This window comes from Numenius arquata, chromosome 4 (genome assembly GCF_964106895.1).
Source record: "Numenius arquata chromosome 4, bNumArq3.hap1.1, whole genome shotgun sequence".
Taxonomy (NCBI): Eukaryota; Metazoa; Chordata; class Aves; order Charadriiformes; family Scolopacidae; genus Numenius; species Numenius arquata.
In genome coordinates, this window is record NC_133579.1 from 18,793,428 (window position 1) to 19,081,785 (window position 288,358).

General features: G+C 40.2%; 5 protein-coding genes across 6 annotated transcripts in view; 1 reads left to right on the top strand and 4 right to left on the bottom strand.

Annotated features, from left to right (window-relative positions):
- Positions 1–6,123: 6,123 nt before the first annotated feature.
- IMPACT (impact RWD domain protein) lies at positions 6,124–29,214 on the bottom strand. The gene is made up of 11 exons (XM_074146424.1): positions 29,111–29,214; positions 28,314–28,442; positions 27,501–27,553; positions 26,454–26,516; positions 22,987–23,072; positions 20,965–21,093; positions 20,574–20,668; positions 16,147–16,220; positions 14,597–14,687; positions 8,359–8,493; positions 6,124–6,474 (listed from the first exon to the last, which is right to left on the bottom strand). The coding sequence occupies exons 1-11, from the start codon at positions 29,144–29,146 to the stop codon at positions 6,403–6,405; spliced, it is 963 nt and encodes a 320-aa protein (XP_074002525.1). The 5' UTR covers positions 29,147–29,214; the 3' UTR covers positions 6,124–6,402.
- Positions 29,215–44,729: 15,515 nt separating this feature from the next.
- On the top strand, positions 44,730–121,371 carry OSBPL1A (oxysterol binding protein like 1A). 2 transcript variants are annotated; one of them, XM_074146936.1, is made up of 27 exons: positions 44,730–44,850; positions 49,433–49,518; positions 51,530–51,604; positions 52,711–52,822; positions 53,829–53,914; positions 58,842–58,986; positions 59,728–59,795; positions 59,876–59,920; positions 60,966–61,039; positions 61,127–61,190; positions 61,793–61,894; positions 63,361–63,486; positions 64,590–64,671; positions 67,470–67,576; positions 88,834–88,996; positions 96,947–97,103; positions 102,081–102,156; positions 103,699–103,833; positions 104,305–104,402; positions 105,087–105,269; positions 105,773–105,880; positions 105,971–106,060; positions 106,309–106,435; positions 109,796–109,912; positions 110,942–111,065; positions 115,409–115,499; positions 120,171–121,371. In XM_074146936.1, the coding sequence occupies exons 1-27, from the start codon at positions 44,730–44,732 to the stop codon at positions 120,271–120,273; spliced, it is 2,865 nt and encodes a 954-aa protein (XP_074003037.1). In that variant the 3' UTR covers positions 120,274–121,371. The 2 variants fall into 2 exon arrangements, with proteins under 2 accessions (XP_074003037.1, XP_074003038.1); XM_074146937.1 differs by lacking the exons at positions 44,730–44,850; positions 49,433–49,518; positions 51,530–51,604; ... (9 more) ...; positions 64,590–64,671; positions 67,470–67,576 and adding an exon at positions 70,460–70,656.
- A 1,408-nt stretch (positions 121,372–122,779) lies between these two features.
- CABYR (calcium binding tyrosine phosphorylation regulated) lies at positions 122,780–130,126 on the bottom strand. The gene is given in 6 exon segments (XM_074146792.1): positions 122,780–122,784; positions 123,722–123,758; positions 123,760–124,253; positions 126,016–126,297; positions 129,838–129,891; positions 129,979–130,126. Coding segments are annotated over 6 exon segments (1,020 nt in total).
- Positions 130,127–138,400: 8,274 nt separating this feature from the next.
- On the bottom strand, positions 138,401–174,593 carry TTC39C (tetratricopeptide repeat domain 39C). The gene is made up of 14 exons (XM_074146608.1): positions 174,448–174,593; positions 161,727–161,775; positions 160,073–160,201; positions 158,998–159,112; positions 155,280–155,634; positions 153,788–153,956; positions 146,420–146,513; positions 145,462–145,569; positions 144,809–144,918; positions 143,995–144,118; positions 141,508–141,605; positions 140,430–140,534; positions 139,123–139,161; positions 138,401–138,490 (listed from the first exon to the last, which is right to left on the bottom strand). Exons 1-14 carry the CDS (start codon positions 174,591–174,593, stop codon positions 138,401–138,403), a joined length of 1,731 nt encoding a protein of 576 aa, XP_074002709.1.
- Positions 174,594–193,133: 18,540 nt separating this feature from the next.
- Positions 193,134–288,358, bottom strand: part of LAMA3 (laminin subunit alpha 3) — a 117,470-nt gene continuing 22,245 nt past the window's right edge. The window contains exons 6-78 of the mRNA XM_074146749.1: positions 287,623–287,720; positions 286,040–286,155; positions 282,077–282,195; positions 278,318–278,408; positions 276,564–276,695; positions 274,881–274,943; positions 273,517–273,558; positions 273,248–273,385; positions 272,273–272,407; positions 269,523–269,657; positions 267,980–268,117; positions 267,424–267,470; positions 266,397–266,496; positions 265,075–265,127; positions 264,589–264,694; positions 263,472–263,571; positions 262,820–262,976; positions 259,580–259,718; positions 257,846–257,988; positions 256,412–256,512; positions 256,147–256,300; positions 254,609–254,769; positions 252,265–252,373; positions 249,895–249,992; positions 247,456–247,621; positions 246,918–247,044; positions 246,694–246,833; positions 246,199–246,314; positions 245,459–245,670; positions 244,034–244,238; positions 241,417–241,561; positions 240,490–240,630; positions 239,445–239,609; positions 236,417–236,518; positions 235,387–235,470; positions 234,204–234,434; positions 230,210–230,323; positions 225,991–226,100; positions 224,024–224,104; positions 222,513–222,619; positions 219,914–219,964; positions 219,372–219,523; positions 218,720–218,830; positions 218,516–218,627; positions 217,800–217,967; positions 216,461–216,657; positions 214,978–215,094; positions 214,255–214,409; positions 212,788–212,929; positions 212,090–212,189; positions 211,596–211,712; positions 211,337–211,516; positions 208,978–209,120; positions 207,784–207,963; positions 206,459–206,610; positions 206,200–206,362; positions 205,565–205,698; positions 204,902–205,052; positions 203,936–204,055; positions 202,896–203,020; positions 202,423–202,543; positions 201,107–201,247; positions 200,770–200,900; positions 199,748–199,879; positions 197,970–198,114; positions 197,508–197,674; positions 196,913–197,102; positions 196,475–196,615; positions 195,509–195,668; positions 195,231–195,358; positions 194,509–194,602; positions 194,045–194,164; positions 193,134–193,859 (exon numbers count right to left, since the gene is read on the bottom strand). Of these exons, the coding sequence (XP_074002850.1) occupies positions 193,714–193,859; positions 194,045–194,164; positions 194,509–194,602; positions 195,231–195,358; positions 195,509–195,668; positions 196,475–196,615; positions 196,913–197,102; positions 197,508–197,674; positions 197,970–198,114; positions 199,748–199,879; positions 200,770–200,900; positions 201,107–201,247; positions 202,423–202,543; positions 202,896–203,020; positions 203,936–204,055; positions 204,902–205,052; positions 205,565–205,698; positions 206,200–206,362; positions 206,459–206,610; positions 207,784–207,963; positions 208,978–209,120; positions 211,337–211,516; positions 211,596–211,712; positions 212,090–212,189; positions 212,788–212,929; positions 214,255–214,409; positions 214,978–215,094; positions 216,461–216,657; positions 217,800–217,967; positions 218,516–218,627; positions 218,720–218,830; positions 219,372–219,523; positions 219,914–219,964; positions 222,513–222,619; positions 224,024–224,104; positions 225,991–226,100; positions 230,210–230,323; positions 234,204–234,434; positions 235,387–235,470; positions 236,417–236,518; positions 239,445–239,609; positions 240,490–240,630; positions 241,417–241,561; positions 244,034–244,238; positions 245,459–245,670; positions 246,199–246,314; positions 246,694–246,833; positions 246,918–247,044; positions 247,456–247,621; positions 249,895–249,992; positions 252,265–252,373; positions 254,609–254,769; positions 256,147–256,300; positions 256,412–256,512; positions 257,846–257,988; positions 259,580–259,718; positions 262,820–262,976; positions 263,472–263,571; positions 264,589–264,694; positions 265,075–265,127; positions 266,397–266,496; positions 267,424–267,470; positions 267,980–268,117; positions 269,523–269,657; positions 272,273–272,407; positions 273,248–273,385; positions 273,517–273,558; positions 274,881–274,943; positions 276,564–276,695; positions 278,318–278,408; positions 282,077–282,195; positions 286,040–286,155; positions 287,623–287,720 (9,507 nt within the window). The 3' untranslated portion in view covers positions 193,134–193,713. The remainder of the gene's footprint in view (positions 193,860–194,044; positions 194,165–194,508; positions 194,603–195,230; positions 195,359–195,508; positions 195,669–196,474; positions 196,616–196,912; positions 197,103–197,507; positions 197,675–197,969; positions 198,115–199,747; positions 199,880–200,769; positions 200,901–201,106; positions 201,248–202,422; positions 202,544–202,895; positions 203,021–203,935; positions 204,056–204,901; positions 205,053–205,564; positions 205,699–206,199; positions 206,363–206,458; positions 206,611–207,783; positions 207,964–208,977; positions 209,121–211,336; positions 211,517–211,595; positions 211,713–212,089; positions 212,190–212,787; positions 212,930–214,254; positions 214,410–214,977; positions 215,095–216,460; positions 216,658–217,799; positions 217,968–218,515; positions 218,628–218,719; positions 218,831–219,371; positions 219,524–219,913; positions 219,965–222,512; positions 222,620–224,023; positions 224,105–225,990; positions 226,101–230,209; positions 230,324–234,203; positions 234,435–235,386; positions 235,471–236,416; positions 236,519–239,444; positions 239,610–240,489; positions 240,631–241,416; positions 241,562–244,033; positions 244,239–245,458; positions 245,671–246,198; positions 246,315–246,693; positions 246,834–246,917; positions 247,045–247,455; positions 247,622–249,894; positions 249,993–252,264; positions 252,374–254,608; positions 254,770–256,146; positions 256,301–256,411; positions 256,513–257,845; positions 257,989–259,579; positions 259,719–262,819; positions 262,977–263,471; positions 263,572–264,588; positions 264,695–265,074; positions 265,128–266,396; positions 266,497–267,423; positions 267,471–267,979; positions 268,118–269,522; positions 269,658–272,272; positions 272,408–273,247; positions 273,386–273,516; positions 273,559–274,880; positions 274,944–276,563; positions 276,696–278,317; positions 278,409–282,076; positions 282,196–286,039; positions 286,156–287,622; positions 287,721–288,358) is intronic.

The following is a 288,358-nucleotide window of genomic DNA, read 5'->3' on the forward strand; positions in this document are numbered from 1 at the left end:
AAGCCACTGTTTGTAGCAATTGCAGTTAAAACGGGATCCTCTGAATAGCAAAGCCCTTACCCAAGTATTATGCATATTTTTCTCAAGTGAGAATCTATGCTAAAAGAATTAAAGCTACAGCGGCAGGTAAGTTACTAAACCATGACACCGATGTCATTTGCAACTACTCTGCCTTAGAATGGCGCAATTACAGCTCTTTGAAAAAGTGAGCATAATGGTTTGGACCCTTTTCTTCTCTCTCAAGCTGCTTTACAAAGTATATATAGAAAGGTTCTCATTGTATCTTAACCTAAAATCTTCAGCGCTGAGGTCCTGAAACAGAAGAGTATTACGAGTATTAAATAAGGAGGCTGCCCACATAATGGCTTCCAAGATACAACGACCACATCCTCAGTTTTGCAGCATGCAACAAATTATCATTGTTTTAGTACACAAATGTGACAGCTGTGCTATATCCTGTTAAGCTAAAATACAGAGCTTAATTGTTTAGATTCTTCTAAGAAATACTGTATCACTTTGAATTCCCTGCTTTTCTTTGACATTCTTATTTATTGATACAAGAATTAGACATTGGCTTAGGTGTAGTAAAGTTTAGCAGTCCTAGAGTCCCCTGGGAACCTGGAAATCCTCAGCTCCACTTCTGGTCCAAGTGGACCCCCTTGTAACTTTTCAGACTGTTACCTGATCTCTTTGCTGGGGTTTCCTTACCCCTTAGAAGAAGGTAATGCTTAGGGAGCTTCTCAAAATTGGAGGCAAGTTCTGCATTAATTAATACAGCACATCAGTGGAAGAGAATGAAAGATACACTCTCCAAAGTAACTTTAGTCTATCAGTCAGGATAACCCATTTGGGAAGCAAGGAAGTTACATTTCAGAGCCTCCAAAATGAAGCTGAAGACAGGGTTCATCCTAGCTGAGCCCTCTACCCATATACTCCTCAGTCTCAAGAGGAGAGTCAGCAGCTTCACTGCTTTTCATGAGAAACAGCTGACCTTACCAAACAGCTTAAATCCTAGGGTGCTTTCTAGGAGCGTACAGCGACCTAATTCCTTTCCAACTCCCTCCCTCAACATTTCTTATTGGAGCTAACTTAGATCTAACTTGGTTTCTCAAAATCTTAGATATCTAATTCTCCCACACCATGCTTGGAAAGACTGTGTGCAGCAGCACCTAAAACTACACTCATGTGCCTTGGGAATGTACCTCCGATGGCACAGACCTATTTTGCACAAGTCACGATGCCACATAACTAACCTGTTCTCATCCAGAAGATAATCTACACCAGTCAGCACGTTTTATTTGGGGGGCGGGGAGGTGGGGTGAGGTTTGGCTTTTCTGTTTTTTTTTGTTTGGTTGGGTTTTTTTAAACATAAGCAGTGTAAGTGTAGTTTAATAGAAGATCCATGACATAAGCTTTCAGCAGAATTTTTTTGGGTGACTATAACTAGGATTAAACCAGTGTAGAAAACGTGCCTAGCTAGAAAAATATCCAAAGTAGATAATAAACTGCTGACTTTCTACTGGGGTCAAGGCAGCATATGAACTGCTTGATGATATTCCTCTAAAATTATATAGATTTTTTTACGCAAATAGACATGCTAGAAAATAAATGCATAGCACAGATTAATACACCAAAAGAATCCACAAGTAAATGTTCCAACCTTCTCTTCCCTTCCTTCTTCCCCAGGCATTAAACAAGAGCAGACACTAAACAGTAAAAGCACCACCCTGAATTACCTGATTATTAAAGTGTTCAGACTTTACAATATCAAGAAATTACAAACAGTCCAGAATTGCTATCTTGCAATTAGAGAAACAATTATCTTCACTTTTAAAAGTTAAGGGCAGTAGATTTTAAAAATAAGTGACCTTTCCATATTCACAAATATATGGTAGGACATTTAGAGGAAATGTTCTGTCTCATCACCACTTCTCGAAGAGAAACTTATAAGAATGATAGGAGTTCTTTCCATTACTCAACTGTCTTGAATTCATTAAAGCTCTTCTGTCTGAAGTCTCTGTTTTACAGAGGAATCACCTAGCAGTTCTTTAGAAGGTACTTTGCTAACAAAATATCCTGATCAGAGACCAGATATAAACTCCAGCTCTTGGTCTAGTCACTTAGGTTTGAGGAACAAAGAAAAATATATCATTCTGATACTACCTTGTAGGAGACTGGTGTCCTGTAGTGAGTAACCTGGTTTCACCCGTACTCCTAACTCATTTCCAGAAGAGCAAAGCGAAAACAGTAAAAGAAAGAGCCAAGACAGAACAGTATGGCAAAAAAGGTTAAATGGAAGTCACAATCCATCTTTTCCTGCTGGTGTTTGATTCTTCATAGACATATTTTTATGTCAGGCAACTGTACTTTAGGTATGGAGTACTGCTATTATCTTTTTCTTCCTTTTTTTTTTCCCCCCAGATAATTAAATTTATAATTCTTCAATAAGTAGGGACTATGTATACCACCTATATTGTCTTAAACAGATTTGCAGTATTTGACAACAAAAACTTACTGTGAAAACTGCTGCTTCAGTTTAGCACTATACATTCCATTAGGATATTATTTTTAAAGTTAAAGCTGTTGCAAGCCATTTTTTTTAAATCTCTTTCCCTTGCTAGATCCCACTTGCTAGTTTACATACACATAATTTATTTAATGCAATCTGATTTCTCATCAGGTTGCATCATCAAGCCCTGGACTGAAGAGCACTGGTGCTCCATTCTGATTTAGTTGATTTTTCAATACATTTCTCTGGATTCTTATTTATAAATCCTTAACTTGCAGAAAAATATTAAACCATCAGAGTTTACATAGACAATCAAGATTACTACGTTGTTCAGCAGTAGGAGTTTAGAATATCAGTATTTATAATAAAGCACTTAACAGGAGTATGGAGTTTGTGTCCCCAGCTCACTCAAAAGCAAAGGCTGACTTCATCCTTGTTACCTGGCACAGGAAGAAGCTGTGCTAAATCTAAAGCAGATCTCCTGTCAGCAGTCTTCAGATAACAGAGGGCAAAAATTCATTCCTTTCTCACCATCAGGGGTACTTTTGCTGATTCTGCTTAACTTTGTTTCACCACAGAAACCTGCAAAAATGGTGACACATACCTTAACAGAAAAGGCAAACCTTTCTCTTGTCTGCATAGACCCATTCTGAAGGCTACAACTTCTCTCTTATCTGTAAACCTTACCCCAAAATTAAAAATGATTACTTATGTCAGCAACATAAAAAGTAAATGGTTGTTAGTCATCAAAATGACAGGGTTATTATGATTACAAGTAGTTGTCTGTTTTGCTCTCTTCACATTTTTTAATTAATTAACAAATACCAATCTAACATTACTATAGTTCAGAGACAAAAGATACCAGTACTTCCAGTGCATTCAAAAGCAATACACTGGCTTCAGAATAACATACTTCACAAGTATGTACTTCAGCATCTCAAACTCCACCAGGGATAGCAGTCTATCCAAGATTAGACCACAAGAACCTGCAATTTCCACAAATATTATGAAGTACAATTTCATTTTTTTCTTCTTTTTTTTCTTTTTTTTTCTCCAGATTTCTGCATTTTTTATTTTTTTTTTTTTGAGCAACAGCCTACGGCCCCAGAGCATGAGTGACTTAGGAAGCAAGCCAGCTGCTTGTAAGAGTAGGCTGACTTGTCTTCTTTCTCAGATTCTGGAGGACCTCTGTTCTCCGCTAAGAGAAACACAATGTTTTATAGCCCAGTTTCTAAGGAAGTTATCTTCTTGACTTCTTTGTTAACAAGGCAAACACATTCTAGGCAATGATGAAAGCGTGAGGATCAAAATATATTCCGTGTGTCTGCTGCTGCTCTGCTCTTCATGCAGACTAGGTTATTTGTGTCCCTTGGTTACCAGTCCCAGTGGGAAAACACTTCTTGACACACCTCAAAGGCTTCAACTGCTGTATCAGGGCTCAATTTTTGGTAACGATCACTGCTGCTCTAACATTTTCTGATTTACAAAGCAGAAACAATTGTATTCAATTAAGTGATGGGATACAACCTCCTTGAAGCATAGCTAAACTCTTCTGAAAAGCTACATGAAAACCTGTTCTTGAAATAAAGGAAGTTTACACTTAAGAAATGCCAAGAAACAAAAATAGGAAGAGAATGCAACTTCTCTAACCAAAAGTGTCCACAGTACAGCTAACCAGCACTTCACATTCATTCAATTTCTTTCAGAGAGAAATAGAATGAAATAGAATGAAAATAGCACATTTCCACTTTGATGGTCTGTTTCCAGACATTTTAAGGGATAGGGGATTAATTTTGCTCACTGACTGGATGACATGGTCCATTCCATATGGACTGGATATGGTCCATTTCATGCAGCAAGTGGTTATCAAAAACTTCTTTCTTCGATTTTGGGGTTTTAGTTTTTTGCTAATACACAACACTGAAACGTGGGATTCTTGGGGATAAGGATCAGTACTTTCTGAAAAAAGCAGTCATTAAAAAAGCCCCCAAACCATTAGACACCTAGCTTTTACACACCTCAGACTGAACACCCAAAAGTTCAGATCTTCAGAATGACTTGTTGATTCTGAGCATTCAAGCTAAAAGGATGCCCTTTGGAAAAGAACATGTGTTACCATGAGTATAATTGAATCTTGGGCAGCTGTAGCAGAACATGTCACAATTCATCTGCTTCCTGTATTAAGTAATTGCTACAGCTTCAAACTATCATAAAAGCAACAGAAATGTTGAAATACTTAAGTTAATAAGGTAATGGAAGTGAATAGCAAAATAAAAAATTATATCAATAAGATAGGTAAACTACAAACAAGAAAAACTTGTATGACCCAAAAAGTGCAAGGCTACTACATACTGTAATATATGGATCTCCTTCCCTGGGACAAATGTCATTTTACTATTACAAGTATAGATGCTAAGGCTGAACCCAAAAAAAGAGCTTTACTATGCAGACAAGGTGATGTAACTACATAAAATTGTTTCAATAAATCAATGCAGGATCTGTCTGCCACAGAATTAGTGGTGGGGGTTTTTTTCTTGTTTGAATCACGTATTTCGGTGGTGCTTTTCAAGTCACTGAAATTCTCAAGGAATACCTCTGTTGCTATATCAAACTCTGGAGTAGTTACTTTGATTAGATGAAGTTTGCCTTGGGAAAGGTTTTCTGGGGTACCCCTACTGGAGAACTATAGCGAACAGTTCAGTATAAGAATGCATCGGCAAAAAGACATATAAAGAACTGGTGGTCAAATAAGCTAGTCTTAACAAATACACCTTTAAACTATGCAAGTGCCACTAGAGAAATGTCATTAAAAACAGTCACAGCCCTGACATTACTATATAAGCAAAATATATAAGGTGTACCTGACCTAGGAAAGCACCTGTGACTCAGCTAGTAATTAACGGATCACAAAGTTTAGAAATTACCTTAAGAAAAAAAAAAAAAAACAAACCCACAACAGATCATCAAAGTCTATCTTCCCCAAGTGGAAGATATCAAGGGAATGTAAAACAAATTATATAAATCTCATCTAAATTTTTTTTGTAATGCATTAGAAAAAAATCTGGAAGGTATTAATAAAAATATTAAATTCAAGTGTTTGTGATCATATTCTTAACACTTGCTTTTTTCTCCACTGTACACCAAAGGAAGTCACTTCACAATGTTTACTAAGTTCACTACTAGCTGCAACAGTCTGATTTCAAAATCCCCATATTCTTTGTTGAAATCACTGGTTCCTTTAATTATACAACACTTAATCCAACAAGCTCCTAGACTCCCGACACTCGCAGAACAATTCTCAAAGAAATTTTGAAGTAATTTCTTCACAGTTCTTAGTTCATTGCCCATGTTCAGTCTCTCTTACGTCACCAGGCAGGCCTTATCTAGCACGACCAAGAACTGCACAGGCAGGACCAGGCTCTCCAAGGCCACATGGCACTGGGCCACATGCTTTTCTTTTAGGTATAGAAAATCTAAAACTTTCTAAGTGACTTCGTCTATGAATGACTCCAGTCTCACCCTCAATACAACAAACTAGGGAATTCAATTACTAACACAGGACAGGTGTTTGAGTTTGAACCCAGGAATGGAGAATATAAGTAATCCACAGTTTAAATTAGTCATCCGTTGTTGGGTGGGATGGGCAAAATGATTCCAGGTGTTACAAAGCCCTCATTAAAGGAGCTAAAATGTATAAGAATACAGCAAAATTGTGTCTAAGATCTACTTCAGAACAGCAGAAGAAATCACAGAACAAGATGAAAATATATCTATAGATTTACTGAATTCTCTTTTGAATACAAAATGTCTGTTGTATTGGATAAGGCAATAATGTCCATGTTTTCTTTGTATAAATATGCGCAAAAAAATCTTTTATAATTTTTAAAAATAAGTTAGTGTTCTGTTCTCTTCTTGTTGTCCTTCCTTGTCTTTTTGCTCTTTCCTGCTTGTTTAGATGATTCTTCCTGAAATGAAAAACAAGCATTTCAAAATTTAAACAACATTCTTAGATACTTGAGTATTCTCTCAAGGTCACCCATGAGAATTATTTTTAGTATGAACAGTGTTCACAGTTCACTGGGATTTACGAACATTTTGAATTGTGTAATATTTATTCACTCAGTTTCATTAATTTATCTGCTTATCTTGCTATTTAGAAACTTCTGCCTTCAGCAATGATAAAATTACAGACATAGTTATGCCAATAGAAGCATGTACTGTAAAATAATCTAAGCCATTTCCACTCAAGGAAGGTGTTACCACTATAGGAACACTTCTACACTATACTGCAAAACTCCTAGTGCGGATGTGGCCTAATCAAGAGATATAGTGTACACTAGTACATTAAAACCACTTCCCCTAAGTGAAACAAACCTACACTGGGAAAAATAAAATTTTGCCCATCTTGCTGGATCAACACTGTAATGTACAGCTTGCTCTGACTGCCAGTTCTGAAAAACAAGACTTCTCTTCAGTGGGCATTCATCGCAAGTGCTCCCTAGAATGGTGAAATAATCTGCCACTACATCTGACAGAACTTGGGACATTTTAATCTACTCCCTTCTACCTCTTGCACATGGGAGGGAAATGGATGTTTGAACTAACAAGATGTTTGAACTCTGCTATTCTGAAGAGGGTTAGCTAAAAGAATACTGTTTCCAAGAGCCACATCTATGGTACTAGAATAATTATTACTGTAAGTTCCATCTTATTTTTCTGATGGACACTGGTAACAACATAAAAAAAACCCCTTTTTTAATATACAATAAAGAAATACAGTCTAATTTAAGTTGTTAAAATAGAAAAAAATTCATTTTTTGTACTAAATCTTCTTTTAATGCTCAAAAATCTTCCTCCTTTCTTACAAAACTTATTATTTATTTTACGACCAACACTTTCAAATAAGAGAATATTGATAAACTGCCAAGAAGGTAAATCAATAAGTATATACAAGCACCTCTAAAACACAAAAAAGCAAACAACTGAAAAGTGCAGCGGGAGGAACAGGGAAGAATGCTCAGCTTTCAGCCACAGCAATCTTAGATACTCTCAAATGAAAAGGAAAACTGACAGTTGCATACTTTTGAAAGTATGCATTAGTAATTATTTCCTACTGTCTTAAACATTTTATTGTTAACAATTACATACTATATCCTACATAGACCTATCTAATATGCTGTTCTGAGGATGAAGAAAAGAAATGTTGAAATCCAAGAACATTAGGTGATTAAATGACCTAAGAACCTTAAGAAGTGCCATTTAAAGACATTCGGAACTTTGTCTCCTGAGATATTTAACCTCCCTTGAAATATTTTTCCCGTAATCTTTTCTATAACAGTTAATGTTACTTTGTTTTAAGTCTTCTAGTCTAGATTTTTTAAAATGGTGTCTATCACTTATAATTCTAAAAACTTTTTTGGGTGAAATAAACTTTCACTTTTTTCAAATGCCTATTAGTTACAGTGATTCCCAAGCTCAGTTTGCCTACACGCTAGAAGTGGTGGCACACGTAAGCATGACAAGCAGCAGCTTCCAGTTTTCTGAACACATAGAAAGAGGCATTTCCCCTTCCCATCCTCCCCCAACCCTCAAATTTGTGTTCTGGACCAAGGTCCTCGACTGCTGCCACCCTGCACACTGCACTGCACACCTCACACTTACAAAGCAGGTCACTAACTTCTTTGGAAGCTCTTAGGGAGTCTTCGCATCGATCCTATGCATGCTATCAGTGCATCAAAGCAACCAGAGCATGACATAGGTAATACTACTTTTCTTCTGGCTTCATCTAACAGTGACAATTTACATAAGTTCACATACAAATGCCTTCATTCTAAGTGCCAGAAACTTACCACTGAATGTACATAGTTGTATTCCACAAGTATATTTCTTGCACAATTGTTTATATGTTTAAAACGATCTGGTCCTAAGAGAATACCTCCATACCAGCGGGATACCACGACTAACACATTGTGGACATTCAAAATCTGTTTAAAAAAAAAAAGAAAAAAGAAAGAAAAGTTGGTTTTTTTGTACTTGAACTAATTTTACTGCTGACACCTATTTTAAACAGAAAAAGTCTACTATCTTGTATTGTTAAGAACAACTTTCAGTCAGGTCTGTGTCACGTTTTATCAGAGGGTAAAAAATAATCACAAGTCAGCATTTTGGTAAGTTCTTATCTAAAGGTAAATTCAAAGAAAAATGAGTCAATATAATCCTCAGAAAGGGCACAAAGCTATATCATGTGCACTATACTTGCTCATTCGCATGTCAAAGGCTTCAGGCATACCTTAGAGGAAAAATTACGGAGCTACATTTATTATTCTTTGATGCGGTGAATTATTATTTCCAGAAAACCTCTGACACTAAGCAGATTGTCCATCCACATTTTTGGAAGTGTTGGTGGATGAGGCTAATAATTGCCTGGAGACAGGCGTTATGCATATGGAGACCTAAAATGCCCTAAGCTAGCACTGTTGCCATGTGCAGGACCTAGCAACAGCACCTGGATAATACATAAAAATCTCTGCATTTTCCAGGTTTGAGTCTTAGTCCTTCACAGCCAAACACTTGCTTTCTGAATTCAAAAAGACATACATAAAGTTCACACAACATGAAATAACAGTATTAGCAATTAGGATAGAAAGGAAATAGATTACCTTTATGTAGCTTTTTTAAGACTGTAAGTAACAAAATCAAGTAGAGAGTTAAACAGAACTGATGATTTCTCTTACTGCAATTAAAGGCAAGAAACATGGAAGGCCTTCGACAGGTTTACTTTTCACAAAATCTAAATGTGACTCAACTAGACTAGAAAAGACCGGAAAAAAAAAAAAAGACTAGAAAAGACTGAAAAAAGGGTGACTTGACTAGACTTGAAAACTAGCATTTATTCTGCCTTACAGCAGTTCTGTGCCCAAGATCATCAGCCCTCATCAGGGCCTCAAGATGCCCCCTCATCAGCAAACATTAGTAACACAGAGAATGCCAATTGACTAAGGATCAGAGAGAAACACACATATTGCCAAAATACAAGATACACATTAGTGCATGGAAACGTGTAGTGACAATCACCAGTTAGCATTTTTGCTCAAAATAGTCTTGCATGATGAGTGAGGCCACGATCACGAATATGTCCCTCAAAGGAAGGCATCTGAAATCTCTGTGGAAGGTTTTAACTTACAAACAGCTTTCTTTTAAGTCCTGCACAGTAGTACACGAATGCACACGGATGGCTTGGAGCCAGACAGAGCAAACACAGCTTTATCTGCATAAGGCTGAGCGAAAACATTGTGGTCTGCAAGATATCAGGGTGGTTTGGCGGACATGAGAAAAATCCCTCAAGCTATTAATGAAGCATGCCAACAACAATTCATTGTCTCCATTAAGGAGAAAAATACATCTATTTGACTAATTTGAACAATACTATTAGAAGATTCTATCACTGTTCGTGAAAACAGAAAGATTCTTAGAATTTTAAAATGAAAAGGCTAATATTTAAAAAAAAAAAAAAAAAAAAAAAAGGAAGGAAGGACCAGAAATGTGACATGCATTTTCTACTCTACATTTACACATCAGCCATAAAGTTTATGTACAGCAACTGTTCACAGTAAATAAGATGCCAAACATAGTTCGGAAATTTTTAACTCTAACTTCAGGTTCGAAAGAATTCATCTAAAATAGTTTTTTATAACTAGAAAGTGCTACATTGACTGAAGTGCTAGGTTTATCTGAAACAAGGTAAGATTTCTTTTGCAAAAGAAGAACTCAAGTACAGCAACAGTAAATGTATTCAACCACCTAATTTTCATGCCCATTTCATAGACTCATAGAATTGTTTAGGTTGGAAAAGATCATCAAGTCCAACCATTAACCTGGCACTGCCAAGTCCACCACTAAACTATGTCCCTAAGCACCACATCTACACGTTTTTTAAATACCTCTAGGGATGGTGACCCAGCCACTTCCCTGGGCAGCCCTTTCTAATGTTTGACAACCCTTTTGGTGAAGAAATTTGTCCTAATATCCAGTCTAAACCTCCCCTGGCACAACTTGAGGCCATTTCCTCTTGTCCTATCACCTGTAACTTGGGAGAAGAGACCGACCCCCACCTTGCTATAACCTCCTTTCAGGTAGTTGTAGAGAGCGATAAGGTCTCCCCTCAGCCTCCTTTTCTCCAGGCTAAACAACCCCAGCTCCTTCAGCCTCTCTTCGTAAGACTTGTGCTCCAGACCCCTCACCAGCTTTGTTGTCCTTCTCTGGACCCACTCCAGCAACTCAATGTCTTTCCTGCAGTGAGGGGCCCAAACTGACACAGCATTCGAGGTGGGGCCTCACCAGTGCCCAGGACAGGGGGACGATCACCTCCCGAGTCCTACTCACCACGGTGTTCCTGATACAGGCCAAGATGCTGTTGATCTTCGCGGCCACCTGGGCACAATCCTGGCTCATATTCAGCTGGCTGTCGACCAGCACCCCCAGGTCCTTTTCCACCAGGCAGCTCTCCAGCCACTCTGCCCCAAGCCTGTAGCACTGCATGGGGTTGTTGTGACCCAAGTGCAGGACCCGGCACTTGGCCTTCTTGAACCTCACCCCATTGGCCTCGGCCCATCAATCCAGCCTGTCCAGATCCCTCTGTAGAGTCATCCTACCCTCAAGCAGATCAACACTCCCACCCAACTTGGTGTCATCTGCGAACTGACTGAGGGTGCACTCAATCCCCTCGTCCAGATCATCGATAAAGATATTAAACAGAACCAGCTCCAATACTGAGCCCCGGTGAACACCACTTGTGACTGAATTTAACTCCACTCACAACTCTTTGGGCCTGGCCATCCAGCCAGTTTTTCACCCAGCAGAGTATGCCCATCCAAGCCATAAGCAGCCAGTTTCTCCAGGAGAATGCTGTGGGAAACAGTGTCCAAGGCTTTACTAAAGTCTAGGTAGACAACATCCACAGCCTTTCCCTCATCCACCAAGCAGGTCACCTTGTCATAGAAGGAGATCAGGTTAGTCAAGAAGGACCTGCCTTTCATAAACCCATGCTGACTGGCCTTGATCACCTGATTGTCCTGTACATGCCACAGGATGGCACTCAAGATTATCTGCTCCATAACCTTCCCCAGCCCTGAAGTCAGACTGACAGGCCTTAGTCACCCGGATCCTCCTTCTGGCCCTTCTTGTAGATGGGCCGTGTGCTAACCTCCAGTCAACTCCGACCTCCCTGGTTAGCCAGGACTGCCGATAAATGATGCAAAGTGGCTTGGCGAGCACTGCCGCTAGCTCCCTCAGTACCGCAGCAGGTCTCTAACTATTTCCTCTTGGATTATGGGGGCTTAATTCTGCTCCCCATCCTGCTCTTCCAGGGAGCTGCGTACCCCAAGAACAACTGGCCTTACTATTAAAGACTGAGGCAAAGAAGGCATTAAGTACCTCAGCCTTTTCCTCATCCTTTGTCATTATGTTTCCTCCCACATTCAATAAAGGATGGAGACTCTCCTTAGCCCTCCTTTTGCTGTTAATTTATTTACAGAAACATTTTTTTACTGTCTTTTACCACAGTAGCCAGATTAAGTTCTAGTTGGGCTTTGGCCCTTCTAATGTCCTCCCTGCAAGGTCTCACGACACCCTTGTAGTCCTCCTGAGTTGCCTGCCCCTTCTTCCAAGGGTCATAAACTCTTTTTTTTCCTGAGTTCCAGCCAAAGCTCTCTGCTCAGCCAGGCTGGTGTTCTTTCCTGCTGGCTCATCTTCCAGCACACGGGGACAGCCTGCTCCTGCACCTTTAAGATTTCCTTCTTGAAGAATGTCCTGCCTTCCTGGACTCCTTTGCCCTTTAGTACTGCCTCCCAAGGGACTCTGTCAACCAGTCTCCTAAACAGGCCAAGTCTGCCCTATGGAAGTCCAAGGTAGCAGTTCTGCTGACCCCCCTCCATACTTCTCCAAGATTCAAACACTCTATCATTTTGTGATGGCTATGCCCAAGACAGCCTCCAACTCTCACATCACCCGCCAGCCCTTCTCTGTTCACAAACAACAGGTCCAGCAGGGTGCCTCCCCTACTTGGCTCCCTCACCAGCTGTGTCAGGAAGTCATCTTCCACACACTCCATGAACTTCCTAGACTGTTTCCTCTCCGCTGTACTGTATCTCCAGCAAACATCTGGTGAGTTGAAGTCCCTCATGAGAACAAGGGCTAGTGATTCTGAGACTTCTGCCAGCTGCTTATAGAATATTTCGTCTGCCTCTTCATCCTGTTTGAGTGGTCTGTAACAAACTTCCACCATGATATCTGTCTTGTTGGCTTTCCCCCTCACTCCTACCCATAAACACTCAATCCTGTTGTTACCACCATTAAGTTCTAGACAATCAAAGCACTTCCTAATGTACAGGGCTACCCCACTGCCTCTCCTTCCTTACCTGTTCCTTCTGAAGAGTTTATAGCCATCAATTGCAGCACTCCAGTTGTGCAAGTCATCCCACCATGCTTCCGTGATGGCAACTATATCATAGCTTTCCTGCTGCACAATGGCTTCCAGCTGCTCCAGTTTGTTGCCCATTATAGTATGTCCTAAGTGCTTATAACAGAAAAACTACAAGACCTATGAATATCTAGAAATCAGCCCATAAACTATTTTAATCTCTTCCTATGGGTGAAAATTGCACTTTTCTGATCCTTACAGCAGTAGTCTTCCGAACAACAATGTTCAGAGAAACCAGGACTACAGAGAGAGATGATCCACATCACAGGATCACAGAATAGTGTGGGTTGGAACAGACCTTTAAAGGTCGTCTAGTCCAATCCCCTGCAATGGGCGGAGAGGTGCTCCAGTCCTCTGATCATTTTTGATCATTGATCACATTTGAAAGGGGGAAACTTCATGTCACTTTCTAAACTGGATTTTTATGGAATGTTAAGTGTCTAAACATTTTAAGTCTGACAATTTTCAAAAGTATGTATTAACATGCTGACAAAAAGCTGATATGCTCAGAACAAACTGAGGTACAGTAACTGCAAAGTTGTTCCTTTACATTATTTTATTACAATAATGTTCTCACACTGCCCACATATACTTGCCTATATTACATAAAGAACTTTTCCTTCCCAAGTCAGGTTTGAGTTACTTAAGCAGTTTCCAAAAGTTTTAAATGAAAAATGTCAAAGTATTTCCATCAATTAATTTTTTTTCAGAAAATAAAAGCTTTGAAATAAAATTAAAAAAAAAAGCAAGCTTTAGAACAGTCTCCAGGAATAAGAGTACAGCACATTAAGCAACAGAATATGCAAGCAAACAAAGGATGAGTACAGAAGACCCTTGTTGTGAAAAAGACATCAATCTAAAAATCAAAATTAAAACCAGTAATTAGTGTGCTGGTATGGCTAAGTGACTTGAAGCACTGCATAACATGTACCCAGCTGTCCCCTGTAGTTACAGTATTTTATTTCAAGTTTTACTAGGGCTTGCATCATGCTAGTGAATCAAAATTTATCAATCTCAATTCATGTTTAGTAGGAAAATTGCGGAGGGCATATTATTTCAACACTTGAAAACTAAAATACACGCGAATATGAGGGCTAAGAACCCAGAACTGAAAACAGCATGAGGAAACAGATTAAACGATCAAAACAACTTAACTCCTTCACTCCCTCTACCTTTTGCATTCGAAGCTCTTCTCTGCAAGTTCAAGTATGTGTCTGTTTACTACAGGTACTCAAGGAAATCAAATGAAAGGCTGTGCATAGGTCAGCTCTTACATTCTGTCAAGCAGCTTCTTCCAGACTTTATTTTCTATATACCTAACACCACACATTAAGCATAGGAATCAAAACTTATTTAACCTTTAAATTGTTCAAACTACTACTACCACCTATGAAATGCTACTTGTTTCTATGATACAAGACCTGGAAATCCCAATTTACTACATGCATGCAACAGTCTGTGTTTTTCCTTCTATCTTTGAAAAAGCAATCATCTATTTCGCTAAGAGCAGCACAAGAATTAAAATTCTTGTGCTACAAGTTTATTTACATTGTAGTGATTTTTTAAAATCTGTTCAAGATTTCCAGAAGTCAAAGATTAATTTCTATAACCTGCATAAGATGAAGAAGACGTCCACCTGCTGCTGTCTCCCCATCATCTTCACAATCCTGTAAGAATGTCTGCTTATCTTCACAGTATATTCTTAAAAAGAAAATAGACGAAAAAAAAGAACATAAAATAGATTCAAAAAATATCAATCAACTAGCATTTTGACATGATTAATGAAGTCTCAGAGATGCTTCATACATGTGTGTCAATTCCATTTCTCTACTAAGGACATTTACATGAAAACAGGATGAGGCTTAGAGAAAACCACAAATACTTATCTGTACAGTAAAACAAGGTTTGAGAAGTTTTTACATCGACTCTAGCTATTTTGGATGAACTCCAGACTCATTACCAGTGTAAAGTTCCTAATAGGAAAAATCCTTAGGTTTTTAGCCTAATATTATGCCTACCTGAAATCAACTCTATCAGATGCAGCTTCAAATCATGGTACACACTCACAAGTTGGAAGAACTCAGACAAAAATATTATGAATAATTAGTCAGGTCTGTATTTCAGCACCAGTGTGAAACTGTTACTGAAATTCACCCTCATGGCATCTCCGTCCCCAGGGTGCACTCAAGGAAACTCTTAGGTATATTGTTTCATATATAAAAGACAGCTGCCCAGGTCTAATTTTCCAGAAGTAATGCTCAGAGGTCTACTGTTTGTTACCAACTGATTTCATAACTTCCAAACTAAGTTAATATGTGATACAATGACAAAGAGGTTTCTGGTACTAGATGATAAATATGAAGCAATAAGTATGCTTCTGTTGCTTTTTTCAAGTGTATTGAGATAGTATGAGTGAAAGAAGCCAGATCATCATCAGCAACAACAGAAACTCCTTGTTTACTGAAACCTTTTACTTAGGTAGACTTTTTAGGAAAGTAAGCCTTCACTTGCTCTCATTTCGTGTTTCATTAGGATCATGCCAGGATGTGCATGAACGGATCAGTGTTTATACATGCTTTCATGGCTGGTTTCTCAGAAAACCTACATCCCAATGTGGACTGAGACCAATTCATTTCACAGAAGTTACATTCACAGAAATTGCCAGAGACAGACTACTGCCAAACTCATTTTTACCTGTTTCTCATTTTCCCTGAAGTTTCCCATATTTCAGCTGAAACTTCATATGCCAGGTGTCTGCATCAGGCTTTCTGTTTCAGCTCTTATTTCAACTAAAAATTTTCAGCTATTTCAAAATACAAGGTTGGGGAAAAAAAATCACTTTGCCCAAGTGAAAACACATTTGATTCAGGATGATGTAGCATTTCCATATACAAAGCGTAACACCACATGTTCAAATCCACTTTTAGTCTTTTTTTATTTCTAACGCTGCTTTACTATCTTAACATATTTCCTACTATATATTCTACTTTCTTGACCTCGAACTCAAAATAAAGCCTAAAACATTTACCATACAAATAAGAAACCTACTGCCATAAATAGTTAATAGCAAGGAGTTTATCTGATGGATTTTACTCTTCTCATGTCCTGCACTCATCAAAGAACACTGAAAAAAAATAAAATACCACTATTCACCTCTCACCTGTATGCATATATGTTGTGGGTAGCACTTGCAATTTTCTTATTCTCATATAATTTTTCAAGAACTCTCTTTACCTTTAAAAAAAAAAAAAAAACAGAAACAAGCTTCCTTTTATAACAAGGATTTCATACACACAATCTCAATATCACTGCTAAACAAGCATCTCCTTCTTAATACTCTAATGAAACAGTTTTACACTTCAACATAAAATGAACTAAATATTCAGTGTGATAACTCAAGAAGCATCTTCTCAGTACCCTTATGCTAGTTTCAAATCATTTTTCTGGGATACTGAAAACATCTGTTCCTTGAATTTGTATATTGTGTACATTCATGTTATTGCTGAAGATGTAGAAGTGTCAAATCGCTTTACTAAACAAGAGAGAGAGTAAGATCTAGAAAACATTTTAAATCAGTATTAAGTATCAGTAACACCTGCTTACTTTTTTCAACTATAACATTAAGCTAGAACATAACACAATTTGACATACGTTTTCCCGTTACATACTGCTTTTGCCTATTTCACAAAAACATGTGATCTTTCATAGAATCATAAAATCATAGAATGGTTTGGGTTGGAATGGACCTTAAAGATCATCAAGTTCCAACCCCCTGCCATGGGCAGGGACCCCTCCCACTAAAGAAAGCTCCCATCTTTAGAAAGCTCTACTATGTTTCATTTTGAGTTTTTCCTTTATCCTCAAACATTCTTTTTTCCAGAGTTTCCACTTCACAGAAAGAATAAAAAAAAAATAATAAAAAATGTTCCATTATGAGTCTGGAAGTTTCAGTATTTCCCAGAAAACAGATATTCCCACCACGTCCACCCCTCTACTTTTAAAAAGTGCTAAATTCAAAACATGTATCAATATCAGTTCATATTCTGTTTCTAATTAAACAAGCTAGCAATTGTTCAATCTTTTCCAAGCAAAACCGAAAGCTTTGATCAAGATATTTAGTACATAATACAAAATTAATATCACTTTGAGCAAAACATTACTGAAGCTGCGAAAGCTTCAGAAAACATGTTTGTCAAGTAAATTACCTTCCTCTCCAAAGAAAAATCTCTGAGGAGTAATCAATATACATTTTTAATATGTCTTAGCTATACCGTACTATTTCCAATTCTTCTGAAGAAATTCAACTTACAAAAATCACCTCAAATATGATACCTCAATGAAAAAACTCCTATTATTAACAGAGAACATTGCTTCAGACACCTGTTTTCTCCTTTTTTTTTTCCCCCCTATAGGGGAATATTGAAGGAAGACAAACTACTTAACACATTTTCATAAATATATTTCAATACATGAACTTAGGTTAAAAAGCATATGAAACAGTATCACCTTTGATGATACTTATTTGTCAGCTACCAGGTTCCTAAAAACATACCTTAAAGACTCATTATGTGTCTGTATTAGCAATGAACCTCCAAGATGGACATCTTACAATTCATCCTTTTTTCTGATGTAGCTCCTGAGCCTTTTTTTTTTTTTTTTGTCTCCTGTTCCCCTCTCTATTATTCCTGCTTTAGGGAACTAAGGGACGTAATTCTCTACATGTCAATGAGGCACCTGCTCACAAAAGACACAAGATGCTTAAACAACAGATCAGTTTAGTCCCACCTTACTAAACCAATGTCAAGTCCAAGAGCCACAAGCATTTTAAATGTCAGAATAAGCCAAACTGAGACAAGGAAAAGCAACGGTCCCAAATACAGACTGCTACCTAAAATACGTCTATCATTTTCTTTGCCCCATAAGGTTTATGGTAACATGTTCTGTTACGTAAGTAACTATGCTATTAGCGTGACTATCATTATTGAAAACGACATAGGAAGTTAAGTTCCACTATTAAAAATCCTCAATAAAGGAATTTACACAGCAATCTGTGTACTGTCTTAAAATATTGATGAATATCATTGCAACATATGGATTATGCATATAAAGTATTATGGGCACATACTAATCTCTTCAGCTGATAAGGAAGGTAGCTCTCACTGCAGGTGCAGTGTTTACCCCATTCCTCACCTCTTTTGGCTTTCTTTCAGAAAAATTAGTTCATACCACAGGAAAGCTTCCCTGCAATCTGAAGACCAATCACCTCACACTGTACAGCAAGACTCTGAGAAACAAGATGGACTTGACACTTGGGGAATTGCTCTATCTTTCTACTAACCACACACCAGTAAGTCTTGACTAGAAATTCCTAGGTTTATTGAGTATATGTTGTCTTTAAAAAAAAATGCCATAAAAGAAGAAATTAAGAATGTATTTGCACACAAAAGGGAAATTATTAACCTGCTTTAAGTGAATACTATTTCTTAACCCATGTCTGTCGGTAAAGACTTCCTCGTAAGTAGGAACAATCTTACTCATAAATCATGATCAAAGAGCGGGAGCTTTTTAAAAGGAGAAAAGGACATTATGTCAATGATCCAAATTTCTTCCCTTTCTAAAGCAACACAATTCATAGGGACTTAAAGTTCATAGGGACTGAGCACAGCTAAGAAAGTCCCTGAAGTGCAGTGCTACTTTAATGAAAATGGTAATGTACTGGGTATTTTAAAACACTGAGTTATTCCACATTAACCTAATGAAGAAAATTACTTTCATTTGGCAAGCAGTAAAAGAACAGCTCAAAAAAGCCAAAAGTGTGTTCAAAAAAAGCTCAAGTTGTATCCAGATAGAGAAAGGTTGGGCAAGCTGATAAAATGAATAGAAACAAATCAGTCAAACCACATCATATTTATGTAAAAGTTTAAAGGGAATTGGGGTATGAAGCTGCTGAACTATAGCTAAGGTATCTAACGTAGCAGTTAAAACTGTTTCTGCAGTAGAAGGTGACTGATACAATACCAACATCTCAAAAGTACTCCAGGAAGGATGTAGGGAACTGAAGACCAACAAATCTTATGTCCGTACTAAGCAAAGTAAGGAGGGGGAAGCAAAACCCCCAAAACCACGGACAGCTTAAAATGATACAGCTTTTGTAAGCAGAAATATGCCTCAAAGCCCTGTCAATCTGTCAACATTCTTTCAGAGTCACTGAGCATATAGTAAATCTAGCTGATATGGAATTTCAAAATGCATTCAATGAGATCCCTTACCAAAAATTCTTAAAATAAAAGCTATTACTGGTTAAAAGGAAAGAGGAAAATCCTCTCAAGGTTTAACTCTCAGTTAATGAGAAAAAAAAAAGATTAGTAGACCAGTAGTTTCCCTACTAAGCAGGCATCATCAAAGGAGACCAATGTTAAAAGACACAAAGTGACGTACAAAGTGACTCCAAACTAGTTATTAGCATTTGCAAAAGGTATCTTGAGGTAGTAACACACATTTCTATGAAAACACCAGCTCAGTGTTCAGTAGAGATCAAAAAAGTAAACTGAAAGATATTACTAGGAAAAGAACATGGAAAAACTCTTCACACCACTATAAATCCTTGGAGAGATTGCATCCTCAGTGTTGTGTATAGTTCTAGTCTGCATGTCAAAAAGGTTGCAGCATACATTATGTGTGCCAAAATAGACTGAGGGTCTTCAGTCTGGAAAACAAAGGTCTATAAAATATGATAGATGTCTATAAAATCCAACTGCACGGAGAAAGCCAAGAGGTGCAACAAACAAAGTTACAGGTGATTGATTCATAGCAAACATAAGAAGGTATCCACATACAACACTGTGGATTCTGAAAGTTAATCCTGGTGCAAGAACCAACAGGAGAAATTCCATACAGGATAAAAAAAACCCATCAGTAATATTAAACACAAGGATATTTTGTTTACCTCGTGTTAAACTGCTGAAAGAGGGGAAGCATGATGGGAAACAAAATATGGCCACCATTTTCTAGACGTCTGTCTACATCTACATTCTACATTCACCATTGATTCCAGTAAGAGCAAGGAACTAGTACATTTTTTTTCTAGTTGTAGGCAAATACAGCTCTAGAAGTGCACTTGCCTCTCTCACTTAGGTCTCAAGAAAGACTTACTTATGCATTATCCAAGTGTGTTGTTGAATAGAATGCCTTTCTGAAGGAGGAAACACATTTATAAACTCATTTTAATTCATTTTCCAAGTAACACATGGCAGACTCAGTAGCTTCCAAATATCTTATGATAAACTTGCCAACATCCAAAAGTCAAATTTTGATGTTCTTATTCTCTGTCTGACATTTAATGCACTTAATGGTAAAGAATAGCAATATCTACTTCAACAATAAAACTCAAAAACTACCAGGAAACATTGCAGAGCTGATATTTAAGGCTATTTAGCTGATAGTGAAAGTGAGAAACTGATGAATACTCAGGCAATATTATCACACAAAGATGCAAAGACAGACATATTCAGCTAATCCCAAGCATTTCCCCAATACTTTGTCAAGCTCAAAGTACAGACAGAAAGAGTAGAATTGATCTCTACTAACTTGTCTGGGTGTCACCACAGGAGCCAGGTGGGCCTGGAAAGTACTCCTTCGATCTGTGATTGGGTTTCCATGATGTATGGATGGCAGTTCTTCATCTACCGATCACAAACAAGGAAACATTTGTTTTCTTTTAAAGGTACTGAAATAACTTATATGGCTACAGAAGTAAAAAAAATTTCAACTTTAAAAAAAGGCGTTTGTCAAATTTAAGTACAGAAGCTGACATACAGAACCAGCAAAAAAAATGTTGTGGTTTTTTTATGACTGTTATTAATCTTTATTATAATTTTAATGCTATTAATTTAACTCAAAAGCTGAGCAGAAAACCAGAATCTTATGGCCTCTGTCTTCTAAATTAGTTCATTGGAATTAACAAGGCCATATTTTTTACCTTCTTGACTTTCAGATGTAATGTAATCCACAATTTTAATTGGATCTTCCTGAATGGGCTGACAGTCTAGGAGAAAATCATCTCCATCATCTTCATCAACTTCTTCACTGGTTTTCTTAATATCTGGTTCTATTAAGATACAAGTAGTAGAATTTATTACACATTTTTTATGAGACAAGTAACACAAAGTTTCAAATTCTTTTACTCAAAAATCTGTCTTTTCAGTTCAAATCGGTTTGCCATTAAGAATTATGAAATGCAGAATAGAAACATTAATTAAACAAACCCCAGAAATTCTTAGTCCCGTATTAACTAAAATCTTGCTTAGAATTAGGAATACAATACTCATACTACGGGATCCTTGCATAATATCTTCTGTTTCAATACTAATTAAGAAGAAAAGAACAATAATGTTTACCATTTCCATTAAAGGTTTACAGTGCTCCCAATAATTTAATCTGAATTTAGAGACCAAGATAATCTGATGTTTCACAAGGACTGCAATCATTTATTGGTCATTTGGGGAAAAACGTAGAGCTGTTGTTCAATGCTGCTTCATGATGTTACAAATTCATTGCATTTGAAATATCTCTCTGGACATATTTCGAGCACTCTGAGATTCCCAAGAATCCTATTTACTTTCATGCATAGTACATACAAAAATCATAGCCAATAGCAAAAGAGTAAATATCACCCACAGTTAGTGCTCTGGCAAATGGATTTAGAGGGAACCTACCATACAGACAAGTTAATATATCACAATCTAATTTCCTATTTAGAGGGCCTATGATGTGGTGATGATGCAGTTTTAATAACATAGGTATTTTCAATAAAAAAAGTGGAGTGGTGATATAGCATGTTCAAAAGGCCTGGAAAAATCATTAGATTTATTAAGTAGAAACCACAAGGTTGCTGTCAAAACACCCAACAAACTTCCAATATTGTCAGTATCGGTGCTCCCCAGGGGTCAGTACTGGGCCAGTCTTTTTCAACATACTCATCAATGACCTGGATGAGGGGACAGAGTGCTGATGATACAAAACTGGGAGGAGTGGCTGACACACCAGAAGGCTGTGCCACCATACAGCAAGACCTGGACAGGCTGGAGAAGCTGGGCGCACGCGAACCTAATGAGATTCAACAAGGGCAAGTGTAGGGTGCTGCACCTGGGGAGGAATAACCCCATGCACCAGTACAGGTTGGGGGCTGACCTGCTGGAAAGCAGCTCTGAGGAAAAAGACCTGGGAGTCCTGGTGGACAACAGGATGACCGTGAGCCAGCAATGTGCCCTTGTGGCCAGGGAGACCAAGGGTCTCCTGGGGTGCATTAAAAAGAGCATGACCAGCAGGTCGAGGGAGGTCATCCTCCCCCTCTACTCTGCCCTGGTGAGGCTGCATCTGGAGTACTGTATCCAGTTCTGGGCTCCCCAGTTCAAGAAGGACAGGGAATTACTGAAGAGAGTCCAGCGGAGGACTACAAAGACAATCAAGGGAACAGAGCACCTCTCTTATGAGGAAAGGCTGAGAGACCTTGGTCTGTCTAGTCTGGAGAAGAGAGGACTGAGAGGGGACCTCATCAATACTTACAAATATCTAAAGGGCGGGTGTAAAAGGATGTGGCCAGACTTTTTTTGTTGGTGCCTGGTGACAGGACAAGAGGCAATGGGCACAAACTGGAACACATGAAATTCCATCTCGACATGAAGAAAAACTTCTTTTGATGGTGACAGAACACTGGAACAGGCTGCCCAGAGAGGGTGTGGAGTCTCCTTCTCTGGAGATACTCAAAACCCACCTGGATGTGTTCCTGTCCAGCCTGCTCCGGGTGAACCTGCTTTGGCAGGGGGGCTGGACTAAATGATCTCTGAAGGTCCCTTCCAACCCCTACCATTCTGTGACTCTGTGAAAACAACAAGCCACAACACTGGAGACTGTTATTTAGATCCAGTACAAAATTGGGCATAAAGCTTTAACTTGTAACGAAATCTTACTTTGCAGTCGAACAAGAAATAAACTGAAATACCTGGATCTGATGACTGTGCCTTTTCTATCAGAACTTCTCGTATCTTCTCCACCCATAAATAAAGTATACTTTCACCAAGGTTCTGTCTGGAAGTTAAAATTCACAGTGAATAAAGAATCATTTTTGCAGATTTCACATGGAAAGCACACCAAATAACATGATGATTTCAAACATGCAGAAATAGAACATTATAACCCAGTGAGATAAAGGGCTTAGCCAGGCTTGTGGAAAGTTCTGTCTCTGTAGTTCACTGCGTGAAACACTTGAAATCTGCATCATTATATACTCTTTGTGGCTTGCTTTTTTTTTATTTGTTTTAACATTAAAAGCATCAATGCTGGAGGAAAACAGGCAATTGACAGAAACTCTCTAGTAACTAAAGGGAAAGCAACTGCGAGAAGAGTAAGTTGGACAGTCCTCAGTATTTTCAAAAGCATACTAAGCCAGGATGTCTAGCCTTAGAGCTTGCTCTGGATCAGTTTTCTCTACAAAAATTACTGTAATGCCAGTGGTGAGCTCCTTCAGCTGCTCTGTGGCTGTAGGGGACTCTTTCCCTTCATGCTTGGGATGGGGCCTCTTCCTTGGAACAGCTGTACTTCCCTTTCCCCTCCAGCAGTCAGTGCACACATAGCAGAGGCTCATCTTGGTGGACTGTGATAGTAGGTCAGTGGCAGCAGACACAGTGGAGCACTGGACTGATATGCTAGAGTTTGGGCAACAGGCAGTCCTATAGGACAAGGAGGTAAGGATTTAGGTCTAGCAGTCCTTACTCAGAGGGCACAGGTGTATATTAAGGTACTGCAGGAGGATGGGATGAACACATTTTTTAACAAGCATATTCAGAGTTAAGAAACGCTGCCTTAATGTGCAGCAGGATCCAAACAACCCAAAGTATATTTTAAATGGTGTCCTGAAAAGTTGTCTTCGCAATTATAGTTCAATGTTTATGAACTGTGCATGTTTGTCTCAAAAGCAAAACCAAAGATTTAGGGCCGTAGGTAACTCTCAGTTTCTCATTAATTTTATTCCTACTGCCACCATCTGGGGTACCACGAAAGTACATATCAGTGACAAAATTACTTTTTTAAACTCTTACTTCACTTAATGTATACAGCACTATTGCTGAATACAATCAGAAGCTCAAACAAACATAGGTATTTTAAGAAAAATATTCAAGGAAAAATAAAGAATTATAAACTTGTAGCTCTGTCTTCAAAACGTGGACAGACTCCAGAACAATTCAATGCCCTGATTCCATGCTGCTTCTTATCATACAGAAGCGCTTCTTTAATACATGAAGAACTATATTTGTTTTAATACTGAAAGAAGGTAGATTTAGATTAGATATTAAGAAGAAATTTTTCACTATGAGGGTAGTGAGACACTGGAACTTCCCAAGTTGCCCAGAGAAGTTGTGGATGCCCCATCCCTGGAAGTGTTCAAGGCCAGGCTGGATAGCGCTTTAAGCAACCTGCTCTAGTGGAAGTTGTCCCTGCCCACGGCCATGGGAGTTGGAACTAGATGATCTTTAAGGTCCCTTCCAACTCTAACCATTCTATGTATGATTCTAATGATGGAATGAGAGAGATTAGACAATGAATAAGATTTGTCCATTTTGTGCAAGCAAATAGCAATTTCTTCAGTTATAACTCAATTTCAGTTTCTGCCTAATCGCAAATTACACTTAGACTGACAGGTTACCTTTCTATGCTGCTATTTTTCTTGTCACTTGTGCCTAAGTCATGAAACAAACCTTTGTATTGAATAAAAGTCTTACCAGAAGAATATCGGGGGGGTGGGAAGGGGGTGGGGAAAACCCCAAAACTGAAACCCAAATATTTGCTACATTTTAAAGAACTTTGGGTCTCCCAAAACAGACTTGTGATCTATATCTGCTTTTTCCACCTCCCTAAGAAAATACAGTGACTGACAGTATAGTTCAGAACTGTGTAATTTAGATCACTAGGGACTGGAAACCTGGTAAAATACACAATGTAAACGATGCAGAGTACCTCTGTTTATCTGACAACAATTTAGACACTGGATAGATAAAAGGCCTTTACAAACACTAAGCACATCAGTGACTACTCCAGAAGGTTTTCAAACAGTCTAAAATGACATATATGGCCTAAAGTACAAATGCATTCATTTCCTGCTGAACAAACAGAAATGACAGGAGACCAGTGAGGGCTCTGAACAGCAACTGATACAGACAGAACGGAGCTGCAAGGGACCAATCTAACTAGCACAATTTAATAGCCGACAAGACTGCAGGGGGAAAGAAAAAAAAAAGAAAAAAGTGCTTCACAACCATGCTATTTCTCCTCACAGTCCTCATGTGGCAACTTAACGCCAGATGTTCAGGACATTTGAAGATCTACCAGAGGTGGAGCTGCTGTAGGTGGTGACTCCAGCAAATCCTATGAATCTGGACAGTTAAGGACAATCTCTGTTCTTTTTGCTCCACTGAACAACTGTGGTTAATATGATCCCACAGAACTTTTCATTTAAAAATCCTCGTGCATTTTTAACACTTCAAATTCAATTTTACTTGCTCAAATTATCTGTTGCTTAATTAGATAAGAAACTTAGTTAATCAAAGTAACTGATTAATTAGAGTGAGTAATTAACTGAGTAATTAGATAAAACACCCTCATGCAAGCTAAGTGCTCTCTTCCTTATTTTATGGCATTAAAAAAACATTTCTTATGCAAGACATTAATATTTCAGCATTTCGGGCACGACTGTGCTTCCTTATGACATATTTTCATTTCATTTTTAGTTTATAGTATCTTTGGGATCTGAAAGAATTAAATAAACCATATAAAATTACTACATTTACTATCCCAATTTCACAGCAATTCAAAACCATGTAATTTGAGTATTTCTAAATGTTCTGTTTATTCTCATGCATTCATTATGCGTTGTTGTTAGCTGCACGCTGTGATAATAAAGTCCGCTATGTTACAGATTCTAGTTAATAGATTCTACATGTGTTTAATTTGTTTTAAAACCTATATATCCCTTTGCTATCTTTTAAGAAAAACTGTTTTGCCACTTATGCTCTAAGACACGAACATTTTCACATCCTGCGGCTTAACATTCAAATGCAGAATAGGTGTAGAAATCTCATACTTAATAGCACCAATTCATAAGCAATCTCACAGATTCTAAAGGGAGTCTATACTATTAGGAGTCAAAATGAAGACTTCTATCCTTATAGAACACCAGGTCTAAACAATATAAAAGATATTTGTCAAGAGTTTAACCCAACTTTTTCTTGCAAAATGCTTAGGAAATACACAGCACCTTTAAGTGTTAGATTTATAAAAGAAACTTGCTGTTCTACGGCTATTGCAGCAATCACTTCACAACTACTAGTTTGTGCTTAAAAACACACATTGAGCAGTCCATAAAACTGAAAATGCATTGTCTCCTTTTACTATATTGCACAGTCTCTAACTTACATATATATTTCTTCCAAGCTATTTGCTAGTTCCATATAATCTTGTCCTCGAAGCCAAGGAGCACTAGAATGAAAAGAAATACAATGAAAATTGTGCCCATATGCTGATCCCAACATCTCAACACATTCAAAAATAAATTGAATAAACACCTTAAAAATAAATCATTGTCAATCGTTCCCACTTAACAAGATTCCAGTTGTAAACATCTTGGTACAAGCACAATCATCCAGCTCTCCTTCAAGACTCCTAACTAGGGCTGCCTTTTCTTACCTCAGGTAAGAAAGCTGGACTCGTTTTTCACAGTAGGCCACTGTCACTCCAGAGTCACCTTATGGATTATTAGCTTACGTTTCCAACTCCTTCAGCACCATAATACCTCTTATACTTAGAGTGACCCTTCAGTTCTGTACCTGTATCCTCCTGATCTCATGTTAAAATACAAACTTTGCCTCAAGTTTACTTGCACTATTTTGTATTGCGTTGTCAATACTGCTGACCAAATTTCGGTACATATGGTGTGTGTCATGCCCTGCAGGTCCCTCTATCATCCAAATCAGGGATGTACATCTCCATTCCCATGTCATTTACACATCAGGAGACAAAGGAAGAGCAGTGAAGGAAAATGGCACACGCTACAGCTCCATCCCAACAAGAGTCAGTGCTCAGATTAAAAGCACACCTTACAATCTGAAACGAGGATCCGGGCAAGAGGGGTACACCTGAGGATACAATGAGACATCGCTACCCAACGCAACAGGCAGCAGCCACCATACCTCCACAGTCTAACTGCTGCCTTGCCACAAAATAATGCTGGAAGAATTATACTTGAGGGAAGAGAGCAAACTGTTGCAGGAGCTCCATGAGGCTCAATCGGGAGAAGGAATAGAATATTCTTGCTTGAAATGTCCCCCATAGCTGGTATAGTTTAATTCAAGGAATCATGTTAACTAAACTTCAACTTACACCGTAAACAATTAACAGCAGTAATTCAGAAAAGAAATACAAATGTTTGAAAGGAAATAACTCTCGGCAAGAAACTTCACTTACTTTAGTTGATAGATAGGTGGCTCTGCAGCTGGATATCCTGGCGGCAAAATCACCTGAAAGAAATTGAGGATAAGTATTCACCGAACAACTCCTTGCAGCTAGCTGAGCTTTACTGATGGACCCTGATGTCATGCACCAGGACTACAATCAGTGTTACAAATGAAGAAAATAGATGGCTATGTTGTTACAGAATGGCAAGAAAGCCTGAATATCTCTGTTTAGGATTCCAATAATGGTAATGCATACAAATACTATATTTCATGGTGCAATTTTTGTGGATGAAGTGTCATGCAAAATAAAGCGCAGAAGAAATTTGAAAGGAGCTGTTTTACTGGACATGGTTACTAGACTTATTTAAGCAGCACTGCACTTCCATAAGTAGACGCTTCAGTGTTTCTTTCACTAAGCAAACTTACTGTATTCAGGTCTGTAAACATAAAGTAGAAAATTAGTTAAGTTGATCCGAATTTTGTTTCCACACTTTCCAGAAAGTAAATCTATCTGCAATTGCAGCAGAGATGCCCTATGCAAAGCCAATGTAAAAATATTTTAAAAATTAGTCTTTGGAGAAAAACACTGAAATTAATTTTTTTCTGGTGTGGAATTAGGATATGTCACTGCTGAAAATGTCACAAGCACACTGATGCACAGGAACAATCACTGAAAAGGCTATCACAGACTCCAATCCAAAAGCTCCTTCATCCACCTCAGTAGACAACGAATCCTATTTAAAAGGGCTTCATGCAGGCACAAGATCTTGCCTGCATCAGTCCAACTACAAATTCTGTGCCAAACTCTTTTACACAACTATACCTGCAGACAGAGGGTCCATTTTGGTTGATCCAGACAATCACTAATCTTAATGCAGTAAATTTTTTCATCTTCATCAACAACACACCAATCTTCACCGTATATGGATGAAAGAGCTTCAACTTCATCAATCTAGAAAAAAAAGCATTAAGCAAAAATAAACAAACAAAGTCCCCAAAGCCCACAGCCTTGTGTCCCAATCAGAGTTTTCAGTCTTGGCTCTTTAACAGCTTATTCACAGATGTGACAAGATTCACCACACTGGAAGGCCATAAATATTGCGGATCCAGCGCTGATTCACAGCGTAAGCAAACTTTGCTCAGTTCTTCCGTACTTGCACCAGCTTTCGCATTCCTGGGGGCAATCCTGTAATTCTCAGCAGTGACAAGGTGAGCAAAGTGAGGTGGAGCAGCTCCCAAGCAGTGCTGCTCCTGCTTGGGTCATCTCCCTGCAGGGGAAAGACCACAAGGCCCTGCTACTAGCTCTTACCTAGTAAGAATGAGTGAAGTTATACAGCAAACTCCCATAAAAACAGCAGAGCCACCCGCCGCCTAAAAATTAGACACCTGAAATGGCTCTTCAGGGTAAATCTGCTGTCACCCGTTGGTGTCTGAACGAAGCCGATGGCGCTGCCGCTGGGGCAGCACCGCGGCCCACGGGTACAGAGCTCCCCACGGGGCCTTCACCAGAAGCCACCTAAAGCCACCCCTTCCGACGCGGCGCTCACACTGCCAGCCCCAGGAGGCTGCTACGCGGAACCGTGACACCCCTCACCCCTCCTCACCCCCACCGCCCCTCACTTGTTGCTGAGCCGCCTCCGCCTCGCCCGCCGCCATCGGTACCGGACGGGGGGCGCACGGGAGCGACAGGCCAGGCGGCCCCACAGGGCCGGGCTGTCTGCGCATGCGCCGGCGGGAGAGTTTGCGCGTTGGCGGGGGTGAAGCTGCCCGCCCTTCCTTCCGCCAGCTCCCCCTGCCCGCTCAGGGGCGGGCGCATGCGCGGTGCCTCTCAGTGGGGCGCTGAGGAGCCGTCGGCGCAGGGAGGTGTACGTGTGGACGGTGGAGGGACTCCTCCCGTCCCGCCTTGGCCGGCGTTGCGTCCCGAAGCCCGGTCGTTGAGAGGATCGAAAGAGCCGAGGCGGCTGCTCAGGAGGACTTCTACGGGAGAGGCGGGCTCCGCTCGCCCGCCCTGGGGCCGGGCCGGCCCCCCTCCGGCCGGGGCGGGTAACGCCTGGCCCATGGCGAGATGGCGAAGCTGCTGCTTCTGTGCCAGGGGCTCCCATCGCCCTCCCTGCCCTGCACCTTGGCTCCGGTTCTCTCAGGCCTGGTAGTGCTTACCCCGCTTGTCTCCGCACCCACCACCTTCCCTTCCTGCGGCCTGCGTTTCTTAGGTACGGTGTACTTCAGAGCAGGACTGCCCCATGGCCCAGACAGGCCTGCGGGCACCCAAGCATAGCGACATCCCAGCCCGGCTCCCAAAAAACTACTGGAGGAGTTACTGCTAGGCCTGTCTTCCCTTGTGTGTTGCCATGCAGTTCCCCTGAGCCATTCTTCCTCCTTTCTGAAAGAACGAGGGTGTTCAAGTGATCTTGTTTCCAGGTTAGTTTTAATTGCTGGCCCAAGTAAAGAAAACTAACATATTGGTACAGTAACTAGGTCAAGATGTAGCATTAATAAATTGTTACAAAATTTTCTTCTGTCATAGGTTGCCACAGAATCAAGATTACACTTGTCAGGTAGTATTTTTCCCTTAGTCATTACATGCTATTTTTAAAATAAAGTGTATAAGCAGTTATATTTCAGTGACTATTTTGCAGATACTGTCATTTTAACCTTGCACTTATGTCGCTCAAAATGAGTGATTGGCATTCTTAGAACTACATAATTTCTTCTAAAAAGGATTGAAAAAAAATCTTGGGTCTTCCAAAAGCAGTTTTCATTACAGTTATAGAAGGCAGTTCATTTATTTAACATTGACAAGTTTTATGTATCTCTTTTAAGGACAGCATTGATCAGGAAAGATCTCTTTTTTGCTTGAGTGCAAAGTATGGGTGCCACCTCGTTTGCAGTTTGCAGTTCCTATCTTTTCTTCCAATATGTTTTTATACTGACAAAGTTGTGAAGAGTTCAAGGTAAGCTTTGTTTTCCTGTTTCTCAAAAGCTGGGAGAATCTGCAGCCTGCTCTGGAAAACAGGATTAGCGTTCTGAATGATTGTGACAAACGGGGGACACAGTCTGAAAAAACAGCCACAGAAACATCCAGGATGCAATGAGTAGAGACAAACCTAGCACTGTATTATCAACCGCATACATTCAGGATGGAGAATTACTGGTTACACAGAAGTTCCACAGAAACAATCTGGGAGTTAGAGTGGATCCCAAGCTAAGCATTTGCCAAAAGTGTGGCGCTTTTGCTTAAAGGAGAACCATCAGGCCCAGGATGTCCAAACACACATGACGTAATGTAAGACATATGAGGTAATCCTGTTTTGTACAGAGCTGCTAAAGCCCCAGCTGGAATTCTGTGTCCAATTTTAGACACTTCAAGAAGGATGTGCACTAACTAAAGTCTGTATTAAAGCAACAAAATCAATCACAAAGCTAGAAAGCCTGAATTCTGAAAAGCCCGGAGAGAAGGAGTTTGCTAGTTTAATAAGAAGTCTGAGAGAGGTACCATGCTTAATATGCTACAGATTGCTGCAGAGGAGTGAATACATTTTTTTTCTCCCTCTCAGATGTAGCAAAGTTGTGAAGTATAAAGATTTAATTTGGATGTTGGAGAGATTCAAGTCAGATGCTACAGAGAATTTGTAAACAATGTGGTCAGTCACTCTGAGTGAAGGGGGAGGGTGGTGATAATCATCCTTATTTACACACAGGCAAAGATGAACACGATACTATGTGCTGATGAAGCAGCAGGTTACCTTACACTGCAGGAAGGAAGATTCAGATAATTATAAGGAAAAGCTAAGCACTAAGTTTATTGAGCCATCATTACTGGAAGGTCTAAGAGAGGTTAGACCTGGACAAATCCAATCTTGTCCTGGAGCAGCAAATTGGGATAGATTGCTGTGAAAGCAGTAATTCCTAGGATGCTTATGTGAATGTATTCTTGGGCTTGTAGTTCTATTGGAAATTAGATTACCACTATTTAACTACAACCTGAACTTGAGGGCAAAAAGATGACAGAGATGGTAAAGAAGGCAAAATTTGGTTCCACATTTAGACCTAGAGTCAAGAAAATATTTAGTTTTCATACTCCTATTTTGGGTCCAAAATTTTAATTAATTGGAATTTGGAAGTATTTAAGAACATGCGTATTTTTGTAGGCATATCAGAACTTAATGGACAATGCTACTGATGCTATCTGAGCCCAGAATCGTAAATCCCATGTTCAGATTACAGGGATGGAAGTTTGAAAAATAGTTTTCATTTTTCTTAGTTTAGCCAATCTATAGTAATTGAAAAAAATAAAATAGAGCTCTATCCTGATGTTGAGTACTAATATAGCTAAATATATACAATTACAGTTTGAGATTATAAATAGTAAAGGTTGTTCTATATTTGATACCTGTAAAGGTAATTTTTTCCAAGATCAGTGAGGCTTCTTTATTATCAGTGTCATGGATAGAGTTGGTTTAACTATTTCTGAAACAACAATAAAAATAATGTACCGGTTTCAGAATATGACAAAAATGCACATTTTATAGGCATAGTCACATATTCCACTTAATTTAAGCAAAAAAAAAAAAAAAAAAAAAAAAAAAGAGTGAGAGAAATGGATTTTTTAAACAATTTGTTTCTGACCAAAACATAACAGAAAGGTTTAATCTACAAGGACCTAGAAAAGATGGTGCTGCGCTTGTTTAATAAAGAGAGAACTATGAAGCTACAAGACCTTTTTAGATTTTCTGATAGCAATCTCGATATATAGTGCTTGTGCATTATAAATTGCTGGTTGTGACTTAGCTGAACAAATGAGTTTACATGACTATACACATTATTTGCTATTAAATAACTTAAAGTTGTCATTGACACTTTCTATGACTGTTGTCTATATTCCATGTAAAAGCACTGATAAAAAGGACTTTAGCAACGTACCATTGGGCTGGGAAGAAACTGTACGAGATAAAAAGACACAAAGAATTAATCACAAAATCTGTACAGACTGTAGATGTCTCTGACAGATTTCTGAGGACTCTCTCATTTCCTTTCAGTGTCAGTTATATTTGTGATGTCTTATTATATTGAAATAGAGATAAATGTGGTTAATGACTCTCCAACATGTTAATGTGTACTAAATTAATAACAGAGTAGCTGAATTGATATGGTGCACAGGAGTATTTAACAGCTAATTAATTTCTTTGTCTGTCTGAAATAAAAAATCTGTTAAAGTAGGATACGAAATAGATAGCAATAGCTTTCAAACTTGGGACACCAGCATAGTAGAGTTTACTGAAATATTTCGGGTCTTCTTTTAGTACATAACTGAACCTCACTTTTCTTAATAGTAAGGTTTATCCCAAACTGCTACTCTTCAAAGCAACGCATGAACTTTGATATTTAAAATGGTTGCTAAATCTAACCTTTGGTCCATCAGTTCTGTCTTTGTGAACTATAGATAGCAAATGAAAACATGTAAAGCTCAAATCAAATCAATTAAGAAAAAAAAGACACTGAAGGTCAGAAAGTGGCCCAAATTACTACAGGGAATTAAAATTCTTTGTTCTGTCTTTTCAAGGCAAGATAATACACTGGGTAGTTACTGATGCCTTTCTGGAACCAGGATTTAATCCCAGAGCACAAAAAGCTTAAAGCAGATACAAATAATATTCTCATAGTTAAGGAAGCAATATTTACACAGAAAGCATAAATAAGAAGAATATCATTTAAATGCAATACATGTAAAAGCTATAAACAATTTTGAAAGCAAAAAAAATAAAAAAAAAAACAACCCTAACCGAACAGAAATGCTTTTTGATTTAAATACTGCTTACATTCTACTACCAAATCTGTCCAGAGGGGGGAGGTAAATAGCCATATTTTTATGTTACTATAAAGAAAAAGGAACTCGCTGAAAACGCTCATTCTCCCTGTGCATATAACTTCAGCTCGTGTGAGCTTTATTTGTTGCAAATTCTTTTCTCTCCACTAGTCATTTTTTAAACTTCATTATCCAAACCTTATAAACTTGAGATTTGCATAATAAACCAAGGTGTTACAAAAATGATGCTAGGAAGACAGTATAGAGTTTGACAGCACAAAGTAAATGCTGATTAGGTATAAAATGCCACAATTGATATGAGTGAAGAATCCTGACTTGTAAGTAAAAATAATGTGTAAACATACATTATGAAGTCTTAACTTCACTAGAGCTGATGGGAGTTTGACTATTAACTTTGATGGGGCCACAGTAGGTAAACACAGAAGGATGAATCAGGGTTGAATCAAAAGTAAATGAAATATATAAAACTAAGAAATAGGTAAGAACTAAGAGACTGGAGTAAGATATCAATAACCCTGCTTGATTTTGCATACAACAGTTGAAGCAACATGATGTATTTGCAACTTCTCTTTTATAAAAAAAAAAGAGGAAGATTAAGAACAAATAAGGACAATGTCATGTTATGTACCACCAATGAATGCCCTCAGTTCTTTATTGTGTTTTTAAGCAGATTTTTCTACTGAGGCTTTGCCAGTACTGCAGCTTTATCTTAATAATAGCTCAATGAGAGCATTTTGCTATAGTAACTTACCAACAAAACACAGAATTTTCTCTAATATTCCAATTGCTTCCGCTCTATATCCAATATAAATCTCAATCTGGGCCATCCAATAAGGAGCATATATACATTTAAGCACAAAGTAGTTCAGCTGATTTCAGTTTCACAGTGATGTAAAAACTAGATTGTGGTCTAAACGGACATAAATTACCTATAAGTTTCATAGTTATAAACTGTCCGCATGCAGCTAATTTATCATGTTGCAACTAAACCCAAATCCAACTGACACAATCACAAGAACAAAAAAGTGCATTAAACAAGCCTAAATCTTGGTCTAAGACTACATGTCTGGTAAGACTCAGGAGAAGTATATGTACAGGTCACTTACACCTTGGTTAAGGACGTTTCTTCTCTTATGTCCAGTTTTGTGCTGGCTATAGCAGTGTCTTCCATAGAGCTAGAGAAATACAAAAGCTTTTCTACAAAGTAGTAACTGCTAGCAGGTTTTAGGAGCCTCCTGGCAGAAGAGGATCAGTGATTTCTCACATTTTCTCCTGCCATACCTGCATTCAGATAAAAAGGGCACGTTAAAATGAACTCTTCTCTATTCTATGATTTTTTTTTTCTGCTGAAGGATACCTCCAGAAACTGCCAGAGCTTGCTTCAGCCCCGCTTTGAGCAGTAAAAAGCATTCCTAATCTCAGCAGCTAATCCGCCTCACATCATCTACAAATTAACCACACTACGTGGTTAGTTCTTGCAAAGTATGAAATAAATATCAGCAACAGACTCGCATCCGTAAAAAATCCTATTGCAGGCAGTTAAGAACAACATGCAAATTTGCTGTCATCACTCACTGGAAGTTGCTCTCGGTAATCCAGGGAGAAGATGTGAGTGTTGGCACATTAGCTAGTTCTCCCGTGCCCGTCTTTTGCCAGCCTCGTAAGTAAAATCAGTCAGGAAGTGTGAGGAGGGCCTGTGCTCGCTGCACTGCTTTCCACACAGAGCGGAGGAGCAACTTTCTCAAGAAGCGCACCAGGGCTGCGTGCAAGCTACTAAGGAATAAATTTTTAGTTTCTGTCCAATGGCTGTTTTTCAGTTAACGAACACTCAGTCATTAAACATTTTACTACATGGAAACATATGTGCAACCTGTCGTATCATCTATTACGTCCGTTTATCATTTCCATGGGTACACTCCCTTGCTAAGTTGTATATCTCAAATTTGACCAGTATGCTCTAGACTGAAGCAGAAGAAAACAAAGTGTCGGTGCAATAAAGAGTTGTTGTATCATAAATAAAATTATGAAGTTTCGCTGGGGGTAGCAATATAAATGCCCAGTAATTCTTGTCCCTTTCCAAGTCTGAAATGTTTTCCAAAAGTTCTTCCTTAGTTCAGCCCTGGATAAACCACTAGCGACCTATGTCAACTGTGCAGAGGCAGAAAGGAGTGTAGAGAGGTGTTGCTCGTCTTCTCTCAGCTGCCAATGGCACCTTGCAAAATGAGAAATGATCAGTATCTTGGCTTGTACAGTTGCTAATGATGACATCAACCACAGTAGTGTGGTTATTTTTTTTCAAGTAATGGCAAGGAAGAGTGGTATTTCTTCAAAATTTCCAACTGAAATACTTCGAGTTGTAGGGTTTGACTGCCTGCAGCAATGAATTCAACTAGTTGATTATGCACTATGCCCAGCAGAAGCTCCCTCCCTAAATAAGCTTCTCCACAGGAAGCACTATGGCCTTACAGCTTCGAATTCTGCAGTCAGGTTGCCCCATCGTAGAATAGCCCAGGTTGGAAGGGACCTTTCAGATCATCTAGTCCGGCCATCAACCTAACACTGACAAAAACCATCACTAAACCATATGTCTAAGCACCACTTCCACATGTCTTTTAAATACCACCAGGGATGGCGACTCAACCACTTTCCTGGGCAGCCTGTTCCAATGCTTAATAACCCTTTCAGTGTAAAAATTTGTCCTAATATTCAGTCTAAACCTCCCCTGGCACAATTTGAGGCCATTTCCTCTTGTCCTATCGCCTGTTACTTGGAAGAAGAGACCGACCCGCACATCTCCAGGTAGTTGTAGAGAGCCATAACATCTCATCGCCCCATCCCAGAATACAGCATGATGTAAAATATACTATTCTGAGAAAACCATTGACAAAAAAGTTCAGTGAGTTCTGCGCAAGGCTGTTTGCCCGTGCCTTCAGCCCTAATATGGGAAGCGTTTCATGCTCTCTGCATCACTGATTTCAGCAGGTTGTCTGAAAATGGAAAGACGTAAAAAAGGATATCAGATATGCTCAAAACAGAAAGAATCTTTGATATCTTTGAATCTTGACACTTATTTTTCTCTTTTCCACACTTCAAAGTCCAAAACGCACCGGGTTATTACTCTGGGATGTGCAAGGAGGCAAAACATTGGTGAAAAACAGACACTCCTTGAAGATGCTGGAAGCAGGGGGAGTATGGTGATCCTGACCAGGAGACCACTGCACATCGAGGAGGCAGTGATCCACGGTACAGGCACCCTGAGCAGGCCCAGGTCTGTGCTGTGCTGCCTTCAGGCCTGTGTTGTGCTGCACAAACCTCTTGGTTGCAGGATAAACTCCACCAGCTCCTTGTCACGGAGAAGCCTGTGGGCAGCTCCCTCTTGGTGCAGGCGATTACACCACCTGCACGGCCTTGCCTTTATCTAGAAGTGCAGCAAGGCGTTCTCATGCAAACATCCTTTATGAACAGCTGTTTTCTTGTAAGAAAATGAAAATAACTCGAATGACCAAGGGAGGAGCTTCTCTCCAGGGGTGGGATCTGTGCTGTCAGAGAAGTCCACCCAGGGTCCGTCCAATGCTGCAGGAATGTGGAGTTCACAGCATCCAAAGGGACATAAGATTTACTCGTTATCTGTATTGCCCTATTCTGTCTTTTTAAAACAGGTATTTTATTAAGCCATTTCCTACTGAGCCTTTCTTACTGAGTTTCAGAGAAAAAACCTGCATCGTTCCTCTCTCAGTTCGTTGCCCCTGCTCTCTGGTGCAGAACAGGGAGCTACAGTATAACAGAGTGGCTGAGGGGTAAAGCTCTGTGCTATAACTCTGTGCTGCATCGCAATGGCTTATAGAGTAGGGGGATGCCGATACTTTCATTTTATTACAAAAATTATAATAAATACAAGGAAATAATATAAATACATGTATAGTATTTGTGTGTGTAAATATAATACAAAACAGGAAAAAGGAGGGGTGCTTGATTTTACTAGGTGAGGTTGCTGGGAGCAGTTACGGTGTTGAGAAAGATGCCTCAAAGCCAGAAGCAAGAGGAAGAAATAAAGGGAAAGAAGCTTAGACAGACTGACAGCAGTGGCCGAGAGCGCAAGAAACGATATACACGCGGGCATGAAGCAGCTAGCGTTCTGCAAGTAAGGACGGCAGCTTGAAGACCTGCTTCGAAGGAAGAAAGTGCGTGTGATCCTTGACCAAAGCCTCTCAGATGTCATATGCTTATTGCTGAAGCATCCATCCCTGGAAGCAGGTCTCTTGACTAAGATAAACTAACTTAAAGTAATGAAAAGCAGGAGAAGTCCCAACGTGGTATATTTGTGTTATTTCTGCAGGTGTGGAACTGTTCCTTTTCTTCTTTTGGTACTTCATTCTTAAAAGATTAAAAATATACGTAGCTATAGACAATACAGAAAAATGAAGCATGCCTCATTATTTATGTCCCAACAGTTTCACAAGAATTGCTCAGGTTTAAACTTGCCCACTTATGGAGCAGAAGTTCCATCCTAATCTTCTGAGATAGTTTCTCATGGCACCTGTGGCTCCTGCTCTGCCTTTTCAGCTCTCCTGCATATGACACAGACTCGGTCATGCCTCAACACCGCAAGGCTTCCCTCCTTGCTTCCTTAATAAAATTCCTGCAGGATTTCAAAGGCACTGGGGAGCTTTCCAAACACAAAACCCCCTCTCAGGTGCTAAAGGCAGAAAAACCAGGTGCCAGCTATTGGCTTCAGGTGAAAGGGGTAGGGGAGAATAAATCCGGGCAGGATGGACAGATGGGAAGGAGTGGTGGACCAAAGGGCCTTGGACCAAGGCGGTACCTCACTTTTTGTCCCCAGTAGTACCCAAACCCTCGCTCTCTTAGGTTGTTTTTGGCTAGGCTGTTCTTAAGGAGCAGCGTTTGTCTTCTCAAGTTCCTCTTACTTGCACCACAGTTGTATACGAGACACATATGAAGCGACTTCCAAGGACACCCTTTTTCCCCTCCGGGGAACCATCATTCCTCTACTCTTACACACCTCTTCGGGGGACGTTTTGACCGACCCCTGCTGGCAGCGCCTTCGCGTTCCCGCCGCCTCTTCGCCCCCCTTCCACGGCTCCCCTCGGCTGAGGCGGGGGCTAGGGGGGCTGAGGGGGTCGGGCAGCCCGCGAACCCAAGCCAGAACCTACCGGGCAGCCCGGGGGTCTCAGCGCCGCCTCAGCGAACGGGCGGCGCGGGGCCCTGCTTCACCCCTCCCGGACCTTGGGGCGGGCCCTGGGCCCCCCGGGACCGGCCCCACGCGTGCAGGACCACCCCGCCGCCTACGCCCACCCGGTCCCGGGGTGGGTGAGCAGCAAGGCGGGCGCCCACAGCCCCGCGGTCCGACCCCGTTGTGGCGGGGGGGGGAGGGGGCGGGGCGGGACGGTGGCGGCGGGGGGCGGAGCTCTGCCCCAGCCGGGAGTCCACGCCGCCCGCCCTGCGCGGCGGGGGGGACCGGCCGAGGCGCCGCCGCCGGTCACGTGCCGGGCCGGTGCGTATAACACAGCGCGGGGGGGAGGCGGGAGTGTCGCGCGTGGGGCGGGCGGCGGCAGTGGGAGCTGCGCGGAGCGGTGAGGCGAGGCATGGCGGCGGGTCAGCCCACCCGCCCCGGGCGTGTTTTCTTCCGCGCAGCGTTAGGGAGTGGAGGGGACAGGGGGACGGGCGGAGACGTGTCCTCCCGCGGCGGCTTTGTTGCTGCCGTTATTGCGCCTCTCGGTGTCCCTTCTCCCCCGGGCAGCTCCCGAGCCGGCGCTGCCCGCCAAGTTCAGCCGGAGCCGGCTGCCAGGGGCGCGGCGGAGCTGCCGGACCGGGCCGGCCTGGTGCTGAGTGAGGGGTTACGTGCCCGCCCCGGAGCAGCCCGGCTCGCTGGTCTCTGGGAGCGCGTTTGGGGGTGAGGTGAGGGGTGTCGCTGCTCCCCAAACCCCCTTCCCTCAGGGACTCCCACCCGGTGATCCGCCCGCCCTGCGTGGCGGGGGGGGGGGGCGGGCAAAGTAAAGCTGGTTTGAGGCTGAGGAGGAGAAGCAGAGGCAGCCTTGGTAGCCGGGGTGTGGGGGAGCTGTGGCCTGCTGTGGTGGGCGGGTGGCCCTTCATCCCTTCTCCTCCTCCCCGCATCTGCCCCGTAGCCGTGGAGGAGCTGCGGGGGCGGGGGGCGGCGTGTGGCCCGTACCACCAGGCTGTGGTGGTCCCGTCCGCGCTCTGGGTCTGAGCCCACCTTTCCCCACAGGCAAGAAGTGCGGTGGCCGTGACCCGTGAACCTGTCGCCTTAAACAGAAAAGAGCTTGAGTGCCGGTACCCAAAGGAGCTGCTCCATTCCGGATGCACGCAGAGAACTCCAGTTAATTTGCTTGGAACGGTGCTTTGCCTGCTGATCCGGTAAGATCTCGCACTGGCTGTGGTGAGCTTATTCAGAGCTGCTGGGCTGAAAGAAAGCCTTTGATGTAGCAAAGCTAAACTATGTGCAGAAAACAGCCAGGAGATGCCTAGGAACGAGGATTAGTTTAAATAGCTATTGCCTTGGCAATGGTGTCGAACAGATATTGTGTTATTGCATCGGTCCTAATTGCTACTGAGCAGACAGCAACTTTATTTTAAATAGGTGGTGCTTTCATATAGAGTATCATGAGACTGTTGTAGAAGCATGTTCAGCTTCTAACTTCTAGAACCCTTTAGCTGAAGATTAAAATAACTACTTTTAGATAATATCACTCGTGCTTCTAGTACTGCAGCTCTCTCTTCTTGGAGCAACTCCTGTCAGTGCAGTGTGGTTTGTGGATTTGTAGACAGGTTCTGTCTGTTTGTGTGGTTTGGTGCATTGTGTCCTCCCCCTTTACAAGCATCACTTCATAATGTGTGCATGCTGGGACATGTAAGAAGTCTTCCTGAGCAAGTATCATCCTTTCCTACAGGAATCTAATTTTCATTGCTAGAGGGAGATCTCCTGAATTACTAGCCAGTGCTGTGCTTTTTACCAACCTTACTATTTGTCACGAATAGAGAGCTTTCTATGCAACCAGTGGCTGCTGACTCAGAGCCTTAACGTTACACTGGGCAGTACCAGTACTGTTTCTGCTGCTTGTCAAGCTGCAGCAGAGTGAAAACCAACTATATTCTCATTAGCATGCATTGTCATGGTTCTGGGCTGTGTGCATGGCAGGAGGCCTCAGCAGGAGAAGAAATCAAAGCAAAAGCAAGCAGGTCATATCAATAGTGCTGCCCATGGTCAGGGATGGCGCTTTAGGCCTGTGAGAAAAGCAGCTTTTTTTTTTTGGCTTGGACTCTCTCCTGGCAATTGGGTAAAGTTAGTAGTTTGTATATCTGTAGTTAGGTGGTGTCCTGGTTTCAGCTGGGAAGGAGTTAATTGTCTTCCTAGTGATTCCTGTGTTGATAATGAATATTGTTTTAGTTGTTGCTAAGTGATGTTTATACTTGTCAAGGACTCTTTTTAGCTTCCCATAGAAGCTGAGAAGGTGCACAGGCAGAACAACGGAATGGCCAGTGGAACATTCTGTGCCATGGACATCGTGCTTAGTATATAAATGGGGGTTGGCTGGGGGCAGATCCACAATCACTGCTCAGGTTGGGCTTGGGAACCAATTCACTGGGTGGTGAGAATGACCTGTGTCTTGTATATTCTTTCACCATTATTATTGTTATTTTCCTTTTCTATTCCTGTTCTATTAAACTGTCTTTATCTCAACGCATGAGGTTTTATTGCTTTCCCCTCCTTTCTCCCTTTTCTTGCTACCTCAGGGTGAGGGGAGGAGAGGGGGAAGAGTGAGCAGCTGTGTGGTCCTAGTTGATGGCTGGTGTTAGACCATGGCAGGTCACCTTTTGTGGTTAAGTATTCTGCAAAACTGTAAGCAGGCATGCAGGCAGGATGGTAAACTGGGCTTTCTAGTCTGTGGTGGAAACAACGCCTATGTGAGGACAGATACACTAATAGCGTGAGAACATCACTCTGGCATGGGTCTCATAGAGGAAGATAAAAGCGGAGCATCTCAATGCTATTCTTTATACCTTCTTAAAGGATAAGATTGAATTAACAGTCAGGTACTGTTCCGGTAGTCCTAATGAGTTCAACAGAAGTGCCTTGCAGTCACATCTCGGCTGCATATATAACACTAAATGTTGTTCTTCTGTTGTTTTTGTTTCTGTTGTTTACCAGTGACTGTAGAGCCCAGCATACAAGCCTTTCAACAGTGCAAGGCATAAAGATGAGCTGTGAAAGGCAGTTTAACCTATATCAGCTGATTAGTGGAATAAGGTAATGATGGCAACACCACTGACTGAGCAGATGTCTGCTCTCGTAAGTAGCTAGCAGCTTTGCATGTAGGCAGCATAATTCATATAGATTAACCTGCTAGTAGTATGTTACAGCTAATAAATCCAAACTAAACTATTAAGTTTCTCCCTCAGTGCTGATTATGTGGCTCGGTACCTCAAAAGTGGTGGGTAGGGATTTGGGAGCTCTCTTGGTGGGTCATGTGACCAAATAAACCCCAGTCCGCAGGGGAGTATGGGTGCATGAAGTACAGTTGTAAGTGCATAGTGTTTGATGGCCTGTGTATAGATTTCTTTCTGTATTCTAAACTTGCCATTCAAACTTCTGTTGGTGGTCACTCATCTCCATTATAGAGCAAATCCCATTGCTTAAAAAGTATTTTCAAGATTATACTGTTCTGTTAAGATCCCCTTTGCTGCCAGCTTCATTTAGCTTGTTAGCTAAAACTTTAGGTTCTGTATTGTTTGTCTGATGAGTAACTGGACACAGATTCACTTTCCAGCTCCAATTGTAGGAACATTTTCATGTGAATGATCCTCCTAACTATGACTAACAGCCAGCCAGTCATTCTTCTGCATCACTGCATGCCTCAAGCTCACAAAGTGTATTTGAAATTGGAGGATTGGCCTAAACAGCAAAGTGTTTGGGGACTAAACCAGTGAAACAGACAGACCTTTCTTAGCCATTTTACTATGCCTGTCACTCTACTGCTAATATTTGCTGTAAGAGTACAAACAAATCAGTGATTTTAACCTAGTGACTATTTGGGGTGAGAAAAAAGATCATGCAAGTAATTTTACACAGTGATTCAGCTTTCTGTGTATCTTAAACTGTTTTAAGATTCTGCTCATGCACACGACTGGCCTTGCTGCATTCAAGAGTTGTGCATTTGGATAGGTTTCTTGGTTGCCTTCCCAAGCAGTCTTTTCCTTCTCATCAATATCAAATGGAAACTGCAGGTTCTAATATGTTGAAAGTGCATTGCTATTCAAACCTGCTGTGTATGTGGGATGTTGACAAATTATATGGGGTAGTGATAGGAGTATGTTTCTCTAATCTGAGACATTTGAGAGATGGCTAAAGAGAGATTGTGTGGGAGGGGGTGAAAATGAAGGATGAGCTTTGCTTTGTTTTGGTTGTTTTTTGTTTGTTTGTTTTTCCCCCATCCCTGATGGATAGGTCAGCAAAATGACCTCTAACTATCCTCTTAGCTTTTGTCTGTATGATTCTCTGTGCTGCATCCTGTGTCCCCCTGAAACAGTGTCACTCAGCTTCAGAGAAAGTATTACAGACTGATAATACACTAACATATTTGATTTTGGTCTTTCTCTAGACACTGATAGAACTGATTTGCTGAGGAAAATTATAGCTGCTGCAGTAACAGCAAACTGCTGTGCTGCCTCAGACAAGCGGATAAACTCTGTTTAAAGGAGCAGGTTGCTTCAGGGCTCAAAGCATTACTAGAAGGACTAGTACTGTTTTGTTTTCTAGTAGAACTGAAAAGCAGGCACAAACAAGAGTGTTGTCTAACCACCGCTAGAGAAGGCATTTTTATCCTGTGTCTGTGGGAGACTGCAGGTGACTGAGTTAGTCTGTTCTGAAACATGCTGGGAAGGGCTTAGTCTCTCTCGCAAATTCTTTGAGAATGAATTCCCTCTTTCCCTTTGCTGATTGAGCAGAAGGCTTCTGTAATAGTCTCTTGAATATTACAAGATCTGCCACCGTTATAGGCCTTTCTGTTGCTTACCCAGTGTTCTCACTGTCTCTTTTCTTGCTGAGTGGCTTCTCATCTTACAGTAGTTGAAGAGCGTGTGTGGTGCAATCAAGCTGCTTGTCCAATGCACCAGAGTGTAAACAGGTTGTGGGACCAATCAAAGTCTCTGCTAGTATAGGAGAGCAAACTATGTGAGGCCAGTAAAGTTCTTTGCATTAACTGACTTTAGAAATCTAATTCTGCAGGATCTGGTAAATCTAGTTCGTCAGGTAAAGATGCTGAACTGGACACTAAATTGGGCAGCCTCTTATTTTAGTGTTGTTTGTAGCAGCAGTAAATTGTGTGTTACAGCAGTCTTTTGAGGCTGCCTTTAAAATCACTCGACACCTCTTAAAAGCAGTATATTTGAATGGGACATTAAAGTTGGGTTTTGCCTGTGCTGAGCTGTGCTGCATCTGGGTCTAGTTGTTGTAACAGCATTTAAAAAAAAAAATTAAAACAACTTCAGATTGTGATTCTGTCAGTGTGAAAAGATTGGTCAAGGCATCACTTAGTAACTGTATTCACTGAGCAACCTGGTAAGTAGCAGTATCACCTGCGCAAAGGTCTCAGGCTTGAGAGCTATTAAAAGAGTGATGCTAAGAGGTTTTGGGTTTTCTCCATTCTTTGAAAGATGTAAATGCACCTTTTCTTGTAGCTCAAAGGGCAATGAAAGGAGAATTAGCTAGTTATGTTTTACAGTTGCATGTTAACTTCTTTATATTGTACTATAGTACTTAAAGATAAGGTCAAATCTACAAAAATGAGTATCTGACTCCCCTTCAGGTCAAAGTTGGAGGTCAGGTATCTGAGTTCAAGAACTGATCATATCAGTGACTGACAGATATCTGGGGACCTCCATGTGAAGATGGATTCTGTTCCCCAGGGCTGGCAGTCAAAATAAGTCTCAGTTAATTCTGAAGACATACTTGGGCTAAAAGGCGCTTTTTTTTTCCTTTTATTGCCTCTGGAAGCCTTAAGAGATAAAGGTGAAAACTTTACAAGGAAAAAGTAAATACTTACTGGTTATGCTTGTAGCAAAGCTTGCCTCGTGTGTGGCATGCAGTTCCAACTCTCAAGGCACGCTTAGAACCAAGAAAACCCAGAAGCAAGAGAACATGGGTATTTTGTCATTTAACTGCTTTTTTTTTATGAGGAATTTTAATGCCTCTTGGTGGCATGACTGGGTGCTCAACAGTTGAAAACAGCTTGCATGTTAAATATGTTCCATATAGGAAATAATTGTCTTTCTCATACTAGTGTTAATATTAAGTAAGGGCAAAAAGTGACATTATATTATGCTGTAACTTATAGCACCATAAGAGGTTGCAAAATTGGTTCTTTCATATCTTTATTAGAGATGAGTACTGAAGCAGAGCAGCAGCTTCTCCATGATGCTAGAAATGGAAATGCTGAAGAAGTTAAACAGCTGTTGGATACCATGAACAAAGGAGAAATAGGCTTTGATATCAACTGCAAAGGTTAGTAGCCTTCCTTAAATGTTTGTAATCTCACTGTTGTAGCCACAAGTAGTGAAACTGTTACTGGTAGTGTAACCTTGCTTTCTTTGGAGTGCTCAGTAGAGTAAGAAAAACCGCTTATACAACTGCTTTTACCCCGTGACTCTGAAGGCCACCGTTGCATAGGGGAGAGATCGTAAAAGCAGAGTACAGATAATTGTACTGTACAGAAAACCTCAAGAACAATTCACAGAAGCTAGAAATGTTAACAAGACACAGAATCAGTACCTCTTTCTGCCTCTGTTCATGCTTATACCATCCTTGGAGCTCTATATTACTAAACAAAATAGACCATGGTGCCAGGGGATGATTCAAGGAGGTAAAGAGTCTCCAACAAGGCTGTGTAGAAGATTAGGTAGTTTATTTGTGCTCTGCTAGGTGTGATTTTTTTTTTTTTTTTTTTTTTTTTTTTTAGGCCCATGTTTCATTATCATGTAGGAGCAGCAGCTACATCTCTTGTCACTTGCAGGAATGGTTGGGACAAATGTATACTTTTTACTATTAGTAGTGTACTAGGTTACTTGGGGAAAAAAACGTAAAACTGCTAGTCATCTGTGTCTGGGTCTTTTGCCAACATTATTCACATGCATAGCTAACATAGTTACAGCTAAGCAACTTGTTGAGCATTAAGCCTTTGAACTGGGGCTGGATTTGCAACCTTGTTGGCAGTCACAGGCTGCCCTATTTCTTTATTCGCTTAGTAGCTTTCTATTTCTCCTTATTTATGTGAGTGTTTTTCTGGTTGCTTCGGAAAAGTGGATGTGTATCCCACTTTCTAGATGGGCTAGTATTTCTTTGTTCACCATTTAACTGTTAAGCAGCACTGAGAAGATAGTGCTGCAAAGGGATAGAGCAACTGTGCTTCCTCTCAGCCATGAGAGAGGGAACACCTTGCCCTAAAGAGCAGGGAAGCCTGTTATCTAGCCCTTTCCCAACTCTAGTTCTTAATCATCCGTTTACTCATTCTTTTGTTTTACTACTCAGCCATGTCTTTGTTTTCCTAATAGTTAATGTGCTCACCTCCAAAAAAAAGTTGTAAAACCCAAACCCTTGATACTTTGTCTTCAGGGAACTAGTTCATAATATAAAGTGGAACTAGATAGAGTTTGGTGAAGTCTTCCACCCTCACAGGCATGTCCTTTGCAAATACTCATGACGTTGCGAGTAGCGTCTAAACAGCTGGAATAAAAATACCTTAAGATTCATGCAACAGTACCCATAAATAAGTTGAAGTCTTTTGTGCTTAGAAATTTCAGAGCTGTTCAGATATGTTATGAAGCATAATGAAATGATGTAATCTGCAGTCCTGTATTATATCAAGCAAAGTGGTCTCTGGTCAGCATTCCTACATAAAGTTAAGTGTTAATATTGTGAAAGTTTGCAGCTAGGTAGAAGAGACTTGGCTAATAAAGGGAAAGATAGATGGTGCTTGGCTGTTACTCTTCTGGTTTAGCAATACATGGCCAGCCCGCTAATACATGCTTGCTAATAGAAGGCCTAGGAAACTAGAGGGAACATGCTGGTGATAGTCTAGGTTAAACAAAATAATTCTGAATGTGGAATCTATACACAGTGAAATACCTGTTCTCTGGCTCCTCTAAATGTTAGAGGACATAGAAGTGTAACTAAAGTGTTCTCTGGGTGAATTGTTCTAGTTGTGTGAAACTTCAGAGTTAAATCTCTATTCTTCCACAGTCACTTTTCAGAGACTGACCATTTCAATCACTCTGTTCCCATAGAGTATGCAATTGGAAATAGTCTAAGACAAATTCAGGCCAGCCAGCCTCTGCAGTATGACTGCCCCTGCCATTCTGCCTCCTCACTGCCAAACCCACTATGTCTTGCTACAGATCCTGATCTGTTAGGTACTACCGGATAGTAATTGCACAACCACATGATGAGTAACTAAAATACAGGCTGTAGACTGTAACTGACTTTTTGCAACCCTCAATCTTCCTTCTCTTCCCTACAGCCTCTTGTCCTTCTGTCATTACCTTCTGGATAATCAGATATCCCTAGAAAGTCAGGGTATGGGGGATGTCTTCAGTGCTGCAGTTGTTCCTTCAGGACTTGTGTCTGATGTGACAATGGCACTTGGCTTGGAATAAAGTGTTTTCAGAGCAGGTGGGAGGCAGTACTGGAGGTAGTGTGAACTTCCCCCAGAGCATGCCCTGGGAGATGCACGTCTGAGATGTTAATGTGCCTGGGTGTCAAAGCCTACCTTCAACATCTTGTAAAACCTGCCTTGTCTTTCCAAGGGTGAGCTTACATCTGAGGCTGTGCTCTAGATTCACAAGTGTGAAGTCTGACAAGAGTGATCCCAAACATCCTGATTTCAGCCAAAGTGAAGGAAGAGAAAATAAATCTAGGCTTCTCCTGCTTGTTCTGTTGTGACTGGATTCTAGCCAGTCAGCGCTTGAAGATAAGTGAAACTTGTTTGACGAGAATCCAGCCAAATGGTGTGAACTTCCATTTTCAGTTTTCTCAGTTCACTAGTTTCAAAAGAAGGTATCCATGTTAAAACAGCACTAAACCTAGGTTTCGTCCAAAAGGATGATAGTTTCTAAGGCTATGTGGGCTTATTCTCCTTAAGTAGAAGAAAATAGAATATCTAGAACTTTGCAAAGTAATACGAGTGTAAAATAAGGTCAATTGTCAACAGTGTGTTATGTCAAAATATACATTTGAATGACTGTACAGTAGCCTGGCAGACCGCAACCAGGAGATAACTGCCTAGTTTGTCTCCATTCTCTAAGCAAATGGCTAACACTTGAGATTACAGCTAACTGGCATCAAAGCAAAGAACTGGGTGGGAGGGCTAGAGGAACTGGTTTTTTTTGTTGTTGTTGTGTTTATTCTACTTTCCTATCCTTGCATTCTCCCTGGTGTAATGATGTCCTGGTTTAAAATAATTAAAAAGGAGTGCAAACACTTGTGATCACCTGAAGAGAAGTAGCAAACACCTCAAGAGCTTGAGAAGCAACTGGTCAGCTAACATCAGAAATGCAAACACTCAGAGTGGATGCAGAACAAGGCACTTTATTCAGGAGGAATTACAAATCTGGCTGGGTTCCTGATTTTTTTTTTTTTCTCATGACCAAATTCTTTGGCAGCAGCACTATCTTGTCAGTGCTGTAACTAATGACTCTCTTAGGCTAATTGTATGAATTCAGTGCAACTTGGACCTCTTTTGTGGTCTTTGAAAGAACCTTCTTCCTTACTAGACTGAGGGATGAATGATGTCCATTTAGTATGTTATCCAGCATACATAGCCACAGAAGTAGTGATCTGCACAGTATTTATCTTCTGTAGTACTTAAGCCCATCAGTCATATAGGGCAGGAACTCTTGTTGTAGGCCAGACTGGGATGAGAAGATACTAAACCTGGGGTTGGAACAACAGCAGGAGTTGAGAAGAAAGAGAACCAAATAACAAAAGAAATAGCCAACAGAGGGCAAAAATGTTAGTTGGAAACAATTATAAGAAATGGGGAAAATATTTCAGCTGTGAACCACATTCTAATGTTAATTTGTAATAAAAGAGTAGAAAGAATGGAGAACTCCTGGTCTTGCAAGTTCGTATTTCCCTTGTGCTAGTGGCTTGTCCCCTCAGGGCAAACTTACGTTATGTATGTGTGCTGCAGACCTCAATGCTTGAGGATACATGAAAAGGGAAAACTTAATGGTATCATAGCTTCAAAACCTTTTCTAATGCCTCATTTTCATTTTGCTTCTGAATACAAAATGATAGCTTTTAGGTGGCACTTGAAATGCTGTGGGTCTGTTGCTTAATAAAAACAAAGCTCAAATCAGCTTTGCTTAGTATAATTGAGTGTTGTAACTGGAAACTAGCATGAGTTGTTAAATTAGTAATATCGAATACTTTTAATGTCTTGCTTTTTAAAAAAGTGATTGTAGGACAGCTACTGAATTTCATTCATACAGCTAGTCTTCCAGGACATGCTTTAAGTGCTCTTTAAAGCATAAATGGTAGTTTTCTTTGCATGGTCACTTCTGTGCCTGCTTCCTCCTTATGCTTATCATTTCTTGCAGAGGCTTACAGTTGTAGATGGTACATGAGTTCTGCAGTGCACAAAGATTTCAAATTGTGATACTTAGTAAGGCTATCTTTATTAAAATTGAGTACAAGCACAAGACCACAAAAAGTCCTGACATCAGGGTTTTTATTTGAATCATCTGTTTGGAAAGATGTGTTGTCCTACCTCTCATTTGTGTGCAGAGTATAAAATCAGATGAACCAAACTGGGTGTTTATCAAAACAAGAGAAAAATGTCTACTGTTGAAGAACAAGGTATTACATGAAAACTTTTTCATTTCAGAAAGATTTCGGAGGTTTGAATCTAACAGACTCAGACTGCATCCCAGTTCAGTAATTGAGATTACATTAATAGTATTGGTGCTTCCAGCTGCCTTGCTTTTCTGTTACTGTGAAGAATAATCATCCATGCCAACCTCCAGGCACTTGACAAGATCTTTGTTTGTACTGTGTGATCAAAACTTAATTTCATTGTTTTGTCTTTTAGGCAGAAGTAAATCTAATATGGGTTGGACACCTCTTCACCTAGCATGCTACTTCGGACATGCGGTTGTGGTAGATGATTTGCTGAAGGTATATTTCTATTTGCCTCCGTGTATAAGGCAGAGGGTAATGTTAGAAGCAGTTAATATTTATTCAGGTTTTTGCAATAGAAGAAAGGTGGCTTTGTAGAGAGGGAGAGCCACTCCTACAGTTTATCTGTGTGTAACAGAGGTAACTAAAGCTGATTGTTAAAAGGAAGGAATGAAATAGTTATGGTATTAAGATCAGCCCAGTTTACAAGTGTGAAAATGGTGACATGGAAAGTCTATACAGTAGTATATAGCTGTTACTCTGAACAGTGTTTGCAGCTATCAGTACTTAGTGAACTTTTTCACGAAGCATGTGTGTTTATGTAACCATCTGAATATAGGAATTAAAGACATATACTATATAGGTATGCACTTGTGAAAGCTTCAGTCCTTTTCAGGCTCAGTGAATATAAGCATATAGTAAGCCAGCATCTGATTCTAGTAATGCAAATGTTTCAAGGGCCTGATCTAGCTCACTGTGGTACATAAAGTATATATTTTAGGTAATTTCACTTACTGAGTTACAGATAGGTTAAAGTGTTTCAAATTTAAGAAAAAAAAAGTATCTGTGTTATCTAATTGGATGTTGTGCATAGAAGTATGTCCAGAATTCTGTGCAAAGTAACTTGTTAGTGTTTCTTTCCAGGCATGGGCTAACATAGTTTGACTCATTATTTCAAAGATGTTAGAAAGAAATAATGAACTGTGTGATGAACTTTGAAATTATGAATCTGTGTGGTCAAAGCTGACCTACTGTATCTTCATAACCACATCTGCACTGCATTTGCAGTTGTTTCTGGCTGAGGTTTTTTTTTTTTTTTTGCTCTCAGAGTAGCTTCAACTAACCCTAACTGTATTATATCCTATTCCTGTTTGAAAGGTTTTGCTGTAGATGGCAGAAACATGCTAAGCAGCCTCAAATACTCGGCTAATCTGAACTTGAATTTCATTCAGAATAAAGGCTACCAGCCATAATTGTGACTAAAGCAAGAAATAAAATTGAAATTTCTTTGAGAAATTCTTCTCTAGCCTACACATCTGCTCAGGAGATAATGCTGCTCTCAATCCAAGAGGGCTACTTAAAATAAAAGGTAAAGTTTTGTCACTTTATGCATTTATCAACAGTTCCAGCCTTGGAAGAGTATGTGTAACTTTGTACTTTCTTCTCTGCTGATAGGGCTTTGAAAGGGTATTATTTAAAGAATGAGTGGAATAATAAAGGAGGCAGTTCACCTATATATGCCTAGCTTTCAGAGGTATATCTGTGTACTTGTGCCTAGATTTTGCGCTCAAAGAGTGAGTGAACCAGGTATTACCAGAAACAGAGCTCTGGAACTAGGGTCAGATTCACCAGTTAACTTCAGGCAGGCAGTGGTGATCTGGCTAAATTATGTCATCTAAACATAGGTGATAGTTATATATGTCCTCCCCTCTTTTTGACTTTTTGAGAAGTTAGGTAAAGTGGTGTAGAAGAAATGCTTAAAGAAAAAAAGGTAGGATTTCTTGGTTTCCTGGAACAATGCCTGTGCAAGCAGTGTTCCTTTCAGAGAAGTATGGGATGGAGAAAGTCTGTGACAAGAGGAAGGGAGATTCAAGACAAAGATTGTAGAAGAGAAAAGGGAGGAGACGAAAGGTTAAGTTTTAGATGGTACCATCTTAACGCTGATGTGGAAGTTTTCACTTCTAGTGAAAGAGCAGCAATAGGTGCCTAGAGAGAATGCCACTTTTTAAATCAGGAGCACTAGGAGGCTGGTGAGAAGTGAGAGAGATGCCTGGAAAAAACACAGGAGGCTTTTCCTTTTTCAAGCAGTTTATAGATTGCTGGTTATGAATCTTACATATGTACTTATCTTTGTTTCCAGGATATTACAGGTGTTCCAGGTGTTACAGTTCTGATCTGGTTTGCCATGAGGCCTACCTTAATGTCCTGTCTCCCCACTTCCCTCAGTCAATGGAATAGCTATGTAGGCCTTCTTGGAAGGACATTCAGATGTCTTGGTTTTGTTGTTTAGGCTGGTGCAGACGTGAATGTGCTGAATGATCTGGGGGACACTCCACTCCATCGTGCAGCTTTCACAGGACGTAAAGTATGTTTGCTTTTCTTTTTTCTTTTTTTTTTTTTAAGCCTCAATCATGGAATTATTAAGGAGATACTAGCAATGAGATCACTTCAAAAAGGTGTTTTTACAGTGTCTAGAAATGACTTACTGTCTGTTTTGGTACAATGTGTTCAAAAGAAGTAGGCATATTGCTTAGCTGGTGTAACTTTGTCCACAACAAAAACATGGTACAATATCTTTTCTTGCAAACAGTAGTAGAAGACTGGTCCATAGTTTTCCCTGGTATACTTTATCAAATCTATTTTTTAACTTTTTATTGTTGAAGATTTTGCTGGCAGACAGAAAGAAACAGTCGTTTTCCACTGTAGCACTGTGCATCAGTTGCGTAACTAACTGATACTCCTTCTGTTCTGCTTCTGCTGTGTGTCAGAGAAAATGCTGAACCATTTGCTACCTCTAGCTGCAGGTGCTAATTACCACGTGGAAACCAGTGTAAAATCTCCTGTCTACTGCTAAAATACAACTGACTAATTTGTGTTTGTGCCCGGTGTGTTTGACACAGTAAAAGGAGTAGCAATTGTTCCTCCTAACTGCATATTTACATTGAGAGAAACCATACTGTTTTCATCTTAATGGCTTCTGGAGGGGGAAAAAAACCCCTATCAATTAGGTGTCCATTTGGTGTCTGGAAGTGCTGTTTCTTCATACAAAACTAGAACTAAAGAGCTTTTTATAAGCCTGTAATGTGAGACTAGTTTGATTGTTCCCTACATGCCTAACTAGTAGTATCTCTATGGATAACCTCTTGGCCCTTCTGAAGGAGTGACTACTTAGTCTCTGACCAAAAGAGCCAATCCTATTATTTTTATCTGTCAAATTCAGTGTTGATGCCAGGTACACCAGTTTTGTGGGTCTCTGCAGCTATAACTAATCTCCTGCCTGACATGAGAGCAAAGGTTGCAGTTAGTCCCACTCTTCAATCTCTCTAAAACATCCCTTCCTGTTTTTGTAAGTCAGCAGTGGTGAGAAGCTGTTACGCAGCTCATCTTACAGGATGTCAATAGCTGGAAAGCCTGATTGTGACCTTGCCATAGCAGAGATAGATAAGCAGTGTTTTTCAAATTGTTTTCCAGGAGGTGGTGATGTTACTCTTGCAGCATAATGCTGATACTTCTATTGTTAATGGGAGTGGAGAGACTGCAAAAGAAGTTACTCATGATAAAGACATAAGGAATATGTTGGAAGGTAACTTTAAGAGGTCATAGCCTGCTTTTTTTCAACACTTACACATTCTAAAAGCTGATTTTTCTCTTGCAAGTTACAGAAGCTCAATTAAATTTTCTCTTTAAATTTGATCATTAGAAAGAAAAAAGTTACAGTTTTGGATTCTTGCCTGTAGTACTGACAGTTGGGGTTTGGGTTTTTTTTCCACAATTATGTCTGTAAGTGACTTGGTGACCGAGTTTTTGATCAAGTTCAAGGACTTGCTATTGCAGTCTTGAAGGTTATGTCAAAACAAAAAAAAAAAGTAAAAACTCTTCCCCTTGTTTCCTCCATTGCATCACAGGTGTTGAAAATGAGAGAGATGGTGTCCAAATACTTCTATAGGCTCACTGCTTATCACTTTGGAGAGTTCAAGAACTGTGTTGCTTCCTGGTATTATTATGTGATACTCCCGAGTACTGCTGAAGCTTTGTGTCCAATTACCCCAGACTGTACATGAGAAAAGTGATCTCTCTCCTAATTCTACATGCCAAGTGCACAGATAAACAGTGAAGAGGACTGTTATCTGCTGGATTGTTAGCGAATAATAAAATTTCTGTAGGATGAGAGGAAGAGTAGAGAGGAACAGAAAAGAACACAGGGAAGATCTGATGGGGGTGTCATGTAGTTCCCCTGTTTTCACTTTTACTAGGGACTGGGGTTGTGTTGTATAGTAAGTGTTAAAAAAAAAAAACAACAACAAAACCAAAAAAACCAACAAAACAAACATACATGCATGTATATACACACTCACACATCTTTTCAAATATTACATAATTTTGAACATATTTTTGTTCTGATGCAGACTTCTCTGAATAAATATTCCATTTATACCTGTCCCAAATAAATAATACTGAAAACTTTTGTTTCTCTAGGCTTGTTTTGATAGTTTATTGAATGCTGTAGTCTTATATGTACTTGATACTTAATATTGAGACAGACCTTAAATTTGGTGTGTGGTTGTGTTTTTGTTTTTTTTTTTTAATAGCAGTGGAAAGGACACAAGAAAGGAAACTAGAAGAAGAACTCTTAGGAGCAGCAAGAGAGGGGGAAACAGGGAAACTGACTGCCTTGGTAAGAATTCAAGTGCTTTTAATACTTCTGTGTATAGCCATAATGCTAATGTAATGACACCTGACATTAGGCCTTGCGTTTCAAAGTGCGGTGACTTCAGAATATTAGTCCTGTGCACTCCGTTATGTTGGTAGGTGCTGAACTCTAAAGGGTTTTCCATTTTCCATGTTGGAGGCTGCAAAACAATGGCTTTCAGCTTCTTTCATGTTATAGTTTTCTAAATACTCTTCAGTTAGTTGTAAATAGTAGTGTAATGGTTCTAGATCTACTTATATAAGCTGGTTATGTTTTTGTGGATACCTTAATGTCATGGGTGCTTAGGTTTTCACCACAGTATGGCCCATTTTAAATCCTGAAATTAAGTTTTTGTCATTAGCATCTGTTGCAGCTGCAGATTCTGTAGTTTTTAATGGACAGTTGTGAACAACACAATTTCATGCTGAGCAGGACTTGAAAACTGTATATGTGTGCATGTGTACACTTGCAGTAATTCAAGCTGAACAATACCATGGTGTGGTAAGGCTATTTGAGAAGCAAATCACAGAAGAATCAAGACCAGAGGGTGCCTCTGGAAATGATCTAGTCCAACTCCTGTTTGCAGAGCACAACCAACTAGAGCATGTTGACCAGGATGATAACCGGTTGGGTTTTGAAGCAGGGTCTCAGTGCTTGAATACAGTCTTTTCAGAGTCCTGAAGAGTTTCCTTGGAAGTAAGAGATGCAGTGTGGAACATTTTCTACCTCATTAGCACCTTTAGTAATACCTTTTAAGGCATCAAAGCAGTCTGAATACTTCTGGTTACTTCTAATGGAGAATTCACAAATGTGGGACTCGTATATTGAGAAATTTGATATTCTTTACTTTTCTGCCTAGAAGGCAGAGTGAACACCTATTCAAAATTTATTGCCATCCTCTAAATTTCTCTTCTAGTCTGAAGAGCCCTTGTCTTTCTAACTCCTTCTTGTATGGAAACTTTTTAAAAATATTTTGTTGTCCTTGTAATTCTTATTTGAACTTTTTGTACTATCCTCTTTGAAATGGAGAGAGAACCAGAGCTGTACACAGCACTTAAGATGTGGAGGAATAGTGCATTAATACACTTGCATAAGTTCTGTTCTTAATTCTGGTAATTTGTAACACTTGTTGCATTTGATGTTGTATGCCTGCTAAGACTTTAACTGATGTGGAAAAAATTAGAAAAAGCTGACTTCTTATAGAAATCTGTCATTAAAGAACTGTGCTTTCTCTCATGTGGCATGTAACTATGCATGCACATAACATGCATGTAAACATCTTCATTTCTAAGTGATTTTTTTTTTAATATTTAGTATCATTGAGCTCTGTATATGTGAGGACTACAATATGTTGACCTCTAAAACTTTTCAAAGTACTTACCACATCTTTGACCCTGAGGCAGATTCTAAGTCAAGCCATAACAGGTTTTTCTTGGAATCCCTTGGTGAATACTTGGACCTGTGATCATTGAATTACAATTTTAAAACTCCTGCTGACTCTTGAAGTCCAAAGAACTTGGTGCACTTAGAGCTCCATAATGTAAACCTCCCTGACTTTCCTACCCTTAGGTTAGTACCTCTGTGGAGAATTTATGTAGCTTTTCTGAACTGTCCTTTATCTTGAGAATTCTTTATACTTTGCTGATTTTTCAGGCTTTTCTGCTCCTACTGTATCTTTTCTTAATTACCAGACTCTTATACTCATGAACTTTAGCTGCTTATGTTTACTTTTATTGTGAGACCTAAGACACCAGAAGTTGTTCTCTACTGCCCTGCTTTTGGAACAGAGTGACACTTGTTTGAAAGATACCCTTTAGTTGTTAATTCTCCTTTATCTTGATTATTTTTACCAAAAAAGACTGTGCTGAGTATTATAATGCAATTGTCTGGAAGAGATTATTTAATAGTGCAGTTTCTCTAAACCTTCTAGGTGGGCTTCAGATCATTTTTCTCCTTCTCCAGTGTGTGCTTTAACTTCATAATTTCTCCTTCTAATGAAGTTTCTTGAAGTCAAATGGTAATGGTGACTTCTGTGCTTCTGTTCTATCAAGATTTTTCACTAGATCACAGTATGTTTTTCTACTAAAAGCTAGACCTTCAGTAGCTGAACCTTAGCCCAGGCTTTTTAGTCTATTTGAGGCAAAACCAGTGTGTTTTTCCTGTGAGTTCTCAAAACCGTACTGTATGTTTACTGAAATGACTGGAGAGCTTTTTATCTCAATGAGTTGATGCATGAAACTTTTTTTCAAAATATTGCCTTGTAATAAGGTGTAAGCTGCTGAAAGCACAGGCATGTGGCTTAAAAGGTGTGGAGGCAGGAAGTCAGGAGGGGCAGAGATCAGGTGGATGTAAAACAGCTGGTCGGAAAGAGCTAAAACCTAGGAATCCTCAGGAACTCAAGTGTAAAGTGTTTGACCTCAGTATTAATGAGGTTGTACTTCCAAAAGCTGTTTCTTTGCCTTGTGTTCCCTTTTCACTTGAACTGTAAGTAACAGCTGTAGCAGTTTATCTTTTATAGGACTATTTTGGAAGCACATTTAAGGTGCTTTTTAATGTTGATGTATGTTGTATGTTGTAATTTAATGTTGATGCTAACCTAAATTGCTGCCATGGGAATTCTGTTATTATAGAGTAATTTATCTAAGATAGCACAGGGCTATGCAGAAGGCTGAAACTTCTTTTCTCTAAAATTGTTGTCATGCGTTTGTGACCAGTCTCCTAAGACCGCTTAACAGTAACTTAGCCTTTCTATTAAGGCAGTCCCATTTCGCTTGGAAACTTAACTACAATGGCTGACATTGCATAGAACAGATTGGGTTGGAAGGGACCTTTAAAGATCATCTAGTCCAACCCCCATGTACACATCCAACAGCCACAGGTTTCATATTTCAGTAGAAGTGTAGTGGTATTTTAGGGTGGCTAGTAGTGTCATGCTTAATGATCCTTCTCTTTGGGGTCAGTTTCTCAACATTTATATTATGTCCATGTAAAACTCTTTTTTTTTTTTTTTTTTTTTTTTTTTTTCCTCAGTTACATAGCTGCTCTCATGTTCCCACAATAAGACTTCAGAATGCAGCAAAACTGTTTGTGTAACAGACTACCTGTCCTGGTGTGGGGTGGAGCAGGGCCCAGTCTCTCTTCACTGAGGGAGGCTCTTGTGTACACTTGTTGCTGTGGCAACCAGGGTTCCCTGACTGGGTTGTTTACCCCCAGGAGGGTTTGCACCTGTGGGGAGGGGTGGGCAGGTCAGGTGACCCAAACTGACCAATAGGGTGTTACAGAATCACAGAATGATAGATGGTTGGAAGGGGCCTGTGGAGATCATTTAGTCCAAGCCCCCTGCCAAAGCAGGTCCACCTAGAGCAGGTTGCACAGGAACTTGTCCAGGTGGGTTTTGAATGTCTCCAGAGAAGGAGACTCCACCACCTCCCTGGGCAGCCCATTCCAGTGCTCTGCCACCCTCAAAGTAAAGAAGTTCCTCCTCATGTTTAGGTGGAACTTCTTATATTCAAGTTTGTGCCCATTTCCTCTTGCCCTGTCACTGGGCACCACTGAAAAAAGACTGGCCCCATCCTCTTGGTACCCTCCCTTTAAGTATTTATAAGCATTGATCAGATCCCCCCTCAGTCTTCTCTTCCCTAGACTAAAAAGACCCAAGTCCCTCAGCCTCTCCTCCTAAGAGAGGTGCTCCAGGCCCCTAATCATCTTTGTAGCCCTCTGCTGTACCCTTCCCAGCAATTCCCTCTCCTTCTTGAACTGGGGAGCCCAGAACTGGACACAGTACTCCAGATGGGGCCTCACCAGGGCAGAATAGAGGGGCAGGATGACCTCCCTCAACCTGCTGGTCACACTCTTCCTGATGCACCCCAGGATGCCATTGGCCTTCTTGGCCACAAGGGCACATTGTTGGCTCATGGTCATCCTGTTGTCCACCAGGACTCCTAGGTCTTTCCATGCATCTGCCATGTCAGTATAAAAGTTGAGGGATCAAAGGGGATCAGGTTGGCTCCTCTTCAAGGGGTGTTCTTCAGTGAGTCTCTTTCTTTAATGACTGATGCCCGAGGAAGACACTGTCAGTTCATGTAACTTTGATCCCCATGAGTGTTTTCCAGAATCCAGTTCCCATTGTCACTGCGTCCAATCTGGAACTTTCCCAGTGCCCACTGGTGACATCTTCCTGGGAACTTGATACAGTTTTGTTTATATATACCGTATCTATTTCATTATTTTCTTTTTATTTTTATTTCATTAAAGTAGTTTAATTTTTTCCTAAACTCATAAATCTCTCTATTGCTCTTCGTCTCCTCGAAGCAAAAGGTGGGGGAGAACATCTGTCTTGTTGTCATTGGCCAACCCAGCCCAAACCACAACACTAGCTATACTCGGAGCTTCTAAATGGCCTAGGATAGCACTTTCACCGAGACTGGCAGGCCTGCCACCCTTCTGTATGAAATTCTTACTCTCTGAAACAGTGGCTGCACAAACTGGTTCTGGATTTGGCACTGGCCCATGCCAACTTTCAGACTATGCCTGAGAGTCTTCTATGGAGAGCAGTAGATTTTGGCAGTAGAATCAAACAGGGCCATGCTAGCAATATAAATGACTGAACTGTAATGCTGGGGAACTCTCTCTGGCACTCTGCAATTCAGCAGGATAAATGTTTCCATGTTGTGCAGTAGAGGTGGAAGGGCTATAGCGAGCAAAAACCTGGGAAGTTCCTTACTCTAGTACAACTTCTATCTTGGTTGTAGTAGTCCCTGCCCTTCTCATAACACTTGCTACATCCCCTCTTTGTTGTTAGATCTACACTGAAGTATCCTAGTTAGGAACAGCTAACTTTCAAAAGATTGAATGTGGCCATCTGGAGAGGGAGGTAGACTAATAAGTAAGGAAAACTTTGGTTTTTTTCCAGTTGAACAAGCCTAAACCACCTGATATCAACTGTACAGATCAGATGGGGAACACACCACTGCACTGTGCAGCATACCGTGCCCATAAGCACTGTGCATTGAAACTTCTGAAAAATGGAGCAGATCCTAAAATAAGAAACAAGAATGGTGAGTACCAAATGGATGTACATAAAGTGTTATAAGGAGACAGAAATTTAACAGCTTCAATAAACTATGTTACTTTCCGGTCAATGTTCAGGAGAAGTCTTACAGTGCTTTACAAGCTTTGTATTGCTAATAGAGGAAACCTAACAATGAATAAATTGCAAGAGATTGAAAAGCTGTAGCAAAATAATTATCTCATGTGATTTTATTTTCCAAACTTACAAATTTCTAGAAAATTTGCCTTCTGTCTTAACCATGAAATGTGCCTGACTTTTGTTTTCTTGATGCTAAACACTGAACACAGGTAACAAAAAAGTGGTAAGATTGAAGATATGGCCTAGACAAAGTGACTCTTCAGAAGAAGGTTTCTAATAAAAGCACATCCAGGAAAACTTTATGCCGATGTTATGCAAACTGTGAACTTGTAATCGGATTAAAGGTTCCGCTATCTTGATATTTGTGAATAGTTTGAACTATTTTACATAGCTGAAGAGCTAAAAACAAACAATTAAGAGCAAAGACCTCCCTGTGGCTAGTAGAACTCTGAAGGACAGTTCAGTGCACTAAAGGTCAGAGCCTTTTTAGTCTTCTGCTCCTGAGGAGCTTATCTTCCCCAATTCCAAGTAAACGTAGATTCTTGTGGGACCAAACTTTAATGGGTAAACAGTGTCAGAGTGATTATTTTTAAGTATGTCTAGGTTTATTTGCATCAGATTCTCATGCCTCATCTTGGTTACTAAACAGATCAGACGCCCCTTGATCTAGCCCAAGGTGCAGAAATGAAACTGCTACTGGGAGGTAAAACTGGAAAGGTAGGAACTCTAGTATCAATTCAAAATGCCAAGGCTGTCTAGTTGAAGCTATTCCTACATGAGCTTTAATTTCTCTGCAGGTCATCAACAAACCCCTGAGACGATACGAAGGTCTCCTATGGAAAGTATGTCTTAATTCCTTTTTTAAAAATACCTTATAAGATCTCAAAGTATGTTAGTACGTCCTTTTTTGTACTTAAGTGAGAGCTGATGAATGAGTGAACTCTTCAATAATACATTTGTTTAATGACTTGACTAATTTAGTATATTGGGTAAGTTATAGATGGGCTGGCTGAAGCAGTTATAGATTCATGGCATTCTGATCTTAACCTCAGTCCCTAAAATCTTTTTGTTTCTTGGTAATTTTTGTTGCAAAGCTTTACTGTAGTAAGGTTTTGTTCCTTGTCTGTGTGACAGGTGAAATGGTTTTGGTTTTGTTTTGATTTTTTTTTTCTTTCCTGAATAGCTGTTTTAATGTTTAATAGTCTCTGACTAATATTTTGCCACAAGTTCACGACCTTCTGGAAATTTTAAAACTTGGGGTTAGTCAAATGGTTGTTTAAAGCTTGTTTTGCTTTGATACTCAAGGGAATCATTTTTTCCCTCTTTAAAAAGAAAAGTTTTCTAATTCTTCTACATGAATCCTTATTTTTTATGTTCCTTAATGAAACCTTTGAAGTTTTCCTCAGTGTAAATTTCCCTATGTATTCATTCACAATTGTAATATAAGGAACTGTTTTTAAACCAGAGCTACATACTAAAACTTGTGAAAGGTTAAATGTTGTAGTTGGGTATCTCTGTGTTTTATTTCTCATTTGATTTTATGAAGTAGAATTGTGTGGTGATCAACAACCCCTGTAATGTTAAAAAGTGCAGCATTGTACTTTAGCATTGTGTATTTTAGTTCTTACTGAATAGCAGGCTCAACAAAACTTTTGTCTTTAGGTATTTCCAAAAAAAAACCAGCAGTGTAATTCTAAAGTATTCTTGGGTTGCTGTGATCACCAAGATATGTATAACCTAAAATGTTTTCCTAATGACTGCCAGTTTTATGTAATAGTCTTCAAGCTATCAAACTTACTGGGAATAGTAACTCTTCAGCTATTAACCTTTCCTGGTTTTGTTTTTTGGTGTTTTGTGGTCTTTTTTTTTTTTTAATTTTTGTTTTAGAACTCACGATTTTTTGGTTGGAAACTCTACTGGATAGTTCTAGAACATGGAGTCCTTTCCTGGTATCGGAGACAGTAAGTTCTAGTTCTATGTTTAAATTTGTGAAAAGAGATTTAAATAATTCCCATCTTCACTTTATTCAATCTCTTTTTCTTTCAAAGAGCTGATGCAGTGAATAATGATCATCGTCAGGGATGTAAGCACCTAACACAAGCTGTCTGCACGGTAAGAAGTGAAATGACTTGTAACTACTATTGTTTTTTATGTGATGGTGTTACAGACCTAGATTATGAAAACTTCAGTTAGGTTGGTAAGCATGCATTTGTTATAAAAAAAGGTGAAAAACTTGTGCTGATGCAAGAAATGCTTGTTTTTGTCAGGCAAAATATTATACGTAAAGTGGCCATAATGCTCCTTTACTTCTTTCAGGGCTTCCTAAAAGCAGGCCTCTTCAGTTTGCAAAGCAACTGTTTGGAGCATGTGATGCAGAGCTGTAGCATGTGTAGCAAAGCTGTAGTTCCTCCTGTAGCTGTCACTGGCTGCTTGTGACTGATTGTGTAATTTAAGTGGAACTCAGTTGGAGAACTGATCAATCCTGAAGGTGGCTTTTGGAAAACTTCCTTAAATTCCATTATGCTTGTGAGAGTCTTTTGGAAGGGATGAACAGAGGACAGAGGGAAAACAGGCCAGGTGTTGTTTATAATATGCATCAAAACTGTGGCAAAAACTTCTGAGTTAACAGTAATTCTCTACTTTGCTTACTCTTAAGTTTTGTCTCTTCTACCCATTCATTATACTAATCTTGTGTTTTCTCCACATTCCTTCAGGTAAAATCTACAGACAGTTGCTTCTTTTCTGTCCGATGTTTTGATGACACTGTTCATCGTTTCAAGATTCCTAAAAATAGCCTTCCTTCTCAAACTAGAGAGGTAATAATGACTCTTTATGAAAGGCTTTAAAGTGTAATAATTTCTGTAATGAATAATTTGCATACCACTTGCTATGGGTGCATTAGTGGTGGGTTCAGTAGCTTGATCATCAAGGCTTGGTAATATCAGTGCATATATTGAATCTTTTAGCACAACTATAGACTAAATAGCAAAAAAATGGACAGCTTGTCATTCTGTTGAAAATTAGTGCCACCTTGTTTTCCAGCTCTGTGTCTATATTATGGCTTCCTCTTTTTCTTTAACTTCTCCATGTGGTAAACCTCTATTGCAACTTCCTTCTGTTGCACTTTCTTTCATAGTTTCATAGTTTAATAGTTTATTATCCTGAACAAAAGAATGTTTAATGGTATATTCTACTCTTAGCCATTCTAATGACCTAATAAATTAATTTTCTTAAAAGGTGGATCTGAAACAATAGAATAATTTTTTTTAGGGCTGTTTGTAGTGTAGTTACTATTGTACTTCTATAGGTTTACTATCTAGAGATGAAGTAGGGGCAGAGGCAGCTGGAGTACTGTGTTCAGTTCCAGGCTCCCCGCTACAAGGGAGATGCAGACAAACTGAAGAGAGCCTAACAAAGGGCCACTAAGATGATTAAAGGGACCAGAGCATCTCTACTACTAGTAAAGGCTGAGAAAGCTGGGACTGCTCAGCATGGGAAAGGCTCAGGAGGATATTGGCAATGTATGTAAATACCTGAAGGGAGGGTGTGAAGAAGATGGAATCAGGCTCTTTTCAATGGTGCCTGGTGACAGGACCAGTGGCAGTGGGCACAAACTGAAACACAGGAAATTCCCTCTGAACATAAGAAAAAATGAGGGTGACGGAGCATTGGCACAGGTTGCCCAGAGAGGTGGTGGTGGAGTCTCCATCTTTGGAGATATGCAACAGGAGTATGGACATAGTCCTGGGAAACTGTCTCTAGATGGCCCTGCTTGAGCAGAGGGGTTGGACCAGATGACCTCCAGAGATCCCTTCCAACCTCTGCCACTCTGTGATTCTGTGAAAAGGACAAGAATCTAACTTTTAATTATGATAGTGCTTGAGGTTTTGTTCACAGAGTTAGTCATGCATAAGAAGGCAGACTTTGTTACAGGCACTTTTCTGTTGGAACAGAAACCCAAAGATGCAAAATACATCCCCTATAGTCTTTTCTTAATTGATACAGGTTTTCTATGTGTCCTTGGATAGACTGGGGTGTTGGTGGCATTTCTCCTTAAAGTTTGATCAATTAAGTCCTAGATAGCACTCTGACCATAGAGTATCTCGTCTTGAATACGTTACAATTTTTACAATCTATTTTCTGATCATTAAGATGACTCATTTTATTAATGAACACCTTATTCACTTCACTAGGAAATTTTAATTTGTTCTTTTGCATGTATGTGGTTGCCTTCTGGGGATGCCCTTTGAAATGTGTATTAACTCTGGCTTTTTCCATTCAGAGTTGGCTGGAAGCAATAGAAGACCACTCTGCATATAGCACTCATTACTGCACACAGGAACAGTTGAGTAGTGATGATGAGGAAGATGATACAGTATCTGTTACAGACCTACAGGATACTCTGAAAGTATGTATTGAGTACTGATGTGGCTCATGCATCTAGGCAGTTGTACGTTAGTACTGTTCTTTATTGAAATACTTTAGTGTACTTTTGGCTAAAAGTTATGATTCTGTTTCTGTGGATGCATAAATGCTGCTTGTATCTGCACTGCTTACCGCCATGTATTCCTCTTCAGACTGTTTGCACAAAATGACACGTTTATCATAGCTGCAGGGTTGTGTTTTTCAGTTTTACCAGCACTACTGCAAGGTAGAAAGTTGCTGGAGACTTTCAGCCAGGAGAGGGAGCTTTGTGTACTGTACTTGGTGACACCAAGACTGGAGGATAGAAAAAAGCTAACCTTCAATGAGCTCTGCCTCTCTGAAAGAGACAATGAAATGCTTTAGAAATGATTCTCTAACACCTCAGGTCATATTGGATGCATTGTACAGTGATTGTTCAGGCCTCCAATGGAAATTAGTCTTCTTTGATCATTCTGGCATTCAGCCTGTGTTTCTTGCTTTTTGCCATATAAATACTTTAAAACCTTTTATTTTAAGGGAATGCTGACACTGCAATACAAAAATCTTCATGTGATTGAACTCCAAGTAGCTTGTATGGTACCTTTTGGTACAAGTTCATGGTGGAACAGAGATGAGAGGATAACTGGTGCTGGCATTTCCCAGCAGCCTACAGAAGAAATGGTATTATTTAATAGATAACTGTCTCCAAGTTCAAATGCAGGCTTGGAATATGATCTTGGGTTGGGTTCCTGCTGCACTTGCCATACATCAGTTAACCTATGCCTTTGCTTATTTTCGCCTTAGGCTTGTCAAAGAACAAGTAATGGCTCTTCCTGGGTTTTCAAACTCTTTAATAAAAAAGAGAGGAAAATGTAAACAAGAGCCAGTCAGCAATATTATGTGCATAAATACTCTATTTGCTTGTGTGTCTTTGAAGGTACTTCAAGTAATTTCTTTCAGTTTTAACATATCAGTCTCTGTCACTGAGAATCTTTATTAAGACTTAATGCTGTACAAATGTAAAAATTTGAGTATAGTTAAGACAATAAACATACACTTTACTTAGAACAAGGCGCTTCTGAACTAGCTATCCTTGCTGTCTTTCAGAAAGCACAAGCATGCCAACAAAGACTCAATAAAGAGATTTCAGACTTTCTTGCAATGGTTAAATCTTTGGATGCTACAAAAGGTAAAATTTATTCTTCTAAAATGCAGTTTGTTACCAGGCAACTAATTTTTTTTCTTATAAGCAGCACATGCTTCAATTTCACTGAAATTAAATTTTCAGGAGCTTGAAAATACAGGACTGTTTTCCTCGTTCAAAGAGATTCAAATAAAATATTATAATAATTGCTAAGAATTAAGATTTCAGATTCGGAGAAACAACTAAGTAGTATGTTGATAGAAATTTTATTAGTGGCTGTAAATGTAGTGAAACTGCCTTTAGGTATAGTGCTTACTGAGTAGTATCATAGGAATATAATGTAGGGATTCACTTTCAAGGTTTTGAAAAATCCATAGTTGGTAGCTTATTGCAGAGCATAAGTGACCCCTGGTAGGCACAGAGAGCTGGCTGTCTTACTTTACCTTTCCCCTCAAAAAAACTTATCTTGCAGTGGCTAGAAACACAATGAAAGCTGAGGCATGATGAACAGGATGTGAAATGAAATCATAAAACTGTACAGGGAACTGGAAGCACAGTGTGATGGGATATAGTCCACAGACTTCTGCCTTGAGTTTTATGCCAGATTTGAACTTCTTGAGCTTCATTTGAAATAATAACACTCAAATTAACAGATACACTGAAAAAAAATCCAGGTAACTGCCAAAAAATAGCACAGGCTTCAAGGTGCTGGAGATCAGAACTTACTTCATTTAATGCCTTAAGCATGTACAGAAGTTGCTCATGTATTAAAAACACAAAGGAGTTCTGTAAGAATGTTTAACTGTTGCTCCTTTGAACCTGAATCCTAAGTTACATATTGTGACTAAAACAGGTATCTCAAACTAGAGAACAAGTTGTTTTTTTTTTATCCGTACTCTGTAATAGAATAGCAGTTTTGGGAGGAAAAACGTTCTTCCTCTTCCATCACTGTGTCTTCCCAAAAGGAGTCTAGAATACAGATTTTTCTCCATATGCTACTGGGTTAAGTTACTGTGTGGTATTATCGTATCTAACTGACACTAACTAAGGTAACACTAACTGAACTTTTATTTCACAAAGAAAAGTAAGGTTTTGTAATACACAAGAGTTTTATTGGGAAGCCCTTGTAATTAATACAATAAAACTAAATTCTTCACGAAAAGCAGTTTGAAAATCAGTATGAGGTGGATAAACTCCCTTTAGTAGGGATGTAGGGGCAGTTTCTCTGACCCCTTATTGCTGACCTGAAGTGAGGACATCAGCTTTTTTTTTTTAAAAAAAAAAAAAAAAAACACAAACTATACAACTTTAGTAACCAAAACTCATAGTAAAGCAAAAGCAGAGACTCTCATTCCTAGGAACCTCTAGTCTTGGCCAATAGCAGTAAGAAGTTCCTCTTTTCCTCCCAATGGATATTTGTAACATGATGGGTCAGTGAACTGTTTCAAAGTCCATGTGTAAGCTCTGTAGGTCTCAACAGAGAAAACTGCTGCAGCTCACCCAGTTCTCACACTGGGTTGATGTGGTATCTTTAAAGTATTCAAGTCCTTTGGCTCCAAAAGAGTGCAAATTTGAGTTAAAAATCCTTCCATGTGGAATTTCTGCTAAAAGCTTTTGAGTAATATAAGAATGGGACCTGATATTTAAAATTCTTTCCCTACTTGTCTCAACATGCTAGTCTAAATCCAGGTATCTTTGAGATTTATGCATATTATTTATCACAAATAAACATGCCTCCTGCTCTTGTAGTCGGTGTGCTGCCCCTCCTTTTAGAGGTGCTCGCTGTTCTTGATAGCTGCTGTTAAGTAGAGACTTGTAATTCCAGTCAGTACTGAGCTTTGGTATCAAAGATGACAGTGTATGGATATGTACTGTATCCTGTCCTGCACAAGCAGTGTAAGTTGCAAAATGAATTCAAGAACTGTCACTGCCGGACCTCCTGATCTTTGTTGGTGTGATGTCAACTTGAAGCACCTGTGTTACTAAATGGTATCAACTGATCCTGGAGTCTGCGGCTGCTAAAATGAACTCTTCTTTTAATTGCAACAAGTATGCTTCCTGAGGGAATGGTTTGCTTGACTTCTGAGGAATTGCTGCACATCATGAAACTTCAAAGATTAACTGAAATATTAAATAATTTCTACCAGCGGATCGGGTTATTAAAGTTTCCTGCTGGTTCTAGACACACAGCCCCTTCTATAAATGGCCCTAGAAGCCAGGATGCAAGGTGGCATTGCTCTGCAAGCTGTGCTACTTACCCAGCTGAGTCCATGAAAACAAGATCTCCTTCCCCTTTTATTGATCAGTGTCCTTGTAAATCCCCCTCTGTTTTCCAAACCTAAATCTCCAGCTGTGCAGTGGTAAGTATTTTCTCTTCTGTATAATACCATGGGAGAAAGCAAAAAAAGCTACAGGTTCTCACTTTAACTTGTATTAAACCAGTGCAGTATCCTTTGTATTTGACTTCTGTCACCTGGCAACTTTGAGGACTTTAAGTCTAGAAAGTGGTTAAAAGGAGGTTGTTGATAGTCACTTTTCCAGAGTCTTGCTGCCTCTGCTTTTGAAGCTGTGCCAAAAGAGAAACTTGATCCGTTCGTGTGCCGCTTCCACGAGTGCTAGGGAAAGGGTGTTAAAGAGAGAACTTACATTCCCTCAGTGCTACTTTTGCTTGCCCTTTCCTCACACAGATCTTTACAGTGCACCAGCCTTCCTGTAGGATATGAATGTTATGGCTGTATTATCTAGAGGAAAAAATAATTAAGAGAATCCTGTAGTTTACAATGTGTGTGTGTTGTTTCCCCCCCCTGCCCCCCCTGCTAACGCTACTATTCTTGTACTTGCAGGAATATCTTCTCCCCTCCTGCAAAAAGTTGAAGTGGTCTCTGAAGTATCCCAGGAAACCTGTGAGGCCCTGGCTGACTGCCTCAACCTGTTCACAAAGCAAGAAGGGGTATGTATTGTGCTGCATGGATCTATAAAGGATCTGAATAGCTTAGTGTATTTTGCTATTTCCCTGCTTACCTGTTATAAAAATAAATACACACCCCCATAGAACTTCATATTGTTGGTAAGCTGTCCTTTTGCATCCTGAATGTCTGATGAAACTCGTGCTTCTAGAGAAAGAGTTGCTAAGTTCCCCTACAAAAGGATATTAGTATTTGTGTTCAGAAGAGACCCAGATTTTGCTTACGAACTGCTGCTTGTAACGTTCAAACTGAATGCCTGAACTCAATAAAGCATTTGCTTTGCTTATTTGCAGGTTAAAATATTGAGAAAATTCATCTTTTTTTTTTTTTTGTACTGGCAAACTGAAGTGTTAAATGGTATTGCTTCTGAATTTGTTCTTCAGACCATGTGCTTAGTGGGTGTGCGAATGCTCTCTCTTGAACTTCTGGCTTTCCCAGTGACAAATATCTTGTATGGTGCTAAACATAATGCAAATGCTTCCATTTGGGAATATATGTCAAACTCATTAATTCCTGGCGTAGGAGATCTGGTATTTTTCCCCTCTCTAGAAGATACCCTAGTACCATGGAATAAATTAGTCTTCCTGTATTGTGGTAACAGTAATCCCTCAGTCAGGCTCCTGTTGTCATAAGTAAGTTTCAAAAAGAGGTTTGTGTTGGTGTTGTTGGTCTTCCAGTTATTTAACAGTGAGCTGCAAACACCAGCTCCATTGTCTTGGTTTGGTTTAAGATATTTTTTTTTACATTCCTTTTGAAGCCTTTTTGTCTCCAGTCACAAGTCTTCTAGACTTAACTTGAGTAAAGCTCTAGCAGAGCGGACCAAGCATTGATTTTTTTTTTTTTTTTTCTTCTTTCTATAAGAAAACCTAATATTAAAGTTGCCAGTTCCATTTGCGGATGAGGGGGAAATTGTTACAACAGTGGGTGTGTAGTGTTAGTTAGTATTCCTTAATTGTCTTGGCATCTTGCTTCAAGCCAGACTAAAATAGCTTTCCAGAGTGGAGTATGGCAAAACATATGGTGAAACTGTAATTTCACCTTACTTGAACTTGAGCAGTCTCAGTAGGTGTTACAGAGGCCTTATTTTAATCTGGAAGCACATAGGTTTGGGCACAGAGGGATAGGCTGAGGTGTGAACTTGAATTTCCACCATAGCTAGTGAAATCAGTCGGTCATGACAGAGGGAGATAATGTGATCCTGGAGAGTTTTGTCTTGGTATTTTTAAACTTCAAACATGTAGCTTTTAAAGATGTCATAAGCTCATAAGGGAAATTACAGCAGCAATCTCTTCCTAAGACTTGAACCTTTCTGGAAAGTTATGTTCCTTGAGCGTTACTGCTCTTAAACCCACAGAATTTGGGTTTGTTGTCTTTTTGTAAGACAGGGCCGGGTTCTTTGCCATTCAGTGTTGATTTCTAGGTGGTAGTTGTATTGGCATTGCAAAAACAATGTATTGGGTTCTGCATTAGCAGGACCCCAATTAAATGCTTTAATACTCCTTTCAAGTGTATTGAATAGTAAAGCGTAAGTATAAAGTATCAAACTCAAATATGAAAACACTTGTCTAAAATACTCTAATAAAATAAAAATCTTCTTAGTGTTTGTTTCTCTTCTGATGGTGATCTCAATAATGAAGTCAAGGCTTAGGTGTTGTAAATGCCTGGGAACGGCTGCCATGAATGCTCTGCTCTGGCATTAATTGGCTGCTGTTAACTCAAAACTGCCAAAGTACCTTCAGGAAGGGTAACTCTACAACTGTTATTTAAAAGCATCTTTGCTGCCCATCCCGTTGGGCTGGGTCAGATGGACCCAGCTGGCTCTGGCTGTCAAATGGACTGTTTGACTGCAGCTTGTTCTTATGGGAACTCCCTGATAGGACTTCCTCCTAGAATTAATAGGAATTAATTGTTTTACAGTACCTTTCAAAGGTATTGTGTGTGTCCCATGAAATCAGGTTCTTTCTCAAATGAAGGTTTTCTCAAGCTTGGTACCTTTTTATCTTGCCTCTTTAAGGAGAATTCTTTTCCTTCCGACTTTATGTTGTCAGTGTACCAGACAGAAGTCACTGCTTGACTAACGAGGAGAGGCTGCTAACTTAAGTAAGGATCACCGCAGGGCTCACACTTTTTTTTGCCTTTTAGAGAAGACTTCTTGTTTAGTATTGCCCGTCTCTGTAACTTGTAGCGTAATTGTGTAATATGCAAATGGAACTTCTAATACAGTACTGACAGGGGCGGGGGGGAGAAAAAGAGAGATAAATGTTCAAATCTCTTACGCTTGCGTTAGAAATGGCGCAGGAGTGTGATACCCAAACGCTCCATCTGTCCACTGCTGCTCTCTTCCCTGGTGCCACCGTGCTGGGCTCGGCATGTGCCGTGGCGCCGGTGGAGATGCAGCCAAGCGGCTGCGGGAGAGCGTGGCGGGCTTCCGTGCCCGGCGGGTGGGCGAGCGAGCGAGCGAGCGGGCACCGTGGCCACTGGCGCCGGAGGTGCGGTGTGGCGCGGCGCGGCCCGTTGCGGTGCCGGCTCCGGTAGGCGGCAGCCCCGCAGCACCGTGCCGGAGAAAGGCGTGAGCTCACCGCTCCGCACGGCGGGAGCTGCTGTGACGCCATAGAGAGAGAGGGAGCGGGGCGGGGGGGGGGAGAAGCTTCCAAAAATAACCCACTGCGGCGGGCTCGGTGCGGGGCGGCCCGGGGACCCGCGTTACGCGGCGGGGCCGCCCCACCCCGCGGCCGCCTGGGGAGCGGCGGGGCAGGGGCGGGAGCGCTCGGCCCGTCGGGCCATTTTTAGCCGGGCGGGGAAACCGGCTGCCGCCCCCGCTGTTTCGGGGTTGGTTTCCTCCGCGCCCGGCGGTACGCGGAGAAGCGCGGAGCGGGTTCCCGTTCCCCCGCCCTTGCCCTGCGCCGCGCTGCGCCGGGGCGTCCGTCCGAGCCCGCGGCGGTGCTGCAAGGTGAAGGGGCCGCCCGCTGCGCTACCGGCCCGGCCCGGCGGGGGCTGCTGCTGCCGCCGCCGCCACCCGGGGCGGGGGATCGGAGCCGCTGCCTGCCCGAAATCGCGTTCCGCGGTATGTCGTGTGCGCCGTGGGTTGGGTTTTGGGGTGGTTTTTTTTTTTCCCCTTCTTGACATTGGGGTGAACCCTTCTGTGTCAGGCGGGGACGGTAGGGATGAGCACCGGTGCTTTACGCCGAACTAATTAAGGCACGCGAGGGAAACAGGAAGATAACTTGGGTGCTTTAACCCGAGTGTTTATTGAGGCGTTTGTGTCGGAGCTAGTGCAACTTGAAACGTTTTCTGCAGTGACTTTGGCACAAGGTTAGTAAGTATTGTTTCAAAGCAGGACTTCCCTTGTACTATTTCTAGCAGATATCAGAACTGGCATTCCAAAAGCAGTTTGATTCTAGTATTTTTATATTCGAAGGTGTTTTTATATAGTTGTAGGAGAAGTTTAACTTAAGGTTCTTTGCACGCTATTATCTCTGCTAGATTTTCTGGGTGAGTTTAAAAATCTCTCTCCAATACTTGAGCTGCATGTACTGAAGCTGTAGGAAACTGATAGGAAAGGTATTCTCTAAGGAAATCAGCTTTTTTTTTTTTTTTTTTACCTTCTTCATTAACCGGTGCTAGATAAAGTGTGCTGATGAGTATCCTGAGTCTTCTAAGTTTCACTTTTACCATCAAAGGTTATATTTAACAGTAAATTAAAAGCTCCGATAGCATCAGTTTAGCACCAATAGCAGCAGTCTCTTTGTGGCTTTGATCTTCTTCCTTTGTTTGTAGGTGTTGTCATTCTTTCTAGGTTTTTGGGGGTTTGGGTGGTTGGGGTTTTTTGTGGATTTTGTGTTGTGTTTTTGTGTTTGTTTTTTTTTTTTAACAGAAGATTTGTTTACAAGCTGATGCAAAACCTTAACAGATGAGATAAGGGATTCAGAAAAGGCTTCTTCGTTTCTTGGTTTAAATGAGTTGTATACTCAACTAAGTAGAATTTGTCGTAACAAATTAAGCTTGTCGTTTTTGCAGAAACGTTAAGGTCAAAATACTGTGGGTCATAGTCCTTGGATTTAGTTATCTTTACCATGGTGTAACTTGCTATCTCTTGTATGTATAACTGACATACTGTAAACAAAAAATATGCATGCAGTTCAACTGGTAAATAAATATGAATCTCTAGAATTTAAGTGTATTGCCTTAGTTTATTTCATATTTCTTGGAAACATGATTGAATGTCTAAGGGTTAGATGTATCAGTGTTCTTGTGAATGAATGCATGCATGCTCATTGGGATATGAATAGTTGTCTTCGATACATGACTGGTTTGTGGTCTGGATCTACTGCCTTACCGGATTGTGAATGAAGAAGGTGTCTGTGTCAAAATGACTCCTTAATGAGACTTTTCATTATCCATTTCCTTGTGGGGGTGGAGCAGTGATGACACACTGCAATCAGGAGAGAGCTATTGATGTGGACACAACCTGAGCAAATCTGTCTAGAAAAGTCCTGGAGTCCATCAGCAGTCCTTTTCTGCCACCTGGCAATATAGTTCAGCTACGTTAATCTGTCAGGAATTAGGACCCTTTGGTGTGGGGGAGAGAGAGATGAAGAGGGGGTGAGGGACTCAACTAAAATCAGGTAAGTTAAGAAAGAGGTTAATTTTATGATTTCTGAGTTAAGGGAGAGGAGAGGATCGTGTCTTGGCTGGCTGTTGGACTCTATGGTTCTAGGTCTAGTACTTAGCCCCTCAAGTCATGAAACCAGTGCCTGTCTTTCTCTGCTCTTTTCTCCTTGTGCTTAGAAACAACAGGTGACAGCCTGTGGGTTTTTTTGGGTTTTTTTCCTCGCTTCCTTTCAATCACTGAGCACAACAGAGCAATTCTGTTCTATTCTCCATCTCTTGCTGAGTAGTGGAAGTCAAAGCAAGTCCTCAGTGTTTCAAGGCTTGTAGGCAATGACCCAAACAGCTGAAATATTGTTCAGCTTGTAAACTTGGGGAAAGGAGGAGAGCAGTTTTCAGGCAGTTGATGATTGCATTGGGCACAGCAAGAGGTGTCTGGTGTTGAGAGACTTGAGGTGTGTCAGTATCAAAAAAGCCTTTATTGGCTGTATGAGTCTCTAACTGACTTGGCCCTATTTCTTCCCCTCTCCTCCTAATGAGTAGGAATGTACTGGAAATACCTAGCACAGCTTGAATCTTGCTTGAAAGTAACAAGTTTGTTGGAAGGTTCTCTGTGCTCAAACAGCTGCCCAGGTGAAGACTGTTTTATTTTTTTCCCCATATGCAGAAGAGCATGGGATATAACGTGTTGTGGAATGATGTGTACGCATGGCATATAGGAGAACAAAGCTACTGACAGGAAAGTCATTTGGCAGGTTGTTTCTCCAGCTAGAACATCAGCAGTTCTAGTTGATGATTCTTACTGTACTAATTTTTGGGTGCTGAATATGCATATGTCTTTCACTCGTGCTAAGGTTCTAAAGATGAGATACATCAGAGGAACTTGTTAGTGAAATCTTTGCGGATAGCGTATTGTTCTTCCTCTGGAACTGTTTTCTTTCTGCCACTGTACTGCAGCCTTGCAGACAGAAAGCTAACTGCAGGTCTGTGAAGACCATATCCTTATCAGTATTATGTGAAGGAGTTTAGTGGGGCCAAAGTATCTAGGAGATAGGTGAGTTAAAGAGCATAACTTTATTTCAGAGACTTTCCTAGGGCAGCCAAGACTGAGTAGGTCAGCAGGGTGGGAAGAGAAGCTAAGCAGCAGCCCAGACGGAAGCTTGTTAAAATAATAAATACTGGGACTCCATTCAGGGAAAAGATAAGTAAATATTACTGCTCTTCTTTTATAAAAGGTTATTATGTGTGTTGACGGAATGCTTACGTTTTGAAGCAGTTGATAAGATCCTTGGTCAAGTGCCGCATACGAAAGGCTTCTGGTTGGCAGATGGTCCTGGCTGGCAGAAAGACGGCTGGATGTTACTATAGGGCAAAAGATGAATGCTACCAGACTTTTTAGTACAACAGGGTCCCAACTTCTTCCCCCCCCCACCCCCCCCTTAAAGTGTGCGCTTCAAAAGTTAACCTTTTTCCCTTGTAGCTGGTGATATGTTTCAGTATAATGTATTGGCAAAGTGACATACTGGTTTCTAGTGACAGCAGAACTCTTGCTGACTTGTAGCTCTACAAGCCTGAGTGAAAGGTGGTCCCACAGCTTTTATGAAGGCGTTCTCCACTTGGTACTGTGTTGCACCACTAACCTGTTCTTGCATTTTCCAGAGCTTTTTTCAAAGCTTGGCTTGTAGGTTGTTTTTTTTTTCTTTTTTTTTTTTTTTTTTTTTTTTCTTGGCAGTTGTTAAGCGGACTTGTGTAAACTAATTTGGAATCCATTCATGGGCCTCTAGGGAAACACAGTATAAAAACACGTTAGGTTGAAATGAGACCCCTTCTCACTGGGCTTCTGCAGCTCCCACTCTTGATGTTTACTTCTGAGGTCTTGTCTATGACTTGTTTGGGGATTTTATTTATTTTTTTAATGCAAAACCATGAAGAAAAGGGGCTTAGCTGAGGCTGCAGGGAGGAAAAATCAAGCAGCAATCAAGTTTAATGGAATAGTATTTGATATAGTAAGCTTCTAAAATAGGAATTAGCAATTCTGTTTTCCATGAATGTATTTGAAAAATGGTGCTCTTCATCTCTGTGCAAGCTGATAAAGAGGAACAAAACCAAATACATAATGTGGAAACTTTCTTCCTTTGTTCCTGTTACTTACTGCTATGAGGATGTTGTTTGTTCTCCTCACCATCATGCCTGGAAAACAAACTGGAGTGAGCAGGGTGCACGCTTTCATCCTTCTGGTGTCATTGTGACTTCATAATGGCATGTAAGGCTGATCAGCTTGTTTTCAGTGTTCTGGCTTAATGTGTATCTGATGTGTTTTGGAAGAATGGATGAACAGCGGAGTTCTAAAACTTAGCTCCCAGACTACCAGTGTAAGGACTGGTAACATTTCAGGTGAAAAAAACAAAGCAGGAAAAAATAGGATTTAAGGCTGAACCCCTGTGCGTAGCACCCTATTTGTTAACCTTGTTTGCTGGGATTTTTGCATACAAGTGTGTGAGATACTTGACTGCAGTAGCAGTCAAATGAGCAGTCTGGTTTTCTCTCTCAGCTGCATAAAATATCAAAATGTTGAACAGGGTGACTGCGGTCACACACGTTTACTAATTCTCTCGAGACACATTCTCCTTCATGACCTTTCTTTCTTGAAACTTAAGGCTTTTATAATGCCTTTTTCCTTGTAAAGCTGATAAAAGTTAGTTTCCTAGAATAATAACTAAAAAACTATTTCTACACATATGAAAAACAAATTTCAAGTAGTCTGTCCCCTACTAGATATTAACATGTGCTTTTGAGGGAGATACGATATTTAACTTTTTATTACCCATATGTTTTGTGTGAGGTTCTTCTAAAGGCATTGTCTCTGAGTAGCATAAGTAACTGAAGACTTTGTGTCACTTGTCAAATCATCTTAAGTTTGCTAACAGTTATGTGGTGGGATTTTTAGTATGTTTTATTTGGCCTCCTTGAATGCCAGTGATTTCAAATCTCTTGCCTTATAGCCTAGTAGGCTGTCCATGTGCAAATGTGTAACTCTTCCTTGAATAAAGGAGATTGAGTATAAATTTCTGCTGGTTTTTGCTGTGTTTTTAGTTGCTTTGTGTTAGTCCCTTCTGGTTCCATGAAATATAGGAGTCTTCTAGTTATAAAGAATGAAATGATCTCCCATTTAGACGGTACCTGTGTGGGGGGGAGGGTGTGTTGTCCTTTTTTTTTTTTTTTTTTTTTTTTTTTTTAACTTTGCCTGGCCACAATCATGGCTTTTCAACCAAAACTGCTGCTTTCACTTTTTTTTTTTTTTTTTTTGTTCAATGACCCCTCAGAGCTGATACCATTTTTATAATGGAGGTAAGCCATTGTGGAATTTGACCTCTTGTCTGATTTTTTTAATCTTGTGAACCAAGCATGTCCTTGTTGGCCTCTCTCCCTGCACCAGACTGCCAGTGACTTTAAAAGCTTATTTGGTTTTGATATTAATATTCAGAAGTGTGTTATCTCTGCTTGCTGTGCTGTCCCGTGAAGAAATGCATTTCTATAACAGTGGGTGCTGAGTCACGGAGGTTATCAGTAGAATTGGTAAATGTGCTGTGTTTAGAAAGTGCTTATGTACTGAAAATGAATCACTGGTATTACAGTTTTCCTTGAAGGTACGTTCCATGCCTGGTCATCAAAGAATGTTAGTAACCTCTTTCTCCAGAGTGTTGTTCTTGTATTGTTCTTAACATCACCCACTTCTAAATGCATCAATAATTTGCTTTAAAAATAAATGTATTCCATGTTGTGTACAAATGGGACATGCAGGCCTGTGCTATCCTATAAGGATAGCTGATAAGCACATGCAAAGCAAATGATGCTCTGCTTATAGTAAAGAGCTGAGCTGGATGTTGCTGCAAAGGAGTGGTAAGATAGAGGACCTCTTACGAATAAAGTGTATCCATTTGTTGTGAATATCCTGAAGGGCCTGGTATAAGAGGATGTCCAGCTTTGATGTAAGCATAGCCCTCATCTGAATCTTTCACCTTTTGTAGAAAGCGTTTAGGAGTGACACCTCTGATGTACTTGTTTTGCTTGCATAGCTTTGTGTTAAGGTGCTTGTAAGATAAATGTGGATGCGGTCAGTGGTTTTGAATTGAAATATTTTCTCTCCTCTCATCCTTATCACTGCTACATTGTTAATGTTAAAACTTGGACATCAGTGCAATAACTCTTGGATCCATAGGTACCGTAGGAGACTTTGAGCATGCCTATTTGAAGGAAGTTTGCAGCGTACGTCATAACACGGGGATACTCCTTAGCTTAGAAGTAGAACGTTTAGTCACAGAAGCGGACTACAAACTTTTTCATCTGATTTGGATATTTTTGTGCTGCCAAAGCTACACTGCTTCCACAACACCAGCTTGTTCAGATATGTTGTTTGACCCTCGGATAGAAATACAGCTTCTGTTAATCTTGAAATTTGGTAGCCTCGCTATTGCAGGTCCCTTTTTTTTTTTTTTTTTTTTTTTTTTTTGAGTTAAGAGCTGTGGTGGGAGAAAGGGTAGGGAGAACAAAACTACTCTTGCCTTGTCTGGAAGCATGCAGTTTAATTGGCCAGAGCATCAGCCTCTATGGTGTGTGCAGGTCTACTGTAGCACAATAGCACCTGCAGGAACTTGGAGGGTTTGAACTGGTTGGCATGAACTAAGGGGGCACAGTCATACACAGGGATTTTATCATTGTGGTGTGGAATAATCTTAAATTATCAACATAATGGTGTAGCTCCTCTAGGTAATGTGGTAATCCCTATATGTCCTATGTCAGTAGTTATACCTTTCTGGAAATGTCAACAAGACTATTAATTGTGGCAGTATTCTGTGCTATGCCTGCAAATTGGATTGTCTGTTGTTCCAGTGGAACACCTTGCTGCAAGGTCAGACAAAATAAAATTGAGGTGAAAATGAGCTGGCTGAGCCTTGAAGACAGCTTGAAACCTTAAGACAGTTCCATCTGTGCCTATGGACAGCAAAAATCTGGTTTTGTCTGACCTGTATCTCCTCCGGCTCTGAAGCTATGTTTCAGGCTAAGGGCTAAACTCTGATCTCACAGAATAACGAATTGGTTGAGGTTGGAAGGGACCTCTAGAGGTCCTCTGGTCCAAACCCCCCTGGCTTAGGCAGGGCCACCTACAGCTGGTTGCCCAGGACCATGTCCAGACACCTTTTGTGTACCTACAAGGATGTAAACTCTACAACCTCTTTGGGCAAACTGTGCCAGTGCTCAGTCACCCTCACAGTACAGAAATTGTTTCTTGATGTTCAGAGGGAATCTCCTGTGTTTCAGCTTGTGCCTGTTGCCTCTTGTCCTGTCAGTGGGCACCACTGTTGTCTTTGCACTCTCCCTTCAGGTATTTGTATAGATTGAGATCTGCTCTGCACCATCTCTTTTTTAGCCTGAACAGTCCTTGGACATCCACACAGTACTTACGAGGCTCTACAGTACCATAGTGTTAGACCATTTCAGGGAACCATGTGTCACAAATCAGCTGATAATATATTATCAGTTCACTATTATCTTTGCTCCCACGTACAATTTATTGAATCTAAAAAGCGACATACCACTCTAAGCTCTCGGATCCTGTGTCACCTTGGGGTGGAGAGAACTCTTGGTGTTCCTTTAAGCTTAGGCTTTAATCATATCTATCTTCCATACCTACCTTTTATTCTATCAGCCAGTGGTTTTTCATAGAATAATAGAATAGTTTGGGTTGGAAGGGACCTTTGAAACTCCAACCCCCTCTGCAATGAGCAGGGGCATCGCCAACTAGATCAGATTGCTCAGCCTGACCTTGAAGGTTTCCAAGGATGGGTCATCTACTACCTTTCTGGGCAACCTGTACCAGTGTCTCACCACCTTCATTGTAAAAAACTTTTTCCTGATATCTAATCTAAATCTATCCTCTTTTAGTTTAAAAACATTACCCCTTGTCCTGTCGCAACAGGCCCTACTAAAATGTCCCTCCACATCTTTCCTGAAGGCCCCCTTTAGGTACTGGAAGGCTGCTGTAAGGTTTCGCTGGAACCTTCTCTTCTCCAGGCTGAACAACCCCAATTCTCTCAGCCTGTCCTCATAGAAGAGGTGCTTCATCCCTCTGATCATTTTTATTGGAGAAGTTCATAAAAGGGCTTACTAGAAGTTTATGCTGGGGCCACTTCTTACCCCGAACTGTAGATGCTACTGGATTGCAGATTGTGGAGTAATAAATAGGCGATTTTTCAGTAAATAGCTTTGCTACAACATTAACCAGGCTCGTTTTGTTTACTGAATTCATCTTAAGTTACTTTTTGTGCAAGAAGGACCTGAATAGCAATGAGTAACACACTAAATTATTGCAACAGAGAAAGTAAAAAAAAAAAAAAAAAAAAAAAAAAAACACCAAACAAAAAAAAAAAAACGCACCCCACCAGATAAAGGGCATAAGTGTTTGAGATCATTCGTAAGGGCTGTTCCACTGAGAATATTTGGACTATCTAGCTGTTCTACATGGCAATGGTGGTGTTCTATACTATCTCATTGTAATATATCAGTAGGTATCATATTTTGGGATAATTGTAGTGGTTTTAGACTCTAGCAATTGTTTCTAACAAAAATAAGAACTGGGTGGCAGTATTTCAGATTTCATTCTCAATATAAAAGTGTCGTTTTGCTAATTTGATCTAAGGTTGTGAACTTTCAGTTTGGATTTCCGTAGCCCAGAGCATAGTTATCTGTCTGTCCTAACTGCAGGATGAACTTCCGTACAACGTACTCTAATTTCAGGAAATGTCTTATCAGCTTACCCAGGGCTGGACTGATGTCTGCCGGCTCTTGCCTGGCTTAGGGATAAGGTCAAAAGAGTGTCTCAGGAAAATCATCCCTTAGACGAGACAGAGTTGTTAGTGCTGCAGGTCCTTCTAAAACCTGAAGTAGAAGTGGGATTTCTGCATTTGCATCTGTCTATGAAGTCTGATTCTTTAATATTGGAAAGTTGAGAAGAGCCCGTTCTGGGCTATAGCAAATTAGAATGTTTTCCAGGGTGGATTTTGTTTGGAGATCAGAACTCCAGCTCTGCGTTGTGAAACTCAATAATGACTTCTGGCTTATGTAGGAGTTCAACTTTTTTGCATTTTTAACTAGTTTGCCTTAGCATTCAAAATGAAATAAAAACTAGCAAATAAGATGTCTGAGTTTTTTGTAAAAGCAAAACAACTGTACAGCATGCATGTTTGTTTTGGAGTTGCTTTTTTGAAAAAACTGTCGGTTATTCTTCATGAATAATTGACAAGATTCCCTATGCAGAGCTTGTAGAACACACAACCAGCTTCAGAAGTGTTAATTTTTTAATAGGAAGCTGGTTCCACTCTGAGTCAACAACGTGTCTAGTTGTGTAGCAGCACTAGTAAACCAGTAAGAGCCAACAAAAACATAGCAAAAACATGACAGTTGTTTCAAAAGAGAAAACATTAATACACGCATTCACTGTGATCCAGCTGGGAAGAAGTGTGGGGGGAGGGGATACAAAGGGCTTGATCAAAGTAATCAGTGGTGTATACTAAAAAATACTTAAGGGAAGTAGCTAGATCAAAACTGCCTTAAGGACTGTTTTTCAAAACAGTCCTTAAGAATAAAAAGGAAATGTTTCCTGTGCGCGTTCTTAAGAACCCTTGTATCTTAAAGTCTGGTCTCTGTGAGACTAACAAACTTCAAAGATGTCCAGAGTCTCTCACAAGGAAAAGACGCAAATGAAGTCCCTACCAGATCTGAAAACATGCAGCGGTATACTGTTCTAGTTGTGCTGGCAGCAGTATAATGTATCAGCTTGAACGAGACCCTCAGTTAGGGTAAAGTTACTTGCGGCATATGCCTCTGAGGAAATAGATGCTTAATCTCACTAGGGCAGCAAAGCATCTTTGGGGTGTGGTTTTTTTCTGGTAATTTTGTAGCTCTGCAACTTGAAACGAGCTTCCCAAACCTGTACATCACTGCTGATGTCATTCAGTCCCAGCTTGTTTTGGCATAAGCTGTTGGCAAACATGAATAGCAGCCATATTTAATTTCAGCTTTACTCAGAATAGAAACAACACTTAACAGAAAATAACAAAATCAGAAGGCTTTTTGTTTGAACTCTTGATATTTGACCAATCATAACACTGGAACATGAGTAGGGACAGAATGCACTCTGGAAACTGGCAACTTCTGCAGCTCTCAAACCTAAGTAGATTTCATAGGATTTATCAGTTTGCAGTTAAGTTGTCTAAATAAAATATTTAAAAAAAAAAAAAAATACTTTTGAGGAGTACTTGGAATTGCCATTAAGTCTCACTTTAGAAACAAACCAGAAAAAAGTCTTGGCCAGTGCAGAATCACTTTGAAGAAAGCAGTTTCTCTGATAGAAAAGCTTACACCCAAGCTTTAAATCCAAAACCTTCGTTCTAATCTGCAATCAGAAATTAAGTCTTTGCAGTTTCTTGTGCCTCCTAGACAGGTTCTTGGCTCAGAACTGCAACATTCTCCGCTGCTTAAAACTGCAGTGCTTCATCAGCCTCCAAATAAACAAACTTTGACATAGCCAAATGTGGAAACAGGAGAGGGGAAGGAAAGCAGCAAGGTCTGTGTTGAGGAGGAAGTGTCACTGTCTTAGGAGGGAAAGGTGGGAGGCAAACAGTCTTTATCCCTAGCATGTGGATAGTTTGGAAGCAATCCAGGCAGTCTTGAACTATGATTTTTTTTTTTTTTTTTTTTTTTATAATAGACTTGTATGTTGGAAGAAGGGTGCTGACTGCTCTCAGTATCTCCAGCTCTTCTCTTGAATAACTGTTCTCTTACTGCCTTGATGTGTGTCTGTGTTGACATGATCCTGCCAAAGTCTGAGTTTCTTCTGTGTGGATGATAGCTTGGCTCTTGCTTCTAGCAGTAGTTCTACTATCTCTTTCTAAGTTTTATGATTGTATCTGGTCCTTTCCTTCATTAGCAGAATTTTACTATTTTAATAAATCAAATATAGGGAAATATTATATCTCTGTACTAGGAAGAATGAAATCTAGCCTTTCCAAATCAGCCTTGCTAAACTCCTCCTCTTGAACTTTCAAAGTGAACATTCGTCGATGACTAACAATGAAACCTTGTGTATTCTTGGGACTGATTAAGGCACAGTCTTATGACTTGATTTACAAAGTCTTTGGTTTCTTCTATAGGCTTTGAGTTGGGATGTAAGTGAATAGATTACCAGGACTTGTTTGCTTGTGTGTATGGGGGTCCTTTCAGCCTTTGTACAAAAAGAAATTTTACTGGTGATGTTTCCTGTATGTGGGTCTGAAAGGAAGCAAAACATTACATTAGCCTTCTGAGCTTTTTCTCTTTTGAATTCAATGATCTCGGTAAGATGTGGTACTCTGGTGCTGTAGAGTCAGCTGGTCAGACTTCTGAGACGAAGACTGATGCTGTCTTGTGATACAGTAAGTAACCCTTTACCTATCATCAGTGAGCTCAGCTTACCTCCTTGATTAACTGATCATGTCTTGTTTTGCATTTCAGTAGTTGCATTAGCAGTAGTTCAAGCCACTGGCAAGTGCTATCTAACTATTCTATTTTTAACTAGAGATCTGATAGATCTCTGAAGCTGGGTAAATGGTAAGCTTATAGCACAGAGAGAGAGAGAAAGCCTAAGTAAGAAACAATGGTTGAAGTAAAGCATGGCTTTTTGTATCAGTCCTCTGTACCCTGGGGTGAGCCAAGGCTATGATGAAGTTTACAAGAGCTAGTTTATTCTAGCAAATTAAGAGTTATGATATAAGGTCTTAACATATATTAAGATAGCAGATGTTTGTCATAAGTTCCTTGTAGTTGGTGATGATGGGGAGTAGTGAGTCAGCAGGGGCACTTTGTGTGGAAAGGCCTATATGTAAACAGATAAGAACTCTGAAAGTTTTGTATAAAATGTTTATGTGCTTTGAGGCTTCAGGAATCTAGTGATGGGTTCATGAAACTGATTGCATCTGTTTGGGAACACTTTATTTTTGCTTTAATGTGAGCTGTCACACTTGCAGTTTTATGATGTGTCATAAGAGTATTCATAAAGCACTCGTTCCTTTCTCTAGTACTTCAAATACCTGAGGCATGCTTGCAAAGAAGCATACTGTAACTAAAGCTATTCCTGTTTTTTGGGGGTGGAGGGGGGGTTGAGAAAAGCAGGTTTATACATATTCATATCATATACTAATGTGTACTTAGTGGGAGTTAAGTCCCATGAGTAGAGGTAAAAATCAAGCATGGTGGTTTTGGTTTTTTTTTTTTAAAAAAACTTACTTTCTGGAAAACTTCCTCTATTGAAGCTCAAATGTGGTTAAAACTATGAGAACTCCATGTGAGAGCAGCTGGTTTCAGTTTTCACTTCAGTAGCAGCTTAAGCAACAACTTGGTCCTACTCTAGGTAGCAGAAAATCTAAAAGCACTTTTTCATAGAAACATATCCTGTAGAATTAGTGCTTCAGTAGCGTGCTTCAAAGTCAGTTAACAAAATATATAGAACTGTTCTATTTCTAAATAGATAGGCCTAGGGGAAGATACTCAAAGTCTTTACATTTCTTCCATGCTGAAATGAAAAGGCACGTTCTGTTCAAGACATAGAGGCAGACCTGACTCTTCTCAAAACTATCTAGTTCTCTTTCTGCATTAAATGTAAAAGAATAACAGATTTACTCAGCACTGGTTTAAACTGGTCATCACAAAGAACTGGCTTATGCAAGGAGATGGTAGCAATAGGGACTGCATTGTGCTAACAGCAAAATTGCAGCTATGTGAGCTCGTCTGTTAGAATAGACAAACAGCGTACGTATCAAAGGGTCTGCACTGAGGTTGTGATTTGCAGTGTTAGGCTCAGATTTTTTTGGTAGAGGTTTTCATTTGGTATGAAGATCACAGAAGAAGGGAAAGAAATCCTCACTTTGGATTCCCAGTGCTTCCTGTGAGTAATTTTCCATAGTGTAATGTGTTACGACACAGAGCTTTGTAGGTTCTGTCTTTCAGGATAGCGCGTCCTGTTGAGGTAGCTGACCCTGGAAACTAACAGTTTCATATAAATAGTTGCAGTCTGAAACAAATGGCAGGTTTGATTGGCATTTACGTCATTACAGAAAGTAGGATTACATTTCTTAATGTCAGGAGACATCCACAGAAAACTGACAGTTCTACTGTAGCAGTGTTTTTCTAATTCCTTGGCTATATGTTAATTCCCAGCCAGGTGTTAGACTAGCCCTTAGCTTGGCTGCTGAAAACTTGTACCTTGTGTCTGTGCTTCATGGCAAATGTCCCATAAGCGGTGACGTTTTGGGGAGGATGGAATTTCTGTGGCAGTTGGACAAAACGTTCATTTTGAAAACCAAAACCTCACTTGGGAGCAGTCAGAGGCATCGGTGAGCGGTGTCAGAGGCTGCTTTCCCTGCAGAGCAGAACTGGTACGCGGCGTACTGGCAGAGCCTGGCTTCAGATCCCCTGGTGGTTGCTATGTGAAAGAGGTGGTTCTTCCTTCCTACACAACTGGGAAGTCTGCATGTTTTGGGCATTCTTATTCCCAACGCTGAAGTTGATTGCTTTTGAAAGTAAAATTCAACTAAATTACACTGCAGTGTTGTGAAGTGTGTCTCTTCTCTCTCACAGTCCAGGAGAACCCAGAGCTAAGGTATGCTGTCTTTTAATTTACTGTTCTAATGTTAAAGGCAGGTAGCCTTACGTATTGTTAAGGTGTCTTTATTTGTTCTGTGCTTTGCTTGCTGTATGTTGTTTTTAGGATTTACTTGGAGCTGCAATAGCACGTTGCTGAGATGATAATTTATTAGCTGGGCTTGCAGTGGTGTGACCCTTTCCTACCCCACAAAAGTGCCACTGTTGTTGGACATTAATTTAAATTAAAAGCATTCAGCACCAAACAAAGGAAGTATTTTGTGTATTGTACTGCGATATCTTCAGGATGGACAGAGAAGCCTTGGTTACAGACTGCGCCAATATAGTTCAAGACTTCAGGCTTTAAAAAAGAAAAGGGGGAAAAAAAATTAAAATAGTGGTTTGGTGCATGCTACTAGTCTCCAACCTACCTCATGGAAGCTGAGGGTACAGAAGGGAAATAGACTGATGTTTGTTCCACACAGACTTTTTGATATTTTGTGGGCACATGAACTTTCTGCTAGTAACGCACAGTGAAGGAGTTAACTTTTAAACCATGCTCTTGTACTTAACAGGATTTCTCATGGCATGGAAAGACAATAAAAGTGTCTGCAAATAAGCCTGTTGCTCTGCTTTCAAAAAAATAGAGGTCTGACTGCTACAATAATTCAATTCTACTATTTAAACTCACAATTCGGTGCTTACAGCCTGAAGGACTCAAATGTTTATGGGAAGCTGTTGGAAACAGCTTCCCATTCAGTTAAACCAGAAGTGAAACCAGTTGCCAGATCTTGAATATCAGACCACTTTAGCTGGAGAAGTATTTTTTTAGGAAAAATAATTTGTTGTACTGACCTAGATACTGAAGTCTTAGTGGTTCTGTGTCAGTGTATCAGGTTATAGCTGTAAGGTTAATGATTGAGTGATTGATTGCTTCTGGGAGACAAAGCTAGATAGCTTCCATCAGCATTTATAAATCTATAATAATATTTCACTATAATAATATTTTCTTTAGCGATAAAACCAAGACTGATCTTAGCTGTCAGCACAAGCCCAACTTTATTGATAACTGTTATTGCTCTTGTGCAGAATAGCTCCTGACAAGGGTATTGTGGGAAGCCCGACCAGTTGAACATTGGGCACACTGGAGTGCTCTGTGCCACTGTCCCTGTGAAGCTCTGTGGAGAGCTTACAATGCTGGTGGTGGCACTGGCATTGTGGGGACCGGTAACAGGGATCAAAAGGGTGACAGCTGTTCCATAGCTGGAGAATGAGGAGCTGAACCCAGTATGATGTGAATTGCTGTCTGTCTGTCTCTCAGGTTAGGCACCACTACTAAAGGTACAGAAGCCACGGCTGTATCACAAGCTGTGCCTTACACAGGTTGTCAGTACAATGTCTCTTCTGATATTTTCCTGGATATGCTCAGACTGGATTTCTAGAGCTGTGTATACACTGATACCTGCATTATTTTTGTGTGATATTTACTATCTTATATGAGTATTTGTGTCACTGTGTAAAATAGTGCGGTACTCAGCTAATGCAACTTCACAAAATCAGATGATACTCCACTGGAAAACGCTAGTCTATCTACAGCCAGTTTAATAGACTGAAATGTGTATGCTTCTGAAAGCAGGTGTTTTCTTCATTGTTTCATGCTCATCTTCCTGCTTTATATGTAGATCTTAAAGATATAGTGTTAATAAGCATTTTTAAAACTAGTCTGGAGGTTCCTTCTGTAATCTTGCAGTTGATTTTGTGCTGGGACACTGAAGAAAGCATGGGGAAGAGAAAAATTTGGAGATGACACTTCAGCTTTATCCCTTTTCACAAAAATGGCAGTGGAGTAGCCAGGAAGATGGAATAATTCACCCCAGAACTTAATCATTGGTCAAGTCTTATGAAGGAAAAATAAGAGTATGGCAAAAATATGCACAAGAGCAATCTAATTCTTACATTTTAGGAAAACCGATCACTCACTTTGCAAACTGTATTGTTCAATAAACTTGTGCTTTGACAATAATGCCAATCTACCTGCGTATTTCTTGTTAAGCTTGGAAGAATGGAGTGTGTGGTTCTAGAAGAAAAAAAACAACAAAAAAAAAAAACACAACCCAATAACAGCTTCCCTCCCATCCTGCCTCTACAGTCAAATTTACTGCGAGAAGATTAAACAGCGTGCTTACTTCAAACAAGGTTATTTCTCCAGTGATACCTGTATTAAGTAGTAGAGTACATGAAGGTTGTCCTAGCTCCATATCTGCAAGCATTGCTTTTCTACAGGTGAAATCAGTCAAATAATGGTAGTAGAGCCATCTTTTTTAGTACTCACATTGACACTGTAGAACCATTTGGGTGCTTAAGATCGTAGTATAGTTACAGATGGTATTTCTAGACCACTACCTTCAAAGAGCTGCTAGTGTAAACTCTAACCCTTCACCAAGAACTGGGCTGCAGAGGTTTGTAGAGCCACCTCCAAACTTTCCGAACACGTGTGTCCGTCCCACAAGCTCAGTACTGTTGACAGAAGTTTTATATTGGACTTATATCTCCAGCCCCCAACTATTGAATTAAGGTTGCTTTAAAACCAGTTCGTTCATATATGAATGAACATCCTTAAGGTTACAGTCAATAAACTTAAAACATGTTTGACTTTTTTTTTTTCCCTTAGCTTCTGGCTAGTGTCATGCTCCTTACGTAACAGATGAAAAGCAATTTTTTTGTTACCTGCTGGTAGCGTGTAATTGCTGTGCTAATAAGTATTTGGCGGCTAAGAAGTCTGGAAGTACACAGAAAAGTGAACCTTACTGCGAAGCTGGCTGTTTATTTTCCAAAAAGGGAATTTTTCTGCTACACTTTCTGCAATACTGTACAGCTCTACATTATGATAGGGCAGAGGAACCTTAAAGTTAGTAAAAGACTTAGGGGTGGGGATTGTTATCTTAAGCCTATATATGTTGTTGCTTGTTTAGTCACACTACTGTGCTTTTGGGAGATGCAAATAAGGTTCATCTGGGTTCTGTTAAATATATTTAAATTTTTCTTTCATTTCAAAATTGAAACTTAAATTTTAGGTAAAGATTTAAATCACTCATCAAAACAGAACATAAAGGCATCTAATTCAATACTGAAAAAAAAAAATTGCAAATGCAATTTTAATAACTAGTTTCACTTTGCTGTTTAATAAGAATGAAAAGTACCATTTTACTTTCAGTCCTTCACCCTCCCTCTCTCAGGAGAGTGAAATAGTGATGCTGTTTCTCTATATATGGGCAGTTCCTTAACTATTCCATAGTATAGAAGATGTAATCTCTGCAGAAACTGCTCAGTAACAGATCTTCTGCAGTGGCTTGTCTGATTTGTATGAAACATTGCAGTAATTGGCTTCCTTGGTACTGTCAGAGTGAACTTTAAATGAAAGTGACAGTAACTAGTCCAGATTTTTTTCATTTTGTTCAGGGTAAAACTATTAGACAGTGACTTACTGGTTTTACTGCTTTCAATTAGCAACCCAATTTTATACTCTTTTAATTATCATTTAATTGGATTCCCCCTTTACACTTGGAGCCTGGCAGCCAAACCAGCTGGCTTGATGTTTGTCACAACTGAGGGGGTGAAAATTTCTTCCATAAATCTTTCTCCAGAGGATATGTGACTGCTAGCATAGAAACTCTTTGCTGCAAGTGGCAAATCTGCTTTAATATCTCCTTCTTAGCCTCTAAATTTGCACCCCCTCATTTGTGCCTGACTCCGAATCCACTATTTGAGTGGTTGTTACAACTGCGGGGGCTGAAGCCTCCAAAGCAAAACTTTCATGTAAAATGTAACCAGATAGGACTTGCGAACAGTTCTTAAATTAGATTCAAAAAGGTAGTGTTGGTATATGTGTAAGTTGCTTAGGAAAGTGTGTAAGTTGTCCCTGTAACTGTTCCAAGAGATTAATTGTCATGTCCTTGCATGTTCTTAGTGGAGGAGGAATTAGTGTTGTAAACTGGCCTTTGAGAGTAAACCAGAGGACAAGGCAGGGGTTGGGGAGGCTTTTAAAAAGGGATTGGAAGGGAGAGAGGAAGAGAAAGGAAACGAGCCGATAGTTTAGGGACTGAAGGAGAAGTGGCACGTTGAAGGCTTTGCTGGGCTGGGAGAAGAGGCCCTTCCTAAGCTTTCAGCTACAGCCTTTTCCCCTCCCCAGCAGAAAGAGGAGGCGGGAAAGCACCAGCAAAAAAAAACCAAGGAGGAAATAGGAAGGACATGTTGCTCTCCCGTTATCAGTCCTGGATTCAAGATGTGGATAACATCATCCTCGCTGACTGCATGTGTGGGCACTAAAAAAAAAAAAAAAGTCTACCATCTGGTGGCTGGGCTTCAGGGTTTTTTTGTCAGCTTCTGGCTCCTCTGTAAACTGTTTTGGGAGTGGGGAGGGAGAGCTGTTTATATCATCGTTAAATCAGTTAGTAGAGGAATCTCTTTTTTTAACCGTCTTCTGTAATCCTCAGGGTTAAATGTTTTCAGCTCATAGTTCAGTTGCAGTTATTTGTAGCTGGCATTCACATTTGCTCTGTAATTCAATTTAGATGATGCTGCTTGGCCCAAATTAGAGCAGACTAGTACAAGGAGCTTGGTGCGTGTAGAAACAGATCAGTAACTCCATAGTTAAGGTCACCGAAGCAGAGTTGTAAGTATTTCTCCCCAGTTTTAAGGCATGGTTATCTGGCTTGAATTCACTTGTGGAGCTGTGATCTATACTACCAGATCTTATTTGTCAGATTCCTCAACTACTGAAAACACTGAGTAACAACCTTACTGTCATCACAGAAATACTGTAATATTCTCATTAATCCATCTGATTTCAGTTCCAGCTGTTTGCCAGTTATTTATTTATTAGAGTCTATTTTCTGAATAGCTTCCAGCTACACATTCTTCGGAGAGATGAGATTTTATTCATACATGTATCTACTTATAGGTGAGGAATTTGAAACTGGAGCATGAGCAGGAGAAAAACAAGATCCTGTCAGAAGCATTAGAGACGCTAGCTACCGAGCACCATGAACTAGAGCAGTCTCTGGTTAAGGGATCTCCGCCTCTCAGCATCATCAGTGAAGAGCAGTTCTACGATGCTGTTTCAGGTAAGTAACGATGTCCAAAATGCGAGTGTGTAGCCAGCATGTGTGTGGTGAATGTGGTGGGGGCGGTGGAGGGGTGGGAAGAGTCTCGGTTTGAGTGAATTCCCTCTCTTTCTAACATGGAACTAATTTTAGGCGAATACTTCCAGTGCTTTATGAAGGAGCCTCTAAAATTTTGCCTGAGTTCACTTGTACAATTATATTGTTTCACCTTCGGGTGACAAAAAGTTACAGAACGACAGGGCAGTGACAAAAGGTCTGATTACTTGGGTGTCTACGCCCTTTTTTTTAAATAGCAAAACTTAAGGCTCCTTTTTTAGGAGATGTAACTGTATCTGGTAGCCTTGTGACTTGCTTTCTCCATGGTGGTGTATGTTTTTTCTTTTGTTGTGTTAAGATCGATCCATAAAAATTGCTAGTTTTGAGGCTATTTCACTTTTGTATACCTTAAGTGTCACAGTAGAAGAAAAGGATAAATCAAAATCCTATGTGCATTTTTGAAATATCTTCTCTTTCCCTGTCTTCTCTTCAGTATGTTTCATATTTTCATGTGCAGAACATGCAAATAGTGACTCTGGAAAACTCTGAACTGCATAGCATGTTTGTATAGAGAGGCAGTACGTAGTGCAGCTCAGTAGCTCCTGCAGCGCGAGGCTGTCTACAACTATGAAGGATATGGAAAAGCTTGAGGGTGAACATAGTCTAACTGTAGCAAATGATTGGGTTGTGATGGTATACTTCATGAGCAAGTATGGGGTTACTTCATCTGTGAGCTGAACTATCTGGTGCTTCTGACAGGTGAGGAAAAGCAGTGTTCCCAGACTCCTTGGTAGGTGCTCTACACTGCACAACTTAAGCAGAGAATAGAAACAGGCAAGTGGAGTCTATGCTCAAGTATAGCACTAGAACAGGAACTTATCTGCTTGGCAGAGTAACAAATTTATCAAGGCTTCGAGAAGGAGAAGAGGTTGAGGAACGCTAGAAACAGGTTCTTCAACCAGAATCAAAAGAACAATTCTGCTGAAAGGCCTTAGGCTCTTCTGCCTGTCAAAACAAAGCAGAGAATAGTGGTTTATCTGGTGTTTCTGTAATGTAGTCTCTCCAGCCAGGCTTTCTTTGTGTGTATGAGAGAATATTCAGCTTTAAAAAGTTATCGGTCTGTACATCTAGCTGACCCGGTCTCTAAATCTTCTTGAATTAAAGTGTCCAAAGCCTCCTCTCTAGTTGGAAGAGGTAGTTGATTTTGTCTTGAAGCCGCAGACAAATGGCATCGAGTGGATTTGCTTAACTGTGGAACTTCTTGAGCATATATATTTGTGTGTATATGTATATATAAAACATGTGTCAATTCTCTCCCCTTCAGGAGAAGTTACTTGACATAATTCATCTCAATTACAATTTATATAATTTTCTAGGACATACTCAGTTTCCTGATTGTCAACTTCCCCTCAGAGTTCTGTTAGATTTTCTTCTCTACATTGTTCACATTCAGTGCTTTGCAGTGATGAGGCTCCTCTCTGTGTCTGAAGGCACATTTGGGGTAAAGACACTCTGATTTTTGGGAGGGCTAGAGAAAGGGTAGTGTGACATACTTTCCTGGCTGCTGGATGCATGTTATGACTTTCACCGTAAGCACAAAAGGAATTAGGTTTTTGTGGGTGGGGGTTGGGGTGGGGTTTTTTCAGTAGTCACTGGGATCCTGGTCACAGGTTCCAACCCTCTTGCTTTTCTGCCATGTCTGTGGAGTCTCAACTAGAAGGCTTCTTGTCTCTGTATGACTACAATACAATGAGAGCAGAGGAGCTGGGGATGTACCTGGCTCAGAGTTTGGGAATGTGGGTATTCTTTATTGGGCTAATGAGACAGGGGATATGATCATAAATATTTTCATAACAGAGAGCAGTAACTAGGCCCAGTTGTCAGAAGCTAAAAATTTCTATCACCAGAAATCAAAACTACTAGGAGTTTGTCCTCAAAGCTTTTGCTTAGCCTGATTTCTTATCTGATGGTATTTTATTAAGTTAAACTATATTGATTTTGGATAAATAGACATATTAATGAATTATCTTATTAGGCTGTATATGAGATTGAGCAAACACCAATGAGTTTTGACAAGGTGATGTGACAAGTTATAATGTCTATCAGTGGAAAAATGCCACTACTTCAAAAGTATTTTTTCTATTGGGATGCCATTTTTTCTAGTTAGAGTTCTCTGAATTTTTAAATCTCCACCGTAGGAGTGAGTTTAGAAGTGAGAGTATTGCATAACTAGGCTTGCACTTTGAGCTGAAGAATTGTTAGCTTTGACTTGACAGGTTGAAAGAAGAAGCCACTGCTGCTTTTTGTTTTGGTTTGGTTTGTTTTTTTGGTTTTTGTTTTGTTTTGTTTTTTAAATAATGTTGTTTGCATATTAGATACTTCTGCTTGTTTACTCTCAACAAAAGTATCACTGGCTGTGACATTTCAGAGCAATGCAAGACTTTTCAAACAGGCTCTTGAACAAGAGGTGTATTAGAAAGGATATGCTCACAGCAGCAGCTGCTTGTCCCTATTTACCATGCTCTAATTCATGGTGTAGAGCAATCTGATTGCATGAACCAGACTCCTGAGTGAAGCTGAATCAGAAGGTACAGTCTGGTTGCTATTGGACACTGATAGGAGAGTGGAGCTAATCTGAAGAGAGCACCACCAGAAACGTGTCTAGTTCAAGTGTTGAGTCCTCAGCACCATCTGTTTGTCTTGCAGATCTGCTCTGACTGAGCCATGCTACCTGCTAATGTTGGCATCGTCCAATTTGGTCACTGATAAGTCTGTGTTACCTAGTTCTGTTTGTAGAAATCGTGGGCACCATTACAGAAATATCCTCTTTCTTATCCAAAACTGGGGTGAGGAAAAACGTTCGTAACGTGGTGAGATTGCTTACTGAAGTAGTAGTTCATTTGCTGAAGCCTCTCCTCTCTTTATTTTTAAGTGATATGCTGTTACCAGTGCTTTCTGACTGTTCTGGTAACTCTTGAATCCCTGTGATGGGAGAGCAGTAGGCACTAAACATGAAAGGCAGAACCTACAGAAAATGGGAGTTTCTTGACACTGGTTATCATGCTTTGGCAACACGAAGAACAGCGAAGTGGAGGCTGTTATTAATCTGAACTCTGATAGCAGTAGGTCAGTTAACAGCGCTTCCTGGTGCGCTGATCTTCTCCTCGTGGGAGTGGTGGAAATGTGTAATTAAACTCTATAGCACATGGAGTGCTGGAGCTCAGTTTCAGGATTGAATGCTTAACATGTGTCAAACTCTTCTTCTATGTTTAAAGCAGGGTGGGGCGGAGGGGGTGGGCACTGGGGAAGGGAAGAAGCACTAAACAAGTAGCAAAATTTAGGAAAGACCAATGAGATCTCCTAGAGAGCCGGAGAAGTTATTAGCTTTGATTAAGTATACAGACCTCAGGAAGCATATGAAAACAGAATACAAATGCGGAGTCCATCCACAGTGCTGAAAAACAGCTAAACAGGTCAAGAATTAAAGGGTGAATGTACTTGATTTTTGCGTTGCAGATAAGATTCCCTGATTATATGCAAGTAGCTCTTACCAAATTGGATGTGCACAGAACTGTGCTGATTTTTCTCTTTAACAGGTTGTCTCTGATAGGTGGGGTTTTTCTGCAAACACAGCTTTTGTGTGTATTGAGGAAGGTATTACTGGTTTTACATAGATGCAGCCTTACCATAAAAGCAGTTATATAGCTACAGGAATATTTAGATTATACTAAAGCTAACCTCACATAGTACAGCTTCAACTGTTACATACCACTAAGGGGTTCTGTGTTTATAAATAATGCTTCTAAATGGTACAAGAAGTAGTAGTCTCATCCTGTTGGTTTTGTTCCCTTCCTAGTTTTTCTTCAGTTATCAGCTCACTTAAAAATAAAAATTGTACAGAAAACACAGAAACTTACTGCCCTTCCTTCCATGTTTAGAGTAGTTTGTCAAGTGGCTTTTTTTGAACATGTACCAAAAATTCAAATCCAGAGGTTGGAGTACATAGTTAAAGGAATGAATTCAGGTATCTCAGAGAATGGGAAACACCTGGGCAGAATTCAGACCCAGCCTTGCCAGTGGCTAAACACTACCTTTTTCGGGTATATTTATTAATCAAATATATTGGCCAAACTTTTCTACCTGGAACTGAAGACTTACCAGTTGTTGCGATAGGAGATGAACTTCCCTGGAGTTAAATTTCTGTCATTGCTTCTGCTGTTTCCCCTTCCTCTCCCACTCTTGCAAAATGTGGCTGGTGTTTTTACTCTTACCCTGACACTTCAGGTTTTATGAGCTGGAGAGCTTCCTAGTCAGCCTGATCTTGTCTCAAAGATCACTTAAATTTTGGCTTCTGAACAGGGACTCATTCCTTCTCCCCCCTCCTCAGCCCACATCCCCTTAATTTAAATAGAAAAAACCCTTCATTTTCTCCTAGTCATCTGTTTGACAGCTGCTCGGTAGCAACTTGTGAATATAAATCTTTTTTTTGCGGTGACGGGGGAGTATGCAAATCTTAATTCAGAAAAGAATTAGCTGCAAGTACACAGGGAAAAGCTCAGTTTGAGTTGCCTGTTGATCTGTGCTCACAGTACAATACTAGGCTTGTGCACCCTGACACCTAAAACTCTCAAGGTTTAAGTTCGTTGGGTCAAAGGAGGTAGCTGAGGTTTAGGGACTGGAGATTGAGATCTTCGATGGCAGGAGCTGTTGTAGACACACTTTCTTGATTTCTCAGGAAAATGGGAGGGATGTCTCTAGAGAGCAATTTCTGATAACAGTGTCCGGTTTCATTCTTCTGCTGTTCTTTATTGTATAGTATGCTCTTGTATTAAGGCATGTGCCCTGCAGAAGGCTGGCTGGTCAGTATCTACAGCTCTGGAGAGGTTTGTGTGTGCTCTCCAGCATAATTGTCTCTGAGCACTGTAAGGCCAGCATTAGGAGAACTGATCATGTGTAGTGTTTAAAAATCCTTGTTCTACTGAGAAGCATGTTAGTGAGTGGTCAGCAGTTCTGGTGAAGCTCTCCACCTCTGGAGTCCTAGGTCTGTTGCAGAAACTCACGTTGAGGGAATCATAGAATGGTTTGGGTTGGAAGGGACCTTAAAGATCATGGAGTTCCAAACCCCCTGCCATGGGCAGGGACACCTCCCTCTAGAGCAGGTTGCTCAAAGCCCCATCCAGCCTGGCCTTGAACACTTCCAGGGAAGAGGCATCCACAACTTCTCTGGGTAGCCTGTTCCAGTGCCTCACCACCCTCACAGTAAAGAATTTCTTCCAAATATCTTGTCTAAATCTCCCCTCTTTCAGTTTAAAACTGTTACCCCACGTCTTTTAACTATACTCTCTCATAAAGACTCCCTCCCCATCTCTCCTGTTGGCCCCCTTCAGGTTCTGGGAGGCTGTTATAAGCGCCCCCCCCGGAGCCTTCTCTTCTCCAGGCTGAACAACCCCAACTCTCTCAGCCTGTCCTCATAGGAGGAGTGCTTCAGCCCTCTGATCATCTTTGTGGCCCTCCTCTGGACCTGTTCCAGCAGGTCCACGTCCTTCTTGTGCTGAGGACTCCAGAGCTGGACACAGTACTCCAGTGGGGTCTCACGAGAGCAGAGTAGGGGGTAGAATCACCTCCCTCAACCTGCTGGCCATGCTTCTTTTGTTTCAGCCCAGGATGCTGTTGGCTTTCTGGGCTGCCTGTGCACATTGCTAACTCATGTTGAGCTTCTCATCCACCAGTACCCCCAAGTCCTTCTCCTCAGGGATGCTCTCAATCCATTCTATGCCCAGCCTGTATTTGTGCCTGGGATTGCCACATCCCAGGTGCAGGACCTTGCACTTGGCCTGGTTGAACTTCATGAGGTTCGCACAAGCCCACCTCTCAAGCCTGTCCAGGTCCCTCTGGATGGCATCCCTTCCCTCCAGCATGTCAACCGTGCCATGCAACTTGGTGTCGTTGGCAAACTTGCTGAGGGTGCACTCAATCCCACTGGCTGTGTCACTGACTAAGATGTTAAACAGCACTGGTCCCAGTACTGACCCCTGAGGAACGCCACTCATGTTTGCTTTATGTTACATGGTTTGCTTCATGCTTTTGTCATGGTAGCTGTTAGCACACTTGAGCAGTTCTTTTCCTGAAAGGTGGAATACTTACCTTGAAGGAATTTGCAGTGTGTCATGTGGTCAGGGATGCTGAGGCCTAAGATGTGTTAACACTGCGAAAGTGGATATGCAACAGTGTTTTCCTGACTACCTGGTCTGGTAGATCTTTCTCCGGATCTCTGGAGAAACCTGTGTTTTATGTAACAAACTTGTCCACAAGAAAAATTCTTCTCCTTATCTTTCTTGTTATATACAGTACCCACTAAACTAATGCTTTGATATGTTATATCATAATTTGGCACAGAACTAGACTGACAAATTCGGGGAAGCTTATGAAAAGATTCTCTAGAGTGCCAGTCCACTTTTTTTAACATATCCTCAGCACCAGCTGGCAGTTCTTTTCATTCCCTAGCAACTGGCTTAATTTCAGTACTGTCTTGACGAGCATAGGGATGGATGTTTTTAATGAAAGCAAAGATCTCCTTTATGCTTCTAGATCTCTCTCTCTCTGGAGAGGATGGAGACATTGTGGCACAGCCCATCCATTCATTGGGATTTTGTCCTGTTCTTGACCCTACTGTGATCTGGATGTCATAGAAAGTTCCATTATCGCTGTCCCCTTCAACAAAGCAACGTATAATTGACATGTTCTGGAGAAGCTACTGGCATCATTTTTTAAGAGAAAACAAGAAAGCCATGTGGCAATGGACAGCTGTGACAGATATTCTTTTGGATGGACTACTATTTCAGTGGGTTTTTTATTACTAGTTTTGAATTGGAATCAGTGTGTGAGAGAATGACTAATCTTGCAATTGTTTCTCTGGATATTTGAAGCCAAAAGCAGTAGCATATGCTGAAAGAAGTGCATAGCAGGAATGGTGTCTACTACAGTTTGGGTTGGCTTTTTTCAGAAGCAGAGAGGCTTGCATTAAGCTGTCTACCATCCAGTGTTGTACCTGCTTTCTGCTAAAGGGTTTCCCAAATGGGATAGAAATTGGTGCATCTTCACTTGTCTTGAGCTATTCCCTTGCTTCCTGGAACTTGCAATCGGATAATCCTTTGACAATCTTGTCAGGTTTGTAAGAAAACCATGAAATAAAAGTACAACCTTTCGCCAGGAAACTTTCCCTTTCTGATTTGGAGAAAAGACTGTCTTTTCTCCCGAGCTGGTCAAGCACTGCCTGACCAAAACACTGGCTGGGAAATAAGGTGGTGGTGTTGGTTATGGCTTTAGATATGATGTGGATTGTACTATTAACCTACCTTCCAGAGTACAAAGTTTATCTTATTGATTGGTGAGCTTATCATTTAGACTTTGCTGGGACTTACGTGGCTAATGTAATCCACTGCATACAGTACCTCTTCCTGTTCTTTGATACTTGTTCAGTAAGTTGGGAAGTGAAGGTTGCTGAACAGTACCGAGTGTCTAAGAACTTAGACCAAACTGAAATCTTATATAGAAGGAGGCGTCAATACTTGAATGTTGAGGTAGCTGTTACTTACTTAGGTAAGATACTGGCATCTGTGTGACGCTGGCACTTGTCCTAAGCAAGTTGTAGTTGCTTCAGTTTAATAAAAATGTCAGATTTTAGCTCTGATGGAGGATATTTATGGTACTGTGTTCTTGCTTACTGTGCAATCTCTTTATATCTAGCGGAGCTGCAGCGGTCTGTGGCAGTACTAGTTAGTTACCAAATGGATGCTGTCATCAGGACACCGCAGCCGACTTAGGTTTCAGTTTTGTACAAAGAGGGAAGATGTGTTAGTGACTGAAGTCTAGCACGGGTGGTAGATTCATTAACATGCACTCGCTCTTTTGCAGATTCAGAATCTGAAAAATCATTAAGTGGGTTTGAAACAACAACAGCCTACTCGTTAGAGGACAGCATGGATTCGAAAGATACAATAACTTCAAGCGTGTCTGAAGAAAAGGTTTGTGGCAGTGGAGAGTTGCTGTCTAACGGAATCAAAAAACACAGGTAGGATGTTGCCTGTTCTTAAGGTATTACAACATGCATTAATGGTGAGTAAAAGACCACAGGAATCTCTGAAAAGCTAACTGAAAACTTTTTAAAACTGTTAGGGGCGATTGACAAGTAGTTGATTGTGCTTATGATTTTATAAAGAATATTTTTCCAAAGCTAGTGTGTTCCTTTGCATCTAGCTCTTTGATGATTGAATCTGAATAAGTAAAAGAAAAAAATAATATAATGTGCTATGTAAAAATGGACACACTTGTTTTTGAATAGATCTTAATGAAATCTATGTGGATTTTAATTTCTTCATCTATATTTAATGACCTATGCCTCCTCTTGCCTCTTTAATTTCCAGTCATTTGATCCTTCTATTGGTATCAGGAATGAATGAAAAATATTGCTAGCCTGGCATCAGAAACTCAAATGTGAACAAAGGGAGTCTTATTCTAAAAGTCTCATCCATGTTTTATGTGCTTATTTTGTGTTGTCAAGTGATCCATTTTTGTTTGTTTCCTTGCTGATAAAGGAGGACAATAGGTCTGGAGTTAATGAGATGTAATAGACACCGCTATTATCGAGTTTCAGTGAAGGGGCAATATAATGTTTGTGCTACAGATCAAGCCAGACTTCAGCGTGTTTCAAAAAGACTATTTTGGAAGTGTTTTGGCTGTGCAGAATGATGATGGGGGGACACCAGATTTCAGTAAAAATAGGAAATTAATATTTAATTTTAGAGAAGCAAGAAAGACATGCTTTAGTTACTTGGTATCTTAAATAGTTAAATTGCAGTGATGTGGTAATGTCAGAGACCTGATGTTTCAAGGTTCAACCTCTGCATGTATCTCCCTCCCATACTAGGCAAAGACAAGAGCAAATGAGGGCTTGGGTGGAGTAACAGGGTGGTTTGGGAAGGTAATGTAAAGCAGCTGACTAAGCATGTTGCTCTGCACTTGTGTGTTGTTAGCAAGGGTGGTATTTATGGCCTTGGCTAAGTGCCTTTCCTAATTAGAGCAGGAAGTTCAAGGGTGGGGGGGAAGCATTAGGTGGACATCTGAATTGCATTCACTGCACTGGGAACAATGAGAAAGGAGGCAATTTGTGATCGTGCATGTTGACATGCATTGTCTTGAAGAGTTTTAAAAGGAATTGATCTTCTGTTTACTATGAAAAAAGAAATAACTTGTCAAGTTTCCATAACGCTGCACTATGTTGTCAGAACTCTAGGGAGCAGGTGACTGGAAGAGCATTTAAGATCTGTGGTTTTATAAGGGGGAATGAAAAGTAATAAACAAGTACCTCTGCGTAAGTTGTTTCTCCAAGTTGCATGTCAGAGAGTGTAGGATATTGGAGTGAAGTGAGTGTGTAAATTGGCTGGCTAATAATTTACTGCTAAAGAAAAGTGGAAACATCTGTTTTTGCATATAGATAAGAATGTACGGTCATATTCTATGTGACTAAATGGCTACAGAGCACATTGTAGTTGGAGCTGTAATGTCAAGCTTTTTTACCTGGCACCTTGGTGACACATTGGGATTTGTCTACAAACACATTGGTGCAAAATGTGTCTCCCCAGAGCTCAGCCAATTTAAATGTTACTTCCAGGAGAACCTTCTCAGGGGATGGGAGTTGTGTGGTGTTTCTAGGCTCTTGGTAGCAGTGATAATTGGCCTGGTCTGTTTGATGTCACTTCAGAACTGTTACGTACCTGGAGCTGCTGGCTCCAGTTTGTGCCTCTTTTGGTTTTAGGGCAAGTTAGAGGGCGTGTGATCAAATAAACCTTGTCTGTGATGCCATCTGTGTCCTTTTCGGAGCAGAAACCTTAACTTCATGTTGTGACAGCACTTAATTCTATCCTTACATTTTTTGATTTGCTGTAGCTTTCTTGTTTAACTTCAGTTTGTGTTAGCTACGTGGAAACAAGTCAGAACAGACCAGATTAATTTCTTTTGCATAAAATCTTGATATACCTTCCTGTAGTTCCTCAGATGAAGAGAGAATCTGCAGCTGTGTTTGGGTTGCATGTGAGAGTACCTAACACTGTTTAGCAGTTGGTATAAAAAAGACTTTTTTTCCTACTTTCATCTAGAAAGCCTGAGTTCTAATCCTCCTCTCTTATTTGAGTGGTGAGGGTTTTGCACAGGGAAGTGGAGGTCAAGGGTTTGGGGGAGGATGTGTTTGTTGTTGTGGTGTTTTTTTATTATTGTTGTTGGGTTGGTTTTTTTGGGGGGAGGGGAGTGTTTTGGTTTTGGAGATGTAGGAATAAATCTGTTAGTTTCAAGGAATTAACAGTGTTGGGATGTACATATATAGATAGGTGAAGCCAGTGCCACTTAAAATGTTGTCTTGTTCTTGGTTGTTTTAATGTAGTTTGCATCCTACTGGTCGTTCATAATGTTTGAAAGAATGTGGGTGACATGACTTCTTGTAGTTTAGGTTGATTTGTGGATTAACTTAATTTTTGGAAACTTCTTTGGAGAAAACTTGGGAGATAGGAGAATAGTACGTTAAATAATGTGGAAGCATTCAAACCACACTTTTCTTTTTAGAGGGAAATTTTTAATCTAAGCCAAACTTTTTCAAAAAAAAAGAAAAAACGCACACAAAAAACCCAAACAAAACAAAAGAAGCCCAACCAACAAACAAAAAACCCCCAAAAACCCTTGCACAAAAAAGTTTTGTGATACCTGCCAGCTTTCAACATCCATTTGTCATTGCTGTTTTCCTCTTATTGCTGAGTCCTTGTAGTCAGCTTTCCCTTTGCCCCCCTAATTTGCCTTTCAGAATGCTTTCGTGTTAGCTTTCTCGGCGCCAGAAGGTTATTTGATCAGGTTTACATGAAGAGCAACCTAAACATGCCTTTTTCACACCGTATGTCTCCTACAAGAGATCCCTACAAGATTCCTGTTGTAGCTGATCTACTATAGATAATGCTTTGGACAAGTGTTTTGTTTAAGTGGATGATCTTAAATGTATCTTATCTGTTCTGCTGCACAGAAATTTCTGCAGATGTTTTTGTCACTTAAAGCTAAAATTAACTTCCTGAGTTGTTTCTAAAATTGACATCTGGAAAGAAATTTTTGCATTCACAAACGTTTCCCTTAATCACAGGGAGTGTGTCAAGGTTAGTAGGCCTCAAGTCTTGGCTGCCTGTCATTTTTCCACATGTCCTTACTTGTCCCTGGGATCTTTCTTGGCGGCTTAAAGCTGCTTTGTTTCTTCAGTATATGGAGAAGAGAACTGACTCCCATATTAGGTTTGGCTGATACATTTAAGAAATACAGATGAATGGCTGAAACTGAACGCCAATTTTCAAGTAATTAAACAAATTGAATGGAAGGACAGGTTAACTTTAATGAAAATTTAAGTTTTAATACATAAGGAATGCAATCTCTATGTATACTTCAGTAAACAAGACACATGAGCATGTTTTACGTGCAGAAGGGCTTACTTAAAAAAAAAAAAGTACCCACTGCTAACTGCCTTCATTAAAGAATACACAGAAAAAATAAATAAACACTACAAATGAAGATAAGACTGAATACTTGGTGGACACTGTCCTCTCCTGGACATTTGTATCAAAGCATCCACAGAAGTATTTTTATACTTAATATTATTCAAGATCATCTGCTTCATGAAATATTTTTTTTTATTGGTGGAAAATCAGAATAGGGACTGAGTGATATCATGTTGGTCAAATAAAATAAATCCTCCTACCCACTCATCTCCTGCATAGGAGCTGAGCAAAGCAAGTCAGTGTTAGACTGTTAGCTACTTGCTAACAAAACATAGTTTGGTACCTTGAGGAGTTTGGGCATATGACTAGGTTTTTGGTTGGATGGGATTTGCTGTATTTTAAAGAGAATTTTTTGGCTTTGTTCTTTCTGAAAACTGAAGCATCAGCCCTGGTAAAAGTGTTTCAGTAGCAGATAAGTATTGGAGGTAACAGAGAGAGTAAAGCTACTGAAACTAGCAACTTAGCCTGAATAGATTGTTTTTAAATTTTATTTTTTCTCTTGGCAATGTTTCTGTTTATCAGAAAAGCGGGATGGAGGAGGCAGCTACAGCCTGTTCACACTCTCATAAAAAGATACTGCTTTAGCTACTTTGAGGGCAGACAAGGCCTTCTTGGTTAGGAGTGCAACATGATCACTTAGGCAGAGTTAACCAAACTTTGAAACTCAGATAGTTCTTGCAGTTTGAGTGAGCTGTAGGTAAGTCTTATCTATTGAGAATTTTCCTCGTTGGTAATAGTTTCATGAGCCAAACACAAATTTTAGTGTTGTTGTGGACAAAGGGATCTATATTTATGCGTTTCTATAGGTAAATTGGATTAATAGTTGATGCTGATCAGTAGCAGTAAGAAAACTGGACAAAACCTGTGCCTGGTTTCTCATAAAGCTGAGAAGTACAAGCTGCGTTACAGAGCCTAAGTGCTGGTCTTGAAAGTACGTTTTGCTTCAGGGTACATCAGGCCCCTGTCAAACAGACTGCTGTGTTTTCTGGTCTTTAATAATGATGCTTTTTCTGTTGTTCCTAGGGGCTGATTTAAATATAGGCAATAAATGTCATGGCCCTTCATTGTCAGTATACAGGTGACTAGCAAAAAAACCCCACCGTTTAACCCTCAACTCTGTTCAGACATCGTGAATGTACCTACTCTCAAAGGACTCTTTCTTTCAAAGACACAACTAAATGTCTTTAATGGTGCCACTGTAAAAAACACTGTTCTGATAACTGATGTAGAAATTCTCTTCCGTTATTATACAAAATGAAGGGAATGGTTCTGATTTTAGAGAAATTCAGGTTTCTGTGCAGGTAGAACAGTTTAAGTGCTTGAGAGTAGTGTTGTTGTTCCAGCTTGGTTTTGAGTTTAAAAATTGGAAAACTGTTACTTTCTAAAAAGAGTATTTGGGTTTCTCAGTCATGGTTAGTAATGGAAAACTTTTCTTACTTCTGCTTTTTCCCTGTTCCTTTCTACAGAACAAGCTTGCCATCTCCAATGTTTTCCAGAAATGACTTCAGTATCTGGAGTATCCTAAGAAAATGCATTGGAATGGTGGGTAATCAGAAAGCTATGATAAAAGATGTGAACTGATTGTTTCATTTGAGGCCCAAATGCAAACTCGTTGGGGAGAGGGATTTATTTTTTTTTTTTAATTTGCTGCTTATGCTTTATTTGCTTTCACAATTAGAGAAGGTAAGACTTGGTCAGAGCAATATTCTGTCAGTAAAAGCATTTTCTCTTGATTTTAACCCTTGAAGTACTTTGTGGTAGCAAAGTCAAAAATGTGACTGTGAAAAAACAAAAACAAAAAAAACAACTACTTTAATTTTGCTCTTCTCCCTTCCCCTTGGTATCTCAGTCTTCCCCCCCCGTCATGGTGTTCCTGTCCAGACAGTGGCCAGAGCAGAAGTTAGCTGGTTGGCAAGTAATCTGCTTCCAGCTAAGGGTGAATTGAGAAGATCTCTCTCCATTAGATCCTGCAGTGGGCTGAAAGCACTTACAGCTGATAAACCTCTGTCAACCTGTTACAGTAGCCTACAGAAGGAGATGTGTGTGTTCTCTCCTCCTCCTCTCGCTGTAGTTAGAAACAGCACCAAGCAATGAGATGCGGAAATGCTGGGGAATACCTCTGTCAGCAGCTCCAAGTCTGTGAGTTGTTGTGAAGCATCTGAGACTTCTCACGGTGGCTTTAGCCAAAAAGTATTATAACCTTAAGATACAGAGAGCAGATTGAAAGCCTGCCTTGCATAAGGTGTGTGCAGGAAAAAAAAAAAAAAATCCATAAAGGTGTTAATTCTGCTTTGCAGAAGTTGCTGCATGGAAGTTGCAGTTTGAAGGGGGGCAGGGAGGAACTTGGAGTGGATTGTACCGAGGTGTCTGCCAAAGCTGTTAGTGCCAGATGCTTCTATTATGGTTAAGAACAGTGCTGTTTACCACACACATTGCCAGTGGTCATACTATATGCTTTTAAATTGCTGCTGCAGGCAGTTTAAGCCATTGCTATGTAATGCATTCAGAGGGCATGCTTTTTAAAAATCAGAAAGAGAATAAAGAGCATCAAAACTGTAGGACTTCTCTTAAATTATTATTCCCATTATAAAATTTCCTTTTTCCTTCAGAATACAGAATCCCTGTTTTTACTCCTGTGCTGCTGTGTTTCCATGTCCTTTCTCATCCTCCTCCCTCTGCCTGCCCACCTGCCTCTGAAGAAGATAATATGTTTAAGTAATTAGGTGGCCTTTATCTATTTTAAGAGTAATAAATAACTTAGTCTTTTAAAAGGGTCCTTAGTACTTCGTTCCATTGTTTCATTTCAACTTCTTAATACATTTGTTGATAGGAAGTTTGTTTGTTTGATGTTTGGTTTTCTTTTTATTTTAAAAGTAGCCTTAATGTCAACACAGATAGGCTTATCAAGCTCATAAGGGATCTGTAGGATTTTTTCCTTTCAGCATTAGCAAGGCCAGGTCAAGCACATTGCATTAGCACTTAAGAGCATCATTTATTTTTGTAATAAGCCAATTACACTTGGGTTACTGCAGGTCAGTGTATCTAGTCATTTGGTTTTTAACACAAGTTTCATTTGTGCATCAGGAGTTGTCGAAGATCACAATGCCAGTTATATTCAATGAGCCACTGAGCTTCCTCCAACGACTTACAGAGTACATGGAACATACATACCTCATCCACAAAGCCAGCTCACTTTCCAGCACAACTGAGCGAATGCAGGTACTTTGGCATGATATTTTGTGGTAGCTCTTGATGCTACCATTGGGATTTCTAGCTATTGGGATTTCTAGCATTGCTATATATTTTTATTAATTATTTATTTATTTAAACCAATTAATTATTTAATTAAATATAATTTATTAATTTATATATTAATTGCTAAATATTGCTATTTTGCTAGCATTGGGATTTCTTTCTTCATAGTCTCATTACAGGAGCAACTCCTGAAACTCACTGCATGTTGGATTCTGTTATTCATGAACGAGTTTTGCTTATCTAGGAAAATGTTTTGCTTTTCCTAAGGCTTGTTTTCTTAGCCTTTTGATGAAAACTGTTTATTCCCCTGCCTTGCAAACAAAACTTTGCAATGCTATTTCAGAAGAATCATCCTGTAATACCATGACTGCTGTTGATACTTGATAAAGGCTACAATTCAGGAGATTAACTGTGTACTCTTACTTGCTTGAATAGTGTGTTGCTGCATTTGCTGTGTCTGCTGTAGCCTCGCAGTGGGAACGTACAGGGAAGCCGTTCAACCCATTACTCGGAGAGACATATGAATTGATCAGGTAATGAACAGAAGATGCACTGAAGAGTGGAGGGTGGTGTTCTGTGAAACTTAGGTTTCTTTAGACTTGTCAGGTGGCTTGCAGACTGCTCTTCGGCTTGTAAGATTCCATCCTTTCTCCTAGCAGCTGCTGGAGGTGCTTGCAGTGTGTGTTGGGGTTCAGCAATGCACCTTCCAGTGAAGGGAAACCGCTAAACTTTTCAACTCAGAGCAGGCAAATTAAATTTTCCAGGTTTAAAAGCAAGTTTTATTTACAAAAATGACTTTTTTTTTTCAAAGCCTTCTGAATGAAAAGATGCATGGTACATAAAGGAGATGCTAGAATTGTAATATGCATTATATGAGTGTCCATAATACAAATAGGCAATGGTAGTCACATAGTGTGTTGCTACACTGAAGGCAGATTTCTCTCCCAGGTGAGGTTTTAGCCTATGTTTATGTGAAAGTTTAAGAAAGGGGTCATGATCAAAAGGAAACATGTTGGCTGATCAGATTTGGTATTTCTTCTTACCTTTTTACATCATATCCTCAGTTCTGTATATTAATTGGTCTTTTTGTGTTATCCTAGGGTTTTAACTTAACTCTTTCACTGAGCACAACTATCTGTTTCAGCCTGGGAAAAAGAACTGCAACTTCATTACACTTGATATGTAGATACATGCTTTTGGTTATCTTTATTTTGCAGAGATGATCTTGGATTTAGACTTCTCTCGGAGCAAGTTAGCCATCATCCACCAATCAGTGCTTTCTATGCTGAAGGTTTAAATAATGATTTTGTGTTTCATGGATCAATTTATCCTAAACTCAAATTCTGGGGCAAGAGCGTGGAAGCAGAACCAAAAGGCACAATGACTTTGGAGCTTCTTGAGTAAGTTGATAAGTAATAATTGCATAGGCGCAGTGGCCACATCCACGATGATTAGTGTGCATTAGCGTCTCATGGCTTAGCCATGGTGATGTCTAAGACCCACATCCTAGTGTCTGATGGCAGATCACTTTGTGGGAGGAGGGGGTGAGAAGACGAAAGGAACTGCCATTATTTCTCCAAATATACTGCATACTAATACTAGCACTAGCTGGGGCTTGTGTCTGTATGTTCTGCAGATGCCTGGACATCAGTCTTACTACACCTAGCACATCTGAGTCCTGTCAGCTTTCCTCATGTCATTCAGTGCTAACAGTGACTGAACTGAAGTGGCTGTTCTAAGGAATTGATACAATCAGTAGCAATAGGTTAATAAACTTCTTGGGTTTCCTGACTTATTGCCACATCCATATCAAGACTTGGTGCTATTTACATGTGGTGGCTTGTTGCAGGAGTGACACCCAATACAAAGATACAGTATTTTAATTTTTATTCTCCTCCCTTAGACACAATGAAGCTTACACGTGGACAAATCCTACATGCTGTGTGCATAACATTATTGTGGGCAAACTTTGGATTGAGCAGTATGGAAACGTGGAAATAACTAACCATAAGTAAGTTAAGAGTGTGAGTGCTTTCACTTGCTGCAAGTTTGAAGAGGAAAAGCACTTGGAAGTAATAATGCCCTCTTTTTCCACTTTTAGAACTGGTGAGAAATGTGTACTAAGCTTCAAGCCCTGCGGCCTCTTTGGGAAGGAGTTGCACAAAGTTGAAGGCTACATTCAGGACAAAAGGTAACAGCTTCATTCCTAATAGGAAACAAACTGCTGCCCTCTGTTTCTGATGGGACCTGTAGAACTGAATGCCTTTAACATGGTCTGTCAAGGACATGAACCTGCAAACAGCAAGGTTATGAACTGTGCAACATCAGTAATGGAGCTTTTAGACTTGCTCTCAAAAATTCTTCTTTCAAATATTTTTGTCTGAAATGATGAAATAAATCTCTTTAAGCTCCTTTGTAAACTCAGTCTTTTTTTGACAGCAAAAAGAAACTTTGTGCGCTCTATGGGAAATGGACCGAGTGTTTGTACAGTGTTGACCCAGCTACATTTGAAGCTTACAAAAAAAATGACAAGAAAAATGCAGAAGAGAAGAAAAGTGGTAAACAGGTATTAGTCACATAAAAAGGTGGTATCGCAAAAACATGATAAGACAGCTAAATATTTTAGCAGCATTTAAGAACATTAAGATTTCTTTTCACTTATTCTCTCTTTCCTAGTAGGATGCAAAACAGATTGGATGAGTACCAGCATTAAGGGATAAAATGCTTGCTGTCGCAAAGATTTGTATTCAAACTTCCCAAAACTTGGAGTGATCTAAATACTGGCTGATTCATTTCCTACCTCTTCCTCCCAAGTCACGTGGAGGAAATAGCATGTCCATTAGTTGGACCATGGTTCTGATCATGTCTGATAACATTTATATTCTAATAGGAGGCTTTGGACTCCTAGAGCCATATGATAGACTAGTTTCTCTTCTTGATAGAAGATCATATTTTCCAGCTTTTACAAGAAATTTTTGTACTGCTTGCTATTGAATTTTCACAACCACAGAAATGCTTGCTCTTTTTTCCTCTATAATTGCTTTTTTTTTTTTCTGGGGATAAAAAGTAATTCTTAATTCTTCCAGATTTGTGGTTAGCAGAATGTTTTTTGTTTAAGGTGAGTGGTGATGGTGACAACATACAGCTTGATTAAGAACAACCACGCACATGGTAGCTTAAAACAGGGGTTATTCTCCATTGGTGACTGAAGAAATTTTTGTTGATTTGGTTTCTTAAGGGTTTTTTATACTTAAGAAAAAAGAAGCAGATAACTCTGAAAACTGCTGTTCCTGTGCAGGTTCAGATTGTTGCTGTATCTGAGACTGCTCCAGTGCTTGTCATCAGGAGAGTGCTAAAGCACTGGGGATTACTGCTTCTCTTTGAGCCTGACCCTGTGAGCTCTAGGGAGAAGGAGCAAAGAAAAACATACCCTGTGCCTTTGTTCAGCTGCCACTTTGCATATTCCAACAATGCTTAAGATGACCCTTGCTTTTCTCCTCAAAAATGAAGCTTCCTACTGCACAGAGCTCAAGCTACAATGTTGCTCTCGCTCTAGAAAAAGCGGGGATTTTCTAGCCATTTAGCAGAACTGTTTCTCTGTAGAAAACTGAAAGCTTTAATGTGCACTGTGAATCGGGTAGTCTTTGTTGAATATGTATTCCCACTGCCCCCTTGTGTTTGAGGAGTTGATACTGCTTATGGTTTTTGAGCATCGAGATGAGCCAAGTCTCGTGTATAATGGCTGGATGTGGTTTGCCCCTTCATGGTAGTGAAGGATTCATTCAAGCATGAAGCCTTTCAAACTTCTCCTGATTAGAATTTTCAGATTTATTTAGTTTCTTTACAGCTATTCTTTTATTCTGCATTGCTACTAATAAAGAATCACTTCTGTCTCCCTTGAGGGGGGACCTGGTTGGCTGAGAGTCATTCTGCAAATTGCCCCAGATTTTCACCCTAATCCCTTTGATTTTTATAGAGATAAAAATTAAGGAAAAATAATTTTGCAGGGAGCTAGACAAACTTTCATATATGCAAAGGTGGTGTTTTACCAACAGCAGAAGAGTTACAGTAGACCTGGGGTTAGATCGGCATGATTCTGCTCTGAGTGAACTAGAGCCTTTTTTAATCAAGATGAAGCATTTTGTGCAGAATTTTTCAGTGCAAATATATGGAAGAGCATAATATAGGGCACCTGAAACTACCTGGTTTACAGACACCAGAGGTCTTGCTTTGGCAAAGTCTGTTACTGCCCTCCTAGCAGTATACTGAGAGACTGAGTAGCACTAAGCATAAAATGAAAATCTTTGTGACAAGAGCACATGAAAATCCACTTTTTACCTACTTCTTTGTAGTTCGCATGACACTTTAAAGATTATGTATCCAAGAAGGCACAAATTGCAGTGTGTGTTGTAGCCTTTCTACAAAAGTTGGTTTGGAGTTTGACGGTTTGGTATTGAAATGTCTTTGTTTGGATATAAGGATATCTTTCTGATCTGTTCTGCTTCAAATTCCCGATTTCTGAAAGATTGATCAGTGTTCTTTAAAGGAAAGAATGGCAAGTTGCCAGCACAGTTCAGATGTAGTCAGCTGAAAGCCCTGTTTATCTTCTTAATAGCTGAGGGACTGAACCTGGTCTGTGTGTTGTTCTGGTGACTTTGCAACCTGTTTGTTACTAAAAGCAGTGTACCCACAGTGAAGGAGAATCCTTAATACTTCCTAATTTTCTTGGAGGCATAACACATGAATCGTGGCAGGGGACAGCTGAGTCCAGTTTGGGTACTGAGTTTTCTTGCACTAAAACATCAGTCCGTATTATCTGACGCAACAATCAGAGAGCAAAGCTTATTAGCAGCAGGATTAGAGCTGTTGGCATGTGGCTAAAGTATTTAAAGCATTAGTTGGCTTTAAGTTCAGCTTTACTCTCTGGTGGTCTCTGAAATGTGCTGCTGTTTTTAGCTGTGATAGTGACACCGAGTTTTCTTGGGAGAGCTCTATTCATTGTCCAGCTGGCGTGTTAGGGTCAGTATTATAACATACGCTTGTGTGACGGGATTAATGTCGACAGCATCGGACCCCAGCTGCTTTAAAGCAGTGAAAAAAAAAAAAAGGGGTGGGGATGATTTAGAAATAGCTCAGGTCACATCTATACCGTGACCATCAGTTATTCTGTACTGCTATGGTAACCCTGATGGAGTTTTTCCCTCTCTGGGAAAACCATTTCACAGAGCTGGGGCTGCAACTGCCTCAGGCTGTGTGTGTCAGTCTTCATAGGATACCCTTCCCAGAAGAAGGAGCTTATCTAGGACATTCATTTAACATTTGCACTTTGTCATTTCAGTAGTATGTAGTGGTCAATGGTCAGGAAGGTTCCTCTGAGCAAAGAGCAGTAGTGTAGGGCTTTCTGTCTTGCACAAACTGAAGGCAGCATTCGCATTATGTGCTGGCGTTTCTTTGATGTGGAACGATGAGGAATGTGTAACTTCTATTGTAGAATAGTTTCATAGAATGGTTTGGGTTGGAAGGGACCTTAAATATCATCTCCTTCCAACCCCCAACTGTTCTTCAACTTTAATGAAGCAGTAATGGAGTTAAATATCAGGCATGGAAATGGCTTGTGTTTGAGGAAATGAGGCATCTCTGTGGAGGAAAAATTGACATTTCTTAATGCTTAAACGTTCCAGATTATATCTAAGAAGATGTCGATGCAAGAAACTGTTGGCAGTCTTCTCGTGGGAGGGGATTGGGAATATGTATTCTATGTAAACGCTGTTATCTTTCTTGACAAGCATCTAGAAAAGTTTCTTTGTCACTGAAATCATTTACTTTTGGTCAAGGAAATAATTTTATGTAAGCTCCAGTGTTGGAATGAATGAGTGTAAATGGTTTATGACTCCAAAGAACTCTTTTCTTTGTGTGCTGCCTTTAGGTGGGCAATACCGAGGAACCGGATGAGATGCCGTTGCCAGATTCTGAGAGTGTGTATGTTATTCCTGGAAGTGTTTTGTTATGGAAGATAACCCCACGACCTCCAAATTCAGCGCAGGTCAGCTATGCTTTTGCTTATTGAAAATGTGTGCTATCCTGTTATTCTGTGTTCAACCAAAGCAAATCCATTTGTTGTCTTTTTCATTAACTTCCCGGGAAGTGTTCAGGAACAGGTTGGTTGGGACTTTGAGCAACCTGGTCTAGTGGGAGGTGTCCCTGCCCATGGCAGGGGGGTTGGAATTCGATGATCTTTAAGGTCCCTTCCAACTCTAACCATTCTATGATTCTGTGATTAACAAGTTTGCATTTGCCTGTTTATTGCAACAAACTTTCCTGCTACAATTCATTCTCTAAGCAATCCTGCTTCAGCAGGGGAGTTGGACTTGATGATCTATATGGTCCCTTCCAACTCTAAAAAAATTCAGTGAAATTCAGTGAAATTGTAGCTCAATAATATGGAGTTGGAGGAATAACTGCCACCGTCGTGACTCCGGAGTTAGTGGAATTTCTCTGGAAAATGGGATGTAGCTAGGGTTATGGGAGATTTCCCCACCTCTTCTCTCCACCCCGCTCCCCACACTGAGGCACCTACCTTGTGAGAAACCTCTTCAGAGGAGCTTTTATTAGAGGACAGACACTTCCAAGGAGACACTTGCAAAGCCTCCTAGCATGAGTAGGTGCGTGAAGGGCTGTGGAGCTGGGAGCCAATGGGCAGAGGGCAAGGGTGTGTGTGTAACTGAAAAGACAAAGAATTGGAACAAAGAAAAGGTGCCCTCAGTGGGTTAATCAAGAGGGGAATCTCTCTACAGAGATAGGGAAAATACCAGTAGGACTGGAAAAAGAAGATAAGACAGAAATAGTGCACTGGGTAATTGGATGCTGGCCTGGTTACACAGGAACACCAAGGATCACCTACACTCCGCCTAACAGTGAGGTTTTGCTGGTATCTTGAGTATTCCTATCTTGAGCGATTAAATAATGAAAAGGCACTTGGATGTTTGTTTTTAAACAGCAGCTTTCTTGTGTATTAAGACTAGCAGCCTGAGACATCGTAAAGTCACCTTTTATCTTTGTCTCTGAATTTCAGATGTATAATTTTACTAGCTTTGCTATGGCTTTGAACGAGCTGGACAAAGAAATGGAGAGTGTCATTCCCAAAACTGACTGCCGGCTACGACCAGATATCAGAGCCATGGAAAACGGAGAAATAGGTAACTGCAGTTTTTGGCAAAGGTGTTTTTATTTATTGTTAAAACTGAGGCACTGGGAAAAATGAAATTCCACATTCAAGTTGTTAGATGAACTGTTAGAGTAAGTAGGTACCCATAAAGATACATTCCTTTATGCTGCAAGGTTGCATCTCTTTAATGCAGCCTTCTGCAGGTTGTGGTATGCTTCTAGTGAAAGGTATCTCAGCCACCTGTACTGGGGCTGCTTGGGATGGAGTTAATTTTCTTCACAGCAGCCCGTATGTGGTGCTGTGTTTTAGATTGGTGACCAAAGCAGTATTGATAACACATCAACGTGTTCAGCAATAGCTAAAAAAAATTTGCACCATGTTAAGGCCTTCTCTGTTTCTGGAGTGGACAAGAGGCTGGGAGGGGACGCAGCCAGCAGACCTGACCCAGACTGACCAAAGAAATGTTCCATACCATGTAACATCATGCTCAGCAGTAAGTCATGTGTGTGGAAGGGAAGTAGCTGTTGCTTGGAGACTGACTGTATACAGGTCTACTGGTGGAAGGTAGAAAGTGATTGCCTTTGCATCACTTTTTCCTCCTTTTTTCTTTCCTTTCACTTATTAAACTGTCTTTACCTTGACCCAGGTTTTTTTGCTTTTGCTCTTTGATTCCCTCCCCTAATCCACTGGGGTGGATGGGAGCAAACAAGTGGCTTGTGAGTGCTTAGTTCCTGGCCAGGAACCCACCACACCACCTACTAGCTTATGTTCTTCCATATAAGCAATAATCTTAAACTTCATGATGCAATGCTTTTTATTTAGCTTTAGGCCCTCTGCTGTGCTCCATAGTCAAGCCCTATACTTGGAAACTAGTCTAAGGAGACAAGCTCTGAGCACCAAAAGGAAGTATTTGTGAACTTTTCTGTTTCCTTCAGCTGGTGCAAAAGGAGTATTTTGATGTGCCAGTTCTGAGAAATGCAATCAGAATTATTTAAGTGAAACTGCAATACCAAAAAATGCACTTGATGCAAAATCATTCTTCACTGGGAGCTGAATGCTTCTGTTGTCCTAAAATACTGAATTAGAAATATATTATGAGACTCAGTGAGTAGAAATAGTGTGCTTTTTAGAAACCTCAAAGAGATTGTTACTGTAGATGCCATAGAGTGAGAATTGTCTTTTAGTCTGTTGACATGTGACTTGGTGTTAAATACTTTGATATGGTGTGGAACAGCTTTCTCCTGGCCCTCTTTTGCTCCTTTTCATTTGGCATTTTGCGAATTAAAGCAGGATGGCCAGGTTTGTAGACTAAAAGCATGGGGGCTCTTGCTTTCTCTGGATTGCAAAGTGATTGGGGTAAGTCATGTAACTTCTGATTCAGTTTGACCTATGTAATAATCACAGAATCACCTAGGTTGGAAGGGACCTTTTAAGATCATCTAGTCCAACCAATGAAAAAAAAAACCAAACAAAAAAACAAAACAAAACAAAAAAAACACACACACACCCCACCACACCACCCAACACTAATCCATATTCCCAAGCACCATGTAAACTCCTCTCTTGAATACCTCCAGGGATGGTGCCTCAACCACCTCCCTGGGCAGCCCATTCCAATGCCTGATAACCCTTTCAGTAAGGAAATATTTCCTAATATCTAACCTGAATTTCCCCTGGAGTAACTTGAGGCCATTACCCCTTGTCCTGTCATCTGTAACTTGGGAGAAGAGACCGACCCCCGTCTCTCTACAGCCTCCTTTCAGGTACTTGTAGAGAGCGATAAGGTCTCCCCTCAGTCTCCTCTTCCCCAGACTGAACAACCCCAGCTCCCTCAGCCTCTCTTCGTAAGACTTGTGCTCCAGACCCCTCACCAGCTTCGTTGCCCTTCTCTGGACCTGCTCCAGCACCTCAATGTCTTTCCTGTGGTAGGGGGCCCAAAGCTGGACGCAGTACTCGAGGTGGGGTCTTACCAGTGCTGAGTACAGGGGGACGATCACCTCTCAGGTCCCACTCACCACACTGTTCTTGATACAGGCCAGGATGCTGTTGGCCTTTTTGGCCACCTGGGCACACTGCTGGCTCATGTTCAGCCGACAGTCGACCAACACCCCCAGGTCCTTTTCTGCCAGGCAGTGACTGTGACTAGTTCTGATAAATAGTCTGAGATCTAGGTATGAAAAACAGGCATAATACAGTGCAGTTGTGTGCTTTATTTCTCAGAAGCTGAAAACCGCTTCTTTGAGGCTTTTAAAAAAGCAGATCAGTGAATTCCCACAACCAGGCTTCCCTGCCTGTACAATTCTTCTGTGGCCAGCAGGACGAACACACTTGGTTCATAGTATTTTCAGTAATTTGTCTAAACATGAAGTGCAAATAACTATGCTGTTAGCAACAGACTATATTCCTTAGCTATACTAGTTTGTCTAGCAGATAGGCTGGGAATACGCGGTGTGTTAGTAGCTGGCAGGGTAACTGGGAGTGGCTGACAGTCTTCCAAAAATGATTCTCTCAAATACTTCTTTCTAAGATGTTTATGGAATGCTTTTAGAGGATTCAAGTACGAAAGAGATCACCTTTCACCTAATCTTCTTAGTCTGACTAACTCCTCAGACCTTCAGACCATCCTTTCTGCCAAACGAAAGCAATTGTTCTGCTTGTTTAGGACCAAGACCCATGCTACCTTAGTGAATTAACAATACAGTGAAGGGATGCTGCAGAGAGACAATTCTTTGTGGTATCATAGAATTATAGAATCATCCAGGTTGGAAGACACCCTTGGGATCATCGAGTCCAACCATCTACCCTACACTACAAAGTTCTCCCCTATATCATATCCCCCAACACCACATCTAAACGTCTCTTAAATACATCCGGGGATGGTGACTCAACCACCTCCCTGGGCAGCCTATTCCAATGCCCGACCACTCTTTCTGTGAAAAATTCTTTCCTAATGTTCAGTCTAAACCTACGCTGCTGGAGCTTGAAGCCATTCCCTCTCGTTCTGTCATTAATTACCTGTGAGAAGAGACCAGCACCAACCTCTCTACAGTGTCCTTTCAAGTAGTTGTAGAGAGTGATGACGTCTCCCCTCAGCCTCCTCTTCCTCATACTAAACAGTCCCAGCTCCTTCAATCGCTCTTCATATGATTTGTTTTCCAGGCCCTTCACCAGCTTCGTTGCCCTCCTCTGCACTCGCTCCAGCACCTTGATGTCTCTCTTGTATTGAGGTGCCCAAAACTGGACACAATACTCGAGGTGTGGCCTCACCAGTGCTGAGTACAGGGGCACAATCACCTCCCTACTTCTGCTGGTCACGCTATTTCTAATACAAGCCAGGATGCCATTTGCTTTCTTGTCCACCTGGGCACACTGCTGGCTCATATTCAGCCGCTTGTCAATTAGAACCCCCAGGTCTCTTTCTTCCAGGCAGCTCTCCAGCCACACTTCCCCAAGCCTGTAGCAATGCACGGGGTTATTGTGGCCCAAGTGGAGAACCTGGCACTTGTCCTCGTTGAAACTCATACCATTGATTTTTGGCCCAATGATCCAATCTATCTAGGTCTTTCTGTAGAGCTTCCCTATCCTCCTGGGAATCAACACTCCTGCTTAACTTGGTGTCATCTGCGAACTTGCTGATGATACACCCTATGTCCTTGTCAAGATCATCAATAAAGACATTAAACAGAAATGGTCCTAACACTGAGCCCTGAGGCACACCACTTGTGACCGGCCGCCAGCTGGATTTAAATCCATTGAGCACCACTCTTTGGGACCTTCCAGTCAGCCATTGCTTGACCCAGCGGATCGTATGCTCATCCAGGCCGTGTGAAGCCAGTTTTTCCACAAGAATTGTATGGGGGACAGTATCGAATGCTTTTCGAAAGTCCAGGTATACAATTAAATGTTTAGAAATGTTTAGAAATGAAGATCCCAAAGCCCTTTGATCAGGAGCTAAACGCTAGTAACAACTTACCCCAAACCTTAACAAGAAGCCAGGTGGCCAGACTTCTGAAATACATCCAGCATACCTTAGTTAGTTTCCTCACTGAAATAAATCCTAGGTATGCCACCTCCTCTGGCTCTCGTTTGCTGTCACATAAACACATTTTCAGGGTCCTCAGGCCATGGATAAACATGTATTTAGCAGTCTTAAAGACTGGAATTCCATTGGCTGATCTTGTGCCACAGCTGGCCTGACTTTGTGCTTAGAATAAGCCCAGAAGCTCTTCAGTGTTATGTGGAAAGCTTTTTAAATGGACAACTTTTACTACCTTCCTTATTTATTTGCTGGGTCAGATGGAGTAATGTCCCTGTCTTTTATATTACACTTTGAAGTCTTCTGTATTTTTATTTGTGTATTTTTATTCCTTCAAGATCTAGCTAGCGAAGAAAAGAAGAGGCTAGAAGAAAAGCAAAGGACTGCCCGCAAAAATCGTTCAAAGTCAGAGGAAGACTGGAAGACAAGGTTAGTGTGGTTGCCTCTGCGGGTGTATTTATATAAGGTTTTGAACATTCAGGTTAACTGCCAGTCCGTGTCGGTGATGTGCGCTGTTGTGTCAGCATGAAGAGCTGACATCATCATCATCAGGTTTGGTGGTGCCACTGTTGTATTTGCAGACCTGGTCCCTGCAGGCTGTAGCTCTTCCAGAAAGAAGCATCAGGCTTGGTTCCTTCCCTCTCGCTGTGCACACACCCATAGTCAAGTACAAACCATCTTGTCTTTTCTGAGCAGCTCTTGGTTCTGACGTGAAAAAGATGTTGCCAGCAATAGCTGCCTGTAGGGACTGTTGTCACTGATTAATTTATAATTGCCTCACATTTGCATGCTTGGCCAAAGAGAGGAGGAAATGCTTCCTCCGGTGAACTTGATGGCTTATTGCCCGTGACTTCTCAGATCAGTTGCTGTGTTCTGGGAATACTGTATTGGCACTGCATACAGTTACTCTCAAAGGTGGTGAAATTACTTTATCACCCAGATACCCAAGTCATTTTCTCCTTTCTGAGAGGCTTACTAACTACACAAGTTAGAAGAGCTAAGGGAGAAGTTAGTTCACAAGGGGATCTGCCAGGATGTTTGGGGATTTTTTGGGTGGGCTGTTTTGGGGGGTTTTTTTGTACTATAAGATGAGAGGGGTCAGTTGGGAGCTCTTATACACAAGCCAAGTAGAAACTGTGAAAACATGACCAAATGAATCTAGTTTGATCATGCACAGTCTACTTAAAAGACAGTAATAAACTTGCAGTCTGTTCACAGGAAAAAAAAAGGTAGGGCTAAACTCTCTAAAAGTAAGCAAGCTTCATCTCTTCCCTATTAACTAGCTATTAATACACCCAGATGCTGTGGATTATATAGCTTTCAAATGTCTGTTTGTAACTATAAATCACTTTTTTCTTTTTTTCAAATGAAGTCACCCATCATCCCAGAGTCCCAGGTTTGGACATGTCTGCCTTTGTCTTTTTCCTGTGCCTGCTCTCCTGAAGTGTTTGGGTTGGTTTGCCCTAAGACTGGTGGAAAATAACATCTTTGTGATGCTTCCAAGTAAACACGTTAAGTGCTGGACAGCCTTGTACCTCCCTCTTCCTTTCCTGAATTCAGAGTGGTTCTAGCTCTCAAAGCAAGGGATAGCTATATTGTGTCCTTCTAGGTGTCTGAAGTAGCTTAAGTTATAGCTCAAGGCACCTGAGGTTGATATTGGAAATTGGGGAATTCCCAGGGGGCAGCTCAGAGCAGTGGTTTTTGGGGTGCATGGTTAGTGCAGACACCACTCACAAGGTTCTTCAGCACTTGCCTGGGATATCCTTTAAGAACTCTTTGCTTTCCAGGATGTTTCTAAAGCTTTGGCAGAAAATTCCTAGTGTCTGATCTCTTTAGCAGGAATGCCAAGTGTGATGTGACTGCCTCCAAAGGATGAATGTAAAGTGTGTAGGAAGAGTTGTGCTTTGGAGGGAAAAAAATGCATACTGTGAAGGGAAACCCTCTGACCTGTTCCCAGAAGGTCAACTGCAGTTCTTAATCTGCAGTGTAATATAAACTTTGATGTAAACTGCTGCAGTTTCCTTGCCACAGAAAAGCAGGCTTCTTTGTCTAGTAGAATTCCTCCCGGGTAAGACAATTCTCCGAAGTGCCTAGTGATTTTTTTTTTTTTTAATTATTTTGAATCCACTTTAGAAGTGGGGTCTTGGTGTTTCTGAGTAAGTGTTCAACATGAATCACTTCATGTTTTAGAGACTGACCAGTAGTCTCGAGTACTACTAGTTCAGTTACGAAACACTGCAGTGGTCTTTTGCTTTTGATGAAAATCAGTCCCTTCCTTCCCCTGTCACTTACCTGGCTAGATTATTAGACTGCTTTGGGTCTCCTCTATGTCTCAAACTTAGTTCTTCCCATCACCTTTCCCCTTCCTATTGGAGTAGGTGGCCCCTGGAGGAGGGGCACATTGTCCTGACTGGTCTAAGTGTGGAAGAGACACTAGTGAGGTATTGGGTGGCAGAATTCCTTTATCTGAGAGATGAGATAACTGTGCTTATGGCCTTGCCTCTTGGCAAATGCTGGCCTTTGGGCTCTGGAATGAGCTGCCACTACCTGTGAAGGAGGAGGTGAACTAGACACATGCGCACACTCACCCACCAGTTACTCCTCCTGCATGGAGGTGGTGCAGGAGTGAACCACGTACAGTACCAGGGGGGAATGACTTCTGTCTGCTGTTGACTTCAGTTCACTTCTCCAGGGGAGCAGGAGAACCACTGCAGTGTTCAACTGTTCAGTTTGCCACCGTGAAGATGGTACAAGGCATTTCTTCCGATGTGTGTATCAAGCCTTTTGAAGGCAAGCAAGGCCTGCTTGTTAGCTGCCCTGCTCTGTAACGTGGCACTGCCATAGAATCATAGAATGGTTAGAGTTGGAAGGGACCTTAAAGATCATCTAGTTCCAACCCCCCTGCCATGGGCAGGGACACCTCCCACTACAGCAGTTGCTCAAAGCCCCATCCAGCCTGGCCTTGAACACTTCCAGGGATGGGGCATCCACAACTTCTCTGGGCAACCTGTTCCAGTGCCTCACCACCCTCACAGTAAAGAATTTCTTCCCAATATCTAATCTAAATCTCCCCTCTTCCAATTTAAGACCATTACCCCTTGTCCTGCCACTACATTTCCTGACAAAGAGTCCCTCTCTGGGTCTCCTGTAGGCTCCCTTCAGATATTGGAAGGCTGCTATGAGGTCTCCCCGGAGCCTTCTCTTTTCCAGCTGAACAACTCCAGCTCTCTCAGCCTGTCTTCATATGGGAGGTGCTCCAGCCCTCTGATCATTTTCATGGCTTTCCGCTGGACCCGTTCCAACAGGTCCATGACCTTCCTGTGTTGAGGACTCCAAAGCTGGACACAGTACTCCAGGTGGGGTCTCACAAGTGCAGAGTAGAGGGGTAAAATCACCTGCCGTGACCTGCTGGCCACACTTCTCTTGATGCAGCCCAGGATGTGTTTGGCTTTCTGGGCTGCCAGTGTGCACTGCCAGCTCATGTTGAGCTTCTCATCCACCAACACCCCCAAGTCCTTCTCCTCAGGGCTGCTGTCTAGCCATTCTCTGCCCAACCTGTATTTTTGCCTGGGATTGCCACGTCCTAGGTGCAGGACCCTGCACTTGGCTTGGTTGAACTTCATGCGGTTTGCACGAGCCCACCTCTCAAGCCTGTCCAGGTCCCTCTGGATGGTAACCCTTCCCTCCAGCGTGTCGACCATGCCACCGAGCTTGGTGTCGTCGGCAAACTTGCTGAGGGTGGACTCTATCCCACTGTCCATGTCTCCAACAAAGATGTTGAAAGGCCACCAGCCATGCTGGTGGCCTTTATGCTTTTGCTTTTTGAAGAGAGCAAGTTGTATTTGGTCTGAATGTGCTTTAATTTCTGTTCTGAAACCTTATGGTACCCTAGAAGGGAAGAGCTGAGTTGAAACGGGCTGCCTTGCACATGCATGGTTTACTTTGGTGAGTGTGTTCTCTGCGGTGAGGCATATAAAAGAACTGGCTTGTGTGGCGGTGGGGAGGTGAAAGGAATCTGTGGAGCGTATTAACCACAGAAACAGCTTCTGGCCAGCTGACCTGAGCCACAAACACGGCTTGGCAAAATACAAGAAGTTGTTAAAATGCCAGAGGCCTGGTACTGTGTGTGCTGTTGAGGCAGAAAATCCAGTAGCGGGGCCCAGAGAGAAAGCGGTGTTCAGTAACGGGCTGCGGGACGGCCAGGAACGGGTTCGGGAGAGGAGGAAGGACAAACTTCTGTGCCATGGTGATTTGAGAGGGTTGTACTCGCCACTGGGAGGTCCTTGCCAGTAGTAGGGCCTTGTAAGTGCACCTTATTTTACAGATATGTATCTTTTTAGTGGGGGGATTATCTACACAGGTGTAATGTGCGTGTGTGTGTGTGTGTGCATGCACAGTGCCTCCAGGCTAGGAAGGAGGGCAGAGGGAAGGAAAGAAAGAAGGTGCTTCTTTCAGTGATCCCATTAACACCCACCTTAGCAAAAGCTTGCAGGTAACTCCATGCAGCCGGAATCCGCTCTCTGGCCGTTCCAAGTAGCTCCCCAGTGCTCACAGCGTAATGCGACACAGTTAAGTTGTAATAAGCCGGGATTTTTCCTGTAGCCTGTGGGTGCGATTTACATCTCCACTGAGGAGAGGTGGCACACTTGTTCTGAGTTAACAAGGCTTTAAAAAAACAAGGGGAAATCTAGATCCCCGGGGAAATAATGTTTTCCTGTTTTCAGGACTGCAGTGCTTGTGGTGTTTACATGTCTTGCACAAACTGTTACTGCTTATGCATGCCAAAGGGATTGTTCACAACTGCTTTGAAGTAAAACTGCACCCGTCCTTTTTTTGGGATAGTCTTGACTGCTTCAAGTGGCAAAATACCGGTGTCAGTAGTTTCACCCAGGAGACATTGAAGCGGTGTGGCAAATGGGGAGATCTAGCCACTGAAGATGACTTTAAATTCACTTAACGATTTAAAAACCAAGAGGCCTCCTGCAATCACAATAATTACTTTGAACAGTAAACTGCTGAAGATGCAGCAAAGCAGTTCTGAACTTCCATCAAAGTGTTGTGTTAAATAGCTTCACTGACATGCTCTGTGTTTCCTTGCAGATGGTTCCACCAAGGCCCCAATCCCTATACTGGTACGCAGGACTGGCTTTATTCTGGCAACTACTGGGACAGAAACTACTTTAATTTGCCTGATATTTATTAAAACGCAATAAGGAGCCTGTGACTGATACAAATTAAGTCTTAATCTGTTTTAATGTTTTCCCTTGTTTTACTTATCTCCTGAAAAAACTGACATGTTATCAAACAGAATATTCAGCATTTCCACAGTAAATCTGGTGGTACCTGATCTGCGGTCCCAGAAGCAGGGGAATAATTTTTCTGGCTGATGGTGGGTCCTGTGTGGACAAAGTTAAGTCGCCACGGTTTCGAGCTGCCCCGTTTGCTGAATACACCTATATTAGGTTGTGGTGTATGAGGAATAGAACACCTTTGGCTGTTCTGTGGATACTTTCTTTCGTAGAGAACATTGGCACAAGTAAAACTGGTTTTATTTATTGTGACATGGGAATGTTCAGAAGCACACACAGTAATTGCAATATTCTGTTCTTAAATGAAGAAGGGTGTGTCACTTTTGTAAAGGCGTAATTTTTCATAAAGTGACTTTTCTTTTACTAAAGTAACTCCCTTAAATCCTGAGCTCTGGTCGGAGATTCCAGAAGCGTTTCCATCTCTGGAGCATTAATGCAGTTTAAGCTGGTAACATTACTCAGAGGTATTTATTCAATGTTTTGTGCAGTGTGTTTTGAATTTTGCTCTCCTGTTTTGCTACCAACCTTATGGTTTAAGGAATTAAGAGCCATTTAAATATCTACGGATTTGATTTGAACTGCACACTAGTAACAGGTTTTAAAAGAATCTGTTTCATGCACTAGAAGTTCTGGTGCCCAGCACCACTGTAAAAACGCAAGAACCTGATCAGTCCGGGACGTGGTGGGACATGGTTGGGGGCGGGGGGGGGGGGGACAGGACCTGTGTCTGTACTGTGCAAACTCCCTGGGAGGAAGTCTTGTGCATTTCAAAGGTAGTAGAGCACCTCAGTGAGGCCTCCTGTGCACAGCTGCGTTACCCCTTTTCGGTGGGGTGCATTCAATCTTAGAGTGTAAGTTTATATTGAACTGTGTACAGAGCTTCTAGAGGGCAAGCTGCTCTTTGTACAATATTTTAACTGCTGTCTGGAGGTTAAGTGTTAATCGAATAATTTAATTGCTACTAAATAAAGGCTTCAAAACTTCTTGCATCCAGTCTGGAGTGAGTGGTGTTTGACAGTGCTGACCCGTCTGGAGCAAGCCTGTTCCAAAAGCTGCTGCCGTGAAGTAGCGTGGTGTGCTTCCATCTGCTCCGGGGACCTCCCGTCCCCTATGCAGGAACAGTCTGCTTATGGGGGGGTGGGGGTGGCTGTGGAGCCAAGAGCTTTCTCCTTGAATATGCAGTGAGGCTGCATCTCTGGCCTTGAGGGTGGACTACTGAAACTGTGAGGAAGGCAATGAGATGCTTTCTATTTTTATTCTGGGCACTACTAGAATTACCCAGGTAACGATGCCGAGATATATTTGCAGAGATAAGGGAAAGCCTTTTCTTGGGCAGTCTTTCATGCAAGGGCCCGATTCTCACAGTGAGCTGGAGATGCAGAAATGGAATACCTGCACTGCCTCTTGGAAGCCTCGCCTCTGCACTCAAGCCTCTACCCCAGCCAGCATTTCTTCCAGTCTGTCTTAATTCCTGTGCAACTTCAAGTGGGATTCTGAGACAGGTAGGAGCAGTCTGTTGGGGGTCACACAGCACTGAATGCTCAGTACCAAGCAAAATAAAGCATTCAGATCCTGCCCACCCAGGTTCAAGAGAGGGGAAAGCCTACACAACAGCAACATTTCCTCTTTTGTTCTTCTGTTTCATAAGAACAGATTTATTTTTTGTCTAGACCTGTACTTCAAGAGCCTGGCATATTTAAGTGACCCTACCTGTAGTTGTGAAACCTCTAAAGCAAAAGAAAGGTACTTTTTCTTAACCCTTTCCTCGATGCATATCCTCAGCTGCCCTCCTCGATAAACCTGTAGATTCATAGATTGGTCCAGGCCGGAAGGGACCTCCAAAGGTCATCTAGTCCGACCTTACCGCAGTCAGCAGGGACACCCCCGACTAGACCAGGTTGCCCAGGGCCTCGTCGAGCTTCACCTTGAATATCTCAAGGGAAGGGGCCTCAAAGTAGTTTGACTGAATCGCCCATGTGTGAGACTAGCTCCTTCCTCTAGTTGAATGTGTGACTGTCCTCTTACTCCTGACATTTGTGTGCAGTTCCTTCCTAGAGTATAACCCCAGCGGTACCGACTACACCCGGTCCCACTGACCTACCTGGGTCTCTGTGTGTCAGCTGTCACTAGGGTTGGGGCGTGCGCATACTCCGTGTCAGCGCACCGAAGAACCTGGGCCACTCTTCAGTGAAACAGCTGCAGCAGCTGCGTCTCAGCGCTCATAATTCACACCGAGTTAACACTCAGGATGTTGTGCTGTCCTAGGAAAGTGTAAAACCCATGGGGATGCAGTGCTAATTAATGGCCTTTTTTGGAAGACTTGCATTAAGTTATTTGATTTATTACAATGTAAACTCCATTCCTCCTGAACTCTTCTTGACGTCCATACAGCATCTCTCCTCAACCTGTTTAAAAAAAAAATAACATGAACTCAGTAGAAAATATGCAGCAGGAACTACTTTAATTGCTACCTAAATGCCCTCTAAGGTGAGGGTATTTTGCCACATTCTGAATATTACACAAATGCTGAAAGTTCAGGCTGCAGCCGTAAAGATGTGTATAAATATGAGATTAAACACTTGGTTATTTTAGACCCAGAGCAAAACTAGTACTACTAATTGCAAAGTGTAAACGAGCGGAGACACTGGGGCTCTTATGTATGACAAGTAGCCTAACCACTGGTCTTAAACCTTATTTTATTTTGAAAAGTGTTAAATTAAGCTTTTAGAGGCATCGCCCTATGTGAGACCTGTGCAAGAAGCAAACTTCTTCATGACTCTGTCCTGGGAATAGGGCCTGATTCTCTAGTTCTCTGTCCTGCGGTAACTTTCATAGAATCACAGAATGGTTTGGGTTGGAAGGAACCTTAAAGATCATGGAGTTCCAACCTCCCTGCCATGGGCAGGGACACCTCCCTCTAGAGCAGGTTGCTCAAAGCCCCATCCAGCCTGGCTTTGAACACTTCCAGGGATGGGGCATCCACAGCTTCCCTGGGCAACCTCAGAGTAAATAATTTCTTCCTAATATCGAGTCTAAATCTGCCCTCTTTCAGTTTAAAACCTTTACCCTTTTTATCAGGGAGTGGAGTGATAGGACAGAGTCCCTCCCCATTCTCTCCTGTAGGCCCCATTCAGGTACTGGAAGGCTGTCATAAGGTCTCCCTGGAGCCTTCTCTTCTCCAGGCTGAACAACCCCAGCTCTCTCAGCCTGTCCTCATAGGAGAGGTGCTCCAGCCCTCTGATCATTTTTGTGGCCCTCTGCTGGACCCGTTCCAGCAGGTCCGTGTCCTTCCTGTGCTGAGGACTCGGTACTCCAGGTGGGGTCTCACCAGAGCATATATACCTGTGTGCTTATCACCAGCTGGTGAGCCTTGTCTTTGCAGACATCACATCATCCAGAGGGATGGCCACCAAGCAAACATTGGGTAGGCAGGGCTCAGCCCTGGTTTCCTCTGTGGAATTAGGATTGGGGCCTGCCATATCCGTTTCCTCAGCAGCTGGCCTGGCGACTGGGACTGGCACCGTAATGAATCTCCTCCTGGCACCTGCATCTTGCTGTTCAAAGACAGCGTGGCCAGGAATGGGTTTCCAGTCCTGCGCGTTCAGAATGTTAGAGCCCACTAAAATGAAAGGTGGAGCATTTTCCCTCTTGCTGTCTTCTTGCATCACATAAATTGGAGCAGATACTTGTGACAGCTGACCACATTGTTGACTTCCCCCCCTGGAAAGATGGGGGGTTGCCTGGCAATAAGAAACGCCAGCTCCAGCAGGAAGGGATGGTTGTGATTTTTGACCTTGTCTCAAGTCAGTTAGGCAATAGAGGGTCCAGACATTAGAAAGTGGTGGTGGCTGTCCTGCTTCTCTTGATGTCATGGCTACAAAGATAAAAGTAAGAGTGCTGGTATCAGGAGCAGTGAATTCCAGTCATATTGTAAATCCTTACGTCTAAAACAAACATACCCATGCTTGGAGAAAGCAAGCACGTTGGAGAAGGGAGCTGGGATAGCAAACACCGTTTGGTATGTGGCTGACAAACACCTGCAGCCTAGAAAAAGTTAAACAGTTTATGGCCAGGCTCTTCTGGGGAACCACTTGTCTGGTATTTCTGAAACTGAAGTTTGTCAAACAACTCCCCTACAAGTATAGTTTTGTTTGTTTTTTTAAAGAGCCAATCTGAATTTACAAGTCTGCCAAACCTCAGCTCTCCTCTACAAAATGCTTTGCTGAGACCTCAGAGCTGCACACACTTCTAGGGCCTGGGACAGGGTTTGGACAGATTCTGCAGTACCAAGGAAACTCGGGGCAGGGACCTCCACCCTGGAGGGTTTGTCCAGCTGGGCAAGGGAGGAGCTTGGGCACAGGTCACCACAGGGGAGAGGTGCTGGTGAGGGCCTCACCAAGAAAGATGAGCACCAGCTCCCATGCTGCTTGTGGAACTGATGACCAGTGCTTAGCCCACTCAGCCCAGCTGCAGAAACTCACCAAGCTCACGACAGCACAGGCAACCACCACCATTTTTTTTCATAAATGGAAAATCTCCTAGGTCAGTGCTGGAATATGAGATCTTTCAGGGGAGGAGAGTCAAAACTAGGGCTCCGACTAGTCACCTCTTCAGCCACAGGACACGTGTGTGACATCTTAGGACCCTAGCACCTGCTTCAGAAAATATGGCTTGTTTTGAGCAAGACCATTTGGCATCAATGGGCCCCTTCCCATCACTCTTATCTGCATATTTGCCCCCAGGAGTCCTGCCCAAAGCTAGCCACATCTCTTGGAACAGACGGCAGGGAGATCTAACACGTGCCCTGGGGCCAAGCAGACAGCGTTGGTACAGTAGTTGTTTAGAAACCATCTCTACCCCTGTGTCACACTGACATAGGTGCTTTTCCATTTAGTGACCACCGATGAAGCTGTAGAGCTGGAAGCTGAAACAGGAAGATGACACAGAGACCCAGACTTTCTTACCTGACAAGACATAAACTTGCTCAGCTGATTCCACTTGTGCTGGAGATTCCATTCTCTCAGGACGGCACACTAAAGCATCAGCGTGCAGACCTACGGCTGGAGCACTTGAGCCCTGGCCTGCATTTAAAGGCTGCTCAATCTTTACCAGACAAGCTGTTTGGTCTGCAAAGGGAATGATTATTTTCTGTGGAAACTGCTCCACATAAGGTGCAACCTCTGTACCCTCATAAGGTGGAAACTCTGCACTCGTAATTGGCTCACCATCCCACCACAGTTTTACAGCCTTAATGGCTGAGGTAACCTCAGCTTCGTTGCAGAAAGGCACAGCCTGCAGTGGATCTTTAGGAGCAGGTGATGGTGGTCGCAGTGGTGAAAGAGGTGATGGTGCTGGTTCTTTCCACAAGGTGACCGTGGAGCCTTGATCTAGATCATTTGTTGAAACATCAGCCTGGCTGTCTGAGGGCCCTAGTTCTCCAGCTATGGAGGACTGACTCCACGCTCCTGGTTGTGACCTAACAGCCTCTACAGAAGCCTCAGCTGCTGGGACAGCAGAAGGATCTTCAGCAGCACCTTCTCCTGGTGCCAATTCATTCTCTGAGGTTTGAGAGTCTTCGTGAAGAGTCTGCACGCTGGTTGCCACATCCCTCACAGAATAAAAAGAGCCAGTGTTACCTAGCACATGGGCAGCAAGCTGGGTAGACTCAGCAGGGACGTACACCAGTTCAGGTCCCTCAGGGGATGTAGATCTAGCAGATCCAGGGGGGGATTTGCTTTCTGCAATGAAACTGGCAGTTGATGGGTGTTGAGTTACTTTGGAGCTATACTGAATTTCAGGTTCTTTAAGGAGCTGGTCTTCCTCTGTGTCAGTACACTTGTCCTTTTGCTTGTGCTCCTCAGAAAACAAAGCATCTGTGTGCTCTGTTGTCTTCTCTTCCAGTCCCTCGCTCACATTTTCTGCAAGGTAAAAAGCACGTAATGGCAATACAAGAGCAACTGTTCCCATTTAAATAAAATTAAGAGTGGTTTCAGCACCAACTCAATTAGATGCTCTACAGCACATTTAGAGGCTTGCAGAGATGGAATAATTTCAGGAGGGGGTTTCCTGCTTGCCTATCAATAAGGGGAAAAAAAATTCAGAGAGCATTGGTACCACTTCAAAACCCAGGAAGCTTTAACTGTATTCCTGATCCTGCAGTGATGGCTACATTCTTACCTACTGCCCACAAACATTGCTACACTTATGGGTTAAAAGATTAAAGCTTTTACAGTAAGCACATCTCCAGCTAGAAGACCCTGGCTCCTCTTTACAACCTGTCAGAACTCTTTGGATCCATACAAGTTATTTTAGATGCAGAGATGGTGACATTGTAGCTTCCTCAAGAATCTTGATGAGTTGAACTAAAAGGTATCCAAGAGAAGAACAGGGTAAGACATGAACAAGTTCTAGATAGAGTAAAATATGGCTTCTAGATTAGTTATAAAGCAACACAAAAGAGTACATGTGGGATCAAAACAGCGTTCCACCACATGGTTAATAAAACCCTCGGCATTGGAAAAAAATGAACAAACCGAGAGGTCTGGCTTCTATCGTGCTTAGCAAGCATTGGCCAATTTTGTAAAACCAGCACAGGAGCAGAAAAGAAGGTGAGTCTTTGATACACCATCTCAGCTCAGCACTGAGCTGTCTTCTCAAGTCCCGAACAGATGAGATCAGAAATTACGAGAGAAGCACAACTCAAAAGGATGACAGAGCTAAATCCTCTCTGAAAAAGACATTATTCTGAGTGCCGTCCCAAGCCAACACAGACCCATTTATAATCCGATGTCAGTACCGGGCAACGCCGCAGAAAAGAAAGACTCCCTTGCAGCTACACAAACTAGGTAGCTACCTACTGGGGCACAACCAGTCCCAAAGCCCACTGTGGGGGGGAGACTCCAGAGGAAACCTTGCTCAGGCTGGCTAAGGAATTCCTCTCCGAACATCCCCTCTCATTACACAGTTACGTGACCACATAGTGTGGGGGGGGTGGATGATACAGAAAGAGAGGGGTACAGGAGGGACCTGCACTGGAGCTTGGTGAACGTGCAGGGGTCAATTCAGAGTCACGTAAGCAAACCACCGACAGGAATTCAGACAGAAAATCCCTGCTTTTGCAGCCACTCTCCATCATACTTGAAAAATGGCAGTCAAGCAAAGTCCCCAAGGAGCAGACAAAAGGGAATATCGCACACATTTTTAAAAAAGGTAGTAAGGAGGACTCTCAGAACTACTGTCCAGGCAGCCTCACCTCTGTGCTTGGTAAGATCACAGTACAGATCCTTCTGGAAGATACGTCAAAACATACAGAAGACAGAGAAGTGATTAAAGACAGCCAGCGTGGCTTCACCAAGGGCAAGTCGTGCCTGACTATTCTAGTGGCTTCCTACAACGGAGCGACAGCATCAGTAGACACAGTAAGAGCTACAAACGCCATCTACCTGGACTTCTGTAAGGCCTTTGATACAGTCCCCCACAACATTCTGGCTGCTGAATTGGAGAGAGATGGGTTTGATGGATGGACTATCTGATGGGTAAGGAATTGGCTGGATGGCTGCATCCAAGGAGTTACAGTCAACAGCTCAATGTCCAAATGGAAACCAATAATGAGTGGTATCCCTCAAGGGCCCGTACTGGGACCAATACTATTTAATATCTTCATCAATGACAGAGAGTTGAATCAAATGCTCCCTCAGAAATTCTGTGGATGACACCAAGCTGAGTGGTGCAGTTGATTCACTAGAGGGACAGGATGCCATTCAGAGGGACCTTGACAGGCTTGAGAAGTGGGCTTGTGTAAACCTCATGAAGTTCAATAAGGCCAAGTGTGAGGTCCTGCACTGGGACTGGGGCAATCTCCAATATCAGAACAGACTAGAGGAAGAACAGATTGAGAGCAGCCTTGCGAGAAAGGACTTGGGGGTACTGGTGGATGAAAAACTGGACACAAGCCAGCAATGTGCACTTGCAGCCCACACGGCCAACCATATCCTGGGCTACATCAAAAGAAGTGTAGCCAGCAGGTCAAGGGAGGCCATTTTACCCCTCTACTCTGCTCTGGTGAGACCCTACCTGGAGTACTGTGTCCAGCTCTGGGGTCCTCAGCGCAGGAAAGGCATGGAACTGTTGAAGTGAGTCCAGAAAGGCCACAGAAATGATCAGAGGGCTGGAGTACCTCTGCTATGAGGACAGGCTAAGAGAGTGGGGCTGTTCAGCCTGGAGAAGAGAAGGCTCCCTAGACACCTTATTGTGGCATTTCAGTGCTTAAAAGGGGCTTATAAGAAAGACGGAGAAAGACTTTTTACCAGCGTCTGTATTGGCAGGATATGGGGAAACAGTTTTAAACTGAAAGAAGATAAATTTAGATTAGATATCAGGATATTTTTTATTTTTTTTTTTTTAAATGAGGGTGGTGAGGCACTGAAACAGGTTGCCCAGAGAAGCTGTGGATGCCCCATCCCTGGAAGTGTTCAAGATGTTCCTGCTCAGGGCAAGGGGCTTGAACTAGATGATTTTTAAAGGTTCCTTCCAACCCAAACCATTGTGTGATTCCACGATTATGCAAAAATTGCTGTGCGGTATCATTGATGCAACACTTGCAAATGCACCAAAATTAAGCCTTCGGTGATACTTTAAGTCGCACTGCAGCACCCACCAGTCATTTTTACAAAACTGCTTCAAATCCATGGTAGTCAGCTTTTTTAGAGGAGACCCTAAGCAAGGAATAAGATAGTAGGCGCTTTCTCCTCAGGCTTCTCTTCATTGCTGTGCTTACTTTAGTGGACAGCTTTCAATCTACAGACCGAGGCTGTCTCAAGTGCTGGCTGGTTCCAGGGTTACCTGGAACCCACCTTAGGTGGCCTTTTTGAATAAAGGGGATATTTGAAGCTACTGACACAATAACCAGACGATGGAGACCCAAACCAGCGGGGGAGACACAAACAGGTTGTAGGCTAGGCAATGCACCCATATCACTGCTCCCACACATCCTTCAGGTGCCACCACGTATTCCAGCCCTTACAGCCAAACCTAGGGAGCAGCTGAGAGCTCCCAGCACTTCCCAAAGGAATCAGCGTCCCACAGAACTAAATCGCTTTTTTATAAACAAAGAGATACAATATCTATTTGCAAAGAATAGGTGTGAAGTCGCTATCTGCTTAGTGGGTGATAAATTGCACAACAGCATCTTAAAATTAAAATGACCAAAGGCATCCAGGCTCTCCTCTACACTCAAGGAGAAAGTGCAGCATCCCAGGGGACTAATTCTTCCCACATTAAATAGAAGCAAGGGCTTTCTGTGGACGCCTACCTTTTCAATAGCCCAGAACCTCCATCCCTCTTTCACGTGACCAAATACGGATGGGGTGCATCTCATAAAAAGTGAAAACTACCCACATCCATTCGGGTTGGAACATTGTCTCAAAATATGTTAAAGGAACAAACAGCAACTATCTTACCGCTAACGAACTCAAACTTATGAACCAGTTCTGTTAAATCCAGATCTGGATGCCCTGAAAATAGAAGCAGAAATTGAGCCAGAGCAGGACAGCACTCTCAAACAGCTCAGCTCTTCAGGTGAAGCACTGGTAGGAACAAACCTTTTCGAAAGCTGATGAGCTCTTGGAAATAGAGAGCAAAAAACTCAGTAATGTCATCCGGATTGTTTTCCATGACAGCCTGGCTCACCCCCTCAAGCAGGATCTTGAGGCCACGTGGAATAACCAGCTTGATCTTCGAAGACTGCATCTTGGCCCGCTCAAGCCGGCTTACGGTTTCTCATCTGTACAAACAGAACCCTGGGCTGAGCACAGACCCCTCCCCAGTGTGAAGTGTCCAACACCAATGGCATGATCGCAGCTGCCCATCCCTTGCTAAGCCATCATAACCCTCCTCCATCCCCTCCCCATCACTCCTTTAACTTAGAGGAGGGTATTTACCACTGGCAGTGACCAAATCCTTTACTCTCCACTCTGCACCTTTAGGCAGCAGGAGACACGGCCAGGGTGGGCAGCCAACTAGGGAACAGTGATGTGAATTCTAACCCACACCCTGAATTCCCTGTTTTTAAAGATAAAAACCACCAAAGGACCCCCAATGAGCCAGAAAAGCCATTTGCATCCAAGCAAAAAGTTTACAGGACGCTTCTTCGTCCCCCTCCCTCCTCCTCCTCCTCCATCCCCTCCGGTACTTGCTCGCTCTTAGTCCTGGCCTCCTGCTGTGGCCCCCGATGCCCTCGCCCAGCACCTGGGGCTGCCACTCCCAGCCGGGAAGGCGTGATGTCACAGTGCCCGTGCGTCATCAGTGCGGCGCGGCAGCGCTGAGGTTCAGAGCCGACTGCATTACCGCGCTCCGGCATTACTGCTTGTTGGTCAAAAAACATGGAAAAAAAAAAAAAAAAAGGAGCGGGAGGCAAAATATGCAATTAAAATTCGCACTGAGCAGAGCGCTCTGCGGCCAGGTGACACTGCCACTCATAGGATGGTTTGGGTTGGAAGGGACCTTAAAGACCACCGAGTTCCAACCCCCCCCGCCCAGGGCAGGGACACCTCCCACCAGACCAGGTTGCTCAAAGCCCCAATCAGCGGGGGCTTTCCTCCTGCAATAAACACCTTCTCATTATCACACGAGAACCAGTGCACGTAACGGACATGACCGTTTGAGCACAGCTCTATTTATAATCCTTTTAATAATATGTTTTAAGATTCAAGTACAGTGGCATGGCTGCCATTGCTCAGGGCACGCGGCAGAAGGCTGAGCACCCATGGGTGCTGCCCGCCACGGGAAGCGTGAGCACCCCATGAGCTGCTGCGCGTCCTCCCTTCCCACGCTGCCGTCAAACTCATTCCCACCTTCTGCCGCCGTGGACTTGCCTTCAACCGGCTGCACCCACAGCGCAGGCACAGAACCCCTCTGAGGACGCGTTTTGCCTTTGCCGAAAACACCCGTTTTCCTCACCAGCAGCAGGCAGCCGAACCAGAGACGTTTCTTCCCGGCAGAGGAAGAGCGTAACTTTGTGCTCAGCCTCGGGTTACGGTGATTTCACACGATCCAAGGATGCGACCTGCGGAAAGCGGAAAGACGTCAGCCACGTCCCTCCCAGCCCTCTGCCAGCCCTGGTAGAGCCGGTGGGTGCAGAGACCACCCCCTGGGTCACAGCCTGGCCTTTTAAGAGAGGCGACGTACAACACCCAAGGGACTTAAAAACCACGCAACAGACTGCAAAACACAGCCCCTGAGAAGCCACATTCCGTGGTGACCTCCGGCAGGAGCTCAGAGCGAACGGCCGGGGACTGTAACCTCTTCAGCCACGGCAGCTACACCCAAAGAGGAACGAGATCATTCCTGAAAACTGCTCTGTTTGTACGGCAGGACCTCACGGCTGCAAGGGCAAAACTCGAAACAAACCCCAGCAGCCCCCACGGTAGCATTTGCTTTCCAGTACGTATTTTCAGTGGATACACACAAGATGATTTTCTGTTCAAACAAAACGCGCACAAAAAAGGTAACTGCATTGTGCCGCGTTTTCAAGGTTACCACTGACTGGGTTTCTGAGGATCACGAAGGCAGGAAGATCACGGGGGAAGCCATGATCAGGAGTCTGCTGTGGGATAAAAGCTTTTATTGGCCAACAACGCTACAGATCAATCTTCATCAAAGTCTGAAAACCATCACCCGCTTACGTGCCCTTGCATTCCTGGATGTCTGCACCTCTGCAAAAACCCGAGGGGAATTCCAGCAGCACTGAAGATTTAAGATTCAAGTACCATTGCTGCTAAAGCGTTTAGATTATCTACATTAGCTTCCTTTAATAAGTAACATATTATTAATAGGTCATTCAAAATCAATAAGATTATTATATCACTTTCAAGTTAGTCGAAACGTACTGGAAAGTATGTTAATGGTAACTCACCACAAAATGCTTCTTCCATAAAAGAATACTTAGAAAGTAATTTAAAGAAAGAAAACTTCTCACAATAGCTCATCAGTCCTGGAGAGCAACAACACAGGCTATAATATTAAAAAAGTTAAATACAAATATGTTATGACTTACAAAATTAGGAAAAATAGCTTTGCTATAGAAAGAATAAGATACGCTTCAAGAAGACTAGCAAAGGTATCATTTCTGGAGTCAGGATAGTAATCCAAAGTCCAGATTTCTGCATGGAGAGCATATGGAAGTAACAGGACTTCCTGGAGGCATTAAACATACCCGGGTGCAAAGGCAGCCACGTGGGTACTTTGAAACCATCCTCAATGAGCACAGATCAGAAGAGAACTTGTAAACTTGCTTCTTTTGAAAACTTTCAAAATTCTAGGTCTGTAAAGCTCTGCACGGCAAAAGCTTCAAATACATTTAAGTACAGACATCATAAACCACAGAAAAATTTATTATCAGAGGTAACAGAACGGAAGCATAAATCCCCTTAAATATCTAAAAAGGCTTCAGGCCCCAATATAAAAGTCTGTTTGTCTGAAACTTAAAAAGAGCTGTAGGAAAAAATACATCTGGAAACTAATTCACCGTGCTGGAACTCGAAAGTTGTTTTTGGAAGCCATCTAGAGTAAATCCACCATGCAAAGCGTACCAGCTGCTCCACTAACACCTCTTGCCCTTTGGACCCAGACTGAAGAGCCCGTCAGCCCAAGAGCAGTTTGCCCAACTGAAGGTTGCCCCACCTCCAGAAGTCACAGCTTCCAGACAACATTAAAGTCTTAGAAGACAGAGATTGGACAGTTCAGCAAATCAAGGTCCCAGACAAGCTGTATTTTTCAGCCAAAAAAAAAAAATAAAAAGGATCAAGCCATTCAATTGGGTAGTTCACAACAGGTTAATGAATCACACTGATTGGGGGCTTGTGGGGTGTGTTCAGTTTTGTTTGGGTTTGGTTTGGCTTTTATAATTGCAATCTCTTTCAAAATTTCAGCTAAACATGCAGGAGAAGAGGACTTCAGCCTAGACAAAGGCGGTTTGAGGGGGAACCTTATCGCTCTCTACAACTACCTGAAAGGAGGTTGTAGAGAGGCAGGGGTCGGTCTCTTCTCCCAAGTCACAGGCGACAGGACTAGAGGAAACGGCCTCAAGTTGCACCGGGGGAGGTTCGGATTGGATATCAGTAAGAATTTTTACACTGAAAGTGTTATCAAGCATTGTGATGGGCTGCCCAGGGAGGTGGTTGAGGCACCATCCCTGGAGGTGTTCAAAAGACGGCTTGACATGGTGCTGGGGGACATGGTTTAGTGATGTTTTTTTTGTCAGAGTTAAGTTGATGGTTGGACTAGATGATCTTGAAGGTACCTTCCAACCTAGATGATTCGATGATTCTATGACTTGCATTCATTGCAAGCACCATCTCTGTGTTTCTACCTGCCAGAGACTCCAGTGGAATTCTAAGTGGGGGTTTGCATCCATATACAAAAATTTCCGTGAAAACCTTCCTGCTTTTCCTACCAAAGGTACTCAATTTCCTTAAGGTGTCTTTATGCGCATCTCTCTGACTCTGTCTTCCCCCTTCCTGGAGGCCTTTGCTACAAGTGAGGAGTATCTGCCCCAGCAGTACAATTATCAATTATCTTTTTTCAATACAGTAACCATATTGCTTTTAGTGAAATACTGGAAGGCATTTGTTACATAAATGGTTTTGCTCAGCAAAGTCTGACAACTCTCTCTCCCTCCCTTCCCCTCTCAAATATTCAGCCCAAATGAGTTTCAGTTTTCATTTTTGAGGTTTTTTTTTTCCTCTGTAAACCTCTTCCCCTGGGAGCCCCTCTGGGCAGCTCCCATCGACAAGTACAGCTTGCCAAAAAATGACTGAAAACCACCGAAGACCAGCCAGTCCTGCTGAGCTTAACAGCCCACTTGGAACACCATCTTGAAGAGGTCACATTAAAAGATACAACAGCATTTTGGAAAAAAGCAGCAATGACAAAAGTAGGGGTAACAGTAAGAAAACTGAACACGAGCTCCGCATGGCTAAAACACACCGGGGGTTAAAACAAGGGGCTAAACAGGTCATGAAAATCTCAGGTAATTAAGCAAAGAGATTCCGAGCAGAAGCAGGGAGGCAATATGCAACTCTGATACACACCTACCCTGGTAACCTGTGCCAGGTCCAGTTTTGGTGTCCAAATGTACATTAAAAAAAAAAAAAAAAGTGGTGAAAAATAGAAATAATTCCGTATTTAAGTTTGGAAAGCCTGCCTCAAATCGAATTTCTTTCTCTTCCAAGAAACTCAGTGTAGAAACAGCAAGTTCTCATGCTTTATGAATCCCTGTATAGAATACCAAATTTTAACTGTTCTTCAGTCAAAATAACTAGAACTGGAACTTGTCTGTATATTTCCATCTTTTGTAAGTTGACTTTTCCAGATAAAAGTACTTTCTGAAGCAGTTTTTCTAGCTCACCTCAAAATGTTAGAATGCAAGACAATATTGAATATGCATCTACTCAAATTGTAATTAGCAGAGGAACAATTCCCTCTCCTGCCTTTTCTCCTGAACTCCTAATTTATATAAAATAATTTGCTGTACAGTTCCCTCAAGATGAAGGATCAGAGTCAATATAGCCGTACTTCTTACTCCTAAATTTCAGTGGAGCCTACCATTTCTTTTCCAGGCTGCCCGCAGAGCCCCAGTGGAGCCAAGGACAGGAGAGCTGGTCAGATGCCACTGGCCACCCAACTGCCTTAACGGAGAGCTAAGTATAAATTTACTTCTTAACGTTAGCTTTAATAATACTTGCTTGGGATTGCATCATTTTTCATGCAAGAGATTTTCACGATTGCTACCACTGTTGGTGTTTTGTAATGATGACTGGAAAGGGAATTTGAGTGTCGTTAAAGGCTACCCTGCTTTCACCCCACCAATGGGTTCAATTATCCCCCTCGTGACACCACGTACGGCCCGATGCCAACCTAACGCTTGCTCCTGGTCAAACCTCAAACAGTTACAGAGCAGTTTTGAAACATGACTATGATCAATTGTTGGAAAGACAATCAGATCACTGTGAACTGAAAAGCAATTCAATACGACATTTGGGGAATTTTATTTAAGAATAAAGCATAACTAGAATACGAAACAAGCATTCAAAGTCAGAGAGAGAAGAAATTAAAGTGCTTGCTTTAGAGTAAATTAGAAACATTTTCTTCAAAGGTGTAGGAATACAGCAAATACAATTGTGTGTGGTTCTTTTTCTTTAATGAAGAACAAGTAAATTTGATGTCTTAAAAACACATCTTAAACCTCGTTCACTCTACGGTTGATCTCAACATGACACACGTAACTCACTTTCTAAACCAGGAGACTATAATTCTACTGGAAGAACAGAGGCTGAGGTAATTGCTGACTAGGAAACTTTGTTACAGTCACTTGACATCCCAGAAGTTATCCCAATACTCGGTATCATCTTGTTCAGGAGGCCACCAATTAAAAGACAAATTTGAGGAGCAAGGGAACAAAACTCATGTTCACATTTCTTTTAATTTTACTCAGAAATATAAAAGTGCAAGTTCTGTAAATTAACAACATTTACAGTACGTCACAATAAATATGCCACCTTGTGACATCTAAAAATTCTAGTTATTTATTTGAAATGAGTCATATTGAGATAAAAACTGCATCAACATCAACAAAAATACCTGACCCAGTAAAGATAGTCTTAACATATTAACTAGCAAGATGCATATTCCGTTATTGCTATTAGACTATGCCTCCGAGTTCCAAAGTATAAAACCTGATCAGTTTACACAAAATACAGTTGAAATTTTTCTCATCACAGGCACAATCTAACATAAAAAATAATTTTGACATTTACAATGTAGGAGATTCTCCTACAAAGGGTGGAGGGGAAAAAAAATTAATATAGAAACAGATAGTTTATTTCGGTGATGATTCGCTAAATTCACAGAAAAGCTGCAATTTGCACAGAGTTAAACTGTTATATGAATATATAGTGCCTTTCTATACCCACTCCTGGCCTGGTGAGAACAGCAGGCCCTTTAGTAAATTTACTACAATTTGCTAGCTACCTCCAAGTATGTAGACCCCAGATATCCCGACACAAATCGCATGCAGGTGCTTTGTGTCCTGAACAGCCCAATCTCACATCATATTTAAGCAGTGTATTTAAAAGGAATTTTGTCAGTAACTGTACCGTTTCTAGCTATTTACCCAGAATGGACTGTGTCGCTGATTGCAAAACATTAAAAGTCAGATAGGACAAAATAAGATTTCAAGTACATTAAAGCCCATTTTTAAAATCATTATTTGAATTCTAAGTAGTCACTATATATATACAATATATTGTTTTCCAGTCAACACTTATTTGGATTGACCAAATAAGATTGAACACTCATTTATGACTCAATATTACTGTCAAAGTTGAATAAAAAAAAAACAACCAGTGTACTATATGTAACACATCTAAATTATAGAAAAATAAAACCGCTTTTTTTTTTTTTTTAAGAGTTAAGAGTCTCTCCTCTTCTTCAGAAACTGCAACAGAAGTGTTTAACTGCTCTAGGAATACCTTTCATAGCAGGAACTGTGTATTTCTAGAGAGAAACAGAAGTGTCTCAACCGTTTTATTCGGCCTCCCATATAGGATATTACTTTTCTCCTCCATATCAGTCTTGCTTTAGATGCAACCTCAAAAGCAAATCAATGAAGGTTAGGTGTGGGCAAGGTCTAAAACTTTGGCAACGTATTCTACAATAGAGTAAGAAGAAAAAAAAAAGAAATAGCTTAAGCTAAGGTACTGTTTAAGGCAACCTGACCAAAGTAAAGATAAGGCTTTTGGATAACTATTTCCAAGGATATCCAGTTTTCTTAGCTTTGCAAAGTAACATAATTCAACTAACTTTCTGGCCAGATTTCCATTCATATGCTTCTTTAAAAAAAATATTTACCTTCCTAGAATATGGTATTAACTGAATATAAAACATAAGGAGATACTGCATATTACAGACAAAAGTAAAAAAAAAAAAAGCTACAGATGAGCACACAGACGGCCAAGTAGTAAAAATCATATGGTCACGATAAAAGTTTTAAGCTCTCTGAGGTATTTCAATATCTAAACATCACAGGTTTGGAATACCATATAGAGACTTAGGATATTGTGGTGTTGGCATAACTACCAAAGTGGATTTTTGGTTTTGTGTTTTGGTTGGTTCCTTTTTTTAATACCTTTAAAGGTCACTGCTATAAAGATTCAACAGCTTGAATGAAAAATATGTAAAATTACTGTATCTGGCCTAAGCATTTTAACCTAATATGCAGAACATTAAAGAGCAGAAGTAAGAACTGCCCACACTGTAATTGCATGTCAAACAAACTAAGTATTTGGTTGGAATGTACCAGAAGCAGAGATCCTAAATATTGACATAATTTACATCACAAGCATGAGCTGGGTTGGGAGGGAAGGAATGAAAAATGGAAGGGGATGTGAGGTTTAAAATTCACACATTAGTCATTATGAAGTCACTGACATAAGCCACTAAAATTTAGTAAGATCTGCTTTTTGTGGCTGAACAGTTTTCCTTCTCCTGTGTATTGGCTAATGCTTGAAGAAGAAAAAAGTGTTCTCACCATTCCCACCTTCAACATTTACACCAATTACTTTTATTGTATTACTGTAATCAAACCAGAAGTGCTCCCCTGGGCATAGTTCAGATCTAGATCTAATTTAAAAGGTAAAAATCACACCTGCCAATATTGTTGAAGTAAATCATGTGTGCTTATTTAGGCTCACCCACAAAGTTACAAGCAATTGTGTTCAGCTTGGTCTGAATAAAATAAAAACTGAAGAGTTAAAAACACAAGGTCACTTAACCTTCTTCCTGGTTGATTTACTTTTAGTTAAAATTGTAATGTTTTACTAAGCCATACCAACTCTGACCATACTAGGAAAGTGTCTCTGGCACAAGTGGTTTTCAGAAGAAAAGCTGGTCTTCCCAACAGCTTTTTCTTCTGCTTCATCTTAAAGTGCAGAAACTGTGGGACAGGATAACAAGACTTTCTGTCCGTCACTGTGGAACTACTTCCCTTAGAGAGGCTAAGGCTGCGTGTATGCGGACGTGCAATCTGTTCTCAAAGTCATAGCCAGTAAATTCCTCCTGGGGAAGGAAAAAAAAGAAAGCATGTAACTATTAGCCTCCTTCACTTTATGATATGAAGATAATTTTACTACTAATGCTTAAGAAGTCACGTTACAAAACAGACCACAGAAAAGAGGTGAACTGGAGACTGCATGTCGCAATATCCCCGCATTACCCACAGCAACAGAATTATAGAAATTCCAAGACAGTGAAGAGAGCAGAAAGCTTCCACTTCCAACATGCTGTTTGGATCCCGTGTAGTTGAACAGCACCTGGAAAGTTCTGCAAGTCCAAAAGCTCTAGAAAATCCCAACAGGCCCAAGGCAGGAACCAGTTGGAACAGACAAGGACTGGAAAGTTGCAATTTTCAAACTTTCTGTAGCCAAATTTTACTTGAAAAACTTGGCAAGGTTCTAACACTCCAGGAGAGGTCACTAACATGAGTTCTGTGCTATGACTGACCTAGAAATACACATCTATGTAACATACATAAATGTGTATCATTAATGTATACCTAAATGATGGTGGTGTAGATTATAGGTGAGGGACACCAACACTTCCCATCCACTCCCCCTGGCCCAATTTCCCACAAAACACAACCACTCAAATGCCCACATCTCAGATAAATTTGAAAGTGTCTTAGTTTTTACCTTGGCTTGGAGAAGTAAGGTTTTGCCTCTTGGCACAGTCTACAAAAGGACAAACATTGCATTAGAAATGCATTGCAAATGTTACAGAAAATACCTTAAGTACATGGCCCGGACAGTCCGGAATAGCATCTCTATCTTGAAAACAAGGTACCGAGCAAACAAAATCCTCTCAAATTAGGAAACTAAAAATACTAATGAGGCACCCAAGAAATGCTGTATTAAGTATTTCTAGTCTTCTACAGAAAAGGTGAAATTACAACTTTAAATCCAAGTTGCTACTGATGATGGTGAGCTACAACAATGCACGGGGAAACAGATGAAGCTACAGATAAATGACAAACTGAACAATAAGAGTAATTTTTGTTTCTTAACCAAAGTTTAAGCTATTTATTTACAAAACAAGTTACTGGATTTTAAGCGTTAAAAGTTGTTTCAGAAATCTCAATTTCAAATTCTTAAGGAAAAATATATGTATTTGCAGGTTAGTATTTACTACTGAAAAGCTCATGTTGTATTTCTTATCATACATTTTTATTTTAAGCCTTATGAATAAATCAACTGCCTGATAAGAGACAGAATAATTGTTTTCTTATTCAAGTATATCAGAATATGAACATATGTTGAACTACATTCAGTGTCTAAGACATCTACAAAAAATCTGTAAACTTGATGTAATCATATTAAAATATTAAAGAACTTGATTATAACTAAGTTTAAAATAACAAAGATGATTCAGACGACACGGTAAGTCAAACGTAATTATGAGTAATTTTAAAGCAAAGTAAATTTAATACGTTTTTCATACTAAAATGCATATGCTTATCTATATCTGTTGCTCAGGTCTTGAATATGCTCAGCCTCTCAGGTAACCATGATTTATAAAATCCTATTCGTTTCTCTTTCTTAACCATTATAAAGCTCTCGCATGACACCTCAGCTAGTAAATGTTTTCTATAAACAGCATCCACTCGCCTCTAATTCTAGCTCTTGCTTTCCCTGATCTCATTCCAATTTATTCAAATCAAGCATCGTTTACCATCTCAGTGTCGGAGTGCCACGAGAGGGAGTTCCCTGCATGTCCTTCACACACTAAGCGCTACCATAGCTTCTCAGTACAGCTACAATCCGAGGCTTGTTCCGTTCTCAAACATCCAACATGAAGCACGTTCAGTTACTGTGTGCACATACTACAAATTTTTATAACTTCACGTACATTATCACCTATGAATTTTATTTACTTGTTTGTATAGTGGTATGTTGACTCCCCACCCTAATTTAAAGAGATTAAAAATAGTTTACACTATTACCTCTGGGTTGTCTAACAGAAGACAGCCAAGTTCATAGCAAGCATATGGCTGAACGTATAAGTTGTTTTGACGGCATACTTCATCTTTAGCAGCTCGCTGAAAGAACTATTAAAAAAAAGATAAAAGAAGATTGCAGTAATACATCAAAATTGACTTGATACTTAAAAATATAATAAATATAATAAATACTTGATCCTTAAAAAAACCCGCAAGTACTGTTCAACTTGAAACACTAGAAATTAGCTCAAAGCTAAAATGAGAATACATTAAAAATTTCCAATGGTAGAGATTCTTTAAGCAAGGATGCAGAGGTTTTCACTGACACTACTGTATCAAGGCAACACTATCTGTTTGGATTTTTACTAAGTAATATATTGACTGTTTCAAGAATTTTCCAACTTCATACTGAAAAAATATATAAAAATAAGATCTAACAAGGAACTTTAACATCAGAGATTAAGCACCCAGATTATTTAAAATATGCTTGAGAGAAGCAGGAAAGAAAAAAAAAAAAAGAGATTTAAAGCCAAGCAACAAGGGAGATGAGGCTATGTGAATTGCATTTCATTTTGGGGAGGAAAAAAAGGTTGTGCCTACAGATCAAAGCCTGGAGCAGTGGCAAAATTATTCTTTTGTATGTGCTAATAATCCAGCCTCTCAGTGTCTAATAGGTCTGGAGGAGAAGCAACAAACCCATGCTTTTGAAATTTCCAAGTTTTTTTTTTTTTAAAAGTTGAATTTTGTTTGTTGGACAAAGTAAATCCAGCAGAGCCAAGAACTTTTCCATTCTTCTTTCCAGCTTCCCTTTAACTCTTGCTTCTACAAACCACTTCAGCTACCATGTTCATTCAATGTAGCCAATTACTTTTACAACACAGAATATAACGAAGACATGCTAAACAGAAGATTTGAAAAGAACCTAACACGCTCTGTTGGAATTCACAAAGCAGTCTGATAAACAGCACTTAAAACTAATAGCTTGCTTAACACTCTTACTCAACATTTACTCAACTATTTACTGTTTAAAAAAAATAACACATAAAATAGGATTAATAGTGTAAATTATCACTTAACTTACCTGAACAGCATCTTCAGAATTTCCTAAGCATTTGTGTATGGCACCAAGAAGCAAATTCCTCAAACCAACAGCCGATGAATCATCCACATCCTGACAAGCTTAATGAAAAGATTCCAGTAAACAAACAAGATGGATTGAAACCCTTCCTTAGACAACAGTTGTGGTCTACAGTGACTTTTAGTCTGATGATTAAATTTAACCAGAAAAAGGAGATGCTAGTAACATTAATATAAATTGAAATAATTTGATTTCTTTTAAATGCAACCCATTTTGTATGAACCTCATCAAGTAATCTGTCACTCATGAGAACAATTTCTAACAGGAATGAATGGGCTGAAGACAAAGGCAGTTGGTGTGCTCTTACAAAAAGAGGAGAATCCATTTCTCTACTGTCTTTGAAATATCCACTAAAAGGTGAAGCTAAGAAACAATCACCACCTCCTGGTGTTACGGGAGACTGGGCTGTCCCAGACACTGAAAGAAAAATATACAGTCCAAAAGTTACAAGGAGCACAGGGCAAGCAGTTCAGACAAAGCTGATTTGTTCTGAACTGAAGCGGTGACAAGACGCACAAAAATCTGTACTGGACTTAAAAACCCAGACTAGGGTATTTTGGCATCACAATTCTCAATGCTGATGAGAGGATAAGGCTTATTTGCCAGACCTTAGCTGGTCCACAATCCAGGGACAGACCGTGCCTTGGCTGAGTAGTGCTCTGTTCCCAGAAAGAACTGAATCGTTGATGCATGTAACCGTCTCTAGATGAATCAGGGTCCATTTTTATCAAGCTCTGTTAAATAAGGGCTAGTTCCATAAGGAGCCATTTGTACTTGCCTGCACTGTTGCCTCCAGAAAGGCCGAAGTCTGAGGAGACCTGCAGGGCTTTTCATCCCTTCAGAAGAAGCTGAACTGCTGTGCCTGGAGCAGTAGAGCTCCTTTAACTTCATATTCTGCTTCATCTCATAAACCCTGTCAGGTCTTAACTAGCTCTACATTCACAACACTGTTAATCCACAACCCAAATAATCCACCTGTGAATAACTAGGAGTTGGCTGCACAAAGTATTGGGACCCTACAAAATAGACAAGGCTGTCAACATCTGCTTGCATTGCCAAGTCTCCAAGTTACTTGGCATTTTACTTACAGAGATACATGTGGATACAAATTAATTCCTTTATTTTCAAGTCCGCTTCTTGCCCTGAGGAAAAGCCTGGAAACTCATCCCAGCAAGTTACACACCAATTATTCAAGAGAAGAGGAAGCAAATAAAAAATAAAACCCCTATTGTCTCATCATTCTGAGATACACATAAGGCGCAGCAATAACACTGTCACTGTGCAGAAAATCTCCAACCAGGGATCGCTGATGCAGACACATCTGTCAGTGTCATACTTTACAAGAAGAGTAGAAGAGTTTTAATCTGTACTGCTGTTTCACATTAAAACGTGCACCACCAGCTAGAAGTTTATACGAGGAAGATCTACAATGCTTCTGATCGTGCAGGAGAAAGTATGTACTCTTTACAACCTCTAACGCTGATTGTTCTGAAGGCAAATGACAGACAAAAAAGTCCTGAAATTTAATGTTATGTAAGTAAATCTAATTTTAAAGCCTTCACCATTATCTTTGGTACTAGAAAACTAGGGACTGAATGCAACCCACTGTCATCACAAAATTTAAATGGACAAATTACCTTAAATTAAAAATAGAACAAAACTAGTCCTGACCCCTGACTTAAAGAGTGGTTGTTTTCTTGCCTAACATAATAATCACATACAATCCCCAAAAGCTCACAATTGCAGAAAAAGAGGAAGCATCTCTGTGGCAGACAGTTTTTGTTTTATTTTCTAAGTCAGCAGGTAATAACCTGAAACTGTTTGCAGAATGCAAACAAGACTGACAACTGGATGGAGGGAGGAGTACTGAAAACTTAATGATAAACACTGTCACCGTAAGCTTCATGTGACAGACATCCGGAGACTAAGAAAGAGGCAACCATAAAATGCTCCTTTCACCACTAAGATGGTCCCAGCAGCTAAGATAAACAGAACCCTTATGTCATAGACAACCTCACAAGCTATGTATTTCCTCTTAGAAGAAAACTGACATGCAGAAATGAACTGATACTTTTATTTTTTTATTTTGTAGCTAGGTTTAAATGAGTTAAATTTTGCTCAGTGACTTTGAACAATAGCTATCACACTTTTGTATCATTTTAAACAATGGGCAAACATAACTGATTAAAAAGGGAACTACACACAGCAAGGCAGTTAAACTTCTCCCAAAACCCTATACAAATTGTAAAAAAAGAAGCATTAAGCTGAATCTTAATGGGTCATTATTCTATTGTTACTCAAACTGTTTCGTTATCACACATGCATACAGGTTTAAATTTTCATGATGCAATAAGCTACTCCACACAACAGAAGAAAACTATACACCTCATTTAAAAAAGTAAATAAATAAATCAAGGAACCATATTATACCTTGGCTCATATGCTGTAAGTTTGAGAGGGAACAGTTTGGAAGGGCTTTCCATAAGTACAATACTTCAATAGATGCCAGGACACAGAGCTCTTTGGTCGGCATTTGTTTTCTAAATCTATCTGCCTGCAAAGCGGGGAGAAAGAGGGAAGAGAGATCTGTCATTTGTCCTTTTACACAGAACACAATATTCACAAACAATGTATCACAAACGGTAATTCTGTTTCATGAAAGAATCCAATAATTTTATGAAAGTAAAGTTGGTGGTAACTTAGCTTAAAGGCTTTAAGACTAAAAAGCAAGATCTTTCAATTAATTTACGGGCTTACGTACTGATCAAGATTAAAGCTTCCTTGTATGCAGCCTAGATTTGTTTTATTGTATTTCACGATCCCAAGTACACACTGACTGGATGTTGAAACAGTAACATCTGCAAGATCATCAGCTGGGAGACATTTCCTAGACAACTCCCCGCTTTCAAAAACAACTAAGACTTTGACAAGACAAGATAAAAAGGAGTAAGAAAGGCAAAGCTAGAAGGAAAATTACCAAAGCAACTACAGTATCATGTATTTTTATCTTTAACAATTACTTTAGTTTTAAAGTAGTAAAGAATAGCTAATTCACATTTCTTTTGCTAGGTCCTTAAAACACATGACACCATTGTTTTTCCACCCGAATCCTTCCCACTAATTCTACAGAAGAAACACAGGAGAAAACAGATACATCCTTCAAAATAAATGCTAGTAAAGAATACAACAGAATTACCAAGTGTAATTACTGTACTGAACCAAGTCAGCCTATGCTAAACCAAACCTTTTTCACAGAAAACTGTTCAATCTGGTTGTTTTTTCTTTTGAAAAGCTTCTGAACTTCCTTAAACACATTCTGAGCACCATTGACATCACCAGTGGCTCCTTGACACACTGTAAGAACACAGAAACAAAAATGTGTTAACACTACCGGTATAAGAAACTAGAAAAATTAAGATTAGATATCATAGAGTCACAGGAAACAAAAACAACGACCACACTCGCTTCCAGAAAGGATCTAGACTGGAGATTTGACAAACATGCAAATCTCAACTCTTTCAGGTACCCTCTGTGATCATTAACAAGTCACTACTTGTTTTTCATGCCTTTAAGGATTTATTTATAAAAGTCTTTGCAATACACTGTTATATGACCTGTCACTACACCAACAATCATAACTGTATCTAAATCTAGAAGGAGAGAGAATGGGGGTTGAGGATGTGGAGAAAGTAGTCAGGCATATCCATGTGTGTGCATCCAAGCGTATGTTATATAAACAAATGAAATTATGCAAGTCAAGCCTGGCATAAAACTGCATCAGCAGCAGGCAGCGTGGAAGGCACTATGTGCACTAGTAAGTCTCCCACAACAAAACAGCACCAAAACCTTATCAACATCACTGATTTATCACCTATCCAACACAGCGAATATACTCACCTGCTGTTAAGTAAGCATAGTAGCACTGCGACCACCTGGATTCATTCTTAAGCCTTTCAAAGGACTCAAACGCATCTTTGAAATTCATCTCTATCATGCTGCACCAACCTAAAAACAAGACTAATTTAACTCCAGAGAAAGCACAGTTATTCAAATTTGGTGTCAAGATGACCAAAACACCCAGTCTGTTACGACAGCTGGAACTAGTTTAACAATTATACCAATAACTGGAAAAGTTTAAAACAAAACAAATCAATGACATGCATTTAGAGCCTGATTTAAATTTCGTGGGAAACATTGAATTATAAGGTTCCATACAAAACAATGCATCCACTTCAGAGCAACAAGACGACACCAAAAGCTCTTTTTAAATTTTTTTTAATTTAAATACTATATTTTGTAGGATGCTGAAATTTAGAGCTACTACTTGGTCCCTTATTCTTCCCCACTGTGACAAGATCCCTTAACAAGACACATTTAAAGCTTGAAGCAACATACCTTCTCCACTCTAAAGACTCGTATGCAAATTAAGAACATATAGCATATATTGCTGCTGACAGAAGGAAATGGACATGAAATACAGGTCCTGCAAACTGTGAAGCTTCACTAAACGATTAGTTTTTGGCACAAAAATGGTGATTCCACAGACAAATCAAATGAATTAATTTCTCTTTTTAAATAATATTCTGTAGGTGAACAGTTTGTCCCTTGATTCTATAGTCTACGCTCTGATTTTGTATCACCTTGTATTTGCAGAAAACTTTAAAATTATGAGAAGTTGTTGAATTCTACTTGCCCAAACAAGACGACAGGTTTATTACTATAATCCATCCAAGACAAAGGCCAGTATTCTAAAACCCTTTTTTAAATCCTAATAAAAATAATCCAGTTTGTTTATTGAAGTTACTAGTCTAAACTTGAAAGTGAGCTATTTATAATATAAACATATCCAACTTACCTATTTCATATAAGCAGACATGTTGAATCTCCCTTTGGTCTGTTGCAAGTTCCAAAGCAGTATGAAATGAGGTCAAGGCACTATTGATTTGACACTAACAAAAGTCAACAAAGAAAAAAAATTCAGATGTCTGAAATCTAAAATATGGATAATTCGATTTTGACAAAGAAAACATTCACATTTCTGCTAATAAGTATTTAAAAATAACTATAGGGTTAAAAAAGAAATTAAGTGTCTTACAAATTGCAGCTCTGGTGTGATTAGATGAAAGAGGCACAATATCCCATGGAGAGGAAAACCTCAAAATTCATTTCGGACTCTAGATTATTTTTAATGAGCTAAAACCCACTACAGAGCTAACAGTTTGAAGAAGGGCTAATAGTAATTCAATATACCAGGTCCACATTGCAATTCCTTTGGCCAGTTTCCCTCCTCCCAGCGCTCTCAACCTGATCACTTCTGAATGAAAGTATGGGTAAATTATGACAAAGCCTTTATTTACAAAGATAAACAAACATCTTAAAGAGGTCCCATAGTGAACAGATTTTTCCATATATTTCATACTCATGATACGAAACATAATACAAAAGCCAAATTATAAGAGATAAGGGAAGTAAGAATCACTAATACAAAGCAACTCAGATTTAGATTTAAGTGAAACTTTAGACAAGAATGCAAAGTGTTTCCTTGCAAGGTACAAACAATCAATTCCACCACGTGTAACAGTAAAAATTAAAATATACGGTAAGGAACGTGCACTCTGAAAGTCATACAAGAGAAATGTAGAACACTACAGAGTTAAAAAATGCGGGGAAGGGGGAATAGTAGAGGAGTTCAATAACGTAATAGCAATCACCAATAACATACAGCCAGCTCAGACCATCTCCCAACCTAAACAGTCAGTGGCTGTATTCCTTCTCTTTGCTATTAAGCCCAAAATCCATTGGTTTTGTGCATTAAGATTTGAGTAATCTCATTTCTACTCTTATTAGTCATTCCACCTTTAAAAGTCAGGTATTTTTAGCAACTGCCAATAAAGTTTAGCTTTCTGCACAATAAGGATACCTTTAATGTTCAATTTTATTTATTTTTAACTATTTCACCTTTTTCCACATGCCTCATAACCACTTTTAAGCAACAGTTAATAGAGAATTCACGAATGCTGTACGATGTGTAAGATAAAAAGGCATAGGAGACAAAAAACCAGTTTGATAAAATCATTAGTTACCAACAGCTTAGCAAAAAGAGGCTGACAGTTTTTTAAGAATGATAGTTCTATTGACTACCTTAATTTCTAGTTTTCCCAGTCTAGGATGGGACTTCTCCATAACAATCATAAAGGGGGGGAGATGCAAAGCAATGTTTAATTAGTTTTATATGCAGACACATTATATATCAAAATATGGCCTATACCCACTTTACTAGCGTTCCTATATTTATTCTCACAGACAATTATGATATTTTATACAGCAGAAGAATATTTAAGCCACTCTCTACTGGCTAAGCACGTAAGTGAAAGAAACCCTTGAAAAAGGAAAAACCATCTACGCAAGCGTAACAGAATTCAAAAAATCCTGCAAAAATCCACAGCGTTGTATCTTAAGACCACACACATACACAGAGCTGAAAGTGATTTTATTACATTTTCTTTTTTGTCTCATGAGGGAAAATTCATGAGTAGCTAAAGAACAATTCTATTGTAAGTCATATATATTGCATCAAGTAACTGCCAGCAAAGGGATCCACAGTGGTACCAACGTAAACACTGTACACCTAGAAAATAAAACAGCGATTAGACTAAGATGCTTGTTGGCATGACAGAAGAATGCACTACACAGAAAGCCAGGTGGGTTATATTTGCCCTCAAAGTTTCCAGGGAGCCTGAGCAATGTACACCTTCTTTACTTATGTAGCAGAACATTCTCTCCACTACACATTACTCCACTCATGCTGCATCACCCCAACACAACTTCCTGGAAAATAAGTGTTACGAGCCCAGTCTTACAGAAAAAATAAATAAAATAGGCTTAAAACTTTATTTTTGTGCTCAGAAGTTCAGTAAATCTATGTTTTGAATGCTTCCGAGGAAAATGCAAAAAAACCCAACCCTACAACCAAATATTTAGTCCTCTGTGAAGATACTCTGCCTTCTAAAAACCTAAAAACCCTAAACATTTGAAAATATAATTCACTTATTTGTAGGGCATGTTATTTCATACAATGACTAACAGCAATTACATCACTCTCTGCGATGCCATACACCAGCCTGGGGCAGCACATGAAATACTGACCACCCAGAATTATACAATTCCAGTTAGTTGAATAGTCAATCTTCTATAATCCATTTCTCTGTCTAAATCTCTCAAGTGTTTTGACATCTGCCTAAGTTTTCCTTAAGCATCAAGCTCAGTAAGTATGTTTCAGAGACATTCTTTAATTATTAAAGTTTCGGTCATCTCCAGGGATTGCAACAACATGCTGGACTATGAATTTCTACTCCTAGTGTTAATTCTTAAAACAAATTAACTACTAGCCATTTACTGTTTGAGAGAATAAACAGAAAGAATTACAAAGGCCCAAGACTCTGCAAGTGTAACATCATGGCTGACACTTGAAATTGATTGTTCTTGAGATTTAAAAAAAAAAAAAAAAAAAAAAATATATATATATGCACTTGTAATTCCTTCAACAGGCATCACTCATGCCTCTCTTGGATGCAATACAAAGACGAAAAAAAATCAATCCATAAAATATGTAATATAGAGAACTACATAACCACAAAGAGGATTATTAAAGCTAATATGAGAACCATAATCTTACATTTCTTCACTTCAGATTAAAACCAAAAACACTCCAACGCACCAATATGCACCTACAGACCTTACGGAGCCAAAGCAGCTTCCTAAGCAGACATACATTTCCCCCAGAGTTGTTCTGAAATCTCAGGACCTCTCTATTCTTGATCAGCACTATGAATTTGTAAAGCTTTTAAGAAGTCATGCTCATAATTAAGGGGAAACCAGCAAACAATATCTAAAAGGAGACAACTTACACTGCAGAACACTATATGGAAATTCCAAAGCCTGTATTTTCTACTCCTTAACATCCCCCCACTTTTCCTAGACATGCCACAAAATCAAAATAGAGTAAAACTACGATTCTGTATTTTACAGCCCAGAACATGTAAGTAGAGGCCAGCACAATTCCTGAAAATAAACTTTGACATTACACAAGGTCTGAAAATTTCTTTACTTTGTGACTTTATTCCAGACAATTCATTTAAGACTTTTCAATGCTTATTATTATGCCACACCCTCCCACCTCTAAATAAGAATGATACCACTGATACCAAGATGTCTACAAAACGTAACTAAAAAAAGAGTACTTGTCTGCAGTGTATTTAAGCCCACAATACTACTGCACATTCTCACTACCCTGCACATCAAACACACTTTAGCACACCTGACTGTCACTGGTGCTTTGCCTGTCAGCTGGAGTATTTGGTACTTTTTCGTTCAGACTCTTACCGTGCACCCACACCAACTGAACTCTGCAGATAGAGCCTCAGAACCTGAGTGTTTGTCCCAGCCCCAGAAAGTTCTTGTTGTTTATATATACACACCAGGAGTCTGTTCCTAATCAAAGAGAAGCAATCTTGCCCAGCTCACAATTTTGTCAAACACCTAATATTTGCTTTTATTCCCTTACTGATCTCCGCATGAAGCTATCAATCTATTTAACTATTTCTGAGTGGGGTGATTTGTACTATTTTAAAAAGTAGATAGAGATTTTTAAAAAGTGTTGCTGATTGGGGGGGGGGGGGGGGGGGGGGAAGAAAAATCGCAAGCTAAAAAGCAGAAATACGTAAGATTCAGAACACCTCATTTTACTCTGCCCTCTCCCAGGCTACCACCATGCACATCTTTCGCTACGGGCCACAATACCACGCTTGAATAGTCTAAGGCACAGTTTTAAAAGTAAATTGGTATTTATTAACATAATTATAATGTTAGACAAAACACATTTAGTAAATGGATGGCAATATTTTTATTAAGAAAGGCCCATGGGTACAGCTGGAAATTCTGGATTTCAGACTAGTGGGCTCAGCAGCTAACATACTCAAAATTTTAAGTACCCTTCAGGCACAAGTATAAAACATTATTCTCACTTAGTTTTAGTAGCTTAAGCTTACTTTCCACTAAAGCTGATAATGATGTTTCATGTATTTCAGAGATAGAAATAGTCAGACATTCACAAAGAAATACTTGTGAGGCTGGAATACATGCCATACAATTACATATCAACCGCAGCAATAGTCATGCCCATCAAAAAAGTTTAAGTGAATTATGTAAAAGTCAGGAAAAACGCTACTTTTAATAGACAGTCTCTTAACGTGCTCTTTGAAAAAGAGGCAGCCTACCAGCACAACCTTTAACTTTCTGGTGCACTTTCATTCCAGCCTTCCTGATCATCCTCCTCTCCTTTCCCTCAACTCACTAATTTCAGTAGCTTCCAAACGCTTTCAGACTTCATTTCTCAAAAACATGATTCTGGGAGAAAAGTTGAAAGATAACGTTTAAGGTCTACATTTAGGTTAACGTTAAAGGTCTACGTTTATAGTACCTTTAAGGCTACTTTGTAGAAAACTGAAGTCTGTTAAGGCTTTTATTATCGACTAGGATTCATACACGCTTTTTGGAGCGCAAAGCATTATACGGTCACATGCTCTTCAGCCCTGCCACTGTGAAATCTTCTTTCCTCCTCAATTGCCTTCCTTGGCAGTTTTCTCCTTTGTCAGATTTGTGTCTCACTGTCCAGTCTTGCACTACTGCTTCTGCCTTTAGATCAGTTTCCTTTCCAGGTGCCCATGGCTGAACTGTGCTCCTTACCATTTCTCTTTTCCATAGAAAAGAAAAAACACATGTACACATATATAGCCATGCGTGTGTATGTGTTAGCATACATACACACACACTTAGTTGCTAACAGCAGCCAAATATACCATCAACTGAAAAGTTACACAAAATATGTATCTGTAGAATCAAAGGCTATGAAAAAAGCCTGATGGACTGAGTGTTAGTAGGCTCTAATACAAAGCCTACAATAACCATTACTGATTCTTATTTGCAGAACACACAAGCTCTTCTGTATAACAACATATAAGCTGCCTTTCATCTGTGTGCAACTAGATTTTATCACAGAACAGTTAAAAGATTACAGATGTTGAAAGACAGTAAAATATTCAAGCTTCAGATGAAGGTCTAATTTAAGTGCTTACAGGTTAAAGCAGAGACTTACCAATTTCACTATGGCATCTCAAAATAATATTCCAATGCCTGGCAGAAAAAAATTAAGCCTACCTGTGTATTAACAATTTCAAGGAACGCCATATAAGCCCTTCACAGTTTTGCAGGAGCTCTATTCAGGCCCCTCGGAGATGAGGTGGAAATTACTACTTAGCATATTAGTTTGTAATCTAAGTGTATATGCGCATGTCTGGTTCAGAATGTACAATAAGGCCAAAGCCCAGATCTGGGACATGTGTAACTACCAGTGTACTGTGCAGAAACCCAGTGCAGCTCCCCGTGCCACTGCCACCAGTCACACACCAAAACCCTACACCAAAACAAAAAAAACCCCAACCAGCAAAACAAACAAAAAACCAAAACCTCCAAATAAACAAAAAACAGGCTCCTGAATGGAAAAGCTCTCATGCAAACAAATACATGAATATGGACATTTAATTCATGTTGGCATCCAATAAGCTGTCTGCTGACTAAGGGTATGGCTACATAGCCTAACGCATAGCATTCTGCCAGCCTCAGCTAAATAATTTCATTAACGTGGCCACAGTCTGGCACAAACTATTTCATTTGGAGCTAAACTTCGGTGTCTATATACAGCATCTTTTAATGCACAAATACTCTACGATAACAGGTAAAGAAACATATGCTTTGAAACGTAACAGTATGCCAGAAAGGGACTGACTATACAAAACTGACACTCACCCCAAACCTATCCTCTGTATTTACACGTAGAAACGTATATTCAGTTTATTGACAGCTATGTTTACAATTTTGTTCTAGCTTGCCCTGTAAGTCAGAACACTCATATAATAGTTGAATTTTATTTCTCGAGACATTAAACATGAAAAAAAGTTCCAAATACAAAGTCATACTCTGGCAATCAACATATTTACATTTTTTACTGTACTCGTATTCATTTTGTAGTTTTTTCCTAACAAACTTGTTTTTTTTACCACAAGCATGGAAGACGCATATAGCTGAACAATGACCAGTAAAATCTCTCCCACTCAGAAAACAGCAATACTTCCCAAAGACTTCCCCATCTTGCCTGTCACAGTGCAATTCCCCAAATGCACTTGTTTTCAGAAAGACAGCAAAAGAAGAAAACCAACATCCAAACCCCATGCAAGAATATGCCTGCAAAATGTGATAGGCCACAAAAGCATGCCCCGCTGTTCTGCTCCTGTTGCTACCTCCCTCAAAATACTACGCTGCATTTGAGAGAGTTAACTGCAAACCCCAGCGAAGAATGACCATCAGTGTTAAGATCTGGATTAGCTCATGTAATTGTGATGTTGAGATGAAGGGTTTGAATGTTCTGGGTTTCTGCTTTTGCATTGGGTTTTCTTGTTAATGTAATTGCTCCGGAAATATTCTGATAAGGGCAGCAGCCGGGAGCTGAGCAGTTTGAAGCGCTCATCGCCATCTTGTATTATCACAGATACTTAAAGAGTAACGCAGCCAAAAACCATGAGGCCACTGCAGTGTTTGAATTAACACTCTGCAGCAGCATTCACAAACACATTTTTGGTGAATACATTTCTGCTTGGGTCAGAGCTCACCCTTGGCAACAGAAAACATCCTGGTTTGACATCTTAAAAGCAAAAGCAGTTATTTGAGGGAAATCTAGTGCAGAGAATTAGCTGTATATGAACAATGCATAAAATGAAAAGGGGAAGATAAATGCTATGTACTCAGCAGATAATACTCAGATTTTAGCTTGACAAGCAGAACTGAAGTAGCTATTTATACCACAAGAAACTCATGAGTGACCAAAAGCACTTCCTTTTAGCATAGAGCTCCAAATGTACCAAGTAGCTGAAAAAGAATTTTAAAGTGCCAGTGATTCAGATCAAAGTAGTGGAAGAGCAGGTTTGGCATGTGAACTTGAAACTAGGAAGGAATTAATCCTTTCTTCTTATTTATATTTCCATATGTCCATATCTTTAGGCACAATTTTCTGAAGCTTGCACAGTTCATTCACATCAGAAAAACATAAAATAAGGAAGGTGGGGGGGCAGGAGAGGGGGAAATCAGTCAAAAGGAAGAAAATATGTAGTACCTCTAATCGCTGTATCCTTCCCTTGAAGAACATGAACAGAGAGGAATTTGGATAAGCAGATTCTTTTTTTGCAAGAATTTCTTTTGCCTCTTTCAACCCTGCCTTATTATCACTGCCATCAAGGGCAAAAAAGGGACGAACAACTGTGTGGTACCACAACAAAGCTAATCTGAAAGAAATAGAAGAGTAAAAAGGATTACAGCTCATAAACAGAAATTTAAGGATAACATTTTACACAGGCAAATTTTTTAAACAATTCAGAAAGACAGAGAAAGATATGAATCTTTCCTTAAACAGCCTGGCTTTAAAACAAACACAATACTACTGCCGTCCACCAATGTACTCCTAAACTGCACCTGAGCATACAATTCAGTACACATTACCCAGAGGCAAAGTAACAATCAAGTTCACAGCATCAAAGCGGTTGAGCCTTTAGAACTTTGTAGATTTTAAAAAGAAAAACCCACAGGAAAACTTTGAAAACAAAATGTTCTTCAGAGGGGGAAAAAAACCCAAACCAATAAACAAAACCAGCAACAAAATTTGAAATCACACTTGAAATCAATGTCACAAAGAAATACATCTGGTGTTCAGAAGGTCAGACATTTACATGACCTACATCACTGCTGGAAACAAGGGCAGAGCACAAAGATTTCCAAGACCATCTGAAGGAGGAAACACCCCCCAAAATACCACTTTCCTTCCCACGAAAGGAGAAAGAACAAAAAACAGAAACATTTAATCTTAAGTTCTCTCAACCAATCAGAAATACAATTCTTCTCCTCAAGCAGAAGAGGCTTTAGCTTTAGCTCTGCTGTCAGTCTTTCAAAAGTGATATCTGACGGTACCTGCAGTAGGTCCAGTAATAGAAACATTAACTTGGAGATAGTGGAATAATAAACCCCTTTATGAAGGCAGTTTAAATTAGGTCTGGCTAACCCTTCAGCTGATAAATAGACCTGTATGCAATACGAAGGCTTGGGAAAAAGAGTACACAAAAAAATACTCCTCTGAAAAAATTGCAAGGGAACATCCCATTTTACTCAGATGCTAAAATTAAAAATAGATGGGAAAAGATCTTTGGCTAATAGTAAGATAAATAGCTAAGTGAGATCAATGATTCATACAAAATAGTATGCTCTCCATAGTGGAGAATGTAACTCAGGTAAATTTACTCAGCCTTCAGGGAGTGCTTTTACTTACTCTGCTGGCATATAAATTACTAGACATTAGAATAGCAGGTACTGAAGAATACAGCAAAATACTGACACAAACCCCAAATACATGTAAATAACTAACAGCAGAGAGATCTCATACACTAGTTAGTGATGAATTTACTAAATCATGGCATGTTAAACAACAATCTACAAGTTTATTTTACCTGCTGTTGTTTCCTTTAAAGCAACATGACTTTTTGGTTTTGACTTTTTTTTCCAGTTACTTACTTTTAGTACTAAGTTATCTACCAAAGCATTTCAATATAGCTACTCACGTAGCTAAAGGGGCCTTCATGTCCTTACTTTCACTTGCATACATCAGTGAAGAAAGCCCCTGTAGGCGGTCTCCAGGAAAACCCAGCAGGTTGATGATTTTGAGCAGGTTTGGGGGCACCATGGATATGCAAAGATGAAAAAGTCCATATCCAAAGCTAACAGCACCTTTCAGTCTGTTTAGCGAATCCTCCGTTACACCTTCTGCAGCAATATGATTATCATTTGCAGCATCAGAAGTCAAGGATTCCTGAGTTGTTTTCTTCTGATATATTTCCTGAAGTGTATTAATGTCCGTATAGCACTTATTGTAAATTTTCCAGGCTTTTCGGAGTATCCACCCACCTTTTATGTATGCTAAAAATCAAGGAAAAACATATTTCAATGACATATTTCAGAAGTGGAACATAGTAAGTAGTAAATGCTATTTCGCAAATCCTAGGATGCTCTCGTTATTTGCATTAACTTATTGTACAAATGATTTTGTAATAGCTACTGTTGTCTCAAAGAGGTCTTTCATACTGGGCACTACAAACTTAAGTGCTTTTTAACCAGAGACTTTAAAACAGGATGCAATAAAAAAGGACTTCCCTTCAGCTACGTAGCAACACGACTGTCAGAAAGAAATAGAGAAATTAAATAACTTTATGCTGGATTCTGCTCCACTATAGAGTGGAGATGAAATGGCTGCCTAGAAAACAGAGAGAGTCAAAAGTCAAAGAAGAGATTACACCTCTTAAGTCCAAATGTTGTTAAAAGAGTTAATGCAAAAATACTAAGAAAACCCCTTCCTTTGAGTTAGATAAGATTTTCAACACCATCATTTCCCTGCCCTTCATAGGAACACAGCGCCTTATAATTAGGAAAAAAAATCCTAGGAAAAAAAAAAGCATAAATTTTATGGTTCTAAAACATTTTTCAGTCGCCTAACTTCCTCAATTTCAAAGGCAACCTGGGTACCTAAATTTCCCTAAAAATCTGGTCTTGAGCATTCTCAGTCGAGAATGAGAGAATCCTCAGTCTCGTTACACTCTTCACAGGAGGGTAAAGGAATGCATGACACCAAAAGATGAAGATGTCCGATTTGCCTATTTACACAGTACTCGTCTTGGTTACAGCACATCCTTGGATAATGAAACAGAAAAAAAAACCCCACAGAATATATTTGTACACATTAATTGTAAAAGTAGATATCAGCATTTTGTCAGGGAGTTAGGAACTGCAGTAACAAAGGATTTAACTAAAAATGAAAGAAAATAAAAGCATGGTTATAGCAGCAGTGTTCTAAACAGACATTATCAAGTTTTCCAGAGATCAGTGTTATAACTGATGCCAGAATTAGATCATAACAGGTGGGGTGTGTCAAAGAAAATGAAAACACTATTCATACCAAACCACAAAGAAGGGATGAAGCTAATTTGATAGTCATAAGAAATCTCACTGAGAAAAACTGCAAAATTCGTATTCTCAGTTGTGACAGAAGGATTCTGTCAAAATTAACTTTAAGTATTAAAAAAATTAATCCTCTACTTTGAGTTCCATATTAAAGCGTTGTAATAAAAAATGCAAACCCCTGCCATGATTCAGCTGCATTGCAAGACTAACATTACTTCAATTCTAAGCAATTAGGTCACTTTTTGGCTGCACAGAATATTTTAAAAGTTATGTGGTTCACCACAAGATGAATGCTCATACAACTATGCACAGCAATGGAGCAGACAAATAAGGAAGAAGTCAAATTTTACTTTTCTATAGATAACGTTTCTGCTAACTACTGTGTTCTAATGCGGAAATGGATGTGATGTGGAAAATAAAAGTATAGTTTTAGGTTTTACTTCCATAAGTATGCTGTCATTAACAGTTCACTAACACAGCATAACCCTACTAGATTTGATATACTAAGATAAAACTATCTAATGAATTAAAGTAATGAATTTCTGACTTTTTAAACATAAAAATTAAATCAAGCCCCATCACTGAGCTGATTTCCCAGCATGAACTTCTGAAAGCAGTCAGACCCATGACAGCAGTGGCAAATATCAAGAAAAGGCAGCTCAATATTGCTGTGGGAAGCTAATATAAGTTGCTGTGTTACTAACTTTATGATGAAACTATTTGTAATACATCCATGAGGGTGGAAAAGAAAAATATAAAATGTGTTAGGCATATGAGAAAGCAGCTTGTATGTCATCATATGCTTCTTGTCAAACTGTTCCAGGAACGAAAACAGAAGAAATTTTTCACCCATCCACTGATCAGAAATATTTGTCTGCCTCTGAAGAAGGCTTTTTTTTTTTTTTAAATTGTACTCATTTCAATAATCTGGTTGCTACTTCTGTACATAAACATGATAAAACCAAAAGATGTTTATACATAATCAGAAAGATAATATACTCAAAGAACTGAAATAATGAATCCAACAGTTCAGCAACGTCAGTAACTCGCAGTCACTGAGGTGGCATTTAACTGCTTGAAATTTTAAGTAAAGATTTCAGGTATATTTTTTACTCAGCAGAATAACCCAAATATACTGTGTGTTCTGCAGTACTCCGCTACCCACTTCAGTTCTCTGAGCAGCAGACGAGAGAGAGAACAGACACCACCCTCAGTTACAGCATCCAACCCAGTTACGCAGCTGCAGAATACGTACTGAAATAAGAAAAAAGCTTCAAAAGGAGGAAAAAAAACCCCACAAATGAAAACCCAGAACTGCATCAAAAACAGTAAAAAAAAAAAAAAACCACACTTTTCTGCAGCACTTACACAACAGACAGAAATACCCCCTGAATTTCTGCTACCTAGAACTGAAGACATTCTTGATGCCATGGCTTGGAAGAAACCAAGTCTGCACATCACAGAAAACATATGGCCTTGACTGAAGATCTTAGTGTTATTTTAAATAATCTGAATGTTATTTCCCCGATTCCTTTCGTTCAATCAGCACAATTCTCATGGATAACCTGGTCTGACTGTCATCTCTTGGTCTTCATTGATTTGGTAAGAACCTGGGAACGTGTGCACTTTGTATATGACCTTGACCATATTTTCCATAGACTCATAGATGAAGGCATGTTTTAAGATTATGCAAGAGATCCAGGAATGCAAGAGAGCATTAGAAACAGCTTTGCAGCTGAGACGGGGATGTTTGTATTCAACATGACAGGATTAACCTCTTTGGCATGCAAGGACGCACTTTAGTGACCAGGGAATAAGAACTGATTCAGCAGTTCCATCTTCAACACAGTTCATTTAAAATTACTTTCACTGGCAGTTTGTTGTCTCCCTGAGCTGTCATGAACATAATGCATACGGGACATTAGGATTTTCCCGGTGGCTTGGATTTAGAGCCTCTTTTGTCTTGCAGGCCACACAAAGCACACAGGTGCTACCCATCTTCACACCAATTCCTCAAATGCCTTTATGGGAACATGCAAAGGATTCCAACCTATCTAAGGAGAATCAATTTAATATGATTATTGGTATGAAAAAAGTGGAAAGCTGTAATCTGTAGCAATCCAACTCATTTTATGATACTCCTACATACACAAAAGTAGAACAACACCTCTGCGAGTGTACCAATCTTGAAATGTTTCAAATGGAACTGTGCTCTTCCTTACAAAACAATCATCTTTACTGACTGTCATATAGACACTTCATGATCAAGCTTTATTAAAAAGATATCATGCAAAAATATATCTAAACATTAAAGCCACAGCACACCTGATAACTCTTGTTTTACAAACGAGAGCACAGCCAAGTAGACTTGACAGTCTGCTACAATTATTTGTCTTTGTAGACGATCTATCATGGATAGAGTGGATTTTCGTCCATCAACCTGTTTGGAATATACAAACACAGAGCACAGAAAAATGTTAACAAAGATAATACAGAATACCAGTCTAAACATGACAAATAAAAAATCCAAAATTAACTACAAGTGGTAGCATTGCTACTAAACTAACTCAGCATTTTGAGGTGCAAAACTATGCTAAAAGTTCTTTGACAGCTCATTAAGCAAGCTCCTACTTAATAAACAGGGAAACCTTACATACATGCTATCAACTATTTTTCTTAAGATTCTATAAATACTCAATTATTAATAAATACATCACACATGCAACTAAAAGATGTTAGATGGAAGAGTACAGAAAGGGGTATATGACAAGTGGCAGGGAAAATAATGCCTCAGGAGCAGAGAGTTAAGTACGTCTGGTTCAACACTTTTTATCAAGTAAACTAAATATTGAAGAAAAATGCCTTCTTTTTTCTGCTGTAGATCTGCTATGTCACACTAGGCAGGCCACTCGATGTTTCTACACTACTACTATACCTAGTTCTCAATCTGCATGTTTTATTCTTCCTTCATTATTTAGAACTAAAAATCTAAAAATGGAAGGAAAATTCCCTAGGAATATGCCTGGCACACAGCACTATGCAGCCTCAATCTCACAACTTTTGAACATCACTAGAGCACATATGAACTAAAGTTAGCCCAAATTAGGCAGACAAGCTTCCTAGAATAATTTTAGTAGGTCACTGATTTGAGATGCTAAGAAAATAATTACTAACATCAACACAGCCTGCTGCTTTAGAAGATGAATTACCTGACTGAGTATTTTATGATATTTAGGAAATCCAAGCAAAATATTTGACCTATTTTCTAAATTTATTATTAATCTCAACTGCTCTTCACATATCAAAAATAATCTTTTCAAATTGCAAAGAGGATAGAAAGGAAGTTTCCAGAAACATTTATCCAATACATAATTCCGTATTTTATAAATAATGTTCTTACATTCTTTTTAATTTTATTCTTGATTGTTTCTATAACCCCAGCTTCTTCACTTTCACAAAGTTTCTCTGTAGCCTTTAAGTCATCGCACGCCAGCTGCATTTTCTCTTCTTCAAATGTCATCATGGCATTCTACCAAAAACCAAGCAGATTTGAATAATAAAAATCACAAATATTTTTATATCTACAAAAACAACAGGAGAGAAAGTTTTCATAAAAACTTGACAATAAAACCTACTTTTTTTCTTAAAACTTATTAATACACACAGGATCAGTACACATACTTCTATATAGAAACATTGAGCTAGAGGCTTGAGAGTACTTAACCAAAGTTTCAAGACAAATCGGAACATACTAAGTCTTATCCCCTTGTCTTAACAAACCTTCATAGGCAGTCAAACCGAATGCACTATCACATTACATTAGTGCAAGGAAAATTTATAAAAATTAATTTTCAATTATTGTTATGTAAGGCACAATTTGCATCTGTGCAGATACTGCTTTTTGTTTAATTAATCCACATAAATAATGGGCCTCCAAAGTCATTAATAACTAAGAGCTATTGCATTTGTCAAATAATAACCACAATTCCTACATGTGTAGGAAGGAAAAAAAATGCACCCAACTTCAACTACTGCTGAACCAATTTAGAAAGAATTCCAGGACAAGTAACTTCTTTTCTAGATGCTTTATTAAACGAAAGCTCTGAATGACACAGGCACACAAAGTGCTGCTGCTATGTTTAGAACAGTAGCTAAGCAAGATATTTTCAAGATCCACTGATGCTGCACTGTGATGTTACGCTGGTTCAGTGCATCAATTGAGAAAAGCAAGCCTGAGAGATTCTGCCTCTTTTGTTTCTCCTCTCCAGTGACTTAAAAGCAAGCATATGCCCCAGGAGATTTCCTAACCAATATATTTTTCCATATTGCATAGTCTACAGGCCCTAGAGAATTCCAATTAATTTAATTTACAACTTTGCTATTTCTGGCATATTATAATAAATTCTATCTTTACAAAGAGTATTACCATAGATAATTTTTAGTGCAGTCTAAGATTAAGCAGTGAAGTTAGAATAAGGATAGTCTAAAAAACAAGATCCAAACATTTTCTAATACACCTGCTCAGTTTTTATACAAGATATTCTCATTTTAATACATAAAAAAAGAAGAAAAGCATTTACCAGACCTAACTTGCTCATTATGACACACTTGTCAGTCAATATTCTCAGTTCTCATATATTCAAAAAGGAAGCAATGTGAATGGATTGAGTTAACAACTTTCACCCAGCCGTATAAAGAAATTTTCAATAGCAAAAACTATCAGGAAAATGGCATTTATGAGTATTATTTTAATAATACCTCTACTGCTTATTTAAGAGAGGGCTTTATTATGGCTCTTTTAATGGAACACATAAATATTTCATACATTTGAGAAGCTGTATCACAGAACCTTTACTTTCTACTTAAGCCACATGAGTAAACAAGTTTTATATAACATAATGACTTGTTTTCTAGCCACATTTAATCTAAAACTTTGAAAAAATTAAGTCTCATAAAAAGAAAACTAAAATATCCACTGCTATGAACACACACGTGCGCATACAAATATTAACCACAAGAGAAGAGATGTATACTCTCTACTCTCATCTACTCACCAAAAAACTGACGAAACTGGCTCCAAAGCTCATTAATGGGCTGTGGTTTCTGTAAAGAAAACAAAATACAGTTACTATATTTGCACTGGTTTCCTACCTGCAAATCAATACTGCATTTCTTGATTTTAACTTATATATCTGTAAATAAATACCAGGGGTTTTGTATCACATTACAAACAAACGTTGTATCATTCTGCAAGATATAACAGAAATAGAAAGCCAAAAAATTTATCATCTTTACTAAGACCTGAATGTATATTTTAAAAAAATATTTTTTCAAGCATTAAGCTGCAGATATTGTGTAGTAGAAAGCACTGCCATCAAAACATATTCAGTGCAGGTAAAAAAAAACAACAACAAACTTAAGAGCTTCAGAAAATTAAAAAAACACCACAACTCTTTATGATCCATCACTACATTTTTGACCTAGCAGATAAGTGTTAACTGGTGCTATTAAGAGATTCCCACTTCTCCCTGTTCCTATGAATTTAAGTTAATCTACCCAGATTTCAGAAAAATGCATATGCCTCATAACCAAGTTGTTGGAAATACAGAGCGGGTCTTTTCCAACCTAGATGATTCTATGATTTTATAGCTGCTTTGTATCAAGACCAGTATACATATCTTACTACACTATGCAGAACAGTTTTAAGATGTTTCACCTATTCTGTTTGCAGGGATATTCCAATAGGGCGAAATCAACTGCTAGATCAAAAAAATGCAGGCAGCCCAATATATGGGACAGGCTTCAAGCTTTGGGACTATTGCAGTCACACAGACCATGAGGTTCCACTAATGGCACATAGAAGACATTTTAAAAAAGAAAAAATTCAGGATGTCAGCAGTACCACTGATCCACACTGTTCAGCCATCAGCTGACAGGTTATATGTCTCTGTAAAAATATCACTACTGGAGTAAGGATAAAATATACATAGCACTCCAGAAGAAAAAAATACATACAAACACTGACTTTCAGGATTTAAGAAGAGGTAATATTTATGCTACAGGTACCTATATTGCTATAGTAAAGTACTTATGCTGTTTGCAACTTAATTTGGCAAGCATCACCTTAGAGTTTTAAAATAGGACACGCACTGGAAAAACATGCAGAAAATAGTATATTATTCAACATAAATCTCCAATAGTAAAACTGTATTATAATACAAAATTTTTATTTTTTTTTTAAAAAAAAGGTAGTCATCTATTTTCCCCTTTCACTTTTAGATTTTGCATACATATCTAAAAGCAAGGACATGAATAAGAAGTTAAAAAACAGAAGATAAAGCAAGTTAGAACAGAAAAACCTTCCCATTTTATTTACATTGCTCAATTCTGGAAATACATATAAACATAAGATTGACATAACTTGTTACATTTTATCAGTATTTTTTAAAGTGAAAAATAGGTTAGTTATTTTCCCCTTTGTTGGCAGCTGCCAGTAAATGCCTCTTCTACTCAGTACCTGGACTGTTCTGTACCCAACAGCTGCGTTACACAGAGAAACAGAAATCAGCTACACAGGTTATACTTGCTGCAGCTGGCACTTCCAGCAGTAACTCTTGCTGCAGAGGGCACAGGGCTCCCTCATAATCCACTTTTCAACCCACGAGGCACACAGGACCCATTCAGCAACCAGTCTTATCACCCTACAATACAGCACATAACCTCCAACATACAGCACATAACCTCCAACATACATTTCAAGGTCACACCTACTGCGTTATCAAACTGCAGAACAGATCAGCACAAGCAATTTTTACATTTATGCCCTTATGTACAAAGTTGCACTTACACCATACATTCAAGAAAGCAGAAAAATAAATCAAATGTCTCATTTTTCAGCTTTCTTAGATCTATCTACACAGAGAAAAAGCAGTTCTGGGGAGGCAAAGCAGGTAGGCATCTCTAGATAATCTATCTTTCATACTGAAGTCCTGAATTCAGAACAGAGAATTGTCAGAGAAAGACTGTTTATCAGAATTAAAAGAAGTCACAGAATCACATGGGGTTGGAAGGGATCTCTGGAGATCATCTAGTCCAACCCCCCTGCCAAAGCAGGTCCACCTAGAGCAGGTTGCACAGGAACATGTCTGGCAGGTTTTGAATGTCTCCAGAGACAGAGACTCCACCACCTCCCTGGGCAGCCTGTTCAAGGGCTCTGCCACCCTCAAAGTAAAGAAGTTCCTCCTCATGTTTTGGTAGAACTTCTTATGTACAAGTTTGTGCCCATTGCCTCTTGTCCTGTCACTGGGCACCACTGAAAAAAGACCAGCCCCATCCCTTTGACACTAACCCTTTAAGTAGTTATAGCTGTTGATCAGATTCAGCCTTATCTTTTCCAGACTAAAAAGACCCAAGTCCCTCAGCCTTTCCCCATAAGAGAGATGTTCTAGGCCCCTAACCGTATTTGTAGCCCCACCACAACAACTGTAGCCAAGCACAACAATCTTTGAATATAACCAGGAAAATAGAAATGCATGATACAAGAAATAGTTACTTAGGTTTGTACTTTTCAATTAGATTCTTAAAACACGCTTATTGAATATTAAGTTTCCATCTACACTGAAAATTTTACTTCACTACCAGGAATGGATTCAAAGACATTATTTTAATGGAATAACTAAAATTTGACCATCTGAACAGCTGTGAAAAATTTACTTGTAAAACTGATTAAGTATTACACTTACTGAAACTTTGGACAACAAGACCAAGATTTTGAGGTGTTTCTTCCCCTTTGAAACATGCATAAGCAAATCAAATAAGCTTAGTTACATATGCATTTAGCTCTCAGAAGAAAGTAGCATCCAGGCACTCCTTAGAAATTGGCAAGAAAGATATGAGCTTTATCAGCATAACAAATACCAATTAAATATTGTGGAATTTTAGAATAAATAGTAAAAATGTTGCATGTGAAAACATTTTAAGTTCTGGACTATTTTTAATTTTCTATGAATTTATGAAAATTATGAAATTGCAGAAATAATTACTGAAGCTTTAAATAAATAAATGAAATTAAAAAAGGAAATACATCAGCTTTAGAGGTAAACTGATTCCTTCTCTATGGGAACAATATTTTCAAACAAGGCAACTTGAAAACGGCCATGTTTGAGAGTCAAACCACTAAAACTGAATAAACAGGAATGTAGTTGGGAATCAAACAGAATATATATGCTAATTTGGGCATACTATTCGAACATTTTTTTAAATTTGGTTTTCTTTTCAAGACTATGAACCTGTTCTTAAGAGTGCATACGTATATGTGTGAAGGTATCAACATAGAAACATACATTTTAAAAGTCTTTGTATTTCTTTTTGGTAAATTTTAATACTATGTTAAAAAATGAAGCAGCTAGCTACAGTTGAGAGCCAACTGCTCTTCAAGATCACAAAAGATATTGAAGCGCTTATGACAATCGATGAAAATTTGTCTAAGAATTTTAACATACATTTGTCCAAGTAAAACTGAGTTTTTTCCCCAAATACATATTCATCTTTCAAAACTGCTTCCCCACTTGCACTCTGGCACTCGCAGCTCACTGTTCTTCCACCATGAGTAAAGATGAGACAAAAACTGAAGAACTATACCATTTTACTCCGAGATTATCACTGCTGTAATACATGAGTTAATATGTTGCAGATTAGGCCTTTTTAAGCTTGTCACTCAGTCTATAAAAAGCATTGTCATTACAGCACATATGGGCTGTAGCGCATAAGGACACCGAAGCAAGAAAACATGATGCATAATATTATACTATGTCTGGGAGATGCTTGTGGTGAGACCATGGGGTTTGGCAATCAAAACATGAAAACTTTACTGCAGGAGCTCCTCGCACAGAGCTTGTGTCATCACTAAACAAAATAAGGAACACTACCACATTCCTCTGTAGTCGCTGGGTAGAGACGTAGTTGCAGCTTTACGGAAGATCATTTGTTAAGGTAATTTCAGCGTTTAAAATCCATTTTATACAACCATCAAGCTTAGCGCTCTATCTTTGCGAATATTATGTTGACTGATAAATTCTTGTCCCGGTTTGAAGTAAAACCAAACCAATTTTCTGTTCTGTAACTTTACATCCTAGCCAGGCCTCCTCTAACTCTCTGAAATTAACAGCATATTGTGGAGAAAACTGCTTGTTCTCAGAATGATAAGACCAATAATTCTGCTCCATGCCAAGGAACGGTATGCAGGGAGGCCCTTGCTTATACTTATTGCTCTAACAACCAAGGTCAGCCAATTTTGTTATTTGCCTCCTTAGAGGGTCGGAAACGGAAAAAACGTAGAGGGATCACATCAGTGGGGAGGAGTGGACAGGACAGGTGACCCAAACCTGACCAACTGGGGTATTCCATCCCATCTGCCCCATGCTCAGTATAAAAGCTGAGGGATCAAAGGGTCAACCCTTTCCTGCGATGGCCGACGTCCAGAGAGGACTCTGTCTGTTCATCTGCCTTTGATCCCGATCCGTGTGTTCCTGACTCCAGAGCTGGAACCCAGTTCCCATTCGTCACTGAGTCCAGTCTGTGACTTCCCCAGTGCCTGCCGGTGATGTGACTGTCACCCTGGGAGCTTGATACGGTTTTGTATATATTGTATCTATTTCATTATTTTCATCTTTATTTTTATTTTAATATTAATTCTTCATTAAAGTAGTTTAGTTCATTCTAAACTTCTGAATTTCCTTATCTCTTTCTCCTCCTCTCTCCTCTTTGGGGGGGGGGGGGGGGGGGGAAGGGGGGGAAGGGCCATCTGTTGGTCCGGTTTTGGTAAATTCAGCCGAAACCATGACATTCTTCAACAGCTTAGGGTTATCTTTTCCTCAAGACATACAAAAAAAGTTTGCAATGGCACAGTACTGTCCCAGTAACACTAGGGCATGACAAATGATGACACTAAGTTTCTGAGAAAAGCACAATTCCATGAAAATAACCCCCAGCTCAAACTCCTTATAAGTGACCTTCGGCATCAGACATCATTTTACATCTCTTGACAGAATCCAGAAAGTTGTTAAGATACAAAAAAAAATGAGGAGGCACTTGAGAAAATACTAGCAGCAAACCAGCGGCCACATTGATGTTGACAGCAGTTATGGAACTGAACACAAATGAACGTTGGGACACTGCTCTACCCAAGTTGTCCTCGCTACTTTGAAGCAATACCCGCCATTAAGTAAAGAAAAAATCTCAAGACTTTTAATTAGGTCGAAGATGAAGAAAAATTCAGTCTCCAGACATATTTTCTAAAATACTGTTTGCTCCTCACCTATCAAACTAGGACTCAGAAGATATCCTTATTAACAGAAACTGTGCTATTAACACCATTTCTACAAGATACCACTGTAAAAGCTTGTACATATCAATAAAGCTAGTATGTATAACTAAAGTCATAAACTGAAGAGCACTGAAGTAGACCTTTTTTCCAGGTACATAAACTAGTGTTATATGAGACATCGCTCCTCCAATAAACCTTGACTAATTAATCTCATTTGACAGTATATCTTTAAGATGTTAATTCACTTTCAGAAGAAAGGTGTTCGCCGTGCCCCATTTTCACACATGATGATACCATTCAGGAGTTTTAAGCCTTAGTTTAATAAAGCTGTAATAATACAGCCCAATTTTACCATTAAAAAAAATAATCAGAACTGAAGCACCTCAAAAAAAAATAATAATCAATTACTTCTCATTATTTTCTTTTTTCAGCCATTTCCATGATAGTACATCAGCTTCTAAAGCTACAACAGCCTAGCTCGTGTTTAAATTTAAGTAATGTAATTAACCCACGAACATTTCCTCTTGCTTTTCTAGACACTCCTTTAACTACAGTCCACTAAGAATTCCAGCCATCATACCGGTAGTGATGCCCAAGTCGAAACAAAACAAACTATTTTCCTCCAAAGTGAGAAAGTAAAACATAATTAAAAATTAAGAATTGATGTAAGTTCACAGATAAATATGAAGCAGCTACTGAATATTTTAAAACAAGCAGAAATATGTATAACCTATATATAAAGGTAAGGAATTTACTCCAACTGCATACAAATCCTTTGGTCATTATTCCATAACAGATTATTCTAAAAATTATTTGTGAGACTAGAAACGTAAGGCAGATCTTTACACAAATACACATTTCATCCAATACTGGTATATGGTCACGAAAGCATTACAGTATTAAGACATATTGAAAAATGCAAATGCACATCTAGGTTTAGTTTATATTTCAGAATCAGCCCAAATTTGTTTTAATTGTTAAATGAGCTCTTAGCATACACTTCTCTTTTCACTAGAAATACACAACCAAAAAAGAAACTCAGGAATATAAAAAGAATAATTCTGTGGCCCTGTCCCATGCAGTTTTTACCTGATTTGTTTTGTCCTTTTGCAAATTAACTGGGGATCGTTTTGCTCTAACTTCAGACTGCTCAATTTAGATGCATAAGAACATCAAAACATTGGGAATTATGAGAAGCATTTTAAATTTCATTTTTACTTTGAAAAGTAGTTACAAAACCAACAGACAAGCTACTTATAACGTATCAACTGTACTAATTGTCCACACTCTTAATCCACAAGAATTATGGACATTTGCAAAATCTTTTTCCACTGTAGGTTCAACTAACCTGACCGAGATTACTTTCTAGGACAAACTATAACAGCTTAACTGACATCATTTAACTTCTTAACATTTCTGAGCTCCTGAAGTATATCAAAACAAAAACATAGAATATATATTAGATCAAAGAATGAGTGCACTAGCAGGCATCAAAAGTCTTTGCAATATCTGTATCTTTCACAGAGTTAATTTCTTCAGTGTTACAATAAGATCTGCTTACTATCACACCTCTTCTGCCACCTCCACCAAATCTGACTTCTAATTTCTGAGTTATAAACTCAGATTTTTGTTGAGCTTTCTCCCACCTTCCCTTGGACTTCTAGCCACCAGACTTTGCTCCATATGACAAATGGATCTTTCAACCTCCCTCTACCCTTTTTACCACTGCTTTTGGCAACAGCACCTGTCTCTGTCATGAAGGTCACAAAACCATGTGTCAAACTCAACGTGACCATCTATCTCTATGTACCCAGGTCTCGAAAATTTAAACTGAAGAACACTTAAAATGTTTCTAATCTATCCACGTAACTGGAAAACTGATGCTGGTTTTACATGCATTGCTATTACTATAACGTGCTCTGCCTAGCCTTGAGCAATGAAATCTTACCTCACTAAGGTACATATTTATTACACATTTAGATTATTGCTGCTAAAAATCACTTTCCTTGTACATAACTCTCTACACATCCATTTAGCAGTTGCTTGTCTGCATATCACTGCAATAAACAAAACCACACAGGGTTGCTAACAGGGCACTCGTGACCTATTCTCACACTGCCAATCAAGATGCCATCATCCTTCTCCCAACTGACTTGCGTCAGTTCCCACCCTGCTGTCCTTATCTTTAGAGAAATTACTGAAACATCTACTAAATCACTTAATTTTTGTTCTTAAGCTTCCTTTGCTGACCTCCATAAACAAGAATTTCAACACCAGTTACACTGCCCATAATCTACCTGCTGATCAGTGCAGGCTTAATGTCACCTTGTCTCAACTTGTATGCAGGACAAAAGTATTTTGAGCCACAGAAACTATTTTAAATTGGTAATATTAGATTCAAACACTTACCCACAATGGAACTTCTGGTCCATTATTAAAGTTTGTATGTCTGTTAATACTTATACTGTCATAACTTTAAAAATTTGAAGTTTTTAAAGTAAACATACTAAGCTTTACTTCCTCACCTTCCCATTCGCTCCAACTTTCCATTCTTCTCCATGTTCTGCTTTACCCTAGCAGGTTGTACAGCATGTTTTCCTATAATGACCCCATTCTTTAAATTATAGAATGGTCTGGATTGGAAGGGACCCTAAAGATCATCTAGTTCCAACTCCCCCCTGCCATGGGCAGGGACACCTCCCACTAGACCAGGTTACTCAAAGCCCCACCCAGCCTGGCCTTGAACACTTCCAGGGATGGGGCATCCTCAACTCCTCTGGGCAACCTGTTCCAGGATCTCACCACCCTCACAGTAATTTCTTCCTAGTATCTAATCGAAATCTCCCCTCTTTCAGTTTAAAACCATTACCCCTCATCCTATCACTCCACTCCCTGATAAAAGTCCCTCCCCATCTTTCCTGTAGACCCCCTTTACTGGAAGGCTGTAATAAGCTCTCCCCGGAGCCTTCTCTTCTCCAGGCTGAACAACCCCAACTCTCTCAGCCTGTCCTCATAGGAGAGGTGCTCCAGCCCTCTGATCATCTTCGTGGCCCTCCGCTGGACTCGTTCCAACAGGTCCATGCCCTTCTTATGTTGGGGGCTCCAGAGCTGGACATAGTACTCCAGGTAGGGTCTCACCAGAGCAGGGTAGCAAGGCAGAATCACCTCACTCGACCTGCTGGCCACGCTTATTTTCATGCAGCTCAGGATGCAGTTGGCTTTCTGGGCTGCAAGTGCACCCTGCCAGCTCATGCTGAGCTTCTCATCAACCAATACCCCTAAGTTCTTCTCCTCAGGGCTGCTCTCAATCCATTCTCCACCCAACCAGTATTTGTGCTTGGAATTGCCCCAATCAAGGTGCAGGACCTTGTACTTGGCCTTGTTGAACATCATGAGGTTGGCACAGGCCCACCTTTCAAGCCTCTCCCAGTCCCTCTGGATGGCATTTCTTCCCTCCAGCATGTCAACTGCACCACATAGCTTGGTATCAGCAATCCCACTTGTCCATGCCACTGACAAAGACGTTAAGCAGCGCCACACATTCTGTCTTAGAATTGCATTTCCTCTATATCATCTTCATTTTCTTCCTTGGAAGTGACCTTACTATATACATTTTACTTATACATCTTGCACCATTTGTCTTCTCATTCAGATGCGAGTTGAAAACGTTATCAAGTCTTCTTAGAAGTTAAGAGTCATTGACGCAAAAAGTCAAAACGTTTCCCTCGTACGAGACAGAAGATTGTTGGATTTCTTGCAAGATAATATCCCCGGTCTTACGGTTTATGTTGTGAGTCAACATTCAGCTAAAAAGCTCCTGTTTTTATTTGATGCCGTCTTCTCTCCTCTTAGCTGGAGGAAGTTTTTAAATTATTTTTGAATTGCAAATGCTCTCAAGAAGTGAAGAATTGGCAAATAAAAAAAAAAAAAAAAAAGATCTTTTGACAGTTTCCTCTTTTCTTAAATGTTTAGGATTCCACAAAGCTAGAAGGGGAAAATGAACAGTCCAATTCCAGCTTTCTTGATAGTGTCAGGGTGTTTCACCAAAAGGACACCATCCCACGGGCTGACTGTGGGCTCCATCTCCAATGCCTATGTCCTTGGTTAACCTCCATGTCTCTTGCAGTTTTCACAGGTACTCAAAAGTCTGAACTGATGAGAACTGGGATGGTGTCAACACTGTTCAAGCTGAGTAGAAAGATTGATACCAAACAGTTTCAAATATCAGTTAGCACTGTGGGGACCTGAAACAGCCACAAGCAGTAAAGACAGTGATGCTGTCTGTTGCAGATTTATGAAAATATTACACCCATTTGGTTCACGTTCACCACTAGCACATGGAGGACCTGGACTGCTTTAAAAAAAAATAAACTCACAAAAAAGCATATGCAGATGTCGATGCTACTTGCAGGTGATTTTCAAACCCTACTATCTACCCTCAAGTAGAATTTAAAACAAAACAAGGCACAAACTACAGCGGACAAATCATTAACTGCTTTACAGTGATAGTCAATTCAGTTCCAACTATATCTTGTATCACAACAGACACATTCATTTGACCTCTTCGGGTTCTAAATAGATATATATGAGCTCTAAACACCAAAAGACAAAATACTATTCTCCCATTCCCAGCACAGAAACAATGGGTCTATAGCCAATAACTTCAAAGTACTACCACTCTTCAAAGGCAAGACTTCACTGTTGCGATTATACATATGAAACACAGCTGCCAATTCTACCCTTGTTTCCTCAAGAACTACATTATGACCAGCTTTCAAATTTTACTCATTTTGGGCTGATCAGCCAGCCTTCTGGAAGATGCAAAAATGCAGAACAGCCAAGAAAGAAACAGACCCAGCTTGCTTTGGAATGACAACTGTCCTTAGGCTCACCAAGGCTGTTTACTGACCCGTAAAGATAGCAGCATTGATTTGAATTAATTTTTCACATCGTCCTTCAGGTGGCAAATGAAATAAAACTTAGAGTATTAAAAAGCAGAAGCAAAACCAGTGGTTTCTAAGAAGAGTTTTAACTAGTTTAAATGATGTGGCTAATGAAACTGAAGTTTTGCTGAATAACTGAGTTTCCAAATAGTCTTGTAGGTTCTTGAACAGTTTCCATAAGAAAAAAATTTTCCATTCCTCCCTTCATTTCTAGGATTCATCTGATAACTGTTAAGCTTCTGAAACAGAGCTAAACTACCTGCATAGGCAGGAGTCTAGAATTAACACTTTCTATAAGAAAGGTCACTTGAAATACAGACAACAAACACTCGCATCAAGTTCAGAAAGCTGCATTTCATCAGACATCTTTGAGCTCTGATACGGCAAATTACAAACATCCATATTAAGTTATAGAGAGCTCCCAAAAGCTGCTCATTTGGCTTACCATTTAGGATACGTTCTATTTCATAATTTCAAGCATGCTCCAACAAAAATATACTTATTTAAGGCTGTAAGCAAAGAAGGATATAATAGCATTACTTAAGTCCTTGTAGGAAGAACGTATCCAAGACAAGTTTAGAACCAAAACTTGTTGGGAGAAAAACAGTAGACCTCACTGCATGTGTCTCCAAAATCCAAATTTATAGAAAGTTAAGCATACTTTGCTGTATGTCTAAAGAGAAGTTTCAACACACAGCTAATCTGCAATTCAACAAAGGTATACCAGTCCACAGCAAGAGGAACCCTACTACAAATTTTGGCATGAAGTAGACAGGGCTGGAGATTTTCACAGTCATTTGAAAACTAAGACACCAATTATCAATTTATGAATCAAAGACCCACTTAATCTAATGAAGGAATTCCTTGCATGTAGTGTTTAAAGGCCAAGATCAAACAGCACACTGAACTTAAAGGCACTTCTTGATAAAAATCAAACACAGAAATGCCCGCACCTGGAAAAAAAGGTAGATAAGTATCTGCATTTAAGAAATCCTTAGTAATAAACCTCCTAGATAACCAAGAGAACAATTTGAAGAAGATATCATTATTCACCCTTTCAAGGGAAGATTAAACTGTATTTTGAAAATACAAGTCTTAACAATTTTACTCCCTAACATTACTATACAATATAAGTGTGTGATGCTTCTTAGAATCCCTAGACTACTTCCAGATTTACACTACTGAGAGAAAGCAATGGCACAAAACCACAAGGAAAGGAAACCTCAACAAGCGTTTCTTAACTGGCACCTTAAAAAAAATACACAACACAAAACCAAACAACCAAACCCAACAGGTTCCTTAGATACCCTGAACAATTGATGATTCCAACACACTCAAGAAATAAGTAACTCACAGGGTGTAACTTCACATGAATGTGAGCTGCATGTTACACATGGGAGGAATGCAGAATGTGACCTTAATTGTCACCTGAAATATTCCAGTTAGTTCAACACAACAGTACTGTGTGTGTTACACGGCAGTATGTGCTAAAGACAGAATGACATGTTTAATATTAGACTGTGGCAAGTACACAGTGAAGTTATTATTCCATTATTACTAAGGGGAGTTTTCTTAATTTGCCTCCCTCCCCACACTCCACTTCCAAGCACCCCTTTTCTAAATAAGATTTAAGTACATAAGTACACCGTCCCTATGAAGTGCTATTTTAAGTCAATCGAAGTCTTTTTTCAATCATACAGACAACAGCGGTATAGTGCATATTAATTATTTAGAATGTATGCGGAATTACAGCAGCTCAAGCTTGTGTGGAACGCATTACTCCTCAGAAAAAAAGCAAGGACAGGTATGAGCGATCTTTTCTTTAAGACTGACTTATACAGTTGTGTTAATGCCATTCCTACTGGATGACTACTTAACGCGCAAACCCAGACATGATGTATGCAGGGATTATGAACATAATCTTGCAGCCCTAAAATAATCACAGCAGCAACATTCAAGGACCTTTCGTCGCTCTCCTTTTTGCGGGCTGAAACCAGCACCAAGACCACATACGAGCTTCGGAGCAAAAACCCCCAGGAAACGCCTTGGGGCGCACGCCTCTGTTTACTCACGCACGTTCGCGACACGCACCCCACGGTACTGAGGGACCTGCCGACCCCCGCCCGGCCCTTCCCCACCCCTTTCCACGGGGCCCAGCCCCGCGGAGACCCCGCGAGACCCGCACCCGGGGGCAGGAGGGTGAATCACGCGTGCCCCCTCCCCGCCAGAGCGCAGACTGAGGCGGCAACGGGGGCGCCGACACCCCCCCTCCCCCTCGCGGCTCCAAGCAGCCGGGCGGGGACAGGCTGCCCGCCCCAAGATCCCCCTGCCCAGTGCGCCGGGCCCTGCGCCGCCGCCGCTCCGCGGGAGGCAGCCTGAGGGCAGCGCGGAGCCGGCGCGGCCGCGCAGGTGTGTGACAGGGGCAGGTACGCGGAGGCCGGGCAGGCGGAGGGAGGGGAAGGCAGCCGGCGGAGGGGCGGCAGGGGAGCGGGGTGGAGGGTGGGCTACCTGTATTTCTTGAAGAGCTGGTCGGACTCGCGGAAGCCGTTGTTGAGCAGCATGTTGATGCCGGCCAGCGCCAGCTCCGCGTCCTCGATGGGCAGCGGCGCCTCCCCGTCCTCCCGCCGCGGCGGCGGCTGCTCGGAGCCGGCCATGACGCTGAGGAGGGCAGCAAGACCCCGCCGGCTCTCCCCCACCCTACCTACCTATCTAATCTAATCTAATCTACTCGCCCACCGCCCTTTACCCGCTGCTGCCTCGGCGTGCCCGCAGTCAGGAACCGCGGGCGCCCGGTGCCCGCCGCTGGGCTGTGCTCCCCCTCACCTGCCCGCCCAGCGCTGCGGCGACGCGGCAGCCGCCTCCCGCCCGCAAGCCCTCCAAAAGCGGCGGCGCCCGCCTCGCTCCTCAGGGCGCAGGCGCCGAGGGGGCCGCGCATGCGCGGGGTGTGGGGTGGAGGGGCCGCCGGGTGAGGCGGTTAACGGCCGCGTGTAACGGCTACGGGGCGGCTTCTCTGGCGGTGTCTGTGAGGAGAGTGGCATTGGGTTTCCTTCCAGGCAGAGGAGCTCCTAAGCCGCTCTTGTGCGTCCTCTACCTGGGGACGCCATCCTCCTGGCACCAGGGCAGGCACGGTGGGCCCCAGTGGCCGGGAGGTGGGTGCTGGTGGCCTGCTTTGGAGGGAATCTCTGTGGAGCTTCCTTGGTTTTTCCCCTCGGTATGGGTTCCCTGCCCCTGCACGCCTCTCTTCGTGGGCACTGCAGGTGGCTCGCTGGCTGCTGGGCGGCCTCCACTCTCCACAGCCCTGAGGCTTCTTGCAAAACCCACTGGAGGTTTTCGCGTGTGGGATGCGGGAGCTGGGGCTGCACCTGGGCTGCAGGTGTAAAGTAATGAAGTCCTCCTCTGATAGTGTGGCTTTCCCTTTTCAGAGAAGCGTGGGGTTTTTGGTTGGTTTGGTTTGATTTGAGTTGATTTTCGGCAGTGGCTGAGGTCACTAGTACGGAGATAGAAGTTCCTCATTTGTACAGTGGAGACTTTACCTCCCCAGTGCCAAGTCTGGGAAACTAGGTATTTCAAGGAATTTACTGCCCGACTCCTGACACCTATATCCATTAGCAGCAATGTGAACTTGCCTGTGAAGCTTAAAGAAAAAATAAGTATTTTGCAAGTTTGGCTCAGATACAGGCTAGTCTGGCAGGTGTTTCCAAGCACAGGATGGGTGAGAAAGTACACTTGCATAAATCTATCTATTCTAACCCAAAATGGCCAAGTACCTGGATACTGAAAATACACTCACATTGTTTTCGCTCCTTTTTGCAGGAAGAGGTTTTCTTCGCTGCACTTAAACTTAGGTGAGGACAAAGGCTACTGCCTACAACCTGGTCTTGCTTCCTGTCACCTGGGATGGTGCTACAGCTGCTCTTGTGAAAATTTAAGGATCAAACTCCCACCACCCCCACCCCCTGTTTCCACTAACATACAAAAGAATGGGACCATACTCTACTTTTAGTAGTAACACCTCTTCCCTGTCAAGAAAAACATCTGTCTTCCTGTGAATCAAGTAGCAGTATTTCTGTACGTGTCTTACGGGAATCGCTACCGCCGCCTCGGGAAATAGTCTGTACCAAAAACCTCTAATGACAACACTTTTTGAAAGGCAAGGATTGTCTAATGCTTGGAGGCTTCTGAAATCTGTCAGGTGTGTATTGGGCCCTTTGGCTGATTCCCAGTCCCTCCGTCTTACTGTTAGTAAGCAGAGCTGGGTACTCAGAGGGGTGTTTAAAGAGAACATGCCTTCTGTTACAATGCACATCTCCAAAACAGCATGATCTACACAGCCTAGAAATCCTCCAGGGCTTGTAGGAAGTCAACACAGCATGAATTAGGAATTATGTGTTCTCCCATGTGTTTGCAGGTTGGTTGTGAAATTTGGACTCCAGAAATTCAAGCAGCCTTGCTAAAAGGGAGTTGCAGGTTGCAGTTTCACCACCTTTGTTCTCTGCAAAGACAGACACTGCATTCCAGATGAAAAAATAATTACTTCTCTGACATTATCTCCCATGCAGGATTCTGTGGGTAGGGATTCATGGTGGAGTGGTTTACAATATCCTTTCCCTTAGTCATGTGTAATCAATTGGATCAAGAAGCAATGAATCTTCTTATGGATTCCCTGAGAACTCATCATGGAGGAGGCTAACTCCTACCTCCAAGTACCATTTCTGAGGAGCTGCAAAGAGCCAAGTCCTTTGTGAAACACCTACGCCATTTCTCCAAAGCTAGACTCCTATTTGCTGGCTTCTGGGTTTGAATAATAGCATAGCAGGGCTATGTGCTCTCTGCAGGTTTTTGGCCCCATGCACATGGAGCTGGAATTCTTTTGAGGTCTTCTTTCTAGCACCCAGTTGCTCCAGACCTTGCTTAGGGCTGGCACTGATAATCTGTTTTCCATAACAAATGCTTTTATAGCTGTCTGGTAGCTAGCTATTAATTTTGAAACTCAAGACGTGAATAGCTAAATCAGCTCTCCAGAAACACAGCTATAAATCTATGGGGAAAAAAAACAGCAGAATGAAACTGCATTTCAACTGCTCAAGTAGAGAAGTAACGCATTTGAACATCAGTAATGAAGCAGTATGACATCTGCAGTTTGACTCCCAACAGCTGAGCAGTAGCAGCTCTATAGTGCCCGTGTTGTTGTGAACTGCTCTGGAACTGCATTTTTCTGCAGAGCTGGATTTGAAATCAGCAGGGCTGTAATTCTCCCTGGCTGCTCTGTAACGGCAGATGAGGTCTTGTGGTGGGTTACAGTTAGTTTGATTCACACAGAGGATGTGGTACTGCTGATTCAGCTTGCTAAAAATGGCCAGACAAGCGAGGAAACCACAGCGAAGAGAGCTACATGGATGACTTGTACTTGCTAATCAAAGCTTTTATTTACTTCCCAGTCTACCAACACTCTAAGTGTGTTTCTCTTTTGTTTTGGTTTTGTTTTTTTTTTTTTGATTCTTGGTAGCACACTGGCGTGACAGGCAGTCAGCAGACAGTAATTTCAGCAGAGGGGACAGTCAGTGGCCAGCTTTCCACTTGCCCCCACAGCTCACTGCAATGCAGTATTGAATGACCCATGCTACTGTGGCCTGTTGCCTCTGTCTTGTGAAAAGACATTGAGGCAACTGGTTTGCAAGTACTCAAGAACAATAAAGTTACTGATGGTGAGCAAGAATTGTACTTTTAATAAATTAACTGGCCTAAAATTTCCAAGACCCTTGCTCTCATTTCCCAGAAGTTGTTAGACAGTTAAAAGGCAAAGTGGCTACAATATTCACATCCTGTAAGAGATTGAGAATTGTGGTGGTTTTACAGCCCCTTCGCAGGACACTGGTGGTGTAGTTCAAGGTAGCCTGTAGCTCTGAATATTCAGTTGCTCTGCCCTTTGACAATCTTTCCAAGTTTCTGCCCTGTGTTTGTGCTTCTGACAAGGAGAAGTCCTGCAAGTCATCGTCTTCACATACTGGTCCCTGAGTCAAAAATTGTTTTTCCTCTGTAAGTCTAATTGGAATTTTGCCCTATTACAATCTCCACGAGCTACAGAGAATGGCAAAAGTAGAAGTAGCAGGGAATAAATTATTATAGAAAAGTATAATGATTTATCTAAAGCATCAGAGAAAAAAAGAGGTAAAAACAAGAACAGACCTACATTCACATTTTCTTTAACATCATTTTCATATTGTGTAAATTAGGTCCCACTTGTCCCAAGGCCCTTCTCCACTGTGTCTGGATGAAGCAGCCTAACCCCTTGCTTCTGTCTCAGAGTGCCCTAAATCTGATTTTGCTGGGTTTCTTTTTACCTATCTTGTTCCAAAACTCTACCTCTGTCCTGGAACACCTCAATAATCCTGGTACAATTTACAGTTTTTAAGATGGAGATGAAATTTCAGGAGTGGATGTAGAATATTTGATCATGAGCAATTAAGTTAGAATCACTGCTCGTTTAAGTAGAGAGAAGTGCTTCAGAATGGAATTAACTTTTTTTTCTCTCTGTTGCAGAAAGTGTGACTCTGTGTGTATAGAAAGTGTTGAAAATACTAGTTAAAGCCATAAACACATCATCTCCCACACTTTTTCAATCTCAGACGCAAACCTGCAGAATCCTCCTGTAATTTTGAATTCCTTTCGAGGATTTGCTATTCTAGTTAAATGTCAGTCAGGTGTGGTCCCACTGTTGGTTATGAAGAAGTGTTACAATCCAGGGCATAGCTGTCTTTCCACACCAGCTGTCAGAGGGGTCTTACGGGTGTCAGTGACTGCCAATAACAGCTAGTGAATACAGAAATGTGAGTATCTTCCATTTTTTAATGTATTGTATTTGGTAAGAAAAAAATTGTTAAGTTCACAAGTACATTTCTGAGGAAATCTACTTTTTAAGTAGCTAAAGGCACTTGTTTTTGGGCTTTGTGCCTCACACTGTACCTCTGGGGTTTGCAGCAATGCCTATTGTGTCTTATCACTTATCACTTAAATATTTATGAGTGGTAAGCTCTACATCTGTTATCATCATGCATTTTCCATCCTGCACAGCAACTAAGCAATACTACAAAGCCAAGCTAATCTTCAGAGCTGGCTCTCCGCACTTTCCTATTCATATGCATTGTCATTTTAAGGGCTAAACCCTGCCTAAGGACACACACATGAAATGACTATTGAAATTACTTGTCTGTTCTGTCAATAGGCAAGGAGTAGGCATACATATCCTGGTAAAGCAAAACAGGCTCAATGAGCCTCTTCATACCCTGGAATACTTCATCCAAAGTATCCCAAGGATACTGAGATTGAGTCTTTTGATCCTCTCCTCTGATTAAAGAGCATTACAGTAATAGCAGTTAGAAGAATAACCTCCGTTTGTTGCAGTGGACTTTACTTCAGAATCAACTACTCCTTCCTCTTGCAAGCTTTCTGTTTTGCCTGCCTGTTTTTACAGGAAGCTTTTCACGTATGGAGAGATATCAGATGGAAGGTGACTGGTCTCTCAGTCTCCCTTTGGAAAGGCAAAAAGGAAAGTGAAAGATGAGACAGAGCAAGTAAGAGCAATTTCATATGTTTTTTCATATTTTGATTATATTTTATAATGTTTATTTTTATCCACACTTATTGTTGCTCTGGACCCAATATATAATCAGTCATATAATGGGATAAATTCATGTGCAGTCACACAGAGTTATTTTTACTGAAACATATGAAGGTGTATAATTTTTGCTATATAAAGGATGCTAAATGACAGAGCTTTTTAGTGTTGGGGTTTTTTTCCCAGAATGTGCTAATGGCCAAACATATGCACACAGTTCCGGAGAAAACAAAGGAATGCACAAGTATTAAATACTAACAGCTGCTCTGTTCAGGCGGCAGCCACATGCTGGCCTGTTTTATGAAAATTAATTGGAAAAACTTCCACACAAAATAATAATCCTACTTGAATTTTTAAGAGCCAATTTAAAATATTTTACTTTCAGAGGAATGAATTCCTACACAGTTAAGATCTACATTTAGTTGTAAAAATACCTACTCTGTATTCCCAGAGAACATGAAATGTAGAGCCCAAAGCGATTGTCAGTAATATGCTAGTTCTAGCCCAGTCCTTTCTGGGGAGTCAAAACAAATTCATCTTTGTCTAAATGTCCTTAAAATCTTTTCAGTATGGAGAGCCTGCAAATTAATTTTTCCTCTTCTTGTTCCAGTGACCAATGAAAACAATTGATTGCATCTTTGTTGCAGAAGCAGGAGGGTAATAGCAAATTAAAACAGGTAACCTTAATGGTTTTGTGTGTAGAGAGTGAGGTAGGCTGTCTTGCGCAAGATGGAAAATACAAACATTATTTGTCCCGTGCCATACTCTTTTTTCTACATTATGGGATCTTGATTGATGCCCTGTTACTTTTCACTTTCTAGAACAAATAAGAACCTGTCCACTTTGACCTTTCACAAGCAGGCCATAAATTTTAATGCTCTAATCATTTTTGCTCATCTGCTTTGGAGGGTCTGCCCAGTTTTTCTGCAGTTTTCAATTGTGCATGAAGCCATTTCACAGACCAGATGCATTTGTGGAGGATTTTCCTCTATATACTCCTCTATATACATGTATCTAACTATATCATAGAATCATAGAATTGTCTAGGTTGGAAGGGATCTTTAAGATCATCTAGTCCAACCATCAACCTAACTGATAAAAACCATCACTAAACCATGTCACTAAGCACTATATAGCATTCATCAACAAATTATTTACCCAGTTACTGAGGATATGCATTTGCACTTTCACGCTTATGATGAAAAATGAGTAGTCAGCAAGGCCATAGATAACCTGTGACAAATGTATCAGCTTTGATAAACACCCTGTGTGCGGTGCTGCACCCCAATCCTTGTAATTTAAAATAACCAAAATCCTTTTAGGACGCATTTTGAAATGTTTGGAATGTAATAAAAACATAGTATCTTGCTAAGGCTTCTTTTCCTTTTACTAATTTAGCAGTAAATATTTTCTCACAGGTGTCAAGCAGCTTGATGCATAATGTGATTTGAAATGAGATTATTTAAAGATTACTTGTCAGCAACATTTGTACTTTTCTACTTCTATTTGGAACTTTTGGCATTATATATGTTTATATTTAGCATCTTAACATTTTTCACTAGCTTATTCCTCAGTCCACTACAAAAATAGAATGGCCTCTATTGGGCTACAGAGGTTTTATTTTGACCATGTTAGACGTAATGTTTGTTTTTCAGTTTTGAAATCTGCACTTCCCCCCCTCCCACCTCCCCACCTTGTTTTTCCTAGCCTGAGAGCAAGGAATATTTTGTTAAAAATTCTAGGGACAAAAAAGTCAGTAGACCCCATTGACAGCATGTTTTTTGTGACACAAGTCACAAGTTTATGTAGACAGATTGTCCAGGTAATCATCTAGAGGAGACTGGGCGAGGCTGTGCGACCCAGCTTCACACTCTTCTCTTTGAAAGATATTCACATCTACAAAGACCAGTAGTGGAGGTAAACAGAAAGGAAAGCATGAGAGAAAGACCTAGTGGGCTTATGGTTGGGTCCTGAAAGCCACAAAGAGCTCAGCTTGGGGGAGGTTATGAAGCAGCCGTGGGAGAGCTGTGAATCTCCCTTAGCTGATATTAGTAAAACTGCAAAGAGGATTCTTGTGCAGGTGTCCATTTTGTCCTGTTTTCACATTCTCTTGTTGCTGTAGGCTTGTAGATGGGAGTACCACTTCAAGGTCTAAGAAGGCACCACCACCTGATAGTTGTATGTCACTGATATGTGAGGAATCCTTGCCTCACCTGTGTCTTTCAGCAAGCCACTTAAATTCTTCATGCATTGGTTCCCTTACCTACTGATGGGGTTGCAATGCACAATAATTTTGTGCATTAATGTTGGTGGCTTATGCTACATCAAGGCATGCGGTAGTCTACAACTGCCTCAAACTAAAACATCTTGGCTTTGTGTAACTGGAATAGACCACACATAATATGTTCATTTGAGCAGCTCTGTCAGCAGTGTATATGGCTACAAAGATGGTGAGCTTCTTCCCTTGCATATACACCGTGTTAGCTACTGATATCTTTGTCCCTGAGTATTTCATTTCCTTATGTTTTGGGAGTCTAACCATGTCTTCAGGAACATAGTGCTCTGTTTTTTACAAAACTCTTCTCTGAGGCTTGCACACACAGACTTGGCAATTGGCTTTTAAAAGAAGCAGTATGATCTGCAGCATATATCATGAGACAGAAAAAAGCCTAAAAACCATATTGAGAGACAGATGCTACCCCAGATATCAAAGTTTTTATTTCTGGATACTAGCTTTTCATTTGTGAAACTTGTGCTTTGGTCTGAACACTTTTGCTGCTCACTCAAGAAAATAACTAGTTTTACCATTTAATTTTGAGAATCATTTAATTTGTGAGAAAAGTTGTTGTATCTACTTGTATAAACCTAAAGTGAAGAAATCATCATTAAGGGTGTATTCAGACAGTACGTATATTTATAAAAATGTGTTACAGCATTATTTAGAGGTAACAGCTAAATAGAGCCACATGCTAAAATAATCTTCGTTCTATTCTTCTTTGCCTTACTTTGTTCAATAGTCATAAACATTAGATTATGTGAATGGACTGTCAGTTCATATGAGTGGAAGATTCTTCGCATTTTGATGCTTAAAACTATAAAACAGACATAAAAAATATATGTTTGCCATTTGATGAGATAATTTTCTGTATCTGACAATTTAAAAGAGAATTTAAGAGACTGGAAGCTGATGCTTGAGCAACTAGGTTTTGAGTTGACATAATGAAATTAAGTAAAACCAGGACGGTATGTGTTATCTCCTGGTACTTAATGAAATACGCAGCATGTAGTTGACTGAGGTTCCTATTTTTTAAACTATTAAATGATTTCTCTTTTTGCTTACCATTAGGTTTTCCCATTCTTCCACTTACTTCTGGAAATTTACGCCATTTATTTGGAATATGTGCTCTGTCCAAATTGATTTATAAAATGTTCCTATTTGGGCACTTGTTAATCAAGGTATGTGAATTGGGAAACACTCTGGAGAATTAAAAGATTCCTCCAAGAACCTTACTACCAGAATCAGTTCCCGCTATGGGAAGTGGCAGTATTTGCTCTCAAGTGAAACGCTGCATTGCAGATAAAGGGAGATGGCAAAGTCAAGAGTCTGTGTGCATGTAATGGTAACCACGGAAGTGACTTACAAATCTTAACATGCAACAACATTTTCATTAAAGTAACAGCAGAATAACAAGTGTAATAACCCTCCTCTTTTTTTAAAGTATATTTGTACTCTGAAAGAACTCCTGTCCTTAAACAGTACAGTGCCTTTTTAAAGCCACGTATTGGGTGACTTATTCTGTACTGACTCACTATTTATTGTTCTACCAACAGCGTTTTGTGAGGCTGAGCGCTACGTACCAGGCAAGCATCTTAAATTGAGTTGCGTAATTTTAGCCATTATGAGTTACACACAGCAATAACCAGGATAATACAGTGAGAAAAGCTATGCTTTTACTGCAGGCCATTTTTTCAGAGTTCCTCTTCCAGACATAGCACAAGAAGAAATCATCTTTTATTTTCTCAGTGCAGTTTCCCATTTTTCTTTGCATTAGCATTTTTCTCAAATGCTTTTTTCTACGGCAGTCTATCCAGCAAGTCTTCCTCTCTTTTTCCTTCCATTCCTTTCATTTTAATAGCTCTTGCACTTACCTATTTTTAGAGGGATTATAAGTACACAAGCACATGTAAATACATGTTCTGTCTCACATCTCTTTATTTTATATGCCTTTCACTTGGGGTTCAGCCTACATTTTCTTCTTAGGTTCTCAACCTTCAAATCATACAAAGCACTGAGAAAATAGTTCATGTATGTTAGTTTCCTTGGTGTAAGGTAGAAACTAAGAAGAAATATATGTGTCCAAAGTGTCCAGCTCATCAAAAAAGCAATGAGTTCAATAGAGATTTCTTCCAGTGGTGGCACCAAGTCACTAAAAAATAAAAAGGTGAAGAAATGCCAACAAATCTAGTGTCATAGATCCACAGATGATGAGTCACAGCATCATAATATGGACATGCCAGGAGCTAACTACACTATGTCTGGGTAACTCAATACTGAAAAGGATGAGTGACAAAAGCATGTATAATGACATATTTTCCCTGTAATTGGAAGCAGGAGATAATTCCCTGTGGCTTGTTCCTTTCTCCTCTGAGGCCTGCTGACAGCACTGCACAATGGTATTTCTATAGTTAGGCTGTAAGGCGGTCTAATTATTCCAGAGAACCAAAGTGTAATCAGGCGCTGCATCCATCTTCAGGGAATTACGTTTCTTGCTCGGAGGCCGAAACTGGTTTGGCTGCTGCCGTGTTCCTCTTATGGCATATGTTTAAGATGGTGTGTGGGTGTGTTTTTCTTTGGGGATAACTAACCCCCCTCCATTGATTATAGAAGGAGAGCCTAGAGTAGATACCAAATTTTTATGCAACTGAAGTTGCGAGATGAGTAACAACACTGCTCCACAAATGCTATGGGTCTTACTGAAGTCAGTGGGTGTGACAGAGCAAGTACCGGTGCTACTGGCTGATTCCGTATGGACATGAGTCTGTATAGCCCTTGTGTTTGCTTAAAATCAAGTAGGTCCACGTATTTTTTAACTTTCTGTGGGTCCCAAATGAAAAATAATGAGTTCACCTACCCTAATAGTAAAAGCTTTAACATTTTTGTCTGGATTTGGTGGTGGAATGTGCTCCCATAAGCACAGCTATGCCTGACATGCAGGTGCACGTGACAGTGTTACAGCGCGTGTTGGTGCTAGCCAGGGTTGGTTTGTGCCTTGCTGTTACAAGACATTCACAAAAAACCTACACTAGTATTTCCCACTGAAACACAGGAGACTTCATTTTACCTATACGAAAAGCAAACTTTTGTTTTCAAACAGGTCTCCGGGCCTTAATAGGTTTCTGAAAGCTGCAGTTATATTTTCAAACAACTACTCGATGCAAATGCTTTCTACAATTTGTGTGAATTTGTTATAGCTGGGAATGCCTGCGTACTATTAACACACACAAGTAAATCCAATGGAAATGTTGCAAATTATACCCAAGAACGCCATTTCAAACATGTACAGGAATTCTCCAGCAGGGATCATTATGTAGATATGAGACTTTTAGCTCAACAAAAGCCTTGATCAGGCAGCTCAGTTATACGATGAGCAAATGCAAAGGGCCACATGCAGTAATCACTGCTGTCCAGATTGTGAAGCTGTTCCATTGATTCTAATCCCTGCTCGAGGCACGGTGGGCCCTTTGATCACTCTCCAGCCCTTTCTTCTCCAACTTGCACCTGCCCTTGCTGAAGCTTACCCTATTACTACACTCCCTATTAACATAGAGATAAATTAAAAGATATGATGCTAGAGGCTGAAATTTAGGAATAGGCAAAGCAGTCTTTGGATTTCATCAAACTAAAAATTTGTTGTGCTTTATAAATGACCCTAAGCTGTGTCTCTCAGTTGCAGCCCTGAGCAACTTCTGTTTTACCTGTCTAGAAAATTCAACTGTATAATGAGAGAAATGAGGACACCTGTCCTAGGTGACAAAATGCTACCTATGGCTTCATTGCCAGGGGAGTCTCTACAACTGAAAAGACAGGCATAGGACATATGTCTTTACTTGACATGCTAAAATTTTATGATATGCCCTTCATAGGTCATATTCCTATGCCCTAATTCCTATTCCTATTCCATATTCCTTCATAGGGCATATAACCTTCAGAGGAGGTTTGGATTGGATATTAGGAAAAATTTTTACACTGAAAGGGTTATTAAGCATTGGAACGGGCTGCCCAGGGAAGCGGTTGAGGCACCATCTCTAGAGGTTTTCAAAAGACGGGTTGACATAGTGCTTAGAGACATAGTTTAGTAATGTGGGGCGTTCTTTTTGTATGGTTTTCTTTTGTTTTTTTTTATCAGAGTTAGGTTGATGGTTGGACTAGATGATCTTAAAGGTCCCTCCCAACCTAGATGATTCTGTGATAGGCCAGGGGTGGAAACTGTAGGGCAAATGTAAATTTCTTTATGGCTGCAGGGAGTAGAGAAGCCAGTTTGCCTTGGGCAACTGCAGAGAGGCAAGGGTCAGCCATAGAAAGTACCGGCAGTCAGAAATGAATCTCCAGTTTCCTCAGATCTGAGAGGAAGAACTAGGAACAAAACCTGCTTATAGCCCCCAGCTAAGCTGGGATGCAGACATGGGTGTTTGGATTTGGGTCACGTGCATCATGTCTTATGCAGAAAGCAGTTTCTACTAGAAATCGATGTATTGGAGGAAGTTCAGCCTAGTCAAAGTTATATGGAAAGGTTTAAGCTCAGCTGTGCAACCGTCTTCACAAATAAAAAGGAGGCCAGTGCTCAGTGCCTCTCAGAGATGCTGTGTGAGAGGGCCTTCTGAGGGGAACAGAAGAATAGGCAGGAAGGGGCGTGGAAAGCTATCTCATGACTAATTGCTGTTTGCAGCTGCAGATAGACACGTGCTTAATTATCTGCTATATGCATGCAAATTTGGTTTGCTGTCACTAGAGTCCAGATGTTCCCTTCCACTATACAAAGTACAACAAACAAAAGGAAAAGGGTCAGAGAGCAAAATAAAAGGGGCCGGGAGTGGCAGCTTGGTGCTATTTTTCCTCCTGTCATATGCTAGGCCTGGCCTACCATGTTCCAGACCTCCCCAATGCAGACAGAGATTTGTGAGTTCACAGGCTGGGAATCTGGTCAGCCAGAAGCTGTTCCCTCCAGCTCCCCTTCCTGGGGCAACGGAGGGGAAAGGGTGCAGGCAGGCACCCGGCCCCACAGCCGGCAGAGTTTGGATGCCCGGGATGACATGCCGTGCCGTGCCATGAAGGCAGGCAGGAGCTGCCCAGGAGCTGTGACCACTGAGTCTTGGGTCAGAGGGGAGCAGTGGCTGGTCTCCTTGACACCACCATGCAGCCTGAAATTGTTCAGTCAAGCTTACAGTCATCACAATTTTTAATGAGCTTCTCTCCTGTAGACATTTCCCTTGGCAGGAGTAAATCCTCTCAGAGCAGTCTTATGGCTTACTTTTCCTTAGATACCTTTCCTTCTACAACTATAAAGTCTTTATTTTTTCTATCCATCCTTTAAGCTCACATCTGTTCTTTAGGTAATTTTTTGTACTGATAAAAATATACAGTATTTTTTCCCAGAAAGTGAATTGAAACATTCTTCATTTTAACTCTTTGTAGCGAAGTCCTTTTCAGAGGATTTATACGTTGTGTTCCCAACGTTTAAAAATATTAAGATACACAAACAGAACTAGATCCTTTTCTCCTATCAGCCCAAATCCAGGAACAATAGAGCCATGTTGATTTATACCGATCATGCACCTGGCCTTCAGTCTGTTTGATGGCATTCAGTGTCTCTTTGGAAGATTTAACCTATTCATTCCATTTAAATTAAATAACAGTGATGATCATTAGTGGCTTTGTGGTGTCTGTTTTGAATTAAATTTGTTCTGAGTATATACATCATGTTGATTCGTTTTATCTTTTGTGATCAACGCAATATACATAGATTCAGTGATCACCTGTCCTCTTTAAGTGGCTCAGCAGTGGGAACATTTCCTTCCTTTAGATGGCAATATCGTTAGAAAAATCTGACTAAGTATAACTTATCAGTTCAAAATTTGGTCCTACTCTTCTGTATGCAGGAATGATGAAATTCCAAGAAGGGTTTTCTTTTCTCTAAGCCTGGTGAAGGCATAGTGGGATGACTGCAGTTAGTTCTGATTTCGAGTGGCATGGGAAAGGGCTGAGCCTGGGTGGGCTCTTCGGCTGTTTAGACTTGCTGGCTCAGGGATGGTGGTCTGAGACCACCCCCCGGCGCTGCCTTCACTGCTGACACTCATCAGGCAGAACGGTTTATCTGTGTGGTCTCTTTGCTTCCACCCCTATTGCTGATGCAAATACCCTTTGCGTGTGCATAAAGTTTCCATTTATGTATATTTGTATAAAAAATGCTGGTTTAGGTTTTCTGGAGACTCTGTCCTACCCTTTATTCCATAACAAACAGATTTAATCTGCAATAACAATTCTCTATAAGCCTTGGCAATATCTTAGAATGCGTTTTTTATAACGTGCATGTAAGATTTTCTGCATATTTTAATAAGGTGTGTGAGCCAAAGTCCTGTGAAGCGGTTAGATCTTTCCACTAAGCCACTGAACTTTGGATCACGCCTACGCATTTTCTTGGGGAATTGCCAGAGTACCTTTAGCTTCTTTACTACTTAGGTTACTGTCCCCAGGGGTATGTCATTACCTTTGATTTAACTGAGTACAGCAAACGGAAAGTTAGAAATTTATTACTGATTTGACACCTTGTCCGAAGGTAAATTTTATTAGTTGAAACCCTTGCCCTAGCTAGAGGAATCAGTATCTGGGTGTATTACTGACTCTCTAGGTTTGTAGCATCCAGACAGTAATTCTGATCAGAAAGTAATAAGAAGGATCTAGAAGTAAGATTTATGGCAGGTGCTGTTACCTAACAATATAAATCCTCTGTTAAGTAATATCTCACGCTGACAGATTTTAGCTCGTTATGTTATTAACCCATTGTTAATTAAAACTGTGTCTGCAAGAGCTGGAGACAGAGCCATTTATTTCTGTATCCTTTAAAATACTTTATTCATTATGTCTTCATGCTTTAAAAAACATCTGAACGGTTCTTTCTGGATTGAAATTCTAACACTGTTTTTTCCATATTGATTTATAAATTACTGACATTCCTATGAATGTAATTATTCATTCTTACCAGTGCATAGTCCTCCTGTGACAGGAATCTTAGACACAAGGTCCTGCACAATAGAGAAATCTGTTGCTGTTCCCAGTTTAAATATAACTGAACAGAGACAAAAGATCATGATGCTAACTATCTGTCTTTTTATTCTATGTAATAATGCAGCAGTGCTCAGTCTTTATCAATGAGCAGGTGACATCTTAACAAAGCAAGTGCGTCTCATGGAACATTTCACATATGCTTTACATTCAGAACAACCTGTAGGAAACACAGTAATTGACTGAGGTGCAAAGTAATGACAGGAGTGTGTTTAAAAAAATATCTTATATATTTTGAATGCTATCAGCTGCAAACCAGGAGACACAGTATGATATGAACAACAGGTCATAGTTTGGTTTCATTGCTACAGAGGATCCCCAAAACTGATAGAACATAAAGACTCATTGGTTATTTTGTATGCAATTCTTTATACTTGGAGAATGCTTCACTGAAGCTCTGGCAATGCCCAGCCTCTTGCGGTTTTGAGATGTCTGGGCCAGCTGCACAAAGGAAGTTTATGCTTATGCCTTCCAGTCCTAATGCCCTCAGGAATCTATAACATTGTGTTATGGCACTACCCCCTTAAATGTAAAGTAGTTCCTTCTGCCAGGGACATCCATTTAATGTATTTTTAGAAAATACAGACAGATTTACAGAAGACTAGACCATTGTGCCCTAAATTTCCTTACATCATTAGAGAAAGATGCAGGAGTTTTTTTAAATGATGAAATCACAAAGAAAATGGTAAGAGGCAAAAAGCATGGCAAGAGTTCATTACAAAGCCATAATGCATTTATAGCGTTTTCAGTAAGACCGCATTTTCCAGGCTATTTTATGAGGGGCAGAGAGGAAGCAGAGCAGAGAAAAAAAACCCAAATAATTCACAGAGGACTCCAGAAGAGGCAAAGCTACTAGCAGGAGGGAGAGCTAAAATGAAATGGCTCACGGGTGACTCCAAAGAAGTGGTTACAAACCCCGAGAAAGTTAACTCACCCAATTCATTTTGCTGCCGACAGAGTGAAAGGTCAATGGCTCTGTGTTTTACATGAAAGCTCCACAGTAACAAAAGCACAGAGCTTCAAGCTCAGATACAAAAAGACCGTTAAGAAGTTTTCATTGGAAGCTTTTGTTATTAGAAACTTAAGTTACAGTATCATTAATAAGCAGTGAAAAGGAAAAATGTTTTCCTTCTATATGTGCTTTTTTTCTGCAGTGAAAGTGTATTTCCTTCTACAGGGCCCTGTGATCTATTTATTTGCCTGCTGTTCTCAGTGTTAGGCTTCTAACTGGCTTTCAGCTCTCATTAATCTGGCTGTGTTTTGTAGTTATAATAAAAGGGAACTTACAGGCCTTGGTGTCGTCCACCTCAGATAACATGATCCTATTAAATCTAATCCAAATTAACTGGAGGAGAACCTTCTGCCCTTGATGCTTACATGGACAAGAGAGACATTTGGCACTAACAAGCAATACCAATGTGGTTTAGCCTGGAGAGGGAATCTTCTGCTCTCCTTGCGTAGTTGATTTGGGATTCAAATGAGCCATTATGGCAATCTAAACACACAGTTAAAGAGCGTGGGTTTTTTTTAGCCATGCACTCTCAGTGTATTGAAAACTATATTTGATCCTTTTTCATTAAACTTTTTTTCGAAACTTTCCTCAGGAGCTTCAATTTCAAGAGGTACAAACCATATAGTAAAATCTTGCCAGCAGACAGAAGTGTATGTATTTCTTTGGTTATTACTTCTAATTTTAAGGTCAGTGAAGCAAAATGCAAGCTGTAATACGTTTGCACCCTTGAACACAAGCAATGAGTAATAATGCAGGCTCAGAAAGGATGACTGGAATTGAGTTTTTTACCATTGAAAATATTAGTATTACTTCAAGGCTTGAATAGCAAATAGCAAAGACAACTAGACAATAAAAAAATGTCTCTCCTGTCTCTCCTATGGGAATTACTTACTTCTAACATGGCAACTGATAGATTAGGGGATCCACCTGAAATGCTATAGCCAAAGGCGGCAAATAATCCATGGAAGTCACTGTCAAATGGCAACACTTGGATGATGAAAGACTTGGAACTAATACTTACAACAATAAAAACCACCATGACACAGTGTTTACCCAAGGCTAACATTGCTATTTATTCTCATAACACTTCATCTTACTACAAGATCTATCACTACTGGCTACTATAAAATGTATTGTGAGGAATTGTTTATTTTGACTTGAACAATGATCTTTCCTGGTAAACCTGAAGGGAAGGAATCTTTACAATTGAAATTATGTCTACCATTCATGACTTTTGAAATACTTGAAAAATCAGGCTCTTGTTTTCGAGAAGTTGTTTCCCATGTGAGAAAATTCAGAGTATTCTAAGCACAGAACAAACAACGCATGAAATACAGTTCAGCGTCCATGTGGTTTTCATCAATAATAAAAATTCTTCATGAGACTAAACAGGACAACTTCTTTCCTCATGTAAATATTATCCACTGGCTCTTCAAGAGCAAAAAGCTTTTTACTAAATGTTCATCAGAGACTGGTAGAGATTTATCTATGTAAAAGTACAAAACCTCGAACTCTAGTTAGCTTATATTGATTGTCCCAACAATGTGTGACATCCCGACTCTATGGAAGCAATACAACTGAAGAAACCGGGGGGTAAAAAACAGCCACCAAGAACCTTAAAACCAGAAAGACTTTTCTATTTTTTCATTATGCATTAGGGTTGTACTAGAATTAATACTTGCTAGTCATTATAACTTACATTTATGCAAGTCTTTATACATTTTTCATTTCTTCTTGTCAGCGTTAAAATTACTTCTGATAAAATAAAATCAGATGGAAGTGAATTCTTTGATAGAATCATTCTATGATTCTAATTGAAATCCAGGACTGGCTCCAGGTTGTGATGCAAAAATCTTTGCTACGTTTGCTTTTTCTGAGGGGAGAAAGAAAAGACTTTTTTGTGACTAGGAAAATCTGCTTCAGGGAGCAGTCTGGTGGGCATGAGATATGAAACTTTACTAGAGAATCGCTTGATAAACTTTAACTGTTCTTCGTTTCTCCTTGTAGAAATTTTCAGTACCAACTGGGGCCAGTAAATCAATTGAGTATTTCCAGAATTTTGGTCACCTGAATACTTGACAATCTACTTCAAAGGCAGGGGGCTTTATGCGTAGAAAGGGTTCAGCTGTTGCTATCTGAAAAGATGATTTTGGAACCCCATCACTTCTAGGCTGATGGGTGTTTCTGTCCCATGTGTCAGGCAGCCATACAGGAGAAGCTGTTTCTACAGAGCATCTCCAGAGAGAGGGCTCTGCCATTACATCCCAATCCTTTGGTCCCTCAGAGGCCTCAACCCCATCATGCTTTCACCGCATCCAGTTCCCTCCAAAACTAGCTCTACAGCCAAGCAACATCTGCGTGGACATAGATTTGCCTGTAACAGAGTTGCCATAAAAGAAAAAGCAACACAAGGTTCGGTGTGAACAGTTTTCTGACACTTCTGCCACCCTGGAAAGCTGCAAAATTTTGATAAGGGATTAATGACCAAAGCCATAAGGGCTATTGGTCTGGCATCTTTTTCTATTCATCAGCTAGCACCTCATTCCAAACACACTGAGGACACGCTGCTCCGCCTTGAGCGAGAAGGCAGTGGAAGGTGAGAGCAAACATTGCATTAGGTGGGAAGGAGAGTTTGCATCTACTCCTGCCTAGGACCAGCCTTAGAAAATGTTTTAATTTTGCAAAAGAGGGTTGGCATCAGGGAATTATAAAAAAAGAAGAAAAAAAAAGTAACTATCGAAATGCTGCTGCTGCATGACAGTGAAGAAGCAGCCGGGTCAAGGCTATTCAGTCCAGCCCTGTATTATGAAGAATAAAGCAAACTGGGTTCCCCTGTTCTCCACCATGGATGACGGTCAGGTACAAAGTAAAGCTTTGAATGTCAAAGAAAACAGCTTTGCTGGTTTAGTCCTACAATTCATGCTACTTAACTGTAGCAGGTGCAACTGCTGTTCCTAATACAACTTGTCTTCATTTAAGCAGAAAAAAAGTGCCTTTGGAGGAGACTTTCTGGCTCTGAAGATTACAAGAAAAATTACTCTCTTTCTGAGATTTTTATATAACCAAATTCTAATAAGCAGAGATGACGGACTCCTGCTTATTCAGGCAAATCAGCTTCTTAAAGCTACAGATATATTTGCAAAAAGCAAGCAGGATTTAGCAGCCTGTAAAAAGCACATAGAAGAAACACCAGGTTAAAATAACCAAACAAGAAAACAGATGGTTTTAAGAACATACTGCATTTATTTGGCCCCAGAATTCCAAGCATTGTAACAAACTCCCAGAGTTTCACGGCTTAAAGTGCTTCAAACTCCATTTATATTATTATTATTATTACTTTTAACATTAATGTACATTTCTGTATAAACATCAATCCAAAGAAATTTATATTTTTATAAAATTCTTTATATTAGTGGATCAAATTTGCTCTCAAGATGACCAGCATTAAGGCAAATTTCCAAAGTTAAGACACTGGAGTTACACAAGTCTATGCTGTTGTGGGTGAGAGCAGAATTTGGCCCAGCAAGGTATATACAATTATATTTTTCTGCATATATTTCAAAAGGCACAATGGATTACCTTGGAAATCAATAACATTTAAAAGGGAGTTTATCAAAGCAAATACTTTTCATTTGCTTTGGCACAGTCCACATCCAGAGGAGGCATTTGCTCACCAGCTGTTCTGCATAATCAGTCTGATGACAGTGACGCAGGGATCGGCAAAAGGGGAACCCACGTTGCGTGAATTCGCACAGTGCTTCGGCAGACCCACCCCGGTGTGTGTGTACAAGTAGCGGAACAGCAACGCTACTTCGTTGGGCACCCGTGCAAACTCACTACACCGTGAACCTCTGCAAATCTCCTGGTGGAGACATGTTTGTCATTGACGTTAATATTCCGAAGACAGCCAAAAAATGGGTCTTTAACTGGATGCCACTGTGTGTCCAAATTTGCTACAAAAAACAAGGTAGAAAAATCAAATTCATAAAATGAGAATGATTTTAAAGAACGTAAATTACTGCAAGGCTTTCAAAAGAGGGGGAATGATATAAAACTACATGCATGAATCAGACTTTTGTTTTGGAACGGAAGAAAAAGCCACGCAGATATATAAAAAAATAAGCAGCAATAATATTACCTGGAATTTTGCCAAAATAGACCGGCTGAAGCATCTGTCTAGGAGGAGAGGGTGGAAATCCAGGGGTATAGTTACTCTGTGTGTCCACCTCTAGCTGCATCATGTCGTCCTTCTGAGAGACTGCGAAGAAGCAGGTAAATGAGTACTCCTTCTCAGCCCTATTAAAGAATTAACTAGATATGGCACTATTTTTAAATAGCATCTGTCTTGAAATTTAACTCATAGGAAAAATAGATTTTATTTTAATTCAAAGTCAGATTGACACATCTAAGTACTCTGGGGCTATAAAGAGCCCCAAAATCCCTCTTATGTAAAGCCTTAAATTAACACGAGACACATACGTTGTTCTAAAGAGTATTCTCAGAATAAACAGAAGTGAAATGATTAATAAAAATCTGGATCTGCAGTGCTCTGTGCCCACCATCCTTTCAGAGTTTCAGAAGAACTGGTATGATACAACATACCTGCAATAGTGTGCCACTGTCCATCAGACAGAGGTTGCTCAGGTGTGACGGATGTCTGGAATTCTCCAGCACCACTATTTCCAGCCGCGATGACCTGCAAAAAAGTTATCTTTTAAGTTAGGTAGACTCATGCTGGTTTGAACCATGCCATGAGACAGGAGGTTCTGTGGAGCACTGACATTTTTCTATTTGATGTCTCTCCAGCAGCAACCACAATAGTTTTGTAGTCCAAGACTCACATTCTGAAGCTGTTACATTATGAAAAAGCAACAGTGATAATATTCACCACCATGACACACTGTCAACTAGAGCAGAAGATGCTAACACAAAGCAAGACTGCTCAAGTTCTATAACAGACGTGGTTACAGAGCTGCAGCAGTACAGCCACATGATGACCGACGCAGGAGTGGGAATAAGCCACAAAGTTCTGTAGCCTCTGGCCAAAACCCCAGTGGGTTTTTGCAAAGGTTCAGAAGCCTGAGAAAATTAAGACTGTGCCTTACTGCTGAACGCTGTGAAGAAAGCATGTGCAAGCTGCTGGTAATGTAGGCATAGAGACAGTTAAACACTCAATTTTCCATGCGATGGTTTTAAACAACTCTGAGGAAGTTGTTTAACCTGTAGACAAGTGTTGCAACACCTAAGTCCAGAGTTCAAGGTCAGAATTGCCCCTGCGACTAAGGGTAATACGTCTTAAATAGAAACACACAGCCTGTACTTGCCTTTCCTCCTTCCATGTAAATACTCAAGTAGTTGTCTCGCTTGCTTCCAGCATGGAGGAGTACACCTCTTGGACTCCTTGGTCGAATGGTAAATACAATCCTGAAATCAGAGCCCATCAGCAAATTACCTGTGGAGAATTAAACGGTGGGTTGAGGAATGATCAAAGGAGGAGATAATTGGAAAACCACATAATTAATTAAGTAAATTAAGTAAATAAATCCTTGTACATATACATTTAAGACATAATTCCATATACTATAATCTCTACACATCTTACCAATGGTGATATATCCTCCTTCATTAAAGAAATAAATCCCCGTCTCCGTGGGAACATCCAGACATGGAAGTACGCCCTTTTTTTGCTGAGGTGCAGTCATGACTTTTCCATTCATCTTAAAATTCCTCAGGCAACCCTTGAAACTTTTCACTGGTATATTCTGAAAGCATATTTCAAAATATGAACACTAAAGCATGATGGCAATATTTTCAGTAAGAATACCCATTAGTTCTTTTGTATTGTTGGACTGTAGAAAGCCAACTGGTGCTAAAGTCACCTAAAACCCATCTCTGATGCAGTGAAAAGGTTTTCCAAAATTTAAAAAAAAAGAGCTTAAAACATGAAAGTAACAGTTGATTTTGGGTTAGCATAACTCCTGCTTGCAGAACAGGAACTTCCCAATGACGTGTCAAAAAGACAATGCAACAGGAGTTGCGAAGTCTGAGATACACCCTTCCCTTCTAAGAGGCTTTTTATTTAAATCTGCTTTTATAAAAGGTCCTGCATCATTAATTGTCCAATTTTTAAAGTAAGAGGAACCACACATATTTCTGATTATATCCACTTCTACATTCATAATTCCTTAATGAGAAGGATTCCTTTGCTTCTCTACAGATTATTGCTTAGTCCACTGAGGTAAATATTTTGTGGGAACAGGGTATCCCTGGAATTACAAACGTGACTTTGGGTTTTTCTATATTTTTAAATAATAGAAATGAAAACAGTACATGGTTGCCATCAGTGTCTCAGCAACAAACATTGAAAATGTGTGCCAGCTGACAGCTGTGTGAACAGGTGAGGAAAAAGATATTTAATTAACAACTGCAAACACTACAAGCGGTGCTCAGTCAGTGCTGGGAAATATCCTCCAAACCTTTTCAATGTGGAAATCCTGCATATTAACACTTTCACATGTAATTAGCGCAGCATGGGGAGTGTGTGTGGGTGGATGTGTCAATTATTTACCTTTCTTTTCAGTGATGGCAGCCCTCCCAAGTAGATTGGTGGCTTAATGCTGATGGCAGATTTTGTTCCTAATCTCCCGTGCTGGGCCCTCAGACCATCAACAACAAGGCGGACATTCTTCCCATCTGTGCTGAAGACGACCTTTGCAGGGTGCAAGTATAACACAGTGAGAATGGCTAATGAAAGCCACTGGAGATTTTTTTTCTTTTAACTTAAACACTATATTGTTGAAATATTTAAACTGAAAATAACATGCTGGGACCATCAGTCTCTATAAGCTCTCTCATAACAGAGACCTGTCAACCACGTGAACTTTCAGGCATAGGAATTAACTTCAGATGACCAAAATTGCATTTCTAATAACTTAAAAATTCAATAGGCTGGGCCTGCTGGATGCTGGTTGTGGTTTCACCGTGGTTCCTACACCATACTACTTACAGTGTGCCATTGCCCATCATTGTATTTAGTACTGGTTTTGATTTTGGTTCGTTTTCCTCCAGAGCCAAGTGAAAAGACAAAACGTCCTTTTGAAATGTGGAGAGCCATATAAGAGTCCTCAGACCTTTCCTCCATGAAAACTATTAATCCTCTTGATGATCTAGTCCGTACATCTACAGAGAAATGTAACCTGTCGTGGAAAGTAAGCATATTGAAATATAGGTCTGGTTTGTTAGTTGCATTCTTTCTGTTCTGCAGAAAAATGCCAGTGAATGCCATTCGTGAAATGCAGAATAGCTTTTGAGTGGAATCACAGTGTTCTACATTGCCTGCATTTCTGAAATTTAATGAAAGTTGACATATTCAGGCTTAGGATTTGGCATCAATATGCACTGTAATTGTCCACCACATCCAAGTCAATCTACTCAGTTTAGGTAAATGTTGGGAAAGAAAAAAATGACTGAACCTTTAGAATCACTCTTGTGTTATACCCCAAAACATAAGCAAGAAGAAAATCCTAACTCTTAGCACCCAAAGATTCAAGCAGCTTTGACAATTCAGGTATCAGGAGGACAACTGAGAACACTTGTATTACCTGTCTGTAGATGACAGTGGAGAAAACGTGTAGGACATGAAACTGTTAGGGGTATTTCCAAGGAGATATGCTTCACTGCTGGCATTTAACTGAATTGGTAAAGTGTTTTTTTTCTGGTTTTGCACATTTGCAGCTTTCAAATAATCAGGGTATTTTTCATTCTGTACCTGTAAGACAGAATTGAAACATTTACTATGCATGAACACGAAAAAAAAAACTCAATCTATGCATTTAAGAATTCCCATCTGAAGCAGTCAACAGCCTTCTCTAACTGACAGAGAAGCTGTTGTCGTTCTGGACAGGCGTGGGTTTAGCACGGAGCTTCAACACAGAAAGAATTTGCTTCGTATGTGAGGTGGAAGGAAAATAATAACATCTGAATCTCAGTTCTAGAAACCATAGCTATGCAGACAAAGCCTTGGCATCAATACGGAGCAAAGATGACAGTAAAAACAAGCATACCTTGAGCATCTTAAACCTGAGAGGATTTTTAAGTTCTTGCAGCAGCAGTGGTTGAAGGTTCTCGTATTTGCGGCAAGCTCCAAGGGACACACCAGTCTTTGCAGTATAATTAACGAGATTTTGAACTTCAGGGAACTGATCTGCCCTAGAGTGATGAAAGCAGCAAGTGGTGTGACACAGCATTCCTTTCCTTTAGCGTAATCAACAACATATTGTAAAACTGCATTCTGTACAAAATAGATTTCCCAGTGACCTGATGTTAAAAGTTCCAATTTTTATTTTTCAATGAAAAACGTAGGTCCAATGCTGTAAAAAGTATTCATATTTTTCATGGTTCTGACCATTTGCTTTTAGCTATGGAAAAACCTCTGATGTTTTGTTCTCATCTCATCTAAACAAAATATTTTTTGCTAAAAGCTATCTATTTTGAAAAACTAAATAAATATTGCCATTGAAAAAGGGAGAAAAAATGGCAGCAGCCTTGACTGAGTAAGGTTTCTAGATCAGACTACAAGAGTTTTCTGGTTAATTATGCCTATCCAGTGGCAGATCAAGAAAAAAAGGCAACATCAAGTCCTGCTAATTTAATGATTCACTCTCTCCTTAAATAAGATGTTATAATGAGACTTGTCAAGGTGTAAAGCCCATCACAACTTAGTACGTAGCTTTAGTATTACAGCCAAATTGTCAGAAAGACTGTCAAAACCAATTTCTTGTGCGCATAAAGAATAATATTAAGTAATACTATGATTTTGTAAATTGTACACAGCATCTCTAATCAGTAAATTACTTTACAGCTAGAAAAAGCGATGATGCTCCTTGCCCATGGCTTTTTTATGAGGAGAGTGCTAAAGTTGGGAGCAGAACCTGTAACTTCTTCAATTCTGGTCCAGTTCTCCATTCACTTGATCAAACTAGCTACAATATTAATTCTCCATCTATTTTTGTACCAAAAGAAATTTTCCACATTTGTTTCTGATGTGGAAGTTAATATCCAGGTTACCTCATTGTGTTGCAGTGCTTTAAATGAAGATATAATTTGAGCAGTCTGATTTAGTAAAGATGTCCCTGCGCATGGCAGGGGGGTGGACTAGATGATCTTCAGAGGTCCCTTCCAACACAAACCATTTTGTGTTTCTATGATAATCAAATCAAAATACACTATTTTCTTAAACTCTACACAGATATAAATATTCATCAAAGCTTAGCTAAAACAAAGCCCCACAGGGACATTACTCATGACTCAAGGAATGCTTTTCTTTAAAGAACATACTTATGCGTAATTTTGCTCCTAAATTTTGTCTGTAAGATCTCTCTAATAACCAGACAAACACATGGAAAAAAGAGACAACATAAATCAGGCACTGGATTTCTATACATATGCTCTTATTTGTTTGTGCAACTGTTTTGGTTCTGCCAGTAATCTTCACTCATTTAATTACCTGGCTCTCTGCGTAGCTATAATAATACAATCTAGCAGATTTTTTTTGGATGCCTTGTTGGGACACTTCCGATTCACTATGTTGAGTTCATTCTTTGATTAAAAGACTACTAAACAGGTATGATTCCATTACATCCGAACAGTAGATTTAATTACAACTTGATACCATGGATAATTTGCCTGAATGCAAGAATATTCGGAGGCAGCAAAGTTACCCATTCATGAAGGCTTCATGCATATAGAAGGGAAAGCAATTTAGCAAAAAGTGACTTTAATATGATTAAAGAAGGAAAACAGGCTGAAATGCATGAAAGAGAATTCTTTCTAAGCCAAATACCTTTTTATAAAAATGTTTGAGATGCAACCTTCAAAATCATCTCCACCAAATGTTATAGGTTGGAGTAATGCCCGTGCTCTTGGAGTGTCAACTGATTTTGATGTCGACTCATCATCAACAAGCAGACGTACTCTGAAACAAAGTGAATAAAAATAAGCACGAAATCTAAAGAAATAGTTATGAACCTAAATTAAATATATATATATTAAAAAAGAACTCTTTGAGAGATGTGTTTTCTTGTTACATTGTAATTATGCTAGAGCTTCATTAGCTTACTTCTGGGACTTTTTCAGTATGTGCTCATTGCCTGCTATGAAACTGCTCTGTTTTTCCACAGTAGGTATTGAGCACGAGCTGAAGCTGGTACTTCAGTCCTACAGTGAAATCCTGGTCCAATTAAAATTTATTAAAAACTCTCATTCACAACTATAGGGCAGGATTTCGTCCTTTGTGTCCAAGTGGTGCACTTGATATGTTAGCAACAGCTAGTACAGATAATATTAAATTATAAATACCAGAAGTTATAGCCAGTCATTCAAAACGTTTTACTTTAACTAACACTTATGTAATTTTTTGTGTTTCACAGAAATCAATATGATTTTCAGGAGCTTTTCAGTAAATTGTCACTTCTGATATCTACATAACAGATGATTATTGGAAAAAAAGACACAATATTAGCTTCTTCCCTGGGCCTTTAACCACCTATGTTAGATAGATCTATAACTTTCAGCGACACATGTAAAGGCTATTGGAAGGGGAAGAGCTCTAAAGCTCCGGCTTGACAAGCAGTCAAAACTCACACAATCTATAAAAGACACACGTAGTGATGTACACCTGAAACATCACAGGTACTGACGTGCACTTTCATAGACCAAAAAAATCTGCTTTTGCTTCATTTTTTTCAGTATATTTTGCTAGCAGAGGCCATTTTTAGCTGTGTACCCAAAGAAGAAGTCAAACAAAATTTTAATCTTATTTCTCCAACCACAACACAAAAGAATCAGATAAAGAACTGGACTCACATGTTGTCTGTTTTTATTACTGTCACATAATGCATTGACCCATCTTCGTATTTCTTTTCCAGTTCGATTTCATTCTCTCCCATCTTTACACTTACAAAGCCAGGTCTCAGAAAGATGGTAAGCACATTAGTCTACAAAAGAATCCCAAAAATGGTCAGGTAATTTCAATGATGTCTTGTGGGAAAGAAATTTTCTTACACTAGAACTGCATTTCTCAGGCATCTAGTACCAGATATTACACCCAGTTCTGCACAATTAGCATAGTTCTTGTTTTAAAATGCCTCTGCACTCCGAAAACAAAACCAATCACATATTCTAAGCTGAACATGTTTCATACCCATAGATTGTAATTTAAGAGGGTTCCAGTCGATGCCATGGTCTGAAAGCCAAAGCCAACTTGGAAATCCTTGGGAAATGGGAAACCCGCTGCACTCAGGCTTAGTGTTCCCTTCTTGGAGAAAGCTGCAGATCTGATGAGCTGAAAGAGAGATAATAATGCTTTCAGTGATTTTTCTTTTAATCAGAAGAAATGGCAACATGGGACAACTGCCCTACTCAACATAATTGCGACCGACTCGGGTCAAAACCAAGCACAAGGCAAACTGCAAGTACAATTATATCGGTAAGGAACAGACCAACTGAACTGGTTCCACCAGCACTAACTATGATCTGAGAAATTCTAAAGGGAGATGAGGCTCTCTGGTATAACGAGCTGTTCTTCTCTAGCTACTCTTTGCATCGATGTGATGGCTTTGAAAGTTTTCACATTTGGGGACACAAAAGTGAGCAGCTGGAGGAATGGTTCCTAAGTAAGGAGCTGTGCAGATGAGCTGCATAACTGAAATGGTGAGTCATAGGACACAATATACCTGGGCCTTTTTGAACAAAAGAGACCTTTAATACATGAGAAGTTATACAGATAGAGAGAGAGAATGAAGGTCAAATCTTCTGCATAGGCAAATGGCCTGCAAAGAAATTGCTCTGTGAAAGGTTTAGGTGCCACAAAGGAAAAGCAAATGAGCACAAACTTTCAGTACAATGCCACAGTAAAAAGGGCAAATGGGATCATGTACCATGTAAGCAGCAGCAAGTAGAAACAGAAGGGTGGTTTTCATCTCTCCGTGCAGCACTGGTTAAGCCAACACTGAAATGTCACATTGTCCCATTTTAAAGAGAACGTGGCAAAAGTCAAGAGTGCTCAGAAAATAATTATAAAATGATCAGGTGAGTGGAGCAATAGCCTTACAATCAGAGACTGGTAGAAGTAGAGTCTGCTTAAGTCTTTCAAGAAAAAGTGGTGAGGTCATTTAATTAGGAAGCATAAACACCTTGGCGAGAGGAAAGATCATGAGTAGTATTCTGGCCTAATCAATAACAGCAACTGGAAGCCAACAAGTTTACATGGTAAATAGGTATTCTTAATTGTACACAGTATTAATTAAGAGGGTGGACTATGTGCTGGAGCAAGCTATCACAGTAGGGGTGCAATCTCTTCTCTTCCATATCTTCATACCACGTCCAGGTTCTTTTATTATCATCACATGTTAACCAAATATAACTTTTGACCTAAGTAAAACGTAATGGTCCAGGATTTATAGATGAGCCAGGCTCTGTGAACTCCAGCAGAAGTTTTTAAGGAACTTTGTTAGTTACCTTCCAGTCATCTGAACATTTCTTGCTGACACCAACAGCCTCGTCAAAAGTAACAGATGCAGTGTTAGGGTTTTTCACATTCTTCATGCAGCCCCGGAATGGAGGTGTGGATATATTAAAGCTGGTTTCAGGGAGTGGAAGGAAAAAGAGTTCAGTAGCCTGGTATTTCAAAGCACACACCAGTATAGTAGCCTGTAAATGCTGACAATGTAAGAAATAGAAAAACAGAACAAGAGCAATCTTTCTTGCACACACATACTTAATGCTGATCAAACCCAATCTTCGGGATACACTCCAACAAAGATCCCACCATTAGACAAAAATCAAATATTATGATCACATATTATACACTGATTATTTTCATATCACGTAAGACACCCGATGCAGAGTGTGAAAGAAATTGCCTAAAGAAAGAGTTTAGATGGAGTTTCTATACAAAGCCTGGGTATTAAGTCTTTTTTATAGTTACTCACCGTTCCCGTAGAGAAGGTGGAATTCCACCTAGATAGTACTTGGTGAAAAGGAAGACATTTACGTTGGCTTTAATATCAGGACTGACATGAATAGTATTCTTACTTCGGGCAAGCACCAAATGAATCTGAAATAAGTGAATAATAAGAATTACTTCACTCAGCAAAACTGAAAATAATTTAGCAGATTAAAGGTAATTCCACAGAGCAGGACACATTGGGGTTTTTTTCCCCTCCTCTTGTTTACTAGTGACTTAAAACCAGAATAACTGCAGTAGTTCAAAGGTACTTTGCAAAATTTGGGCATTTAGCTAAAGCAAATGCCTAAGGAAAGTTCTCTACTATCCAAATACAAAGTGAGGTTTTATTTTCCTCAGGAAGATTGCCCTAAAAATACACCTTACCTAAGATTCAGATATTGCTTTCTATTTGCAGTTGAAGATACAAGACTAGGTCAGTCAGCTGGCTGGAGGTAACCTGACCCAGTACGGCATAAAGATTCCTTCCAGCAGACCCTGCGACCTACACTATTTAGTTGGAGATGTAGCAAGGGGAAAAGGGAGAGAGAACCAACATGGCAGTCAAAGGTTTCAACAATGACTTTACGATTTCACTCTGGTAGCACTACAAAACAGCCAGACTGAAGCTAAGTAGGCAAGCAACAACAACAAAAATACTACAAGAGTAGTCTCCATAAAGATCAGCCCAGCCTGAAGAAATAAACCCTTAGGTGGTAAAAACACTAATCTAAGTATTAAACTAACGTTCATAATTGCAATATACACAGCTTTCTTTAAATAAAGCATTGCTCTGTTGAAGTTTTTTGCTTTGGTGGTTTTTCTGTTAAAACAGAACTTATCCATATTGACCAGAAAGCGTGACAGTAGAAAGATTAATTTTCACATGTCCAGACTATCCCCAGCAGCCTGATTTCCTCAACACAAAAGGAAAACTTCACAATTAAATTTTACAACAGGATGTTTAGTTTCAGCTAATGTGTATTTTTACAGATAATGATCACTTGATTGTTTAAAATGACATACTTGTTTATACGTTCCATCATTTACAGTTGCATTGGTTTCTATTTCTTTTGGAGGCTCAGAGCCAACTTTGTATCTAAAAACTGTATGACCATCTTTAATGAGGACACTGATGAACTGATCCTGCAATAAAAAAAAAACCACAACAAAACACCAACACAATTAAACTACCAACATTTCATATATATTTCACTGACGTGAGTAATTTTAATGAAGCTATCTAGTTGCTTCAATAAAGCTTCTGGAGGAAAAGATAACACAAAGCAGACTAAAGCTTATAATAGTCAACCATAATTACTTTAAACTGTTATAAACAGATCTGGTATCAGCTCCAGATGTATTCTCCAAATCTCTAGAGAACTTTTTGTCATTTCAAGATGTCTACTGACTTTTTACAGCATTGAGAAATTACCCAGAACATGTCACAGTGATTGTAAACATGCCTGTAATGTTAGATAAGGAGCATCACTGCTATTTTGAGCATCTTTACAGGTAGAAGTCACCACAGCACTTCCTACATTCTTCCTTACTCTGTTGCCATCCATATCCAGATTTGGAAAGACTGTCTTCCACTTTTGGAGGATCTCAGTACTTCAAAATTGGTTTGATTCAAATTACAGCCTCCCTGCCCGCTCCCAGTTCAGAATTCTCTGCATGGCCTAATGGAGGAGCTATTTGGAATGATTTTTTTCTCAGTCTTGACAAAGTGAATATTCAGCAGCCATTACGGAATCATAGAATATCTCAAGTTGACCCATAAGGATAATAGAATCCAACTCCCTGCTCCTTGCAGGACTACCTAAAACAGTAAACATACAGCAGAATCTACTAATCTGCCACACGGACAAAAAGAGCACTTTTAAGAAATTTCCTTTACAGTTATTACTAAATCTAACATGTTCTCAAGTAAGTGAAGTTTTAAAATATGTTCTTGGACCACAAAACAGACAGAAGCATTCCATGAATTACCTCATTTTCTGCAAAAAACACAATGCCTTCATCTGCAGTAGTCTCAATTGTCTGCTCGTAGCGTACTCGGCTGTGGGTAACTGTTTCTGTCAATTTGACACTGGCATAACCAGTGCCTTCAAAATAGCTTTGGTCAGTCTCTTCTTTATACCTGTAATTATTCAGTGTCACAGATGTGAATAAATGAGAGCAAAAACTATTACCACATGGACTTACTGTCATAATTTTGAAAAAACTTAAAGCATTTGGTACAGGACCACTAATAGGGCCAAATTCTGATCTAACCCAAGTAAAGAGAAGACCTTCCACTGGCTTCTGTTGGATTTGCAGAGAGACCTTCTATTGGTCTTTAGAGAGGAAATCATTAGTGATGGACTTTTTAGCACTTAATGTAATATGTACTTTATAAAGGAGCTGAATACATTAGTCCATGAATTGTGCCTGGGTATTACAACATTTAAATTGTTGGCCAGTGGACTGAGATTGCCATAGATGTGAATCATGCCAACACTGAGGATTTTCTCTAAGAAATGTAGTCATGACCAAGAGTTAGAAAGAAATCACCAGTTTAGCCACAGTGGCTACTCTTCTGGATGCGAAAAGACAAGAATTCATAATGATAAAATCACAGTACTATGAAACACTTCTGTGTTTATATCATACCTTCTGCAGGGTTGCACTTCAGTGGTATTGAGATTAAATGTCCTCTTGAAGTTGTAAAGGCTGATAATATGCTCATTTATGTTGTCTAATTCAATGCAGCCTTCATAATGAGGATAGTCTAGCTTACGTGGAGGCTGCAAAACAGTGTCATCAAAAACATTCTGTCAATACCAGCTGAAAAAATTTTACATTGACATGTAACTGCTGAGACTTTGCAAATGTTAGTAAGACACAGAATATGACATTCTAAATATCATTAAATTAATATAGCTTTGTATATAATATCCAAACTGTCTGATACCACCCAAGGAGCACTGGAACACAATTCCCCAAGGAACACAATTTAAAGCAGAGTCATATGGGTGAATTGGGAATAGTACTTAGCAGGACTGGCCAGGTTTCATGCTGTCCTCGGCAGATGAAATACCACCATGCTCCCTTCTTTGAGTTCTAGCATACTAAAAGCGAGGCAGCTTCTGTAGGTAGTAACTTCTCCTTGCATCCTATCTATTCCTACTGTCATGGAGAAAGTTTTACACAGCCTTTGAAAGACTGCTAGTTTCAATCTCTACTTGTAAGAAGAACAGAATAATTAACATGGAAATCTCTTTAAAAGACTAAGCAACTCTTTGTACCCTAAAATCTGGTGGGTATCCTCCAACATAAAAGACAACAGTGCTGGGATCGAGATTTAGGAGAGTGTCACTGCCTCCACTGCTTGCAGTGAAAGGGCTTCCGTAGTCTGGAGAAGTTGATGTTGCTGCTCTGATGTAATTCAGCTTTGCATACTGGTAAATCCTAAAACCAAAACAGACAGGCAAAATATCACATCACACAAATAAAAGATGTTCTTAACAGGTTTTGGAAAAGACTTGCATACTGTGGATCTTATACCTTTCAAACTTAACTTGATCCATAACGGCTTCCTCAGTTTCGCTTTGAGTCACAAATGGCTGCACATCTATTTCTACTTCGTCGTCTCCCAGGTTATAGACACAAATGAGGCGACCATCTTTCACAGCCATACCAATATAGTCCTTGGAAGCCTAAGAATAGCAAAGCAAATAATCATTAATAAATGATTAATGTTAATGAAAGTAAAATACAGCAGCACTTCCTCAGAGACATCATCATGCTGTGCATGAGTCATAAGAAATCTACCTAATGATGAGAATTGGCATTAAGTTTATCAGTTTTGGGAAGAAAAAATTGTAATCATATATGTTGCACATATTATTCATTGCACTGATTCAATGAATTATGTGTTGCACTGATTCAGTGAATACAGTCATAAAGAGTCATGTGTGGCTTTTTATTTTTATAACAATAGTAGCTAAAATAATTTTCGCATTTGTAACATCCCCAGCTAAAGCCATAAAACCATGACACCTTTACTAAAAATTAGACTCAACGTTTGTGAAATAAAAAGGTGTTTGGAATAACACTCAGTCAAGGACAGTGGTTCCTACTGAGGTGACTGGGAGCAGTCATTGTCCCAAACAATTCACATTTTATTTCTCCAACATACCATATTTCACAAGTAACAGTTAAAATGCTGTCAACAGATATCCTGGCCAGATATTCAGGGGACAAAAAGGTGAAATCCAGTGTAGAATAACCACCCTTAAACAGCTTTCTGTGTATGTACAAGACTCACTACAGATGCAGCTGCTGGCAGATAACAAGATTTAAAAAGACATAGTTAGGAACTGCATGCAGGAAATTTTAAAAATATTTGATGGTGCTTGAGCAAGCCTGAATGCACAAGCAGGTCTGTGCTATTCTACATATTCAGAAGAGAAAAAAATAAGAGGTGAGGGACTGAATTTTAAAACTGAAATGATCACTTCTTTTTAACCAACAGAGAAACTCACAGTGACTTATATTGTGAAAAGAGTCAAAGCTCTGAGGCAGCAGTTGGGCTGAGTTTGTGCTGACTGCTGCAGAACCTGATACTTCTGACAAGACTCTGTGATGGTATCCATGACTGGGAAGTAACTTCCAAAGGAGCAAAACAGCGAAGCATCAAAGGGAAAAGCAGTCACCCAACAAGTTACTTTGCCAGGGGAGGAATGAACTAGTCTTCACAAAACACTTCTGCCACCAAATAATGGCAATTACAAAGAAATTTACTTCGGTCAAAATAAATCATCTCCCATCTGTTTCTTGAAGCGTGTTGTCTGTTCTAAAAATCACATTAGATCTCAAAATATACCTACATCTTTATTACCCAGGTACAGCACAAACTTATCATCTGATGCCTTCTCGGTGTTGTCTAATCTTGTCTGAGGTCTTTGGAGAAAGAGAGAAAGCGAAGTATAGCCTTTCAGATCTTCAAGGTTGCTTGGAGGTCGAACCTCTACACCAGAGCTGCCATTGAACCTCATAGGAATAGCAACCTGTTAAGAAAAAAAAAATCAGTACGTTATAATTATCTATGGCTGCTACTCCTACTTATTTCACTGCTGTGTTTAATTGGAAAGTAACCTATTACATATCCTAGTCATGTTACAGCCATCAATTACTACAGATTTGGACTCCGATCCTACGAAACAATATAATTAGGAAAGAGACTGGATAATGCAGTATTCTGTATTATCAATACTTATCACTTAACACAGCACTTTTTTACTCCAGACATCAATTAATCAATCCTTACCGTGCCTCTGACAAGTAACCTTCAATACACAGACAGGGAAAGACGTGCCCTGCAGCTCTAAAGAGCAAGCCTATGAATTATTTAGATGGCTACATACCTATCCTGATGCTTCACTTAGCTGGACTTGACTGTCTGTTGGAAATTATAACGCACCTCTGATGTTAATAAAGACATGTCCTATTACAGCTGTTTACACCATGGTCACAGATTCCTCTTATTCATCGTAACAGTAGGTTATTTGCGATGACCTCAGGGATGCTTCTCTGGGACATGAGACCAAGCTATCCCTTGAGCAACCACAGCAGTTGCTTAAATAGAAAAAGGACAGTCTAATAAGATGCTAATAGCTGACCCCTAATGTGGTGGGGCAGCTGGCACAGAGCTACACAACTTTTTTGGAAGTGCCAGTGTTCCACCGCACTGCCTCTAAGCTGCAGAACTGACTCTACCCCCGCTGCCAAAGCCAACACGACGCACCTTGGAAGGAAAGAGGCTATTGTACAAATAAGTATTACAGAGATGGCCTGGGAAGAAAACCCTATGGGAGGAGGATGGAGCAGGATGCTACTCCACCCACTCATTTTTATGTACAAATTATTATGTTTCCCATCATCACAGTTACTTTAAATGCTGGGTGGTGCTGTTGAATTAAATTTATGTCTGGTCCTTCACACACATTTTGACAAACAGGAACAAAAGCACTGCTGTGTCCAAACCACTGAGGTTAAGCATGATTGCAATGTTCAGGACAGACCTTATTTGCAGCATCTCTTGCCTGCTGAATCAGCTCTCTTATGCGATTTACGTTCTCAGAGATGTTGCTTATTGGCATCAGCTGTTGGTTGATACTCTCAATCTTGCTGAACAGATCTGGAAGTTTGTTTGTCAATTTTTTCACTGCAATGAAAGAAAAAAATCATTGATGATAGAAAGGAGAAGGAGAACAGCTGCAAAAATGTAATATGACTACACTAGGCTAAGAGAGCTGGGACTCTTTAGCCTGGAGAAGAGAAGGCTGAGGGGAGACCTTATCAATGCTTATAAGTATCTAAAGGGCGGTTTGAGGGAGGATGGGGCTGGACTCTTTTCAGTGGTTGCCAGTGAGAGGACAAGGGGCAATGGGCACAAGCTGGAACATGGGAAGTTCCACTCAAATATGAGGAAGAACTTCTTTACGGTGAGGGTGACAGAGCCCTGGAACAGGCTGCCCAGGGAGGTCGTGGAGTCCCCTTCTCTGGAGATTTTCAAGACCCGCCTGGATGCAGTCCTGAGTAATGTGCTCTAGGCAATCCTGCTTCAGCAGGGGAGTTGGACTAGATGATCTCTAGAAGGTCGCTTCCAACTCCAATAATTCTGTGATTATCAGAAAAGCAGTCAGTAGGGTTGTGACAGAACTGTTCTCATTAGTCCTGCAATATTAGGAAGATCTCAGTTTATACAGAAGATATATACTGGAAGATACCAGTTTATGCAGAGGTTATTGTACTCCTGAAATTTGTGGCCAAAGGTATTTGTGGAAGCAGATACAATCAGTGCTTCCAAAACCATATTAGATAAATTCAGGTCAAAAAAAAAAAAATTAAATAGAACAGACAGGGATTTGCTCTCTAACATTATTATCCAATGACTGTGGATGCTAGGGGAGGATGAGGATAATGGACAGTGGACAGGGCTTATGTTCCTTCCTGGAGTCGCATCTCCTGCTGCCGCTGTTGGAGAGTGAATACTGGGGTAGGCAGGCTGCTGGCCTGACCTAGTAGGGCATGGCTTGTGTCAGGGTCGCTGGTCGTCACAATTCAGTAGTGAGCCTTACAGTATCTGGGCAGGTTTATTCAGGAGAAAATGAGACACTATGAAAATTTCAACTTTGATTAAAACAAGAAATAATTTTTCATCTCCTGTGATTGCAAAAAAAAAAAAAAAAAAAGCCTGAAAGTATTAGCAGACTGCAACCCTATGATGCAGAAGGCAAATTAAAAGAAATCTACAACTATTAGAACTATTATTTTTCTAAATATGACTTCTAAGCCAGTCTTGTAGCTGCAAGGATGACTTATGACTCTGCAATAATATGCAGGGCTTGCTCTTGTATTCATCTTATTTAAAATGTTTTCTCTAACTTGACTTTATCAGAAAAAGTTGCTGAAAAGGTAAAAAAAGATGCTGCTTGGGATTGTGATTGCCCCTTATTTTGTATTCAACACAGGCTCTATGCAATCCATTTCACTTAATTTCAGCTAACAGACATCTAGCTTAAGCTAGTTGTCTAGGTCCCTTCTCTAGTCAGTGTAGTAGAAAATCACAGAATCACAGTGTGGCTGAGGTTGGAAGGGACCTCTGGAGGTCATCTTGTCCAACCCCTGTGCACGAGCATGGCCACCTAGAGCCAGTTGCCCAGAATCGTGTCTAGACAGCTTCCAAGGATGGAGACTCCACAACCTCTATAGGCAACCTGTGCCAGTGCTTGGTCGCTCTCACAGTAAAAGTGCTTCCTGAAGTTCAGAGGGAACTTCCTGTGTTTCAGCCTTTGCCACAAGGGCACACTGCTGGGTCATGTTCAACTTGGTGCCCACCAGAACTCCCAGGTCCTTTTGTGCAAAGATGCTTTCCAGCTTGGCCACCTCCCAGCACATACTGGTGCATGGGGTTGTTTCGCCCCAGGTGCAGGACTTCTCTTTGTTGAACTTCATGAAGTTCCTGTCAGCCCTTTTCTGCAGCCTGTTGAGGTCTGTCTGGATGGCAGCACGACCTTCTGGTGTATCAGCCACTCCTCCCAGTTTTGTGTCATCAGCAGACTTGCTGAGGATACACTCTGCTCATCATCCAGATCATTAATGATGATATTAAAGAGGATCGGACCCAGTCCTAAACCCTGAGGTACCCTGCTAGTCACTGACCTCGAATTCTTTAGAGACCAGTGATGGTATTGGCTTTTAACACATACCACAGGATGGCCTGAATCACCATCTGCAGTACCTGTCCCTTTCCACTGGCAATAAAGGAAGTTCAGAACACTAGGCTAGGTGCCTAACTTTTGGATGACTAAAATTTCTCCTGCAAAACTGACCATGTTCACCCAACAGTGATTTGGCAGGTCTCAGCACCGGCAATACCTGAATTGTTTGCCTCCATCAATGCTTTACTGAAGCCAGCACTCTGTGTGCTTCCATAGGTACTCTTCATTTTATCCACATCTACTTGAATTGGGAACAGTTCATCCAATACATTAGTTGTGACATCCTCGGCACTTTTTACCATGTTCTGTGCATCGGTGATGATGCTTTTGGTGTCATCTGAAACATACACAAATGCACATGCAGATTCTTATAGTAATATATGAAAGAGGCGAACCAGAAGTGATCAGTAACTAACCTCTGTTTATCCCATTGAGATTATTTCGAAGAGTGACAAGATCAATCTGCAGCGTATTCTTCTTTCCATCAGCAACATCCAGTCTTTGCTTTATGTCTTCAAGGGCTGGACCAATAGCTGCAAAACAACAAATGCCCTGCCTGAATTTTAAACAGAAATACCACCTCTCTGTTGGACAGGTGCTGTGGCAGCACCAGTCCCCACTCTCACACAGCTCCTGTTGCCAGTAAGCAATGAGCATTTGCAATGCAAAACAAGTACAAGGATTTGCTGGACAGGTGTACAGCAAAACTGTATAGCATAGCAGAGGTAGGAAATCCACTTTCCCGCCCTTTTGCCATTGGAAATAATGATCACAAGATATCCCACTGTAATAGAACTAGCCTCCTCTTAAGTATGTGCTGCAGAGCTTTGCTGAGCTGTGAAAATTCATGGTTCAATGAAAGCTTGTCATGCTGTGCCAACTTTTCTACTATCACTTTCTTTCTCGGTACCTTGCAATGTCCTTTCAGTCTCCTGTGCTTGATTCAAGAGTGCAGTGCTCTCAGTTTTTAACTTTGCAGCTTTTCCTGATACGTCTTCTCTCTTCACAGTCTGGTAATAGAAGCACAGTACAGTAAAACTGCTTTAATAATTATACTAAAATTTAAAGAGTAAGGAGATAGCCCAATCCAGTAAAAAAACCCCACAATTATACAAGGGCAGAGATTTCATGTGAAGAACACTACCTTTAATAACAATTATCAAGATTAATTTAAGCATAATACAACCTTGGTCTTCAGCAAGCTTCTGATAGATTTTGGGGCATTCAGAATAAATTACTAGCCCACAGCTGTTAGATACTACTCCTTTGCTGAAGAGTTTGTGGGTATTACTAGTGTAAGGTAAAAGAGAATACCTGAAATCACCTTCAGTGATTACCAGGCTTGCCTTATGTAGATCTCTTTATTTTGCACTGAAAAGAACAGTTAGCATTCACATGGACAGCCTCATCAGAAAGGCAGTAACGAGCCTGTTCAGTGCCAAACCAAGACTAATTCATGAATGCGCAGAATAGAAGCCCATATAATGACTACAGACAAATAAGGCATGCCAAGACACACAGGTCTTTTTTTAGTACCTCTCTGACAATTAAAAAAAATAATCTAGTTGTAACAAGTTTACCGTCATTTGGCCACTTAAGGGTACTTACCGATAAAGCCGAGTCGGCCGCATTCCCAGCTTTGTTGGCTGCTTCCTCTGCTGCTTTGATGGCGTTAATAATATTGTCATAGGCAGTTGAAGCTTCCACAGCACAGCCTACCAACTCATCCTTCCTGGCACTGTTCTTTATTCTGTGGGGAAAGGGTGAAATATGCAGCCTTCTGCAAAGACTATAGACTTTGAGAAGTATTCTGAATCCACCTGAACTCAGTATTTACTAATTAAGGCCAATACAGAAAAGGTTTTTTGGTTAGATCCATAATTTCATTCTGCAAAAATATCAAACTTAGAGGCAGACCAATACGAAAAGATTCTTCAGAAGATGGTATAAGTTCAGGTGCTTGGACAAGCACAACTGCGGGCCTACAAAGCAGTCTTTAAAGATTTAAGATTGTGAGAATTCACTAAGGTCAATAAGCCACCTCCATTAAAGCCCCCCGAATACATTTCAGTTCAGAGAACTGCAGCTTCCAGATAATTTCTCACTGCTCCAGCATCCTACAGGAGCAGCAGATGGAGCAACTACATGACCCTTGGGCTTTTCCCCAAGAACCAGCGCAGCAGCTCTGGCATCAGAAACAGCAGACAAAATCTCTTCTACCCACTTCCCATGAACTACACAACTGCCCGATGTTAGGTGCCTTGTATTTGTGAGAACAGTGTCATCTTAATTGAAAAAAATCATACTGAAAACTAACAAAAAGTTAATTTTTTTTTAAACCAAGCATTTCCAGTTGAATTAGGTATTTTAGAATTAAACTTTTTCAGAGTTTCTAGTTGGTGTAATGACAAAATGCAATCAATTTGCACAGGAAAAAAAAAAATAACCAGGGTTTCTTTTTTTTCATTTTGTTCTGGTGTACCATAGGAGGCCTCCAAAACCTCACTCATAATTCCAAGGTAAAGTACAAGTAATGGAGAGAGAAACAGTTGATTCGTATCAAGTTTCTCATAGTTTTGCCTGCCTAGAAGATTCCTCAAAAGATGAGAAAATTATAGGAATTCTTTTCCTCACTGATGCTAAACAGGTATGCCTGAAGATTCTGCCAAGACATTTCTTCCAATTACTTGCCCCAATTCATTTACATCATAAAGGTACCCCTGAGTATGAGTACAGGAAATAACAATACAGAAAAGATATTCTAAATATCTTCCCACTCTGTACATGAGGATTTTCTCTCATTAATGAGAAGTTAATGAAGTGTTGATGCACTAATATAAAGCCATATTATGGGAGTCCCCACTTCTGGGGAAAAAAAGATCAGGAAAAATACAAGATGACCTGGTTTGTGGGAAAAAAAGAGAAGAAAACATCTGTACATCATGAAGAAGCAGAAGACTGACTTTCTTTCTAACTTTGCAAACAGTCATTAAAGCAAAGTGAAGTTACAGACAGAACACTGCAACCATGGATGTTATGTACAAAAATTGCTCATTTACAGGAATAGCAACGTACTCTTCCAGTTGTTTTGCCAAGTCTTGCAAAGATTTGGCATGTTCCTCAGCCCTCACCACCAACGGTTCTTTGCTTGCTGATAAGGAGTTATTTGTCAGCTTTTCATTCATATCCTTCCTTGCTCCATCCAGCTGAGCAGCCAGGCTTTCATATTCCTACGGGTTTATAAAGGTAAAACTTTATTTGTATTCATACATGTATGATATTGTCCTCCTGTCCTTCAGTGTTACCTACACCTTGCACCTGAGGAGACCAAAGGGAAAAACATTCCCTTCCAACTTACTCTACAGGTTACTGCATACAACCGCTAGTCATTACATTATGATTCTAGACCCATTATGTAAAAACAAACCCTGCTGTACTGAGTCAAAGGCCCTTCTAACCCAGTATCCTGTGTCTGACAGTGGTTAAAAGCAATTGCCTAGAAAGAAATACAAGAATATCCAATCATTTACAATATTTCTCACAGATATTCTCCCAAACTCAGCTGCAGTTCAGTGTCTTCCTCAGACACATCACAACCTTCAACAAGCTTCTCTTACAGAAACCTGTGCAAGCTGGTTCCTCTTGCACCCGGGATGGGCTGCGAGGTCCTCCCTTGTTTGCGAGGCTCAGATAAGCCTTGTATCCTAGCCACTGAGCTACACTACCCATTACAGTGACAGCAAGATATTGGGGGTTTTAACCTTAACTTAAGAAGACTAACTATACGGTTAACTATACCTCTTTGCTCTTCTGCAATAATCCAAGTACACTGTTAGCTTCCGTCAGGGAAGATCGGGCAGAGCTCAGAATATCCAAGATACTGTTCTGTTGTACATTTGTCTCCTCAATCCGTTTCTATGGAAAAAGGTTAAAAAACATGTGATTGGGTTAAAAATGAGAGGGAGGGAAAACCATAGCTTGCAGTAGGATTTACCAAAGGTGCTATTGCTGTGTTAATCAGATGCCTATAGTGTTTAGGGACTAATGCTATCCTACTGATTAGAAGAGTGAGAAAACTCAGGAGTCTGCAGTAGTAGAGTACACAGCTGGGCAGCAGGCCACAGGAGTCCAGCTATTAGAATTCAGACAAAGTAAAAGTAATACAGGTCAGCTGAGATGAACTGTCAGGACAGACCATTTAAGTGTCTGATCTCTCAAACCTGGAAACTTTAAAAACAGCTCCCTGGTGAGTACCCTGACCTTTTCTGTTCTCTCAAAGGCAGAAATAAAATTATTACACAACTCCTTCATCTGGGGAGGACTCCAAAAGGGGGGTGTGAAACCTCCCCACCTTATCCTCTTGAAAGCTCTGAGGGGAAAACAAATGAAGCTCCTTGGTCTAGAGCAGCCCTGTGACAATCCACAGCATAGCTCTAGGGTAATGGCACAGCAGCTCTCTTTAGTTGGGTTTCTGTCATTGTAACATGTCAAATCTCCCTCCCTACCAGAGATGTATATCAGGAGATTTATGACTGGTACAGATGCATCCATCTTTTAACACAACTGTACATACTTATGTGGCACAGGTACTATACAGTCCATGCGCATAAAGGTACAATTAAATATCGAAAGGGACAGTTGAATGTAGAAATTCTTTTGTTCAAGCAGTGTTAGCAAACAGGATGGACATCAGTGTACTAAAACAGTGATATATTTCAGCAAAACCACAATTAATTTAGAAGAATGGGTCCTGCAGCATACCCTTATTTCTGGTACTATTTCAGCAGCTCCAAAATCAAGCACTGCTACGGAATGACAGATGTTTCTTGTCACCTTTCTGATGACAACTCCGAAGCAGTTCTGTAGAATGCTAATCCCAAATAATTTAACAGTATTGCACACATTATTGCTCCCATCTTTTATGGCTGTTAAAGCCAAATACCTGAAGGGACTTACTAGGAAAAGTACATCCACATCAGAAATTTGATCTAGAATAGGAAAGAAAAAGGCTAGTGACAGCTGAAAAGAAGGGTTAGGCAGAGACTCTCCCTCCCCGCTCTCATCAGAGCTATGTCTTGATCACACTGTCCTGATCACATAAAGAGGCCACAAGCTGGAGTAGACTACATTTATACCTGTCCATACATACATCAAAAGATGGAAAGAGGCCTCAGAGAAAGTCTAAAGAATTAGTGCTATTTGGCTTTGCAAGGTCACAAGCAGCAATCAAAACCACTTGTCTCCTGAGGTTTAACTTTCTTCTCCCGAATCCCAACATTACCTTTATGTCTTCCAACAGAACTCCATTATCTCTGTTTAAGTTCTCAGCCTGCTTGATTTGTCCTGTCGCTTCATTCAGAGCTTCACGAAGGTCAGTGATTTTTGACTCATAGTCATTCAATGAATCTCTCACAATTTTAATAAGCCCATGATTTTCTTGGTGGGACTTTTGTAGTTCGTTCTTAATACGTGCGAGTACTGCAGGATCAAGACCAGAAAGAAAAGTTTTGTTCAGAAAAGAAGGGAACCAGAACAAACTTCCTTCAAAAGGACTTGACATTTAGGATTAGAAACCTGTGGTGGTGTGAAATACTGAGCATCCTTTGCAGCACTAATTTTAGTGTTACTATAGCAGAGATGCTATTCAGCATGTCACTGGATCAAATCTGCTCACAAGTTTGCTGCTGCAGACACAGGGCAGATAAACATTTACTTGGGTATTTTTAAATTAAGTAAGGATGAAGATGACCTGCAAATACTGAATAATTTTCATTTTCTTACATGGAACTAATGCAATTTCATCAATGATTTCATCTACAGTGTAGACATCTACATCTGTGCTAGTCACTAAAGCTTCCTCTGTAATTACTGGAGAGATACGGGCACATTTCATCTCAAAGAAGGTAGAAACATCAAAGAGGTCAAATGAAACCACTCTTAAGAGTACCCATTTCACTGTATAGAAGATAGCATACAGAAGAGTTACTCAGAAGTAGGTATCAAAGTCCACAGTTAGGGGAAATTACTATCACTCGTAAGGCCTTTCACATTTCTCAACTATGCCCCTGGTTAGGAGATCAGGTTGTGAGTTTGCTGTTCTTTCTCTCTCTAATGTCTGGAATCAGGTTTCTGAATATCCCAGCCAAACACATGCAGAGAATATACAAGGGAGTACAGCTAGAACTCCTGAACTTCCTTATCCTTGTATGATCGGGCCCTGGGGCTACCCTAGCAGCTTCTTAAAATCTGTTGTTAAATGACATGCGTAATTCCTCTAAAATAGCTGCGTGTGCCATAGCCTATATAGTATAATACACCAAAGTGCTGCATAAGTATATTATGATTGGCTACGTCTTTGTTTTACTGAGATTCATCTAGTTACCAAAGAAGGATCTACTGGGTTTCTTCCCCAGCTCAACTCAGTTTCTTCCATAAGAAACTAAAAATGCCTTTAAATCCCCTCCAGAACTACCACTTTCCTGTTGATTAATGACCACTACAGATCCCAGGGATATATTGCAAAATGTCCCTCCCTGCACTCCATCCCAAACAATCAATAGTGCTCTAGATTTAAGATTAATCTTTCTAGAGAGTAAGAAGCCAAGAGAACAAGTCCTTACGCAGCTGAGCTTCTTTTCGCTCCTTCTCTGCCTCCGCTTGAAGTTGGCCGAAGTTGCGGTTTCGCATCTCTGTCATCATGCGTTGAGCTTCGGCTAGTTCTTTGGCAGCATCTCCCAAGGGCAAGTTGTTACCTTCTGCATTTGTACCAGCTATTTGTTCCAAGAGAACTGAAAAAAAAAAAAAAAGTATTGTCCAAGTGAGGATGCGCTTAAGCCTATGCAAAAGACACAAATGAGAGGGCTGATCTCTCTTCGGGAAAGGCATGCCTATTCCTGAATTCCTTAATGACACAGGTCCATTTTGCATTAATTGCCTTAAGTTGAAAAGTATCCCGTGTCACACAGAGTTAGTAAGATGGCACCGGGCTTGAAATTTGTCCCAAATGACCAAGTTCACAGCAATAATTTTAAGCTTCTAACTTAAAAGAGCCTATGATAGTAACCCAGACTAAAGTCAGGATAGTCAATTTGTTGCTGTAAATGTCCCCATAGGAAAGCTTCCCTGTGTCTATTGACTACATAGGGAAGGCAGGCTCCTAAATTAATATTATACATTAGATTTCTAGTAGGAAGAGTGAGTTCCACATCTATGTCTAAATTCCGATTTATGAAATCATTTTCTAGGAAAACCTCTCATGCTTAATTAAGAATATTGCAAATAAACCAAAAAGATTCCATAAAACAGAACATGTTATGGTCTTAGAAACTGTCTTTACCTTGTATATTGTTGACAACTATTTGGATTCGTGAAACCAAATCCTTTCCTTTCTGATGAGTTTGGCCAAAATTATTAAATAATATCTCAGCTGCTTTGTAGTTCATTTCAGCCTAGCAAGGGAAAAAACTGATCAGATTAAAAATATCTGGATCCAGCATGCTAGTCAAGAGATGTGTATTTCGAAATTGATTTGATAAATCACCTTTTCCTGGAGAGCATTTACATCATGATTTAAGTTAATGAATTTTGTCTCCAACTCATCTGCCTTTGAACCCTGATTACGAACAACAGAACGGTAATTGTTCAATAAGACCTGAAAAGAAAGAAAAAAAATAATCCAATAAATCACCCATACACAGGAGACAAAAAGCAAAAATTCACTGCGTTAGGTCTTTAGCCAAGGTAAAGAAAAGCAGCATTACTGACATGAAGGCTGACCCATTGCTGCTCAAAACCTGTGCTTTTTTTATCTGTGAGTATAGAAATTGCTATTCCAACCAAAGAAAAAAATTTTGGATGAATTTTGTTATTGGCAATTGAAATGTTGGGGTTTTTCAGTAATGCAGAGACATGAATTGCTGGAAAAAGACAGAGCTATAGGGAAACCTCAGAGAAATAGCTTTCAAGGTGAGCAGGCCTCAGAAAAAGCAGAGATACTGATTCTCTTTCAGAGCATGACACGGAAACAATAGCTGTCTTCTAAGAGGTGAAGCCGAGTGCTGTCAGCATCTGGTATTTGAAATCAAAAGTTGATGTATGTTTCCTTGCAAGCTGAGAAAAAGATGGCATAAGTTCCTCAGTTTGGTTCTTAATCGCTTAATCCAAAATCCACTTTTCCGTTCATGTGTGCCTACCTTTAAGTCCTTGATGCGTGTTTCCAGACGTCTCATCTGCTCCAGTGTGTGGGTACTCGCATGGACGTTTTGCAGCTGAGACTTAATCAGCTGAAGCTCATCACCTATTGTGCTCAAATCCTTCAGCAGTGTAATTACACAGCTATCGCAAGCTGGAAGGAGCGTGAGCAAAGGAAAACAATATATATTATTGATGTTTGGTGCAGAGAACATTTCACTGAGCACATTCATAAATGAGATGCAGTGGAAACACTTTGACACTTGTCACCTGGTGCCGCCTGAAGAACAAAGGCTACAACAAAGCCCACAGTATTAACAAGAGTGACCAAAGCCAGAAAAAAGGAGGAAGCCCCATTTACATCTGGCTAGCTGATCACCTCTTTTATCATCTTTTCAAGTGTTTGGTTGAATGTTTGCGTTTAAAAGATTCATTACAGGACACCTCCACTCCTTTTTAAACTCTGCCACTCTTAAAAGAGTTATCAGTATGTATCTGAAGACAGCAGAAGGCAATTTAAGTGCAGTTCTATTTTATTACTTACGGTCACAATCTTCATTGGGATCCACATCTTTTGGTTCGTTATTGAAACATTCTGAAACCACAAGAATGTCATTAGTAACCAAAGTTTTCTTATGGAAATACTACTATTGCATTTTTGCCCTCACTTTTCATGGGTGGCAGCCATTAAAACATGGTGCTGCCCTTTCATAAATCCATACCCATTGTGTATGACCTGAAATGCGCAGGTGGCTTGAGCACACCCAAATGTTCTCCAAAAGCTCCCACATGCCTTGCTGAGATCAGCACCTGTTTTATACCTCAAACGAAACCAAGTGTGCTGAATGTATTGCTAGAATTTGCCTAGAATAACACCAGGGCGATTGGAGCCAAGACTAAATTGTTAAAGCATTTTACCCAGGACATAGGTTCAAGTCCCTTTTTCTGCTTTAGCATCCACATTCAAACCACAGATTCTGATTCCCCAAAGGATGTCTCACAAGGAACTGAGAAGTGCTTATGGCCTTCCTTCATACCTGTCACAGCTTGCAAGATTAAGGGATTAATCAAGCTTGAGAGAAATCCATGGTGTATGCATGGAAGGAGGCACTGCACGTAACCCAAGGCACGGAGGGTAGGCCACAGGTGGTATACAACAAACATTGCCCTCAGACTTTCTAACAAGCTAGCACAAGTGACTGCCTGTTCAGTGTGCTGTTCTATTTTTTGTTTTACAAACCCCGTTATAAGAAGCTTAACACTCTCCAGGTGCACGTGGGACTGTAACATCCTGGGATCCTAACTTGTAGGAGACAGGAGAGAAACTTGCTCCTAAAAATGCCATCATATAGGACAGGAATTTCCCCATCTTGATGCCCACATCCCTTTTACAGGCTTGGTCCTACTGCCAAATTCTCATCTCCTCCTGAAAATGAAAAGAGCTGTGCATGTCTTTGAAGGAAAAGGAAGCACTCAGGGTACAGGCTGCTGCTGTCAAGAGTCAACAACAGCTTGCAACCGTGAGAGGTTACAGTGATAAAATTGGACCTGAACTTTAACAGCAGCACGAAACAGCCTGGAACAAACTGCCTCACTGTGCCATTTCCTTTGGCACTTGCACATTAAGTCATCACGAAGTTAAATGGGATTGGTAGTGAGGGCCGCTGCCAAAAGGAGACAAGTCACAAAGAATATATTTGTAAGAAAACAAGGCAACTTATTCCGAAATTCAAATACCCATGCTGTTCTGCAGTTGTGTAACTCAGCTAACACCAGACACATTTCAGCTGTCGCTGTGAAGTACCAATTAAACTATTATTACGGCTTGTGCACAAGCAACATCAGCCAAGAAATGGTGAAATGAAAAAGTCTGGCCAAGTGCCGAACATCACGCACAAGAAACCTGCTAGAACATGCTGTGCTGATGATCACAGAGGGTTTTATTCCTAATGTGGAGAATAAGATGGCTGATCAGAATATATAGTTGGAGACAAACCTAAACTGGATTGTTGAATTTTGCCCTACGGATTAGTTTGTCCTAGCAAACTCTTGTTTCAAGAAGAAAGGAATGACAAAACATCAAACACTGCTTGGATCTGTTCCACACAAGGTATAAATATAATAAAGATATATTACTTCAATGACGAAATATGAAACGAGAACATGCTTTTGAAAAATTTCCCAGCTACCAACAGCAGTTCACATCACTTGCTGCTCTTCTAATTTCTCAGTCATTTGCATGCAGTACGAAGAGCAGTGTAGAGAAACGAAGAGCATGGAAAAATTAAGAGTTTTTAGTTTGACACTTCACTAACATCTGAAGATGAAAAGCTGCCTCCAGGGAAAGAAAAGCATAGTTCTACTGGAGAGTGAAAATATGGGAGAATCAAGGTCCTTTTCAGGAGCAGCGGCCTATGTGTTTCTGAATAACAATTGAGTATCCCAAGGCATTGAAGTGAATTGAGGTAAAGACAGTCTGAGGAACGTAGGCTCAGGCCCTTTACTTCACAATTACAACAGATCAAGCAAAAATATGCCAGTGGCATAATATTCTTATAAGATCTTACTAGTTGTACAGTCCATGTGTGACTGACACTGGGAAAATCACGGAAGTCTTAGATGGCAGAATGGTGTATATCAGAATTTATAAGTCAGCCTCCTGAGTCAGGCCCTAACTTCCACTGGAAACACAGGTAGCTTGGATACCCAACATGGCAGTGCCTGACACAGACTCTGAAGATGTCACTGAACTGTCCCAAATACATCTTAAAAAGGCACATTGAGACTGCTCAGCGTCATAAGCCTATAACACACACTGGCAAGACATGACTTAAGCATGTCAGAAGATGAACCATAATGCATTTAAAAGCACACCCATGAAACAGAAAAACAAAATAAAATTGGTAGTATTTATGAAGGGAAATACATGATAAAACGGCTTACAAGGGCGAACTTGATTACTCAGGAAAGACCTTGTTTTACCGTGGTGTTATGATTTAGGAAACTATAATTTCTGTTAAAAATGATCTGCATTTCCTATAAATCTATGTCGTTCCTTCAGTTCAACTGATCTAAGTACGTTCCTTCACTGCTTCCCAGAGAGAAAACAATGCTCCCTTCCGTGTTCATAGGCCCCCACGTACCTCCAGTCAGGCGGTCACAGCTAGCCAGCTGTCCATTATTATTGCAGTTACATTTCTGACAGTAGCCTCCATATTTTTGTGGATTTCCAAAATATCCTGGAGCACAGCTAGATAAAGAGATACAAATAATTTTTATCAAATATCTGAAGCTACTTTTATGAAATATACTTTCCCTTGAAAAAAAAAAAAAACAAAAACAACACAGTTATCCTCCTGAAGAAACTTCCAGGAATTTTTGATTTCATGTCTTGACAGACAAAAAGAGTATATTTTTGATTTACAGTATCCTCTGCACTATGCTAAAAATATCTTTCCAAGTACTGCAGAATTTTTTTTCTAAAAATAAAAGAACTCCCACAATGCTCATATAGGAATAATTCACTTAATCTGAAAAAATACAGTGCACACACATACATACATACATACATACAGAATTTGACAAGCCTTAACCCAGCAAACCACACCATTCTGGCCTGTGATCCCACCAGAAAACATATTAAGGAGAATCATACTGCAAGTGCACATTGAGATTTCAAACAGCAATGGCACTGAATGACATTATCACCCTTCAGCTGGGTGATACCTCCTCTTGTCATCTGCCGGCAAAGCAGTCTCTGTGAGTGACATCTAGATATTTTATAGGTAAAATGTAAAATTGTCCAGACTGGCTAGCTAATATTCCTAGAAGTCACTCTGTTGTAAGAGCTATCGGGGTGGTAACACGTGATCAAAGGGCTGTGATGAGCAGCTGAGGTACAGCTAGGTGTGGAAGAGAAAATCTGTCTATAACCTGCAGCTTAGATCTAACAGTCTTGAAGCACAAAACAATGTGCTACTGGAGGCACTGTCTTCAGGTGAGATATCATGACTTATTGGCCTCAAGTTTCCAAACCAGACAACACCACTCCATTATGCTTAAATTCTCCCTGGATTTGAAATTCATTGCTTCCTCTGCCTGCCTGGAAGTGCCACGCTGTTCCTCTAGCACTTTGCCAAACTGCTGCAATGTTCCAACGGAAGAGATGGCATCAGCCTTGTGTTTGTACACTCCACCTGTGGAGCGCATCAGAATGATGTGGGATGAAGGGAATGATGTTAAACATTACATGGTTGCCGTCTGATAACTAAGAACACTGAAGCAGTATCAGGTACATTGGAGGAAACAGGAAAACGTTTTTAACTCAAAAAGGGATGAAGTAAGTGGGAGTCATTGTTAACAGAGAGAGTGCAGGATAAAGCAAGGCACAGGGCACTCGGGCAAAGAGGCTGACATTTCTCTTTTTGGTAAACACTATGTAGTCACTGAATAGTCTGTGAAGAATTGTTTACATTTCTTCAGGGAGCGTTGGGTTTAAGTCTAGAATTACACTATAGCAGCTATTCATGTAAATAGATTCTCCTTAAGCATGTGCATATGATGCATATGTATATGTCCATATATTACCCAATACAGACATACCTCCTTTTATGGTGTCTCCCAAACCCTTGGTCTTGACAAACAAGTCACTTACCGTTCACAATGAACTCCAGTATAGCCTTCTTTGCAGAGACACTGAATTTCTTCACCATTTGCCACACAGCCAGTTGCAAATCTTTGAGAAGAAGCAAAAATATTATTGTGAGCACATCATCAAATAGGTTTTACACTCTAGAGAGTAAACTCAGTTAAATGACTTTGAGATTAAAAAGTTTTTATACCACCAAATTACTTCTCAGCTAATTTAATTGCCTCTAAATAAATTGGTGTGACTAATTCTTTGAAGTTTCATATTTTTCATCTAAATTCTTTTCTTAGACTAAAAAATAATCATTTCCTGACCCTCTGGACTGAGTATAATTATTCACTACCCAAAGGAATGCCTAAAATAAACCTTAACAGTGATGTTGTAACAGAAAACAAGTCTGGGTAGCTATTTTATCTTACTAGGCAAGAATCAATAGTCTGTGCTAGACAGCATTTCCTCCTATGTGGATAGCTTTTTTGCTCTTTTTTATGGATGGAAACATTAGAGGATATTTTTATGTAGCTAATATTTTTTGGTTGGGTTTTTTTTTAACCAAGGCAGAATAGAGTTGTGCACCATTTTGGGGAACTCTAGAGTATATCTGGTTAACAAAATCAATATTTTTGTCTGCTCTTTCTAGCAGATTTGTCTCGATTCAAATTTCTCTGGGAGAAAAAAAGCATTTTTTTGCCAATGTTTAGAAAGGAGAAGGCGGGAGGTGCAGCAGGTATAGGCCATGTTTGCTATTTGCATTTTTCATCTATGAACAGTTGGATAAAGCAAGTCTGTGTATCAAAGACAGATGTCTGAATTAAGAATTAACATATAATTTGACTGGGTGGAAAATTGTCAACTCAAATAATGCCAGGTGGGGTGCATTTCCTATGTCAGGAATGGTATTTACCACCCTAATGTGCAGCTATGAAACTGCACAGGTTTATGGTCTCCCTAGGTATTTCAGTGTTCTTAAAGCAAAAGATGACTAAAAATATGTTCAGTCAGCCTCAGGCAAGCACCTGCAGAAGAGGCCAATGCTGTCAAAAACAGATCTATCAGAGAGTTCTCTGATGAATGAAAAACCTGTCTATAGTCTGCAAGTGTAAACCTCTTACTTAAGGCTACTTGGTGTTTGCTAATGCACCTGGCAAATACTATGTGGTGCCTTTAGCAATTTATAGCTTAGTTTTTCTTAAAAAAAATTTGTTTTTATTTAACACATTTCATATTTCAGAACTGACCAATGATGACAATGTGGCTAAACATAATATGCATTTAAAATGCAATTTACTGCCCAATTTTAAAAGCCTGGCAACCTTTTAGATCCAAGGAAATTTAATTTTTTTCTAGCTCAGTATGTTTGCACTTCAAACAGAGCTTCCACCTGAAGAGCAACCACACTCTTTCAGAAATCTAGGTACGTGCTTAAGAGATTTAATGTTTTTATATTATTTTTGCATCTTAATAAATTTTCTGAATTCATATAAAAGGTTTGTTTAATCGTTCTTACTTATCTCCTAGCCAGAGTGTTAATGGTATTAAACATCAAACTAAAGATAAGTTACATCTTGCACTTCAGTAAACAGGCAAGATTCTGGATATGCCCAGGAAGGGAAAAGACCTCCATTCTATATTTCTCACTACGAAGGAGTTACTGGTGGTTTTGTACGTAAGCCTATTGCAACTACCTGGGGCTCCCCCAGGCGATGAGCAGCGTGCCTTTGTGGCTCAGGAACTGAGTGAGAATTGGAATACTCCGTTTACTAAAAAAAGGCAATGTCCTGAGACAGAGCACCGAGTTACTGCTGGTCTAACGTGCCTCAAATGGGTCTGATGCCCCACTATGCTGAGATATACGAGAATACACAGATCATCATCTTCTATGCTAGCAGGGTTTGGGGTTTTTCCTCTTTTTTTTTTTTTTTTTTTTTCTTTTTCCCATCCCCTGCTTGACTTCTTATGACCTTTTACTGTACCTGTTTGTATAGGGGCAAGGACACACCCGGCAGGAACCTTGAGTGGCATCTCCAAAATAACCATCTTTACAGCGTTCACATTTGTCCCCAGCAGTATTATACTGACAGTTCTTCAGAAGGAAACAAGCAAGACAGTTAACAGTGCTTTACCACTCAATATGGCTTTATTATTATTTTAAAAACAAGTATAGCTAATTTACTCAGAGGATATGTTCTTTCCCTTCCACATAATGAAGCACTTATTGCCTAACTGCCCGCACAACCAGGATAGATTGATTCCAGTCATTGTCTAATTGTAAAAAGTACAATTTGCTCACTATTTTGGAAAAGCAACAGATAAATAGGCAGCATTAAACATATTTTTAAGGTCATTCAGTCAGATGCGTAGCTTGTTAAGGAACATTCTATTAATGCACTCTCTGTGTCTTGATATTTCAATTAAATATGATGATGTTTAAATGGAACTTTAGATATTGCATTTTAACACTAATTAGAAGAGAGATATCATTTGAAAGCATGCAATTAATTGAGCCCAAGTACATTCTTTAACAAATCCCATGAAATTAATATAAAAAGTATTTCTCTTGGTAGATTCAGATCAGAATTTAATTTAATGTACTTTCTCCAATGTATGTGTAAATTTGCATTTATGTGGGGTAACTGGAATAAATAATGAAAAGCAAAGGCTAGGAAAACAATTGAAACTGATACAACTGAGCCACTTTTTCCATGATAAATCATTGGGAATTATATCTTATCTTAGAAACATATTTCTGGTGCTGTCTAATTGTCCCACACATTTGGTTGGATTTGATGATCTTTTCCAACCTTAGTGATTCTATGATTCTACACATATATTCTGGGGATACGTTAAGCAAGTTGCTTTTGCATTACCTAAAGCAATGCTAATTTAAAATAGAAGTTGTTCAAATACATTTTTGAGCAGCCATAAAAATTCCATGTGACCAACACTCAAGAGGCATTAAAGCTCCCAAATTCTAAAACTGTTTTTGTTTTTTTTCAATGTGCAACAGATTGATCTAGTGTCCCACAGAGCTGAGGGTGTACTAAATAAAGTGAAAGATGGAAAAAGAAAGTGGGAAATTGGCTGCAAGCAGTCACTGAGCAGACTGCACTCCCATTTCGTGGACTTTGATGGCTTAGGGCTACGTTTGAAGGCCCTACTACCATGTCGTGCAGCAGAGGGGCGTTTTTCCCCACAAATGAGAAACAGTTCTGTCTCTCCCATGCCTATGAATGAGAAACTCCAGTCTCCTCTTGCACTCCATGCTCCTCCACATTTCTTCCCACCCAGATTCCCTCAACCACATCAACAGCCCCCCCCTTGGCCTCTGCACGTAGTAATCCCTAGTTTGTTTTCATTTTGGTTAAAGAACCAAATCTGTGGCTCACTTGAGAAAGGTTCTGGGAAAGAACAGGAAAAGCTCCAGTTCACATATGTGCCATTTAACCTGCGGAAGCTAAAGAAATATGAAGACACTATGTTTGTAAAAGGAACCATTTTAAAATGCAGCCTCTATAAAAGCTGCTGCATTTACTCCTGCAAAAAGCTCATGGAAAATTCAGACTGGTTTTGAATAATTACTGTGATTTTTAATAATCTTGAAGAATAAATTACACTGCAAAAAGAGTGAAAGAGAGGAATTTAAAAATATTTGTATTGGTTTCATCTTGGAGCAACCTCCCTCCTCATCCTCCAGGTTTATCTCCTGGCTTTTATTTTGCTCATTCTGTCTATAGAAAATGAAGCAATTCCATAACTGCTGAAGAAAGTTTAAGATATTTTACATATAAGCAACTCTGAATGTGCCGTGCTGTTCCTCTAGCTGCATGGCACAGAAGGACTGGAGAACAAGTGCTCCCCAAGGCATGGTGGAATGAAGCCAGAGGAGCAGCAACTCCCTCATGGGTCTTCCTTCAAGTTTCTCAGGGCCAGAGACACCCCTGGAGTCACAGCATCTCCAAAACATCAGGTATTGCAAACTCTGAAGGGAAAACCCTCAGCTGACTCCATATGCACCCATATGGTACAAGGAAGCCAGAGCAGAACGTGTCATGGCCTCAACAGAAACACCCAGGCACATGGGGTTACATGACATGAAACAACATGTCATGGGATGAGCAAGTCTCGGCATCATGCTGCTGCTGAGGGTACGTGCCTTTCAGGAGGAAGGGCAGGGACCACAAGGGCACAAAGCCTGATTAATGGCAGAGGGCTGGTTTATCCCTACACATGAGAACCAGTTCTTCTGTCTTCTCCATCTCTTCCCGCACTCCATTCTCCTCCAGTTTCAGCAGCACAGCACTGCACCCCTCTCCTTCCACCAGCAGGCAGCAGGATAGCTACCGCCTGAGCTGGGGAGGATTGCACTGCTGCCACAGAGGAGAGGCCAAAGCCTGGGCTCAGCCTCACAAAGCCTTCTCTGGAGGATATCACTGGTCTCTTCTCCCAAGTACAAGTGATAGGACAAGAGGAAATGGCCTCAAGTTGCACCAGGGGAGGTTTAGGATGGATATTAAGAAAAATTTCTTCACTGAAAGGGTTGTCAAGCATTGGAACAGGCTGCCCAGGGAAGTGGTTGGGTCACCATCCCTGGAGGTATTTAAAAGATGGGTAGATGTGGTGCTTAGGGACATGGTTTAGTGATGGTTTTGGCAGTGTTAGGTTGATGGTTGGACTTGATGATCTTGAAGGTCCCTTCTAACCTATATGATTCTATGATTCTCTGTGAAGGTACTGGTGTCCCGTGCTCCAGGTGAGGAGCAAGAAGAAGGAGGCCAAGTGCACTTGCATCCAAGCTTTGAACTTTGTATCCAAAACTTGATGACTCTGCACTGGGAAGCTTCCTTGCCTTCTCTGCACTACTGCAGGTCTTTGTCCCACAGCTCCTCTACAGAGAGACAAAATCACTCCTTATTAGGTGGAGGCTCATGATGGAAATACAAGCCCTCTGGGCTTTCATTTTTCACCGCGTTATCCTGGATGACTTTGCTTGCCCTAAATTTTGTCCCAGGGCCAAGTGTTGATTTAGCTCTATCTATCTGAAACTTAATCCAGATGTGAGAAGGAGGGAAAATAGAGAAACCTAAATCACATACTTCATGAGGTAAAAGTGAAATTTGCTTTTTTTTTTTTTCTTCATAATTTTCATCCGAAGTAAAACTTCCTCATCTTTATAGCTCTGCTGCAGCACTTTCCTGTCGTGGCCTGCCCTGCCTCTCCAAAGCAGCAGCCCGTAAGTCATCCCCCAGAATGTGCTGAATTGGTTTATAGTTTCCATTAAAGCAAGAGGGTTGGTTGAGACGAAGTCGGGGGAGAATGACATAACGCACAGGAATGCACCGCAGGCAGAACGGATGCGGCACGAACAAGGAAGAAATAGCAGAGAAGACAGACCATGAAAGAGGTTGGCAAGGTTCTTGTTTACACAGTGAGTGGAAAATTAGTGAAAAGTTCTTAAGCGGGAATATTTCAGAACGAAGTGTTCAAAGAAGTGTCAGGGATATATAAGCTGGAGAAGCACAGTCGGCCAAGTGTCACAGTTTGCATTGCTACGAGGGCTGATCCACCCCGTGAGGTTGCTTTGGGTCTAATACAGTGTGCCAGGGAGCAGATTCTGCCCCGCTGTATCTGCTGTAACAGCTGAAATTTTCTAATTCATCTAATTTCTATCCCCTTTATCTCATCTTATTTACTGCAGTATTTTTTAATCCATCTAGTTATAAACTAAGATTAGTGGAGATTTACTGATGGTGATTAAACAAGCAATTCTGCAAAGGCTGTGCTATGCATGAACATGCTATTTGTCAGCATTGGCAAACCCGAGTATATATGTACAAAACTAAAGACTCCGTATGCCAGGATAAGACCCCATATTTATTATAAATAACTGCAAACACTTACATATGTGCTAATTTGGTGGATTTTTGTACCATGTGCTAACAGAAATTATAGGGGAAAGAAGAAAACAAAAACAAGGACACAAATTATTCTTATCACCCACAGTTATGTTAAATGTACATGTAAGTGTCTGCAACTTATCCTCATTAAATGTACATGATATAGAGAATGAAGCAGGCAAGGATTATTTCTAGTTGTTTGGAATTTAACGATACTGTATAGTTTATACTGCAGTACAGTAAATGTTTTTTTCTCCTTTTTCTCCAACTAATTTCTTGAATGTTACTATTTACTTACAATACATTTTCCAGTACCATCTTGACACCTATTTGAATTTCCATTGCAGTTACAGGGGACACATCGTCCAGTAAAAAATCCTTTATCCTCACGATAAAATCCAAGGCCACATTCCTAGACAGTAAGCAGAGAGAAAAAAAAAATAGTGAGTTTTGGTGGAAATAAAATTTTACAGGTTATGAGAAAGGTATTTTGAAATTGTTGCCATTTAGTAGCAGAGGTGTACATTTCCTGACAAGCTCTTCTAAGCCCATCTTATTGTTTAAATTTATTTTTTAAGTATTTTAATGCAGCAAACGACACTGAAGAATGGAGCTGAAAAAGTTTCAGCCTAAGTATCTGAAGTGCTCTACACTTTGTGGTAGCGGGGATTTCATCATTTTGACTCTAAGCTCTGAGCAAAACATATTTCCTGTGGCTATGTACAAGGGTGTAGAGTATGAATTTTAAACCACAGAAAAAGATTTCAATATAGATTCATTCTACAGTCTTCTCAAAGAAGAACATATGAAAATCTCACATATTGACTAGTGGTTATATGAAATCTTGATATTAATTTAACTATGGTGTAATCCTTGGAAATACTTCTAATGAGATATCTTTTACATGAAGTCATCATGACTTCTAAGCCTACCTGGAGCTATATGAAGCCACGTTTAGACAGAGCGAGGTGATCTTACAAAACACACAGTGCTCTTATCTCTAAGTACAGGCTTGTCCCAGAGACCGGGGAAGCATGAGAAGAATGTTCAGCTATTGAAGGCACAGGAGCAGAAGCACAGCCTGTCAGATCAAAGTCAGGTTTAAATGGGAGCTGAACTAGAGGAAGATTATGAATGAGGCAAGAGGCATGAAGTTTGCTAGCCTACACCAGGAGGAAGGTAGTAACTCATATGTTAAAAGCAGGTTCTTGCTCAGCATAGGAAGGGAAAGCACAAAGGTAGGGAAAGCACAAAGGCAGGGAAAGCACAAAGGCAGGGAAAGCACAAAGGCAGGGAAAGCACGAGGAATTCTTCCTGACAATGGAGTCTTCTCGTATATAGAGCAATTAAATATTCATGCCCATCTTCTCTGCTCAGCACCCTTCTGGCACGCCAACCACACCAAAAATGACCAGACGTAAGTCTATCCCTTCTGTTCCCTAGCTCCTTTTCACTAGCAACCAAGCTGGTGTGGTGCAAGGAAGATCAGAGGCTGGATGGAAGTGTGGAGAAAGCTGTGCTCCCCACGAAACCAACACCTCCCAGGTTCCAGCCTCCAGCAATGTACTTCTGCACTGTACCTATACCTCACCTGTACCTTGCTATGAGGGGCTGGCCCCAGTGACATTCAGAAGACAAGTGACAGTTGAACTTTAAAGCCATAAAACTTTTCTCATGGCAATTGCGCCACCGAGACTGATGGGATTAATCTGAAGAGCAAAAGGTCTGCAGTACGATGTCTCAAATCATATTGCAGTGGTCTGAGTTGTAAGCTTTTATGCAGGGGTAGGATTAACCACTGAATTTATCAACCATGTAACAACCAGGGGAAAAAAAAAAATTCACCTCTCCCAAAGCAGATCGCAAAAAGAATATTGAGTTATTGCTGTTGAAACAACAGTTGCCAGTAGCACCTTTGCCTTCTTTACATGTTGGATAAATTAAAAAAAGACACCCCAACTCAGAATACTATATCATCAACAGCTTTCAATACTGACTTCAGTGTGAGCAAGGACTGAATTTAGAACAGGCACTTGAAATTTTTCAGATACATTTTTAAAAGGGTGAATATGTTCCCTGCCAATATACACAAGTTCTGAATAAACCAGGGCCTGAAATACATTAAACAGCATGACTAAGTAAAATATAGGCTCTAATGCATAAAAAAATTATTTACTGAAAGTCTCTTTTGGAGAGCAAAATGAATCACTCATTTTAAAAATACATCCAAATGCATTCGGCAAAAATCTATGCAGCTTTTTGTTTTTTCTATTTATGCTGTCTTTAAAACAGCAGATTTGGAGCATGTGGGAACTTTGTTTTCGAAGCAGCTTTCATGATACTGAGAAATTGGTTCCATGCAAAGATAAGCTCCGAGCACTTTCAAGTGCTCAGGAGTTCAGGCTTATTGCTTTCAAGTACACAGCAATTTAAAAGAAACTTCTTCCACACATTTTTGTTAGCAAAGTACTTTGAGACATAAGAAGATTAGCCACCTTATTATTTTTATATTAAGTAATGTAGAAGTTGTTATCAAATTAGCTCATTTAAAAACAAAGAGAAAGAAGGAAGCAAGCAAGGAAGGGAAAATAAACAAATTACCTGTCTGTGGTAAAAATTGCTTTGAACTTGTTGCTGCTGACTCCTTTCCTGAAGGCGAGGATATGACAGCCTCTGTTGCATGTCTTGTGCTAAACAACGCCCCAGGGCTACTAACGTGACAACCAGCCATCCTACATTCCTCAGCCTCGGCGCTTGGGCCATCATTTCACTTCAGCTCTACCGAGAACATACACTCCTACCCTTTTGGTGCTCGCCCGTTCTCTTATACTCTTCCCTTCTTCTCCAGCTTCTGACTCAGATTAATGAGGCTCTGCGCTGTGATGGGCCCCACCTTTAAACTTTATACGTGAGTCAAGCTGTACAGCACACATTACCGTTCCCAAGGTTAACAAGTAACCCCACGGTTCCTGTAGCTCAATATATACCTAAGCCGGGGTGTGGCAGGCATCACCTCCTCCCCACCTGAGGCAGCCAGACAGGGCTAGGTGATTACAGCAGTAAATCACTGCCTGAGTAATGCTGCATAAATATACGGGGATTACGAACTACCCAGGTGAGTGTCTTGATCACTTCCTCTGGCTATGTATTTCCACTAGGTTATATAAAAAAACACCCCAACACCTTACTTTAGGAATGCAGTATGGTGAAAAGCAATGGGAAGGCAGTAGGAATTTCAGTCAATGCTCGTCAATTTGCCTGTGGCACAGAACATCAAATGTGTGAAAAAGAATAGGTTTTTAGAAATATTTCCAAAATGGTATTCAACAGATGATGAAAAGCTGCCCTGAGCAGTGGACGCACACATGAGACATAAGCCTACCATAAATGTTGCCTTGTTCAGTCTCTCTGCAGCTGCTCTGATCTAGATATCATTCTTTCATTCTCATTTCAAAAACGTTTGCAAGGTTAGTACAGCAATTGCTGCTTTATGGTAACCCTCAACCATTTTCTGAGAGAGTAATTCCTCATATTTTGTGCACTTTATACACCACTTACCTCTCCTGTACTTTATGCTGCCGCCTTGAGTGCATACACATGGGAATAGTCAAGCTCTAAGCTAAGCAAAGTGACAGCCAAAAGAACTATAGCTACAGGAACAGCAGCAGGGACAGAATATACGGCTAGAATGTCACCATTCTTCAGGTAACAGTATTACTTTGCAATTCTTACATTATCTTTCATAAGAATATCTCCAAGGCTGTTTGTTGTTTTTTTTTTTTTTCAAATATTTGAACTTCAGCTTTCAAATATTTTCCTATAAAAGCAGGAAAAGAGTTAGTCACTCATGAAAATAGGAAAGTAACCAGAATTACCTAGGTTTGGGTTTCTTCCTTTGGACTTTGTCATGCATTTCCCTGATAAAATAAGGAAACTTGTCCACATGTAGGGTCTCACAGACTGTCATCAAATCAGCTCTGACCTTCTCTCCATTAAAGTAAGTATTTTGCAAGATTATTTAGCCTCTTGTAGGGCGCCACAGAAGAATCCCTCATTATAGTACCTTACACATGTAAAATGACATTCACCGTTCTGCCAAAGCAATCATGAGTTGAATAACCCCACGGTGCTTCTTAGACAGTGAAAGTATTTGAGCCACTGAAAGTGCACGTGCTTACAAGAAGCACGTTTAATTACTTTAATAAGTAGCCTGTTCTTCTGACTAAACCAGGATGTATCGCTGTAGGCAAGACAGAAGATAATGGCACAGCATGGAGGCGAACGCTTCCTACCTGACATGAGTCACCCGCGTACTCTGGAGGGCAGGAGCAGGTCTCCACGCTGTGTGCGACACTGCCGCTGCCTGTGCTGGTGGCTTCTTCCAGCCCAACCTCGCCAAGGGTTAGTCGCTGAGTCTCCGTGAAGTAAAGGCCTCTGATGTGTAAGCCATCGAGTCTAGACAGGATTATCATCAGTTCTTCCCTGGATACAGGGTTGTTGCTGCTGGCGTGCCTGAAGTTTCCCTGCACACGAAGGGTACAAAATGAGCACAGCCCTGCAGCTTCTTGAAAAAAAAAGAAAAAGAGTACCTGCAAAGAAGACAGGATGACAGAAGAAGGGAGGAAAACCCCATGGAACAGACCCCTATAGTGCCAAATGCTGTGGGGTGAAATAGAGGTCAGGAAAATAAATATAATGAGTGTAAACACAGGATAGGTGGGAAAAGGAATAATGAGCATTAAAAGGGATGTACCCTTTACTTCGCAAGGTACATATGGCTTTGAGGTATCGAAAAGTGAAGAAGCATATAGGCTCTTCAGTCATCAAAATTTCTTTGAGGTATATCACCCACCAAACCATGAAAGGGTAGAGGAAAATGCTGTTATTTTTAAGAGTAAGCAAAGTCCTAGAAATCCAGTCTTTGAGGGCTGCCTTCACACGCTTTCTTGCTGCTCTTAGACACAGCATTACCAAAAGTGGACTCTAGCTTGAAGAAACATCTTTTTTGCCTATATACAAGAAAGAAATAAACAACCCAGTTTGACCTTCTGAGCACAGATTTAAGATAGGAATAATCCCTGCTAAATTCACCTGCCTAAATGTTGGACATGCATTCTAAACGAGGTAGGTAGACACCAAGGAAAACAGAAAACAGTTTGTTCCATCCCTATTAAGTACAGTCTGGGGCTGCGATGAATCATCTTCCATTGATGCCTGATTCAGTATTACTCCACTAGCCCTGGAGGAAGTGCTAAGGGCTAAATTGGACAAGATGCCTAACTTACTTAAAGGTACTAAAATTAGGTGGCATGAACCAGAACCTAGGTTCAATGTGGCAGCAAAGAGGGAAAAAAAGTCGTTTAAAGTCTACAGTATTTAAGCTTATATTCTTTAACATTACCAAGTATTTGGTATTTCTGCACATATTACCTGCAGGGGAAGAAAAGGGAAGGCCATTCCATTTTTGTTTCTTACCTCCACGAGCTGCACACGGCCATAATATTGACGGTCAGGCAGTGGGTTGTTGGGATCCATATAAACCACTTTCATTTCCTGGCCCTACGTGAGAATGAGGATATAACATTGGCATTTCACTCCTTTTGATGGTAAAGTGTTCAGATGCAGTAAAACTTGGTGAAGCACTTTAATCCTGTTCTTTGGGGATAAAAACTAAGTAACACTGGGAAAATTACATGTTATTTGTCAGTGAAGTGGTTCAACAAGCACTGTGTTCTAGCATCAGCAGGGTTTTCACTGCTTTTGCCTATTAACAACCTTGCTCTAAAATAAAACACCAAGAGAATTAAATTAATGCTGACCAATTTACACAGGAATTAGTTATTACTTTTGGGTAATTTTTTTTTTTTGCATTTTCAAACATTCTTCTTTGCGTCCTGTTGCACAAATAACTTTGGATACTTTATGAGGTATGTTTCCCAATAAGAATCCTAGAATACTGAATTAGCATTTTTGATATTCTGAAGAAACAAAACCAGCCTCTTGGGAATTTCAAGAAACAGTAAAAGATTTCAGTTTTGGCCCTAAAGTGGTTAAATTAAAAACTGTTAACCTGAAATGCATTTTCACTTCAGACCCTTGAAGCCTTACAATACACTTGATTTTATGCTGAAGAAGATTCTCACAGAAAATGAGATTAATTACACATGGAATCCAGGGCATACTTTACAGAGTCGAGGCCATACTAGTTCACAAGTGTGCAAGGCACTAATTAATTTTTTTCCACAGGTGCATTTTACAGAGAAAATCTTGTTTTAACTTTTTATTTGCTTTCAAGTCAGTTATGCTTAATAATATGTTACTTTTTCAATAGAGATAGGTGTGTTGATGGCTTCGAGCAAAATGCAGTAAAACCACATAGAAACGTAGCAAGTTGCTATAGAAGTTAAGCACACTATAGGAGCAAAATTTGTCATAGTTGTCAGGTAACAGAAAAAATCATGGTATGGGTATTGCATGAAAGAAAAAATAATACTTCAAAACTTACTGTTAGTTGTATATCAGGTCTCTTATCCAGAAGAACCATGCCCTCACTAGGTAAGCCAAAAGATTTCACTTGGTAACTTAGGAAGCCACCATATGAAGAAAGCTATAACAAAATGAACAAGACCAGAGATACTTTACCACAGTATTGCAGTATTAATATGACTTTATATTCAAGTTTACCCCATCTTCCAGCATGGTAAATAATATATTTAGTCTTTGTTCACTAGATAAAATATGAAAATATGTGTTGCTTGGAAGAAATTGCTTTCTATTTTGTTTACTTCGTGTATCTGACATCGCTTCTTGAGCAGTTACTGTTCTCTGGAAGGTTACCTGCATTGGATTGTGGGGTTTTTTCATACCTGGGATCATATCACCTGTCTCACGGAGAAATCACATGTTCACATGAACATGTTCTTCCCCTCACCCTATAGAACAGATTTGACTCACCAAGAGCAGATGTCAAACTGACAATGAAAGTGAACCCCATGAATAGCCATGGATAAAAAAGAGAAATCAGACCAAGAATATTTAAAGGTGGCTTCTATAGGCCAGCCTTTTCTAAACTTACTACAAACATGAATATAATCAGGAGATGTTTGCTCTACCTTCTGGAGGATAGGACTTCTACTCTGTTCTGAATAGACTGTTGCTGTAGATTGAGCTGAAACCACACTTCTTTTGGCTCAATTACAGAAGACCACAGGCAGCCTCAAACCCAACCAAATACATACGCTGCTGCCCAGAACAAAGACTTGGGCAAGTATGTTTGAATCACCTGACAAACAGCTTCCCTGGTGACTCAGTTCAAAACTTATTGAGAGGAAACGAAGCTCCAGACACAGCCTAGACAGTTTTTGTTCCAAGAAGAGCCAAGAAAAAAGGTTTGTGGGTACTAGGTGAAATCAGGTGTTTGACCACAGATGTACTACTTTGTTTTGCACCCCTTGCTGTTTGCCCTTATAGCTTATGCTTGGTTTTGACATGAGAGGAAGGACTGCTTTGTCAGGTTTTGGTGTTCTGCAGGTAAGCAACAGACTTTGATCCACTCCTTGATGAATTACAAACAAAACACAGACTTGTCAGTACTAAATTTGCTCCTTGGATCACAGGGCTGTAATTAATGCTATTATCTTTAGCCAAATGCATTTTCAAAAGCATGATTTGGAACATTGGCTATATTTTGCCAACACAATCAAAACAACCCTGTATAAATAATTTTTTTTTTCCAAAAATATAAGAAAATTCAAATTAGAGCTAATTTCCTCTTTAACACACATTTTAGGACTGTACCATATGACAGGCTGTTATGTTACTGCTTTTTAATGGATTTTTTTTTTTAAATGGCAAAATATTGGTGTTACAAACCACATTATGTATTCTATATGTACAGTATTTATTTTCTAACATTGAGTGGTCTGTTAAATGGAATATTATAATCCAAAGAACAGAAAATGGGAATGATGTGATCTGAATTTCTCAATGACCGTTTCTGCACTGCTATAGATTTTACATTTGATTCCCTTTTAACTTTGTAAACAAAAGATAGAGAGAAGAAAGAAAATATACTCTGCTAAACATTAACATTCCAATGGAACTAGTTAAAAGGTTTAAGATAATGGAAAACAGTACTTAGACCCTCATCATACTGAAAAATGCCTGAAGTGATCTTGTTCACATTTTCCAAAACAGGTACTAACACCTGAAATAGACCAAAACCTGACATTTTCGGATTACAATAACATGAATAACTGGTAAATTTATAAGCCTGTAAAATTAGCAGCAAGATAGCATTTGGGAGGGGGGACAACTTTCACTACTGCAGGAGTGCCTGTGCACTTAAATATACACTTAAACACAGTGTACAGTAAAAGCAGGTCCAAAAATAGAACTATTTTATTTACAGTGTTGCCACTGTAAATAAAAGCAAGTCATGGCATGCCTGGTTAGTTAGTGTGACATGCAACACAAAACTCATAGCACTGTTCTTAATAGCTGTGTTTAAAAAGGGTTATTTTGTTATGGGAAAAACAAAAGTCCTTTTGGTTTAACACTGTAGTAGACAAAGCGTGCTTTAACATGAAATGTCTTTGAAAAGTAATTTGTAGACATTGAAACAAGAATCTCTACAACATTAACAAAAAGCACCCTACCTAAATGTGCTGTTCAACTGAAAGATATATACCTCTGAGCATAGGAGAGCAGGATGAAAAATACTGCTCTAGTCTTTAAAATGAGGACTAAGAGGAACTTCAAAAATTGTACCATCTTTAATGTGTCTATCCCATTTGTTTTCACTTGTGTGACATCTGAAAAGCATCTGTTGCATCTGAAAAGCCCGTGTGTCCTACAACTGGCTAGCAACTACCGATACCTACAGAGTTCCAGCTGGGAGAACCTGGGGCTCTGGGCCTGCAAGCCACCACTGGCAAAGTCCCCCTGGTCAGTGTGATCCCCAGACAGAAACGCTGATAGGTATCAACTGTGAGCAAAAGGCTGCTCCCATGCATCAGCAGAAAGAGCAGCAAGGAGTTCAAAGAACACAAAGGTTAGAAAACCAGGTGTTGCTCTTCCCAAGCAACATATCAAAAGCAAAAGGCTGGGGTTTTTTTGTGTGCCACTGCACACGTAATCACCTTTTATTCTTTTGGAAATCTGCCCAGGAGATACGCTAGGGAGTCTAAAGGATCCTTGGGCACAAGTACTAAAGGATACTTGGGCTCTGTGTTCTGGGTGACAGAAAAGTGGCTGAAGGTACAAGCTCCCTGAACCATAGCTCCTGATCAAGCTGCTCAAATAAGGAACTCCCTGGCACCAAGCAAGGTGATTGTTTCTGTGTTATTGGTTATAATTTTAACACTGTTCTCAGAAGTAGAATGTTGTGATTCCTGGCATGGTAGGTAAGAGAGATACGAATCTCATGATCGAAGAGAGAGAAACATATCTAAAAAAACCAATGAGACTCTTTATCAATGATGCTGGCAAAAAATGAATAAGTTATTAAAATAGATGAGTTAGGTGTCATTTACCTTCTCTCCCAGGTAAGATGGTGGTGCTTTCCAGTATAAACTATGCACGGAAGCAGGCAATTCTTGAACATCAGCCACCACGCTATTACTGACTGGATTGAAAGTGACTGGAATGTCAATATTTTCATCCACTGCCTCCAAGTGCCAGTTCCTCATGTCCACAAACTAATGAAAACATATAAAGGAAATAAAAGCTTGTCTCATCCTTTATTAAGCTTTACCAGCACCAAGTAATGAGGAGAAATTGTTTAGCCTCTATAATTCCCTTAGCATGAAATTCAACCCCTCTAGAGCCAGCCTAAAGTCTTTGTGCAATGGATGTTGCAAAGACCTCAAAAGAGAGTGGAAGTGGAACAGATGTGCCAAAGCTACTTGGGATGCAGGCGTTTGGTTTGTCACCTGCAAACTAAATTCCACCTTCAGTCACATGAAGATATAACCCTTCTGGAGGTGACTGGGAATTGTGTACACAAACCCAAGGATATAATTTGGAGGTGCTTTTTAAAGTCCATTCCAAATTCAAACCAAGGACACAAACCTAAAAGATAGTGGAGACCTGTTGTGGTAGGTTAACTGGAGGGAGGGGTCACGGCAGGATATTTTGCAGAGGCAGGCAATGTAGCCTAATATTTTGTCTCTTTAATGCACATTTTATGTCACACATTTCTTAGGTTTCAAAATGCATCTATGATGTAGACATGTAAAATGACACATATGCTTATCAAAGCCTCCTGAAGGAGACCATTGACTTTAATGATGAACTAGTGTCTGAAGATAAAGCAATAGAAGGCCAGCACAACTTCAGTCCAACTAGTGATTTGTAAACAAAGAGGTGAAAAGGGCCATTTCTTCTAAAAGGCCCTTTCCGACTACACCTAAGTCTTAACAAGGCTGCACTAAATCTGCACTATTGCTTGGAGAATACTTCTCATCCTTAGAAACTAATAAAATACATTTTTAATTTTGGAAGAAATCTGGCATTTCCTTAATGGAATAAACATAGGTTCATGATAGCAAAGAAAAAAAAAAACGTTATTGGATACACCTTAGTTCTACGATGACTTGTGCTGCGACAGTTGCTGGTTGCCCCAAAACAAAAGCAAGAGGTGCATCCTTTGGGATTAGAAGGGTCCAGGTAAAAGGATCCGGGTCGGCATGTATCACATTCTGCACCTTCAACGTTCTCCTGTTAAGGCATAGTTGAAAGAAATCTCAGTGCTTTCCTTTTGGTTTTGGTGAGGGCCCCAAAATCTCCTGCACATAAAACAAATCTTCTGAAAGAATATTTATTTAAAAGTACAGAAACATGAATGAAAATGTGTGAATGTCTGGATACACCATATTCCACATGCAAATAAAACTGACTTCATGGAGACTATCTTAGTTACGAGCTGTCTTTCCAGTTTATAAAGTAAACCACTGAGTAATAAATATTAGTCAGAGACAGCTGGTAACTTCCCTGCCAAAACCCTCCTGCTGGCTTTTCCAAACCTACAATATAAAAGGTCACTTGTGAAAGTTCACATTTATCACGTTCAATTATGCAGATCAGAACAAAAGAAGATTTCCTGGATATAATGATGTGGTGAAATGTCAACTGACATAATATGGCTAAAAAAAGCATGGGACCTGGTTAACATCCAAAAGTTGAGATGCAGATGCATAAAGCGGATCAGTGCAGGGTAGAGACTGCTTCAGTGAATCAACAGACTTCTCTGCAGCCCTGTAACATCCCGCAAAGTCTAAGACTGCCTGTAAAACTGACAGATATTGAACCCATTAAAAAATGACATCTAACTGCTACCACGATAACCTGTGCACACACTGCAAGGTGTGATGGTTTCGTGCAGCTGCATTTAATTCTTACTGAAAACTTAATGATAAACTCACTTCATTCACCCCATTAAATACGAAATAGTCACTGAGGCGCAAATGATGCTTGTGAATGCAGAAGTAATTTGATTTATCTGACCTTGCAGAGACAAATTCCTGTCTGGGGATCGCACACATCTGGTTCTGTTCCATCTCTGTTACAGTTACACGGCATGCAGTTTGGGAAACCGTAAGTACCAGGAGCACACCGATCACACTGCCGTCCTTTTATTCCTGGTTTGCATCTTTATCAACAAACAAACACAGAGGAGGGAGTCAATAGGGTAAGCAGGAATGGAGCGAGGAAGATTAAAACAAAAGGCAGGTGGATCTTTGAAGTGATTGCATGGCTATGACACAACGTTATGATTTCCACGGAGAAACAGCAGGAGGTTAGTATTGTTCTCAGATTTGAATGGTAGGATGTTTTAAATGGTCACAGAACTGATTTGTAGTGGATTTGATTTTGAAGGACGTAAATGCTCACAGTAGAATTAGACTCCTGCAGCTCTTCAGTGCTTGCAGTGCAGCACCACTCTCTCTATACACCAAGGTGAGAAACATGGATGTTGCACACAGGTAAGCGGAGCTGGGAGAAGTTTTATAGCTGGAGGATGTGACTGGGCGTTACTCAAGATACTCACTTGCCAACAAAAAGGTGGAGATTCCCAGGCATTTGAATAATTATGGGGACTTCAACCTGCCACAAGGCTTGGGCTAGTTTACAACTGTTCACAAAGGATAAAATCCACTTTGCTCACAGTGAAGGCTGAATGCCTTGAATTTGTTTAGGTGAGATACAGCAGATGCAAAAACCAACACCAAACTATTAACAAGGCTTGAGATGAGAACATCTTTCCATGGCAGCAGCTACTTCATCCTACCTTCACAACAAACCTGCACAGTCTGATAAAACTGGTGAAAATGTAGATCTGATGATCCCTCTTCCTCCTGTCTATGCTGCTGAACTGTCTGTACCAGCCCAAAGCAGGTTTCAAGAGAGTAAGGACCCATTGATAAAGAATGTCTGCCACCACCACCATCCAGTGATAAGATAATTTTTAAAAGTCTCAGCAAGTTGGTGGAGACTCCTGTGGCTCTCAGCACGGAATTAATATGTGCACTAACACTAGGAATTTAATGGAAATAAACAGTTAAAGTATGCAGACAAGATAAGACTACACCTTATGTAATACATAAAAGCAATTACTCAATTGACCAAACAATGGGTGAGGTCTCTCAGAGTCTCTCTGAACACATTACCCACACAGATAACTGGAGCTGGATGGGGACTTTGAACTTGATGTAATCAACAGAAGGAAAAGTATTAATCAGTATGTAGTAGTTAGCTATATACCTTAGCAGTCAATCCAAAAGTATTTGCTAAATGTCAAATTTTTCTTCAGAATTTTTGACGAATAAGATATCATTTCCTTGATATTTCAAATTAGGTTTCACATGAAAAATATCACCAGTATAATCAGGCAATACAAGCTTTTCACTGAAACGGAAAAATGTGACTATTTCTGCAAAAATTATCCTCGATTTTACTCGAGTAGAGACATGCTAAGCCCTTTCTTTGAAGCATTAGATTTTATTTGACTGAATTATTAATTTTATTTATTTTTGCGCAGTATTTATTTTGATTTTATTTTTCATTGTATGAGGAAAATGAAAGCAGAGACTAATCAGATCAAGAGTGACAGAATATGCTACGTTTTAACCTTGAACCCCAACTTCTAAATATGAAAACAGATTCCTGTTTTGCTCTTGGCATACGACAATTATTCACTTCATATGAAAAGGACAGACTTAGGAAAATAATTTAAATTTGGGAAATAACATGAGCATTCTCTTAAAATTAGTGTTTATCACATTTACAGGCTTAATGGCAGAGCAGGAAGGACAAATTTCTCTTTCTTAGGACCCTAGCATAGCCAGCCCAATCAAACGGAACGAATCCTGGCCTTACACAATATACTGGCTATCAAGTATTTGAACTTGCTATTTAAGGACTCGGTCTCTCCAAGGAAATAATAGAAATGTTCTACTATACTAATATGACAGCATCCGAATTTAAGATCATTCCCTACGGTTGTGGCTGTAAATAAGAGGATAAAACTAAAGAATTTATTCTCATGTCAGCATATTGAGTTACAGAAAAATAAGCATGTGTCATACAGAAGGCATAATTTTAAGGGCAATTATCACCTATCACTCCAACTGAACCATATTTTCCATACACACAGTACCCATCATCAAAGTTTCTCAAAATTCATTGCATCCATTCAAGCTTTACAGAACTTGAAAACATCATTTGACTTAAATCCAGACATCAGACTGTGGAAGGTCAACTGCAAAGTTTTAAGAATTTGGGAAATAATGTACACCGTTATAAATGATGTATGTATTCAGGAGCTCCAATCTGAGGTGGGCCACTAACTGACATGGGACGAGACATACGAGCTGGATCGAGATTTGGTGTCTTACCCTTGGCAAACAGAGTGCAAGCCCAGGAATCCTAAATTCCATCATTAGTTACCTGCACTAAAATGTTGCAGGTGTCCCTGAAACAGCTGAGTCCTCACCATCGCCAAGCGCTGCTTAAATCCCTATTCATCATCATCAAATTTTCCCACATCCCCGCCAAATTCCTGAAAAGAACGGTGAAGCAAACCGCTCCTGCATTGTTTATAACGCACGTAACCCAAACTTACTTGCATTGCCCGTTGTTTTTTTCACATTCTGGGCTTGCCACATTAACGACCCCTCTTTCTGAACAGTTGCAGCTCTCGCAGCCAGCAAGAGGGTGATAGCTGAAGTAATGTTTCTCGCACACTTCACACTTGGGTTTCACGGTTTGTGGAGGGCAAATGCATTTACCAGTCATGTCGTCACAAAGCCGCTGCCCACAATTGCATACTAGGTGAAAGAAAATGTTCTACAAATCAATCACATCTCAACTTACCACAATCAACTCTTATTGAACTTGCATATGAAAAAAACAGGCACAACCTTTTCGTATATAGGACATGATTCTTTTCTCTCTTTCCCTAGTTTTAAGCTCAGGGTCATGGAAACCAACCATGTGACTGTAATGGCAGTTTTGAAGATGATCAGAAGGATAGAGCACCTCCCATAAGAAGACAGGCTGAGAGAGCTGGGGTTGTTCAGCCTGGAGAAGAGAAGGCTCTGGGGAGACCTTATAGCAGCCTTCCAATATCTGAAGGGAGCCTACAGGAGAGGCGGAGAGGGACTCTTTGTCAGGAAGTGTAGTGACAGGACAAGGGGTAATGGTTTTAAATTGAAAGAGGGGAGATTTAGATTAGATATTAGGAGGAAATTCTTTACTGTGAGGGTGGTGAGGCACTGGAACAGGTTGCCCAGAGAAGTTGTGGATGCCCCATCCCTGGAAGTGTTCAAGGCCAGGCTGGATGGGGCTTTGAGCAACCTGCTCTAGTGGAGGTGTCCCTGCCCATGGCAGGGGGGTTGGAACTAGATGATCTTTAAGGTCCCTTCTAACTCTAACCATTCTATGATTTTATGATTCTATGAAGAGTGTCTTTAGTGCTTGGCTCTTTGTCACAGTTTCGTTGCTTAACTTAACCACAGGCATTATTAATCACTTCCCCAAATTACCCAGGATTAAACAATGAATAGTTTTGGTGTTAAGGGCAATGCTTTCACAAAGCAACGATTATAAACATATAATATATCTGGGAAGTCAACTGAGGACTGTTGGTGTAATCTATAAATCTGTTGTTACTAAGAATAACATTAGAATACGAGGAATTAAGAATGCTATGTCTCTGATTACCTATGGAAAATCTTGAAGGTGTAAACTGGGATACAACAGTAATAACTTGGAAACAATTTGCAGAAAAATCCAAAATATGGAATTTAACCAGTTTAACTGTAATCCTACTACAGACAAACATGCGAAGGCACACTTCACCGTGAACTAGGTGTGCTATACTGGAATAGGGTTATTTCTGCCTCAAACCAAATCTAAGACGGCTCAACCAGCCTCTCATAGGATCAAGCCCTATAAAGAAAAGCGAGGCTGCGACACGTATGCAGTACAACCAGAGAATTAAATAAAAGTCAGGTCAGGTGCCGAGTGAGTCCGAGCATGTACTTACACTTGCAGAATGGGAATCCATAGTAGCCAGTTTGGCATCGGCTGCACCGACGACCGATGACATGAGGCCTGCAAACACACTGTCCTCCCAGGGGGCTGCAAGTAGGGCTCATGGCACCCGCGCTATGGCAATTACATGGCAGGGCTCCGTTGTTGTAGAAAGCCACTAGTGACTTCACAGAGTCCTTACAGAAGGCTGATGATCCTTCTGAGCTATTTAAACTGAAAGATAAGTCATGTAAGTACTGGCACTTGGGAATTGCTACAAGCATGCTTTTTGCTTCAGTCAGTTAGGGTTCTGTCTTTCAAACAGCTCTTTGACGTAAGTATGGCGTCAGTACACATGCAACGATATACTTTAATTAAATTAGTGGTGAACGGCTTTGAACATGCAGGTAGGAGTTTTTTTTCAAAGAAAGTGAGTATATTAGTCATATCAGTTCAGACACGCCAAGAAAAATACCAAATACTAAAGATGGAAATACCAAAGACAGAAAGATGATGTACATTTTCCTCTTTTGTACTGTGAGCAATGTAGCTCTACCTTTACATTTCATTTACAACAGAAAGCCATGGGAAAATGACTCATGGAAATTTAACGGGCATAAGCATAAGCCATGAAAAGCATTTTAATGTAGCACAATGATGGGGATTTTATACATATGTCTTTAATACAGAGTAAAAGTAATATTAATACCCAGCTTGTTGTCAATGTTCAGTTTTTTAGAAAGTGATGCTTACTCAATATAAAAACTGTTTCCTCCACATTGGCTGATAAAATCAAATGACTTGTCCACTGTCTTTTTGTCAAGAATTTTGTAACTGTAGGTGTCTGCTGGAACAACTAAGACTTTTTCCTTAAAACAACAAGAAAGCTAAATTGTACATTTCAGAGAAAAGCAAAACACCAAAGCTAAGGCATTTATATATTTAAATGTTGCTTCATTATGCATTCTGGATTTTCTCAAAACCTGTAACATTTTAACTGAAAAAAATAAGAAAATTTACTTATCTTCCCCCCAGAGATGTGATGCTACAAGCAGTGTACAATAAAAACAGTGTATAGTATCTTAAAAATTTAAAATAAAACAGAAACAGTGCACAAAGTGTTAATAATTTGAAACACAAAATTCAAAGATAAATTCTTTCTTTTTGGCTTTCATCTTTGCATCTATCTCTAAATGAATGCTGAAACTGAGAATAACATTTTCAAGTACATTTATGTAATCAACATACCAGAACCAGCGTTCTTCCATCAGGTATAACCACTGTAACAGAGACCTTGGGTTCAGAAATGTCAAGCTCAATTTGGTTTTCTGCAATCACCTGATCCCGACAGCCAGATGTATGAGGGCAGAAGGAAGCATTGAAGGAACCTAGGAGAAAAAAAATGCCACAACATGCTCCATGTGCCAAAACACTGAGAAAGAAAAGGGGCTAGATCAAATTCAGATGCTTACCTGACCACACATGTCCAGCATCCACATGGACTTGGACGGTGAACACTGGGTGTGCTGGCTGATAAAAATGTACCACAAATACATATCTGCCCAAGTGGGGCACTCTGCCACTCAAAGAAATCTGGTTCTGCAGAAACAAGAACAGCTCTGATAGTACATTTCTTTTGTGAGATATTCTTGGGTTTATGATCTGTGCTCTGTGCCACCTACCTGCAATGAAAGAGAGGGGGCTTAGCATCTCTCAGGAAGTTAACAATCTCTTCAAAGAGTATGGCATTACAACAGCATGCTCCTAGCTGTTTGCATGCCAAGCATATCTAATGCTCTTCTGCAGTCTGTGAGACTACTGCCTAGTTTATAAAGAAGCTGGCATTTTTGTTTCTCTTTCTGTGTATTATCTTTGTGGCTTACTCAGTCTGCAGCATTTTGATCATATCACATCATTCAGTTTTGATTCTCTTAACGTGCTTCGTCTATTCAACTTTACTAAGAACATACTTTGTGACTAAGGAAACAGTATTTTCAAAATATGATATACCTGTAACGATGTCAGGGCAACTCCACGAACTGAGTCAGAAGGTAAAGGGGCACTCATTGGATCATAGAGTATGTTTCTCTGTACTTCAGAAATTTTCCCATCCTTGAATGCATCCAAAACCAAAGCCGCTGGTGGAGTTTCATATGCTGAGGGAATGCATGTTGCACTAAAGACAGAATTATATTAATTACTCTTGGGGCCAGGAGAATTCCTTGAACATCAAGAAAGAAAAAGCAGATAACTCACAAAAGTTAATATATTAGAATGTGCTACAATTAATAATGCAATAGTAACCACTGTTACTCTTTGGATTCTATGTAAATGAACAGAAAGTAAATGAAAACAAGAGGTGCAGATTTAACTCATAAAAGGGGAAAATGTACATAACTGATTTTATTCACTCAAAATTTCAATAACATAAGGAGTGTCAACAGAAAGAGATTACTAAAGAAGATGAAACCTAAGGGAACCAAGAGTGTTAAAAAAACCCCAGTTAAATACATTTTAGTGAATCCAGTTAGCTACATTCACCAGAATCTGTACTAATATTGAATTCTCAGTTCTACAAATATTTATATAGGTGTATCCTTTAAACATGCAAGTTTTCCCACTGAAGTCAATGGGACTACTTAAGTACTTAGAAGTTAAGTATACACTCAAATATTTGTAGAATTGCAGTCAAAATAAATAACGGTGCTCCTTGAAAGCATCCTTATTCATTCACTGCTGTGTTTAACTATTTCTTCCTTGGTATATTTAATTCTGAATAACTTGATTGAGAGAAGTATTTTCCAAGACTGCAGAAGAAAACGTTTTGGGGGGTTTCCTGCTAGTATTTCTTCACTTCTCCTAAGTACTCAACTGACAATGATTAATCTTTTCTCAAGACGGGTCCAGAACTGGAATGGCAAGTGTGTTTCAGGACCAGGATTGAAATCTATTTGCCAGGCCTGTGTGGGAAGTTACATTTAGCATCCTGCATAATACCATTAAACTGAGCCAAGACTCTGCATCTTTCAACTTGGTGAACACTAAAAACTTTCAGGAAAGCAAAAATGCTGCCAGATAACGGTCATAATAACAGAACATAAATATTCAGTAAACTATGCAAATATAACAAGAGATTAAAAAAAACCCACAACACAAAACCAAAGTGAAAGGTACAAGTTTCTACACTAGCTTTATTTTAGATCATGTTTTTCACCCAGCCTCTTTCCCCCATTTTACTCAGAATATAAATGCACAAGAAGGCAAAAAACCTTTGATGCGAGGACAGGTATCTTCAGTCTTAGAAAGCTACTCTCAGTTGTAACACTCTGAGCAGGAGAATTAAAGCTGCGATTCAATGCTAAGCGTCCTTGGAAGCCAAGTACAGTCACATGCTTTTATCCAATTTACTATCCAGATTTTTCTGCTTGCTATTTCAATTCAACCATTATATTAGAAGCTACCATCTGGAAAACTATTAGACCTAATCACCAATGCTTTCTGCCTCTGAAGTCTTGCAAATGACATTTACTTTTACTTTGAGGCCCTTCCCATTGCCAGATCAGTAGGAAGAAAGCTTGAGGAGTAGCATCACGAGGGACATCCTGGGGAGTGCAACAGGAACTGAAGTGTGGGGCTCCCTAATTTGGAAGCTGTGATAGTTCCTCTCTGACCCAAAGAATAAAACATACGGAGAGGGGAAGGCCTTCAACAGGACTGAGAAAGTACTCCGGAGAACCCCAAACTGACCACTTGGGAAGTGAAAGTTGAGGTTCAGATCTTTGCAGCAAGAGAAAAGCCATCAATCTGGGTCAGCCAAGCTGTATATGAGTGCCCTAATTACTGGTCCTATGTGGTTATAATGGAGGAGAAGGATCACCTGGCATTGCTGTGTGGGGTGAATGCTGAGGGTACACCTACCATATATATGGGCCCCACAGTGAGATGGACAAGGGAATGTCCTGTTTGTGGAGCTGTGGTTTACATGTTGAGTAGTTTCATGCTGCCAAGTTGAGCTGGTGGATTTGTACCTGAAAAGGCAGTCACATACCCTACTGAATGACAAATTAAAGCATTCTGCAGCAGCTGAAGCAGTAATGTGCAGAATGAAACTCCAGATGGAGTGGTAAGCATTTCAGACCACCAAAGTAGCAATGTTTCTCCAGCTGGACACCTATCATACTGGATGGCGTGTGAAAGATGCAAGCTTTCTAGTGCATTGGCACTCAGTAGTTCCGACAGGCCAGGAAGAGGCTAGTATTAATAAAATCCTACGCAAAGACTGTCTAGATTAACACTAACACTTCAGCTTTTTTACAAATACTACTTTGCAAAAGTGGCCTACAAATCACCTGTGAGTCACTGAGCTCACTCAAAAGAATTAAGATTCCATTTAGGCTACCTTTCAAGGTCGTCTTCAGAAAATAAGAAGGATAAAACCAAGAAAGTTACCTCCCATCACGGGTACTCCTGTAAGCAGCTATGCACTGTACTTTAGGATCCACATATTCTGGAGAAAATTCTTCAGCTGATATAATACAAACCTTGTGCTGAAAAATAAGCACAAGGCAAAATTAACAATTAATATAATAAATAACAGGGGCAGGCCTGAATGGGAAGGGTGAAGTCTAATTTTAGCACAAGGAGACGTAAGCCCAAAGCCATGTTCTGTCATGGACTTCCCACAAGATTTTGGATCCCTTTACCTGTCTGTACCTGAATGCCTCAGCGCTGAATAGCATTTTTCTGCTCTTCTCAGGGGAATATTGGCTGTTCAGAAGTTAAATAAATTAAAACCTAAGTATACGTATAGCAATGGGAATGACAGAAGACCAGCTCGTGGGGTCAGAAAGTAGGCAAGGAGCGTACAGAGGTGGGAGGGAAAAGCTCTCATCTGTGGTGTCAGAGACTTTTAGACTTTTGGACGCTGGGGGAACTCCTAGACCTTCTGAAATGCAGGCATGAACACTTGCTTGCACAAAGTCCATAGGATCGAGTTTCAGTGACATCAGGATTTCTCCCAACAGATTAAGAACTCATTTTAAAAGCCAACGAGACCTCATATGATTTTTATTTTTTTCTTTAACTAAAATTAGACATGAGCAAATGAAGCTGCTGTTGTCCTGCTGTAGCAATGGTGGTAAGGACATAAGGGAAGGCTTGTGGGTAGACACAACAGTTTACACTAATAAAATATGTTACCTGCACTTACAGAATACATAAGTGCAGGTTACAAAACTTGTGCGTGAACTACTTGAAAAGGAGATAAAAATGCCTGATAAGAAGTAAGATAATTAGCATAATTAGTAAGATAATTACATAAATACAAATTGCATAGGGAGAATTCATTAATGTGCACAGGCATTCAGTTTAGAAGCAGGTCCTAGGGGAGCTCAGCTTGTGTTTTAGCAGTAGTCAGCAGGGGCTAGAAACCCTTTATAAGCCAGAAGGCAGAGTGCTAAAAGTCTCTTTTCCTGGGCAGCAAACGTTGTGCCTGTCCCACATGTAATGACCCACAGGCCTCCAGCCCATTGCAGCAGAACAAGGGTAGACTCTGAAGTTTTGAACTGCACTTTATGAGCAGCTAAAAAGTTAGTGCAAAACATGGTGTGGGTTTACACAGTTTGTATGCATCAATGTGAGACAAAGACTATTAGGTTATAAGAGCCCCTCTTGAAAGCTGACCTCAAGAATCTCAACTCCCCTTTATTTAGACCGGATTCATGACCTCCAGCATTGGGGGGTGTTCCCCTTTGCCCCTCTGGTCTACATGAGAGGGGGTGACACAAGGGACTTTAACTCCAAAGCTGCTGTCCTTGACTCCATGATTAGTGTCCACATACCAGAAACTCTTCTTTTCCCCCTTCTGCCTACCTTTTGCTAAGTGCAGTCTTTACATTTAACACAGGGAAATATTTCCTGTATCTCAGGATAATACTGAAATTTATCTTGCAGCAAGCTATTCAGAGAATGAAAACTTGAATTTAGAAATAAAAATACAGAGATTCTTAGCACAAGAGACTTCCACATGTGGAGATACAGACTAATAATATCAACGTCTTTTGGATATGGATCTTGTTAGCACAGCAATTGCTGCAGGGAGCTAACAGACAATTGAAAAGGTATTTGCTCACACTGAACACTGTCTCATGAACTGAAGAAAGCATATATCAGTTGTTAATTCTAGTAGTTCCATGAAACTATTCTATTTATAGCTGGGTTTCAACTCTAGATTTTAACAAACTGTGTAACTCATCTTGTGTTTCTAAAATAGAGAACAGAAACAACATAAAAGAAAACTGTGTCCAGAAAAATGTGTTCCTAGTGTGGCCAAAAGAGGGCAGTGAAGGCTTTTTAGTCAAAGTATTTAAAGGTTATATCACTAATTAATGCATTCATTACCTGAAATGAATGCAGTTATTACCTGAATTTTGTAAGAGACCCCAGAAACTCTCACGTGGGTTTTAAGGATTAAAAAAAAAGTGAAAGATAAGGAAAAGAAAAGGAGAAAAAAAAAAAGATGGAGTATAAAAGCCACCAGATTTTTCATTTAAAGTTTACATGTAGAAGAGAGATGAACTAAAATAAAGTACAAAAGAGTTGGAAAAAACAACTTGCCAAGAAAGGCAAACTTCTGTTTATCTTTGAACTGACCAAGTTTGTTTCAGTATTCTCTGTGTATATATAAAGAAATTTCAAGCATCTAATACTCATCTTTTCACATTATGACCATAGAGTATGTGACCATGGGGAGAAAATTATCTCTCTGTACCCACTCAGCAAACAAGTAATACAAAAGGGAAAAAGAAAATGGAAGCTTACCAGAAGAAAATTAATTGATGATGCTTTAAGGTGTATCTTTGTGTCTGCTAGAAGGTCATAGGCTGCAATGCGATTCCTGTCATCAACTACAACACTGCGACAAAGGAAACTGAGACAGAAAGCAGGATTAAAATGGAGCCTGCTGGCATTGCCATGTTGTTTAGGCTGTGGCATAGCTCAACTGCTTAGCTTTTGGCTAGCCTCACCACCGGTGCCTAGCCGGCCTGCTGGATCATAAGTAACAGCTACCTTTGGCCACGGGTGAACATGCAGTGTCCTCGCTAGTGAGCCAAAGGATGTACCAAATACACAATACTGCTCGTCCTTTGTGGGTTGACCTACCCAGAGCCCAAACCTCCAGACCTCAGCTCAGATCTCCATTTGAGCTACTGCTTTAAGTAGGACATGAACAGACACATACATGCTCTCTGCAGAGGTTTCCAAGCCGTGTAACACAGCATGAAACTAATATGCCAAGACTGGGCCATGGTCCTTGAGGTGCCAGCACATGCCAGCTGCTGCTTTCCACCACTGCCACACGCCATTGATGGTGTGGATCAGCAGCTCTCACCCACACAGTGGCAGCTGGGCAAGTCTTGATTTTAGGAAGTCATTCTGTACACTGAGATACTCCATAAAACAAGTGAAAAAACCGTAGGTTTGCCTCTTACTGACTACCTTTAATTGGCTGCGCATCTTTGGTAAAGATGAATGCACACTAAGAAGAGTAGCCTTGCTAAAGCCTTTGAACTCTGCCTTGTTCAGGCAGCATGACCCCTGCAATGTGCCAAAAGGAACAGCAGTTCCCTTTTGCTAAAGAGAAGTCATTTAAGGCTCTAATTTCTTTTCTTTCTTCTGCACTTCAGCTCAGCGAGGCCAGCCAGGGTGCCATGGGTGAGAAGCTGTAACCACCATACAACTGCTTCTCTATTTCTCCTCTGCAAACCACGGAATTTGGAAATTTCACTCTTGTTTGGAGCACAGCTCAGAAATAAGGTCAGCTCAGGGCTAAGGACATTTAAGAGTGGAAAAATATAGGTCCCTTATTTGTGAGTCACTGGAAGCTTGCAATGTTTTATTCTCTTACAATGTTTTATCAGGAATAATCAAGCTCATAGAGCTGTAAGAAGACCTGGCACAAATATTCTTGGTTCTACAAGTTACTTTATCTGTATGTATGTCACTATGCCATTTCTTGATTTATTTTTTTTAACAGAAGAGACTTGTAGCTTCCTGCTTAGGAAAGATGACCCAGCAACTTACTTGCAATGTGACCATTAGCTTCATGCAGAATGGCCGCAGAAGGGATTTACTGCATTGCTACCTTAAAATAGAAAAGGCTTTCTTTGTATTTTCATGAGCAAGTTCTCAGTGTATTATATGAACAACAAGCATAACCTATAAAACATGTTTGGGGGGAAAAAAAAAGCAATAAAATGGAAGATTTATAGCAAGTAGTTTAGGGCTTAACGTGTTAGGTAACAGGCTAAAATATGAGCTTTCCCCAGCAATAACCTGACAAGGTCACTACTCCATATAGCTCTGCTCTGTTATCACAAACATGCTGATAAAAATGAATTTTCTTACTGGGCAATTTCATCTCGAATATCCCTAAGCCTCCAATCTGCCACACACTTGGCTCATGGGAAAAATGGATGCCAGGGTCTGTAGTCCCCTGGCACTGGGTAGGCTCACCCAAGGGTGCACACATCTGCAGGATCAAAATCCTAATTTGAGTCATAAACAGAACTGCTCAAGTGTTAAAGACAATCTCACTCAGGACAGACAGAATCTCTAGTGCAGAAACATCTGCAGTAACCTCAGTAGTCAAAAAGGATAAAGAAGCATTTGGCTGAAGACCTTGACTACAGCCTAGCAGACAGAGGGTAGCTGCAGTCAGAGTTTCAAGAGACGTTTGTGTTTCTGCTTCAGCAGATCTTGTTAGAAATGGTGGGAATACTCTTGTAAAACTGGCTGCTACATTTTTTCTAGTTAAAGCCCTTGGACGCGCTTCTAACTAAATAAAAATAGCACAGACATCTGCAGCCAACAGTGATGCTCTTCCACTGGACTCGGAGATAAATAGTTTATAAGCATTTACGAATGCATATAAAAAAGTAACCCTTTGTATAGGAAAACAGTTCACTGAAGCAGTAGCAACATTTAATGAGCTGACTGCACAGACAGAATTAAAAATCTGTACGGTATCCAGAGAATCATTTATTTTTAGATCAACTTAAAATTCAAACAATCTACATAGTAAGAGGGATTCCAGCATATTAAAAGTATAATCATATCCCAAATGCTTATTTAATCATTTAGTATTTACTTCAGAAATTCTTACCTGTATTTACAACTGTATATTCTCACTCTGCCTTCAGTTACAGGTCCAGGGCCATGTATTATTACCTCGGCAGCGTATAACTGATCCTCCTCATTGGCATATTCAAAAATCAGAACATAGCGACCAACTTGAGGAACTTTTATGGTCATCTGCAAATTGACCTAGGTCAAGGTCATTGAAAAAGAAAAAAGCCATTATATTTTTCACTCCCTTTCTTGCAGGAAACTCCCTTTCCTGCCCTGCAAGCCAACTGGTCTGCATTAGTCCAGGGCCAGTCCTGTACTGCCTCAGCAAAAGACATTCAGCAGAATGGAAGCAATGCTTATAAATATCAATTTGTCCACTCATAAGAGTCAACCAAGTTCAATAAACAGCTGCCATTATAACAGTTCTAGTAAGGCTGTAAGATAAGCCTGTGAAATTAGTATATTATTATTCTTTTCCTGGTAGAAAGTGTCAGTGAGGAAATTTTAATGATACAAAAATTGTCACTGTTATCTCTACATTTTAATAATAAATAAAAATTTACTCTATTTCTCCACTGAAAAAATAATTTCCAGGAACTCAGTTCCTACCACAGCAGTGCTGTATATCGATTCCCTGCAAAGAGTGAAAGCATCTTCTCCAGCAAACAGCCAATGCCACTTTCTGAACCATCAAGTTTTTCTCTTAGTTTACTTGTACAAATTGGTTAAAACATTATGTGATGGAAAATACTCTGAGGTAGCTGCATGGACAGTACTGTGGATACAGAGGTTTTTGCTACAGTTAGTTATATAATTATTTTCAAATTCAAACTGATTTTCTCAATATCTCCTGAGGCTACAAACACTTAAACATGTAAATAATTCTGTCAACAGCCCTCTTGACTTCACTGCAATTATTCATACCAGTAAAGTTTTGCACATGCATCAGTGATGAAGCACCAGGGCCCTGTGGCGTGTAAGTATTCTTGTTGCACCTGGTATTTTTCAAAGCAATATCCAAGCACAGAAATAGAGGACATAATCATCTTACATGTAATTATCATGTACTTGATAAAATTCTTCATTTTTACCAAATACTTTTCAAGTACAATTTTTCATTTCACAAAGCATGTTTCTCTTTCAATGGACTTACAGCAGCGGCCTCATTCCTTCTGCTTGTTTTTTAGTAAAGCAAATATTTTACGTAAGTATAGCTATTTGATAAAGAAAAAAAGAGATGAATTTGGAATGATATTATGTGCACCATTTCTGCCGACAAGCCGTTATGCTATTTCTGCTGTAATTAAACACTATGCTGAACAAGCCAGAAGGTCTAAAGCAGAGGGATTTTTATTTAATAAAATAATTTTGTCAGATTGAAATGTCCACTCTTGTCACAGTTACGAATCTGCCTACACTGATCCATTTACAGAGTTCTGTATAAAATGAAAATGCAGAAATTAACAGAGTCTATTTTAGGGATCCTGAGCTATAAATCTGCAACTGTTTTAGCCTGGTAGGTTTAGAGTCAATTGTGCAGATGGGACTGCAATTAGCAGGCAGGAATCTGACCTCTCTTCCACTGATATGGGACATCACTGGTTGATCAGGAGTTGGCTGTCGCACAGGTATTCTTCTGTATTCTCCCCCATGGCTGAAATACGCTGCCTCTGAACCAAGGACACAGGAAAATCTGCCCAGTGGCAAATGCTGATAGAGCAAGCAGCTTGCACATAAAAGAACCCAAACAAAACAGAGCATTATTATTGTTTTCAAGTGCAGCAGGGTAATAATAAAATCATTCAAGGCTGGTTTATTCTGTAGCTTATATACTGACTGCTCTGTTGAGGCGCGTCCTGAATAGGTGCAAGGTTCTGTAACCTGTATCTGCAAGATGGATGCTTCATAGTAATCACTAGGTAACAGCACCATATAATCCTAAGAAAGAAGAATACAACAGATATAAGTCCATGCAGAAAATTACAAAAGGAATATCTCTAGACTTTCACAATGTAGCAACGAAAAAAACCAACCACATAAACAATTTTTATAGAGGGTATTTGCAAGACGTAGATTTTTTTTTGTTGGTACATGGGCCAATAACATCAGAATGTGTCTCCGTAACTCCATTTAAAGCTTCATAGAGATGGGACGAAGGCAGCTGCCCTGTGAGCAGAGAAACTCTGAAGCCACTCTCCCATCATGTGTTGTACAAGATGGTGCTCATAAAGGAGCCTCCTCAGGGCTTGGTACCACACAGCCAGCTGGGTGCAGGTTTCACCCACGGGCACAATACACACGCACACAACTCAACTATGCCTGACTCCACAAGGGAGATTCGCATATCCCAGGTGACTTCATAAAAATATTCCATGTAATCTATTAAGCTGTGCTTCAAAAGCTGGTATATTTTTGCTCTGCCTTGCCTACTTAAATTAACGTATTAGAGCTTACTTATAAAAACTGTTACTGTGAGAATGTGCTGGGCTAAGATCATTAATAAACTCCTTTTCAAAGGTATTAGTAAAAAAAACCAAGCACAATAAATACTGTCACTTTCAGCAAGAAATGTGTTTGCAAGCTCTTTAGTAACAGTTTATGTGGTATTCCATAAATTTAACAGAGCCCCAGGCTTAAAGACACTGGCTACTTCTTAACCCTATACATATGAATTTCAGTATTCTGTCTTTGTGATCATACATGTTTAAGGTTTTTCATAAATGATCACCTCAAACAATTTATCTTTTCATAACAATTTCTGCTGTCAGATTTTTTTTCAGTTTTTCAGTGAGTGAAAGAAGAGTAATGATGGGAGGATAAAAACATTTAGAAAATGAGCTGCTAATCGTGCAGCCCATCTTATAATACTTTTCCAAAGAACTTTTGTCAAGAAACTAAGGCCATGGTCATGTATGGCTGAGCCAAGCTCTAGGTACGACATCTGATATATAAGAATTACATATTTCTATGAGCATTTATGCTCAACCAATTGTTCTGTATGCTAATATTACTTTATCCTTTGAAGGTACAGATTCTGGATAGACTTAAAGTCTGTAAGCACAAGAAAAATTAGAGCAGGTGAAAGTCAGAGAAGAAAAAAAAAATTAACTAAGAGGCAGAACTGTAAATTTTCATAACAATATTCTGCTGCTGTGCTCTTTTTACTAATGCTGAATTTCAATTGCTTGCAGGGTTCTTCCCTGCAAATAACTCCAGAGCAATACAATCATGATAGCCTTCAAGCACTTGTTTTCCTCAATTGTTTTCTTACCAAGAGGACTTCCTCTGCCATTATACTGACAGTCCACGTGCCTGGAACCAGTGAGAAAGGCTCTGTGGAGCTTTTTCCTGGGATTGTGACGAAAGCTGGCTCCTTGCTGGGTGGGAAGACAAAGTCTTTGCTCTGAGCAGCCCCTGCCAGCAAAAAGGGAAAAAAAAAAAGTAAAAAAAATAAGGGACTGTATAAAATGTCTCTACTTGCTTAGTGCGCTGGACTGATGATTTCATCCATTAAACCTGGTCTAACAGGAGCTGATCAATGCTTTTCTGTCAGCACACATTAGCAGTGCATTCGACCACACACTGGAAGCTGCAGAGCTATGCAATGGTTGCTGTCTTCACTCTTATTAGTCTTCAGCAAATTGGTCCAGAAAAGCAGAGCTCTGCCCCTGTAATGGCCGGTTTTGCAATACTCTGAAATGCTCACTATCTTCACTTTCCCCTTCCGTTGTTTTCCATTCAGCCTGTCTCTGCACTGACTCACAATACGTTCAGCTGACACAAGGCCTCTTCTCATATGACTTTCAGCCAAGTATTTTAGATACTGGAGGTTCTCAGTAGCATCTGAAATGTTTCATTACAGATAGTAACTGAAGTTAACTTCTGGGCAGAGATGATATACAACAGAAATGTAGCTGCAGTATGCTTTATCAAAGAGAAGTCGTGAGGATCAATTGTCATGAATATTAAAGGTTTCCTCATTGAAGCCCCTGGACACAGACAAAAGCTGGTTCCCTGCCTCCCAGGAGATATAAACCAGAGCAGACCACAAACTGCTGCCACGGCCAAGTCTTCAGTTTTTTCTCTTCTGACTTACTGAAAGGACCTATAACTAACTCCATTAGCTCCCATCAATGTGCTGAGGTTAGGCATAATAAGAGATAATTCTGCATATAGGCTTGGTATGCCTCTATCATTCAAAGGATATGGAGCACTTATCTTTTATCAGGGCCCAAAAGGCATCACCTGCTGTTGAGGTCTGTAATCAGAGCTAACTTGGTAGATAGGATTCATCATTAAATAAATGTTATTCATGGAATGAAGGCAGAAGCCACCTTTAAACCGAAATATTAAAGGCAACTAAACCAAAGTAAGTGTTGTTATCCCTTCTTTAAAAGCTTCATAAAAAACACCGTTCAGAGCTTCTAAGTAAAGAACTGAAAGCAAGAGTTTGGTAAACATTTGCAAAACCAAATGTTGATTACTGCTGTAAGCAGGGGTTTCATGCAAACACAGCCACATCAATTACACAGCAAAATATATTAGGAAAAGCACAAAAGCACCAACACTGTTAAAAGTGATGCATTTTAAGCAACATTACAAATTTGACTTAGATGCACCCTGAAAAGGCTCCTCTGTTCTAACATTCCTCTGCTGTGTTGTGCTGTTGAGTTGCACCTACCTGTTGCAGGCCGAGATTGACAAGCAGATATGCGGCCAGATAATGTTTCACCTCCAGGGTTAATATATCTCAGGATAATGCGAAATAAGGAGAGGTTTGATTTTTCCACATTCAAAGTTATCCTCACTTCATTCTGAAAAATGGAAGTTAATAAACAAAACCAGCCGTAAAGTGCTGAATAGAGGAACAGTGAGAAGCCATGCAAACACCATACTAAAGTCCTACAAGAAAAACACACGTGCAGACAAGTATACACTGGAATGGCAATGCTGGTGTATGACAGAAGAAGACAGGCAAGCCTAGTGAGAAAATTAATTCACTTACAAGTATAATTAGTGCCAAAATGTTTTCCCTCAGCAATTGAGATCTTCCCTTTAGAGCTTTTTGAGCCCAGGCTGACATAGTGGAGGACTAGGTGGAAGAGCTTAGGGGAAGCCACAGTGACAGGCACAACCACCTCTGGCTGGGAAAAATAAAAAGAAAGGGAAAAAGGAGGAAAGGAAAGTATATTATTTGTTACTAGCACCCAGAGAAAGAAAAACCATTTGGCAAAGACAAACTCCATAACAGAAAAGAAAGGCTCGGGCAGCTTACAAAAGAATATAGAACAAAACCTCCTGTGAAATAAAATACTTGTTGAATAACAGCTTATCCAGAAAGACACAGAGTGGCTGAATTAGCATGTGTGTTGATATTGTACCTTGAAACATGGACAGTACTTTATGTTATTCTTCCTTCCTGTGCCATAAATGAGAAATGGTATCAAGGGCTGTCCAGATTCCTGGCTTCCTGAGGAACAGGCCAGAACCATTGATCCTCAGGGGGCGTTCCTCAGGTGTCAGTACTGGGACCAGTGCTGTTCAAAATCTTTGTCAGAGACATGGACAGTGGGATAGAGTCCACCCTCAGCAAGTTTGCCGATGACACCAAGCTCGGTGGCGCGGTCGACACGCTGGAGGGAAGGGATGCCATCCAGAGGGACCTGGACAGGCTTGAGGTGGGCTCGTGCAAACCGCATGAAGTTCAACCAAGCCAAGTGCAGGGTCCTGCACCTGGGACGTGGCAATCCCAGGTACAAATACAGGTTGGGCGGAGAATGGCTGGAGAGCAGCCCTGAGGAGAAGGACTTGGGAGTGTTGGTGGATGAGAAGCTCAACATGAGCCAGCAATGTGCACTGGTAGCCCAGAAAGCCAACCACATCCTGGGTTGCATCAAGAGAAGTGTGGCCAGCAGGTCATGGGAGGTGATTCTACCCCTCTACTCCGCTCTCATGAGAGCCCACCTGGAATACTGTGTCCAGCTTTGGAGTCCTCAACACAAGAAGGACATGGACCTGTTGGAACGAGTCCAGCGGAGGGCCACAAAGATGATCAGAGGGATGGAGCACCTCTCCTGTGAAGACAGGCTGAGAGAGTTGGGGGTGTTCAGCCTGGAGAAGAGAAGGCTCCGGGGAGACCTTATAGCAGCCTTCCAGTACCTGAAGAGGGCCTACAGGAGAGGTGGGGAGGGACTCTCGATCAGGAAAGTACAGTGAGAGGATGAGGGGTAATGGTTTTAAGTTGAAAGAGGGGAGATTTAGATTAGATATTAGGAGGAAATTCTTTACTGTACGGGTGGTGAGACACTGGAACAGGTTGCCCAGAGAAGTTGTGGATGCCCCATCCCTGGAAGTGTTCAAGGCCAGGATGGCTGGATGGGGCTTTGAGCAACCTGGTCTAGTGGAGGTGTCCCTGCCCATGGCAGGGGGGTTGGAACTAGATGATCTTTAAGGTCCCTTCCAACCCAAACCATTTTATGATTCTATGATCCTAATCTGAGTTCACACACAATGTTCCACAGCATGCAGACATCTCAGACCATTGCTGAAACTTCTGCTCCTCCACCAGATCCCGCTGTTTCTTAGAGATGTTATGCCACAGCTCTCTCTCCCTGGGACTGAACTGACACCTCTGGAGCCATGCAGTTCTCGTCAGCCCTGGACAGGCAGCGATCCCGCAGGAGGCTACGTTCACACAGCCCCCACTATTCAGTTTGCAGAGCAACAGAATCGGCAGAAACATATTCAAAGGTTGGTGGTGGATTAGGAAAAACTAGGATTGGCACAACCTGAAGGGTTTGGCTTCCTTCTTTCCATCCTAAATCATAAAGCTCCCCTCACAATCCAACTCCCAGGTCCATACATTTGAGAACAGAGCACAAAATCTCTTATCACTAAAAGCTACAATAAATGCAAGATTCCCAGCTCCCATATGCTGCTCTGAATGTATATTCCTCAATTCTGTCATTATCATTCCAGAGACCTCCACTTTCTTAACAGAAATGCAAAGCAGAAAGCAAAGACAGACATACGACAGATGGCAGGGCTGAGAGATCTACAGAGACTAGAAAGCTAAAATCTAGGTGATTGCAGAAGTGCAGTGGACCAGAATAGAAAACACAGACAAGTAGGGGAAGGTTTTACAAGTGTTGTTTTAAATGGAGACAGATGACTACTGAAGGATACTACATGGATAAGACAGGCACTGAGGGAACACTTGAAAAATAGATACAAACAAAACAGGCAAAAGAAAGAAAGAAACACGCTTCAGGAGATTTATCAAAATGGTTTCTAAGCTTTAATGGAAAATCTAGAAGACACATTAAAGAGTGAGAAAGAAGACGTGAGGAATGAGAGAGGAAGAGATGTCAGTCACAGGCTTCAAGCAGAGGCAGAGAGTGGGAAGAAATTATTCCTTGAGCTCTATCACAAACTTGGGCAACTCTGGCCGGTGCTTTAAAATCTGAGCCCAGCTGTCAGCTCCTCAACCTATAATGAGACACCCATGTTGGCAACATGACAAGACAGCAGTCACCACCTCCAGTGAGGTCACACACAGCTCACTTATTTCACCTCAAAACATTTTAATTGTATTGAAATAGTTTCTTTTCACAAGAAGTTGTTACATTAGCCTTTTGTGTGGTAGATAAATGTCAGGAGGATTATTTCAGCATCCTGCAAGACCCAGAAATGCTATGTCAAACATAGGAAAGTTCCTTGAAACAAAGAACGTGAGACTATCCCAGTCGTGCAAGGATCTAACTAAGGAGGGTCCGGAGCTCGCAATTACTGGAGTGTAACAAGGCTTCAATAACAGCACTGTGATGATACCTGAAAATCTTATGGACACAGGCTGCCACTGAATTCCGTAATTTAAATTATTTACCCAAGTACCAATCTTCTACTGTTTCTGCTGTCCTTTGCACGACAAGAATTTCTGCACTGTCTTACACACTTTAAAGCTGTTAGTTCTTTAAGCCGATTGCAAAATGCACGTTTCTCACCAAAAAAATCCTCAAAGAACACCTCTGAAGAACACATATTTGCACTAACAATGACCAGCTTAACAATAATACCAGCACTCACTAACCCAAACAGTAATACAATGCCAAATTTCAGATTGGTGAGATCCTGTCCTTTCTTCTGGTTTCTCCATGACCTTGCATGCACACAGAAGTATTACAGAGACATACATACCATACACCTATGTTTTCACCCAAAAGCCTCAAGCGAAATACCAGCTTACTTGTATAGAGGACATCCGGGCATATCCTCTCCAACTGAAGCTAGGAAATTCCTGAGGATCATAGCCAAACCGAATTTCCCTTCCTTTGACAGTAGTACCGTCTTCAATCTCAAACTTCATGTGGTGCAGATCAGGGAAAAAGTAGTTTTTTTCAGGCCTTTCAAGGAGGAAAAAAACAAACAAAACAAACCAAAGAATTATCATTTGGTATATGGTCTACATCTAAGAGCATAAAGCAGTGAAGAAGAGCAAAAAGCAGTGGAAGGCAGGTGACCTACTCATGACTGAGGAATCCTGATAGCAGCTAATAAATTCAAGACAGCTGATAAGATGGATGTAATGAGAATTCTCTTTCCAGAAGCTTTTATAGCTCTATGTTTTCATATATAACTCTTGATAGATATATAGACACATATGCAATACTATTGCAAAACAGGTATTGGTTATTTAAGGAAACAAGTTTAAAAACCTTATTAAAATAAAAGAAGAAAACCACCCAGCAAAATTAATATCAATAACTAACACATTTTACCAGCTTATTTCTCAACAAGTCCAGAATCTCCTGTGAAAGGATAGCAAGGGATTGATGGGCAGTTTCAAAAGAACTATGCTGAAGCATGAGCTACCAGGAGACAAATAATACCAGACTCACTCCCGACAGGCCGCCCCCACGATGTGTGCCCTGCACTGGCAGCCACCCGAGGGCTCGGCACACACAGGGCTGAGGGATCCTCCAACATCACACTGGCAACCTGTTAGGGAAAGCCAAATATCCCATCAGAAGAAAAAAAAAAAGTGATAAAAGTCATCAGAAAACACACCTAGCTTCCGCTAATTAAACACCATTAATGACTCATTTCCTCCTTCCGGAGCCCTTAAGACTCCCCTCCCTCCAGACTCTTTCAAACGAATGTTAACACACATGCATAAGATGCAATTATTACTGCCTTCCTGTGACTGTGGTTGTTTTCTTTATTTCTCCTTGGAATGTGACAAAAGCCATTTTTTAAAAAAATCAAAAGTAATAAGCCATGCCATGTTACTAAACACTGCACTACAGTTTTGCAGAACAGCCATTCAAGTGTTTTCAAATTCAAAGTCAGAATTTCTAGAGCAATATCAGGATGAATAATTATTTTTAAAAAAACAAACCAACCAACCAACAAAAACCTGCTAACTTACAAAAAGTGCAAGATGTTCATTCTTCAGAGTCTGGTACCATGACATTTAATTTATCTTACAAAAATTGCACACAGCAGGAAGATGATATGTGTTTATGTAACAGCATATGCATATTTTTAACCAATACTGGGCAACAATATTGAATTATTGAATTACGTACTACAGGAGACAGGACTTGGGGCACAAACTAAAAGACACCAATAGTAACGAGGTATAATATATCATACTAAGGAACAAGTATGTCTGGGCTAAAAATTTCAAGCTGAATTGAAAGATTGAAAGTTCCTAAACGCATCATAGTGTAAAAGTGTCCTGTTTTCTAAGACGTATTAAGCACATATTAATCTCACTGAAATCAAGGATAATTAAAGTATTTGACACCTTTGTGAAACTACATCCCTTTCATTAGCTCCTTGGTTTGCACACATTTACTCGGGCTACAGGCAATTACAAGCAGTAGTGCAAAATGCTTGTGCACGTGAGTGATTCAACACATACACCCATATTCTTAAAATACAACCTAGGGAATTCTACAGACTGGTGCAACGTGCAAAGGTTCTACTAGAGCTGTTCTTTGTTCATTTTACCTCGGCAGCCAAAATAATTCTTGTTTTCGAGAGCATAATAACCAGCTTCACAAGTGTCACAGGAATCTCCGCAAACATTAGATTTGCAGTAACAATGCCCATTTTCCTGTGAAGAAAACAATTTCATCAAAAACATTTCAGCACCTTTTTCAGAACTTTGATATTTGAATTCCTGCTAATTCTAAAGAGGAAAAACATTCTAATCAACAAAAAATATTACTTGGACATAATTTCTGTCATTTATCACCACCAATGAACAGATTAGAAAATACATGAATTCAAGATGATGTAAAATTTGCAAAACTTTTATACATCTCTAGGATATATAAAACTTCTGTATAAAATTGCTTCTTGGCTGTATAAAACCAGCCACTTTATGTGCAAAAGTAATAATTAGCACGAAGATTTCTACCTTACCATATGTTACAACAATCCATCTTTACAAAAATCAATTTAATTAATGTATTTTTTTTAATTTCACTTTACCTGCTGACATTCTCCGATTCCACTTAGTGTTCCACTCACATCACACTGGCATGCTGCACAGATGAAAAAAAAAAAACAATCTGCATTTTGTCTTTCCAAGAGACTTTGCAGGAAAAAACCCCACCACCCTGAATCTGCAACTCTGAGCCATAGTGCCACAAGGTGGATTTTACTCTGGAAGGTGCAGAATAGCAGACAGATACTGACACAAGGTGAGAAGAAAAAGCAAAGGAGAAAGAATGAGGACTTCTGCATACGTGTGATTTACTTGTGTTTTCAAAGTGTCCTAACTTTTGTTTAACAAAAACAGTCTTGAATTTGGATTTCCAATTGTTTTCTATCTTAGAACCATTCAGACAATTGATGCAAAACAGTGTCTTCCAGCCTGACCAGCACCTTCTATTCTGCAGTGCTACTCTGAGACCAGTTCAACTCTCCATATCATATATAAAAGAAGCAAATATTGCAGGAAGAAGACATGTTGACCCAGAGGTTTGGTGAAACCCAGTACTGACTCTGCGACTGAAGGCAGAGAAGATGAATTACATGAAAGTTGCAGTAATTAATCTTTGAGGAGATGTTTAGACTGCATTGTATTTAGAGATTTAGAGTCAAAGATGTAATGATATCGGTATCGGCTCTAAGGCTACTCATTCTATTTAGGTGGCTGTTGTGGTGGAACCTGTTGGAAATGAAATAGTTGGGAAGAAAAAAAATCTTTAAAGATATTTTTTGTCTTTAACCTTTTTAATCTTTAAAATTATTATTATCTGCCTTAAAAAACACACACTTGCTGTTAGCAAACATTGAAAAGTGCAAAAAACAGGTTGGTGTTAAATAGCGTGCATTGAAAAGTGCAAAAAACAGGTTGGTGTTAAATAGACATAAACCATTACAGATTTGTCACACCCTGAGGCCATAAGAAGGCTTTTCACTCCTCTCCAAGCTAAGAGATGATAATAAATGAAAAAGCACCTTTTTCTCAAAACATTGAGCCAAATTGTGCTTTCAGTGTTAAGGGCAGAAATCCTGTCTGACTCCAGTGAGACTGCTATAGGGCCATATGAAGTACACGTCGCTGTAACTCAGAGCACACCTTGGTGCAGCACTAGCAAACACTCATGAAATTCTGGTCTAATTTCTAAAAGTAACTGCTGGTATCATTGGTAATTTGGTGTTACAATTAAGTAGCATGAAAAACATGCTGTTAAAAAGAGTTGCAAAAGTCACTGAGCACCAAAGATGGTGACAGAGAATAAAAATTACTTTCAGAAGAATTTAACACATTCCATAAGCCAAATAAATATGCCATGAAGCCGTACCTGTACATCCCTCAGGGTTTTCTTTGGCCAAGTTCCAGTACAACGGTTTGCATTTACTACAGGTAGGACCTTCAACATGCTGAAGACATTGACAATAACCCTGATGACAGAAAGAAGTTAAAAACGTTTCATCTGTTTCATAAATAGCATACTGGTCTTTAATACTAAGAAAAACGTAATATTATTAAAAGCTCAGGCAGTTTACTGACTTTTACAGATGTGTTGAAACTGTGGCTGATTCAGACTTCTTAGATTTTTCTGTCTCATACTATCAGCACAGGATTCCACCTTACATATTTTTTCTGTACCTAATTTATTCTAAATGTCCCAATGGATGTACTTTCCAAATCTTTTATAGCGTTATTAGAACCGCTCTAAAGTATTAACTGTTTTGCAAAAAGTTAAAAAAATTTTCTTAAAAATAATAATTAATTTTCATATTTACTCCTTGCTTTTATGTTTTTATGTGTCATATGTTTTTATGGAAGACACATAGCTGTATACATGAGCCTACATAGATACTTCTTTCATCTGTCAGACTCATTCTCTAGGTCTTCTTTGCTACACATTTAGCAATGACTGTGATTTCTGGCAATATGCTACTAATAAAAATCATCAGTATGCTAATAACAATAATAGCGGAATAGCAACAGTTACAAAGAGATAATAAGTTTTTCAAGAACAATTTGATGCTGAAATAGCTGGTTGCAACCCAGAACCAGACATGCATAGGTATATATGCACATCTGCATGCATATATTAGAGTTCTAGCATACCACAAAGACATAAACAGTATGCATATTCCATACCTATAAGATTTTAAAAAAAATACTTAACAAGTAATTGCATTGGTATGATCAAAGAACAAAACACAAAGGCTATTTCCACTCTTATTCATGCACTTCTTTCACAGTCTAAGAGCAGGCTTCAGGGCTTGAGCAATGAAGTGAATGCATTCAGCAAAGGCTTTTATTAAGCCTTAAGGAATTATTAACGTGTATTGTTAGCTGAATGGTAGGATACTTACAGAATGAGAATCAACACTACCTGAAGGGTCACATTCACTGTTGGCACCTTTATGAAATTAAAAAACAAACACATTGAAAGATCTTTTGAAAACAGAGCTGTGGAATGTAGTAGTGCACAATGTAGCAGGTGTGAGTTTTAAAGAGCTTTATAATACGGTTACCTTGGAGGGACTCAAATACTTTAAACTTTAAGACCAGCAGACGCCTTTAATAATGATTTTTCAAATATGTATTTTGCCTGGATAAGACTATTTGCTTTGGTATGCAAAGTCACTTGGAAAAAATACAGCACTAACTTACATTACTGAGAGACATTCTCTTGAAGTTCCTGTGCCATCATCTAAAAAAGGTTTTAATCTTATATTTCACTTCCTAAAATAACATACAGAATGACAAATAAGCTCATCTAATATGTGCTCCTGGCACGTCCCTCCCTCCGTATGCTTCAGGGGCTTTCTAGAAAACTTTGCATGCAGCAGACTGCCCTTGAGAACCCTGCAATAAAAACAGAGGCAACCTGGATCAGAATGGAGGGTTTTCCCTCAGAAGCGTTACCTTCGCAGTAGGGGAAACTGTCGCCTGCAGAAAGGCATCTGTCACACCGTCGCCCCGTGACGCCCACTTGACACTCGCACTGCCCCGACGCAGGCTCACACACGCCGTGCTGGGAACCGTCGGGAGAGCACTGACAAGCTGCGTAACAACAAACACAGACAGGGTTTGGGAGGGTCCACCCTGTAGGTACCAAGCAACAACTTTCCAAAACTTTAATACTGTAGAGGTTTTGAATACTATTTGTCTAGAGCGTTCTTCATTTTTCTTTCCAACAAACAGCTCACAAGGCCCTCCTATAACTCACGGGGTCCTCACTCCTGCTTGGAACCTATGAATTTGATGTGACTGTACCACTTTGACATTATTTTCTTCCCCTGTTCTTGACAGAAACAGGTAGGATTATCTGGAATTGTAATAAATCCTTCTTCCTCAACTTTTTTTGTCCCATCCGAAGAGCAGGCTTGATTTTGGCTTTCTTGATCTTCTTACAGTTCAGAAAGCACAGGGCAATTCTGTAATTAGACCTGCACTTTAAATTATGATGGTGAAATATAGACTATATAACTGTATGCCCATTACACCTTTAGATCTGAGGGCAAAGGAGGCCAGAAGCAAGTTTTGAAATACACCATGCAACAGTCTTATTGTTTCAGATTCCCACGTAAGGTCTCAGTTGCGCAATGATTTACACACACAAGGTAAAGAAGAATAATGCCACAAAAAAGAGCAATGCTGTTACAGCCCAGGGGACTAATCTTTGCTCAGACAGAGTCTAAGGGTGAAATAGTTAATGACAATTATTTTAATAAAGTAATAGCCAGTCTCCTAAAGAGAAAGAACAAACCTGCCAGATTATTTTTTGCTGTGGTTGTCGTGATTAGTAATTGCAGAATTCTGAGGATACATTCCTTCCTTAGCACTAATAATCTTTTGATTCCTAAGAGAGAGCAGTCTCTAAGAGAGAGCAGTCCACAGATCACAATCAAGTGATGATTTTAACGACAGAGCCTGCAGGTTTCCCTCTGCTTGATGTGAAAAACCTATACAAGCATTCTGGGCCTGATCAACTGATCCACGTGGGCAGGAAAGATTGTTGATATGATGAAAGATTTGCCAAGTCAAGCCCTTCTAGACTAGGATTCAGGGTGCAATGTTGGCACAGGCCAATAGCGCACACTAATGTACCTACTTAAAAGTTTACAGGAGAGTGTGTCAAATATGAGAGGCCCAAATCAGTGGAAACACAGCTTATGTTCTGTAAGTTGAGTGAGCCAGAACTCATACAAGTACATGCCCATTGCCCAGCCTAAGCTTTGGATTTCATATTTTAAAAAAAAGATACAACTGTGCCAAGGCCAAACACTGCTATGCTCACATTAATCCCACTACCACAGGAACAGCAATGATACGCCAGGGACTACCAGAGTGTGTCCCTGCCAGGAAGCCTGGCCACTGGCTGGATCTTCAGTGGTTTTTTGGATGGAACAAAACTACCATAGTTACACAGGTAACTCCAGTAAAAGGAAGAAAGGCTTTCACTCACGCAAACAGCTGGGATAGCTGTAATAACGCAGAGCGCACTGGTCACATCTAAGTCCAGCGTAGTTACTATGGCACGGACACTGACCTCGAGGACCACATGTATTCTCCACTGAGCCAACAGCATCACAGTTACATTCTGCACAGAAAAAAAAACCAAAACCAAAATGAAACTATCCTGACAGATACATGTCTATACCAGCAGTTATTTAAACTAGAATTTGCCAAAAAAGTTACCTTTGAACGTAAAGCAATAATGAGGAAACCAGGCAAACCATAATTTTACCACCAACAATAAAAGTCCTGAAATAGATCATATACTGTAATTGCCTCCTCAAACATTGATTAATCAGGTTCTTACTGAAATTCTATAATGTGCAGTTTAGAGATTTAGTTTGATGCCTTGCAAAACACAGGCACAAGGGACAGAAATCCATCTTACAATGGAAAGAACGTCACATGAGAGAAGTACTTAACATCTTTAAAAAATAACCTCTGAGAAACAGCATCCACAAAGCTAGGCTAGGTCTAATGACTAACAAGAAGCTTATGAGTGATGATGCACAAGCAGAAGTTCATGATGCACAAATAAATGATGCACAAGGTAAAAACTGCTGACATCTTAATTCTACAAGCTGGTAAGCTCTGCATTGCAGAAATCTGCATGTAATACACAAGGCACACTGCCAGACTATAACAAAAACTATCGTCAGACTATAAGAACAAACTTCTTTTGGAGTTACCACTATTTTAGGCTAACAGCTCTTTCACAGATAAGACATGCTATTTTACTGAAACAACGCTGGACATTACATAGGGTGACACTCTATAGGTACACGAATGGGAGTCCATCTGGGAATCCCAGATGCCCCAGGTACAAGCCGAAGTGCTGCAGTTAATCACTTGGATTTTGTAACTGCCAGAAATGGCTGAATGACAGAAACATAAAACAAACACTGTATTTCTGTTCCATGTTCATGTTCCTGGTTCCCCCTTTCGGTTCCTCTTTCTGCTGCAGCCAAGGACATCTGACTTTGCTGTGGTTACTGCAAAGACGCCTGGAAAGACGCAGGGTTTGCTAGGAAGTTAGTATAAGAGAAATACAAATACTGAAGCTTCCAAAAACATCACCTACACTAGAGTCCACCCCCAGCTGAACATTATATTGCATTCTCTCCTCATCTTAATAACACTGATTTGTTTAAAGGCTTTATTTAGATATCACTCCTATTGAATAAAACTTCTATTGAGTTCAACAAGGCAAGACCAGAGAGATCAGTTCTAGCTGCAGCAGCCAAAAAGTTATAGATCTACCTCCTTTCTGAAGACAACAATTCCAATCAGGAGTAGCAGTCTGGGTTGCTCACTTCCACCACAGTTTGCAGTGTGCTGCATTAGTTCAAGTTTAAACCCACGGCAGCTTATTTTACCAGAACAAGCTGTGAACTGCAGCAGTTTTGAGTAATTCCACTGACTGGGTTTTCAACTATTTTTATCTGTCTTTTACAATTTGTTTTTGCATGCTCTTCTAAGCTTTTATGTCTCTTTTCAGCTTTTGGTGTTAAAAGTTCAAACATATTCAATACAGGTTTGATTTACTTTAAGATTGCTGCCTGATTCAGTTCTAAGAAAAATAAAATTGTTAGAGTATTTTAAAACCACTGAACAGTATGTACCAATGCGGAATCCTGATTTCATGTTTTTCATTAAAAATGTTAATCTACTCCAGACCATAAAACACAGTCATGTGGTACTTCTTTATTCTACCCATTGTGTTTGGTAACACAACGTAATATATCTTTGCAACGGCATAAAGGATTCTGCTGTCTATTTATAGGACATAAACAAGTACGTAAGCCCAAAAGGAAGAGGACTGATATAGCAAACAACCAAAAATAATGAGAGGGAAGAAAGTAAATCAATGTTCTACATAAATCTTGCTAAGCTGTACAGGAAGGTACACACCAGAATTCAGCAGTATCCTGTATTCTTTCTCATTGTAAAATTCACTAAGGATTAAGGGCCTCTCTCTCATTGCAAAGGCAGATGAAACCTAGGGGCCAGACAGGACTTGGTGGATTCCTCATACACACACAAAACCGCAATGATGTTCAAAGTTATACTTCATCAGTGCTGATCAATTTTCCTCTCCTGAAAAACGCAGGCTAATCCTTAGTGGCAGGTACACTGGTGAAACCCCATGGAGATCATTCACATTTCATGATTACATGAACAGAGGTTATCTCTGTGCCTGTTGTATGACCTTAAAATGAATGAGAAATCACTGTGAAGGGCAAAATGGGAGCTTCCCATTTTGAGATTTACAGAACACACATTTTACAAAGTACCAAACAAAGACCCTCTGCTAAAGTAGACTAGTGCTTCATAGCTCCACTACACCAGTTCCTTAGCAGTCAAGCATACTCTGTTGCTGCAGGTGTCCATGTGAAAAAAGCTTTCAAATCCTTTGGTTATTAGTAAGACAGCTGTGCCGACAGGCTATATCAAACCACTTTTGACCATGCAAAATAAAAGTTTGTGAGAAAATAGACTATATAGTTCTTCCCTAATATGGAAACAGCCCTGGAATTAGTGCTTGGAGAATGAGAACACAGGAGGATTTCACTGTAGAGAACAAGAGTCCCTTGCCCAATGACTGCTGTGAACATTGCTTCAGCCACTGCAAAAACACAGCCCACCAGGCTGCCTGTTTGGGGGCCTGTTCAATGCTGTACATGCGATCAGCAGCCTTACCTTGACAGGCAGGGAAAGAGTGGTGGCCAGCCTGGCAGCTGTCACACTGAAGTCCAGCTACTCCAGAGCGACAAAGACACCTCCCAAGAAAATCGCAGACTTCGGGCTGGGTACCCGCCAAATTACATTCGCACACTGCAAACAACAAAAGACATTTCAGAGGCAGCCTCCGCACAGGATCTCTTCTTTTATCTTTCTTCAAATTAAAAAAAAAAAAACACCACAAAAAAAACCACTCCCTGGTGCTCAACAGAATCAAAATCTTCCCATTAGAATTATTTCCATTTGTAACAGCTTTTATTGATTGCCCACATCAGTAATAATGCAGCATCGAGGGAGATATTAACGGAAGAGTAAAAGAGTCTGGCTTAAAGTGACTGCTGGGTTCAGTATCAGGGTTGCAGCACTACACTTCGCCTGTCCCCACTCGGAGGCTGATTTATCGACGCCAAGTGGTATGCCAGCTATTGGAAGTAGTTCTATCCTTTTTTAAAACTGAAATGAAACAATGTATGGTTTTGATTTGCAGTCCCAGGAAGGAGGTGTTAATAAAATGCACTCTTTAAAACAGTGCAGAGGTGGTTAATAAAGTTTAAAACCAGCCAGTTTTCTAGTACTGATTAGAAAGGGCAGCTTGCTGCATCAAAGTGAGGTTGCAAACTCAAGCTAAACACAATTTTTTTTAAAAAAAAACAAGGATAAGTAACAGAGATGTTCCTAAAGGTAATCTAAATTACTAATTTATGTTACTAAATCCAAGCCCAAACTGGAGCCTGACAGCTGCATCACACAGTAGATGGCAATCAAGGAAATAGGGGCATTTTTAGATAGAAATCTCCCCTTGTCCCATTTTTTTATTTCTTTGACTTCAGTGAGTTTCGGGAACACATCTCCTGGCAAAAGAACTTCATCCTTCAGTATAAAACCTGGGTCTGTATTTTGGATACACTTGCTGAAAGGGGATGTTTGGCTTACCCTGGCAGAAGGGGTAATGAAAATACCCAGCTGCACAGGTGTCACAGGAAAACCCCTCAAATCCCACTCGACATCTGCACTGTCCAGTGTTTCCATCGCAGTCACCGCCCAGCACTCCTGCGCCGTGGCACTGGCACGCTGAAGACCACATTTGTAAAGAAAACATTTGCGGTGTTATGATCTTAACATTCCTATTTCACTTGGAAGCCGAACGCTGGCATTTACACCGGAGCGCAGGCTCCAGGCGTCAAAGAAACTACGGCACTTACGCAGACACTGGGGGCCAAAATATCCTGGTTTGCAGCCACCTTCTAGTTACAAGAGAAGAGGAAAAGAAAGAAAGGAACAAAGTCAGTGCATAAAATCACATAACTCCTCGTACTTTTGCAGAGAAAAACAGATCCGGTGCTTAGTATTTATTACTTTTGAACAGAAAAAACTATTTGCATGATGCTTACACACAAATCGCATTTAAAAAAAAAAAAAAAATCAATCATGGTTAGTCTGCCAGCACAAATTTAAAACTTCTACAGACACAGAAGCTTCCACTTAGAGGCAGTTTGCCTTTCTTATGCCTTCAGATTCAGATGCTACTCACTGAAAATGTAAACAGCTCAAGATCTGTTTTCTCCTGTTTAAAATTTTTCATTTTATCTTTGGAGTTTTCTTTCTTCTTCCTTTTAAAAATATGTGAAAGAAGAGGATACGCAACACAGCATACCCAGATGCCTACCAGGGCAATTATTTTGGATGCTGTACAAAGGAGATAAGCAGTACAGGAGACTGAGGCTTTGTGGGCTGTGATGGCAACTGCAGACACTTCCAAGAAAACAACTGGGACTTGTAAATACATATATGGATTTGTACTGTCTGCTTATATCTAAGTGTCTGCTACATTCACAGAAGAAAACACTTTTTCATTTGCCAACATAAACTCCAGTGCTATTAAAGCTACTAGAAGTAAAGGGAAAGAATGTTGATTTCAGGATATGAAAAAGGTTTTTAGGTCTAATTTTGAAGTTATTAATCTTGAAGTGCATTACAAATATGTATGTGATTAAGCACGCGATGATGTCTCCCTTCTGCAGTATAATAATATATACTAAAAAACCTAAGCCCACTGAGGGAATCATTGTGTGGATTTCAGGCAGCTTTGCAGTGGGCTAAATAAGAAATATGTAGCTCTCTTAGAAATCAAAGTCCTTCACTGCCAAGGGCAATGTACCATTTGCCAGGTGCGAGAGGACAGTCCAGAAGCAGGGGCCAGTTAGCCTTAAGAGATTTACAGCGCAAAGCAGCTGACAAGTTGTACATGTCAGAAACTCTTGATGGATCTGTTCATAAGAGCACCAAACAAGATGGTCAGCCTCTTCTGCAGATGTTTGCCGGAGGCTGGTCAAACTTATTTTGATCCATAACTCTTCCTGAAACTAGCCTACTAAACTGTTCAATACGAACATGACAATATGATGAACTTCTGGCCAGAACAAAGGCGCTCTGAAAGATAAATATCAACAGTGGCAAAATTACTACATAAATCTCCATGAAAGAGCAGGCACCACCGAAAGAGTGAAAAACAGCAACACAGGGAAAAACAGTGAAACGGGAGGGAAAAAAAACACCAAGAACTTGCCAATTATGTCACCAGCCATTTCATCTCTTGGATTGGGAGAAGTAAAAGGATATACAGGAATACCTTTAAAATAAAAGAAACAATGAAGTGTATTCGAAACAGACAACAGTTACTTCACTGAAAATCATGACAAACCATGAATCCATCTCCTGTCAACACAGAGAGCATGATATTCACATGGCTCTAGTAGCCAACTTCAGCTTAGTTTCCTCTCAGTTAGGAACAGGATAAGAAACATTTTACTTTTGTTCTCCAATTTGGGTATAAACATCTCTTCTCGAAAGGACAAGTATGAAAGGCCGGACACCATTTGGAAATGGTACCAGGTTGCTTCCCTGCTCCCCACCCTTTTGTACACAAAGCTTTCTCATGCTAGACGATGTTATGAGAGCTCCATCTTTATTTCACACTCCCTGCTTCCAGCTGAAGGTCCGTCTCCTGCTATGTGCCATTACCACGCACTACCTGAACTGCCTGAATTCATGACCTGTACATTACATCTTGGGAGCTTTTTATTTGAGAATCCTCCAAATTAGGAATGGGAAAGACATCCCAACAAACTTTCCTCCAGTAAGATGGGATCCAAAGTTGATGTGCTACAAACATCAGTGGGACTTGGATCGAGGTCTATCTGAGCTGAACTTACTTAAAAATGTTGGATTACAAACAAGAGGATAAATGAGATGTGATAATCTAGTGTGCTGTACGGAGAGGATTTATTCTATCACAGCCATTGAATTCAAACAGCATTCAATTTTTTTACACCGTTCCTTTGTTTTGTATAGATTTCCCTCCTCTTCCATTTTTATCATGGTACCTCTGTTTTTTTCAGACCTCAAATCTTGCCTCAGAACAATACCTGTTTTATTGGCTGTCAGAAACACACTTCTCTGAGGACACAAAACTCTCCCACCGATGCATTTTTAGAATCTGATCATGGAATCACAAGCTTTTATGCATCAAACACAATCCTGATGTTACTTTTTTTCTCAGTTATTTTATATAAAACTTGCTTATGGTGAAAGCATTTAATTTGCTGAATTCCCAACACTTAATTTTACTCTCTTTATTTTGAAGTAAAAATCTAATTTTCAATTAATCAATAGCATTAGATAGCATTCTGTTACTATTTTCAAAAAGCAGAAGCAGTCGACACTTGCGCCACATTGTTTTTTCTAATATGTTTATTTACTCTGGATTTACAAACACTTTTCCTTCAACCACTTCTTAAAAAACCTGAAACAAACTGGAACCCTTCCTTCAACCATGGATCTGCATCTACCCGCAGTCCAGCAAAAATAAGAGAGCACGGCTTAGAGCCTTATGCTCTGCCAGGAGGACCTTTCCAGCATTACCCAGGTGCTATTTTAGAATTATTTTTAACTAATTTAGAATCCACTGACAGCCCATAAGCTTTGTTTATCAGGGAAGCAAGCCTTGATGAAGATGTCTTAAATGAACTCAGAATTGTGAGAATGCAGCACAATCTGTTTGATTTTCAAGTAACCATTGTTTCGTAAAATAAACCAGACTCTCTTCAGTATTATGACAACTGATTTATCAGAATGTATAAACACATGAAGCTGAAATGCCAGATGTTTTAACCAAGTGTCATGAAAATGGCTAATTATTTAATGCACATTCAAAATACTGGAAGAGAGGCATTTTTATTTGTGTACTTACGGACACAAAATGGATAATCATAGAATCCATCAGCACAGCGTTCACAGTGTTCTCCCTGGAAATTCTGCTTACAGAAGCAGCGGCCAGACCCTTCCTCGCAGCCCTCTGCGTGCTCCGAGTTACAACTGCAGACTAAGTCAGTATCAGAAATTAGGAGTTTTTTGGAAAATAATTAATTTACTTTTTCCAGCAGTGCACAATGGCATTACAACAGTGTTCCATTTGAAGTTGTGAATGTCTCATTATTTAAAGAATTAACATTTGCATACTGTTACATATTTTCCAAGTACTCTGTATCACCAATTGATATTTGTGATATCCCTTAGAAGTAAGACCTATATTATTTTCTCAGAGTGTTTAATTATTATTTTTTTTTAATTTAGAAAGCTGTGGCTTCTGCTCATCTCTGTCCATGACCTAGGCTAAGCACCGTGCTCCATCCACCTTCCCTTGCACACCACATGCAACACGCCATGGCTCTGTCAACTTCCCATTCATTTCAACACCAAACACAACAAACCATAACTTCCTCCTACCTGTCACAAGGCTCCTTCAGCCTGTTTGTAATTCAACTCTTATCTCTTACCTATACCCAGTTCTTCTTTTTTAAATGTTCTAGTAGTAATTATCCTATTGCATTATTTATTAGATGTTAAGTTCAGCACTGCATAAAGTAGGAGTAGTGATCCTTGTGACCTTTTCATAGAATCATAGAATGGTTTGGGTTGGAAGGGACCTTAAAGGTCACCGAGTTCCAACCCCCCTGCCATGGGCAGGGACACCTCCACTAGACCAGGTTGCTCATAGCCCCATCCAGCCTGGCCTTGAACACTTCCAGGGATGGGGCATCCACAGCTCCTCAGGGCAACCTGTTCCAGTGCCTCACCACCCACACAGCAAAAAATTTCTTCCTAAGATCTAACCTAAATCTACTCTCAGTTTAAAACTGTTATGCCTCGTCCTATCGCTACACTCCCTGATAAAGCGTCCCTCCCCATCTCTCTTGTAGGCCCCCTTTAGGTACTGAAAGGCTGCTATAATATTTTGAGTTGTAGAATAAAATTTTGAAGTGACCAAGAGCCAAAGGATATCTCATATATGCACCAGAGAGCTAAGAGAAGCAAGGTCATGAGGGCAGGAGATGTGAGTGGCTTCTTAGAGGTCATAGCACCTCACTGTGGGGAGTGTAGCAGCACCCCGGGCCTACATGATCCTATCTCCTCAGCAGCCTTTTCTGCCTTACTTCCTCCTATTGTCCTGCTGTTGGACTGAAGCTTTAGAATCATAGAATCATAGAATCATCCAGGTTGGAAGACACCCTTGGGATCATCGAGTCCAACCATCTACCCTACACTACAAAGTTCTCCCCTATACCATATCCCCCAACACCACATCTAAACGTCTCTTAAACACATCCAAGGATGGTGACTCAACCACCTCCCTGGGCAGCCTATTCCAATGCCCGACCACTCTTTCTGTGAAAAATTCTTTCCTAATGTTCAGTCTAAACCTACCCTGCTGGAGCTTGAAGCCATTCCCTCTCGTTCTGTCGTTTAGGCTCACGTGACACTTGAGTTGAAAAGAAAGTGTCTGAAAGGGTCTAAAGCAGCTCAGAAAGACATTTGCAGGTGCCCTCCAATGTCTTTTGGCCACTCTTTCATTTTTTCTCCCCAAAAGGTGTATCCCATGCCCTCATTATAGCAAAAAATCCCAAGCCACTACCATGAGAAGATACTTAATGGAAAAGGACTCACGTATACAGCCATCAGGAGCTCTCACTGGAACACCATAAGGACGATAGTAACCTTTCACACACTTCTCACAGTTAATACCAGCTGTGTTATGCTGTGCAAAATAAAACACAAGGAGAATATGAGATAAAAAAGGGCACTTGGAAAAATTAAGAAACAATAACATCCTTTACACTGTTTCTATGTACAACTAAAAAAGGATCAGCACAGGGAAAAAAAGGGAATACAACTGCAATAAAGACAGCATTCATCATCTGCTGTTTGGTAACCACCTGTTATCTATGGATTTTTGAATCACTATAGTCTCACATAAAGCAGCTGAATTTTATCTTTAAAGCATGATGAAAAAGAGCTTTTTTAACAACATATTTTAACAACAACAAAAAAGTTATTCTAGAAAAAAAATATCAGTATTCAGTATCACATGATATTTATCTCTTTTTATACTACTTTCTTATCATAAGGTATACATCGTTCAGGCAACTGCATCATTAATCTTTCCTCATACTTTATATTGTTTATTAAAATACCCTATGTAAAAGCAACATCAAAATAAACCAAAACCTGATCAGTCAGGTCAGCACAAAACAGATCTTCTATTAGAAAAGCATACCTCTCTATAAACATGTCTTAAAAGGCACACAGAAAAAAATTCATAAGTAATTTGAACCACAGCAAAAATATATAAAACCCTGTTGAACACAGTCCTGAATGAATTTCAACTTGTGCAACAAAGCCCTCCCCTGTGGTGGGGGTGGCATTCACCAATTGAGTAAATCACTACCATGAGGCGTTCTGGTGGTTCTCGTGAGAGGGGAACTGGAGGTGGGGGAGAAGCTTCGCTCTGGAGCAACCAAAGCAGCTGCCCCAGCTCCCACTCGCTGCTTGGCTCCTCCTTAGGGTGTGTTGCAATGCCTGGCTAGGAAAGCACCCAGCACTTAATGGAGGGACTGGTGGGACGGTTCTTGAGCAGGACACCCAGGACACTGCTGGGGCTGCTGCTCACCGTTGGTACTCTCAGGTTGCGCAGCAGTTTTGGTTTCTGCTTCCAGCTCTGCCAGGAGCCTCCTCTAGCACTGTCAGATCTGAGCTACTGCTGGGAAAGGCTGATGCAAGATCAGGGAGGGTGATGTTTGCATTGCACAGCAGAAGGAGAGGCAGTGGTTGTTGCAGCACAGTGTGGCAGGAGCACAGAGGGGCCCAGCACCTCTCTCAAAACTGTGTAGGGCTACTTGGAGGTTGCGCAGTGATGGTCTCAACACATTGCAGGACATATTCTTTGGAATCTACTCATGCTAACACCCGTGGCATATCAGAGGCCTCCCCTCAGACAGAGCTCCAGGAGATGGATGCCACAGTCCAGGTCTAGGGCTGCAGAGTATGCCTGGGCTTCTCCCTGGGGTTTGTGCAAGTGATGAACCTGTGCAGAGCTTGTGGGTAAGGATCAGAGGACAGAGTTGCACCACTGATGTTGCAGTAGGTGTCAGCTACAGACCACCTGAACAAGAAGGCAGATGAAGCTTTCTTCAGGCAGCTAGAGAAAGCCTTGGTACTCATGGATTACTTTAACCACCTCAATATCTGCCAGAAGGACAATGCAGCTGGACACAAACAATCCAGAAGTTATTTCAAACATATCAAAGAATTTCTGGAGGTAAAGGTTCATGAACCAGTTAGGGGAGATGCTCAGTTCAAACCAACACCCGCTAACAAGGAAGAACATGTGAAGGTTGAGGGCAGTCTTGGCTGCAGTAACCTGTGGATTGTGGATTTTAAGATCCTGAGACAAGTAAACAAGACAAATAGCTGGATTACAGTCCTGGGCTTCAGAAAAGCAGATTTTGGCTTGTTCAGGTATCCATCTTTGGAGGTGTTCAAAGTTTGACTGAACAAGTCCCTGAGCAACCTGATCTAATCAGACCTGCTCCGAGTACAGGGTTGGACTATGTGATTTCCAGGGCTCCCTTGTTATCAGACTCTGAAGAAACTTAATCTATCTTTGTATTCAACATTTCAATCCTATCACTTCAGGAATCCATTCCTAACACTTTTTTCCCTGACACAAACAGAAAAAGTAAATTAAAATCCATGTGTTTTATCCATGGAAAAAAAAAAAAGGCTATAATTAGATTTATGGTAAACTCATTTAATCCAGCATAACTTCCACAATTAATATCAGGACTCATACATTTAGATTAATTTTGCTCTTTTCTATCCTGGAAGTAATATAAGAGAAATGTTGTTACTTGAACAAAGAGCTGACAGGAAGGACCAACATGATAAATCTTACCAGACTCCATGAACAAAGTTCTGCACATAAATGTCATTTGGAAGACAAAGAACATTTCTTCTACTCTAGAGTAAAAATAACTCTACTCTCTTCTGACTGCCTTTTGGACAATATCTGATTATATTGTGGCAATAAGATGGAAAATATACCCTATACATTTTACTGAATATTTCCTTTTTTTTGTTGCTTAAATAAAGCTATATTTTAAAATGTACAGCATGGTAATATAGAAATCATGATGCATAAGTTTTGTAGGAACATAGGCTTGATGATAATTTTCCCTATGAATTACATTCAGCTGCTTATCATCATACTTCAGATGACTTGACAGCAAAAGGAAGAGATTTCCAAATAACTATGGCAGGATTAAACCCTGAGATCACTGAACCAATGAATAATTTAGGTGCTAAGGGACCTCAGGAGGTCAGGTGGTTCGATCCCACTCAAAGCAGAGATAAATCCAAGATTAGATTAAGTTGATCAGAGCCTTGTATGATCTTTCCTGATAGTAATTAGCCCACGTAGAACAAAAGTTACTCAGGATGAGAGACATTCTTTCTCTTTTCAAGAATGTATTATTCATTAATGACAGATACAGTGTAAAGTCTCTGTCCTCCAAGTTTACATTTGTTAATTCAATCCACCCAAGCCTCTAAGACAGTTAAGGGCAGGAGCACGTGGCATGTAAGGAGAAACTGAGGGAATGGTTTTGGTTGGCTTGGAGAAGAGATGTTCAAGGTGGGTAGAGGTGTCTAATGGCAGTTTTCTGCTGCCTAAGAAGGGTTTACACAGAAGACAGAGCCAACACTTCTCAGACATGCACAGCAAAAGAGCAAAAGCCAACTGTCACAAGGTGCACTTGGGGAAATTCCTACTGAACAGTAACAAAAATCTCTTTACTATGAGAGCGATGAAGTGCTGTAAAAGATCACCCAGAGTCCGTGGAATCTCCATCCTCAGACATTTTTCAGAACTCATCTGGAAACTTCCATGATCTAACTTTGCATCTAGAGTAGAGCACTAGTCTAGATGACTTCCAGAGGTCCCTTCTGTGATTCTGCACTTTTTCAATACCTATAAGCTTCCTTCCTGTTAAAGCCTGTGCCCTCGTTTACTCCTGCTGCTGAGGAAGAGCCTTCTGTGTTTTGCTGCAGTAAGGAACCAGCTGGCCCGAGCTAGAATTTTATTTGGTTTATTTTACTTCCTTCTGTTAAGCAGGGAAATGGCAGAGTTCGTAATAACAGGAAAGGGAATTTTTTGTAGTTGATTTAATTGTTGCATTCTGTGGCTGTATTTGAATCAGACAGGACTGAGCATAAATACAATTTATGTGTGTCTTTTATACATATATACCAAAGAAATGAAGCTATCGAGGCTGGTCAGCCTCCAAACCATTGGTGTGGACACAGTCCCACTTCAGTAGCCCTTCTTCAAATGTCATTTCTTTAAATTGATCAAAACAACCTTTTTACCTGGCAGTTAATGCAGACACCTCCACCTTCATAATGGCCATGGATGTTTAAGCTTTCTTGACGCTGATCAACAACAGCATCATAGTAGCAATCAGTGGCATGTCCATGGCAATTGCAGGCTGAAAAAATAATATTCCAAGTCAGCTTTCTTAATCATGCTGGAATTCAGTAATGTAGCAGAGCTGAAAAAGAAGCTCAGATTTTTTTATGTATACATACACTCAGGCATGGTGAAGTATGCTCAAATACATGCATTTACCTATCAACAACTGGATAGGCACACCACAAGCATGGTAAGATCATCTAGATATGAGGAAAACATAGGCTGCTAGGCTTATCAGAGGAGGCAACAGTTGTACTATCTCAAAACAATATATTTATGCACAAATACAGAACTAGGAAGCTCCAGAATAATGGTCTCAGCAGTTTTTTTAAAATATAGGGAACATGTTCAAATGTTTATTCTATTTTTCCATGTCTAAAAATACATCTGGGCTGAAGCTGTGTACACTAGATCTTTATTTAAAATAAACAATTATATATAAGTTATACACTTTAAATAAAAAGACCTACACCAAGAACTCTCATACTCAGCCGTAGGTACAGATATACCAACAAAATTAGCTATACCTTTACCCAGCTTCTGTCTTCTGAGTGGATACATTTTAAGTATGAGCTCATTCTACTTCCTTAGAATTGTGGATTCAAAAAGAAGTATGGTTTGAAGAAGTATGGTATGAAGAACAATAATAATAATAATAATAATATTTCCTAGAAAAGGAAAGAATTAGGTGACTAAGATAAATCGTTTCCCCAGTTTATGGTTTTTTACGGTCTCAGCTATGATAAATTTTACTTTGGGTGGTGTGTAGTTAGCTCCTTTCCTGTATTTTTCCCTTATGTTAAGCCAAAGAAAGGTAACAGTTAAACTCACAGTGACTCTGAATCCATCTCTACATACATGTTCTGCTATACTTTTAACTCCATCTAACACAATGTTAATATTGCAGTGCTCAGAAGAGATTGAGAGATACCTGCAAGGTTTTGCTTGCGGGCACATCAGCCTCACATATGCCTCAGTCCAGGAAGTTCACCTATTGAAAACATCTGAGAGACATCCACTGATATATCCCTTTGTGTCCTTGTACACCCGTCAGCTGGCTTCACCGTTTCCTTACATCAAGGTGGAAGACCTAGATCCTGAAAAGCTTTTGCTGTTTTATCTTTGGCAAAAAGGCCTAGCAACACAAATCCCAGAATCAGACAATGTTCATGCCTTGCTTGCAGAAGAGAATTAACCCGAAAAATAGCTCCACACTTTGAATAGTTCCTGCAAATAAAGTTTGAGTAAATCGTGATGGATTTACCCAGAAAATAATTTATGTAATTTCCTAGAGATCAGTTATGTGTATCTCATAATTTTCCCATCTAAGTTAAAATGAATCTCTTGCTGTTGGTCATGTAAAGCTCCACCTGTCTTCACTGACATCTTCCAGAACTGTAATATGAATCTGAGTAGGAACCAACCATAGTGGTAAGCAAACAGAATAAATCAAAGGGTAGGACTATGGTTTTTCCATAAACTCATCTTATGTCCTTTTTTTTTTTTCTGATCTGATCTTTCCTTACTTGAGAGGAACAATGGGAATTTTTTTTAAAGAATGCAGGAAATAAAAAAAGGCTTCCCCAGGTGCTAGGTGAGCTTTTAATTACAGATGTTCCAGCACTTCAGGGAAGCCTTCTCAGGAAATTCCTGAAGTTTAGACTTTATAAAGCTATGACTTCATGTTTTGGGAAATCCTTCCTTCATCTGGACCAGGGGATAAGATACTCTAGAAGGTAATACGTTCTTGAAAGCCCCTCAAAACAAGCAAAGGGCCCTGCCCTACTTTCTTCACGATGAGGTAAGCTTATGGGAAGTAATCCTTCCAAACTCTATTCTAAGTACAACTCAGGAACAACTGATTCTCCATGCCTTGCTCCATGTTCATACAGACAAGAGAAAGGAAACCGGATCATTCTCTTCATCTCCTCTGTGTCTACATATCTGAACAACTTTGGATGAGGAAGACTCTTCCTAGAAACTACCAACAACACAGCTGAGGTGGTGGCCTATCACCAGGTTCCCTTATGGTCAAAGGAACCAGACAGGTCAAGACGGGGTTCCCTGGCCAAGCTGTGTGAAGATCTTTGAGGTTTTTTTATTCACAGAATTCTTCAAGAAAATAAAACATTGCACAAATGAGATGCTGGTTCAAGACATTAAGTCAGAAAATTAAAGAAGAGAACATGCAAAAAAATTTAAAAACTTTACAATGTAAATAAAACCTCCTTGCCTCTAGGGCCAAACTGTCTGTGAGCTACAGCTCACAAGTATGTCTTCTAATAGCAATGGTAAATTATATGCTCTGATTATATTAACAGCATTTTCTCTCACAGGGGAATAGAAACCCATTCTACCTCACCAAGCATCTTCTTACCACTCTGGGCCATTAGCTGACCCATACAGTACCAGAAAACTCATAGCAAAAGTTGGGCTTATCCCTACAAGCTCTCACCAACCTCTTTCAACCAGTTTCTCTCCAGAGACCTCAGGCTTCTGGGAAGCCTAACAAGGTTGCTTTAATTCCTTCACTACTGGCTGCCAGGAAAAGAGGTCTGCACCTGGCAAACACCCTCAACAAATCACCTCAAACTGCTAGAAGCAATCTATACTAAAAAGGGTATTTTTTCAGAGGCAGTTAGAGACAAAGCTGTTTTGGCTCAGAATCTTGTAGATGATCTTCTATAAAGTCATTCTTTAAAAAACGTGACATTATTTATGTTCTTTGTCTACCTCTTTCCTGGCAGAAAATGTTTTCCTTTCAAAGAGGGGAATTTAAATGAGGTTTCAAATATTGTCCAAAAATTGTGTCCCAACATGCTTATCTCCTATCAAACATTTTAATTATCTTCACCACCCCCAACCCCAACACTCAGTACTGCAGTTTTGATTAAACAAGCCATCTCTTTATTCCTCAAACTAACTACACAGGTACATCTCTTTGGCTTTCAAAAAAGGTTCCCCTGTTAACGGTTTGTACCCACTGGCTACGCTACTCTCAGGAACGACATGACGAGGAAAATAAATTACGAAACACAAAGGAAACTCCAGGGTGCCAAGACGTTGCTCAGAATAGGATGTGCAAAGAGATGGGAACACTGCCTGTGCCACATTCACTGGTTTCTGGCCAGAAGGATACAAAACATGCCTGTGTGACAGTATGTACCCCTCCACCAAAAGGGGGTCCATGTTGTCATTTTCTTTAACAAAAGAATGAGACACAGGGGAGGTGGGAGAAAGGTCAATGGGTTTCTCCAGCTTGACTACTCTATCTGTGGGGCTAAAACACTCCAAACTCCCAACTACGAGCACGGGAAGGGACGCAAGTGTGGAATTGCCATGGCTCCCCTCCAGGAATGCCTTTGTGCCCGCTTTGATATGGTCAGTGAGGGGCAATCACCAGCAGGAGAACGGAAGACAGCTCAAGCGCCTATAAGCAGAGGCAGCCTTGAGCAATGTCTCTGCAATCTGAACACCAAGAGGTTGGGTATGGTAAGGCAAACTTTGAAGTTGTACAAGATGCCCACAGCCTCTGCTGTGCTAGTGGGGATCCACAATCTGTCAGCAGCTATGACTGAGGAGAGATGTTGACTCCATCTACTACAGGAAAGGTTCTGCTCTTCTCACGTAATATTCTCACACAAATTACTATTTCCATTGTTTAGTAAGAGAGAAGCACATAAATAATACTCACTGCATCATCTGTTCCTTATTGCTGTATGGAAAGAATTTTCTCAGTAAAGAAAAAAGGTGTTAAAACACATAGTGTGCTAGTTATGCCCCATGTACATGTGTGCTATGGCTAATTTCCACCCACTTGTCAACGTCCCTTTTAATCTAGCATCTTTTAGGCTACTCACGTTCGCATAGATTTGTGCTGCCAGCTGTTGCAGGTTGCCACTGCTTCTGATTATATCCAGGGCAGCAGCGATCACAGGTTTCCCCACAAGTATTATGCTGGCATTCACATTGAAACCTACAGAAATGAAAGCCTCTTATTCTACTGGAGCTGGATTGAAACTTTTTTTTTTTTCTTAATTTTATTGAAGTCCAAGACTTAAACATAGTGTGAAAAGGACAGGACATAAGCTTATATGTAAAGACGTAACAGTAATACTGGAACATTTTGGAACTTTCCTAAAATTCTTCATAACTGATTACTTTAATCACGGGATTATGAGTTTATTAGCACAAATTACTTATAGAGAACATTTATAATTGGATTCAACAGACTGGATTATAAAGCTTTATTCTAGAATACTAAATGATATATAACAATTTAGGATATATCCTATTTTAGCTTCATTTCAAGGATCAAGCTTCTTGACCTACAGTAAATCAAAATATTTATCACCTTTATATGCAAGCCTTCATCATTTTTTCATTATGTTCTGTTTACAATAATTTTACTAGTGTTTTTAATAATCCAAGATCATAACTTCATCTTGCTATTTTTAAAATAGTGCACACTATTCATCAAGAAAATGTTGTTCGTATTTATTTTGATTTAGCTGAATAGCTGACTTAAAGGGCAGGTTCTCATTATGGGCTAGGTCTTACTATCATGCATAGTAACTGAATCCCAGAAGGAACAAAGAGACCTTGAGACTGGAGAGGCATTTTCCAATGTTCCTCTCTTATCTGTGTAGTATAATAGCCAAGGGGGAAAGTGGTTTTCCAATATAATCATCCTATTCCCGTAGATTTCACACCTCCTAGATTTCATGTCTTCTGTACTTACATTTCTTTAGCATAGACAGCTGGAAAAGAGGCGCTTGTCTGTCCACTTACTCTTCATTAAAACACAACTGAAAACATTGCACTTTCCTGATAAAAGTTTGTTTCAATACCATTATGGAAAAGAGCAACAGCTGGTTTAAACCAAGCTTTTAAAATATGTTTTAGATGATAGCCTGATTATTCACAGTCACTTCCCTATAGCAGATGAGCCAAGGAGCCTGGTCTAATTCCTTGTGAAATCAAGATAGAGAACATAAACTTCACAGGAAAAGGGAATAGTTCATTCCATTTCTGTTTTAATTTTTCCTAGTAATGATCAAAAGCCATCGGATCTTAGCCGAGCTCAGTTATAATGCTCAATAGTTCCAGGAAGTTCACTAACTTTGTTTTTGAGTTGGCTTTCTAAGTCCTGCTGTTGGGAGGTGGTATCAAGCCATGTTTTCCAAAAAGAATGAGGGGTTTCTTAAAAATTATTGCATCTGCCAAACTCTAAGTAAAGACTTGTTATTATTGTATTTCATATATAATAGCTCTTGACATGTTTTCTTGTCAATCATTAGCAGATTCTAGTTTTTTTAATATAATGAAGAATCCCTGCAAGACTATATCCTTCTATAATAACAATAATAATAAAAAAAGTCATCTAAAACATTCATATATTGTTTTTCTCGTATTAAATTAATGACATGCTCTGTTTACTTACTGGTACTGGTTTTCAGCACTCTTTGCATTACATACTTCAGCATGGCCATGGCAAACACATCGACCACCGATACTGATGTCCTTTATACTGTAGTAATACTATGGAACAAGCACAAGAAGTATGTATAGATCTTTCCTTACTTGTATTATGTCAGAAATATCAACATCAGATTGTTAAATCTTATCAGAATTGTAAAGGCATGTCTTTACAAAAGGCCAGTGTCAGGCAGCCAATGGTCAAACCTCTGTTGATGTCTATGTCTCAGTACAAGTACCAGCAAATCCAAGTCAATACCCATGGGGTGCCTGATATCAACAGGCTTGTGCAGCTCACACCAAATGCATATTGCTGTAGCTCTCTGTTCCCCAGCAGCTACACGGCCACCAGTACCCAAGCCCAAAGCTTGTTCAAAGCCAGCTTGAGGATGGAGATGTACAGTACTGTCAAAGCATCAGTTTGTGAGACCTTGGTCTGGTCAACAAACCAGACACGCTGGTATGGGCAGTGCAGTTTCCCTGTTCAGTCAGACACAATCACTAAATGTCAGAAACAGACTGAAACCATCAGCTTGGTCAAAATCACTCCTAACCCAAGCTGGATTTGAAACTGTGATCTGAAGTTGAAACACTTTGTATCTCATCCTCATGCCTTGCAGGCACCCAGGCAACAGAATATAAAAATTTAATTAGTTCATCTCAGTGAAAATATCATTACTGTACACATATCAACAGTAAAT

What these genes read in the sequence shown, in the direction of transcription:
- OSBPL1A (XM_074146936.1), top strand. Translation starts at nt 44,730, where the DNA reads ATGAGTACTGAAGCAGAGCAGCAGCTTCTCCATGATGCTAGAAATGGA. An exon ending in CTTTGATATCAACTGCAAAG is followed by an intron (nt 44,851 to 49,432) that starts GTTAGTAGCCTT and finishes TTTGTCTTTTAG; the next exon opens with GCAGAAGTAAATCTAATATG. An exon ending in AGAAGAAAAGTGGTAAACAG is followed by an intron (nt 106,436 to 109,795) that starts GTATTAGTCACA and finishes TGCTGCCTTTAG; the next exon opens with GTGGGCAATACCGAGGAACC.
- TTC39C (XM_074146608.1), bottom strand. Translation starts at nt 174,593, where the DNA reads ATGGCCGGCTCCGAGCAGCCGCCGCCGCGGCGGGAGGACGGGGAGGCG. An exon ending in CCAGTTTCGTCAGTTTTTTG is followed by an intron (nt 160,202 to 161,726) that starts GTGAGTAGATGA and finishes GGTTTTTGGTAG; the next exon opens with AATGCCATGATGACATTTGA. An exon ending in ATGAAGGCCCCTTTAGCTAC is followed by an intron (nt 153,957 to 155,279) that starts GTGAGTAGCTAT and finishes TATTTCTTTCAG; the next exon opens with ATTAGCTTTGTTGTGGTACC.
- IMPACT (XM_074146424.1), bottom strand. Translation starts at nt 29,146, where the DNA reads ATGGCGGCGGGCGAGGCGGAGGCGGCTCAGCAACAA. An exon ending in AGCTTGGAAGAAATATATAT is followed by an intron (nt 23,073 to 26,453) that starts GTAAGTTAGAGA and finishes TTTAACTTCCAG; the next exon opens with ACAGAACCTTGGTGAAAGTA. An exon ending in GTCTTCTTCATCTTATGCAG is followed by an intron (nt 8,494 to 14,596) that starts GTTATAGAAATT and finishes TTTTTTAAACAG; the next exon opens with ATTTTGAATGTCCACAATGT.